Source organism: Maniola hyperantus, chromosome Z (genome assembly GCF_902806685.2).
Source record: "Maniola hyperantus chromosome Z, iAphHyp1.2, whole genome shotgun sequence".
Lineage (NCBI taxonomy): Eukaryota > Metazoa > Arthropoda > Insecta > Lepidoptera > Nymphalidae > Maniola > Maniola hyperantus.
Genome location: NC_048564.1, coordinates 15,087,658 through 15,325,688, shown reverse-complemented (window position 1 = coordinate 15,325,688; position 238,031 = coordinate 15,087,658). Strand labels below are relative to the sequence as shown.

Below are 238,031 nucleotides of genomic sequence, written 5' to 3'. Positions count from 1 at the left end.
ATTTAAAATGGTTATTACACTTAAAACCAACAAAGAACGTGGATTTTACGTATTTTGGAAGACCCTCTATTTAATAATCACTGCGAAATAATTCATTTTTGATGTAGTCAAATACCCAATGGTGCCAACATGACGGCAAGTGACAAGTTAAAGTGAACAGAAAATTGTTATGCCATTTCATATCATGATTGTGAACAACAACCGATATTTAAATATTACTACTTTAAGCAGTGGTAAGTAGGGCCTCCGTTTTTTTTAGATCATTATTTGTAACTTGATTACAATAATTGTTTATTAGATGATAAAAATATATGTAACTACGAATATGACGTGGTTTATAGGTATCATACCGAATCGGTACCACCGTTATGTACAGTCAGCAACAAAGCCAGGTATGCATCTGTCCATAGTCGCTTGTACTGGCGGGTGCATACCTAGCTTTGTTGCTGACCGTACCAAAACTTTAAATATATAACTATATTGATTAAGATATGTTACTAGAGTGACATTTTTTAATTATTCTTTTTGATTATTTTCGAATCTCAACCATCATATCTGATTTTCGTCAATTAATAGTCGTCGCTGAGCTACGACGCAACGCAAGCACGACACTTACACTGAGATGCTTTGAACGTACTTTGACTTTGCTTAGACTTAAGTTTCAGTTAAAACAAGATAGATTTATGCAAGTTATATAACGCTGTCTCATTTTAACGGTATCTTAAGTCTGAGTTAAGTCAAAAAGCGGTCTACAGATCTCACATTGTGCAAAAAAAGTTTCACTGGCGATCTATGCCCTTTGCGATACCGCGTAGGTCAGCGATGGCCTTAAGAATTTTTTGATAAATTTATATTTTTTGTTATGTATAATTATTTTTTATACATAATATTATGACTTTGTATTACTTTAATGATAACGAATCAAATAGATTCTGCTTTCGCTATGTGTATTATTAAGTATTATGCCGGAGACACACTTACGTACCACCCTATGTAACGGTAATGGAACCCCATGTAACGCGCAAGTGTATTACTTTGACCAGAATATACTATGTATTTCAACTCGGACTTAGGCTGCAATCTACAGAGGGTATTTTGACTGTGCGAGTCGCGTAGCGTTTCATTCCAATGGCCAGTCGTAAGTCTGCTTCCGGCCTTAAGTATTTGCGTCTATGTAAGAGGCTTTAATTATTTTAATTCTGTCTACTTTGATTAGTTTAGTTAAGTTCCAGCATTCCTTTGTCCAAAGAACAGGGATGGTGCCTACTACTCAAATCAGCATCTTTTCATCAAACGGCAAAACGCTTGCTTAGTAATCAAGCTTGTATGAAATGCATAGATGTGACGTCATAAACATTTGACGTAGGTACTTTTTTTGTTAAATCGAAAATTTAAAATGATTAGCAAACTTAAAACTAACAACTGGACTTAGATTTTACGAATTTTAAAATTATACCCTCGATTTAAAATTATAATTCGTACAAAATGAGAACTCACTCGCCATTTTATAACTATATTGTGTCAACTGTCATGTCAAAAAACGATTCACCTCTAAAATCGTACTTTTGACATGTCAGTTGATATATAAAGTTAAAATGTCGAGTGAGAACTTAAAATTCATGCATACCAAGAAATAATTGACTTTTGACAGAGGCATCATCCCACCAATTAGTCATATGTCATCATAGTTAGTATCAACCAAAGTTACATGGACTGTGAAGGGTCGTAGGTAAGAGATAGTATCATAGGACGGATAATACTGGTACTCGATTTTTGTATGGAAGTGTACATATCCCGGAGGTAGAACAGGCGAGGCTCAGTTTTAAGAAAATCTTCATCAGTCATATAGTCCGTACAAGATGAGTTCTCAAGAGCCATTTTATCTCTATGGGTCAACTGTCATCACCAACCTCTATGGGTCAAATGTCAACAACTTTATGTGTCAAAGTTATGTCAAAATCCTTATTTTAAAGGTGAACCGTACTTTTGACATGACTTTGACACATAAAGTTAAAATGGCGCGTGAGAACTCATTTTGTACGCATTATACATAATTTAAGAACACGCTGACTTTAACGAGATGGTCAAGCGTCTTGATGGCTGGCACGTAGTTTTGTTTTGCTCGCTCAAGCAGTTTGAAGCGCCCGTGAAGCAGCTTGGGGCGCTTTTCTTATTACGAACCTGATCGTTAAGGTGGTTTGATACATCCAAACGCCAAAATTCAAATTTTAGTTAGTTTTTCGAAAATAGTAGACTAATCATGCATCGAAAGCTTATGGTAATGAGTTTTGCGGGCATAACATTTATTGTTTTTCCATAAAAACTTGGGTCAAAAAACTAATTTTACTTCATATTTGTTCCTGAAGATATTTTTCTGAATTTTCCCAGATTTGCACAAATATGAAGTAAACTAGCTTATGCTCGCGACTTCATTCGCGTGGACTACACAAATTTCAAACCGCTATTTCACCCCCTTAGGGGTTGAATTTTCAAAAATCCTTTCTTAGCGGATGCCTACGTCATAATAGCTATCTACATGCCAAATTTTAGCCCAATCCGTCCAGTAGTTTGAGCTGTGCATTGATAGATCAGTAAGTCAGTCAGTCATCTTTTCATTTTATATATTTAGATGAGTATTTTTGACCAAAGTTTTTATGGAACAACATGTAGATGCATAAATGTTATGCCCGCAAAACTCATTACCATAAGACTTCGATGTTTGATTAGTCTACTATTTTCGAAAAACTAACTAAAATTTGAATTTTCGCGGCTGGATGTATCAAATCACCTTAAGCAAAAAATATAAAATCTCATCGATCACGGTCAAGCACGTAAACGCTTGACTCAAGCATCAAGCAAACTTTGTAAATGGTCAACATGCTCGGCTCAAGCGAAAGTTTACGTGCTTGCTTTCAAGCCGCTTGATCATCTCGCAAGTCGTCTTAAAGAAGCGATCCAGTTCATGTACCCAATGTATCATCAACCCATCGTCGGCTCACTACTAAGAACGGCGGGGTGATTACGTATCTCGCTACAGGCGTTAATCTCGCGATCTTTGCTGTCAAACGTCCGGCTAGAGAGAGAGAGAGAGACAGCAATAGCCACAAAAAAATTAAGATGAAGAGAAAGAGAGACAGCAAATGAACTGTCAGATTGCTACTGCTGTCGTTACTGCAACTTTTTAAATAATCACCCCGCGGGTGTCCTTTCAGAATGAAAAAGGGTTGGCCATTAGTCTACCACACTGTCCAAGTGCGAATTGGCAGACTTCACACCACTTGGAGAACTCTCAAGCATGCAGCTTTACTCACGGTGTTTTCCTTCATCGTTGAAGCAAGTGCAAAGTAATTAAAACGCACATAACTCCGAATAGTTAGAGGAGCATGCCCGGGATCGAACTTCTGATCCCCGAAATACGAGGCGGACGTCTTAACCACTAGGCCATCACGGTTCACTTTGAACGAAATGTAGAGAAACTCCAACCGTCTCTCTTCATCGCCCGCCAAGTAGGTAAAAAATTACTAAAATTATTATAAATAGTATTTGAATAGGTTGGGTAAGTATTTTTTTAAATTAATTAATTAATTTAAAAAAAATAAAAAATATATATATATATTTAATTAAAAGTATTTTATTCATTTTTTTATTAGTAATGGATAGAAGGCATTGGGTACATTATTAACTGGTTATCTTTTGTAAGATGACAAAAACAGCTCGTTTTTTATTTATTTAATGGCGATTTACCTATAAATAAAGTCAATATTGAGATTTTCTTACAAACACATTTTGAAGAAATTGGTTTTACGAATGTGTTCAATCAATACTTTCAAATGTTAAGTACTTGTTTATCATATCACTATGTGTCTGTGATGCAATGGTCGATGGTACGTCGCAACGCTCGAACCATAGATACCTACTATATTTTTGTGTTTAACTACATATAATAGAATGAGTACAAAATGAGACCTCACTCGCCATTTTAACTTTGTGTCAAATGTCATGTCAAAAGTACGATTTTACTCACAGATATGTCCAGATTTGCAACTAGCGTGGCCCCCTCAGTCCCTCTCGCTCAAGCAGATTTTCTTACTTGTGAAATGTCATTCCTTCTACACTTCACGTTGTTTGTCAAATACTCACGTACAAATACATTTTGGCAAAAAAAAAGTGGCCACGGTGATAAGGACAAAACATGATCATTTTGTCACGTTCTAATAAGAGCTTAAATGCATTTAGCTATCTCGCTCTAACAGTAAGTGTCACAATAGGGCTACTTCTAATAGTCCTTGTTCTGAGGATTTTGGTCCTTATGTTGAAGGTGAACCGTACTTTTGACATGACAAGTGACACAAGGAGTTAAAATGCCGAGTAAGGGCGTTTGTGCACTCATCCGTAAAATCACGGATTCCGTAAAAATACGAATCGAATTGGTATGACGGCCACTTCGAAGAATCACGGATACGAACAGAATACGGATGAGTGCACAAACGCCCTGAGTTCTTATTTTGTAAGGACTATAGCTGCGTTTGGCGTCGTAATATTTTGCATGGCGACTATTCGATTTTTATTAATTTTATTATATACGCTAAGACTCAAAATAGAAGAAAATCAAATATGTAGGTACCTATAATTAATTTATTATAAATTGTAAACTAGAACTTAAACAGAAATAAAGAGTGCAAGCATTGCGACATGCCACACGACACGATAGTAGTTGGGTGCTGTGCTAAGACCAAGATAGATTTTTGACGACGATTGTTTCTTACCGTGCATCTACACATTCGCCCTCGCGTCTAGTTCGCCACTCGCCGTGAGTCGTCGATGTCATTATACTCTATACACGTGGAGAAGTTAATATACCGCTCTCTCTGTTACGTCATCTAAATATATGTATAAAACGAAAAGGTGACTGACTGACTGATCTATCAACGCACAGCTCAAACTACTAGACGGATCGGACTGAAATTTGGCATGCAGATAGCTATTATGACGTAGGCATCCGCTAAGAAAGGATTTTTGAAAATTCAACCCCTAAGGGGGTGAAACAGGGGTTTGTAGTCCAAATCTGTGTAGTCCACGCGGACGAAGTCGCGAGTATAAGCTAGTCCCATATAAAGCACAAAGACAAAAATCTGTGGGCGTATTTTGAATCATTTGAATGACCAACTAATCACAAACGAGTCTAGTTTTTTGTTTCCGTGGATACAGTAGTATAGAAAACATAGGCTCTTTTGTGATTGGTTGGTCACTAAAAATGATTCACGCCCACTGATTTTTTGTCTGTCATTTGTATAGGATTTCGTAACAGAGAAACCCTTATATTAACGTATTTCCGATAATGCATAATCTCGCTACTTGCGAATGCGAGACGAACGGAACCTCGCCTCGTGCGAATGTGTAAATGCACCTTTAAAACGTTGTTGTATCCGCTAAGTTCTAAATGTAACTAAGGAGCCAACGCACGAAACGAGTGATATTAATGAGGGACTTTGACTTAAGACACTGTTAAAACGAGACAGCGCTATGTCGCATAAATATGTCTCGTTTTAACTGATACTTAAGTCTGAGCAAAGTTGAAGTACGCTCTATAGATCTCAGCCTTAGTGCCACTTTGAACATCTCATCGACATAGGAATTTGGAACATCTCGACAACATTGATCGATTTCGAGCATCGATTATTATTTATATCGTTGTAGTAAAATGGCCTTAAGCTTGAGCTCGTTTTATACATCTTTTAAAGGCCGGCAACGCATCGGCGGCACATGCGGTATGCTGAAATACTGTTTGCGACATCAAAACTTCAATATTGACACATTTTCAGAACTGACCACTGACATCGCAACGAACGTGTTAGTCAGTTAAGGTTCCTACATGTTCGGACAGTTTCTGTGCGTCGGCCCTAAATATATTGGTATTACTCGAAGCCTCCGTTATTTAACGAAAAAACATTGTGATCGATTTCTCAAGAGTGAGGTTTTATACGGTTTTCTTTAATCATTTACGCACTTAGCTTTTAATCAGTATTATAATTTAAGCATTAACGATAGTTTTTATTTATGAAGGAATAGATTAAAGTGCATCAAGTTAGGCAAATAAACGTAATAATTTTGTAGAATACGTGCATAAGACACAGTTTAAACTCGAATAGCCCGTCTATGAACCAATAAGTTGGTATTATTAAAAATTCGGTTTTAATAACTGATGCAGTTTGATCTACGGCTTCTAATATAATATCCCTTAGAGCGACCATATTATGGAACGCTTGAACAGTTGTTCTAATGTAACTGCTCGAACAATGTCAACTGCTCGGAACAATCACGACTGCTCGAGCGATCTTATAATTGACAATGAAAAGAAAATTGTAGTTCAATATTCAGTCGCAATTTGAAGTAGAACGTCCTCATTCTTTTTAATATATTTTATGAAATTCAAATTGTAACCACTATTTAGAGATTCATTGTGGCTAATTCCGTTGTACACAATCTCTAAACTAAACTAAAATGGCACGTCTAAATCTATTGCTATCCCTTTCATAATGTTGCTTGCGGAAAAGGATAGCACTAGATTAAGACCTGTTAATTAAGTTTAGTTTAGAGATTGTGTACAAGAGAATCGGCCCCAATAGCTCAACAGTTAAAAAGAGCTGAAATCTATGTCAGGTGGCAGATCTTTTATTTGTTATTTTTGATTAACATATCTATTAAAGTCTTCGCCCATTACACAGACTCGACACGGATTCCTCTCGAGTCGGAGTGTACATGCTTTAGCATGGACTTGTTAGCTTTACATCGTGTTCTTTACGTGGGATTTTCAAAATTGAAGTGAATCTAGTACAATTATTTCAATTAAATGTTGAAAACTTGGAAAACTTGCGTTATATATCATTTTACTTACAGTGGATTGTGGAGCCGTAAGGAACATGATGTAAAACTCACATTCCCAAGTTTTTTCAAATCAGAGAGGAATCGGCATCGAGTCTGTAGTGTGTGAAGACCTTTAATTAGTCCTGCAGCAGTACTGAGTCGCTAATCGTTTCTTAAGATTGAGTTAAAACGAGACAGATTCATGTGAGAGATATAGCTCTGTCTCGTTTTAACTAAACTTAAGTAACGATTAAGCGACTCTGAGTACGGCAGTTAGACTTAAAAATCAAATATCTTTGACACCTCTTAGAACATCGTTTGGTATTTTCGGGCAGTAGACTCGGTTACGATTTGATTTTCGAATAAGGGCGTACGTAGACGACGGATAATCCGTCGTCTGCGCAGGTCGTAAGGCAAGCACAATATGCAAAACCCGCTTCAATTAAATGTGAATTTATAATAACATTAGTGTTTCGTATTTCACCCTGGCCTTTTATCCAATAATAATAAAATTAATAGTTGATAATGTACTTAGGATCCGTTCAGGTTTTTTATTTCATTTTATTCAGACACAAGTTAGCCCTGGACTGCAATCTTACCTGGTGGTAAGTGATGATGCAGTCTAAGATGGAGCAGGCTAACCTGGAAGGGGTATGACAGCCTTTATTAAACCCATGCATGCCCCTTGAGTTTCTACACATCGTACCGGAACGCTAAATCACTTGGCGGCACGGCATTGCTGGTAGGGTGGTAACTAGCCATAGCCGAAGCTTCCCACGAGACCAAACCAGAAATTTAGAAACTATAAAATTCCAAACCTCTGCCAAGAATCTAACCTGGGACCTCCCAGACTAATACGATTTTAGGTGACTTTAGGCCTGCGCCAGTCGCGAGCCTGTTATTTGTAGAGTGCACTAAAATAATTCGAATTAAAAATTCATTTTGTGCTTTTTTAGCAATGTTAAAATAAATAATAATAATAAATAATCTTTATTTGATAAAAATTTACAAGGTATATATAAGTACATAACCCTGGTAGTAGCAATGCAAAGTTCCTGGCCCCCAAACTAGGATTCCCTGTGCTATGGGAAGCCAGTCTTTCGCCCGAATATAAATAGGTAGGTACAATTAATGTAAATAACTTACTTATAAATACATAAACAGATTACAGTTAACAACTAAACATTAAAAAGAATATAGATTTCAAAAATTGCATTCAGATGTGCAGATATCGGCTGGTAATGGGTAACATTAGAAAAGTGTCTAACTTGTGAATAAATTGTTTAAATAAAATTATAAAAATAATAATTTTAGTATAAAAACGTTCATATTTACATTTCACAAAAGAAATGACATTATAGCCCAGTCAATTTAGCTCAAAAAATCTTTTTCGAAGGCCTATTTTTATTTCGAATACTAGCCTCTGTGTAGACTACTGCCGTCTGAAAGGACACATTGTAATTCCAAGAGGCTAAAAGGGGCATCTATAACAAAGTAAGGAGTCGGTAAGTTTCCACAGGAAGGGAAGAGTGGTATGAGCTATTAGGATTGCCCTCTAAATATCAATAAAATTGATTGAGTTGGAATCCAGGTCAGAACACCGTCAGTCACTTCTTTCTCTCCACACCCTGCGGGGAGATCCAATGTCCAGATATATTTTAAGGAAGATCCATACCAGTATTATAAATGCGAAAGTTTGTCTGTCTGTCTGCTAGCTTTAACAGTTACAGCCCAACAGTTTAACAGATTTTGATGAAATGTACGTTAGCTTACATCCCGGGGACAGAAATAGGCTACTTTTTATCCCGGAAATAGGCTACTTTTTGGTCTGGTCTGGCTTCGGCCGTGGCTAGTTACCACCCTACCGGCAAAGCCGTGCCGCCAAGCGATTTAGCGTTCCGGTACGATGCCGTGTAGAAACCTGTGGTAGAAACTAAAGGGGCATGGGTTTACTAAAAACTGCCATACCCCTTCCAGGTTAGCCCGCTTCGATCTTAGACTGCATCGTCACTTACCACCAGGTGAGATTGCAGTCAAGGGTTAACTTGTATCTGAATAAATTTTAAAAAAAGGAAATCAGAGTTCCCACAGGATTTTTAAAAGCATAAATCCGGGCGGGCGAAGCCGCGGGCATCATTTAGTTATGAATAAAATATGAGGTAGTAAATAAAAATCTGATGATATGCAATAATCGACGGATATATTGTTGCGAAATCGCAATGCATGCAACCTAACACACAATATGTCATAATATATTATGTTGGGCACACTCGTTTGCTTATGACATTCAATTCTTAACTAGCTCGTGACGGTCAAGATCTATTTCACATGTCAGAGAGGGTACTTTGGCAACTCAGACTTTACTCAAGAGTAGTCTGAGGAAATTTAAAAGTACGCTCGCTCTACTAATCGCAGCCTTGGTCTGAGATCTATAGAACTTTACTCACTTAAGAGTTAAAATGAGACAGTTTTATGTGAAATACATAACTGTCTCATTTTAACTCTAAAGTCTGAGCAAAGTCAAGAGCTCTGTTAATCTTAGGCTTAGCCTGAGATCTATTAGAGCGTATTTTACCAAGGCAAGATAGATTTAAGAAGAGCCAAAAATCTGTCTCATTTGAACTCTAATTAAAGTCTGAGCAAAGTCAAAATACGCTCTATAGATATCAGTTTTAGATTTGCGACTTCTTTGACAAATCTTTAAAGGTACACTTACATGGGCAATTGAAATTCCACATGAAGCAATTAACGGCAATACTCGGCCATACTTAAAAATTTCAGCAATGTTATGCAAAATAACTGCTCCAGATTGATCCATACATGTTGCCGAGCGACAATTGCTTAAAAGTTGCTCATGTAAGTGCACCATTATGTGTCAAATTTGACCTCAACAAAATATGTTTTTGCATTACGATTTCAGTGTCACAGCAAATAAGGGCCTAGTACAATATCAATCTCAGTTCACTAATGATTACAATATTAATTACTATTTATTATTAATATACATAGATTCACTATACAAGCAAGATACTCATGAAAGTAGGTCGAAAAACGTCTGAATGATGTTGTGATAGTTGATACATATGAAAAATTCACTCAAATATAGATACTACTCAGTTATTTTTAAGTGTAAATTCAGTTGTTTCAGACAAAACTGAACAAAAACACGCAAATAGTTGCGTACGCACTTAGATTAGCTGCATATGACTAGAAATTGTCTGTCAGAAAACTTTCTGTCGCACTCACTCTGTGAACATCAGAAGAGTATGTCTGATCCGGCTGGCAGTTTGAGGCACATCGCTCGCAGTACAAAATGCATGCCTTTTGGCACGCGTCAAATTTTTTTTGTGAGACGATTTCTAAGGCCAGAATGAAATCTTTAATTAGCTTACATGATTAGCTTACAACGAATTTACTAATGTAAACACTCTTTTAAGTGTCTTTTACCTTAGTAAATTGGTTACCAATTAATTACGTAAGCTACTTACGTGAGTAAAACTTACAGGTGTAATCGCAGCCTAATAAGTAATATGCAGCTAGCTTATATTAGTCTCGTAATTTTTGAGTGTGATTGTGTATGTTGCTTGTATAGTATATCTATGTTATCAATTTATTACAATAATATCAAAACACATCTAAAGGCATGATTCCGAACCACGCTGCACGCAGCAGCGCTGGCACAGCAGTGCTGTCACCAGCTGTCACAGTCCTGTCGCGGCACTACTGGTCTACTAAGCTTATATGACATTACATTACATTCCGAGCTAGGCAGCAATGTTCCGCTACATTGCTGCCGCGACATTGCTGCCTAGCTCGGAATGTAATGTCATATAAGCTTATCGAGATTGTATGGGGACCAGTAGTGCCGTGACAGGACTGTGACAGCACTGTTGCGGCAGCGCTGCTGCGTGTAGCGTGGTTCGGAATTATACCTTAACTCACAGCAGATAAACAAAAGCTGGTCAACAAATGATATTCTTATAAAATATTTCAATGAAGACAATTTATAATAGATTCCTTCAAATTATATTGTTAAAATATTTAAATTATATCGTTAAAATGTTAAAAACAAATTATTAAAATACTCACATTAAATATATGTACACCACTAATTTTTAATTACCATAAAACATCTGCCTAGTCAGAAATTAGTTACTTAGCACGTCTATACATTTAAAAAAATTAATCGAATGTTTTGTGATGTCCATTATAAAAATAGTAATAATTGCTCAAAAAAATTAAAACTTTGTTAAAACACTTCAATCAATCAATCAGCCTATTTGCATCCACTGCTGGACATAGGCCTTCCCAAGAGCACGCCACCATACACGATCCTCCGCCTTCCTCATCCGCCCACTTCCCGCTATCTTCTTAAGGTCGTCAGTCCAGCGGGTTGGAGGTCGTCCCACACTGCGCTTGCTGATACGCGGTCTCCACTCCAGAACAAGTCTGCTCCATCGGCCATCGGTTCTGCGGCAGACGTGGCGTGACGTTAAAACACTAAACGTAATAATAATCCGATTGCACATTTAAAACAATAAACCTAACATTTTTTGCCAATTAAAAAGTAGTGGTGTATGACAAAACAATCGTGGGATACAATCTTGTACATGGGTACTGGGTAGTAATAATTGAGTATTTGACTCCAATTTTTTTATTGCTTTATTATAAACTAGAATAAAATTATGACGTAAACTGAAAAAACTAATTAAAACAATCAAATAACAAAAAAGTTATAAGCATTTAAATATTTCTGATTAGACAGCCATAGTAGCTTCGTGCGGTTTCATACAAATTTTCGTTTTTCGAGAAAGGGATAGAAGACCCTCCCACTCCAAAATTAAAATGCCTGTAACTTTGTAAATCTTTGTTGGATTTTAGTATTTATTTCGGCGTACGTCATTATTTTTATCCTAGTTTATATAATAAAGTAATAATATTTATCAAATTCAAAAGTAGGAAAATACCCAATTACAAAATCTGTATTAGTATAAATTCTTACACAATACATAATACAATCAATACATTAAAGTAATACATTTACAAAACTATTTATATACAAAAAGAATCTGGCTTCATTAAAATTATAATTCTCGGCACGAAAACAAATAATCTTTTAATTTATTAAAAGATATTTTGCTTTTGTGTATACGGCATTTAAAAAAAATATCAATTAAATTTTTTACCGTGTTTACTATAAACTCCGATTTTTTAATTGATAAAGGCCGATTTAACAATTACCAAATACACTGAAAAAAAAAACTTTTTTTTGAAAAATAAAACTTAGCGATTGAAAAATTGGCCCTCAATCATTAATTCCACAGTATTAAAATTACAAAATACATACATACATGTTAATCATATAATGTCCCTGTCCTATCCAAACGCTGGAATGCACTTTAAGTAACAGTTTGAACTTGAAAGAATTTTATCAACTCATACGTTAACAACCAAAACTAAAACAGTCCAGTGTAAAAAACACAGTAAATTAATCTTTAATGGCGAATAAGTGTCTTTTTCCATTGTAAACATAATAAAACTGTTCAAAGATTTTTGTATAATATCTCTTCGCAAATAACGGGCAAACTCGAGACGTAACCATAAAAAAATAATGTAATTATTTCAGTAACTTACAGCCGCACTCAGAGTCGCTAATCGTTACTTAAGATTGAGTTAAAAAGAGACAGATTTATGTGAGAGATATAGCTCTGTCTCGTTTTAAGCCTCAATAGCTCAACGGGTAGAGGAGTGGACTGAAAACCGAAAGGTCGACGGTTCAAACCGCGTCCGTTGCACTATTGTCGTACCTACTCCTAGCACAAGCTTGACGCTTAGTTGGAGAGGAAAGGGGAATATTAGTCATTTAACGTGGCTAATATTCTTTAAAAATAAATAGATAAATTAAGCGACTCTGAGTACGGCTGTTAGTCTGTGAATGTAATAAAAACTGCGAGATGTTTTCTCGCAATCTCGTAAAATATGAAGAGATGTACACGTATTTACATATTATTATATTTAAGACACTCGCGACAATATTGCTGGTCGAACGGGCCACGACAGCGACCGTATTGCCTTCCATTTTTAACCGACTTCAAAACCGTTTTAACCGACTTCAAAAAAGGAGGAGGTTCTCAATTCGTCGGATTCTTTTTATTTTTTATGTATGGTCCCCGATTACTCGAAGACGCCTGGACCGATTTTGAAAATTCTTTATTTGTTTGAAAGTGTATACTTCAAAGGTGGTCCCATATAAAGTCAAAGTCAAAGTCAAATGATTTATTCAAAATAGGTAATTAATAACGCTTTAAGATGGTCAGATGTTGGATTTCTAAGATATAGTGGTGATAATTACCCAAACTTAAAACTAAAGCCACGAGGGCTAAATTTGGTGAACATCTCATGAACATCTTCGAAGATAGATAATGGAACTCCTCAACGGATAAGAGTATTTACTCTGCTCGCGATCAGTGTAATAGCTAAGTAAATAGTAGTTTTTTAACAAGGCATAGCATATTTCAATAGCATGGGGCCACTAAAAATTGTTAAATAAATTTAAAAAAAATACCGACTTCAATACCTAACCACAAACACTAAAAATTAAAAATAATTTAATTTATTACAGAATATATTATGTATACAAGAGTTAATATAGTTCCATAATAATATTTTTTTGGGTCGGCCAAGTGCGAATCAGACTCGCGCACTGAGGGTTCAGTACTACAATCGGATTTTATCGACATTTTGCACGATAAATCAAAAACTACTTTCTAGATCTCATTCCAACCAATTTTCGGTAGAAGTTTGCATGGTAATGTACATCATATATTTTTTTTAGTTTTATCATTCTCTTAATTTTAGAAGTTACAGGGGGGGGGGGGGAGACACACAAATTTTACCACTTTTTTTTTTTTTTTTTTTTAAGAATAAGAATAATTTATTTTGAATTTAGAATTTAGGCACAAGAAACAAGTTTCCTACTTTGGACGTCTCTCGCGCAAACTAATCAGTTAAAAAAAAAGAGATTAGAAACCTCAATATCATTTTTGAAGACCTATCCATTGATACCCCCCCACACGTATGGGTTTGATGAAAACAAAAATTTGAGATTGAGTTCTAAGTATGGAGAACCCCAAAATTTATTGTTTTTTTTTCTATTTTTGTGTGAAAGCTTAATGCGGTTCGCACAATACATCTACTTACCAAGTTTCAACAGTATAATTATTATAGTTTCGGAAAAAAGTGGCTGTGACAGACAGACAGACATGACGAATCTATAAGGGTTTCGTTTTTTGCCATTTGGCTACGGAACCCTAAAAATATACCTAATTAGTACCCTTATTATAAATGCGAAAGTGTGTTTGTTTGTTGGTTTGTTGGTTTATTGGCTTGTTGGTTTGTCCTACAATCATGTCGCAACGGTACAACGGATTGACGTGATTTTTTGCATGGGTACAGATAAAGACCTGGAGAGTGACATAGGTTACTTTTCATCCCGGAAAATCGAAGAGTTTCCACGAGATTTTTAAAAACCTTATTCCACGCGGACGAAGTCGCGGGCATCAGCTAGTGAATTAATAAATCAATTGTTAAATGTGGCCATTTGGAATGGATCCAGAGGTAGTCGATACGGGAAGGTTTTAGAGTCACGGTTTTAGGCGGTTTTAGGGCTCGCAGGGTTCAGGGTTCAGCGCGCGAACACTATGATGAGGATGATCGCCACTATGATGATCAGGATCAGCATCATGTATATTTTGTTCTTCCTCATTTTGTTCTGAAATACAACAATAGTATTATGGATGGTATAGACTATAGAGAGTGATGGGAACTTCAGCGGGGAGGGGCAATACACGCACAACAGATGGAAACGTTTAAGTGCGGAAACCAGCCCAGAGAGAGAAGAAGAAGAAGAAGAAGAGTGATGGGAATGGGTAAAGTATTTAGGTCGGTCAACAAGAGCTGGCACGTTCACATTACTCACTCACACAAATTATTATTTTTGCTGTTAAAGCGGCTATAGAAATATACAATCTGTGAAAATTTCAACTCCCTACCTATTGGTCCCAGCAGAATACCAGCGCTCAGGTTTTATTCTTAAAACCTGCAGCATTAATGCTGAGCTGGGGCCATTTCATCTTGTGCCAAGTGGGTGCAAGAACTAATTTTAGATTAAATTAATTATTAAATACTTCTTATTATCTACTAACTACTACCTACTAACCATTAATTTTAAGTTTGTTTGTACCTTAGGCATAAGATGAATAAACTAGTTTTCTTTCTTTCTTTCTATTACAGTTCATGAGAAAAATAATTTGTAGGCAGTCAGTAGGGAAAACGCCAAGAGCAATACCGAATGGGCGCTCTCCCGCGATTCGGCCCATATAACCGAGAGGTTGGTGGGGCCATGGGAGGTGGAGAGTTGTCCCTGGTTCACGAGATATAGCCCCTGACAGATAGTGGGGCGGACGGACGATTGATGATCGCAGTAGATGGTAGTAGTAGCACGTCGGACGCTGTTGCCCGTTCTCCGTTATTTTATTTTATTTTATTTTATTTATTTTATATCTAATTAGAACGGCAGTGCCACTTACACTAACTAGATGATTAATAATAAATTTAAATACAAATAAAGGTACAAGAAAAAAGACATAAAATACAAAACGATAAAAGATCAAAGAATTTTGAATATGTACGCTGAGAACATTAAATGACATATTCATGCAATGCTCTCAGCGTACTTCAGTAACTCCCGAACCAGTATTATAGACCCATCATTAAATGGGTCCCATTGAGCATTATTGTCCAAAAGCGCGTTGAACGATGCTAATGAACGGGGTATAGGTGACATAGATCTAGCAACAGTGCGATGATGTGGGACCACGAAAAGTTTATTTTTTCGTGGACGAAGATTACTGTTGGATTCAGGGACACGTATGCGACACAGTTGGTCATGAAGTTCTGGAGCATTAACATCTCCTCGCAAAATTTGACACATAATTTTGAGTTATGTTCCCTTAGTTGCCTCGTACGACACCCGCGGGAAGAGGAGGGGTAAATGGGGCACCCCACGTCACAATGCCGACACGGCAATGTCATAATAGTAGTATAAACAAAATAAGAGTACCTTATAGCCGGCAGCGGTGCTAAGTTCCCGGGTCGCGGCCTCTACGGTATGCGAGGCGTATTCCACGCTCGATTCGATAGAGTTCACGACTGAGCCCTGCTCGTGGATCATGGTTCCCAACTCCCTGAAGATCGAGTTCACGTCCGTTATGTCGTTCTGTAAACAAATGAACTGGTAATGCCTGCTTCTAGGTTACGTACGTTTTAATAAAAAGCTTCCAGAAGACATATTGGAGATGTCTCTCAACAAATTTAAAGCTTTCATATGTAACTTTTTCAAACGTTAACTTATTAAAAATCATATTACAATTGTAAAGGATTACAGCGTGCCGACCGAAGGAGACCAGCGGGTTAGTTCGCTAAGTGTATGACACTGAATGATAGCCACTGAGCTCATTTGACATTAGTTGGTTCTACATTGCTGCTTCATTGAGTGATATATTATTATTGAAATGATTTTTCCCAGAAACTTTGTGGAACTCTGATTTTCCGGGTTCAAGTCTTTAACTATATCCATGCAAAAAATCACGTCAATCCGTTGCACCTTTGCGGCATGATTGAAGCACAAACCAATAAACCGACAAACAAACATACTTTTTTTTAAGGGTAGTGATTCATGGTTTGAACAGCCGCCCGATTTTGTAAGAAGAACGTTTTCATCGTAGTCGCAATCAGTAGCAAATTCTGCCATTTGATTGGCTGCGCAAAAGTGAACATCAAATTCAACCAATCAAGGGGCGGAATTTGCTACCGATTACGATGAACAGGTTTTTCTTACACAATCGGGGGGGGGCAGAGCTTTATGTAGTCTGCAAAGGTCTTACCTCTAGCTGGCGGATGTCTCGCTCACGCTCCTCCAACTGCTGTAGCTCTGCGTCAGACTGTGCCGCCATTTGCTGCTGCTGAGCAAGTGAGCGACCCGAATCCCCGCTCTCAGGCCGATCTGTAGAGAAATAGAAAGATTTCTTACTAAAACTAGCTGCCCTGGCGAACTTCGTTCCGCCTAACAGTCGATTAAATTTTTTTAAATTTCTCTCTCCGTAAGAACCATCCTCGTACTTCAAGGAATATTATAAAAAAGAATTAGCGAAATCGGTTCAGCGGTTCTCGATATTTGCGATCAGCAACACATTAGGTAATTCATTTTTATATTATAGATAAAGCTTCAATAGCTCAACGGTTAAAGGTCATAGCAGTTCAAACCCCATCCGTTTGCACTATTGTACTCCTAGCACAAGCTACACGCTTAGTTGGGGGGGGAACAGGGAATATTAGTTATTATTAACATGGCTAATATTTTTTCATGTTCTCCCGACGGATTTTGGGCCATGGCGGCTAATCTCCACAGATGTTAACCATCTGCGCGGTAGTCATACAGTGCACAAGTGCGCAATGATAGGTGCACTCTCTTATTCCTCAACGCGTGGTCCCGTGGGGTTGGAACCGCTCTTTAAACGTTGAGCTATTGAGACTCCAAGTATTATTATTCTGTAGTTTGTACTGACCACCCAGCGCGAAAGGATCGCCAATGTTGATCGACTGAGCTTTGGCCTTCCGGACATCTTCTTTTGTCTTCTGCGCAGCCGTCTTTTGCGCTGCCTGTTGACAAATCATTTATGATAAAAATATAAAAGGAAAAGGTGGCTGACTGACTGATCTATCAACGCACAGCTCAAACTACTGGACGGATCGGGCTGAAATTTGGCATGAAGATAGCTATTATGACGTAGGCATCTGCTAAGAAAGGATTTTTGAAAATTCAACCCCTAAGTGGGTGAAATAGGAATTTAACATTTGTGTAGTCCACGCGGACGAAGTTGCAAGCATAAGCTAGTGATATCATACAACTGATAGCCTATACTTTATTCACGGAGAGGGCTCTCTCTTTTACTTCATCCCATATAAGTGAGAAAGGCAAAAAAGTCAGTGGGCGTTAATCATTTTGAGTGACCAACCAATCACAAACGAGCCTATGTTTTCCATACTTCTTTATTAGAGAACTTATATTTTCAAAAAACTTTCGAAATTCAATTCAAAGTTATAGGTTTGTTTGTATGGTTGGTCAAATCTGGAATGAAGAGATCCGTGGAAAAACTAGAGTAACCGACATACAAATAGTTCAATGGGTTGCGAAGCTGAAGTGACAATGAGTAGGGCACATAGTTCGAAAAAATGACAGACGTTTGGGGTTTCAATATGCTGGAATGGCGACTTCGCACCGGATGGTTGCAGCGTTGAAAGATGCCTCATTAGGTGGACAAACTACATCAAAAGAATCGCAGTTAGCCGCATGAATCAGGTGGCGCAAGAAGGTGGCGTATGGAAGTCCCTACAAGAAACTTATGTCCAGCAGCGGATGTCTATAGGTTGATGATCATGATGATGAATATTCTGGTGAAAAAATCTGTTGTTTGATTTCCCAATTCTATTGGTCTATTCTAATCTCATTAGGCTCATTATAATAATTATAGTAACAAGCTGCCAAGTGTGTTAATCTTATCACTAGATTTGTGTTAATTTACCACATGCATACTAAATGTAAAACTTTACATTTTAAAACTACTTTTAATTTTAATAACGAATTTTTAGTAGGTATGTATATTGAATTTTTGGATTTTCATATGCGATTAGCCTAACAACAGTATATTATGTCATAGTACCTAACTTACATGTACAGAAGAATGATTCTGTAAAGATTAAGATTGATTGCAAAGTTTGTATCCAACAATTAATATATTAATTATATTTCTATTTAAAAAATAATAAAAACATGTTCATTATGTACCTGGAACGCGTTAAGGGTGGCCATGTACTCATCACGTAGTCTGTCGCGTGTCAGTTTGTTCGCCGGGACGTCAGTCGGAGTCTTCATGAGCTGCATGAGCATTGAAGAGGTGTCCTTCGCCAACTTCTGGGTGTAGTTCTGGATTTGACGCCTGTAATGGAAGATTAGAAGGAGATTCGTAGGAGAATCAGAGTAACCAACATATTATCTCAATAGGTTGCGAAGCTAAAGTGGCAATGGGTAGGGCGCATAGTTCGAAAAACCGATATATGTTGGCGTTCCAAGGTGCTAGAATCGCGACCTCGCACCGGAAGACTTAGCATTGGAAGACCCCCACTAGGTGAAGGTGAACAGGCTACAGCAGTGAACAGCCGCTGGATTTAGACGGCGCAAGACTGTGGCGTGTGTAAGTCCCTACAAGAGTTTCTTTATGTCAAACTAAAACCATACTGATTGCCCATATAATAGTATAAACTAACAACTTGTGTTGTCCTTGTGATGTCTAGATCTAACAAAGGATTGAAAGAAAAGTCTCTCATGAAAATTCAAGAACCAAATTACAACATTGTTGTTTTCTCCACTGAATTGACATTGGCGGAATTAATGGAGACTACAAAACTGCAGTACAAAGAGCCATAGAGAAGAAAAGATGAAGACTTACAATTGGTTCCTCAGTTCTTGCGAGTCTTGCGGTGTCTGCAACTGGTTGATCATCTTGGTCATCGATGACACTGAAAGAGTACCAAACATTTATACATCCTTTCTGTAGCACCATGTGTTGTGAAAGCTCATTTATATAAGCTACATATCATAGATTCAACATCTGGTGTGCTATACCTAATTAAGAAAGAAGAAAGAAAACTAGTTTACACATACTCTAGTAGTTTAGTTTAACTACATATTCGTATTTAGTTGTAGACATAATTTTGTAATAAGTATTGATTTTTCATTGGAGACTTTAATGTGAAGACTGTGAAGTTCTACTAACGATATTCATATTGTAATTGTAACTGTTTGTTTCCATAAAAATAAATGAATTAAAATTAAACATTCAATATTTTCGGCAATTTATAATTTAAAATTTAAAAGCACTAATGTTTACTAAACAATATTTTTTTGTTAAAACCACTTCTGACCAACATCAATAGTTAAAAACGCTTTTGACTGTTTTTTGCAGTTAAAAGTAGTTTTGACAGGATAAGAGTTCTGGTTCCTCCTTCACCTTTCTACTATCGTACTGCGAGGTATCGCCAAGGTCTGCACACGTACATAGTCAAAATTCTACGGATACGTACGAAGCGATTTCCCTCCTCATTTCTGATTCGAACCGCTAAGATTTGGAACACCCTTCCAGCATCAGTTTTCCCCTCCAATTATAATATGGGTACTTTCAAGTCAAGAGTGAATAGGCATCTTCTAGGCAAGCGCGCTCCGTCTGAGGCTGCATCTTCACTTGCCACCATGTCTGATTGCAGCCAAGCGTTAGTCTAATACATTGAAAAAAAAGAATAATTCTGACTGTAACAGATCTAAATATTTAAGTAAACTTGCCATTTTGCGATATTTTCTTGATGTTGCTCGCGATTGTTTGCGAGAGCCGTTGGAAGTTGTCATTCTGCCCATACGAGACTCCTCCTTGATATGAATCCTCCATTGTGGTATCTACAAAGTACAAAACTATTAACACTCGGTAGGAAAGGCATCCTGAACCAGTGGTAGATGCCTCTGACGATTCAAAAATACATGTAAAAGTTTTTAACGTTAATTTTAACGTTATGTCAAGTCAAAAGTACGATTTCAGTCCTTATTTTTAAGGTAAACCATACTTTTGACAGTTGACACATATAGTTATAATGGTGAGTGTGAATTTAAAAACGCCTAAAGCATTATATAAAGGATGATTTATACTAGACCATGCCGGGTCAGAGCTGTGTCACGTTCGAGGCACATCTGATGTGCAGACAATCCAGGTATTGCAAATTTATATCAAGAAACGTTACACTTGAGGCTCAGAAGACTCTGACATGGCACAGTCTGATGTGATCTTATACAAATTTCCAATTGTGTCTCGGATGTGGCATGGCTCAGGGCCAGCACAATCTATCATAAATCATCCAGGATGTACAAAGCAAGCTTTGTGGGAATATGAGAATTTGGGTCTGGATACTATATCTAATTTTTCACTTTCAGATAAGGAAATTAAATGAATGGATATCCAAAATGTGCTTCTGATAAGTTTAGTTATGTTTAACTTGTTATTAGACTTGGCCTCGTAATTGGAATCAAATCAGTTTTGCAGTTCAACCTGATAGTTTTCAGGGTTTTGGATATAAGAACGAGAAGGTTGGAACACAGACTTCACTAGTCTAGCCCTATCCAGCTTTATTTTGAGATTCAACTTTGTCATACGGTATCCCTATTGCTTACACAGACTCGGTCAATCTCATTTCTAGTGGAACCAATAGTGGTCAACCATGTCCATTCTCTGTGGCCGTCTCTTGAAGAAGGAGTTCATCATAAAGAGGCCCTCCTTCTTCATGAAATCAGCGAACATTTGGTTCTTGCGGTTTGCTACAAAATAATAAGCTGTTTTTTGCATTTGCCATAATCACTCTTAATTATAGGAACGCAAATGTACCTCTTAACATGTTTGTTCGTTTTTACTATAATAGTTTAGTTTGTTGCTTTGCGTTTATAGTTTAGTTATGTAAGTACTAATAAATATATAAGTTTATTAAGTATATAAAAACAGCCCTTCCCGGTGTCCATTTGATCAATTTCTCCCTAAACTTAATGGATTTTTCGAAAGAGCTCTTTAGCGATAAGATCGCTACATTGTACCTACTTTTATTGTTTTGTAATCTATCCTTTGTGTTCTTGTGGTGTGCAATAAAGAATACACAGTGTAAGTACATACTGAAGCTTGAAGTATTATAATGAATGATGACATTCGACTAGTTTTTTATAAATGGTAGAGTAGATTTAATGCATTTTATAGGAGCTATTAAGATTTCGAAGTCTTCGTTTCGTCCGAATTGGTCCAGTCAGCAATTCGATTCGTCATTCGATCCAATCGCATTAGCGAGTTGCGCGCCGCGCACACACAAATATACAGGAAAAATAGGTATTTCTATTTCATAATAGTGGAGATAATTAGTATTAACACGACTCACCTCTAATCAAATTAAAGCCGATATGATTTATTTGTGACGCTCGCTCGTTCACTTTGCACAGAAAATTATTCAAACCGAATTGATGTCGTAAATCAAGTTGTCTCCTTGAATACGTAAACAATACGTACTTAAATTTACCTTCACAACGAAACAGAACAAAATGATGGAAAATTATTAGAATTATTCAGAAAACCTAAACACTTTGCCAAAACACCAAAAAGCAAAACACCTCTCAACTTCACTGAACTTCACATAGGTGACACATAGAGTAAAGTAATGTGACATTGCAAATTGCAATGTTGCAGAATGCAACACAGACCAATAACATATTATGCATATTATATGGCATTAGTGTTGCCAATGCAAATTTTTAGGTGGCCGTGTTTATAGGGAAAAAGATCAACGGTCGGCTGTGTCACTGCCCAAAAAAGGAAATATTTTTTAACATCAGGCAAATGACACTGTTTTCAAGTGTTAGACCGTATTCCCGGTACAAATCCCATTAGTTTTTTTTTATAAACATTTTCAGTAAATAAATTATCATAAAAAAATGAAAAATAAAAACCTTTTTGTTCTTTCATTTTTTCATACATATTGTGCGGGACGATATAGTGCCTAGTGTGTGACAATTAATAGTTTAACAGTTATTATAGGATTTTATATAGTATAGATAAGCAATGTTTAGCATGTAACTTAATAAAGATAGTTAATAGGTATTAGGGCGTAGGTCATAGACTTATGTTTAGCAAGGTCTTATGTATAGTACATACTTGAATATAAACAGTGGGGCCGATTCTCTTGTACACAATCTCTAAACTAAACTAAATTAACAGGTCTAAATCCATTGCTATCCTTTTCCGCAAGCATCATTATGAAAGGGATAGCAATAGATTTAGACGTGCCATTTTAGTTTAGTTTAGAGATTGTGTACAACGGAATTAGCCACAGTAGCGTAGTATGTTAGGATTTGTTAAGATTTTACTATGTAAATTTAATAGCGATAAAGATTTAATAAATAGAAAGAGACATGCTTACGAATAAAAGTAGACAGAAAAAGCAATAGTTGAGAGCGAGAGAAATAGCGTAGACAGAGATAGCAACAGTGATAGAGCGAGATAGTTGAAGAAAGGGATAGGAATAATTATAGAGCGAGAGGCGCGGCTCTCACTACGGTATAGCCCGGAGTCGAAAAGACCCCTCTAAGTAAGCCACACCTCTCGAATCTGCTCTCTCCTGATTGGTCAATGTAAAGATCCTCTGATTTGCCAGCCAATCAGATGGTCTACTTTTTTCATGGGATTTTCAAATAAATACTGGCCCGGTTTTGTATGCCGGTACAGTTCTCCTCCAGACCTAGCGGTAGCAGTACCTAAGGAATAAAGAAAATAGTGCTTCAACAAGTGTTTTCCTGAAGAATTCCAACCAATCCAGCATAGTGTAATGTGCAGAAGCGCACAGATATTAATAAGTATTAAGGAGGTTCAAATTGTCTGCAGTCATTTATGCATTTATGCATAATGTTTGAGAATTAGTCAAACAGTCAGGTTTCTTTAAATAAGACTACAAGCTAGTCTTATCTAATTCCTATACAAATCACGCCGGCGGGATGGTGCCAAGAATACTGGCTGCATTTCCGGGCTGGACAGCCAGGCTGATTCTTTACGCAAAAAATGAGCCAGCCCTTTTGTCACCAGATGAGGCTTATTAATCGTGGTGAAATGACTCGTAATTTTTTTTTAACACTAAAATATTATATACTTACTAAATACTTACTTAATATATTGTAGACTCACTTACTGATTGCCCCAGCTTGCAATTAAATAAATTTCTTCTTCAAAATAATATAAAATTTAATGTTTGCCTGTTTGTTCATCAGTACCCATATTATAAATGCGAAAGTGTGTTTTTTGTAGGTTTGTTGGTTTGTTAGTTTGTCCTTCAATTACGTCGCAACAGTGCAACGGATTGACGTGATTTTTTGCATGGATATAGATACATATATACTTTTTATCCCGGAAAATAAAACAGTTCCCACAGGATTTTTGAAAACGAAATCCTCGCGGGCATCAGTTGCTAGTTATTTATAAATTCACTTGATTATACGTTTGGACATAAAAATCTCCTAGCTAAATATAGCTACCTATATATTATCAGGATATATCATGATGTTATGGATGTAATGTACAATGTACATATATGGAATGGCTCTAATATTTGACAAAAACAATGAATTTCAAATTTTGTACATAGCAACATCGCATTTAAGGAGTCTACAGGATGACAGCATTGGTTCCAATTTACACCACGCGCCAAAAGAGCCTTGTCGTATATTTCAACCCTTTCAAAGAAATTTTAGGTACTAATCCTTATTATTACCTCCTATATCGATGCACCCTTTAACCAAGCCTTTAACGAAGTCGTATATTATTTAGACATTTGGTGAACCGGTGAATAAAGATTCCAATATCAATCAAAAAATGTAAGTTGTTCCTATACAAAACACCTTAATCTTTCTACTGGATTTCCTCATTTTTCTTATGAAGATCTTAAATAGGTATAGTAAACACAAATCAAAACCCTTATTAAAAAATGTCTAATAAAGGCAATGTCCACATTTTGAAAAAAAAAACGCTGCATGACCACACAATTTACTAGTTTCATTTTAAAATTAGTTTTTGCAGGTAATTTTTTTTCATAATAATAATAATATTGATAATAATCGCGTAATCCATCGATGTACAATGTTACCCGTGATGACTGTACTGTAGTGCACTTTTTTTGGAACTAGTTGGCAACATTGAATTGACTAAAAATTAAACGTCAGTTTGACAATGTGATAAAATGGATAAAAAGTGTGATTTGTTCTGATTTGTTCTTGTTGGATTTGTGTGATTTATTCTCAAGTGCCGTACTATATAAATATTTTGTACTAAGCTACATAAACATGGGGATTTTTTATTTTTTTCAAGTGCTCGTAATCATTCTAACAAGCGGAGGTTATTTTTCCTTTAGTGTCGGAGAAAACTACGGTTTTTTGCCGCCAAAAATGCCGACTGTAGGCATAGCAGTGCTGGTTCGGAATAAAGCTCATACACTGCCGTATTTCCTGTCCTCTCTCTGGGAGCAGTCTTATCCTAAAGACCGTGTGTATCTAAGGTGAGTTCTAACTTTTTGTCAAGTCCAGGTTATATGTCTTATTCTGTCTCCATATTCAAAATGCTATGTGATCTGCTATTGACCATCTATCTGAAACACGAGTAAGTCAGTTATAGCTCAATGGTCTCAAGGAAGATATTGAACGAGCTAGGTGGATAAGTTACTGTTTATTTACTTCGTCATATTATGTAGAAATGATGAGCTGTGATAGATTAGCGGTTAAGACTTTGGCTTCCTAGCTGGGGCATCTGGAGCTCGATTGCAGACACACACCTTTGGAGTTGTGTGTATTTTAAGCAAATAAGTATCACTTGCTTTAAAGTTGAAGGGAAACATCGTGTGGAAACCTGCATGCTTTAAAGTGGCTAGTTACCACCCTACCGGCAAAGCTTTGCTACCAAGCGACTTAGCATTCCAATACAATGCTGTGTACAAACCGATCAGTCATATAGATTTTTAATGAAACTGCCATACCCCTTCTAAGTTAGCCCACTTCTATCATCACTTACCATCAGGTGAGATGCAGTTAAGGGCTAACTTGTACATCAGAACAAAAAATAAAGGGGAGATTCCCCTCTAGGGTTCTAACTACCAGCTGCTTGGGTCCTTTTGTTTTGGAGGGACTCAATTCACATCATTATTTTAACTAGTTTTTGTGAACATATCTAATGGTAATAAATAAGAGTTTTTAAATACTTAATGCTGTAAAATAGTTTTACTTAGACTGGTAAAAATGCATTAATTTGTAACTGATAACTACAGTGATAACCTATATTGCCTTGAGAAGATAATAGGTCATTGACACTGAAGTTACATAGTTAATGATGAAATTATTTTTACCATATTTATTTACAACTAACTGATGCCCCGCGACTTCGTATGTGTTGATTTAGGTTTCTAAAAATCCCATGGGAACTCTGATTTTCCGGGATAAAAAGTAGCTTATGTCACTCTCCAGGTTATAAAGTATACCCATGCTAAAAATCACGTCGATCCGTTGCGTAGTGATTGAAGGACAAACCAACAAACTAAATAACCAATAAACTAACAAAATAACACACTTTCGCATTTACAATAAGGGTAGTGATAGCTACCTCTAAAATTGTCTCTGGTCTGATCAGAATTGGCCATGATTTTTTATTCTATGATGAGGTGCAATTTCCCCTTGGAAGCTAACCTGGAAAGGGTGTGGCAGCTTAACTATAGCAATGTTCCAAGCAAGTAACAAATTCGCCCCCTTAGAGGTTGAATTTTCAAAAATCCTTTCTTAGCGGATGCCTGCGTCACAATACCTATCTGCATGCCAAATTTCAGCCCGATCCATCCAGTAGTTTGAGCTGTGTGTTGATAGATTAATCAGTCAGTCAGTCATCTTTTCTTTTTATATATATTTAGATGAATGTAAATATAAATATGATAAGATATGATAAGAGATAACGTAGAAAAATGGACCAAAAAAGTTCTAGAATGGTACCCCAGGAACAAAAAGAGAAGAAGGGGGAGACAATTTAAAAGGTGGGAAGATGACATAAGAAACTTGGTTGGTGGTATGTGGACAAGGTTAGCCAGAAATAGAACCATTTGGAAAAATTTAGAGGAGGCCTATGTCGATGGACACGCAGAACATAAATTATAAAACATAAACTTCATGTTAATGCAATAATAATAATTTTAAGTATTTAATTAACTATAGCTTTAAGAAAAACCTGTAAAAAAAAACTTCTGCAATAAAGGCTCTTGTTATTTTATTTATTTATTTAAATATAAATATGAATGCACACTATTCCAGATTTTACTGCGACCACACCTCTGACAATAGCCTTGAGATACTAGAAACCTGGTTGGAAGGATTTGGTTCTATGTATCACGCCACATACGTAGTAGCGGATGAAAGCAGTCCAGATTTGTATGAGGATGAAACTACCACGGTGCAATGGAGTGGTAAAAGATTTGAGCGTGTGATCTCACTGAGGGAGGATGCCCTTGTATTCGCGAGGAAACAGTGGGCTGATTATTTGTTTGTAAGTTTCATTCTCACTTATATTAAGTTACAGTACGCGGCCGAAAGTAATCTACATCAACAACACACATTTTTAAAACTCGAAGCACTTCTGATATAGACGCATCAGCAAAAACTAGTCTATTAAAAAAAATAATCAACCTTTCGAAGGAGATACCAGATTTGTAGAGCGTTGTCCCTGTTGTTGAGACCGACAAAACGTCATATAGGTATGAGTGACAGAGACAACGCTCTACAAAGGCTGATGTACATTACTTTCGGCCGCGTACTGTAGTTGGTTTTAAGTAGCTAAGTACAAAATTTTATGATTAACTAGCTTACCCCCGCGACTTCGTCCGCGTGGACTATACAAATTTCTAACCATTATTTTACCCCCTTAGGGGTTGCATTTTCAAAAATCCTTTCTGAGCGGACGTCTACGTCATGATAGCTATCTGAATGCCAACTTTCAGCCCGATCCGTCCAGTAGGTTGAGCTGTGCGTTGATAGATCAGTCAGTCAGTCAGTCACCTTTTCCTTGCAGATGCTGGATGCAGACGTGTTCCTGACGGAGCAGGATACATTGCGGGTTCTGGTTGAGCAGCGGCTAGCGGTAGTCGCACCAATGCTGCAGTCTGAAGGGACATACTCTAACTTCTGGTTAGAACTGCGTACTCTGCATGTATGTGCATGATTAAGCTTGCTATTACATGAGGAATTAAGGATTTTTGATTTTTCAGTGAAACAAATCCATAACCCACCCCACAGAGCTACAAAATCCTTATATATATTACTGGCTGATGGCCGCGAATTTGTCCGCGTGGAATTGGGTTTTTAAAAATCCCGTGGGAACTCTTTGATTTTCCGGGATGTAAGCTATCTTTGTACCAAATTTCGTCAAAATCGGTTGAACGGTTGAGCCGTGAAAAGCTAGCAGACAGACAGACACACTTTCGCATTTATAATATTAGTATGGATAGTTTTATAAACTACCTGATGCCCGCGAGTTATCCTCGTGGATTTGCTTGTTAAAAATCCCGTAGGAACTCTTTGATTTTTCGGAATAAAAGTAACCTGTCACTCTTCAGGTCTTTAACTATACGACGACGAGGTCGGTGGTTCGATCCCGGGCACGCACCTCTAACTTTTCGCGCGTTTTAAGTAATTAAATGTCACTTGCTTTAACGGTGAAGGAAAATATCGTGAGGAAACCTGCATGCCTGAGAGTTCTCAAAATGTTCTCAAAGGTGTGTAAAGTCTACCAATCTGCACATTCTTCTTTCTTCTTTGGGGCTATACAGGTCCTTACTATCCCTGAATCACTGCGACCGTCTCCGATCTATTGTGTTTGCCTCCACTTCACATTTCCTTGTCAAATCCAGTGGCCGCCAGATACAGCAGCACCTTCTTGACTGGAATTGAAGTAACATCCTCCGGATAAATGATGTGTCTCCCTAGGTGGACGCTACGTTTGTGCATCAGAGCAGGGCAGAAGCAGATAATGTGCATCGGAGTCTCGGGAGACTCGTGGCACAGCCTGCAGATGTCCGAGCCCTGGAGCTTAAGGTTATACATGTGCCTTTTCAGGCCACAGTGACCCGTTAAAGCTCGCACCAGGATGCACATGTTACTTCTGTTAAGCGACAGCACCTCAGATGCTACCTTCTTGCTGAAGGATTTAACCAGCGCTTTCGAGTGGTTTAACCCTGGCAAGTTTCTCCAGCGGTTGAGTGTGTCATAGTAGCAATAGGTTAGGAGGGTGAGTTGAACCAGGCTTTTAGGTATACCGCAGACAGGCTCTGGGCCTATCTGACGTGCCTTTGCGCCTGATTTCGCCAGAATGTCCGCATTTTCGTTGCCTACTATTCCGGCGTGCCCTGGCACCCATCTTAGAACCACCCTGTTGTGTTGGGCCAGGGTGTTTAAGTTTACTCTGCAGTTTTCAACCAGTCTCGAGTTAACAACCTCTGAAGACAGAGCTGAAAGAGCTGCTTGGCTATCCGAATGAATGTAAATCGTTTTATTGACGTGGTTGTGTTGCAGGATGGTTTCCACACATATTATTATGGCGTATACCTCCGCCTGGAAAATAGATGTATAGGCTAAGCGTAATCTGCACATGGCCAAACCCTTCTCACTCTGAGAAGAGACCCGTGCTCTGCAGTGAGCCAGCGATGAATTGATCATGATGATGAATAGTATCCTTTGCTCCAGGTGCGCGATCCATGAGGAATTCTACTACAGTCGATGTGAGGATTACTATTCGATACTGGACAGGGACGAAGGATTCGTGGACTGCCACGTGGTGCCCATGGTGCACACTGCGGTGCTCATATCGCTGCAGTTCGAGGCCAGTGACGGACTGACGTATGTGCCCGATAAAGCGCGGGCGTACGCCGGCCCCGAAGATGACACTGTCGTGTTCGCACACAACGCCGCTTCGATAGGTATTTAATATTTATCTAAACATATAAAAGGAAAAGGTGACTGACTGACTGATCTATCAACGTACAGCTCAAACTACTGGACGGATCGGGATGAAATTTGGCATGCAGAGTAGCTATACTATGACGTAGACATCCGCTAAGAAAGGATTTTTGAAAATTCAGCCTACAAGGGGGTCAAATAGGGATTTGAAATTTGTGTAGTCCACGTGGACGAAGTCGCGAGTATAAACTAGTCTATTGTATTTATTTAATGATATCCTCTCCTATGATGCTGAAACGTGGACACTGACAAACGGTCTTGGTCAAATTCAAAGTCGCTCAGCGAGCTATGGAGAAGGCTATGTTAGGAGTTTCCCTGAGGGATAAGATCCGAAATGAGGAGATCCGCAGGTCACTGACAACCAAGGTCACTGACATAGCCCAAACTATTAGCAAGCTGAAGTGGCAGTGGGCAGATCATGGATATCATAGAGGCGATGGCGAAGTCCTTGAATGGAAACCGCGTATAAGCAGGCGTAGTGTGTGAGGAACTCTTTGATTTACGGAATAAAAAGTAGATTATGTTACTTTCCAGCTAGATGATTCTCTAACTCAATGTCTAACACTAAATGATAGCCACCGAGGTTGGTTAGTTCTACATTGCTGCTTCACTGGGTGGTATTAAAATATTTTTTCGTAGAAAACCAACGGATTAAAAAATGAGCTCCGTGCCTGTCATTCAGGGTTAGAAACTGAGTTAGCGAATCACCCTGCAGGTCTTTAACTATACCCATGCAAAAAATCAAGTCAATGGGTTGCTCCGTTGCGACGTGATTGAAGGACAAACCAACAATCAAACACACTTTCGCATTTATGATATGATTTGTACATTTATTGCATGATTGTAAGTATAAGAGAGATGTTACATAAATTATTAAGTAGATACATGTCACAATCTGCCATGCAATGGCGTACAATATTAAAGTATAATACATTATAATTTAAGTATAATCATTGCATACAATAGAAAATTTACTGTTCAATATATAGATTTGCAAAATGACTTACAACAATGATACCCAAACACAATCAAACACTAAGTACATACCTAAACTTATCTGGATACGACTTATGGGTACTGATTGAAATATTTTTTCACAGGCGTTCCTCTACATGTATGCAATACGCACGTATTTGGTTACGTGCCAAAACCTCCACTCAGTTCCAGTAAAGTCAACAGCGATGCGCTAGAAAGAGACAGCCTTCTCAATGTGAAGCTCCAGGCCATTGGACGGGGCACGCCTCTCCCTCTAATTCCAGAGCTACAAAAATATGTGACCTACCCTCAGAAAGATACCCTGAATTGTAGTAAGATCTTCATGATTAACTTGGAGAGAAGAGTTGAGAGGAGGAAATTAATGGAGCTGAGTTTCCAGGAGTTGGGAATGCAGGTGGAAATCGTCAAAGCTGTTAATGGCAGGTTGGTTTTTCAATCACAAAAAAAACATAATGCATGTTGTTTAAAAATTAAACATATTATAAAAATAATGTTATTTAATGAATGGTCTATTCAGGGTCCAAAAACTTTCAAAAGCATGGAGCCCTCAATTAATCAGTCATAATCCATACTTCCATACTAATATTATAAATGCGAAAGTGTGTCTGTCTGTCTGTCTGTCCGTCTGTCTGTCTGTCTGTCTGTCTGCTAGCCTTTCACGGCCCATCCGTTCAACAGATTTTGACGAAATTTGGTACAGCAATAGCTTGCATCCCGGGGAAGGACATAGGCTACTTTTTATCCCGGAAAATCAAAGAGTTTCCACGAGACTTTAAAAACCTAAATCCACGCGGACGAAGTCGCGGACATCCTCTAGTATGTTATAAATCAGCAATGCAAAATGGTAGGAAACTGAATAATCTTACACTAACAGCACAAGTTGTGGCGTGATTGAAGGACAAACTAGCAAACAAACACTCATATTTATTATTTTTTTATTTTGTTATTTTTTTAAAAGAATATTAGCCATATTAAATGACTAATATTCCCCTTTCCTCTCCAACTAAGCGTCAGGCTTGTGCTAGGAGTAGGTACGACAATAGTGCAACGGGCGGGATTTGAACCGTCGACCTTTCGGTTTCGGTCCACTCCTATATCGGTTGAGCTATTGAGGCTCTAAATATGGGTAGTGATGCTCCATTAGTTTTTGACTGACAATGTGTAAGATTGTAAGAATGTGCAATGTTTTACAGAACCTTAAATACTGAGGATCTTCGTGAGCTGAACGTGAGGCTGATGCCCGAATATGAGGATCCCTATCATAAACGGTAAATACATAAATATTCTTTTTTGTTATCCACTAGCTGCCCCGGCGAACGTCGTACCGCCTAACAGTCGATTCTTTTCAGGTTTTTTTTTTTTAATTTTATCTCCGTAAGAACCATCCTAGTACTTCAAGGAATATTATTAAAAAAGAATTTGCAAAATCGGTTCAGCTGTTCTCGAGATTTTCGATCAGCAACACATTCAGCGATTCATTTTTATATATAGAGATATGTTTTCATGTATTCAACCCATTATCATTTTTTTTTTTGTTTTTCAGGCCAATAAAAGCTGGTGAAATAGGATGCTTCCTGAGTCACTATAATGTATGGAATAAGGTAAATATGTTCAGACCATAATTATATGAATATATAGTACGCGGCAGAAAGTGATGTTCATCAGCCTTTAGAATGACATTTCGGCTTTGTAGAGCGTTGTCTCAGTCAATCATACCTATATGACGTTTTGTTGATCTCAACGACAGAGACAACGCTCTACAAATCTGCTATCTCCTTCTAAAGTGTTATGTAAATAAACGTCTTTTCTTTCTTTCTTTCTTAAAGGTCGATGTACATTACTTTCTGACGCGTACTGTAATAGTTTTATATTGCAAGTGGGCAGAGTAGAAAGTATAGTTCGCGACAAGTCCAGATGGCAATCGAGGTATGTGGCGAGGGGACGCCCCGCACACCCGCACGTCACCTGCGCTCGCCCGCACATGGTTAACGCAGGGGCTGTGCGGGTGTACGGGGTGGCCCCTCGCCACATACCTTGCCATTGCGACCTGTCGCGTACTATGCAGTCAAATTGGAAACTTTATTAGGGTTCCGTGTTTCAAAAAGAAAAATATCTTGTATTAAATAAGCCTGAGCAAAGCTCTCTATAGATCTCTACCTAAGTTTATGCGTCTGTTTCCAGATAGTAGAGAACGGTTACGAGTTGTCCATGATCTTGGAAGATGATGTCCGCTTCGTGCCATACTTCAGGCTGCGCTTCAGCGGACTGCTGCGGGAGGTCAGCGGACACGACTACGATCTACTGTGAGTATCTTCATTTTTAGGGTTCCGTATTTCCCGATAAAAAGGATCGATATGACGGGTACCGTTTTCAGCAGACCAACGTTATGGACAAGATTGAGGGAATAATAATAAAAACCGGCCAAGTGCGAGTCAGGCTCGCACACTGAGGGTTCTGTACTATAGTCGTATTTTTTCGACATTTTGCACGATAATTAAAAAACTATGATGCATAAAAATAAATAAAAATCTGTTTTAGAATGCACAAGTAAAGCCCTTTCATATGATGTCTTAGTCATAGTTATCTTACTTCGAAATATGAAAATACTAATTATTAGTTCATAACCACATTTTAATTTTTTTTGTGTGTTGTTACCCTAAATTCACGGTTTTCAGATTTTTCCCCAAATGTCAGCTATAAGATCTACCTACCTGCCAAATTTCATGATTCTAGGTCAACGGGAAGTACCCTGTAGGTTTCTTGACAGACAGACAGACAACAAAGTGATTCTATAAGGGTTCCGTTTTTCCTTTTGAGGTACGGAACCCTAAAAATAGATAAAATTTTACGCTTCCTGACTGTCAAAATTTTTATTTGTAAGATGATATAGTTGTGATATTAATACATCATCATCATCATGATCAACAATTAACCGGCTCACTACAGAGCATATGGGTCTCCTCTCAGAGTGAGAAGGGTTTTGGCCATAGTCTACCACGCTGGCCATGTGCGGGATTGGTAGACTTCACACACCTTTGAGAACATTATGGAGAACTCTCAGGCATGCAGGTTTCCTCACGATGTTCTCCTTCACCGTTAAATCAAGTGATATTTAATTAAGTAATTAAAACGCATATAACTCCGAAAAATTAGAGGTGCGTGCCCGGGATCGAACCCCCGACCTCCGATTAGAAGGCGGACGTCCTAACCACTAGGCTATCACAGCTTAAATTAATACATACTTAAAACTAAAGCTACGAGGGTTCCAAACGCGCCCAGGTCTGAGAAGAGCCCACAACTAACTCGGCAATCACACATTATGCAAATAAATAATTTCTATTTCTATAACAGATATCTGGGCAGGAAGATTCTGCTAGACAGCGGCGAGCGACCAGTGACAGCGCACACGACTAAGCCGCTGTACTCGTACTGGACACTCGGCTACTTGCTGACGCTGAGGGGGGCTCGCAAGCTGCTGGAAGCAAACCCTTTGCAGAACGTGTTGCCCGTCGACGAATATCTGCCTATCATGTTTGACCAGCACCCCAAGTAAGTGACTTGTCACTGGCCACCAGTGGCGTGCAGGTCATAGAGGCATAAATGCACTGATTACCCCAGTTGTCATAGCTCTATGGTGGTGCGTGAGGTGTGGGTAAATGAAATCCCGTATTCTTCTTCTAACCACCGATCTGTATTTCTTGTGAATTTGTATATACACACAAAGATATCATACTATTTACAACGTAACTATATATACAACAAACTTGAAGAATAGCAAAAGGCCCGCGGTTCGATAAAAACAGAATTAAATTATTATAACGCGTGTCTGGCGTGCGGCCACTGAACATGCGTGGACACGGTGTCGCAGTGGCGCGTTGGAACAGACTGGCGGGTTGCAATTTATTAGGTCGGCATCGATATTCGATGCGCGGGCGCAGGCGGGTGCAGGCGGGACGTCACACGAACCGGTTTATGTAGTTAATTGCATACAGAGCGGCGGCGGCGCACATACTAGCTCTGCACGCGACCTGCGGTCTATATATGAAAGGTGTGTTTGTTTGTAGTTTGTGTATGTGAATTTTAGTATGTATGTATGATAGTATGTTTGTTTGAAAGTGTGTGAAAGATCCCCATATCACTCCCCCCCGGGAGGCCGTACTTACGGACGATAAAAGTCTGGGAAGTTAACGTGTCTACCGGACCTTGTTGTTCGAGGTAAGTCCGAGCTGTTACCCGTTGAGTTATCGGTGACTGGAGGACTACTTTCAGTGCGTGTAGTGTGAGGCGGATCGGTGTTCAGTATATAGGCCGGTTTCAGGCGGTCTATTGAAACTGTCACCTCTTTGCCTTTCACCCTTACCTTAAATACTTTATCCCTTCTTTCGATGACTTCGTGGGGGCCGGAGTATGCAGGATGGAAAGTACTTTTTACCGCGTCTTCTCTGATGAAGACGTGACTAGCAGTAGCAAGATCCTTATAAACAAATGTTTTATTTTTGTTATGGCGCGAAGCGGGGCAAGGTTGTAGTCGTTGACAAAATGAACGCATTCTGGCTGTAAAGTCAGTTATGTCTGTTGTAGTGTTTGTTTTACTGTCAAAGAATTCGCCTGGGAGTCTTAATGGCTCTCCATAGACGAGTTCTGCTGAAGAACACTGCAGATCAGCTTTAAAGGCACTTCGTATGCCTAATAGCACTAGTGGTAATGATTCTGTCCAGTTACTATCGGCATGGCATGTAATAGCGGTTTTTAGCTGGCGATGGAATCTTTCCACGAGGCCGTTGCAGGCGGGGTGATAAGCCGTGGTTTGACGGTGCTTGAATCCAGCTATCTTGGACAAGTAGCTGAATAGTTCCGAGTGGAATTGCCCCCCCCTATCTGTGACGACAAAGGTCGGACTGCCGTGTCTAGCGATCCAACCTGATAAGAATGCCTTGGCCACCGTTTCAGCCGTGATATCCACTATAGGAATTACCTCTGGCCATCTCGTAAATCGGTCCACTGCTGTTAAGCAATAACGGAAACCGTTCGAATAAGGAAGTGGACCGATAAGGTCGATATGTACGAAAGAAAACCTGGCTCGAGGTAATTCGAATGTGCCTAAAGGTGCTGACACATGACGGTGTACCTTGGAGCGCTGGCAAGACAAACACGTGCGCGACCATTCTCGGCAGTCCTTCCTGATGGCTGGCCAAACGAATCGCTGTGCAATGAGTTTAGCGGTAGCGTTTGCGCCAGGATGACTTAAGCCATGAAGGCTGTCGAAGACTTGCTTACGTAAGGATAAGGGAACGAAAGGTCTGGGTGTGCCAGTGCTTACGTCGCAGAATAATTCGACATCGCTTCCAGGTTCCTTTATTTTGTCGAAACGAAGTGAAGATTCTTCGTTAAGAAGTTGTAAAAGTTCGGAGTCTTCCGATTGAGCTTTGGCAAGTACTTCGAGGTCAACTGGACTTTGTATTCCATCTACACGGGACAAGGTGTCTGCGACAACGTTGTCCTTGCCGGATATATGACGAATGTCGCTCGTGAATTGAGATATGAAGTCCAGGTGCCTATACTGACGCGGCGAACAGTTATTCTTCCGTGTGTGGAATGCATAACATAAAGGCTTATGGTCAGTATAGACTACGAAGTGTCTAGCCTCGAGCATATGGCGGAAGTATTTTATCCCTTCATATATCGCGAGTAGCTCGCGGTCGTAGGGCGAGTACTTTTGCTGTGAAGGGCTAAGCTTCCGTGAAAAAAATGCAAGAGGTTGCCAGGCGTTATCTTTGTATTGCTGTAGCACGGCACCCAACGCTAAGTCAGATGCGTCTGTGACAAGAGCGAGCTTGGCTTCGCAGTCGGGGTGTGCTAATAAGGCGGCGTTACAAAGACTGTCCTTGGATTGCTCAAAAGCTGTTAGGGCGTCGCCTGTCAAGTCTACTGGATGTGAGGGTTTAACTGAACCAGAGAGTAGGGCGTTTAAAGGGGCTTGAATTTTTGCGGCGTTAGGTATGAATCGCCGATAAAAATTGATCATGCCTAAAAATCGCCTAAGTGATTTAATAGTCTTTGGTATAGGAAATTCCTTAATAGCTTGGACTTTGGACTCGAGTGGCTTAGTACCTGCTGCAGAAATGTGGTACCCTAGAAATTGAACCTCCGAAGCGCCAAAAACACACTTGGAAGTGTTTACTAAGACACCATATTTTTTCATTCTATCGAAAAGTATTTCTAAATGATTTTCGTGTTCTGTGGCGTCCCTAGAAAATACTAAAAAATCATCTAAATAACAATAGCAAAAATTAAGCCCTCTGGTCATTTCATCTACAAATCTTTGAAAAGTTTGACCCGCATTTCGGAGTCCAAAGGTCATAAATGGGAATTCATAAAGTCCGAATGGGGTTGTAATCGCCGTTTTAGGGATATCCTCTTCAAATACTGGGATCTGGTTATAGGCCTTGACTAAGTCGATAGTAGAAAATACTTTACATCCTGATATACTATGAGCGAAGTCGTGGATATGTTTTATTGGGTACTTATCTGGGATGGTACGTGCGTTGAGCTGCCTGTAGTCCCCGCATGGCCGCCAGCCGTTGTCTTTCTTAGCGGCTAGGTGCAGGGGAGATGACCAGGCACTCTCGGACGGTCGTGCTGTCCCGTTGCTCAGCATTTGCTCGAATTCCTGCTTCGCGATTTTTAATCTGTCCGGGGCTAACCTGCGAGGGGAACATGATATCGGGGGACCGGGTGTAGTGCGTATGTAGTGTAGTGTATTGTGTATAGTGGTGGTAGGCGCGCCGGCCGGTCTTGTTATTTCCGGATATTTAGCTAGAATGGAATGGTATCGTGTGTCGCCAGAAGGAATTTTTACAGAATTAATATTATTAACATTCTTATCTATAAAAACAATAGTCGACAATGATGTTGTGTTATCGATTAAACGCTTATTTTTAACATCTACTATAAGATTATAATAACACAAAAAGTCTACGCCAATAATGGCTCTCGTTACATCGGCTACGATAAAATTCCAAGTAAAGTTCCGGCGTAAATTGAAATTTAACTTTAAATGTACATACCCGTAGGTTTCTATTACACTACCGTTTGCCGCCGTGAGTTGAAACGTCGTCTTAGCTCGTCGGTCACGAAACGCACTACGTGGGAAAACGCACACATCACTACCGGTATCCACTAAAAAGTCTATTTTTGAGTTGCAGTCGGTGATGAACAGGCGACCCGGTGACGTAGGTGAGCGGTCGTCGGCCGCCATTACTGACCGCTCTGTTGGTTTCCCGAGGCGAAGTTGCAGGGTTTGACGCATTTCGTCGCTTTTGACCCGAACTTGGCATGGTACCAACACTCTGGGTACTTCCTGTAGCTTGACTGGGAGCGGTTGCGCCGATTACTGGTGGAACGCTCTCTCTGCCGGGACTGTCTGTTTTGTCTGTTCAGCTGCATGGTTAGGTTTTTGACTGCCTCCTTTAGTTCGGCTATCTCTAACGCCATGGACTCGACGCTATGGACTGAAGCTGCCGGAGCGGCAGTGGAGGTGGAAACCTGCGGAACTGGCGAGACAATATCACAAACGCGGTCGGCCAAGTCCGCCAAATCCTCGAGAGATCCTGCTGGTTGGGATGCTATAAGGGTCTGGATGCTGGCGGGAAGTCTGCTGCACCAGATACTCTTGATGAAATCTTCGGGCACGGAGGATCCAGCTAAGCCTAGCAAGTGGCGCAGGAACTGCGATGGCTTCCGGTTGCCCAGTTCCTCGTGTTTGAGGAGTTGTTGGATCTTCCGGTCACGCGATGCAGACAGCCGCTTTATCAGCTCCTCCTTTAATTTAGTGTACCTGTTTCTGTCGGGTGGTGAGGTAATTATGTCCTTCACTTCCTTGGAGTATTGACTGCTAAGATTGCTCGTAATATAATAAAATTTGGTGTTTTCAGACACCACTCCTGCGATCTCGAACTGGCCCTCGATTTGTGCGAACCATAGCTCCGGGTCTTCTGGCCAGAAGGGTGGTATCCGGATTTTCATATATTCCGACGGGGCACGTTTTTTTCGTGGGCGTACTGTAACGTGTTCCCCACCGTCGGATCTCACCGTCACATCGGATCCACTATCGCTATCTTCAAGGTTGGCTTCCGGCGCAGCCATTGTTCGCGGGGTCACCAGTTTATGGTGGTGCGTGAGGTGTGGGTAAATGAAATCCCGTATTCTTCTTCTAACCACCGATCTGTATTTCTTGTGAATTTGTATATACACACAAAGATATTATACTATTTACAACGTAACTATATATACAACAAACTTGAAGAATAGCAAAAGGCCCGCGGTTCGATAAAAACAGAATTAAATTATTATAACGCGTGTCTGGCGTGCGGCCACTGAACATGCGTGGACACGGTGTCGCAGTGGCGCGTTGGAACAGACTGGCGGGTTGCAATTTATTAGGTCGGCATCGATATTCGATGCGCGGGCGCAGGCGGGTGCAGGCGGGACGTCACACGAACCGGTTTATGTAGTTAATTGCATACAGAGCGGCGGCGGCGCACATACTAGCTCTGCACGCGACCTGCGGTCTATATATGAAAGGTGTGTTTGTTTGTAGTTTGTGTATGTGAATTTTAGTATGTATGTATGATAGTATGTTTGTTTGAAAGTGTGTGAAAGATCCCCATAGCTCAATGCATATTTTTCATTATAACCTGCCAGTAAATAGGTTCCTACCTAACTAATGCCTACCCTGGCTTCAAACACTGTGCACGCCACTGCTGGCCATCAATTTTTAAGGGTTCCGTACCCAAACGGTAAAACGAAGCCCTGTTAATGTCACTCTATCTGGCTCTATATGGGTCACTAGCTCGTAGACGAAAATGAGCAAACCTGAAATTTTGGTATTTGATGTTGAACGTTGACCTAAAACGCGCGCTTAGTATGCGAGATTCTATGAAATACTGTGACGTCACATCATAATGACGTACTTTTTTAGTTTAATCTATAATTTAAAATGGTTAGTCCACTTAAAACCAACAAAGGACGTGGATTTTACTTATTTTGAAAGATCCTCTATTTAAGTAATAATCATTAAAAAATATATATTTTTGATATAGTCAAATATCCAATTATTGACAGTCAAAAAGTGTAGTGACATGCCGGTGTGCGGGGCGTCGTCCCCCGTCCCCCCCCTTTTTGATATAATGGCGCCGATTCTCTTGTCTTTCTCTTTTTTTTTTTCTTTTTTTTTTATTCAGATACAAGTTAGCCCTTGACTGCAATCTCACCTGGTGGTAAGTGATGATGCAGTCTAAGATGATAGCGGGCTAACCTGGAAGGGGTATGACAGTTTTTGTTAAACCCATACCCCTTTGGTTTATACACAGCATCGTACCGGAACGCTAAATCGCTTGGCGGCACGGCTTTGCTGGTAGGGTGGTAACTAGTCACGGCCGAAGCCTCCCACCAGACCAGACCAGAAATTTAGAAATTATAAAATTCCAAACCTCTGCCAGGAATCGAACCCGGGACCTCCCACTATTAAGACCACAGCGCTCACCACTGCGCCAGGGAGGTCGTCAAAACAATATTCTACTCACTCTCTCAACTCTAAACAAAATTTAAAGTATCTGCTTCTTTTTCTTTTTAATATTGCTAAAAAAGGACGGAACATGAATTTTACATTTAAAGACTAAATTTTAGCGCACGCTACAAATTTAAACAATAGGCTCGCAACTGGCAGCTAAACTCACGAGGTATGGCAGCTCTAAATTGAATTTAACTGTCAAACTGTGCCGGCCTTTTCATAATCATTAGTAAGAGGATGCGAACACTCATAATTTTAGGTGTGCTCAGAATCAGTACCATTGAGACTATAACATTTGTTTTATTTGAATTCCAGTGAAACATGGAAGTCACATTTTCCTCGTCGCAACTTGCGAGCATTATCCGCTTCGCCGCTGCTGGTGCACCCTACGCACTACACGGGCATGCCGGGCTACCTCTCCGACACGGAGGACTCGCCCGTAGTGCGCACCGACCTCGACCCGACGCGCAGTGACCTGTGACCTGACCTGACCTGCCCTGCGGGTCTATTGCGAAACTCAGTGGCCATGCAGTTTAGGCTGAGATGTATTATTGACCATATTCGGACCTTTTACTTTACTTACATAAGATTTGATAATTTATGACGCAATCAGTTAATTTTAACTGTAAGGTCCAGTTTCATGACATGTGGTAAAAGTTACGTCACGGTTACGGTTAAACTTTGATCGCTATCATAATCATCATCGATCGATAGATGTCCACTGCTGGACATAATTTGTAGGGAACGCCACGGCGTTCCACACGCCATGTGGAACGCCGTGAATCCAGCGGTTCTTTGCGACGGTCGACATTAGTCGACCGTCCACCTAGTGGGGGGTCTTCCGGTGCGAGGTCGCCATTCCAGCACCTTGGGACCCAACCTCTATCGGTTTTCTGTACTATGTGCCCTGTCCATTGTCACTTCAGCTTCGCAACCCGTTGAGCTATGTCGGTTACTCTAGTTCTCCTAGGAACTCCGGATCTCCTCATTTCTGATTTGATCATGTAAAGAAACTCCAAGCATAACTCTCTCCATCGCCCGCTGAGTGACTCTGAGCTTTCTTATGAGGCCCATAGTTAGCGGCCATGTCTCGGATCCATATGTCATCACTGGCAACACGCACTGTTCGAAGACTTTGGTCTTCAAACACTGAGGAATTTTGGACAAGAAGACATCTCGAAGCTTCCTAAACGCTGCCCAACCAAGTTGGATTCGGCGGCTGACCTCTTTCTCGAAATTGGACCTACCCAACTGGATTATGTGTCCACTCGTCTACAATTTCGAGTGCAGAGCTCGCTCGCTCGCTGAGTGACTCTGAGCTTTCTTATGAGGCCTATAGTTAGCGACCATGTCTCGGATCCATATTGTATAGAAGCAGGCGTTACTTTGTGGAAGTCTATGATATACAAAGAACCAAAGGCTTAATTTGCTATTGTCTGCTGAAGCCAGGCAAAGTATGGTACATCATGCAGCATGCATAACAGGTCAACTGACATACCCAATAGATCTGTTAATCCTCCATTATAATTTTGATACGCGCTTTTTTACTTAGTAACTAATTAATCTTTTAGTGGAAATTGGGTATTTGACTCCAATTTTTTTATTACTTTATTATAAACTAGAATAAAAATAATGACGTAAACTGAAAAAACTAATTAAATCGATGAAATAACAAAAAAGTTACAAGCATTTAAATGTTTCTGATTAGACAGAGATTGCGAGATAGCAGTTTGACGTCACAGCTACTAATGCCATAATAGCTTCGTGCGGTTTCATACAAATTTTCGTTTTGCGGGAAAGGGATAGAAGACCCTCCCACTCCAAAATTAAAATGCCTGTAACTTTGTAAATCTTTGTTGGATTTTAATATTTTTTTCAGCGTACGTCATTATTTTTATCCTAGTTTATAATAATTTTTATCGAATTCGAAAGTAGGCAAATACCTAATTGTGGCTGATTCCATTGTACACAATCTCTAAACTAAACTAAAATGTCACATCTAAATCTATTGCTATCCCTTTCATAATGTTGCTTGCAGAAAAGGATAGCAGTAGATTTAGACCTGTTAATTTAGTTTAGAGATTGTGTACAAGAGAATCGGCCCCAATTATAATTTTAAAAAGGGTCTAGTTTGACTAATATAATATATTGTTACATATATAAGTTACCTAGGTTTAAGTGTGCCATAATATTTAATATTCTAATCGACTGATCAAATATTTTATATTTTTATATGAAAATAAAATAAAAATGTTATACATATTTACATTTGCATTTATATAAATTAATATGTGGCTTTTAAAAGTTTACTGTTATAGTTTATGTAATATTAATTAATGATTAAGTTTATAAAACTTGGAATAGTTTTTAATATGTATATTATCATTCCAATTTATTATCGCCTTAAAAAAATATTGAGATTCGGTGTATCCAATAATTATTATGAAAAATAATAATTTATGTAATTCTACCAAAAATTTGTAACATTCTCTTTGCCATATTTTATTTTGTGTGTGCCATATTATTATGATATTGAAATTCGGTATATCTAATAATTATAATTATGAAAAAAAAAAATTTATGTAAATCTACTTAATAAATTAATTTATTGTAACTTTACCAAAAATTTGAAACTTTCTCTTTGCCATATTTTATTTTGTGCGCGCCATGAAAAAATTTAGTCTATGTTCTTATATTGGTTAAATAAATGTTAGAAAAGCATCAATTGTTTGTGTTTTTATTTGAGTGGCTCAAACAAAAACTATAAATTGTTCAAATTAAAATACAACTTAAGTTCGTTGGGGTGCTGATAAACTGAAAAAAAATCACATATAACAAAACATTGAATATTTGCTGTTTTTAATATTTTGACGGAATAGGGCACTTTTTTAGGGTTTCGTACCTCAAAAGGAAAAACGGAACCTTTATTGGATCACTTTGTTGTCTGTCAAGAAACCTACTAGGTCTTATAGCAGATATTAGGGGAAAAATCTGAAAACCGTGAATTTGTGATTACATAACACAAAAAAAATTTAATTGTGGTCATGAACTAATAATTAGTATTTTAAATTTTCGAAGTAAGACAACTGCATATGAAAGGGCTGCGCTTGTACATTCTAAAACAGATTTTTATTTCGCCTCGCCATCCTCACATAAACTTTAACAGTTTCTAGAGGATGGCGAACTGTCTATTTTAAAATGTATTATTGAAATTAACGTGATCAATAAAAATAAAAAATAAAATTATTTTTCATCTTAGTTTTTGAATTACCTATCGTGCAAAATGTCAAAAAATAAATAAATAAAACAAATAAAACTGCAGTACGGAACCCTCGGTGCGCGAGCCTGACTCGCACTTGGCCGATTCATTTTTATAAGTGAATGCTCAGGTTTATCAGCACCTTTAGAAGAACGCATAGGTATATTTCGCAACAGGTCGACATGGCAATCGGGGTGTCACACCCGCACAGCCCCCGCTCTAACCCGGTGTGGGATAGCGCGGGTGACGTGTGGGTGTGCGAGGCGGCCCTCCGCCTCGTACTCCGATTGCCATCTCGACCAGTCGCGTACTATAAGTATAAATGAAAGCAATTATATATTATTATATTTTCTTTATTATTAGGGTTCCGTACCTCAAAAGGTAAAACGGAACCCTTATAGGATCACTTTGTTGTCTGTCTGACTGTCTGTCAAGAAACCTACAGGGTACTTCCCGTTGACCTAGAATCATGAAATTTGGCAGGTAGGTAGGTCTTATAGCTGGCATTACGGGAAAAATCTGAAAACCGTGAATTTGTGGCTAGATCACTAGAAAAAAATTAAAATGTGTTCATGAACAAAATTAGCTTTTTTCAACTTTCAAAGTAAGATTACTATACCAAGTGGGGTATCATATGAAAGGGCTTTACTTGTAGGGACATTCTAAAACAGATATTTAATTTATTTTTAGGCATAAGTCTTTGATTTATCGTGCAAAATGTAGATAAAATACGATTGTAGTACGGAACCCTCAGTGCGCGAGTCTGACTCGCACTTGGCCGTTTTTTATAAGTATAAGTACGACAAATTATCTTAGGTTTCCTAATGGTGATCCACACAGCAGTTATGAATTGTTATGTAACATTTTATATAAATTGTTGTGTAACATTTTGTATAAATTTTTGTGTAACATTTTATATAAATTGTGGTGTAACATTATAAAACGAATAATGTGTAACATATTATAATAAAATACATATTGAAAAAAAAAACATTGTTTGACAAGAAATTATAACTTTTGTATAACAAGGAACATAAAGGTCGTAATATTCTCTACTAAGGTAAAGAAAGGAGAAGCAAACTTTATCGATGGGAGCGTATATAACATACAACAATTTATAGCAAAATATAACATGTGTTAAAAAATGTTATCATGTTAAAATAACGTTATATAACTGCTGTATGGGAGCACCACTTCGAAAAGTTACATACAATAAACCAACCAAACACAATCACTCACAATTTATACATAAGGCCTCGGTTACACTTGCAAGTTTTATCACGTGAGTAGCTCACGTGATTTATTGACAACTTTACTAATGTAAATGTACTTAGGTACAAGAGTGTTTACATTAGTGTCGTAAGTTAATCATTTAAGCTACTTACGTAAAACTTACAGGTGTATCCGCGGCCTAACATAAGACAAGGATTTATTCATCACAATTTAGAATCTACCAATAACTGGTAAATAAGTTCTATAACCGTCCGTGTGGGTCTTCCCGTCATTCCTCGGCGGAGGTAAGAAAAGTCCAGCCCTTTAGTGTAAGCCACGTTATACGTGTCGAAGTGAATCCACTTGCTGTCGCAGACGAACTGCTTGAGGAACGCGGCGCAGTTCGGCGAGTCTCCGAACTGATCGTGCCCCGTGTTCGCCACGTCTGCGGTCTCGCAGTCCTTTATGCGCTGCTCGTAGAACTGCCACAGAGGCATCCGCCATATCCTGTCGCCCGTGTGGCCGCCGGCTGCCGCCGCGTAGCAGAAGAGCTCCTCGCAGTTGGTATAACAACCGCACGCCGCGCCTCCCAGCGTGTCGATCAGCTCCTTTGACATCGTGCCTATGTCGAGGATGAACTTAGGCCAGTAGTTCCTCGCGTGCACCAAACTATCTGCAATCAAAAGGCGCCCTTCCCGGGACGGTAATCTTATGTGAATGGACTTTCCGAACGCGCTGGAAATGACGTCTCCGAACTTGGGACTCTTTCCGCTCGGCATCAGCTCGCACAGAGGCAGAATGCCCCGAATGTTGACGGGCAGCTTGAGGATCGCAGCGGCGCGCACTATAGCAAGCACGCACGCGGCACCCGCCATGTCGCCTTTCATGTACTGCAATTCTTTCAGCGGTTTCAAGTCCAAGCTCCCGCTGTCGAAAGTGACACCCTTGCCGATCAACACCAGCGGCCTGGTGCACTCGTCAGCGCCGAAGTAACTTATCTCCACGTACAGAGGCGGCTGCACCGACGACTTCCCTATAGCCACGAAACCTTTCATCTCGTGGCTCGCCGCCCAGCCCTGCGTTTTGACCTCGACGTTGATGTCCAGCTCGCAGAGCAGCTCGACCGCTATTTTAGCGAACGATGTCGGGTTCAGCAGGTTTGCGGGCATCTCTTGAAGATAACGAGCTAGATTTTGAGATTCGGCTTTTAACGCCCCGATCTTCCAGCCGTCGAAGTCACAATCGTCGTACAGTTCTAACTTAGGTTTAAATACCAGCTGGTCGATCTTAGGGCTTTTGTATTCTTGAAACTTCCAAGTGGAGAGTGTCGCTCCCTCCGCGGCGGCCTCGGCGTCTCCGAAAGATTCCACGTGGATCAAGGCCGGTTTGAACTTCTGCAGCGCTTCCGTGCCCAGCCCCGCCGCTATCCGGATCGCTTCTTTGCTCTCGTCCAGCTGCTCCACAGTGTTGTATCTCAGGCACTCGGAGCCCAGCCCGGCGACGGCCACGTAACCGTAGTAGCTGTCCAGGTCGTAGAACACTCGGTACTCCCCGAGCCGCGGGATGGGTGTCAACTTCAATTGATTCCAGAGTTTCCCGCCACACTTCTGGTCGTACTTCTGCGCGCTCGCCGTGAGTATGGCGCCTTCGCCCTTGACGTGCTCGTTATAGTAGACGCCGAGAACGAGCCCCTTGTCCCGTATCACACACCGCTTGGGATCGTTGACGCGCCGCAGGGGGCCGCGCGTGACGCAGTCCGCTCTCGGAATTTTAAACTGCGATATGAATCTCACACACCGAGTTCCGTGTCGGTAGTCAAACATGGTGTGATTTGAAAATACTCTGTTAATTTTGTAAAAAACAAATTTTCGAGCAGGTCTGTTGATATCCCGGTATTGCGTCGCCTACTAGATGCGGAAAAAATTCATACATACGTTCTTAAAACAAACATATAAAAACTTTATATTATATAGCAACATAAATCGCAATTTCGCACAACACACAAAGTTCACATTACAATTGAATAATCGCACAATCTATCGGGAATAATCAAGAAGTCTTCTTTTTCAGCCACTGAGGCGTGTGGCGGCCGATCCATTCGGGTATATTTCGAAAAATAGTCTCTTGCAGCTGACGGTAAATGATGAGTATTAGGAAAGGTATCGCTAATCTCTCATCCTTGAAGAAGTACACCCAGAAAGCGAGCAGCAACAGGCAAACGTCGACTGCATAATCGATAGCAGAGCGGACGTTTACTTTTGCTCTTTCTTCTAATTCTTTGTAATCTATAGGTATGACAACTGTCGCTCTTTCCGTTGTTTTTAGAAGAACACGCGTATCTTCAGTCCTGGTAACTGGAGGTTTCTGACTCTTCTTTACAGTAGAGTTATACAACTGTTGGTTTGGTTTGTCCGATTGTTCCTCTCTTTGTTTTTCTTTCTGAAGCTTATGTTTTTCCTTTCGTACTATTCTTTTCTTTTTAACTGAATTAACTTTGTTTTCTGATACTTTATTTACTTGTTTTTTCTTTGGCTGTTCTGTTTCTGACGGTTTATCTGCTACGTTACTATTATCTTTTTTAGCTTCTTTCTTGGACTGTTGTTCTGCAACTTGTTTTAGATCTGCCGTATTTAGATAAAGAGGTGTGGTCGGCCTTTTCGGAGTACCGTATTCTTTCACGATGTTGCCGTAGTAATCGATAACAGTTCTTCCTTCGTCGTCATATTTGTCTTCTATCTTTTCTACTTTCTTTGTCGATTTGTCTTCTTTCGCTTCTGTTGGTGCCTTCGTGGATTTATCTATGTCTTTTTTAGTGCCCATTTTTGGAAAACTGAAAGGTTTCTGTTTGATTTTCTTAAATAAAGTCATTTTCTCTTCTTTTTTCTGATTATCTTCAATTTCTTTTTCTTGTTTCTTGTTTGACTCGACCTTTTTGTTGGCATTTATTGTACGCGCAGGTGACGTAGGGACGGGAATTGGTGGCACTCTTTTCTTTAAAATAGGTTTGGGTACAAAATTTGGGTCTAGTAAAGGCAAAGGTTTTACGGGTTCTCTTTCTTCCTCCTCCTCTTCTTCGTCGATAGTTTCGTCGACGGGTTGCGGGAGGGTAGTTTTGTTTCGCGGATGGTAAACTTCTTCCTCTGCCAACTGGCCTTCCCTTCCGATTTCCTCAGTGAGACTGTCTACTTCGTCCTCGTCCGTGTAGTCGCCGTCGGTGGACACAGTGCTGGCAGTGTAGTCCTCTTCGAATGACATGTGCTGCCATTTATCTGAATTGTCGGAATTTTGTCGCGGCGTGGGTGGTTTTAATTTATTTTCTTCGAAAGAATCCTGTTTGATGACAATTTCTGGCATCTGTACCTTACAGGTTTCTTCTGTGATTTGTGGTTTTTGGTCGGAAGTATGGTTTCGATCGACGTTGTTGTACGGAATGTGGTTGGGTTCGCTTTGGGGAGGTTTCTCGTTTTGTTTTTGTTCTTTCTGTCTCTCTTTCAAGGCGACGGCTTTGTAGAATCTCGCCATTGCTCGTTCGTGGAGTAGCTCCGTGGAGGAGACGGCGTTGCGCAGGGCTTTGAAGGGGAGCACACACCTGGATCGGAGTTCTGGTGCTGACAGCGATATTGGCGGTGGTGATAGCGCGTCCTCCAAATCCAATTGAAAAGACTTTCTCTTCTCTGGAATATAAAATGGAAATTACATTGACACTTGGATATGATAGCTTAAATATAACATCGTCAACATAGTCATTATTTCTTATTAAAGTCATAGTAACTCGTTTAAATAGCTCATCGTCTTACAACTAAGTAGGTACAATTCGTTTGCGCATAGTCGCGGGCATACACCAATTTTATGAATAAATTCGCGATTGAGCATAAAAAACTAAAAATCAATACAAATGAACTTGATGCACGTTAACAGCGTTGCAAACTGCATTGCCAACAAATGATGAACAGCGAGAAACCGTGAGCATTGACCTTATGTGGTCGACATCCAATCTACTCGCATGAAACGTTTTTACTCCACGTTTCTGATAAGAACCGCTAGGATTTGGAAAGTCCCTTTTAGCGTCTGTGGTTCCGGTTACGTTTAACTCAGGACCTTCAAGGCAAGAGTGAATATTCTTCTAGACAACTTCTAAACAAACGGCTTCCAATCTAGATCTAACTTAATGCTTTCCATAAGGTATGATTTTCGTCAAGCGCAAGCCTATACTGTAATAAATAAAAGAATGCAAAGTTAAACAGACGGCCTAAATCACGCTAGCGTTGTGTTTTTGACACGTGCATCAACTGCACGTGAAAATTTCGCCATATGCAAACACTAACATAACATAATATTATTATCTAAGTATTACTTTATAGAATAGGAATAACCCTCCCGTGCGAAGCCGGATGACTCAGCTAGCAGATAGTGCATATTATATTCGTAGCCTAGAGTCTGGGACACGTTTAAATATAGATTTTCTATCATCCACGTACTGCGATTGTGGTATGACTGAAATCTCAGCGACATCATAGGGCAGAAGCCTTTGTTGTCAATTGAGTGAAGAGGAATTCGATTAACTTGCCAATAACCAATTACCAACTGATAATAATGAATTAAATATAACACTAAAGTTTTTATACTAGGTAGGTACACATGTCACAACAAACAAAACAGAAAGCATAACAATCCAAACAATTAGATTTTCTTTCAAATATTCAAACAAACAAAGTAACAGCAGATGTCACATGCTTACCGGTTCTGTCCTCCGCCTTGGCGCTGTCCGGGTACAGCACCAGCATGAACTCGTTGCTGGCGGCGTCGCCTGGCAGCGACGCGCGCTTCTGCTTGCGCGGCGGCGGCGGCGAGCGCGGCGCGGCGGCGGGCAGCGGCGACGGCGGCGCCGAGGTGCGCTTGCGGCGCGGCGCCGGCGACACGGGCGGCGCCTCACCCTCGCGCCGCGTCAGCGCCTCGTTGATGATGCGCGACTCCACCGCCAGGAAGTCCATGTCGGCCGCCTCGCCCGGGATGCGCACGGACGCCGACTCCGCGCTCGGCGCGCTCATGCCGTACGGGCTCTCTGCCTTCACACGGAAGCGGTACTCGCTGCCCTCGATCAGGTCAAACAGCGTGACGCTCGTCTGGCGGCTCGCGGTCGCCTTGAGCCAAACGTCCCAGCCGCTGCGGTAGTACTCCACCACGTAGTTGCCGACGCGGCAGCCGCCGTCATCCTCAGGCGCGCGCCACGCGAGCGTAACCGACTTGTCCACCTGGCGCGCCACGGTCACGCCGCGCGGTGGCTGTGGCGGCGCCGTCACCGTCACCAGGAAGGCGGCCGCGTCCTCGCCGATGGCGTTGCGCGCGCTCACCTGGTACTCGCCGCGGTCACTGCGCCGCGCCGCTGCGATCTTTAGCGTGGACAGCCTGGGCGTGGTCGTGATCTGCACGCGCTCGTCGGCGGCAAGCGGGCGGCCGTCGTGGCGCCACTCGACTGCGGGCGGCGGCTTGCCGACCACGGTCGTCTTGAGAACGATGGTCTCGTTGACCTCGTACAGCAGGCCATCCTCGTACTGGCGCGGGTAGCGTAGTTTAGGCGCCGCCTCGAGCAGCAGGCGCGCGCGCGTCACGGCGTGGCCGGCGCGGTTTGTGGCCGTGCACTTGACCTCGCCCTCGTCGCTCGGCAGCGTCTGGTGGAACACGAGCACGCTGGCCGCGTCTGTCGTGGCGATGGCGGTGCGGCGGCTGCTGAAGATCTCGTAGTCGTCCTTGAACCACGCGACGACCGGCGGCGGCGCGCCGTCGAACTCGACGCGGAACTCGGTCTTGTCGTTCTCGAGCGCGGTGACGTCCTCGAGGCGGCGCGTGAAGGCGGGCGGGCGCAGCGGCGTGTGCTCGCCCACGACCAGCACGTCGGACAGCTCGCTGTAGTCGGAGCGGCCCACGGCGTTAAGCGCGGCCACGCGGAACTGGTAGCGGTGCGGCAGCTGCAGGCCCGACAGCAGCAACTCGGGCCGCTGTACGACGGGCGGCGCCGTTCGCACCCACTCGGCCGCGCCCAGCCGGTTGCACTCCACCTGGTAGCCGCGCAGCGCCGCGCCGCCGTCGTGCGGCGGCACCGCCCAGCGCAGCGTGATTGCGTTGGGCTCCTCCTCCGACTGCAGCGGCACGATGTCCGGCTTGCCCGGCGCCGCCGGCCGACCTGCAACCGGGAACGCGCACCGATCAGTACATGAAGAACAAGTATTTACATGGTATCGGTACAGAAGTAGATGCTCGTTATAGCATTGTACTACATGATCATGATGATTGGCATTAGATGATAACGAAATCGAGCGTGCGATGTTCGCAGCGAGAGGCCCGGTCGCGTCCGATTTGTTGTGGTGCGTCACGCAGGCCGCCTGTATAAATAGCCTGCGCTGGGCGGGCGCCTCGCTGCGGCTCCGGATAGTCACCTGCAGTCTTCCAGTGCACATTCTTCCTGGCGCGGTGCGCGGAGGCGGCGGAGTGCTGGTTGCCCATGGCGGCGGCGGCGCGCGCGCCACGACACTGAGCGGACCGGCCGCCCGCCCTAGCGCCGCGCCGCTAGTATATATCGATTGGAAACATTCCCAATCTTTTGATCGGTCAAATTTAAATATATTCAAACACCAATCTATCGGCTGGTATGTTTACACGACTGCTCAAAAAATCAAGGTGCGAGTCGGACTCGCAAATGAAGTATATCGTACCATCGTACAAGAAACGACTATTAATTTTTTTGTGATGTAACCACAAATTCAATTCAGGTTTTCGGAATTTCCTCTTTAGGTACTTATGATATATAAGAAATTCCTACTTGTCAAATTGTATGATTCTAGGTCAACGGGAAGTACCTACTCTAAATGTTTTGATTCCCTTGACCGGTCTTGGCAGACACGGCAGATGGACAGACAAACAAGTGATCCTATAAGGGTTGTTTTTTTCTGTGGAGGTACGGAACCAAGAAAAGAGTCCAACCTGGAAGCAGCTGTACCATACACCTATCGATAAAATTGGTTGAAACATCGATGTTTGAGAGTTGCCCATCTCTACCCACTCCGCCCCGCCCGCCGCCCCGCCCGCCGCCCCGCCCTGCGCTATGAATAGCTCTCCATCACGTCGTGTGGACCAGCCAGCACTCGGTGCTATACAGTGGGCTTAGTATGAGATTTCAAGTCCCACCAACATTGTTAGAATACGAGAGTCGAACCATTATAAGCAATAACATCAAATTATGGTCTTAAAGATCCTTAATTTAAGGTGGCCCTTCTTACTCGCTTCTCCATACAAACGTATATAATAATATTACGCCTGCTACTTATTTTATTCTTTGTTGTTCTAAAAATTTACGACCTCCCTGGCGCAGTGGTGAGCGCTGCGGTCTTAATAGTGGGAGGTCCCGGGTTCGATTCCTGGCAGGGGTTTGGAATTTTATAATTTCTGGTCTGGTCTGGTGGGAGGCTTTGGCTTTGGCCGTGGCTAGTTACCATCCTACCGGCAAAGCCGTGCCGCCAAGCGAGTTATCGTTCCGGTACGATGCCGTGTAGAAACCAAAGGGGTTTAATAAAAACTGCCATACCCCTTCCAGGTTAGCCCGCTATCATCTTAGACTGACAAAAAAAATTCAGTACCACCAATAGGTATTATTAATTTCGCAGCGCAGCGTTTCCGCTTGGAGCGCCGGCTGTAGCTAAGCGAACGTATGGACAAAATTGAGCTTTAAAACTAGTGCAGTTAAGGTCCATTTTTCTTCAGCGCTACAGTATTCCAACGCTCGAACACTATCAACGTTAGTGAGATGTAAAATCTTGTACTAAGCCTACAGTTCGACGATCTGTGATATTGGGAGACTAGCATTCAACCTTGTTATTAATTACTAGATGATGCCCGGAACTTCTTCCGCGGTGATTTTGATTTTTTCAAATCCCGTAGGGTCTCTTTGATTTTCCGGGACCAATCAAACTTATCACCGGGAGTTATCAAAAGCATCATAAGTTAGGTAACTCATTGTATCTATAGTACGCGACAGGTCGAGATGGCAATCGGGGAGGGAAGGCCCCGCGCTAACTCGGTGCGGGCGAGCGCGGGTGACGTGCGGGTGTGTAGGGCGTCTCCTCGCCTCATATCCCGATTGCCATCTCAACCTGTCGCGGACTATAGATAGTCTAGTAGCTGTTAAGACATCCACCTCCTATTTGGGAGGTCCGGAGTTCGATCCCGGGCACGCACCTATCTAACATTTCGGAGTTATGTTATGTGCGTTTTAAGCAATGAAATGTTTTTTTTTAAAGAATATTAGCCACGTTAAATGACTAATATTCCCCTTTCCTCTTCAACTAAGCGTCAAGCTTGTGCTAGGAGTAGGTACGACAATAGTGCAACGGGCGGGGTTTGAACCGTCGACCTTTCGGTTTTCAGTCCACTCCTCTACCCGTTGAGCTATTGAGGCTTTCAAGTTAAGTTATCACTAAACTTGCTGCAATGGTAAAGGTGAACATCTTGAAGAAATCTGTATGCCTCAGAACTCTCCATAATGTTCTCAAAGGTAAGTATATAAAGTCTGCCAATCCGCATTTGACCAGCGTGGCGGACTGTGACCTAAAGTTTGAGCTATAATCTCTTCTCAAAATGAGAAGGGTTTAGGTTCTTAATATCTAAAGGTGATGGGTTGATTTCGATGATGTTGTTATTTTTTATCTAAAAAATATATATAAAAGGAAAAGCTGACTGACTGACTGACTGATCTATCAACGCACAGCTCAAACCACTGTACGGATCGGGCATGCTGATAGCTATTAAGTATTATGACGTAGGCATCCGCTAAGAAAGGATTTTGGAAAATTCAACCCCTAAGGGGGTGAAATAGGGGTTTGAAGTGTGTGTAGTCCACGCGGACGAAGTCGCGGGCATAAGCTAGAAACTTATAGATATCTGGCTTTGTTATTATTATCTCACCAACGCGACGATACGTTTATTATTCGAGTGCGAAAAAAAATATGTTAGGTACTTCAAAACTATAAATACCAACGCCATCTAGTAGGTGCGTGGTCTAGTAATGGTTTGTTTCTGAACAAGTTTTCTGTATAGCTTTCTAATAGACTATCTTGCGAATTAGTCCGTACAATAATATGAAGATGGCATTAGTAGACATTTGTAGTAAAAAGCTGTGATAGCCTAGTGGTTAGGACGTCCGCCTCCTAATCGGAGGTCGGAGGTTCGATCCGGGGCACGCATCTCTAACTTTTCATATCACTTGCTTTAACGGTGAAGGAAAACGCGAGGAAACCTGCATGCCTGAGAATTCTCCATGATGTTCTCGAAGGTGTGTGAAGTCTGCCAATCCGCACTTGGCCAGCGTGATAGACTATGGCCAAAACCCTTCTCACTCTGAGAAAAGACCCGTGCTCTATAGTCTGCGATGGGTCGTTCGTGATGATGATGATGACGATTTAAGAAATGCTGGGTGGTCACTTAGCCCTTTTGCAATACAATGATGTAATGGTGATAATTTGATTACATAAACATAAATCTACGCGGGTCCCAACGCGCCCATATCTGTGAAGAGCCACACACTTAGCTGGGTATTTTTTTTTAATTAAAGTTATCACCACTTTACAAAATCACTTATAGGTACTTATTAGAACCATCAAAGCTGTTTCGCAACTCATTCCCAAGCTTTCTTATCATTCAAAATAATCCTTTACAAATGTAACCCGATGCGGGTGTGTGGAACGTTCCCTCCCCAATTGCCATTTCCACCTGTTGAGTACTATAATTTACATTCCCTCTCTATATTATTACTATAAAATCATTTACTTCACTCCCTACGAGAGATATTTAAGGAAATAGGTATTCTTACAGTAGCTTCCCAATATATTTACAATAATATAATTTTTGTACGACAAAACATTCACAGTTACAAAAAAATCAGTGATTTCCATGATAGGCAAACTAGAAACAAAAATAAGCTAGCTACTCCTGCGCTCCGCCTCTGGAAGGTGGGAAAGTCATTTGTGGGAATGAGTGTAATATTTTATAATAAAATTCCACAAGCAATTTTAGACTTGCCTTTACACAAGTTTAAAAAATGTGTTAAAAGTATGCTCCTAAAAAAAGCATATTATACAGTCGCAGACTATGTAAACGATAAAAAAGCTTGGATTTGACTCACTCCAGCAATGCACGGGGCTGCAATGGCTTGTATAGTACGGTATAATAACATTGTAAATTGAAAAATTAAAAAGAGCAACCGCCGAGTTTCTTGCTGGTTCTTCTCGGTAGGAACGGCATTCCAAACCAGTGGTAAATTAAAACTACCTGACTATTCATAAGCACTTGTAAAAAGTTTACATGAATAAAAAACATTCTATTCTATTCTATTCACTCTGAATTCAAATAACGCCCTCGAGGAATAAAAGATCACTTTGGTCCCTTGTAATGTAACACAACTTTCTTTCTTTCTATATTATGCCACTTGCCGCCAGTCCTTGGCACGCTCCAGCGCGCCGAGTCGCAGCTAATAATAGTCGCCGAGTAATGTTTTGTTTATTGGTTATTATTCGCATGTTTAATTCAAAATAACGCCCTCGAGGAATAAGAGATCACTTTGGCCCCTTGTAGTGTAACACAACTATTACCTTCTTTCTTTCTATATTATGCCACTTGCCGCCAGTAACATGAACTAACTCCACCCTTGGCACGTTCCAGCGCGCCGAGTCGCAGCTAATAATAGTCACCGAGTAATATTTTGTTTATTGGTTAATATTCGCATGTTTAATTTAAAATAACGCCCTCGAGGAATAAGAGATCACTTTGGCCCCTTGTAGTGTAACACAACTATTACCTTCTTTCTTTCTATATTATGCCACTTGCCGCCAGTAACATGACCTAACTCCACCCTTGGCACGTTCCAGCGCGCCGAGTCGCAGCTAATAATAGTCACCGAGTAATATTTTGTTTATTGGTTAATATTCGCATGTTTAATTCAAAATAACGCCCTCGAGGAATAAGAGATCACTTTGGCCCCTTGTAGTGTAACACAACTATTACCTTCTTTCTTTCTATATTATGCCACTTGCCGCCAGTAACATGACCTAACTCCACCCTTGGCACGTTCCAGCGCGCCGAGTCGCAGCTAATAATAGTCACCGAGTAATATTTTGTTTATTGGTTAATATTCGCATGTTTAATTCAAAATAACGCCCTCGAGGAATAAGAGATCACTTTGGCCCCTTGTAGTGTAACACAACTATTACCTTCTTTCTTTCTATATTATGCCACTTGCCGCCAGTAACATGACCTAACTCCACCCTTGGCACGTTCCAGCGCGCCGAGTCGCAGCTAATAATAGTCACCGAGTAATATTTTGTTTATTGGTTAATATTCGCATGTTTAATTCAAAATAACGCCCTCGAGGAATAAGAGATCACTTTGGCCCCTTGTAGTGTAACACAACTATTACCTTCTTTCTTTCTATATTATGCCACTTGCCGCCAGTAACATGACCTAACTCCACCCTTGGCACGTTCCAGCGCGCCGAGTCGCAGCTAATAATAGTCACCGAGTAATATTTTGTTTATTGGTTAATATTCGCATGTTTAATTCAAAATAACGCCCTCGAGGAATAAGAGATCACTTTGGCCCCTTGTAGTGTAACACAACTATTACCTTCTTTCTTTCTATATTATGCCACTTGCCGCCAGTAACATGACCTAACTCCACCCTTGGCACGTTCCAGCGCGCCGAGTCGCAGCTAATAATAGTCACCGAGTAATATTTTGTTTATTGGTTAATATTCGCATGTTTAATTTAAAATAACGCCCTCGAGGAATAAGAGATCACTTTGGCCCCTTGTAGTGTAACACAACTATTACCTTCTTTCTTTCTATATTATGCCACTTGCCGCCAGTAACATGACCTAACTCCACCCTTGGCACGTTCCAGCGCGCCGAGTCGCAGCTAATAATAGTCACCGAGTAATATTTTGTTTATTGGTTAATATTCGCATGTTTAATTCAAAATAACGCCCTCGAGGAATAAGAGATCACTTTGGCCCCTTGTAGTGTAACACAACTATTACCTTCTTTCTTTCTATATTATGCCACTTGCCGCCAGTAACATGACCTAACTCCACCCTTGGCACGTTCCAGCGCGCCGAGTCGCAGCTAATAATAGTCACCGAGTAATATTTTGTTTATTGGTTAATATTCGCATGTTTAATGCCGTGCCATAAATTATAGCACTAATGGCATGTTTATGCAGATAATTATTAGAGAAACTGCAACTGGCTGTCACGTCGATCATGCGGCTAACTCCAAATATGATACAATACAAAATAGCACACTCTAGCTTCGTACATACGTAAACGTATCATTTTAGATACTTATTTCAGTAATATCTCAGAAATGACATGACAACACTCTTCACAATCATTAATTACTATGAATTTTCACCCAGCAACTGAACCAAAGACATCTTCCTATATTAAGTACTAGATGATGTACTTCGTCCGCGTGGATTTAGTTTTATGAAAATCCCATGGGATCTCTTTAATTTTCCGGGATAAAAAGTAGCCTATGTCCTTTCCCGGGATATAAGCTAACTCTGTACCAAATTTCATCAAAATCGGTTGAACGGTTGGGCCGTGAAAAGCTAGCAGACAGACAGACAGACACACTTTCGCATTTATAGTATTAGTATGGATATGGATACGTACTAGCTTATTCCCGCGACATCGTCCCCGTGGACTGCACAAATTTTAAACCCCTATTTTACCCTCTTAGGGGCTGAATTTACAAAAATGCTTTCTTTGCGGATACGTCACAGCTCTCTGCATGCCTTTCAGCCCGATCCGTCATAAATATCTGAGTAGATAAATACAGTCAGTCAGCTTTTCCTTTTATATATTTAACCGACTATAGCTAAAAAGATGCGAAGCGGAAGTAGCAATGGGCAGGACACATTTCGACGAAGTTGCGAGCATAATCTAATTAAATGAAATAAATACCTGAATAAAATAAAATAAACATTTTGCAACGTGGCGCAATCTTCCCTACGCAAGCCAATAATTTATAACATTCAAAGTTTTGTGAAAAACATGTTATTCTTATTCTCAATAGATTTAGTTTTGGAGCACCGCGCCGCAGCAAACAACGCAAATTGTCTTGAACACGTGCCAAGTGAGCGCGGCACTAGTCCAATTGTGAAGATGTGGAGATTCTGATCCGCGAGAAGATACGCTCCAGCAGCTGTTCCCAAATCATGATCAACCCATCACCAGCTCACTACAGAGCACGGGTCTCCTCTCAGAGTGAGAAGAGTTTTGGCAGACAACATTATGGAGAACTCTCAGGCATGCAGGTTTCATCACGATGTTTTCCTTCACCGTTAAATAAAAAAAAAAAAAAAAAAAAAAAAAAAAAAAAAGATTCCGACGAATTGAGAACCTCCTCCTTTTTTGAAGTCGGTTAAAAAGATTTTTATATAAGCCTGTGAAGATGATACTGCTAGGGGCGAAATTTGAATGCCATAAGTCTACTATTTGTCGTATTAGTTTACAAATTGCGAAAAACCAAATAACATTTGAATTTCGCGGGCATACCTTGTCTTTTACCTTAACACATATTGGATACGTGCGCCGGCGATGGGTTGAGCTGATGGTAATGATAACCCTGGACAACTCGGAGAAGCCCTGTATCAGCGTCCACCCATCAGTACCCTCAGTACCCTTATAATAAATGTGAAAGTGTGTTTGTTTGGTTTCTCCTTTAATCACGTCGCAACGGTGCAACGGATTGACGTGATTTTTTGCATGGGTATAGATAAAGACCTGGAGAGTGACATAGGCTTTTTATCCCGAAAAATCAGAGTTCCTACGGGATTTCTCAAAAACCTAATTCCACGCGGACGAAGTCGCAGGCATCAGCTCTTCCTCTTCCTGCGTCGCTCCCTAAATTTTAAGGATCGTGGCTCCCCTTAGATCCAATCTTTGCTACGATGTTTTTCCATTTCCATCTGTTTCTTGCCGCGTGGATTGCATCGCAGATAGGTGTGTCGATCGCTTCTTTTATTTGGTCTAACCAACGTCTTGGGCTACGTCCACGGGGACTCTTTCCTTCGGTCTGCAGTGACCATGAGTTTTTCAATATTGCTGGCGTCCTTTCTTCCTATGTGACCGAAGTACTCGAGGGTCCACCGCAGACATATGTTAGATAGCCTCATTTTTAGTAAGGCATCAGCTAGTAATGCAATAAAAGCGCGTGGTATGTAACATAATCCATGCTCACAGAGGACCACACTTATTATTAGCTATTTTCGTTCCTCGAGCGCATCGCGAGGAATTTTTCATTGCCTCCGAAAATAAGGTCATTCGGACGCATTATATTATTTTTGTAGAGACCGTTGATATACATAACTAGCAAAGATTCTCTCTATATCACTAGTGATAAGGTCGCCCTTTGTTTTTTAAGTGTATCCTGTATTCTTACTATCTGTAATTCTAGTAACAATAAAGTTGTTTTAAATTAAAGATTTGTCTGTTGAAAGAATAAGTCTTCTGGATGTCTTGTCATCCCTTCTCAATAATCATCATCATCATCATTATCAAGCGATAGACGTGCACTGCTGGACAAAGGTAGGGACTTGCAGTCGCCACGGTCTTGCGCCGTCTGAGTCCAGCGGCTCCCTGCGACTCGTCTGATGTCCACTTCATTCCATTGAAATTCCAGCACCTTGAGCGAGCGAGAAGTAGTAATATTGCTTTCGTATAGTGTTGACCTTGTCCCGCTCGGATGACTTCTCTCAGACCGCAGACCTACCGCCACACACAAATCGTGTGCGGACAGACCGGTGTTTCGGTAGTAGAAGGTAATTAAATCAGTTCGCTTGTATGGAGATGGTATGGAGTGTCGAGGGTGTGCTAGGAGTGTCTTGGACTTTGAAATCAATGGTGGAGATGTAAAATGAACGAGCTGACGTCACTACCCCAGTTTAGTGTTATTTTTACATAACCAATTACACTACAGTCATGTTTGTGTGCGGTTTTCTCGGGATTTCATGAAAAACATACCAAATCGTTTTATTACCGACTTTTCACTTTACTTTACTTTTCTTATGACGTAAGTTGGCAAGTGCTTTTATTGTATTGTATCAGCCACGGAAGTGGGAATCAGCTTAGCGATGTCAGTATTTAAATCGTCTAAAATACATAAAACTAGCTTGCTGAATGCTGACATCAAGATATCAGCAAGACGAAAAGACACCTAGAAACTTCCTAAAAAGACCATTAAATCAAAGTCAAATCATTCATTCAAAGTATAGTACGCGATAGGATGAGATGCATCGATCATGAGATGGAAGATTGGGTCAGAGGCGGGGGGACGCCAAGCACACCCGCACGTAACCCGCTCTATCCCGCACCGGGTGTCCCTATTTCAACCTGTCGCGTATTATAGGTACGCTACGCGGCCGAAAGTAAATACATCGACCTTTAGAAGGAGATAGCAGATTTGTAGAGCGTCGTCCCTGTCGTTGAGACCGACAAAACGTCATATAGGTATGAGTGACAACGCGCTACAAAACACGCACAACAGCCGGAAACGTTTAAGTGCGGAAACCAGCCCAGAGAGAGAAGAACGCTCTGCAAAGCCGAAATGTCATTCTAAAGGCCGATGAACATTACTTTCGGCCGCGTCCTGTACTTGACTTGCACACTTTTTGATTGTCAGTTGTTGAATTTGTAAGATGATAATATAGTGGCGATAATTTTATTAATCATGTAAACTTAAACCTAAAGCTACGAGGGTTTCAATACGCGCCGGTCTGAGAAGAGTCCACAACAAACTCAGTCGGGTGTAATATGACATTCTTACTGATAATCGAAACTATTTAATATTAACACACTTGTACCTACCTAATATTACTAAATTATTAACAAAGAAGAAACTAATTGACATTATAACAATTAATTAGTGCTTTCAATAAATACAAATAATTTCTATTATTATATATTACTATATAATTACCTGATAAAATCTATTATAAAATAATGTAACACGTAGTTTGCATGTAATAAGTAATTGTATAATAATTATATATTATTTAGCATGTATGTATTGTTAGTGTACCTAACTTTGCAATGCCCTAACGGGGCTTCATGTAACCATGAAAGCAAATGAATAAATAAATCATAAATCATAAATCATTTTAAATTCCTAAATCATCCCTCAGCTCCGAAAGCTCAGAGTCTCTCAGCGGGCGATGGAGAGAGCTATACTTGGAGTTTCTCTACGTGATCAAATAAGAAATGAGGAGATTCGTAGGAGAACTATAGTAACCGACATACTTAGCTCAACGGGTTGCGAAGCTGAAGTGGCACTGGGCGGGGCACATAGTTCGTAAAACCGATAGACGTTGGGGTTCCAAGGTGTTGGAATGGCAACCTCGCACCGGAAGACGCAATGTCAGAAGACCTAGGTGGACGGACGACATCAGACGAGTCGCAGGGAGCCAATGGATTCAGGCGGCGCAACAGCGTGGCGTGTGGAAGTGCCTACAAGAGATCTAGGTATGTCCAGCAGTGGATGTCTATCGGTTGATGATGATGATGATGATGCAATCATCCCTGCCGATCGAACCTGGGGTCTTCAATTTACAAGAATACAATGCTCACCACTATGCTAGTGAGGTCATCAATAAATATACAGAAAATAAACTGAGCGGAATAATTAAAATAAATTATAACTAACGACTACTAAAGTCGACTAATGAAAGATCCATTGTTATCGCAATGGGAATAATGGCGTCAACGGCGAGCCATACAATGTTGTCCTTCAATTATATTTCACCAACTTCTTTCTAAGTAATTACTTCCTACCGTATTATTATTACCGTTCGTATTATTAATTACTACTAACTGTAAGAGTTCCTTGTTTACTACGGAACCCTACACTGCGCGTGGCCCGCCACGCACTTGGTCGGTTTTTATATATGGAGATTATTTAATTAGAATGGACATTGACTGACTGACTGTATGACTGATCTGTCAACGCACAGCTTAAACTACTAGACAAATCGGGCTGAAATTTGGCATGTAGATTGTAGACAGCTATTATGACGTAGGCATCCGCTAAGAAAGGATTTTTGAAAATTCAACCAGAAGGTGAAATAGGGGTTTGAAATTCGTGTAGTCCACGCGGACAAAGTCGCGAGCGTAAGCTAGTAATATTTAAATTACTTCGAAAGAACATTTTTCATGACCTCCCTGGCGCAGTGATAAGCACTGCGGTGTTATTAGTGGGAGGTCCCGGGTTCGATTCCTAGCAAGGGTTTGGAATTTTATAATTTCTTTTTGGTCTGGTCTGGTGGGAGGCTTCGGCCGTGGCTAATAAACACCCTACCAGCAAAGCCGTGCCGCGGCTTAGCGTTTCAGTACGATGCCGTGCCGTGTAGAAACCAAAGGGGCATGGGCTTAATAAAACTGCCATACCCATAAATTCACGGTTTTCAGATTTTTCCCTTAATGTCTGTTATAAGACCTACCTACTTGCCAAATTTCATGATTCTAGGTCAACTTGAAGTACCCTGTATAAGTTTCTTGACAGACCGACAGACAGACAGACAACAAAGTGATCCTATAAAGGTTCCGATTTTCCTTTTGAGGTACGGAACCCTAAAAATTACCTACAACCCTTTGTGTGACATATTTTTGCTTTCGCTATGCGAATAGCTTGTATGTAGGTGAGTAATCTTCTTTATTGGCTCGCGTACCTGTGAAGATTAATTATTTGATTGGGCTGCGTGCCGCGCGCGCTATGGCGTGCGTTTATTAGGCGTCGAAAAGTTACCGCTCATTAACTCAAGTGTTAAGTACTTTTTTATTCCATCACAAGTTAGCCCTTGACTGTGATCTCACCGTGGTAAGTGATGATGTGTTCTAAGGTGGAAGCCTTGGACGATCTAACCTAATATGGCAGTTTTAGACGTGACAATTGACAAATAGATTAAATGTGCATAAATTTTGAGAACGCGCGTTCTCAATGTTTATGTATTATATCATCATCATCATCATCAACCGATAGACGTCCACTGCTGGACATTGGTCTCTTGTAGGGAATTCCACACACCACGGTCTTGCGCCGCCTGAATCCAGCGGCTCCCTGCGACTCATCTGATGTCGTCCGTCCACGTAGTGTAGTGTCTTCCAACGCTGCGTCTTCCGGTGCGAGGTCGCCATTCCAGCACCTTGAGACCCCAACGTCTATCGGTTGTACGAACTATGTGCCCTGCCCATTGCCACTTCAGCTTCGCAATCCGTTGAGCTATGTCGGTTACTCTAGTTCTTCTACGGTTCTAGTTCTCATTTTTGATTTGTTCACGTAGAGAAACTCCAAGAATACTCTCTCCATCGTCCGCTGAGTGACTCTGAACTTTCTTATGAGGCCCATAGTTAGCGACCATGTCTCGGATCCATATGTCATCACTGGCAACACGTACCTACTGTTCGAAGACTTTGGTCTTCAAGCACTGAAAATTTTTGAATTTATCGCAGTAATAATATGTACCTATAAATTGCATGAAACCAAAACAAATAGGTACAAGTAAGTATATCGCATGCAACGCTAAAGTTAACGGATGTAGAGCACGACTGCCAGCGCTCGGCTGTAGGTGGACGATATTTTGGGCGAAAAACAGAAAAACAGGCATCGCCCACGGCCTCTGAAGCTAGGGTTACCAGACGAGAGGCATTTCCCGGCCATGTCCGGATTTATGATATAAAGTAATCAGAACGCTAGCAAAAACTTAGCGTTATTATTATACTACCTAAACACAATCCAATACTAATAATCATTTGCCTCATTAATAGAAAATAAAATAAATATTCTTTTATTTGGGACCCGCAAACACACTAGGTTTAAAGACTTTATTTTCTCAAAAAAGAACAAAAGTTCACTTACATGAGAACAATATTGAATATAAGTATAAAAGAGAACCTTTACCCGTTGAGCTATTGAGGCTCAACGGGTAAAGGTTCTTAAAGGAGTGGACTGTAAACCGAAAGGTCGACGGTTCAAACCCCGCCCGTTGCACTATTGTCGTAACTACTCCTAGCACAAGCTTGACGCTTAGTTGGAGAGGAAAGGGGAATATTAGTCACTTAACATGGCTAATATTCTTTAAAAATAAAGATACCTAGCTTTAACATCATCTAAGGTACGGCGTCTTTATACAATAATAAATAATAATTGATTAAAAGCATATTATATTCTAAGTTCTAAGACTAAAGTGTTTGACAATTTTTTTTTAATTTTTCTTTAATTTTTAGAAAAGATATTTTCTGAAATATGTCTTTCGGCAAGTTTCACACTCCCTCAAACTGTATACTTTCACTACACAGGGACCATTACAGATCACCACTACTAATTAGTTTTTTAAATTGATTTTGTCCGGGAATCTCAAACCATTCGTATGGTGAGCACATCTGAAGCCGCTGCGATGCGTCGGGCTGACTACACAGGTCGGTATTCGTGAGTAACAGACATTCGGCAACTCTTGCGCAATACCTACAGGTGATTTATTTTGGGCAATTCGGGCGATTGTAGTCGCTACACCTGTCGTATCTAGGGCGGTTTTTCTGGCGCTAATTCCTTTTCAAAAAGTGGATAAATGGGACTCGAATTATTATTTGACATCGACTCACGTATGACGATATTATTTTTGGCCGCGATCTCGAATATCGCGTTGGGCGGTACAGTACACACTCATAATTACATGCCCACTCCCACATGCAATAGGGTGGTTTGTTCTTAAGGAAAACAATACCCAAATTAATAACTCAACGGGATTCCACTGAGCTGTTAAATCCTCAAATAACTGTACAGGTATTGCCGCCATTGCCTTAAAAACTCATACTCATGTAGCTCGCCCCTGTTTTCCCTCGAGTGAAATTATTGAAAATCAGTGAGGGGTATAGAATTTCCAAAAATTCTGAAACACATCTTTCTTTACCCAATCAAAAACCCAAATACCCATTTTCATCGATATACTTGTAACGTAAAAGAAGTCGCCTCCAATCTACTCCGCAGGTCATTGAAATTTGATGCGCGGTTGGTAACTCGGCGTGGTTAGAATTGGTTTGAATGTTTCGTATCATATCGTATGTATACATGGAGTTTTATAAATAAGTCGTACCTAACGAGCTGTTGCACCTGGGCTCGCCCACTCCGCTGGAGCAAAAATACCCTCCACAGCTCCAGTTTCATTCCGATCCAATCGGCAAAATCCATACACATTCCTGGGGCTAGCGCCGAATTTATTTATCAACTAGCTGACCCGGCGAACTTCGTACCGCCTAACAGTCGATTCTTTAATTTTTTTTTAATTTCTCTCTCCGTAAGAACCATCCTCGTACTTCAAGGAATATTATAAAAAAAGAATTAGCGAAATCGGTTTAGCTGTCCTCGAGATTTGCGATCAGCAACACATTCAACGATTCATTTTTATATATAGAGACTAACTGCTGATCCGCCCCGGCTTCGCTCGGGGGGAGTTTAGAAAATTAAGGGGGAGGTTGAATTAAATTTATCTCTCCGTAAGAACCATCCTCATACTTCAAGGAATATTATAAAAAAAGAATTAGCGAAATCGGTTCAGCTGTTCTCGAGATTTGCGATCAGCAACACATTTAGTGATTTCATTTTTATATTATAGAATAAAGATAAAGTAGTTCCAACTATCTCTGAACTTTCTTATGAGGCATATAGAGTGATCCATATGGCACTACCTGATTCAAAATTTTCTTATGAGGCCTATTGGCAATACGCACTGTTCGAAGACTTTGGTTTTTAAGTAGTTACTGAGGAGTTTTAGAACAAGATATTTTGAAGCTTCCCAATCCACCTAGTGGGGGGTCTTCCATCGCTGCGCATTCCGGTACGAGGCTGCATTCTAGAATCTTGGGACCCAAACCAACATCGAACATTTTTGTTCCAACCAACCAATTTTTTTTTCTCATCCGGATCTCCTCATTTCTGATTTGATCACGTAGAGAAACTCCAAACATAGCTTTCTTCATTATCCAAGGATATCGTCACCAAGCTTCAATAATAGCCTACGAGGGCGGATTATAAGTATGTAAGATCATTCCTTAACATTGAAATGTGTCATGAATCCCCTTGATTCATCGCAATCCCTGATGTTATTCACCCACGACTACAAGAGATCGATGCAGTCACCCTGTGACGCATTTTGCGAGCTATTTTGGGGACCGCGAAGAAATCAACAATATTTACAAAGACAGTTCTTAGTACTTACTTTCTATTCGATTACGGCAAAGCCAAATGAGGATTGCAATTTTTTTGCAATATTATCCAGATTGATAATACTTACCTATCAACAAAAAATTCAATATGGCGGCTGCATGGTGCCATTTTTGAAAGGAATAAATAAAAAAAAGATAGAAAACAATATTTTGCTACGAAAAAGACGCTCAAGTTCGGAGATTCCGCGTCAGTTTTTCTAAGAGTTTCATATTATTAGATATATAGTATATAGTAGCACGTTTGAATAATAAGTTTAGATTTGAAATTAATGATTTTTGGATTTAAGTAACTTAATGGACTTAAGGACACAAGACTTCGTGATGAACTAGATTGCCTATTGAAGGCCCTAATACCATAGATACGTTTGATATAAACATCATTCTGAGACGAGACCCACACTCAGTAGTGGGCCAGCGATGAGTTGATCATGATGATGATGATTGTTTTGCCGCGACTTGCCCCGAGAGTCCAGACTCGAGACTTGGCTGGCACCCAGCTTCGAGCGCGATATTGCGCCTGGCATGAGGGAGGTATTCTATGTATAGTTTAATAATTGTCGTAAAAATGTCAACATTCATGACTGAGGTTGAGCCAACGTGAAAAGTGGAGTGGAGTATTTAGCTCAAATATTTTGTATCTAACCATTCTCTAGCTATGCGCTATGGAGAGGGCTATGTTGGGAGTTTTCCTGAGGGATAAAGTGAGGAGGTCCGCAGGAGAACCGAGGTCACTGACATAGTCCAAACTATTAACAAGCTGAAGTGGCAGTGGGCAAGACATGCCTGTCGTAGGCGATGGCCGTTGGAGCCGAAAAGTCCTTGAGTGGAGATCGCGTTTAAGCAAGCGTAGTGTGGGACGCCCTCCCGGCATGATGGACCGACGATATAAAGAGGCCGGGTGTGGTGGCGCTCTTTAGGGAAGGCCTATGTCCAACAGTGGACATCCAAAGGCTGATGATGATGATGAACCATTTTCAGTGAATAAATTTTTATTTTAGAATTTTTTTCATATTTTGACTGAAATCCTTGACCACCTTTGATGTAGTTGGCTCCATTGGCGAATATTCGACGAACATTCGTTTGCCGAATATTTTATGCCGAACAACCGTTTATAATAAAATCTCGCAAACTATTTTGGACTTACCTTTGCACAAGTTTAAAAAATCTATTAAAAATATGCTCCTGAAAAAAGCATATTACACAATTGAAGATTATCTAAATTATAATAGAGCGTGGATTTGACCTGCAGCTCGTTCCAGCAACGCACAAGACTGCAAATACTGTTTTATACATGGCATAATCTTGTACCTATGTCAAATATTTGAAAAGAGCAACCACCGAGTATCTTGCTGGTTCTTCTCGGTAGGAATGGCACTCCGAACCAGTGGTAGATGCATCCGACTATTCGAAAGTACTTGTAAAGGTTTATTTGAATAAAAAAGATTTTTTTTTATTTTTTATTTGCGAGCTTTCACCAAACTCGTACAAACTCGAAACATTCGAGCAGCGGAGCCATTCCGTAAGGATCATCATGATCCATCGCCGGCTCACTACTGAGCACGGCTTTCCTCTCAGAGTGAGAAGGGTTTTGGCCATAGTCTACCACGCTGGCCATGTGCGGATTTGTAGACTTCATTCACCTTTGAGAACATTATGGAAAACTCTTAGGCATGCTGTAGGGCGATTGTCTAAAACCTGCATCAATCATTATTACAATCTCAATTGTTCTGATTGGCTGAATTTGTGCAATTCTTGTTGCAACAGTGCATTGTGGCCAATAGTGAGCGAGCATTAACCAATCAGAGATAATTGCGATCGTGACATTGTAGCTGTCAAACAACCGTGGTAGGGCCACTGGTTTCCTTATGTTTTCCTTCACCGTTAAAGCAAGTGATAGTTAATTACTAGTGATATGATACCCATCATCCAACTCCATCATCCCTCGATTATGTAATATATGTTAAAAAAAAATCAGTCAGTCACTCGATATCAACATATAAATCCACCTAGCACGTTTCGAACTAGTTATTAGTAACTTAATTAGACAATCAAACTAGAAACGTTGTCTGTTTACCTACTAATTAATCGCAGAAATATCTATCACTTTATTAAACATTTTTTTAAAAACTATCCTTACTCCTAGGTTAACTTTACTATAGTTTGAGATTTATTCAATTACCGTTGCACCTTGAAAAATTTTTTTTTTGTGTTTTCACTATTTCGGAAAGTTTTAGCTACTTTTTGTATCATTTTACTTATATGATTAATAACTATTGTTCCATGTCAATTGTGTGAATGTGCATATAGTGGTTGCTTTCAAATGATTTTACATAGAACGTCATGTAATTTAACCTTATGTAATTTAAGATCATTTTTGTAAAAATCGCCAGCGAACCATGTTAATAAAAATAAAAATAAATACCCCACTTGATATAGTTATCTTAGAAAAATGAAAATACTAATTATTAACAATTTAATTTTTGTGTGTGATCTAACCCTAAATTCACGGTTTTCAGATTTTTCCCCAAATGTCAGCTATAAGATCTACCTACCCATTGATTTATTAGTTAATAAATCAATGTACCTACCTGCCAAATTTCATGATCAACGGGAACTACCCTGTAGGTTTCTTGACAGACAGACGGACAGACAGACAGACAGACTACAAAGTGATCCTATAAGGGTTCCGTTTTTCCTTTTGAGGTACGGAACCCTAAAAATCAACAAGTTCCCGTGGGATTTATGAAAAACATATATCCATGCGGACGGAATTGCGGGCATCATCATGCATATGCATCATCAGTACCCTTATTATAAATGCAAAAGTGTGTTCGTTTATTTGTTTGTTGGTTTGTCCTTCAATCACGTCGCAACAGTGCAACGGATTGCCGTGATTTTTTGCATGGGTATAGTATAGATAAAGCCCGGAGAGTGACATAGGCTACTTTTTATCCTGTAAAATCAAAAAGTTCCCACGTGATTTCAAACCTAATTTCACGTATCCGCTAGTAATATTATAAATTTGAAAGTGTTTCTGTACATGCCCCGACCTACTTAAAATTACTATATTTTGAATTGAACTAAATGTTTCGCTCCGTGATACCTACTATATATATATATTTTTTTTTATTTTTTTTCGTTTATTAGACAATTTATTTAATAGGAAGATACAAAAAACAAAAATACCAAACTTATTCTAGAACATAAAAATTTTGAATTAAATTGTCTGTGACTACATCCAAAGCCGTGGGTTCGTTGTTCCAGCAGGGTTTCCAAGGATGCAGGGTGCAGCGGTGGGTGCGGGTGCGCGGGAGTCGGCCGCTCGGCGGAGGGCGCAGGAGGCTCGTGGGAGCGCGCTCTCAAAATAGCCGCCGTATTTCGAGAGCGGCGCGCCCCGCCCCGCAGCCCCTCTCGCCGCACGCCGAGCTGCGCGCGCGCGCTCCGCACTATCCGCTAACTATTCGCAATCGACCGACGTCTTGGTTGTCGGAGCTGGTAATGATTGACTTCTGCTAAATGAACCCGTGGACTAGTACCGTACTAAGTTTATCGCAGTGGCGTGTGATCGCGGTCCGGACTGAGAGCGGGCAGTGAGTTCGGTGGCAGTGTGTGAGGCATGGAGCGGCAGTCGCGCTGGGCGGAGCAGCGCTCGGAGCGGCGCGAGCAGGTGGTGCAGCAGCGCAGCGAGCAGCACTTCACGCAGACGCTCACGCAGCAAGGTCAGCTCCTGTTCCTTTGCCCGGCGACTTGCGCGTGTAGAGTTTCACGCGCGCGGGCGCGAGGCAGTGCGGCTATTCTGGGGCACGTGGGCGGCGCCGCCCGGCTCGGGAATGCGCGCAAGCTCTTCTATTTTTCACACTATTTTTATTACATTTCGAGGAATGATCTCACTGTCTCCGCTCTATTTCTGTACCTGCCCTGAGAGCGAATTGCATCACCGATGGAGGTCGAGGGTTCGCGCGCAGGGCTCACTCGGACCCCGATGTGAGCTTTAAGCGACATGTAAATGTCGAGGGGTCCGGCGCGCGAGCCCTAGTCTCTCGTTAAGGTTGCAGCGGCGAGCGAATTCATGCATTCAAACTTGTTTACTTTTAAGGCACAAACTCTGCCCTTATATGGGCTACGACAAATGCGCATGTTCCCATTCGAGGGTTAATTTTTCTTAATATGAAACATTGACGAGCGAAACGAGGTCGAAGGCCGATCGACCTCTCTTACTGCCGTACTCAGAGTCGCTTAATCGTTACTTAAGTTTAGTTAAAACGAGACAGAGCTATATCTCTCACATAAATCAGCTGTCTTGTTTTAACTCAATCTTAAGTAACGATTAGCGACTCTGAGTACGGCAGTCAGTCACTTATGCTTACCACTTACCTCATGTTCATATTCGGTAGACGATGAAGTAACACAATAACATGTACTACCTATGTAGGTATATAGTACGCGACAGGTCCAGATGAAATTTGATTGGGATACCCCGCACACCCGTACAGCCCCCGCGCTTACCTGGTGCGGGATAGCGCAGGTGCAGTGCGGGGCGATTGCCATCTTGACCTGTGGCGGACTACTACTTTCGAATCTTTTAATCCATACTTCCCATATTTCCATCCATACTTCCATACTAATATTAAAAATGCGAAAGTGGGTCTGTTCGCCTGTCTACTCGTATCTGTCTGTCTACTAGCTTTTCACAGCCCAACAGTTCAACCGATTTTAATGTTCACAGTACAGAGGTAGCTTGCGTCCCGGAAAAGTTGAAATAAAGAAATTAACAAAAAAAACTTAAATTACATCTTTGATTTGAGCCTCGATAGCTCAACGGTTAAAGGAGCGGACTGAAAACCGAAAGGTCGCCGGTTCAAATCCCACCCGTTGCACTATTTTCGTACCTACTCATAGCAAAAGCTTTACGCTTAATTGGAGGGGAAAGGGGAATATTAGTCAGCAATTAACTTGGCTAATATTCTTGAAAAAAAAATCTTACTAACACATCTGCGTATTGCAGATTACCTACCTACTTTGCAAACACTTTGCTCTTCAATATGATTTATAGCGTAATAACTTCAGTAACTAATAATATTATGGAACTTTCATTTACTGTTTTCAAGTTTCAACTGTAATAAGTGCACGTACCTACTTTCTCTCCCCTACATTCGTTAATTTCTACTGATGCAGGTTTCTTATTTTTTTAAAGACCTCGAGAAATCCTTCAAACTTCAAAAAATATTGTTATATCTACCTACTATGTAGATGATCGCGACTTCGTCCGCGTGGATTTAGGATTTCAAAAATAGCCTATGTCCTTCCCCGGGATGCAAGCTATCGCTGTACCAAATTTCGTCAAAATCGGTTGAACGCATGGACCGCGAAAGGCTAGCAGACAGACACACTTTCGCATTTATAATAATATTAGTATGGATTAGGAACCTACTTATCTTGATTTTGATTTTCTTGCTTAACTATATACGTACTATTTACTATACTATTTACCTATATATTACTAAATTATGTTTAATATAGATAAGACAGATAAGAAATTATCTTAATTTAGTTAACTAATTAAGTATATTTTACCAAAAATGCGAGTAGGTATGCAATAATATAATGGCACTTCTGCCAATTCGGATATCTACAAATCAGTAAACATCATTAGACATGCTGTACAATGTACAGTACGCAGCCAAAAGTGATGAACATCGATCTTTAGAAAGAGATAGCAGATTTGTAGAGCACTGTCCCGGTTGTTGAGTCCGACAAAACGTCATATGGGTATGAGTGACAGAGACAACGCTCTACAAACCTGAAATGTCATTCTAAAGGCCGATGTTCATCACTTTCGGCCGCGTTCTGTACTATTACCTAGTAGGTACAAATGAATAGCTTGTAGCACCAAACGGTAAGCCACAGATAATCACAGGTATTAGCAACGTATAGCCAACAGTAAAGGTATATAATTAATAAATAATCGATTTGAAAGGTAGAACAAAAACAAAAGGAAACTTCAAAGCAAAATTAAGTTAATCGTCATGTAGGTAGGCGACAAAAAATTAATCAATGCGTACATTGGAAAGTGTTTCACGTTCGTTTATAGTGTGCAGCTTAAAATATGCGTCGTTTTTTAGGGTTCCGTAGTAAACAAGGAACCCTTATAGTTTCGCCATGTCCGTCCGTCTGTCCGTCCGTCCGTCCTCGGTTAATCTCAGAGACTATTACTGCTAGAAATCTGTAATTTGGCATGGGTATAAAATTTTGTTTTTTTTTAGGGTAGTTCCCCTACATATAAAGTGGGGATGAATTTTTTTTCTTGTCTAACCCAGTGTGGGGTATCGTTGAATAGGTCTTTTAAAAATACTGTGGGTACATCATTTTTAGATTTCTAGATCCGTTTGTAAAATACGATGTTTTGAAGTACTATTTTTTATTAGAGTTAAGTGTCCCCCCTCCTCTATCAGCCAAACGGTAGTATATAGGAACGTGAAAAAATTCACAGCAGTCGTATATATTATCAATTTTAAAGGAAAACTATCATGGCTAAGTAGTTTTCACAGGTTAAGGAGTTATATATCTGTTTTTCGAGGTTAATTGTGACTACGGAACCCCACACTGCGCGTGGCCCGCCACGCACTTGGCTGGTTTTTTAAAGTATTGTCGGAATCTATTGCGCACAATTACAGTACGTTGCGTGTTTGCTTTTGTGGTTGTGTGCAAGTCCGTGTTTCAAAATTATTCATTAAAGAGAAGAAACCTCAGGGAGGTAGACCGTGAGTAATCAGAGTTTTCAAGAGCACAAAAACGCCCATGGTTTTTTGACGTTACTACAAAACAATAAACCAAAAGCTTTAATTTGCTATAATCCTGCAACCCCCTGCCCGACGCCCTTAAATTAAACGTTTAAAATTAACGAAGGTCTGGCACGCGCTGGCTCTTAGTCCATTAAGATATTAGATGGAATTGTGATTTGGAAATGAAATAGTTCTCAAAGACCAGCCTCCAGCTACGTGCCAGTTGTTCAAACTTCAAGTTAGCATTCGTATGCAATGGAATCAGTAAACAGTCGCGCGTGACTCAGCGCGGCTTAGGGTTGTCACTCAGAAAGAAAGGAAAGAAAGAAGAAAAAGAAGAAAGAGAAATGTTTATTTCTTAAATTGTGCCACACTTATCTTATCACTAAGACTAGCTTACGCTCGCGATTTCGTCCGCGTGAACTACACAAATTTCAAACCCTTATTTCACCCCCTTAGGGGTTGGATTTTCAAAAATCCTTTCTAAACGGATGCCTACGTCATAATAGCATCTAATAGTCTATCTGCATGCCATCATAATAGTCTATTTACATGCCAAGTTTCAGCCTGATCCGTCCTGCAGTTTGAGCTGTGCAATGATAGATAAGTCAGTCAGTCAACTTTTCCTTTTATAATATATTTAGATTTTCTGAGGTGACAACCCTAGCTCTCAGCCATGGTATACTATACTGGTTACAATCGTTTACAGATATTGTATAACGTCTGAACAGTCGTTCAATAATTATTGCTCGAGCATCGTATAACCACTCATGTGGTACAAACAAACGGCGCGGAAAATGATTTTCTCATTTCACTTATATACTACATAAAAATAGCCGTTTCTAGTCTCTGGTAATCCGTGTTTGGCCTGTACCGCGCACTCGACCGTCTCGCTTACTTTGCGACAATTTTATTTCTACCCACTTTGTTTTGTAAAAAGTCGCAGTTGATGTGTGCATAAGATACCTACTGTTTAATTGTTAAATTTCTCATGTAAGTGAATTTAATTCTTAGTGAGAATAAAGTTCTTAAAGTAAAAATACCAACAACAACGAACGTTTCACCTTTAGATAATAATATAAAGTATAATATATTCTCTTCCCTTCTCATTCTGAGAGGAAACCTGTGTTCAGTACTAAAACCTGAGCGATGATGGATTGATCGTGATGATGATGATTAAGTATATAATTTTATATATTTTCGGAATCTGCGCAACGAGACCTTTCATTTGATATGATAGATCTTTGATAGATGAGACTAAGGGTTCCGCACCTCAAAAGACAAAAAGGAACCCGGTTCCGCACTGCATACGATCCGAGTCCGTGGAAATACGTTACTTTTTGTTTTGTATGTTGGCTTATAGACATAGTATGTCGTAGATAATCGCTGGTATTCTCACGGATGACGGATACAACTCGGATGATGTCCGGTAACTAACCAATCCGAACCGAACTCGGCAATAGAAATACACTCCGTGAAAATTTCAACTCTCTACCTATTATGGTTCATAAGCTCCAGGATGGACGGCGGAGGCTTAGGCCTGGTCTCCACCTAAGTGCGCTCCACTTAGGTGGAGACCAGGCCAAGCCAAAGTAAGTCAGGAGATGTGTCCAGTCGACCAACCAAATTCTTAATATAATTATGACGTGAAAAATTGTCACGTCATCTTTTAAAAATCTGCTTGGTCGATCAGATCTTCTCTTCGCTCCACTTAGGTGGAGACCGGCGGGGTGATTACGTATCTCGTGACAGGCTTGCGACAGGCGTAAAGCTCGCGATCATTGCTGTCAAACGTCCGGCTAGAGAGAGACAGCAAAGCAAAATAAGAAGAAGAAGAAGAGAGATAGCAAATGAACTATCGTATTGCTACTGCTGTAGCGTTGCTGTCGCTTGATGCGAAGACGGCGGAGGTTTTACTCTCGATGGATAATTGCCGGTTTTCTATTTCTTACGGGTGGGAATCGCAGAATAATGGCGAAGTGGCGCGGGAAAAATGTGAAAAACGCGGCTAAATACGCTTTTCACTGTCACTTCCAATAACCTTTCACTTGTTACATTATGCATGTGCCTATGATAGCTGACTTGTTGTGTCCGAAGCCAACCAAAATAGGGTTTTTAGAAAACTGCTAATGACAGTCTCAAGTGGAAACACGCCAGTTAATATTGAATGCACTATACGAAATCCTGAAAAAATTAGTCCACTCGTACGAAGTCTTTCTTGTTATTAAGTTAGCCCAGGCTGCAATTTCACCTGGTGAGTTATGATGCAATCTAAGATGAAAGCGGGCTAACATGTAAGGGGTGTGGCAGTTTTCATTAAACCCATACCCCTTTGATTTCTACACGGCATCGTACCGGAACGCTAAATCGCTTGACCCGCACAGCTGACTAGTCTCTATGGAGATTGGCCGCCATGGCCGAAATTCGGTTGGGAGAGTATTAAATTGTTTTGTTTTATAGTATACAAAGAAGGTAGATTGTTGTTTTGACTGATGGGCTATAAAAATAATTGTTCTGGTAAGTAGGTATTAAATGCACTTACCGTTCGTCTGGTGAAAAAATGAAAGTAATTTAAGTATGTCATTTTGTTCATCAAGTGACGTAATTTCAATAGTATTAAGTTTTTGATATCTTATACAGTACATTCGTTTCCAGACGGACAGTCGTTTCCGTCTGTTATGTCATACAATATAATATACAAAGCTAGCAGCTGCCCCGCGACTTTGTCTGACTGATGTTAAAAAAAAGATTCTGACGAATTGAAGGACCTCCTCCCTTTTTTGAAGTCGGTTAAAAAGAGTAAAAACATGGGTCTACGGTTTATGGGTATATGGTTTAAAAATCCCTTGGGAGCTCTTTGATTTTCCGAGATCCTTTCTACGGGATGTAAGCTAACTCTGTGCCAAATTTCATCAAAATCAGTTAAACTGTTGGGCCGTGGAAAGCTAGCAGACAGACATGCTTTCGCATTTATAATATTAACTAGCTTATTCCCGCGACTTCTTCCGCATGGACTACACAAGTTTCAAACCCCCATTTAAGCCCTTGAATTTTCAAAATTCCTTTCTTAGCGGATGTCTAAGTCATAATAGCTATCTGCATTCCAAATTTCAACTCGATCCGTCCATAGTTTGAGCTGTGCGTTGATAGATCAGTCAGACAGTCAGTCAGTCAGTCAGCTTTTTCTTTTATGTATATAGATCATTATGGATTAATATATTATGGATCTCTGTGGTAAAACTGGTCGACACGCTACGGTTAATGCGAAAGTTTAGCTTTAATGGAAATTTTTAACATTACACATACATTGTAGGTATGCACAAGTACATCTTAACTACGGAATCAGACTAAATCCACAAGATATTACCTACTTCATTTCTTTTTAGGGTTCCGTACCTCAAAAGGAAAAACGGAACCCTTATAGGATCACGTTGTTGTCTGTCTGTCGGTCTGTCAAAACACCTACAGGGTACTTCAATCATGAAATTTGGCAGGTAGGTAGGTCTTATAGCTGACATTCGGGGAAAAATCTGAAAACCGTGAATTTGTGGTTACATCACACAAAAAAATTAAATTGTGGTCATGAACTAATAATTAGTTGAATTTTCGAAGTAAGATATCTAACTGTATGAAATGGGGTAAATTATTAAGTCGATCGTAATCGGGTTTTCGTTTTCAACTTTATTTAACACCAGCTTATGCCAGCGACTTCGTCCGCGTGGTCTCACAACCCTCTGATTTATCCCTTTTGGGATTGAATTTTCAAAAATACTTTCTTAGTGGATGTCTACGTCATAATAGCTATGTGCATGTCTTTCAGCCCGATCCGTCCCATAGTTTGAGCAATGCTTTGATAGATCAGTCAGTCAGCTTTTCAATATACCTACAGTGAAAACTCGATTAACCGGACTAATTGTTGTCGTTAGGGATTCGGATCATCGAAAATATATGAAGAAAAGCGGGTTTTGTGCATATTATGTAGTTCACTATAATAGTATTTTCAATTTTCAAAGTAAGATAACTATACCAATTGGGGTATCATATGAAAGGGCTTTGCCTGTACATTCTAAAACAGATTTTTATGGATAATAGTTTTTGATTTTTAGTACAAAATGGCGGAATAAATACCCGAGTATGGAACCCTCTATTCGCGAGTCTGACTCGCACTTGGCCGGTTTTTTTCAGTTTAAGTGTCTGTCGAAGTGTGTGTCGTAACGGGTGTCCGGATAATCGCGAATCCGTATAACCGAGGGCCGGATAATCGAGTTTCTACTGTATATATATTTAGCTTTATAAAAAGCGCAACCTAAAGAAGAACCTACTTGCCGAATCGGAATCGTCATTTTATACTTAAGTAGCACACACTCGCCATTTTAGCTTTATGTGTTGACTCTCACGTCAAAAGTACGGTTTTAGGCCTTATTTTGTGAACCGTACTTTTGACACGACAGTTGACACATATAGACTTAAAATGGCGAATGAGTTCTCAATTTGTACGGATTATATAGGTAGGTAGGTACATGAAATAAATATTTATTTTTTACTTTCTTTTTTATAAACTAGGATGATGCCCACGACTTCGATGTCCGTGTGGATTTAGGTTTTTGAAAATCCCGTGGGGTTTCTTTGATTTTCCTCATCCCCATCCTGGGGATGCAAGCTATATAAAGTACCTGAAAATCCGCACAGATTTGAGTGAATCATTCCAGTTTGTCGGTCTACCTATTTTTATAAACACTATAGGTAGGTACATATAGTATTGTGCGTATCTGTAACATGTGTTTTCTTGGGCCAGCGCAGACGCTAGACCCGACTCCATTACATTTGAATCAAATCAAATCAAATCAAATCAAATAATTTATTCAAAACTACCTGATGCCCGCGACTTCGTTCGCGTGGAATTAGGTTTTTAAAAATCCCGTGGGAACTCTTTAATTTTCCGGGATAAAAAGTAGCCTATGTCACTCTCCAGGTCTTTATCTATACCCATGCAAAAAATCACGTCAATCCGTTGCACCGTTGCGACGTGATTGAAGGACAAACTAACAAACAAACACACTTTCGCATTTATAATAAGGGTACTAATAGGTAATAAATTAGAAAGAAGAAAAGAAAGAAAAGACGTTTATTTATACAAATTGTGCCTAATTACACTTATTGATTGTCGGTTGTTAGATTTGTAAGATATAGTGGTGATAATTTTTACGCGAACTTAAAACTAAAGCTATGAGGGTTCCAAACGCGCCCAGGTCTTAGAAATCTCTTGATGTTATGAAATATCGATATAAAACTATCAAAGGGTATGATATTAAACTATTTGCACATTCCATAATAGATGCCTCTTAGTTTTTGACTAATGATGAAAAAATCAATTATTTGTTATCTACCAATCTAATAATGAAGAAATCATTTATTTGCTGATTGCAGGTAGGTACATTAGTTGTTACAATAATTGTTTTTGTTTCAAGCCACAATCTGCCTAACCATGGCGTGCAAATTAGATGTGCAAGATGGCGCTGTCCGTTATTAACTTGCATATTGGAGCGATAAATTTTTATTATACTAGTTTGAGATTTCTTGTACGAAACCCTTCATTGCGAGTCTGACTCGCACTTGACAGGTTTTTAGGGTCCCGTACCTCAAAAGGAAAAACGGAACCCTTATAAGTCTGTCAAGAAACCTATAGGGTACTTCCCGTTGACCTAGAATCATGAAACTTGGCAGGAAGGTAGGTCTTATTAAGATTACTATACCTACCTACCAAATGGGGTATCATATGAAAGGGTTTTACTTGTACAATCTAAAACAGATTTTTATTTCTTTTTAGGCATTTGCGGTTTTTGAATTATCGTGTAAATTGTTCATAAAATACAACTGTAGCACGGAATCTTCGTTGCGCGAGCCTGACTCGCACTTGGCCGGTTTTTTGTCAGTTTAAGTGTCTGTCGAAGCGTTTGTCGTGACGGGTGTCTGCGCAGGCTGGCACTCATTATAGCGTACAGCTTACAGTAACCGACAACCGTTTCGGTACTTGCTCTCGTGTATCAAGTCGTATTCCCCCCCCCCCCCCCCCCCACCCCCACCCCCTCACCACGCGTCTGCAGCCTCGACACCCCCTCGCCGTATGTCTTGGATTAACCGCTTATACTTATGATACTAATCTTAATCCATGCTAATATTAAAAATGCGAAAGTGTGCCTGTCTGTCTGCTAGCTTTTCACGGCCCAACAATTTAACCGATTTTTATGAAATTTGGTACAGAGGTAACTTGCGTCACGAAAATGAACATAGGCAACTTTTTATCTTGGAAAAGCAAAAAGTTGCTGGATTAAAAAAACCCAAATCCTCGCGGACGAAGTCACGGGTATCTAGTTCCAGCTCCAGTGTACTTGTATTAGTAGAGATCAGTGGCTCCACTGTTATCTAGAACTCTTTTCTCATGACGGCATGTATATGCGTTGTGTAGCGCGATCTTTATAAAAGTAGGTTTAGGTGGACCAGGATCTCATGAAAAATATTGAAGTGGGATTCCGGAGTTCCGGCGCTGTATTCTGTGAGTATCCTGTGTAAATAGTGCACTGTGATGAATATTGTGGTGAATTATTAATATTCACCACAGAGAACTCACATGGAGTACTGCTCCCACCTTTGGGCTGGAGCACCCCAGTACCAACTCCTTCCATTTGATCGGATCCAAAGGCGGGCTGTTCGACTTGTGGACGATCCCAAACTAACCGGCTCGTTGGAAAGCCTGGAGCACCGCAGAGACGTTAGCTCTCTATGCGTGTTCTATCGCCTGTATAATGGGGAGTGCTCTGAAGAGCTTTTTGACCTCATTCCACCCTCTTTTTTCTACAACCGCACCGCGCGCCACCGTCAATTTCACCCTCACCATCTGGGTGTCTGGTGCACTTCGACCGTCCGCTGCGCCAGATCCTTCTTTCCACGCACGTGCAAACTGTGGAACCAACTCCCATCGGCGGTGTTCCCACTAGATTATAACATGGGGTTATTCAAGGGGCGGACCAACAAATTCCTAAATCACTTAACATCAGGTGACCCGCCTGCTCGCTTGCTCGCTATATCTATTAAAAAAAAAAAAAAAAAAAAAGAACTATGTACATGGGGTGTTCGCGGAGTACAGTGTTTCTAAACTTGGAATTTCATTTCGTGAGATTCTGGTCTACCTATAGTAAACAAGAACTTCAGATGCGTTCAGAGTTTAGAAAACAGGTCGGCGGTTGCAGGTTCATCATCATCATCATGATCAACCCATCGCTGGCTCACTACAGAGCACGTGTCTTCTCATAGTGAGAAGGTTGTGCGAATTGGTAGACTTCACACACCTTTGAGAATATTATGGAGAACTCTCAGGCATGCAGGTTTCCTCACGATGATTTCCTTTACCGTTAAAGCAAATGATATTTAATTACTTAAAAAGCACATAACTCCGAAAAGGTGCGCGTGGGATTGAACCCCCGACCTCCAATTAGAAGGCGGATGTCCTAACCACTAGGCTATCACAGCTTTTTTTACCTACCTACCTAGGTCTACCTATAGTAAACAAGAACTTCAGAGGCGTCCGTTGCGTTGCTTCAAAACAAGGTGGGCAATCGCAGGTCCAGCGTGTATTAAATTAATAGAGGTCAGTGTTGCATGTCGATAAACGAGTACAGCTCACGTAATATCGCATGTCGCGTGCGTATCTCACATAACAGGTTCCGAGAGCCATAATATCACAATAATCGCAGTACCGATCTAGATCGCGGGGACTGGCGGAAATACTTTTTATTTATTTATTTGATATATTTTATTTATTTTATTTATTTTATTTATTTTATTTATTTTATTTATTTTATTTATTTTATTTATTTTATTTATTTTATTTATTTTATTTATTTTATTTATTTTATTTATTTTATTTATTTTATTTATTTGTACCAAAAAACATTAACAACTAATTAGTATTTTCAAAATCCTGTGGGAACTCGTTGATTTTTCGGGATTAAAAGTAGCCTATGTGCCCTAAGCAGGGATGTGAGCTATCTCTGTACCAAATTTCATCGAAGTCGGTTAAATGGATGGACCGTGAAAAGCTAGCAGACAGATAGATAGACAGTCAGACAAACTTTCGCATTTATAATTTTAGTATGGATAAAGAGAAAAAGACAGTAAAAGTGGACAGGAAGCTCTTATCTCTATGAGAAATCTCTACCAGTGATAGCAATGAAAATTTTATTGTTGTTAAAAAATAGTATCTTTAGTTTCACAATAACTATTGTATCGGGAATAGGGTTAAAACACTAGTTTAAACCATGATTTTTATTAAAAAAAAACAATTTTAAACATGTGGCAACCCTAACTGTTTGAGTGCTGTTGAAACTGATTTACCAGAGTGAACTAGAAGTGATGAAACCCCCGGTTTTGATCCTGAATCGACATCAGTTATGTCAAATATTAGGATAAGGGTGACGTGAAATCCAAGATACGTATACTCTATTCGTGGAAAGAAGTTAGTATAGTCTGTTCTGTAGTTATATATTCTGCTCTATGATACAAATGATAGAGGCAAAAATCTGAACCATTTTGATGCACCAACCAATAACAAAAGATTTCTAATTGAATTTCGAATGTTTTTGAATACATTTTTGGTGTATGAAAATGGTTAACTTCCACTGAGATTTTTGTCACTATCATTTGTATGGGATTGCGTAACAGAGAGAGCGCTGTACTAACTTTTTTCCGCGGATAGAATAAAGTCGTTTTATAACCTATCTATTACCTAAACGGGGGTGGGCCGACTTTTATGCTAAGCAACTGCCTAAGCTTGGCGATCGCGAGTGTCCGGCTATTATGAGTCTCTAGGTGGTGGCCTGTGGTTACAAGTTTCCTAACTGTCCCGAACTGTGGTTTTACAGTACAGCAGATTGGTTGGAAGCGATCACTTTGCCGTCACATGATTTTACCGCTTCACACTACGGTATGACCGATTTGAGTCGCCGCCACGCACCTCGCTAGCTCAACGGTATTAATACTGCAATCCGAATGGTTGTAGATTCGATTCTAACTTTGTTTACCACTAGCGACCGCACGCGGCGTCGCTCTAAGTATTAAGAAATCCGGTTTTTCCTTGTCCACATTATAAATGACTAGCTTATGCTCGCGACTTCGACTGCGTGGACTTCACAAATTTCAAAGCCCTATATTACCCCCTCGGGGTTGAATTTTTGAAAATTCTTTCTTTGCTGATGTGCACGTCTTAATAGCTATCTGCATGCCAAATTTCAGCCCGATTCGTCTAGTAGTTTGAGCTGTGCGTTGATAGATCAGTCAGTCAGTCAATCCTTTTATATATTTAGATAGATACCTGTGGAAAAGCTGTGATAGATAGTTCAGGACATCCGCCTTCTGATTGGAGGTCGGGGGTTCGATCCCGGGCACGCACCTCTAACTTTTCGGAGTTATGTTATTAAATATCACTTGATTTAATGGTGAAGGAAAACATCGTGAGGAAAAATACATGCCTGAGAGTTCTTCATAATGTTCTCAAAGGTGTGTGAAGTCTACCAATCCGCGCATGGCCAGCGTGGTAGACTTTGGTCAAAATCCTTCTCACTGGGAGGAGACCCGTGCTCTGTAGTGAGCCGGCGATGGATTGACCATGATGATGATGATAGATACCTCTGCGTAAAATTTCAGCTTTCTATGTTCATCAAGGAGTTATGGCGTATGAGTAAACGACTGTTTAGAGTCCGTCAGTGAGTCTGTAAGGACTTTTCTTTTTATACTTGGTAAGATATCTTTAAAACGAATAACGTAAGTGAGAATGTACGAGCGTAAGTTTATATCGTAAAATGAACTTAATAATGAAGTGGTAGCGTTCAAAGTCGTTTGTTCGAACCATGACCTAGTGTAACCACTGGCCTGTGCCATATGGCCACTGGCCCTCTAAGAGTCTACGAGCCTCCGTGAATCATAGCGGTTATTTATACATATAAAAAGACTTGTGTTCTATACATATAAAAAACTAGCCAAGTTCGAGTCAGGCTTGTGCCCGAGGGTTCCATACTGCAGTCGTATTTTTTCAACATTTTGCAGGATAAATCAAAAACTATTATGCATAATAAAAATAAATAAAAATCTGTTTTTGAATGTATAAGGTAAAGCGTTTTCACATGATACCCCACTACTTGGTAGGTATACGCGTTTCTAGTTATCTTACTATGAAAGGTATTTGTTCATGAATACATTTTAATTTTTTTTTGTGATGTAACCACAAATTCACGGTTTTCGGATTTATTCCTTTTCTTGTGCTATAAAACCTACCTACGAGGTACAGCGGTAGAGTGTTGTCCTTGTCGAGATGACAATGGGAGAGGGAACGCCCCGTATACCCGCACAGCCCCCGCGCTAACCCAGTGCGGAAGAGCGCGGGTGACGTACTGGTGTGCGTTGCCTCATACCCCAATTGCCATATAGACCTGTCGCGTACTGTCCCTACCTACGTCTCTTAGAGAGTGTATGCGGAAGGATGTGGGTACCCACTGCATTAATATTATTTATTGCCCATTCTTGTATTCTCTGTCTTGTGTGAAAGTCTTTTTAGTTTTCTATTTCCCAAGAAAACCCTATTATGCTTTTATGATGTTCCTGTAGATGTATTTTTCCTGTACGCGAAAGAAACTAATGTACATCGGTCTTTAGAATGACGTTTATGCTTTGTAGAGCGTTGTCTCTGTCACTCTTACCTATATGACATTTTGTCGGTCTCAACGACAGAGAAAATGTTCTACAAAACCGCTACCTCGTCACTGTTCACGTGTTATTGGCGAAATAAATTGTACCTACCTAGTTTTGATAAATACATATATAATTTTAATTTAATTTAATTTATTTATTTTATAGAGACAAACAGTTACAATTAAGCAGTCTCCAATGAGAAATGAATACCTAAGTACCTACTTATAATAAAAATTATGTCCACAACCAAACAATTGGGCATAGCACGCGTAGGTGACAACTTATGGAAAACGGAACAAACTAAAATCGACTAAAGTATAAACTATAACTAGGCAGTTTTTGATATTACATCCTATCCTTAATAATAGCAATATTTACATAGAACGCTTATCTAGCGTATCATTATATCTTTTATTAGGTACATAGTAATATTTACATATTATATTATATTGTCACATTTACATAGAACGCCAGATAAGCGCGATTGATGTCGTTCGCGACAGGTCGAGATGGTAATCAGGGAAGTGTCGGGGGGACGCTCCACTCCCCCCCGGCGTTCCCTCCCCGATAGCCATCTTAACCTGTCATGTACTATAGGTATATAAGCGTACTCTGAAGTAAAGGAACCCTACCGGCAAAGCCGTGCCCCGCCAAGCGATTTAGCGTTCCGGTACGATGCCGTGTAGAAACCAAAGGGGTATGGGTTTAATAAAAACTGCCAGACCCCTTCCAGGTTAGCCCGCTATCATCTTAGACTGCATCATCACTTACCACCAGGTGAGATTGCAGTGAAGGGCTAACTTGTATCTGAATAAAAAAAAAAAAAGGAAAGTGTCAATTTTGATTCCCGGTACTCTCAGTGGGGCGCTTGGAATCGGTACAGAAAATAAATGTCCTTTTGTATCATCATCATGATCATGATCAACCCATCGCTGGCTCACTACAGAGGACGGGTTTCCACTCAGAGTGAGAAGGGTTTTGGCCATAGTCCAAACGCTGGCCATGTGCGGATTGGTAGACTTCACACACCTTTGAGAAAATTATGGAGAACTCTCAGGCATGCAGGTTTCCACGCGTTGTTCTCCTTCATCGTTAAAGGAAGTGATATTTAATTACTAAAAACGCACATAACTCCGAAAAGTTAGAGGCCCGTGATCGAACCCCCGACCTCCGATTAGAAGGCGGACGTCCTAACCACTAGGCTATCACAGCTTAGCTAGCTTAGCCAGTCCTTTTGTACGGCCCGCTATAGCGAACTATGTAAATTATATTATTTTATTTCTATGCCAGCACTTGCAGAAGTATTGAATTGAGATCTATTTTTAAGTTCTTCAAAAACGTTAATAAAAACATTAAAATATAGTTAAAAGTTTGATAAGGTATGTATAATGCGTACAAAATGAGTTCTCATGCGCCATTTTTTACATTAACTGTGTCAACTGGCATGTCAAAAGTACGATTTTAGTTCTTATTTTAAAGGTGAACCGTACTTTTAACATGACAGGAATCTAAAGATATAAAGGAAAAGCTAACTGACTGACTGACTGGCTGACTGTCAACGCACAGCCCAAACTCCTGGTGGGATCGGGCTGAAATTTGGCATGCAGATAGCTATTATAACGTACACATCCGCCAAGAAAAGATTTTAGAAAATTCAACCTCTAAGGAGGTAAAACGGGTTTGAAATGTATGTAGTCCACACGAACGAAGTCGCGAGCACAGGCTAGTTGACATAATATAAAGGGTCGCGTGACACAAAAAATAGCGCGTGAGAACTAATTTAGACAGACTATACAAGAGTTACCTACGCATTACCTTGGGGATGACCTTTATAATCGAAACGTAAACGTGTCTGTCTGTCTGCTAGCCTTTCACGGCCCATCCGTTCAACCGATTTTGAGGAAGGTACAAAGATAGCTTGCATCCCGGGGAAGGACATAGGCTACTTATTATCCTGATCAAAGAGTTCCCACGGGACTTTAAAAACCTAAATACACGTGGACGAAGTATCTTAAGTGTTTAATGGAAGGAGTTATAAACCCCAGCAATGAGAAAACGACGTCGAGAGCGGCTATATTTGTGGCCGACACGAGCCACGACGCGTGAGACAATAATAATATGATGAGAACTGAGTCAAGGTTGTCAACATTTTTTAAAGTATTATAGTATAGGTACCTATATCTACTTTCAGAGGAGATAAATAGGAAGTAAAGATTTTGACGACCTTCCTGGCGCACTGGTGAGCGCTGTGATCTTATAAGCGGGAGGACCCCGGTTCTACGGGGACTACGGGGTTTAAGCGTGCCCGCCAAACGATTTAGCGTTCCAGTACGATACTGTGCAGAAAGTTAGTCCGCTTCTATCTTAGATTCATCATCATCATAATCATCATCAAACGTCCACTGCTGGACATAGGTCTCTTGTAGGGACTTCCACACGCCACGGTCTTGCGCCGCCTGAATCTAGCGACACCCTGCGACTCGTCTGCTATCGTCCGTCCACCTAGTGGGGGTCTTCCAACGCTGCGTCTTCCGGTCCGAGGTCGCCATTCCAGCACCTTTGGACCCTTAACGTCTATCGGTTGTACGGACTATGTGCCCTGCCCTTTGCCACTTCAGCTTCGCAACACGTTGAGCTATGTCGGTTACTCTAGTTCTCCTACGGATAGATTGCATCATCACTTACCATCAGGTGAAAGCGCAGTTAAGGGCTTGTAATGGAATAAAATAATAGAGTACGGTTGCCAGCCCTATACTTAGCATGTGCAATTCTCTAACGGAGATGGTAATCTGGCGATTTATCTAAACAGAAACAAAGAATAATATCACCCTAGTTGGCATTTGCCTACTTTTTGTTCGTTAATTACAATTTTGCTTAAAAATTTCATGGACACTGATTCGAAAAGTACCGTTCGCAGACACATTCTGTGTTTATGTTAATCAGTACCCATATTATAAATGCGAAAGTGTGTTTGCTTGTTTGTTTGTTGGTTTGTCCTTTAATCTCGTCGTAACGTTGCAACGGATTGACGTGACTTTTTGCATGGGTAGGTATAGATAAAAACCTGGAGAGTGACATAGGCAACTTTTTATCCCGGAAAACCAAAGAATTCCCCAGGGCATTTTAAAAAACCTATTTCCACGCGGGCGAAGTCGCGGGCATCAGCTAGTTAAAAATAAAAAAACAAATAGTCGACAAGCTTTTAATGCAGCCGTGTCTTTTCAGCTCTGGGTTCTAAGATATTTGGATAAAATATGCTTCTAAAATAATCGCAATCTTTGGTGCGTTCTTTCCGTTTTTATGGCTTTATGTAGTTGATTGTAGATATCAGCTTCTTTATATTCCCTTTCATTAGGAATTATTTAGAAAGCGCATGCCGTTTACAGAACCATGATTGGTTGTCTAGATATTTTTTATACTCAGGCATTTCTCTGAAAAGTGACGCAAATCTATAGGCGCGAAGTGCGCTGGTTGCGAAATACTAAGGGTGAGATCTATAGAGCGCACTCTGACTTAGCTTAGACTTAAGACAGAGTTAAAACGAGACAGAGCTATATCTCTCACATACATCTGTCTCGTTTTAACTCAATCTTAAGTCTGAGCAAAGTCAAAGTGCGCTCTATAGATCTCAGCCTTAGAGCGATCACGCACTTATCCGATCCGAATCCATCAAAAGACTCATATAAAAAACCGGCCAAGTGTGAATCAGACTCGCGCACTGAGGGTTCCGTACTACAATCGTATTTTATCGACATTTTGCACGATAAATCAAAAACTACTTACTAGATCTCGTTCAAATCAATTTTATAATATTTTTTTTAGTTTTATCATTCTCTTATTTTATTGTGGCTAATTCCTTTGTACACAATTTCTAAACTAAACTAAAATATCACGTCTAAATCTATTGTTATCCCTTTCATAATGTTGCTTGTGGAAAAGGAAAGCACTAGATTTAGACCTGTTAATTTAGTTTAGTTTAGAGATTGTGTACTAGAGAATCGGCCCCAATATCTACACACACATTTTACCACTTTGGAAGTGTGCCTCGCGCAAACTATTCAGTTTAGAAAAAAATGATATTAGAAACCGCAATCTCATTTTTGAAGACCTATCCATAGATAGTCCTATCCATAGATAGTACCTACCCCACACGTATGGGTTTGATGAAAACAAAAATTTTGAGTTTCAGTTCTAAGTATGGGGAACCTCCAAAATTTATTGTTTTTTTTTTCTATTTTTGTGTGAAAATCTTAATGCGGTTCACAGAATACATCTACTTACCAAGTTTCAACAATATTTTTGGAAAAAAGTGGCTTTGACATACGAACGGACAGACAGACATGACGAATCTATAAGGGTTCCGTTTTTTGCCATTTGGCTACGGAACTCGGACAGATATTGCTTACGCATTAATCCGCTTTTTGATCCAAATCCAAGCTAGCTATTCAGTGTACATTTTTGACATAACTACGTCATATTATGTCCAATTTGAATCTGAGGCACATCTGAGATATGCTCACGCATGACGGAAGTGCGTAAACTACCATAAAACAGTTCTATGACAACTTCGGAACGTATTTTCACGGATTCGGATCGGATGAGTGCGTAACCGCCCTGAAGTTCAGTTGTTTGAAGGGGTAAAGGTATCTGGAAAAAATCGTTTTTTAACAGTAAACATGAAGGCGTATTTGTATACAGTGGAAAATCGATTAACCGGACTAAATTGTTGTCGTTAGGGATTCAGATAATCGAAAATCCGGATAATCGAATGTATGAAGAAAAGCGGGTTTTGTGCATATTATATTATGTAGTTCGCTATAATAGTATTTTCAATTTTCAAAGTAAGATAACTGTACCAAGTGGGATATCATATGAAAGGGCTTTGCCTGTACAGTCTATAACAGATTTTATTTATTTTTATGCATAATAGTTTTTGATTTATCGTACAAAATGGCGCAAAAAATACCCAATTATGGAACCCTCGGTGCGCGAGTGTGACTCGCACTTGGCCGAAATATTTTCGGTTGGTAGTCCGGATAATCGCGAATCCATATAACCGAGGGCCGGATAATCGAGTTTCTACTGTACTTATGTATGTGTTGGGCCAGCAGGTCAGATCTAGGCGGCTAGTCGGTCTTCAGCATAGAGTAAAGTAATATACTGGAAAGTCTTCAGTTGGGCGCGTGCCAAGCAACGCCCACGAGGCGGCGTTCAAATAGCACCGTTCGCAGATCATCGAGAAATATTTCTCCTAGTTGGCCGAGTACCAACAAGCAGCTGTTTCATCCATCCTCATTTCATCCATGCGAAAACACTGAAATTCCATGACTCTGTGAATACATTGTTTTTAGGGTTCCGTACCTCAAAAGGAAAAACGGAACCCTTATAGGATCACTTTGTTGTCTGTCTGTCTGTCAAGAAACCTACAGGGTACTTCCCGTTGACCTAGAATCATGAAATTTGGCAGGTAGTAGTTGGCAGGCATTGTAATTTGGGATGATGTAAGGATTCTAACCGATAGACGTTGGGGTCCCAAGGTGTTGGACCAAGCATCGGAAGACGCAGCGTTGGCAGACCCCCCACTAGGTGAACGGACGACATCAGACGAGTCGCAGGGAACCGCTGAATTCAGGCGGCGCAAGACCGTGGCGTGTGGAAGTCCCTACAAAAGACCTACGTCCAGCAGTGGTTGGCGATGGCGTCTATTGGTTGACGATGATGATGATGATGATGATGAAGGATTCTAACGATACCCCACACATCCAAATCTGTTCAGGCATTGAGAGGTTATAGTGGAACAAAGAAATTAACTCCAAGAAACTGTGATAGTGGTTAGAACGTTCGGCTTCTAATCGGAAATCGGAGGTTCGATCCCGGGCTTGCACCTCTAACTTTAAAATAAAGGACTAAATCGTACTTTTGCCATAAGATTTTACCCATAACTTTAAAATAGCGCATGAGAAGTCATTTTTTACACATTATAAATAACTACACGATCTATGAAGTTGGTTAAAAATGAGCATTTTCTCTTGTGCTGTAACTTACTTATGATAATGTGTTTTTATTTTATTTTATTTATGTGCCAGCGATTTGTATGTACATTTTAAATTATATATTATGCATCTCTCTGTTTAAAATTCTACGGCTATGCATTAAATTTTTGTACTTACTTACTAAGCATTTTTAAGAAATTTTCACCTATTAACTCTCTAAGTGAATTTGACTATTGAATAATGAATAATATTCACCTTTAAACGGGTAAGATGAACCTGGCTGAGATATATAGACACTTTGACTTTGCTCAGACTTAAGATTGAGTTAAAACGAGACAGATTTACGTGAGCGATATAGCTCTGTCTCGTTTTAACTCTGTCTTAAGTCTAAGCAAACTCAGAGTGCGGTCTATAGATCTCACCCTTAGACTTAAGACACTAAAAACGAGACAGCGTTATATCACTAGCATAAAACTGTCTCGTTTTAACCGTATCTTACGTCTGAGCAAAGTCATACATTTTGAGAAAAGACTTGCCATGTTATTGCTCTATGTGTCTAATATCAAAAGTACGGCTAGTCCTTAATACTCAGAACATGGACTGTTAGAAGTAGCCCTATTGTGACACTTACTGTTAGAGCGAGATAGCTAAATGCATTTAAGCTCTTGTTAGAACGTGACAAAATGATTATGTTTTGTCCTTATCACCGTGGCCACTTTTTTTTGTTTGCCAAAATGTATTTGTTTTTGTACGTGAGTATTTGGCAAACAACGTGAAGTGTAGAAGGAATGACATTTCACAAGTAAGGAAATCTGCTTGAGCGAGAGGGACTGAGGGGACCACGCTAGTTGCAAATCTGGACATATCTGTGCCTTAATATTACTTTTGACATGACAGTTGACACATAGAGCAATTAATATGGAAAGTCCATTCTCAAAATGTATGCATTATACGCTTGACATTTTATTCATTACCATTATTTTATGTTTTGCTTGTGTGAAGTCTGTGTAGAACTTATATTTTAATCCTTGCTCAATTTTATGGTAATATTCTAACACCAGTTACAATGGTAAAATGTATAAGGCTCATCAGACATTGTTTCAACCTATTGTACCTACCTGCATTTCTTGAATAAAACATTCATTCATTCATTCATATAGATCTCAGCCTTGTCTATGGTAAAATTACTAAAAAAGTATCTAAGTTTTTGTATCCTATTCACGTGAAAAAAGATGGCTGCCGTGACCTTGACCTAAATACGATAAATCATAATGACCTATTGATCGGTTACCTAACTATAGGAATCGAACCTTTATCTGATCGTGACCGGCCTACCTGATGGCTTATTGCCATAGAATTAAGACTAGCTTTGCTCGCGACTTCGTCCGCGTGGACTACACAAATTTCGAACCCCTATTTCACCCTTTCAGGGGTTGAATTTTCAAAAATCCTTTCTTAGCGGATGCCTACGTCATAATAGCAATCTGCCAAATTTCAGAACGACCCGTCCAGTAGTTTTAGCTGTGCGTTGAAAGATCAGTCAGTCAGTCACCTTTCCTTTTATATATTTAGATTAGGTAAGTATAGAACAAAGATGTCTAAGCGAATTTCTTGAAATCGACGTCTGAGCATATACTTAGCCTTACAGTGCCATAAACTTATAAGTTCAGGCGTGAAAAATTGGAACTAGAGCCGCACCAGCCGCCATTTCGAAATTCACGCGAAGTCGCGGGCATCAGTTAGTATTGCAATATAAGTTAGTATTGCAATATAATTACAGTACACGGCCGAAAGAAATGTACATCGACTTTTAGATGGAGATAGCAGATTTGTAGAGCGTTGTCCCTGTCGTTGAGACCGACAAAACGTCATATAGGTATGAACGACAGAGACAACGCTTTACAAACTAGAAATGTCATTCTATAGGCCGATGTAGGTACATTACTTTCGGCCGCTTACTGTAAGCTATATTGAACCTTTGTTATGCTGAAAGAATTTTAATTTCATTTTTTTCTTGGCGAATTTCTTGAATAGCAATACCAAATTCTCCAATAGCGATTCCTGAACAGATAAGTTGGTGACCAAATAATGTAGCTAGGTACTTGCACGTCGGTGGCCCGACTACATTGGGAGACCTTTCCGATCTACGAAAACGATGTTATACACTTCGAAATTAGGCAATAACAGTATAATGCACGTACGTACCTTGAACTGCTGATTGCACTCGTTGGTATTCCACCTGGATCCAGGGATTTTTAGATGTGATGACGTTGATCTTCGATAGAAAAGATGCGCGCGCGATGGTTTTCGCACCAGCGTTCTTTTTCGAATCTTTCTTTACCTAAGGTCATTTTATATTTATTATTTTATTATTAGCACTGTACACTGTACGCTCCTTTTGACACCTACGTGCTTGTTTAAATAAAATGACAGCCTGTATAGAAAAGTTTGTAAAGAAAAATGGTAAACTGCGATAGCCTAGTGGTTAAGACTTCAGATTCGGGAGTTCGGTGTTTGATCCGGGCAAGCACTTCTCTAACTCTTAAGAGTTATTAAATTTCACGCTTATCTGTGAAGGAAGACATCGTGAGAGAGCCTGTACCTAATCCTTGTGATGTTTTACCAATCCTCACTTGTCCATCATGGTGGACTATGGCCTAATCTTTTCGTTCTGAAAGGAGACCCGTGCTCAGTCACTGCTGAGCACAGGTCTCCTTTCACAGGGTTTCTATCATCTCAACCTCGGCTCACTAGCTGGCGATAGGTTGAGATGATAGAAATTGTAAAGGAGTGTCAATTTGTTATTGTACTAAAATAGCGTTATAGTTTTAAGATATCTTTTTATTTATACTTAATAATAATTTAACAGTTGCCAATAATATAATTATGATTGACAATATGCAAAGCGAATAAGTAAGCTTATCTAATGTTATTAGGATGTTATATGTTATATATTAATCTCAATCAAAACGATTACAAAACGAGCTTTTTATATTTTGCACTCGCCATCATTATTTCTTGGTTTAAGTAATCGTAAAAATTATGTTCGCGTCTTGTGTACGTCTACCAAAATGGCTCTCGTAATAAGATCTGAGTTGGGTGCACGAAAATAGACGCGCGAAAACATCTCGTTTGCCTCGCCGCGTCGCGCTGATTCACCGACACCGACCCGGCCTGCCCCCCCCCCCCCCCCCCCCGGCCCCATTCTCCACCGGCCCCTTTCTCCCAGCGAGTCATCTTCCACTCCGCTCCTGCAACCCCAATCGCTGCATCCCTATAGTAAAACTATACAATCATTAATGATATAATAACATAGCACTTAGCGAAGTCATGTTAATGTGGTTTTTGTATTGTTACAGTGGAGAGCTCAGTTGGCGCCCTGCCGATCGCTTCCGGCAGACCCGGAGATCCTTCTCCACCGATATTCGAACAGATCTTCAAGAATGCGAGGTTCGCGCAGGGCGGGAACGCTAAGTTCGAAGGGAAGCTGAGGGGCAACCCCACGCCGACGGTGTCATGGACGCGCAAGAAGGCGCCGCTCGTGGAGTGCAACAAGTACAGCATGAGCTACGACGAGCGCACGGGTGACGTGTCGCTGCTCATCAAGCAGATTGGACCGGGCGATGAGGGCGAGTACACGTGCACGGCGCGCAACCAGTACGGCGAGGCCATCTGCTCCGTGTACATCCAGCCCGAGGGCGCGGCGCAGCAGCAGCAGAGCTACCGCCACGTCAGCGAGAGCGTGCAGCACAAGTCCTACGGCACGCAGGGCTTCAGCTCGGAGCAGTCGAGCCAGTCGCAGAAGTATGCCTACACGAACGGCACCTCTGACTACTCTTCCACCGAAGACTTCAAGGTGGACACTTTCGAATATAGACTGCTGAGAGAAGTATCCTTCAGAGAAACTATCACAAAAAGGTACATGGGCGAAACCGACATTCAAATCAACACAGAAATCGATACGACGTTAGGACCAGTGTCTCCCCCGAAAATATCACAGAAACCCAGAAACTCCAAACTACAGGAAGGTGCCGATGCTCAATTCCAAGTCCAACTTTCAGGAAACCCAAGGCCGCGCGTGTCGTGGTTCAAAAACGGCCAAAGGTTGGTCAACTCGAACAAACACAACATAATCACTTCGAATAATCAAACTATCCTAAGAATAAAAAGCACACAAAAATCTGACAGCGGTCACTACACACTCCTAGCCGAAAATCCCAACGGATGCATCGTCACATCGGCTTGCCTGGCCGTCGAATCCCCTCAGGAGACGTACGTGCAAGACCAAAGGTCCCAGCTCATAATCGACACGCAACAAGTACAGACTGAAAAAGTAGCAATAGAAGAAAAAGCTCTCGCTCCGCAGTTCGTTAAGGCCTGCCACGATCGAGATGTCACGGAAGGCAAGATGACGCGATTCGATTGCCGCGTCACGGGCAGGCCTTACCCAGAAGTCACGTGGTTCATTAACGATAGACAAATTCGAGACGATTATAATCATAAGATATTAGTAAACGAATCCGGTAATCATGCACTTATGATTACAAACGTCGATCTCAGTGATAGTGGTGTAGTAACTTGTGTGGCGCGAAACAAAAGTGGTGAAGCGTCTTTCCAGTGTAGACTGAATGTTATAGAGAAGGAGCAAGTTGTAGCTCCGAAGTTCGTGGAGAGATTTAGTACGTTGAATGTGCGAGAGGGTGAGCCGGTGCAGTTGAACGCGCGCGCCGTCGGCACTCCTACACCACGCATCACATGGCAGAAGGACGGAGTTCCGGTCGTGCCACATGCGGAACTCCGGATCAATACCGAAGGTGGGGCCTCGACATTAGATATTCCCAGAGCCAAGGCGTCGGATGCGGCATGGTATCAGTGCACCGCACAGAATGTCGCGGGCTCCACGGCCACTCGGGCGAGGCTCTACGTGGAGGTGCCCAAAGAGCCCCCGCCCGAGCAGAAGCGGCTGCACCTACCGCGGCCTACGAAAATAATTGAACCAGAGTGAGTATCACCTTTTTTCATTTGTATAAAATCAATTTTAGCTCGTAAATCACATTACTTAATGAGGGTTTTTTGTCGTAGGCCTGCTCCTGGTCCAGAAATTATTTATTTAAGACACGTGGAAAGGGCAAGACCGTTCGTTCCTCCAGGAGAGGAAGATCGAGTATATCCACCTCCTCAATTCATCGTTCCACTCAAGAGTTTGACGCAGATGGAAGGTGGAAAAATTCATTTTGAAACTAGAATAGAGCCAGTCGGCGATCCATCTATGAGGATCGAATGGTTGAAAAATGGGCAAAGTATAGAAGCCAGTAAGTATTTGTATTTAATTGAATCATACCGTTCATTTTGCCTTTGAGTATGTTTCAATTTGTCTTCATTACAGGTTCTAGATTTACTTCTGTGTTCCGGTTCGGATACCTCTCTCTCGACATGATGAGTCTGAATTTCGAAGACAGTGGAGAGTACACATGCCGAGCGGTAAGCGCTACAGGCATGGCCGAGACCAAGGCGGTGTTACAAGTGACGCCGAGAGCGACGATTGAGAGGAGCAGTCAGCATCCGCAGAGCTTGCAGTACATCCAGCAGCTGGAGGATTACTCCAAATACCAACACCAAGAGTCGGTCGACGAACAGACGTCACAGAAACCACAGTTCATAAGACCACTGCAAGATCTAGGCGAACTGCAGGAGGGGCGAAATGCGCACTTCGAAGCGCAACTCACCCCCGTCAGCGATCCTACCATGAGAGTAGAATGGTACAAAGATGGCAAGCCGATCACGGCCAGCTCGCGAATCACGGCACTCTTCAACTTCGGCTACGTCTCCCTTAACATCATGCACCTACGGGCTGAAGATGCGGGTTCGTATACAGTGAGGGCCGTGAACAGACTCGGCGAAGCCATCAGTACCGCTACTATTCGAGTAGCCCTCAGAAGCACCGTCACCTCAGATCTCGGAATACCGGAACAACGAAGGTACATCGAAAAAACTGAGCAGCTAGAAGCTTACCAGCAGCAACAACACCAGAAATACTATCAGGAAGCACCCGAAAGCACACAGAGACCTGAATTTAAAACACCTATTAAGGATCAAAGTAACGTTAAAGAAGGTGGATTTGCTCACTTCGAAGCACGCCTCGAACCCATCGGCGACTCGACTCTGAGAGTCGAGTGGTTGAAAGACGGGCGTCCAGTCGAGGCGAGTTCGAGAATCACTACATTCTTCAACTTTGGATATGTAGCATTAACTATTAAATCGGTGACAATCCACGACGCCGGCCATTACACGTGCCGCGCTTACAACGCCCTCGGACAGGCGACTACGAGCGCCAATCTTTCGATCATAACGAAGAAAGACATCATAGCAGAATCTCAACATCCCGGTGGACTAGAAAGAATACAATACTTAGAAGATTCCAGTAAATATTCCAAACGAGCGGACGAAGAGGTTCGGATCACACAAAAACCGAGATTCCTCGGTCCACTGAAAGGGACGAATAAAATAGTTGAAGGACAAAGTGCTCACTTTGAAGCTAGAGTAGAACCTCAAAGTGACCTAACTCTGACTACCGAATGGTACTTTAACGGGAAACAAATAAAGTCAGCCAATAGAATACAAACTTACCACGACTTCGGCTATGTAGCTCTGGACATCGCCAACGTCCGAGCGGACGACTCCGGAACGTACACCATCGTGGTACGCAACGCCGCCGGGGAGGCGCAGCAGAGCGCCTCGATGCTGGTCGAGAGTAAGGATCTTTTACTATATTTTTATTAAGTAAAAAAAATTATCCCTTTTATTATTTTACATAAAAACTAAGTAATGTATTTTTATCTTGCAGCACGATCGGGCATCGATACTTCGAGCATACATCATGGCTTATACGAGAAGACTCGACAAATGGAGGAATCGAAGTTTGTCGAACCTGTGTATCACATCGAAGAGATTTCAAAGTCAAAACCCGTATTCGTACAGCCCCTTTCTGATCCCCCGTCAGTATCTGAAGGCAAAAACATTCATCTCGAATGTAGACTAGAACCCATGGGCGACCCGACTATGCGAGTGGAATGGTTCCACAACGGCAGAGCGGTCACAGTCGGATCTCGATTCAGGACTTACTACGACTTCGGGTTCGTAGCGCTCGACATCATCCACGCGACATCAGTGGACTCAGGGGAATACACCGCGAGGGCAGTTAACCACTTAGGTTCAGCACATACATCTGCCATGGTCCGCGTGATCGAACGTTCCGATATAGTGACAGACACCCAAAACGAACAAGCGGTAGAACAAATTCAGATGCTAGAAGATGCGGCGCGACGAGGCAGGCAAGTACAGGAAGACATAACGGTCATGCAAGCCCCTCACTTCTCACGGGCACTACACAATATTGAAACTGTGGAAGGTACAAACGTTCATTTAGAATGCCGGCTGCAACCAGTCGGCGATCCAACAATGAAAGTCGAATGGTTTTGCAACGGTAGACCCATCAAGACCGGACACAGATTTAGACCAGCGTACGAATTCGATTATGTCGCCTTGGACCTTTTGAGCGTGTACCCTGAGGATTCTGGAGTATACACTTGCCAAGCGACTAACCAGCTAGGAGAGGCAGTAACATCGTGTGCGTTGCGAGTGGTGGCTAAGAAAGATTTAATCTTTGATACGCAGCATCCTTCGGGATTAGAGAAAATACAATATTTGGAAGATGCATCTCGTTACAAGAAGTCGGATGTGATCGACGAATCGATTCACATCAAACCGAAATTTATCACAAAACCCAAGTCTATTGACAACGTTAAAGAAGGACAACACGTTCACTTCGAATGCAAACTTGAGCCAGTCACTGACTCAAATCTTAAAGTGGAATGGTTTAAGAACGGTCAACCGGTTACTATTGGTCACAGATTCAGACCGATTCACGATTTCGGCTATGTAGCCCTCGATATCATCGACCTCATCGCTGAGGACTCAGGTGTGTACACGTGCAAAGCCGTCAACCAGCTCGGCACCGACGAAGTCAGCTGCCGACTCGCGTGTCGCGAGACGGCGGACATCGTTCGTGGTACTCAGAACGAAGCTGGATTAGAACAAATCCAAGTGTTGGAGGACAGGTCCAAATATTCAAGATCTGATTACCTCGAAGAAGTGACGACGCAAGCTCCTATATTCACAACTTCACTGAAGAATGTGGAGATCAAAGAGGGTCAGCGTGCTCACTTCGAGTGTAGGCTTATTCCCGTTTCTGACGTGACGATGAAAGTCGAATGGTACCACAACAATAAACCTCTAAAGAGTGGATCTAGATTTACGGAAACGAACAACTTCGGCTTCGTCGCGCTCGACATTATGTCGTGTTTGCCGGAAGACTCCGGAACTTACACCTGCAGGGCCATTAATGCGCTCGGAGAAGCCGTGACTTCCGGAACTGCAGTCGTGCACTCTAAGAAGTCCATTTACCTAGAAACACAGCACGAGGGAGCTTTGTCGAGGCTGACTCAGTTGGAGGACTCGTCGAGATATCAGAGGCACTCGGCCCAAGACGAAATAGTCACCCAAGCTCCCGTGTTCACTAACCCCATGAAAGATTTGCGAGTGGCCGAAAATCAAGCCGCTCATTTCGAGACGAGACTCATTCCTGTCGGCGATCCCAAGCTGAAAGTGGAATGGCTGCGGAATGGAGTTCCGATTGAAGCATGTAAGTATTTCAACTAATCGTTATAAAGGGCTTCCGAGACGCTCAAGCGGCTTGACGTCCGCTCGTTGTTTTGTTTTGATAGGCTGCTTGACGGTTGCATCAAACAGCTTGATGCGCCCGTCAAGCAGCTGGAGCCAGCAAACGGCACTTTTCCTATCCGAACGTGGCAAGCAAAAATATTAAATCGCATTACCACTGTACTTAAATGCTTGACTCAAGAATCAAGTAAACATTGTGAACGGTCAAAATGCATGGCTCAAGCAAAAACCCACGTGATTGAAGTCCAGCTGCTTGACCGTCTCGGAAGCCCATAAAAACGTCGAAAAAATTTGTTTTGCAAAAATAAACTTTGTGATTTGTTTCCAGCGAACCGCATCACCACCATGCACGACTTCGGGTACGTGGCCCTTAACATGAAGTACGTGAACCCCGCGGACTCGGGAACTTACACATGCCGCGCTACCAATGAACTCGGAGAAGCTGTTACCTCCTCCACTCTCTTCGTACAATGTGAGTGGTTAATATTTACTATGTAATACTGGTGTTTGATAAAACAATACATGCCGTTTGGCCAGTGATAGGACTCGGTGAAAGCAGATTATGCATCATCAGCCACAGTTCACGGCAGTTAGGAAACTTGTAATACGTCAAATGTTACCTACATTTGACGCTAGGTAGGCTATGAAACGACTAGGTATCTTTGATTTCACATCACCCCTAGCCTATTCGACAGATATCTATTCAGGACCAAATCCGAAAATTTCCTTTTCCTCACTCTAGTTCACTCTGCCATCAGCTGACTCTCCATAGTGGTGAAAGATGACTAGATGATCTTCAGTCATGAGGGACCGAATGGAGAGAGAGGCTGTTTAGTATTTCCAATGTCTTTACTATACTGACGTTGTTATTTTGTTCCACAGCTAAATCTTCCCTGGAGTTGCAATCGCAACACGAGACGGCCTTACAAAAAATTCAGCAACTAGAGGACACTTCACGCTACCAGAGGAAGGAAGACGTGGAAATCGCTGTGACTCAAGCCCCTCGCTTTGTCACTCAGCTGAACGGCCCTTCGAGGCTGGTGGAGGGGCAGAGTGCTCACTACGAGTGCCGCATCGAGCCCTACCCAGATCCCAACATGCGTGTCGAGTGGTACTTTAACGGCAAAGTGCTGCAAAGCGGACACCGCTATCGCACGGCGTTCGACTTTGGGTTCGCGGCTCTGGACATTCTTACCGTGTACGGGGAAGACTCCGGCGAATACACCTGCAAAGTAATCAACAACTTGGGACAAGCGATTTCGTCTATTAAATTACACGTCCAATGTAGGTTATACTTAATTAAAACCTATGCTTAGTACAGTGCCCAGCAAACAACTTGAGCACTACCGCGATTGGCTGGTGGATGGCGGGTGCACGCGATTGGTTGATCAGTCGGCGCCACTGCACGCGATTGGTTAATATGTCGACTTTTGCTTCGCAGATTCGTCAATTTTTCCCACTATGCTACTTCAGGTCCAACTTGTTTGTCGGACACTATATGAGATTGTACAACTACCCAACGTTAATAGAATTCAAGCGTCGAAAAATTTACGCGGGATAGTAAACTGGATGTTAACTGCCTTGTTTTAAAGCTCAAGTTTGTCTATACATCGACAGCCAGCGCTCCAAATGGAAACGTTGCGAAATTAAAATCGGTGGTACTTTAAATTTACGAACTTTAGAATCTATTTTTCATTGCGTTATTTTGTTTCGACCCTCGAATTTCATTAATGTTGGTGAGATGTGAAGCCCATACTAAGCACACTGTGTTTTAAATCGAAAAGTGAAGTGTGGATGTTTACCATTTTTTGCTTTTCAGCTAAGGAATCAATCATCAGGGATACGCAGCATGAAAGCGCACTAGAGAAGATTCAGTATCTCGAGGATGATAGCAGATACAAACGAGTCGCTCGGGATGAAGGGTTCGTCGCCGAGAAGCCCCAGTTCGGGAAGCCCCTCAAGAACGTCCACGTGGCGGAGGGCCTACCCGTGCACTTGGAAGCCACGCTCACTCCCGTCAACGATCCCACGATGCGAGTGGAGTGGTACTGCAACGGAAGACCTATTCAACAGGGGCATAGGTTCAAGACCACTTACGACTTTGGATATGTAGCCTTAGACGTCCTGTATGCGTATAGCGAAGATTCTGGCACCTACATGTGTAAGGCTACGAATGCGGTCGGCGAAGCTGTCACCACTAGCTCCGTTAACGTAGATGGTGGGTGATTTCTCATATTATATAACTAGCTGATAACTGTAACTTCATTCACGTGCAACGTATGCCACTCTCCAGGCAAAAAATCATGCCAATCTGTTGCTCCGTTGATTTAAAGGCAAACCAAAAACCAATAAACCAACAAACAAACACACTTTTGCATTTATAATTTGTGTAATGAGTTTTCACTCAGTATTCACAATCGTTATCTTTGTGACAAACTGAAGTTGAGAGATGTGTATTATGTATGCAAACCTGACCACTGGAGCCAATTCTATATCAATGGTTTTATTACTATTCTAGCTAAAGCTTCGCTGTATCTCGACACGCTGGACGAGCAGCGCCTGAGGAAGATCAAGGAGCTGGAACAATACGAAAGGCCCAAGGCCATTGAACAGGAAGCACCGGGTCAAAGACCAGTGTTTTTGACCGCATTGACCAGTTTAGAGAACTTAAAAGAAGGTGACCGTGCTCATTTCGAATGCCGAGTTGAACCTATAAACGACCCCGATCTCAAGATCGAGTGGTTCCTCAACGGCCAGAAGATTAAAACAGGGCACAGGTTTAGAACAACGCACGATTTCGGTTACGTAGCGTTGGATATACTGTACAGTTACGCAGAAGACTCCGGCACTTATATGTGCAAAGCTACGAACAAACTCGGAGAAGCAGTTAATACATGCACATTGAAGGTTGCAAGTAAGTTTCACTCTCATACTTAAGTAATAGTTTAGCTTTACTTTCGTTACTTGATTTGTCTTTACAACTCTTTTTTTATAAAGCGTTCATATAAAACAATTGGGGCTAATATGATTTTTTATGTTGTAGGCCACCGAAGTATAATATTGGACTCGCAACATCCTATCGGACTCGAAAAAATTAGACAGCTAGAAGCGCAAGGACATCCATCGAAAATGGAGGTCGAAGAACCTAAGATTTCGCCGCCAAAGTTCGTCGTAGAATTGAGAGGAACGACCCATGTATACGAGGGACAAACGGCGCACTTCGAATGTCAAGTCGAACCCGTCCACGACCCCAACTTGCGCATCGAGTTCTATCACAACGGCAAAGCCTTGCAATCTGCGTCGCGGTTCCATATCACTTTTGATTTTGGTTACGTGTCTTTGGATATCCAGCACTGCGTCCCGGAGGACGCCGGCGAGTACTCCGTCAAGGCCATCAACGCCCTCGGCCAGTGTACTTCCGCCATATCCATGACGGTAACCGCAAAAGGCAGTATCATATCGGAATCTCAGCGCCCCCAGGGACTCGAGAAGATCCGAGAGCTAGAGTCCGCGGAACCGTTCAAACGGCCGGAGATACCGGAGCCGGTCACCAGGCAGCGTCCCGTCTTCACGCAGCCGCTGCAAAACATCGACAACATACAAGAGGGGCAGACGGCCCACTTCGACTGCAGGCTCATTCCCGTCGGCGATCCGACTCTCAAAGTGGAATGGTTCAGAAACGAAAAGCTCATCGAAGACAGTTCCCGCATCACCAAAACGCACGACTTCGGGTACGTGTCGATGACCATCGCTCACGTCCGCGACGAGGACGAGGGCGTCTACATGTGCCGCGCGTCCAACATGCTCGGCGAAGCGGTCACGACTGCTGCGATGAGGATAAAAAGTAAGCTATCTAGGATTTCAATGACTTAATGCCTAACTAGCGGACGGATTTAGATTTTAAAAATCCTGCGGGAACTCCTCGATTTTTCGGAATAATATTATAGTTGATCATATCCGGGGTGAAAGCTATCTCTGTACCTTTCAAAATTAAACACATGAACAGTTAACAGGCAATTGTCACACTTGCATTTATAATATTAGTATGGATTACAGCGACTTTTTTTATCGACAGCTAAAGCAGCAATACAGTTGGATACGCAGCATCCGGAGGGTATGAAGAAGATTCAACAGTTAGAACAACCGCAGCAAAGAAAGCCTGACCAACCTGAACGTGAATTTGAGAAACCTATTTTCACTCAAGTTCTTACCGGACCCTCGGAGTTGTGGGAGGGGCAGCACGCGCACTACGAGGCGCGAGTAGTACCCGTGGGCGATCCCAGTCTTCGGTTCGAATGGTACATCAATGGGGTTGAACTCAAGATGGGTAAGTTTCACCTTTTGTACTTAAAAAACCAGTCAAGTGCGAGTTAGCCTCACACACGACGGGTTCCGCACCATCGTACAAAAAATCCCAAATCATTATAGTAAAAATTCGCAAGTTAATACCGGACGGCGCCATCTTGATGTGATTTAGTAAACTAATTATAATATCGGAAATACAAATCTTGTTTTTGTGATGTAACCAAAAATTCACGGTTTTCAGATATTCGTTTACTTGTGCTATAAGACATTGCTACCTGCCAAATTTCATGATTCTGGTCAATGGTTAAACCCTATAGGTTTCTTGACAGACGTGACAGACAGGCTGACCGACAGACAACGAAGTGATTCTGAACCCTAAAAATATTATTAAGTTTAGCCAATGCTAATTAGTAATCTTCCCGTCGCAGGTTCACGTTTCCGCACCACGCATGACTTCGGTTTTGTCACGTTAGACATAAACTCGGTGGTACAGGGTGATGCGGGTCTGTACATGTGCAAAGCTATCAACAATGCAGGCAGTACAGTCTCATCTACTTCCCTCAAAGTGAAGACCAAATCGACTATCATCGACGAGGCGATGAGACCCGAGGCTTGGGAACAAATTCAGCTGAAGGAAGCCGCAATGAACAAAGTTCCAGAACAGTTCGTCGAGCCGGGCGTGCAACAAGCCCCTATATTCACCACCCATCTTCAGAGCTATGACAAGCTTGTTGAAGGGCAGCACGTCCACTTGGAAGCCCAAGTAGAGCCTCGAACTGATCCACATCTGCGCGTTGAGTGGTTCAAGAACGGTATGTCTTTAACTACCGGAGCGAGGCTGAAGAGCACTTTTGATTTTGGTTTAGTTACTCTTTCAATAAATTCGGTGAGATTCGATGATTCGGGTATATACACGTGCAAGGCGATTAATCTCATTGGAGAAGCTGTTTCCACTGCATCGATAAAGATAGAGGATCGACACTGGTTACTTGGAGACTCTCTTCATCCTGAATCTTTGGACCGAATTGGAGCCTTGGAACAACCTAAACCGGGTAAACCAGAAGCAGCAGAGCCAGTATACGAAACACCCGTATTTATATCTCATCTAAATAACATAATATGCAAGGAAGGTGATAATATTCACTTCGAGTGTAACGTCGAACCGTCCAGAGATCCTACGTTAACCATCGAGTGGTTCTTCAACAACAAGCCTCTACCATCAGGTACGCGGTACAAGAGCATACACGACTTTAGTTACGTGTCTTTAGACATGACTCATACGTACGAAGAAGATTCCGGCATATACACTTGTAAAGCTACTAATAGCAAAGGCTCAGCGACGACGTCTGGCACACTGAGATGTACTGGAGACAAGCACATCTATCTAGATACCCAACACCCTCAAGGTAAAGCTGGTTTGGACGCTGTAGAACAAGCGGAAGAAGCTAGGCTCGCCAAGGGACGAAGGCCTTCCGTTCCAGATGCGGAATATCCCAAACCGGAATGGATAGTTCAAGTTGCTCCTGAACATCAATTAGTCGAAGGACAAGCGCTTCATCTCGAGGGTCAAGTGGAGCCTAAGAACGATCCCAATCTTCAAATTGAATGGTATTTCAATGGAAAAGTTTTAGAACAAGGATCACGTTTTAAGGTCAGGAGTGATTTTGGATTTGTAACGTTAGACCTGACAGATGCATATGAAAGAGACAGCGGTATCTATACGTGTAAAGCTTTTAATAAACGAGGTGAAGCGTTCACTTCGTCGACTATTTACTGTACGAGCAAGGAAAATCTAATTGAGAGGACCCAACATCCCAAAGGCAAGGAAGGATTGGAGAAAATCCAAAATCTGGAGGAATCCCTTCGTAGGGAGCCTGGACAGATGCCTGACGACGACTTGGGACGAGCGCCCGAGTTTGTAACGGTGTTCGAAGACATCACCGATATATGTGAAGGACAAATCGCTCATTACGAAGCCACTTTAATACCCACCGGTGACCAATCTATGGTTATCGAATGGTTCTACAATGGCAAATCTATTGAGGCGAGTCATCGCATCCGTACTGTGTATGCCTTCGGCATGGTAGTGCTCGAGATACTCGGAACCAAGACTACAGATTCTGGAATTTATTCATGTAGGGCTACCAACAGGTGGGGACAGGCCGAAATAAGCGTGAAGCTTGAATGTGTCGATAAGAGCAAGGGTCAAAAGCCTAGATTCACGACCCACTTACAAAACATTGAAGGCCTCAAAGACGGACAAGCAGCACACTTCGAATGCACCGTAGTCCCCGTTGATGATCCCGATATGAAAATAGAATGGTATCATAACGGTCAGCCGATGCGTCATTCTACAAGGATTAAAACGATTTCTGACTTCGGATTCGTGGTGCTCGATATAGCTTACACGCAGAATCATGATGCCGGAGAGTACGTTTGTCGAGCCTACAACAAATACGGAGAAGATTTTACTAAAGCCACCATATCCTGCTACGGCAGAAGCGGCGTTTATTACGACAGCTTGCAACCGGAATCGTTAGCTAAAATTCGTGAGCTGGAGAGTCTGCAAGGGCTGCAGCAACAGGCCCCTGCACCTGCTTCGGCAGAGCCACCAAGGTTCATCACTCAAATCCAAGATGTTACCAAGTTGGTCGAAGGACAGAGTGCTCACTTCGAAGCTAGATTGGTTCCGGTGGATGACCCCGACCTTAAAGTTGAATGGCTATGCAACGGCAAAAAGTTACCGCATGGACATAGATACAGAACTTTCCATGACTTCGGAATTGTGATTTTAGATATTTTGTATTGTTATGAAGAAAATTCAGGAGAATATGAATGTGTGGCTACAAACAAATTAGGACGCGATTCCACAAAAGCCACGCTGAAGTGTACATCGAAGGAAAACTTGATCTTGGACTCGCAACTCCCGCGGGTAAGTACTCTAGCCGTGAGGCAACATTTTGCAACCTTTGGAAACTTTATAAAAATTATTACATTATACTTTAAAAAATATATTTAACAGGGCATGGAAGGTGGGTTAGAAAAGCTACAGACGTTGGAAGATTCCATGGTTCGCAGAAAGGACACAGAAGTAGAGGAAAAACGTGGAAAGGCTCCAGTGTTTACTGTTCCATTGTCAAATATTGAAAATCTGAGAGAGGGCGAAAACGCACACTTCGAAGCGCGATTATTGCCTACTGATGATCCCAAGCTAAAGGTAAGGGCTTAGTTATAAATTCTATTATATGTTATGGTATTCGGTAATAACTAAAAATATCTATGTATCCTTAAAATTTTATTTTTCTATTTCTACTAGGTGGAGTGGTATTGGAATGGAAAATCATTGAAGACCGGATCAAGGTTCAGAACTTTCTGCGACTTCGGGTTTGTTATTCTGGAAATTTCACCTACTTATCCAGAAGACTCCGGTGAATACTTGTGTAAGGCGTACAATGACTACGGCGAAGCAGTCACGACTGCTGCGATGAAAGTACAAGGAAAGAGAAATATCATTTTGGAATCTCAGCTGCCCAAAGGTATGGAAGGTACCATCGACAAGATCGCAGCCTTGGAGGGCTATTCCGGAACTGCGGATAATCTGACGCCCGAAGCTGAAAGCGGCAACCCGCCGGAGTTCATCACTACGCCATCTGATCTCGTTTTGCAAGAAAATTCATCGGCACACTTTGAGTGTCGCCTCGTGCCGGTCAACGACTCTAGCATGACGGTAGAATGGTATCACAACGGAAAGCCACTGCTTACTGGCTCGAGAGTGAAGACGATCAACGACTTCGGATTCGTCATCTTAGAGGTTGGCGGCGTGTACCAGCGTGACGCCGGCCTCTATACCTGCAAGGCGACGAACAAGCACGGCGAGGCCACCGTGTCCTGTAAGCTTCAAGTCAAAGGCAGACAGGGCATCATTCTCGAACCCCAGTTGCCATCGCAGTTCAAATCGGGAACCGAGAGCATCCAGAAGCTAGAGGAGACTCTACACAAACGCGAGGAAATCACGATCGAAGATGAAAAACCGAATCCTCCCAGATTCACCGTCGAAATCAAGGACAATCTGGACGTGGCAGAAGGCGGACCCGTCCACTTCGACTGCCGCGTCGAACCCGTCGGTGACCCAACGATGAGGATCGATTGGTTCTGCAACGGCAGACCCTTCGCCACGGGCTCGCGCGTGCACATGCTGAACGACTTCGGCTTCATCGCGCTGGATATCGACTACGTATACACGCGTGACGCGGGCGAGTACACGTGCCGCGCCACCAACCGCTGGGGCTCGGCCACCACCACAGCCAAGGTCACGTGCAGTACCAAGCGCGACGTCGTGCTCGAGTCGCAACTGCCGCATGGCATGAGCGGCGAGAAGATCAAGGAGCTCGAACGCGGCCACATGCGGGATGCACCCAAAGAGGAGCCAGTCATCAGCTCGCCGCCCAAGTTTATTACCCAGATCCAGTCGCACACGGTCGAGGAGTCTGAATCTATTCGCTTCGAGTGCCGCGTCGAGCCGAAAGAAGATCCCAAGCTACGCGTCGAATGGTACAGGAACGGCAAGCTACTGCCGTCCGGTCACAGATTCCGAACCGTGTACGATATGGGATTCGTTTCTCTCGATATCCTGTACGTCTACGCCGAAGACTCCGGTGAATACATCTGCCGAGCGGTCAACGACTTCGGAGAAGATTTCACAAAGGCAACCGTGTCCTGTAAAAGTAAGTTTCGATCATCTCTTTGTTTCTGCTTACCTACTTTTGATCGACCTGACTGATTTATTATTTTTCGATGCAGAACTACCAGACATCATCCTTCAGAATCAAGTGCCTAGGGGAATGAAAAAGTCAGAAGCTTTGACTCAAATGGAGGCGACGATCAAAAAGTACACCTCTGAGGTGTTCCTGACGGAGGATGACCTGTACGACGTCGACAAGAAGCAACCACCACGGTTCGTGACGCAGATCCAGAGCCAGACCACTTTGGTTGAAATGGAGTCTACCAAGTTCGAGTGCCAGCTGGCACCCGTGGGAGACCCGAACATGAAAGTGGAGTGGTTTTTCAACGGCAAGCCCCTGTTACACAGTGAGTACTCTTCTAAACGATATCGTTACTTTAAGAAGTCGGTTAAAAAAACCGGCCGTGTGCGAGTCCAACTCGCACCATCTCAAACTCCACCAAATCTTAACACCACTCAAAGTTAATGGCGGACAGCGCCATCTTGATGGTATTTAGTAAACTATTTATTTCGGGAACATAAAACTTTAATTTTTTTGTGATGGAACCACAAATTCAGAATTTACAGATTTTTCTCTATACTTGTGCTATAAAACCAGCCAAGTTTCATGATTCTAGGTCAACGGGAAGTACCCTATAAATTTTTTGACAGATACGAGAGACAGGCAGATAGACAGACAACGAAGTGATCCTATAGTGGTTCCTTTTTTCTTTTTGACGTACAGAACCTTAAAAATGAAAGAATCAGTGGTTATGAATAAAACACGTTAGAAAGGTTCATCATCATCATCAACCAATAGACGTCAACTGCTGGACATAGGTCTCTTGTAGGGACTTCACACACACGCCACGGTCTTGCGCCGCCTGAATCCAGCAGCTCCCTGCGACTCGTCTGATGTCGTCCGTCCACCTATTGGAAGGGTTTTCCAACGCTGCGTCTTCCGGTGCGAGGTCGCCATTTCAGCACCTTGGGACCCCAACGTCTGTCGGTTGTACGAACTATGTGCCCTGCCCATTGCTACTTCAGCTTTGCAACCCGTTGAGCTATGTCGGTTACTCTAGTTCTCCTACGGATCTCCTCATTACTGATTTGATCACATCAGAAAGTTTATCATGACGTAATATTATACATCTGAATGTATCGTTCCAGAGAACAGATTCACGCCGATCTACGACTTCGGCTACGTGGCGATGAACTTCGGCTGGGTGTACCCGGAGGACAGCGGCGAGTACCTGTGCCGCGCCACCAACCTGTACGGGCAGGACGAGACCCGCGCCGTCATTCAGACCGCGGGCAAACCGGGCATAGTCTACGAGTCGCAGCTGCCCAAGCACATGAAGAGCATCGAGCGCATCCGCGAGATGGAGGCATCCTGGCAAGTGTGAGTATCCCATCCCTCTCTCGTTAGAAAAAGAACCGGCCAAGTGCGAGTCAGGCTCGCACAACGAGGGTTCCGTACTACAGTCGTATTTTTTCGACATTTTACACGATAATTCAAAAACTTTGATGCATAAAAATCTGTTTTAAAACGCACAGGTGAAGACCTTTCATATGCTACCCTACTTGATATAGGTATGTTACTTCGAAAATTGAAAATACTAATAATTAGTTCATGTGGTCATGGGACGTGCGGTGGTCGGGGAACAACTGACTGAACGCTGTAGGTTCTACAAACAAGCCCATGTGGCAAACGTGACGTCAGCAGACCCTACAACTTAGTTTTACTGACGTGATGTTCGTTTTCCGTTCCAGTGCGCCCGAGCAGGCGGTGGAGGAGAGCAAGCCGCGGTCCGCGCCCGTGTTCGTGAGCAAGCCGGAGCCCTGCAGCGTGCAGGAGGGCGAGTGGGCGCGCTTCTGCTGCCGCGTCACCGGACACCCCAAGCCGCGCGTCATGTGGCTCATCAACGGCAACACCATAGTCAACGTAAGCATCGCATCACACTCGACTATGTCCGAGTCTATTTATTCCATCCATATCGTCTCATGCTGGGCACATTTTCATACCATATCGTACCTTGCTGGGGACATTTTTATTCTATATATCGTACCTTGCTGGGGACATTTTATTCTATCATATCGTACCTTGCTGGGGACTTTTTTATTCTATCATATCGTACCTTGCTGGGGACATTTTTATTCTATCATATCGTTCCTTGCTGGGGACATTTTTATTCTATCATATCGTACCTTGCTGGGGACATTTTTATTCTATCATATCGTACCTTGCTGGGGACATTTTTATTCCACATCGTATCTTGCTGGGGACATTTTTATTCCATCTCGTATCTTGCTGTGGATATTCTTGTTCCATATCGTAGGGGACATTTTTATTCCATATCGTATCATGCTGGGGACATTTTTATTCCACATCGTATCTTGCTGGGGACATTTTTATTCCATCTCGTATCTTGCTGTGGACATTTTTATTCCATATCGTATCTTGTTGGGGACACATAGAGCCTCAATAGCTCAACAGTTAAAGGAGCGGACTGAAATACGAAAGGTCGGCGGTTCAAATCCCACCCGTTCCGCTATTGTCGTACCTACTCCTGACACAAGCATTACGCTTATTTGGAGGGGATATTCCCCATATTGCTCATAATGGATGGCTAATATTATCCATACTAATATTATAAATGCGAAAGTGTGTCTGGCTGTCTGTCTGTTTGTCTGTCTGCTAGCTTTTCACGGCTCAACCGTTCAACCGATTTTGACGAAATTGTATACAGGGATAGCTTGCATCCCGGGGAAGGACATAGGCGGAAATTTGAAGAGTTCCCACAGGATTTTTAAAAACCTAAATCCAAGCGGACGAAATCGCGGGCATAATCTAGTTATTTATAAAATAATATCCGACTGCGGCGAAGCTCTAAGTGAGTGTTATGTGTTTGGCCTGTATGTATGGCAGTTCCTATGTCTGCTCGTAACTACTCAACGACTCAACCAATTTTGGTGAATAATACTCTCACTCCAGACAGTTTGACAGAGTGTGTCTTAAAAATACCAATGGCGGATTTTATGCACTTTAATAAGTCAGTCTTCAGACTGGAAAAATGCAGTCCAAAACTGCAGATGAGATTAAAACTTATTAAATTAGGTATTTGATAATAATTTTGTTACTTAGTTAATTTTAAATTCTGGTAAATAATAATTAGAGCCATGTATAATTTTCCAGGGATCCAGATACAGGCTGACTTACGACGGAATGTACCACCTCGACATCCCCAAGACGCGGCAGTACGACACCGGCAAGATAGAGGTGATCGCGCGCAGCTCGGCTGGCGAGGCGCTCGCCGTCACCGAGCTGCGCGTCGTCCCGAGGCACGACGATTACAGAGGAGTACTCAAAAATGCGCCCCGGCGTAAGTTCCGAACACCTTTACATACGACACGTTTGAGTTATTCGACGCTTATCGAACTCCGAGTCGGTCGGTCGCGAGCCGATTCCTCGCTCGCGAACGACCGATTCGAGGGTACGACTAGGGCTCGTTCCGCTGCACTAACACACGCCCACGAGTCACACACACTCGACACGCTTTAGCACACGCTCCCGAACACTTCCCGCAGCCTTCCCCGCTTTCCCCGCTCCACCCGCCTCTGCGACTTCCCCGCGCGAGGAAGCGCCGCTAGTTTGCCGCTAATCTCCCGCTTCTGCAGGCTTAGCTTCGGATTCTAGCAGAGGTATGTTTTGAAGTTTGAGTTGAAATAAACGAGTCGAATCGAGCGATCCGCTAACTTCTTTCGATGGTCCCGCAGCATGGTACGACGAAACGACGCCATATCAGCGCGGCGAGACTGAACTGGAGAAGACCTTCGAGGAGAGACAGGCCATGCAACGGCAGGGCGTCATCGACCACAGACCCGAGCTGAAGACGAAAATCGTGAAGGACGCGGAGACGGAATGGCAGCAGACAGTGAAGAAGAAGAAGAGCGAGGAGTACTACAACAAGCTGCAGGAGCTTGAGAACGAGCAACTCGTCAAAGAGACCCGCCACCGCGAGGGCGCGCACCACTTCGCGCCCGGTGCGCCTAGCGCGCCCACCGTAGCACGCGCCATGGCGCAGCGCTACCTAGACCACCTGTGAGTATTCTGCTTCCAGTGAGGTGCTTCGCTGCCAGCCAGTGATACTGATTTGTGATCGACTTAAACGATTCTGTCATTTCAGGGAAACCGAGGAAGTCGTCGAAAACCAGACGCAAAAAAGAATCATTCAGAAGCCTAAGATTCCCGATCCGTCCGAGTCGACCGTTCATGGCAAGGAGATTCACGTCGCCAAGCAAAAACAAATTCAGAAGGAGGTCGTCGGTGACACGGAGATCACGCGCAAGATAACTTCCACGGAGACGACAGAGATGGAGCACAAGGCGCAGACGCAAGAGCGCGTGGTCGAGGGCGTCGTGAAGCCCAGCAACCCACCCGTCTTCACCAAGAAGATGCAGCCGTGCCGCGTCTTTGAGCACGAGCAGGCGAGGTTCGAGGTGGAGTTCGACGGCGACCCGTTGCCGACCATCAAATGGTACCGCGAGAACTTCCCCATCAAGAACTCGCCGGACTTCCAGATTCACACATTCAGTACCAAGTCAATACTCATAATCAGGCGAGTGTTCGTCGAGGACTCGGCCGTCTTTGCCGCCGTGGCCGAAAACCGTGGGGGTACCGCCAAGTGCAGCGCCAACCTCGTCGTGGAGGAGCGTCGGCGACAGGGCCGCGGGGGTCTCGTGCCACCCAGCTTCACGCTCACGGCGCAGAACGTCAACGTCGCCGCGGGACAGCTGGTGCGCTTCGACACCAAGGTGACGGGAACCAAACCGATCGACGTCTACTGGCTGAAGAACGGCAAGAAGGTTCAACCCGACATCAAGAACAAGATCCTCGAGGAGGACGAAGTGCACACCCTGCTTATTCTAGAGGCGTACCCACAGGACTCTGGCAAATATGAGTGCGTGGCGATCAACGGTGCGGGCGAGGCGCGCTGTGACGCCGAATGCGTGGTGAGCGCGCCCGCAACACGCGCGCGCTCCAAGCCCAAGAGCGAGGCCACCTCCGCGCCGCCCGAGGTGCTCGAGCCGCTGCAGGACCGGACGGTAGCTGAGGGCCAGGCGATCGAGTTCGAGTGCAAGATCTCGGGCCGGCCCGTGCCCACTGTGCAGTGGTACAAGGGTGACCGGCTCATCAAGCCCTCCAAGTACTTCCAGATGTCACGCACGGCGGACGACTGCGTGCTGCATATCTCGGAGGCGTTCCCGGAGGACGAGGGCGAGTACCGGTGCGTGGCCTCCAACCCCGCGGGGCGCGTCGCCAGCAGCGCGCGCCTTCGCGTGGCGGCCGAGGCGCCCACCGGCGCACCCGCGCTCACGCCGCTGCGTGACCTCGTCGTGTTCGAGGGCCAGCCAGCCCAGTTCAAGACCAAAGTGACCAGCAAAGTCAAGCCGACGATCCAGTGGCTCCGAGAAGGCGCGCTCATACCGGAGACCCCCGATTTCCAGGTGAATATCACGTACTAATTTCCCTTCAAACGTTAACTTTCTCTCGGTCGAGGTGCCGTCAGGTCATCTAAGACGGAACGCCAAGTCTCGAAGAGGGCGCTTCGGAGAATAAAACAGATCATATTATATTTTTTTATTCCAATACACTTTTACGAGTACTTTACGAATACGCCAATTGATTGCTCCGTTGCTGCGTAATTGAAGGACAAACCTACAAACCTACAAACCAATAAACCAAGAAACAAACACACTTTTGCATTTATAATGTGAGTAGTGAAGTAGTGACCTTATAGGTAAAACGAGTGACAGACAGACAGAGTAAGAAACAGAATGTAAGATGGCGAGTTTGTTCGATGGTCTCATCGTTGACGGCATTAGTGAAGAGTTTTCGTCTTGTTCGCAGATGATCCACGAGGGGGACAACGCCGTGCTGCTGATCGGCAACACGTACGAGGAGGACTCGGGCACGTTCACCTGCCGCGCCACCACCGCCGCCGGCCAGGTCGAGACCTCGGCCAAGCTAGTCGTCAAAAGTAAGACATAGACACAGGCAGCGAGCTCGCGTCGTGCACTCTTAATCCATTAACGTAGCGTCTCTGTTCATCTCTGTACCTCAGTGAGATCGGGTGAAAACTACTTACCACTGTACTCGGCCGACAGGCGACAACACGCGACACGCGACACGCGACACCATTATATCGTAGCGGTTCCGAAGTGACGACCCCGCCCACACGCACGACCTCCCGCCGACCGCGATCACGTCACCGTACGACACGTGACGTCATCGCGGTCTGTACTCGAGATCTTAAGCATCCCGCAAGCGATACGATGCGATATATGCTTCATCTTTAATACTCTCTCATAGTCCGCAACTAATCTTTCCTGTTATTATATTTCAATATCTCGACTTCAGTAGAATCATTCTTTCTTCACTCTAGTGTCTTATTGATTGATTTCGTGTATCGATATCGTGGTTCGGGTTGAACGCGATCACCCATTCGAGTAATATCCGACTGCAGCTTTTGTAACATATCTGCCCCGCGATCTTTGCTGTAACAAGGCCATCTTTTATCGTCTGAAATAAAATGACTCCACTGTATATACTTTTACCCGCACTTTAACAAAAATTGGACGACTTCGTCTGCCATCCTGAATAACTGAATGGAAGCCTTCTACGAGTCGCAAAGCTCGGATCGTTTCATCTCTTGTACCTACTAACAGAAGAACAACGCGACAAACGCGACGCATCGCCAGGAGCCGCGCGAGGTCGGGCGGACGAGCACCGACCGGCGCGCGAGTCGATAGTTTAACTTGTGCGACTGCATCTAACCTTGCTGTACATTTGAGCTTTTTGTGTACATAGTCCTAGCTCGCGGCGGCGCGGGGCGGCGGAACTGCGGCAGCTGCGGCGGCTCCGGCACACGGAACATGTGATTAACACGAGACACGAATATTCTACGATGTTTTGTTTCGCTTTACCGCTACGATGTTCACTAAAAGTACCGGTCACCGAGTATCTCTATCGAGTAGAACATATTGCGTGATACACGAGACGCGTCCTCTGGCGAGTCGTCACATGTATTTTTCACCCAATACTCTCTCGTGATGTGAGCCTGCGCTGAGACATTACGATTCACTTCGCCTTATTAACCCTGAAAATTAAAAATTGACTGCGTGCTTTTTGTGTTCTCTTGAGCTCCGTGCTGTAGTCGGTGGGTCGCTCGGCGCGGCCCGCCCCGCTTTGTCCTTGAGCATGCCCCGTGAGGCGCGCGGCCCTGCGCGCTGGCGCGCCGAGTCGCGCGCCCTGTTTGCCTCCATGTCACCTAACCGCTGAGACTAACCGTCGGTGCGACGTCCGCGCGCAGACGCGCCGGGCGGGTCGTTGTCGCGTCGCGTCGCAGTACGCAGCTCGAGTATGTCGCTGTCGCCCGCGATCTCCCCGAAGTACGCACGCACTACTTGCCTTGCCAGTTTCTATGTTTTCGACACTGCCGACGTTGATTAATGATTACCTTGTTTATAATAATTTTCTGCAAGTACAAATCCTTGAATGAAATTTTGTTTTATAAGTTTCACCATATTGTATCTTTTAGTCTTGACAGTATTTTATCGATTAATATTTTAGTGCTGACCTATCCATATTTAATATTTAATAATAATATAATATTTACGACATATTATTTTGTATGTGGACTTAATGTGAAATAAAAATAAATAAATGCTATAAATGAATAATTTCGCATTATTCCTCACAAAAGAACACCGTGGGAGTGGTACGGTCCCCGCCCGCGCGCGCTCCAACCCGTGCCGCGCCGTTCCGCGCCGCCGCGCACGCGCGTGCGACGCGCGGCGGCGCAGCGCGGAGTCGCGGCCGCTTGTTTCACCGACTGGCACACCTCTATCTAAACCTCTTTCTATTCATGCCGTTGAGAATTTAGTTTTTAATAAACCATACTTTTTTTCTTTGCTACTGTTGTAACTAAACAGTCAATTAACTTTATTCTAATACAGAGTTTGTTAGCGACCTACTATAGACTAGTTTTGACTAATAGTTGAAATGGACCCGTCTGCGGGGAATCTTACCAGTGGCAGACTAACCCCGTAGGAGGCCTGGGGTGGCATTGCTAGGTGAGGCCCCCGTTCTCCGTTACATTTTTATTTAGTGGATTGGCTCGAAGAGGACTGTAAAGAAAAAACAATTTATTTTTTAGTTTAATCGCAAGTGAACCTTTTTCTTTAATTTTATAGAAATAAGTATCTAATTACTGAATAATATCGCGAGAGAAGAACACAATGTCTTCTGACCATGTAGTAAATTTTGATGTAACGAACCAGTCACGGGATTTACGTATAAAATGTAAAAAAATACTTTTCAAATCTACAGTAATAATACTATGGGAGGCTCTAAAAATTGGAATGAAAAAATTATGAATAACTCATAACTATTTAGATTTATAGCCTTCAACTGCGGGCTGGTTCTCGTGCCCTAATTTATTTGGAATTTAATTAAACGACTTCTAAGATTGAGAAGGCCCTAGATCCGCTCGAGCAGACCACCCCTTCCGCCCCGCCCTTAGTCCGCCACTGGATTTGATTCGCTTAGTTCCTAGAAAAGAAATGATGTAGCCATAGCACCAACGGACGGTTAAAGCACGTCGTTATGAAGTAGAAGATCTAGATTAACAGTTAAAATTGAAAATTAAAACACTTAGTACATGACAAGGCAAAGTGAAAATGAACGACTCAAATTATGGTGCATACACTTTGAGAACTCACGCGCCATTTTTGCTCTATGTGTGAACTGTTATGTACAATACAAAGTACGATTTGGGCCTTAAACCCATGTATGGATGTAAGAAGTAATAATTTTATTCTTATTATGTAAACCGTACTTTTGACATGACATATGACACGTACAGCAAAAGTGGCGAGTGATTTCTCAAAATTTATGCATTCTAAGTATTATTGGCACCTCTGAGTACGCAATATTTACCACAAGAAGACACGTGTCCTGTACCCCCTGACGTATACCCCCCACAGACGACCGGAACCAGAAGTAAGTATGATATTAAGGTATGTGCTAATCAAAACCGTAGGCATGCGTAAATAAAAAACAGCCAAGTGCGAGTCAGACACGCGAACTGAGGGTATTTTTTCGACATTTCGCACGCTAAATCAATAACTACGATGCATAAAAATAAATAAAAAACTGTTTTAGAATGTATAAGTAAAACCTTTTCATATATTATAATACCCCACTTGGTATAGTTATCTTACAGTGAAAATTGAAATTACTAATTATTCGTGAACACATTTTAATTTTTTTTGTGATGTAACCACAAATTCACGGTTTTCGGATTTATTCCTTTACTTGTGCTATAAGACCTACCTACCAACTAAATTTCATGATTCTAGGTCAACGGGATCCTATAGGTTTTCTTGACAAACACGGCGGACAGACGGTCGGACAGACAGAAAGACAGACAGACAACAAAGTGATCCTATAAGGGATCTCTTTCGTTTTGTGGTATGAAATCCTAAAAATGATTCCTCACGCGCCACTGTAACTTTTATGTCAAAAGTACGATTTTAGTCCTTATTTTAAAGGTGAACCTTACTTTTGGGATGACAGCTGTTGACCAACAGAGTTAAAATGGCGCAAGAGGAGTCATTTTAAGGGTTCCGTACCTCAAAAGTAAAATCGGAACCCTTATAAGATCACTTTGTTGTCTGTCGGTCTATCTCTCTGTCTATCAAGAAATCTACAGGGTAGGTACTTCCCGTTGACCTAGAATCATGAAATTTGGCACATAGGTAGGTCTCACACCAGACATTCGGGGAAAAATCTGAAAACCGTTAATTTGTGGTTTCATCACACAAAAAAAAAACTAAATTGTTGTCATGAACAAATATTGCTTTTTTCAACTTTCAAAGTAAGATTGGGATACGAAGTGGGGTATCATATGAAAGGGCTTCACTTGTGCATTCTAAAACAGATTTTTATTTATTTTTATGCATACCTAATTGTTTTTGATTTATCGTGCAAAAAGTCGAAAAAATATGACTGCAATACGGAACCCTCAGTGCGCAAGTCTGACTCGCACTTGGCCGGTTTTTATGGACTATATTTATGACCTATGATTTAGAAATCTTATGTCCCGTCCCACCCAGTAATCGTCGGGTGCTCTGCACTTGAAATTGTAGACGTGTATATATAGGCTAGGACACACAATCCAGTTGGATAGGTCCAATTTCGAGAAAGAGGTCAGCCGCCGAATCCAACTGAGTTGGGCAGCATTCAGGAAGTTTCGAGATGTCTTCTTATCCAAAACTCCTAACTGCTTGAAGATCAAAGTCTTCGAACAGTGCGTGTTGCCAGTGATGACATTTGGATCCGAAACATGGTCGCTATGGGCCTCATAAGAAAGCTCAGAGTCACTCAGCGGGCGATGGAGAGAGCTATGCTTGGAGTTTCTCTACGTGATCAAATCAGAAATGAGGAGATCCGTACGAGAACTAGAATAACTGACATAGCTCAACGGGTTACGAAGCTGAAGTGGCAATGGGCAGGGCACATAGTTCGTAAAAGCAATAGACGTTGAGGTCTCAAGGTGCTGGACTGGCGACCTCGCACCGGAAGACGCAGCGTTGGAAGATCCCCCCACTAGGTGGACGGACGACATCAGACGAGTCGCAGGGAGCCGCTGGATTCAGGCGGCGCAAGACCATGGCGCGTGGAAGTCCCTACAAGAGACCTATGTCCAGCAGTGGACGTCTATCGGTTGATGATGATTTAGAAATAAAAAGAAAGATAAAACCTGTAGCTGGATTCAAAGAATTATTATTTACCTTCAAAACACCCACCACCCAAAAACCAATTACATCACTCAAAAAAAATTGTGGTCATGAACTAATATAAAATAAGTATTTTAAATTTCCAAAATAAGATAACTATAATATATCAAGTGAGGCATCATATGAAAAGGATTTAGCTGTGCAATCTAAAACAGATTTTTTATTTTATGCATCACTAGCTGATGCGCGCGACTTCGTCTGCGTGGAGTTACGTTTTTCAAAATCCCGCGGGAACTCTTTGATTTTCGGGGATAAAAAGTAGCCTATGTGTTAATCCAGGGTATAATCTATCTTCATTTCAAATTTCAGCCAAATCCGTCTAGTAGTTTTTGCGTGACGGAGTAACAAACACACACATACAAACTTTCGCCTTTATAATATTAGTTGGGATAGTATTTGAAATTATCGTGCAGAATGTCGAAAAATTACGACTGCCCACGAGATACTCACTGAAAGACAGACGGTCGGACAGAATAGGGTCCCGTTGGCATCCTTCGGGTACAGAACCATAATAAATTATTTGACTTTATTTTGACTAGCTGTACTGTCTATGCTTTTTGCGCAAAATGATTCCACGGGCCCATGTATGTCTGTATATTATGTAGGTGGAGCAAAGCTTATTTCACACTACGGGATATAATATACATCATTATAGTCTGGTTACAATTATTTCGCATAGAGGTAAAAATTGATTGGTACGAATGTCGGGAACACTAATATAAATGAATTGCGATAATTAGATTCGAAATAAAACGCTATCGATCGATCGATTAGTACCCAAAATTCGTACCAATTTTTGACTCTATGTGGTTGGGATCCCTTTATGAGCTGAGAAAAGGATTGATAAACTAGAAACATCTGAACAGATTTTCATTAAACATAGCCCTAGTACACGACATTTAAGGTATGATTCCGAACCACGCTGCACGCAGCAGCGCTGCCGCAACAGTGCTGTCACCAGCTGTCACAGCCCTGTCGCGGCACTACCGGTCCCCATTCAATCTCTATAAGCTTATATGACATTACATTCCGAGCTAGGCAGCAATGTCGCGGCCGCAATGTAGCGGAACATTGCTGCCTAGCTCGGAATGTAACGTTTATAAGCTTATATAGAGGTTGTATGGGGACCAGTAGTGCCGCGACAGGACTGTGACAGCTGGTGACAGCACTGTTGCGGCAGCGCTGCTGCGTGCAGCGTGGTTCGGATTTCGGAATCATGCCTTTAGGGAACTTGTAACAAAACGTCGACGCTTCGTCGTCACTGGTAGGCGTCAAATGTTACAGTTCGTGGCCTAAAGTAATGTAGGTACTATTAGGTACTAAGTCTCCTCTGTCCATCCGTCCGTCCGTCTATCGGTCAGCGGGCTATACCGTGAACCATAATAGGTAGAGAGTAGGTAGTTCAGCGAATGTGTATTTCCATTGCCGCTATAACAAAACATAATAGGAATTTTCGAAAAAAAAATCGTCCCGTCGCGCAGTGCGCCACAAATGAGCCTGGACCTTTAAGGTGTCAACGCACTTGAGCTGCGCTGCGCAACGCGGCGCCGCACAAAGCAGCGCGGTAAATAAAGTTTATATGGGTTGGTATCAAACAAAGCGCACTTGAGCGACGCGGCATAGCAAATGCAGTTTTTATCAGTTTGTATGGACCAAGGCGCTGGCGCGTCGCGTCTCGCAGCGCAGCGCAAATGCGTTTGCACCTTTAAAGGGTGTGTGATTAAAACATATTATTTACAAAAATGGAGTAAAATACTTAAGTGTATGTTATTTTCAACCTTGATGATGGTGCAGCAAATGACGATGCTTGTTCCTTGTTTTAACTACGTAAATACTTAGATACACCTATAACTACTTCGTTCAATTGTAAAGAATTATTGAATAAATGGTTTCATTATTTTCACTTTGCCTATAATTTGCATTAAGTATTTCAATTTGCCTATGGAATTTGCCTAACATTGTGTCAACTATAGAGGCAACTTTGCTCTAGAAATAACTTGGGTGATATCCGCAAGTCCGTCTGCTTGGATTTAGGTATAAAAATCCTATTGGAACCTCCAGGATGAAAAGTAAGCTATATCTATCTCATGGGATATTATAAGCTTTCTCGGTACCAAATTTTGTCAAAATCGCTTAAATGGATGGGCCGTGAAAAGATAGCAGACAGGTAGACATTTTTGAATTTTAATATTAACTAGCTTATGCCCGCGACTTTGTCCGCGTGGACTACACAAATTTCAAACCCCTATTTTACCACCTTAGGGGTTGAATTTTCAAAAATCCTTTCTTAGCGGATGCCTACGTCATAATAGCTATCTGCATGCCAAATTTCAGCCCGATCAGTCCAGTAGTTTGAGCTGTGCGTTGATAGATCAGTCAGTCAGTCAGTCAGTCACCTTTTCCTTTTATATATTTAGATATGGATAACAGTCTAAGTTGGAATGGATGGAATATTAGTCTTTGTAGACATTCCAGTGTCACGTGTGTTTTTGGACAATTCTTGTCTGATGGAAAGCTTCGGCCATGGCTACTTATCACATTACTGGCCAACCGTGTACAAGATTTAGCGTGCCGGTACGATGCCGCGTAGAAACCGATTTAAAGATGTGGGTTAAATAAAATGCCCTTCCAAGTTAGCCCACTACCATTTTAGATTAACTGACTAGACGTCATCACTTATCACCAGGTGAAATCCACGCCAAGGTCTAACTTGTTAACGAATAGAAAAAAACCCATATTGTTCTTGACAGACGTCCACAGTAATTTTTCGTATCTAATTAACTCTATATTCCTCTTTCTTTCAGAATCTCGAAAACAAATAGCTCAAAAGGGTCTTAAACAAAAAACTACTGTATCAAGTCTTGAAACAGAAGGTTCTGATATATCAACAAGTAGGCTTACTCATCAAACAACGGAGGAGACTAATATCTTAAAATTACAAAACATAGAGAATGTGCAAACTCGGCAGGTACCCTGGAGGAAAGTTCGAGGCACTTCGTTGACAAAAACAGATGAACATACCTTAGAAACAAAACATTGGCGAAAACCTCGTAGTGAATTAGACAGCACTTTGACCACGGACAAAACTGAAGACATAAGTGTGGAAACAGTACAAGATGAACGTCAAATTAGACATTGGAGTAAACCTCGATCAGATAAAACTCAACAATTTTTAGATAAAAAATCTATGGTTGAAGATACTTCGGTTCTCGAGGTTTCTAAAGAGGAAGACAGAAAAGTGGAAAAATCTATAAAAAAAGAAATAGAAGTTGATGAATACCCAGACACGAAACTAAAAGAGCAAGTGCCATGGACTCAAGAAGCGATAAAATTACGTCCGACAAAAGTAGAAAAAACACCGATAGCAAAAGAAAAGTTTGAAGACGTATCCTTAAAGCCAGTGCGAAAAAGTTCATTGCAAAAAACAGAAACAGTACTTAATGAAGATTCCCTTTCTGCTATAGAAGACACAGTAATTTTAAAACTTACAGATCAAGAAATTAGTGAGGAACGAAAAATTAGCAAAAAGGATGAAACTAAACAGAAAGAAGATTTCGACACTTCAACAAGAAAACTTTTACACCAAACAACAGAAGAAAGTAATATTTTGAATTTAAACCAAACTCAGGAAGTGACAGATAAACAGACAGTTAGAGTTAAACAAGAAGCAGAATCGTCAGATAAAAGTACAAAAGAACAAGTTCCATGGACTCAAGAAGCAATAAAATTGCGTCCCACGAAAGTGGATAAAATACCGATAACAAAAGAAAAGTTTGAAGATGTGTCATTGAAACCAGTCAGAAAAAGTTCGTTACAAAAGACTGAAACAGTATTAATTGAAGATACAATTACATCAATAGAAGACACAGTTATTTTGAAGGTGGCCGATGACGAAACTACTTCACAACTTAAGCTCTTAAAAAAGGAAAAACCAATCGAAGAGCCGCAGCCAGAAGAAGTTTCATGGCGCGTTGGCAAGGGGCGACTAAAAGAAGAACCATCAGTCGAAAAAGTAGATCTAAAGCCGGTGCCAAAATCAAGAGCACCAGAAGAAGAAAAACTTGAAGATGTCAAACTTAAGCCAGTTAAAAAAGAAAAGCCAACTGAAGAACAGCTGCCGGAAGAGGTAACGTGGCGTGTTGGGAAGAGACGACCAAAAGAAGAACCATCAGTTGAAGAAGTAGATCTAAAATGTCTACCAAAAACGAAAGCACCAGAAGAAGAAAAACCCGATGAAGTCAAGCTTAAGCCAGTCAAAAAGGTGAAACCTGAACAACCAACAGCGGAAGACGAAAAACCAGAAGATATCAAGCTTAAGCCAGTTAAAAAGGAAAAACCAACCGATGAACAGCAACCAGAAGAGGTTTCATGGCGTGTTGGCAAGAGGCAACCAAAAGAAAAAACACCAGTCGAAGAGATGGATCTCAAGCCAGTGCCAAAACTAAAAGCGCCAGAAGAAGAAAAACCTGAAGATGTCAAGCTTAAGCCAGTTAAAAAGGAAAAGCCAACCGAGGAACAGCAGCCAGAGGAGGTTTCATGGCGTTTCGGCAAGAGACGACCAAAAGAAGAACCATCAGTTGAAGAAGTAAGTCTAAAACCCGTGCCAAAATCAAAAGCGCCGGAAGAAGAAAAACCTGAAGATGTCAAGCTTAAGCCAGTTAAAAAGGAAAAGCCAACCGAGGAACAGCAGCCAGAAGAGGTTTCATGGCGTGTTGGCAAGAGGCAACCAAAAGAAAAAACACCAGTCGAAGAAGTAAGTCTGAAACCCGTGCCAAAATCAAAAGCGCCAGAAGAAGAAAAACCTGAAGAGGTCAAGCTTAAGCCAGTTAAAAAAGAAAAGCCAACGGAGGAACAGCAGCCAGAAGAGGTTTCATGGCGTGTTGGCAAGATGCAACCAAAAGAAAAAACACCAGTCGAAGAGGTGGATTTCAAGCCTGTGCCAAAACTAAAAGCGCCAGAAGAAGAAAAACCTGAAGATGTCAAGCTTAAGCCAGTTAAAAAGGAAAAGCCAACCGAGGAACAGCAGCCAGAAGAGGTTTCATGGCGTTTCGGCAAGAGACGACCAAAAGAAGAACCATCAGTTGAAGAAGTAAGTCTAAAACCCGTGCCAAAATCAAAAGCGCCGGAAGAAAAAAAACCTGAAGATGTCAAGCTTAAGCCAGTTAAAAAAGAAAAGCCAACCGAGGAACAGCAGCCAGAAGAGGTTTCATGGCGTGTTGGCAAGAGGCAACCAAAAGAAAAAACACCAGTCGAAGAGGTGGATCTCAAGCCTGTGCCAAAACTAAAAGCGCCAGAAGAAGAAAAACCTGAAGATGTCAAGCTTAAGCCAGTTAAAAAGGAAAAGCCAACCGAGGAACAGCAGCCAGAAGAGGTTTCATGGCGTTTCGGCAAGAGACGACCAAAAGAAGAACCATCAGTTGAAGAAGTAAGTCTAAAACCCGTGCCAAAATCAAAAGCGCCGGAAGAAGAAAAACCTGAAGATGTCAAGCTTAAGCCAGTTAAAAAAGAAAAGCCAACCGAGGAACAGCAGCCAGAAGAGGTTTCATGGCGTGTTGGCAAGAGGCAACCAAAAGAAAAAACACCAGTCGAAGAGGTGGATCTCAAGCCTGTGCCAAAACCAAAAGCGCCAGAAGAAGAAAAATCTGAAGATGTCAAGCTTAAGCCAGTTAAAAAGGAAAAACCAACCGAGGAACAGCAGCCAGAAGAGGTTTCGTGGCGTTTCGGCAAGAGACGACCAAAAGAAGAACCATCAGTTGAAGAAGTAAGTCTAAAACCCGTGCCAAAATCAAAAGCGCCGGAAGAAGAAAAACCTGAAGATGTCAAGCTTAAGCCAGTTAAAAAGGAAAAGCCAACCGAGGAACAGCAGCCAGAAGAGGTTTCATGGCGTGTTGGCAAGAGGCAATCAAAAGAAAAACCACCAGTCGAAGAGGTGGATCTCAAGCCTGTGCCAAAACCAAAAGTGCCAGAAGAAGATAAACCTGAAGATGTCAAGCTTAAGCCAGTTAAAAAGGAAAAGCCAACCGAGGAACAGCAGCCAGAAGAGGTTTCGTGGCGTTTCGGCAAGAGACGACCAAAAGAAGAACCATCAGTTGAAGAAGTAAGTCTAAAACCCGTGCCAAAATCAAAAGCGCCGGAAGAAGAGAAACCTGAAGACATCAAGCTTAAGCCAGTTAAAAAGGAAAAGCCAACCGAGGAACAGCAGCCAAAAGAGGTTTCATGGCGTGTTGGCAAGAGGCAACCAAAAGAAGAACCATCAGTCGAAGATGTAGATCTAAAGCCTGTGCCAAAACCAGAACTACCGGAAGAGGAAAAGTCTCTAGAAGACAAGCTTAAGCCAGTCAAAAAAGTAAAACCAGAAGAGCCAACAATCGAAGAAGTAGTTCTCAAGCCAGTGCCAAAACAAAAAGCACCGGAGGAAGAAAAACGCGATGAAATAAAGCTTAAGCCGGTCAAAAAGGTGAAACCAGAAGAGCCAACAGTTGAAGAAGTAGTTCTTAAACCTGTGCTAAAACAAAAAGCACCGGAAGAAGAAAAACCTGATGAAGTCAAGCTTAAGCCGGTCGAAAAGATGAGACCAGAAAAACCAACAGTTGAAGAAGAAAAACCAGAAGAAGTTCAGCTTAAACCAATTAAGAAGGAAAAACTAAGTGAGGAACAGCCAACAGAAGAGGTTTCGTGGCGTGTTGGCAAGAGGCGACCAAAAGAAGAAACACCAGTCGAAGAAGTGGATCTCAAGTCTGTGCCAAAACCAAAAGCGCCAGAAGAAGAAAAACCAGAAGAAGTCAAGCTTAAGCCAGTAAAAATAGCGAAGCCAACCGAGGAACAAAAACCAGAAGAAGTTTCTTGGCGTGTTGGAAAGAGACGACCAGAAAAAGAACCGTCAGTCGAAATAGAAGATCTGAAGCCTATTCCGAAACCAGAAGTGCCAGAAGAAGAAAAGTCTCCAGAAGACAAGCTTAAGCCAGTCAAAAAAGTAAAACCAGAAGAGCCAACAATTGAAGAAGTAGTTCTCAAGTCAGTGCCAAAACAAAAAGCGCCGGAGGAAGAAAAAACGGATGAAATAAAGCTTAAGCTAGTCAAAAAAGTTAAACCAGAAGAGCCAACAGTCGAAGAAGTAGTTCTTAAGCCAGTGCCAAAACAAAAAGTGTCGGAGGAAGAAAAACCCGATGAAATTAAGCTTAAGCCGGTCAAAAAGGCGAAACCAGAAGAGCCAACAGTTGAAGAAGTGGTTCTCAAACCTGTGCCAAAACAAAAAGTGCCAAAAGATGAAAAACCTGACGAAATCAAACTTAAGCCGGTCGAAAAGATTAAACCAGAAAAACCAACAGTTGAAGAAACAAAGCCAGAAGAAGTTCAGCTTAAACCAATTAAAAAGGAAAAAATTACCGAGGACCAGCAGCCAGAAGAGGTTTCATGGCGTGTTGGTAAAAGGCGACCAAAAGAAGAAACACCAGTTGAAGAAGTGGATCTCAAATCTGTTCCAAAACCAAAAGCACCAGAAGAAGAAAAACCAGAAGAAGTCAAGCTTAAGCCAGTAAAAATTGAGAAGCTCACTGAGGAACAGAAACCAGAAGAAGTTTCTTGGCGTGTTGGAAAGAGACGACCAAAAGAAGAACCACCAGTCGAAAAAGTAGATCTGAAGCCTGTTCCGAAACCAGAAGTGCCAGAAGAAGAAAAGTCTCTAGAAGGCAAGCTTAAGCTAGTCAAAAAAGTTAAACCAGAAGAGCCAACAGTCGAAGAAGTAGTTCTTAAGCCAGTGCCAAAACAAAAAGTGTCGGAGGAAGAAAAACCCGATGAAATTAAGCTTAAGCCGGTCAAAAAGGCGAAACCAGAAGAGCCAACAGTCGAAGAAGTAGTTCTCAAACCTGTGCCTAAACAAAAAGCGCCAGAAGAAGAAAAACCTGATGAAGTCAAGCTTAAGCCGGTTAAAAAGTTGAAACCAGAAGAGCCAACAGGCGAAGAAGTAGTTCTCAAACCTGTGCCAAAACAAAAAGCACCGGAAGAAGAAAAACCTGATGAAGTCAAGCTTAAGCCGGTTAAAAAGATGAAACCAGAAGAGCCAACAGTCGAAGAAGTAGTCCTTGAACCTGTGGTAAAACAAAAAGCACCGGAAGAAGAAAAACCTGATGAAGTCAAGCTTAAGCCGGTTAAAAAGGTGAAACCAGAAGAGCCAATAGTCGAAGAAGTAGTTCTCAAGCCAGTGCCAAAACAAAAAGCGCCAGAAGAAGAAAAACCTGATGAATTCAAGCTTAAGCCGGTTAAAAAGGTGAAACCCGAAGAGCCAACAGTCGAAGAAGTAGTCCTTAAACCTGTGGTAAAACAAAAAGCACCGGAAGAAGAAAAACCTGATGAAGTCAAGCTTAAGCCGGTTAAAAAGGTGAAACCAGAAAAGCCCACAGTCGAAGAAGTAGTTCTCAAGCCAGTGCCAAAACAAAAAGCGCCAGAGGAAGAAAACCCCGAAGAAGTCAGGCTTAAGCCGATAAAAAGGGAAAAAGTTGAAGAACAAATTGAACTTGTGGAAGAAGAAGTTTATAAACCTGATATAAAAGAAGAGACCATTGATGTAGTATCTAAAATAATAGAGAAGCAAAAGAAGAAAATCAAGAAAATAAATGAAAAGGAAGAAAAGAAAGGTACGTTTTTATTATTTCATAGATTTTGTAAAATAATTTAATATGTACTTTATCTACTCCTCAAACAGATGCATGGCGTATTAAAATCTTAGATATATCGGCTGTTATTTTTCATAAAATTGTTAATAGACTTGCTTTTTCCTTTTCCAATAAATAATAAATAATTCACTCCAAATATTTCTTGTAACTAATTATTATAATTAAGTACTTAAATTAAACTAAATACAATTCTACCGTCACTGAGTATAATAATAATATAATATAAAATATAACAAGCGGTATTATTATTAACAAAGAAATATTTTACAGAAGTTGGACCGTTAATAATAATTCAGCCATTAAAGGCCATGACTGTATGCGATAGCAATGATTTTGAACTAGAAGTTACTTTTACGCCCTCACTTGTCGACAAGATTACTTGGTTCCGTAATAATCAAGTGATTGAAAACTGCAACGATTATTATATAACAAATGAAAATGGAAAATCAACATTGAGAATACTTAAAGCTGACAAAAATAAAGTAGGCAAATATGAAGTACTCATAGAAAAGGATAATGTGGTTATGAAATCTGCCAGCACTATAAAATTAGTCAAGTCAAGTGAGAAAGAAAGCGTAGAACCACCCAGTTTTATTAAACCCTTATTGCCAAAGTACGTTCGCTTGGGCGAAATTGTTCTGCTGGAGACAGAAGTGAAATCGACTCCATGTGCATCTTTTCAATGGTTCATTGGTAATAGAGATGTTTTGAGTTACGTCAAAGAGAATAAGATACATAATATCTATATAACCACGAAGCAAAACGTGTCTTGCCTTTGCATCGAAAACATGGCGAAGGAGCTATTTGGGATAATTACATGTAGAGCTGAAAATTTCGGAGGATCCGTCTCATCGTCCGCGTCTTTGTTAGAAAAGACTGTCATAGAGAAGCCCGGAAGAGCACCTGAATTCATTTCACCTTTAAATTGTGCGACTGTTATGGACGGCGACCAGATAATACTAAAATGCACTATAGACGCTGAACCATGGCCTAAAATTGATTGGTATCATAACGGAAACGTCATCGAATGGGCTAGAGATATATCAGTCGGCCGCCAGGAATCCGGATTGTGTGAACTGTGCATAAAAGAAGCTTTTCCTGAAATGTCAGGCACTTACAGCTGTGTGGCCATCAACGAATTTGGGCGTAACAGCTGCGAATGTGTAGTGACGGTGGAAGGTAGCAAAACAATTGTACTGGTCTGAATGCATGCACATCTAATAATAATTAAACTGCACGGAATGTTTGCACTATCACTAGTTTACCTTCAACACCAATTGGATAAGTTGCCATGCATCTGTAGTCATCTGAAAAAAAAGAAAAAGTATTATTATTAGACTAAAATTAGAACTAAGATTTGTTATTGTAAGTCGATTTCAGTAAAACAAAGTTTCTATGAGTATGATCGCCAAGCTTTTAGTTTTAATATGAGTAGATCGAGTTATTTTAGTGTTAGGAGTATAATTTTAGCTTTTAATTGCACCTGTGCACCCACGCAACTTTAATTTGCAATTGTTTTATTAAGGCTGCACATTGCCAAGCAAGTATTAATATTACACTTATACCTAGTTTTTATATTTCCAGCGTACGAATACGTGCCAAGCGCATCGGAGGAAGATGTATTGAGTGATGAAGTGAGTTAAATACATATTTGTACTTAATTTATTTTAAGCTGCTTGAGAGTAGGTACGCAGAAAGTGGGACTTATTTCACTATATTAGTCATTATGATACATCCGTCAACCCATCGCCGGCTCACTACTAAACACGGGCCTCCTCTCAGAATGAGAAGGTTTTGACCATAGTCCACCACGCTGGCCAAATGCAGATTGGCAGACTACACACAACTTTGAGAACATTATGAAGAACTCCCAGGAACAAACATGTAGGTTTCTTCACGATGTTTTCCTTCACTGTTAAAGCAAGTGATATTGAATTGCTTAAACGCATGTTAAGTTGGAGGTGTGTACCCGGGATCGCAGTCTGGACCCCCAAATAGGAGGCCAACGTCTTAACATCACAGCTTTTTGGTTATCACAGCTTTTTACTTTAATACACAACTTGACTAATTACATTAGTCAAGCTGTATATGAAAAAAAAAGCTGTGGTAGATGCAGCTGACGATTCAAAAATATTTGTAAAAGTTTAATTGAATGAAAAATATTTTTAGTTTATTTTATTTTTATTTATTACAGAAAACGAGTGATATTGAAGAATTCGCTCCCAAAATCGTGAAAGCATTGCCGACAGTGGTGTCTGCTAATGAAGGGGAGTTGACAAGGTATGTCCCTACACCCAAGGCCCTGAGACTACAACGTAGAATTCATATACATAGTAGACTATGACGATGCTAGTGGTACTCCCCTCCCACAGAGCAGTTATAAATAACTGTTCTATAACATTACTTGTTAGATAACATTTTATAACCAAACTAGCTTATGCCCGCGATTTCGTCCACGTGGAATACACAGGTTTCGAACTCCTATTTTACCCCCTGAGGCGTTGAATTTTCAAAAATCCTTTCTCAGCAGATGTCTACATTGTAACAGCTATCTACTAGGTTATTAAGCGTAGTGAAATGTCTCGTAATTTTTTTAGCACTAAGACTCCGTGGCCCCAGGGTCTCCACTACGCAACAAAACTAAAACAAAAATAATATAACTCTCGATAAGAGAGGCATACTTGCGCCGCTTGCCGTTTTCAGCTGTTTCTGCTGCGGCTCCCGGTCTTGATGCTGTCTCCCTGATATGATACGGGGCTAATGTGTCAACGCAAGTTGTACCCCACATAAGCGCCCGTCCCCTTTCCCAGGGATCCAGCGTCTATCCATCAGGTTGTTGTTATATTTGGCACTCGGAGCAATATTAACGTTAGCATGTCGGTGACGCGTGGTTAGTTTTTACCCATCCCAAAGTCGCCCAACGCGCCGAAAGAAGTTTTCACTTCAAAATCCTTGATAACAGGTTAGAAGCAAGAGCCACCGGCGTTCCCACACCAGAGATAAGATGGTTGAAGCAAGGAGTGGAAATCAAACGATCTCAAGAGTATCAAATCGAGGAACTGGAGGACGGAACTTCGATACTGATCATACCTGAGGTGTACCAAGACGATACGGGAGAGATCTCATTCGAAGCGACCAACGCGCTGGGATCTGCTTCTACCGTGGCAGCCTTGTCTGTCGACAGTAAGCATTTGCACGCTATCAACGACCTTTGTGTAGAACGAGTAACTAGTCCTAGACGAGTCATTCGGAACATTAAATTTTTTAGGGTTCCGTACATCAAAAGGAAAATAGGGTAGGATAGGATCTCTTCGTTATCTGTCGGTCTGTCAAGAAAGACCTATAATCATGAAATTTGGCAGTTAGTTTGGTAGGTATTTAAAACAAATAAAGGAAAAAATCCGAAAACCGTGAATTTGTGGTTATTTCATTAAAAAACAAAGTGTTCATGAACAAATAATTAGTATTTTCAATTTTCACAGTAAGATTACTATGCCAAGTGGGGTATCGAAAAAAAAGCGAAAAAAACTATACCAAGTGGGGTACCAAAGGAATTACTAGTACTTACATTCTAAAAGGGATTTACCTGTATCTACATTCTAAAACAGACTTTTATTTATTTTTATGCATCATATTTTTGATTTATTGTCCAAAATGTAGGGTAAAATACCCGACTACGGAACCCTCGGTGCGCGAGTCTGACACTTGACCGGTTTTTTTGCTTACTACTTGTCTAGGATGCTTGTTACATAATGCACCGAGATATTGTGCGAAAACGAGATGCAGCTGTTAAATATTTTTGACAGCTTCTTAGAACACGATTTTTGTTTGCTCTAAAGCTTTGTTGTTGACACATATTTGTAGAGTGTAAAGCTCATTTCATACTACGGAATATAAATTACATTATAGTCCGGTCAAAATAGATATTCAAGGTTACAATAATTCGCATAAAGCCAAAAATTGGTAGGAATGTTGGGAACACCAATCGATCGATCGATAGGGACTTACCACAACTCATTTATATTGGTGTTTCCAACATTCGTACCAATTTTTAGCTCTATGCGAATTTTTGTAACCTTGACTGTCGTTTCTGACCGGACTATAATAAAATTTATATCCCGTAGTATGAAATGAGCTTATTAGTTAAATTAAATATAGTTACAAGCTTATACCATATCTATACTCAATATTAATGTGTTTTATGAGATTTAAGATAAAGTTGTTATAATAATGTAATTTATTAGAATTTTAATTTATTTAATTATATTTCAGTTTTCAGAAGATTTCGCGACGTCAAATGAAACAACGGGTTAAATTTCTACATTTTTATCCCTAGACCGACTTACCGACTCCTGATAAAATCTGTCCCTATCCCACAGTTACAGAATATCACTATTTCATATGTTATTTCAGCTCACACAATTTCAGACCACACTATAATTGCAAGATCTAAGTAGTTGATGATCCAGGAGATCTTCTTATAACTTATTTTCAATTATATCTATAATATAAAAATGAATCACCAAATGAGCAAATCTCGAGAACAGCTGAACCGATTTCGCGAATTCTTTTTTTATAATATTCCGTGACGTACCTACGAGGATGGTTCTTACGGAAAGAATAAAATAATTCAAACTCCCCCTCAATTTTCTAAGCTCCACCCGAGCGAAGCCGCGGTAGGTCAGCTAGTTCTGTAATAAATATTGCGGGATATTTGACAACAAACTTTAACATAGTTATTTATATTAACTAATCATTTCCTTTTTCGTGTACAGGTCTCATGGGAACAAAAGAATATAGAAAACCGGAATGGGTTACGCACATGGAAAAGTTACAGGAAGTTTTAAAAGGTAAATACCTCATTAGTATAAAAAATGCCGTGTCGTGGGACAACCGACAGACGGGAAGCTTCTTAAGTCTTGATATAATAAATATAATAATCTTGTACACTGTCTCGCTCGACAACAAAATGCGATGCCCAGCCAGTGATATGTGTTACACTTCATTTCACTTTTTGCGAGTCAAAAGTCTGAGCCTCAATAGCTCAACGGTTGAGGAGCGGACTGAATTCCGAAAGGTCGGCGGTTAAAACTCTAACCGTTGCACTCTTGTCGTACCTACTCCTAGCACAAGCTTTACGCTTAGTTGGAGGGGAAAGGGTAATATTAGTCATGATTAGCATTACTAATATTCTTAAAAAAAAAATCATCCCAAATTTTTGTTAAGGAGGTTCGCTTGGTAAAGTAGCCCGCTTAGATATGGAAACAATCACAGATTGATATATATATATTATATTGTTGTGTAAATATTGTAATTGCTGCTGATAACATCTGAGTCGTCTGGTGATGTCTTTTTTCCGTGCTATAGTAATTTGATGTGAAAATGTAACGTTTCAGTGAGTCACTTTGTACCGACGTTTGTGAGGCCGCTGGTGAGCCAACGCGCGCGTGTCGAACAAACCGTCATTTTCACCGCGCGCTATACCGGCGTGCCCAAACCAGGTATGCTCATTACTGTGACTTTATTTTGCCTTACTATTGTATATGGATTTCTTTCAAATTAGTATATTATTTTACATGTGTGTCGGTGTATAATCTTGCATTTAATTAATGTTTCTAGAAATTATTTGGTACAAAGACGACAAAATTATTCGGACCGACGAAACGTATATTATAGAAGATGACGGCGAGACAACGGTATGCAAAATAATCAAAGTCACTGACAAGTCTGGAGGTACTTACCGTTGTGAAGCCGTAAGCGATGTAGGCAAAGCCTCCACTACGGCAACGTTGCGAGTGCTCGAGACGAAAGAAACAGTAGAAAAAGTCACGACAAAGAGAACAAAGATTGTAAAGAGGGATCAGAGGAAAAAGGAGGAAGAGGTAGTAGAAGAAGTTCCGGTTGGCCCGGCGGAGGAAGTTACAGAATTAGAGGAAGTCACAGAAGGGAAAATGCCGATTGAAGAAAAAGAAGTAACTGAAGAGAAGGCACCTGTCAAAGATAGTGAAGTAGATATAATTGAAGATGAAACGGTTGAAAAAGTTACGAAAAAGAAAACGAAGATTGTTAAAAAGGATCAGAAGAAAAAAGTGGAAGAGGTTGTTGAAGAAGTTTCAACCGTCCCGACAGAGGAAGTTACAGTTTTAGAAGAAGTCACAGAAGAGAAGAAACCAACCGAAGAAAAGGAAGAAATTATCAAAGAGATGGTGCCTATCGATGAAAGTAAATTCAATATTGAAGATGAAAGGGTTGAAAAAGTTACAACGAAGAAAACAAAAATTATTAAGAGGGATCAGAAGAAAAAGGTAGAAGAGGTTGCAGAAGAAGTTTCGATTGTCCCGACGGAGGAAGTTACAGTTTTAGAGGAAGTCATAGAAGAGAAGATGCCAATCGTAGAAAAAGAAGAAATCACTGAGGAGAAAGGGCCCATCGAAGAAAGTAGGATCGATGTTATTCAAGATGAAACAGTTGAAAAAGTCACGAAGAAAACAAAGATTGTAAAGAAAGAACATCGAAAAGGAAAGGCTGATGTTGTTGAGGAAGTTTTTATTTCCACGACTGATGAAATTGTAGTGCCCGAAAAAGAAACTGAAGAAAAACCAGTTGAAGAAAGTGAACTGGAAGCCGTGCCCGTTATCAAAGAAACTGTAGAGAAAGTGACAAAAAAAACAAAAATCAAGAAAGACCATAGAAAAGAAAAGGTTAAAGAAATAGTAGAGGATGTTTTGATTTCCGCCACTGAAGAAGTTCCGGAAGAGGTCACCCAGGAGAAGGTGGAGATTGAAGAAATTGAAGAAGCCATCGAAGAGAAAGCGCCAGTTGATCTCGTGGAAACTGCCACCGTTGAAGAAGCAGTTGTCAAAGTCACTAAAAAAACAAAAGTAAAGAAAGATAAAAGAAAAGAAAAGGTAGAAGATGTCGTGGAAGATGTATTGGTTTCTGAAACCAAAGAAATTACAGAGAAAATTCCTATTGAAGAAAAGGAAGCCGATCACGTCAAATCGGCACCCGTCGATGAAACGACGGAACCGATCGAAAAGCTCCCGTATGAAACACGAAAAGCTATAAAAACAGTCGAAGAAGATTCGCGAATGGTAGCTGAAGTTAATGAACTGCTCGAAACCATCCATGTCAAAGAATTCGGACCTGGGGAATCACCTTTACGAGAATTGGCGAAGATTGGTTACATGCTTAGAAGTGGCGTGACAACACAAGAAATCGAGAGCTTGTATGATGCACAGTGCTTCCCGGCGCTGCGAGCCCCCCAGGTAAGTGCAACACAACCTGAGGTACCCCAACACTAGGAAGAACGTTTGTTTGTATCATGGTGGCTTTGGGAGATAACAGGTTATAAAGGTGTAGAAAAATCTTACGTCAAAGCCTCAATAGCTCAACCGGTAAAGGAGTGGACTGAAAACCGAAAGGTCGACGGTTCACACCCCGCCCGTTGCACTATTGTCGTACCTACTCCTAGCACAAGCTTAACGCTTAGTTGGAGAGGAAAGGGGAATATTAGTCTAATAACATGGCTAATATACTTTAAAGAAAAAATTATGAACTCAGTAGGTACTTTAATTTGACATCCCACTCAATACAATAGCAAAAAAAATTTTTTAAGACCCCCACTTTTTTGGTGGACCTAATTATCCATCAGATTGATTTTGTTTGTATTTTCTTCGTAATAGTATTAGAAATCACGTCATGCATTGTCAGATACCATGATACAAACAAACGTCCAAACAAACATTCCTCCTAGTGCTGGGGACAATACGCAGAGAAACTTTCAGCTTTTATAAAATAACGAAGTTCTGGCACGCACTGGCTCTTAGTCCATAATGTGGTTTTCTGCATTAAGTTCGTATTATTTCTGGGCCGGTTCTTGGATATTTTTTAGGCTTCAAGGGGACATTGCAATAATTTTTTAATTTTTACCATATAGGTACCTAAAAATTGCTGAGCCGATCACGATGCGATTTTTAGTATTACACAGTCACCTCAGAGCAGGTTCTTAGTTATCTAGTACGTTCCAAGTTTATATTATATAGACCACAGGGATTCGCTGCAGTTCGTTGAGTCTGCTGTTCTTGCGTCAAGTCAAAGTCAAATGATTTATTCAAAATGGGTAATAAATTACTCTCGATTGTCAGTTGTTGGATTTGTAAGATATAGTGGTGATAATTATTTCGCAAACTTTAAACTAAAGCTACGAGGGTTCCAAACGCGCCCAGGTCTGAGAAGCAATAAGTATTTCATTGGTGTACATTCGACGTCAGGATGCGCATTTCTGCGCAAACGAATTTTGGCGATGTGACTTATAAAATTTGAGCCTCAATAGCTAAACGGGTAAAGGAGTGGACTGAAAACCGAAAGTTCGACGGTTCAAACCCCGCCCGTTGCACTATTGTCGTACCTACTCCAAGCACAAGCTTGACGCTTAGTTGGAGAGGAAAGGGGGATATTAGTCATTTAACATGGCTAATATTCTTTAAAAAAAAATGGGCCGAATCGAGGACCACCTCCTTTTTGGAAGTCGGTTAATTTTTTTTTTCTTTTGGTGGTAGTACTGTACATTACTGTTCGCTACCCCGCAGGCACAATCTGCATTAGTGCGGCTTGTGGAGCGAAGCGGTCACAGTGCGCTCATCACTCAAGCCATGACGGAAGAGACCACGCAGTCGGAGGATGTCATCGCAGCTAAGGTCGGTTCAATTAAATAGAAATAGAAGAAACGGGTTCGAATATATTAATAGTATGGAGTCTGGCCTGCCTAAACTCCTATATACCTAGTAAAATTGGGTTTCTATCGCTTGGTATATTTTAAAAGTATACTATATTTGTATTAATGATTTTAAGCTTATTTCGTGGTTTAACGACATATTTTAATGTATAAAACGGGTACATACCATGATTAATTTTTGTTTTTATTTGTCGATATTTCAACCCAATTGCACGGGTCGTGGTCACGGCGGGACTGCGGTGCTGCGAGGGATGAAGTTCGAGCTGTCAAGGGCATTAGCGAACTACCCTCTTTCTTGTTCTTCTCGCTGCAACTTCACGATCTGTCCGGTGTCTCTCGCAGTACCGCAGTCCCGTCGTGACCACAACCCGTGCAATTGGGTTGAAATATCGACAAATAAAAACAAGAAATAATCGTGGTATGTACCCGTTTTATACATTAAAATATATTTGTATTTATGCATGACCGAAAGGTCGACGGTTCAAACCCCGCCCGTTGCACTATTGTCGTACCTACTCCTAGCACAAGCTTAACGCTTAGTTGGAGAGGAAAGGGGAATATTAGTCATTTAACATGGCTAATATACTTTAAAGAAAAAATTATGAACTCAGTAGGTACTTTAATTTGACATCCCACTCAATACAATAGCAAAAAAAAATTTTTAAGACCCCCACTTTTTTGGATGTAATTATTCATCAGATTGATTTTGTTTGTATAAAATGTAGCCTATGTCACCCGGACCATAACGACAAATCAATTGACACCTCATTCATCAAAATCGGCCCAGTAGTTTAGCTACTACAGTGGAACATGCATAGATACAAACGTACATACATACATAGACTGCTGTGGTAATGGAGGCCCAAATAATAAAAGATGTTGATGCTGTGCGTTCTTTAATGAGACTGCCCTTATTCTATCGTGCGTAACCATAGACTTATATATTACTTCATAAGGACAGGGCCATTGAACAAGCAAAATGGCACCGACTCATTGGTCCTAAAATGTTTATGTAACACTAATGCAACCTCAGTGACGTCTGGGTTTCAAACGGGTCGTTCATTAGTATCTAAGAGGTGGCGCTGATTTATTTGGTTCCAAAACCGTGAAAATTTTTGTTCGCTTGGGCATATCGATGTGCGTAACATTATATTTTATGTGCTTGTAATTATGCAAGTGCCTTGGGTCACATATTAAACTGCCAAAATCATAACCCTTCGTTTTGGCTTTGCCGTAGTCGGGTAAAAATAAATATTAATCTGTCGAATTTGTCTATAAAGGTTGGTTTCCGCGCTTTCATGAGAATGATCGACTCCCAACACGTCACCGTCGAAGAAGTCATCACTCATTTCAGTCCGGAAGACTTCAAGCCGAGATCTTGGGAACACAAGGAAGCGAGCGAGGTAAGTCACTCTTATTCGTAAGTCTGGTGTTCCGTCACTGATTTGCCGCGGCGGAATGGTGCTATGTTTTATAACATATACATTGATTTTCCTTAGAGTTGACTTAGGCTAGCACTACATCATTATCAAACGATAGACGTCCACTGCTGGACATAGGTCTTGTATAGGGACTTCCACACGCCACGGTCTTGCGCCGCCTGAATCCAGCGGCTCTCTGCGACTCGTCTGATGTCGTCCGTCCACCTAGGGGGGGGGGGGGGGGCTTCCAACGCTGCGTCTTCCGGTGCGAGGTCGCCATTCCAGCACCTTGAGAGGCCAACGTCTATCGGTTTTACGAACTATGTGCCCTGCCCATTGCCACTTCAGCTTCGCAACCCGTTGAGCTATGTCGGTTATTCTAGTTCTCCTACGGATCTACTCGTTTCTGATTTGATCACGTAGAGAAACTCCAAGCATAGCTCTCTCTATCGCCCGCTGAGTGACTCTGAGCTTTCTTATGAGGCCCATTGTTAGCGGCCATGTCTCGGATCCATATGTCATCACTGGCAACACGCACTGTTCAAAGACTTTGGTCTTCAAGCACTGTTGGACAAAAAGATATCTCGAAGCTGAACGCTGCGGAAACGCCGCCGCTGGATTCGGCGGCTGACCTCTTTCTCGAAATTGTAGACGAGTATATACCTAGGACACAATCCAGTTGGGTAGGTCCAATTTCGAGAAAGAGGCTAGCACTACATTGCGGGGAAATTCTGTCATCGATCTTCCGCAACGGAACGTCACTACATTTTATTTTATCAAGATAGTTTCTTTGTTTGCAGACGATCGTTCAATCGAGAGTGGACCAGGTCGTGAAAACGTCAGCGATCGAAGTTCTGAAAGGTACGTAGAGTACAATAAGGAATAAGTATGCGTGTGGTTTAAATTTACTTGATTTTTTTCTCCCCGAATTCAAACCGTATCATCATCATCATGATCAACCCATCACCAGCTCACTATAACAGAGCATGAGTCTCCTCTCATACTGAGAAGGGTTTTGGCCATAGTCTACCACGCTGGCCATGTGCGGATTGGTAGACTTCACACACCTCTGAGAACATTATGGAGAACTCTCAATCATGCAGGTTTCCTCACGATGTTTTCCTTCACCGTTAAAGCAAGTGATATTTAATTATTTAAAACGCACATAACTCCGAAAAGTTAGAGGTGCGTGCCCGGGATAGAACCCCCGACCTCCGATCAGAAGGCGGACGTCCTACCGACTAGGCTATCACAGCTTTATCAAATAAATAAATAAAAATCTTTTTTATTCGAATATACTTTTACAAGTACTTACGAATAGTCGGATGCATCTGGATGCAAACCGTATGGAACCCAGAAAACGAGGCTAATACGTGCCAAGAAAACGCTAATCTGTAAACGCCGCACGAATTTTAGTCCTAGACAGAGCGGTCAGTCTGATGCTTATTTTTGTTTGTTTTATTTTCCAGACACAACTGTCGCACCCGCGGAGATGCCTGTTGAAGGTGAGTTATACTATGATGCTTATATAAACAAGTTAACGCTTCAAACGCTTCAAAGTATTGTCGGAGCTCGTACTTGGCTGGTGAATTACGCTTCAGTTTGTACTCTGTAACCTTTAAACTGTACGCTTTAAAAAATAATAAACATAGTAATTATGATGGCACAGACTTGTATGAAAAAGGTAGATAAAGCCCTCTCCCCTCCACTTTTTATTTAGGTACCTTCAAGTCAAGAGTGAATAGGCTTTTTATACTCAAACGCGCTCCATCTTAGGCTGCATGATCACTTGCCAGCAGCTCTGGTTACAAGCCAAGCACTAGTCTATAAATTTAAAAATACGGAAGTTTTTCCGTTCTTTAGAATACGATTCTTGTCTATCTTTTTCCTATTGTCTGTGTATAATGCATAAATAAAAAAATCACAACTCGACTACGGAGAAAAAATATAACAAATTACTTTTTACATTATTACAAATTACTTTGCACAATAATTCAAGAAACATTCCCATACCAACGCAATATTACAATGAATTACCCATTACTACAAATCAATTTCACAATATTACAAAAGATACACACCACATTTTGACAATGCACGTGTATTCATTACATAAACACGATCATTTTTTGTATTTACCGAAAAATCTATCTACACATGCATATTCTATCTATTCTTCTACTCAGTTATTACCTATATAAAGCTGTTTTTGAAACAGTTCCTTATATAAAGAAAATATTTTGTAATTTGCGGATAATATGTTCTTTTTAATGTGCTATTTTTTGAGTGAAGTCTGCCCGCGATGATATAAATGTAAGTATTTTATTTTTATTTTTGTGAACTCACTTGCAAAGTCTTTTCCAATTTTTTTTTTTTTTTAAGCATATTAGTCATGTTAAATCATCTAAATGGGAATTCCAATTAAGTCCATTGGTCCCCTTTTCACGTTATATATAGACTATGTCCAACATTGGTAACCATATTAGCAAATCAGTAGTGTCGTCACTAGGTTGATATCTATAGAGCGATACCTACTTTGACTTTGCTCGGACTTAAGTTGAAAACGAGACAGAGTTATGTTTCTGACATAAGTCTGTCTCGTTTTAACTCTAAGATCTCAGCCTAAGCGCGGAGGCCTGGCTTTGCTTTCATGCAGTGTGGTTGGTGGACATGTACAGCCACCCCCTTGCCTCATTCGAGGCGAAATTTGATTGCGGCCGCGCAAAGGCGAACACTACACGCTCAATATTTATCGTGATATTTGTTGAGCATGTAGCTTACGTAGCGATGGGCGATTCATTCGAATAACAATCAAACTATTCGATTGTTGTTATTATCCGATAACAATCAAACAATCGAGGGCAATCGATTATTTTCAAAGTGTTGCATAGCGCGCGGGCCTGGGACGAATAGATTGCGCAATTCATTTAGATTTAGATTTGTGCGCTGTCGATTTTTATTGTAGGTATTGTTCAATTATTGTTCGTTTTTTTTTTGAGCAATCACCCATCGCTAGTTAACAGTATTGAAGGATCGCGATACGAAACGTCTAGAACCCTTGAGTCATCAATATGGATCGTTATACGGATCGCGATAATCATTGAGCGTGTACTTAGTGTTTGTCAAAGCGAGCCTCCGCGATTGATGGCGCCCAGCTAGTGGCGATCAGTTTTTTACTCCAACATCTATTTATCTGTTAATAACTACTACTCATTTCCATGTAAAAAATCTATTGTTTTTGATTCTTACCGATACCGATACGGAATATGGGTTTAATAAAACTGCCATACCCCTTCCGAGACAGCCCGCTTTCATCTTAGACTGCATCATCACTTGCCACCAGGTGAGATCTAATCTTGGCATAAAAAAACCTTCAACGAATCTAATATTTGATAATGTCACCTTTATAGTATAGGGATATGAAAGAAATGTAACATTAATGGTTAGTAAACCATCCATTGTCACTTGTTTTTTTAGCCCATATAATAATAATAATATTACTCGTATATAGTTTAATAGTAATTTTTATTTTTATTTTTTCTTATTTCTTATTCTCACGGCATAGCCGTCTAGTCAGTCTCTCGTCCGGCAATGTTCTTACGTGTGTCTTCGTATCGGCCATGGTCCCTTACAACTTTTTTATTTTTCAACATTATTAGGTATACTATATATGCAAATGTTTTTACAATATTCTGCTGGCTATTGACAGTGCCGTCATGTCCCGTCGTGTGCTGACTAAGCTCAGCGCAGCCGCATGACGCGACGGGATTGTATATTATGTATTATGTACCTATCTACACATATTACGATTCAAGTTTATATCCGTACGACAGTATGTTTAGTTGAAGTACGTAGGCCTTTAAACACGCCCGTAGTCGGGTTAATTTATTTCAACACCGTATTTGTAGTTTTACTAAAAATTCTAATGACTATATTTTATTCGATGCTTATAAAACTTAAAAATAAAAATTAAGTGAAATTGACGTCACTACAAATGTCTGGTAAATTTAATGCTTCATTTTATTGTTCTTAAACTTTAACATGGCGTAGACGGTTACTTTGATATTAGCTTAACGAGTATAGTACGCTTATATCAACAAATTAACACAAAATAGAACGCATAATATATACAGATGTGTAAGTATATATTTATTTATTAATTATTTAAGTATTCTTGTAGTGTAGAACAAATGCTAAGCTTACAAAACTTACAGTAAATGGTATTAACATGAAGCATATACGTCATCAATACGTAATAACGCCTAATGCTATTGTAAATATATATGTTTTATTCAATTGTTAAATACTTTCAAATATTGTATTTATGGTACTATGATTCCACAGATATGAAAGAAAAAACCAAAAGCAAAAAATCCAAAAAACAACAAATACGTTCAAAGGATGTAATTGAACTAGAAGAAGATATTTCAATCAAAAAGAAGCAAGAAGTTTATCCAAAACAGACTGCAGAATATGTCGAAGATGAAGAAACTAAAACTTTAGACGATGAACATTTTCCATCTATTACCACATTGCTCACAGATATTCATGACAGTAAAATCGAAGTCATACCTGCCAGTGAAGTTGCTCACATTGTGCCTGAACAGCAAAAGTGGAATGACAAGGCTAGTGTGAAATTTGACACCAACTATCCACTTACAAGTGACCTTCAGGAAGTTCATGATAAAGAAGAACCACTAAAAGCTAAAGAAAGAACAACTCCTAAAAATGTTCAAGAGATATTTAATGAAATGGATTCACTACAGGTTACTGAAGTAGGTGTGGAACATTCTGTTGGAGAGTACCAGGTGTCTATAAAAAGTGATAGTATAGCTCGTGAAAGTATGGTGCCTGCTGAAAATATTGTCACTGCAGAAACTGTTGTAAATATGTCTGTTACCGACATCAACGAAGAAGAACAAAAACACTTAGAGAAAGCAAAGTCAACAATTATTTTACAGGATGCTCTAAATGTCTCACAAGATGTAACATCCCTCGACGAAGTACCTTTGGAGGAATCTATGGTAACTAAGTCTTTTGCAGAAGTATCTGTTACACCGTTAACAGGAATAAAGGTAACCCAAATTGAAGGAGAATCCAGAGAACAAGAATTGCTAAGTCAAAATCTTGATAAATCGGTAACTTCAAATATTAATTTTAATTTACTGGAATCAGTAGAAGTGAGGGAAGTATTTGTTGACGATAAATCGGGAAAATACTATCCTGAGTTAATTGTGCCAACGGAAATGGCTAAGAAAAATGTGTTGGTATCTAATCAAATCGTCACTGAAATTCATGATGTGCAAGAGAAAGAAGGATCTCTAGGTCTACATAAAGTACCACATTCACAAGAAGCAAACATAAATATAGTATCAAAAGAAAGCATTCTTGTGTCAACAAATGAAATTCATGAAAAGGAAGGCTCTCTGACAGTATCTAACCTTCCTGCTGAAGCTAACGTCGAAAAAGATATAATATTACATTCAAGTTTATGTAATTATATGACTACATCTCACATTAAGGAGTCAGAATTCAGCCCTGATACTCCCTTAAAGAAAAAAGCCGATATAAGTTTTAGCGAACATCAGCATAAGTGTAATCTTGAAACTAGCATTAATGAATCTGAAACTTCTTTAATGGAAAGTGAAAGTGTAATAGGTAGTCATGCGCATGTTACTTTATCGACATTAGATAAAAATGTGATTGAAGAAGTTCAAGTACATGAAAGTACAAAAGAATTAGTCTGCTTGGAAGAAAAACCCAGTGTGCAAGCACATATTGATATAAAACCTAGTGAATCAATAATAACTTCAGAAACACAAGAATTAAGAGCTCCAGGTAAATTACAACCATCCGATAAAGTAGATAGTCAAACAGCTAAAGAAGCTGTCATTACTGAAAACGCTAAAATTGTCACTACACCTTTTATACATGACCAAGAGACTTCGCAGTCATACTCAACTAAGACTCCAGAAAGTGCATCTGTCTCTTTAATACCTAATATTTCTGTTTCGGTTTTGGAAATGAATACACCAGATGTGGAAAACAAACTTGAAATAGACCGATTGCCAGAAGTTTCGAGTACTCAACCAACACTTACTCATCATTTTAGGAGTCCTGTTTCTCATGAGGTTACTACTGCCAATCAAGTTGATGCTTTAAAACCATTTGACATAAAATCAGACACTGCTACTGAACAAAGAGATTTACAAAAAGAAGTAACAATTCTTCAAACGACAGTACAAGAACAACTACAAAAATTGGATGAACATCCTGCTAATCAATTAAAAGCATTCACATCTTTTACAGAAAATGAAAGTTTAAATATTATCGAAACAGTTCCTAGCTGTACAGAGAAAGACTTAATTACTGACACAACGATGTTAAATAAATATGCTAAAGTTGAAATTGACATAGACCAAAAAGCTCCGGTTGTAACTGAAATAAATTTACGTGACTCTACAATGCAACTAGAAACTCTACAAACGCAAAGTCATGAGGCAAATATCACTTCCCAGCCTATTTTTCCAATCGAAATAGCTGAGAACGAAGTCTTAGATAGCCAAGATATTTTAGAAAATACGCTCGAACCAACCTTAAAATCAGTAAGTTCTGAAATAATTCCAGTACACAGCTCTCTTAAAATATCTGAAATTCAGACACATGAAAAAGAAGAGCTTTATAAAAGTGTCACACCGTCGGAAAAAGTTTGTGAACCTATAACTGACTTAATTGGCAGACCTGTAGCAACATCTTTAGAAACAGTTGCTGACTCTAGCGTGGCTTTTACTGAAGAATTTGACATGTCTAGAACAATCTCAAAAGCAAACGTAGAAAATATGACTCACAAAGAAATTGTTATATCCACTGCTGAATGTAATGAAAAGGAGAGCTCATTAACTTTAATTAAACCTCAGCCTGCTGCAGCGAAATTTAATATTGATTTCATTCAGGCTATTCAAATAAATGAAACTACATCGGAAACGTTGCCATCGTTGCTTAAAGCTCAAGAAAATATACATCAAGTCGCATTAACAACAGCGCCAGTCATATCTGAGGCTATTGTACAACAAGAAACTATTGCCAATTCTTCAGAAGTAACGTTTGACGCACCAGAAGAAGTTCAACATTCAAAAGCTTTAGTTACTGTTTCTGCTCATTCTGCGCCAAAAAAAATGGTTGAAATAACGGCCGAAAAAGAAAACGAATTAGTTTCATCAAAAACTCCAGAACAGCAAACAGTCAATATCAAAATATGCAAGCATAGTGGCGTAGAGGTCACCGAGACCTTATCTCAATCCGATAATTTGAATGAAACTGATTATTTTGAATTGCCAACTAAAACAGCTCAATTAAAAATCGATGAAATGTATGGTAAGGCAGCTAACATAGAAGAGATAACTGTCATTCAGTCTGCAGAAGAGTTCATAGAAGATGTTTCTGAACAAAAACCTGCAGTAAAATCTTGCGACTTTTTCAATTTAGAGCAAACAGAAACGGTAGTTGCAGACAGTGAAGGTGTATTGTTACACGAGAAACCATTAACATATAATGTTAAGTCAAATTTCGTTGAATCTCAATCTATAATAGGAAGTTCCGTCAACACAACCGAAAAAGAAAGAGAATTTGTGGACCAGTTCGTTATGTTTAGTCATGATGCTTCACTTAAGTTTTTGCCGCATAGTGGAATCATTAGTACCGAAGTAAATGTGTCTAACAAAGCTGAAAATATTGATCAACTTGAGGAAGTACCTGCAGAACGAGTTACAAAACCAAATTTTGAATCGCAAACAGCAGTTGGTGTTACAGAAATTTTACTTGGAGAGTCGGAGACTTCATTTAAGGAATTACCTGTAGCAAAATCACATACACTTCAACTTGGACAAGATATCCCTCTTCAGACTTCTCTAGGAACTACTGAAACTTTTGTTAGCGAACAAGAAGGTCAGCTAGTATCATTAAATAATGCGAAACCACAAAAGGCAGCTATTAGTGTAAAACCATCACAACACATTGACATGTCAGAAGAAGTAGTAGCTGAAAAAGAATCTAAATTAAATGTGGATAAAATGCCAACAACGTCTATTAATATAGATATCCCTTTACATACCTCTCTAGGAACCACTGAAACTTTTGTTAGTGAACAAGAAGGTCAGCTGGTATCGTTAAATATTGCAAAGCCGCAAAAGGCAGATATTAGTGTAAAACCATCACAATACATTGACATGTCAGAAGAGGTAGTGGCTGAAAGGGAATCTAAATTTAACGTCGATGAAATGTCTACAACGTCAATTGATGTAGACATTCCTCTACAGACCTCTCTAGGAACCACTGAAACTTTTGTAAACGAACAAGAAGGTCAGCTGGTATCGTCAAAGAATGCAAAACCGCAAAAAGCAGATATTAGTATAAAACCATCACAATACATTGACATGTCAGAAGAGGTAGTGGCTGAAAAGGAATCTAAATTAAACGTGGAAGAAATGTCTACAACGTCTATTAATATAGATATCCCTCTACAGACCTCTTTAGGAACCACTGAAACTTTTGTTAACGAACAAGAAGATCAACTGGCATCATTAAAGAATGCAAAACCGCAAAAAGCAGATATTAGTATAAAACCATCACAATACATTGACATGTCAGAAGAGGTAGTGGCTGAAAAGGAATCTAAATTAAACGTGGAAGAAATGTCTACAACGTCTATTAATATAGATATCCCTCTACAGACCTCTTTAGGAACCACTGAAACTTTTGTTAACGAACAAGAAGATCAACTGGCATCATTAAAGAATGCAAAACTGCAAAAAGCAGATATTAGTGTAAAACCGTCAGAACACATTGACATCTCAGAAGAGGTAGTAGCTGAAAAGGAATCTAAATTAAATGTGGAAAAAATACCAACAACGTCTATTAATATAGATATCCCTCTACAAACCTCTCTAGGAACCACTGAAACTTTTGTTAGCGAACAAGAAGGTCAGCTGGTACCATTAACTGATGCGAAACCGCAAAAGGCGGATATTAGTGTAAAACCATCACAATACATTGGTATGTCAGAAGAGGTAATGGCTGAAAAGGAATCTAAATTAAACGTGGAAGAAATGTGTACAACATCTATTAATATAGATATCCCTCTACAGACCTCTCTAGGAACCACTGAAACTTTTGTAAACGAACAAGAAGGTCAACTGATATCGTTAAAGAATGAAAAGCCGCAAAAGGCCGACATTAGCGTAAAACCATCAGAATACATTGACATGTCAGAAGAGGTAGTGGCTGAAAAGGAATCTAAATTTAACGTCGATGAAATGTCTACAACGTCAATTAATGTAGATATCCCTCTACAGAACTCTCTAGGAACCACTGAAACTTTTATAAACGAACAAGAAAGTCAGCTGGTATCGTTAAAGAATGCAAAACCGCAAAAAGCAGATATTAGTGTAAAACCATCACAATACATTGACATGTCAGAAGAGGTACTGGCTGAAAAGGAATCTAAATTAAACGTGGCAGAAATGTCAACAACGTCTATTAATATAGATATCCCTCTACAAACCTCTCTAGGAACCACTGAAACTTTTGTTAACGAACAAGAAGGTCAGCTGGTATCGTTAAATAATGCAAAACCGCAAAAGGCGGATGTTAGTGTAAAACCATCACATTACATTAATATGTCAGAAGAGGTAGTGGCTGAACAGGAATCTAAATTAAATGTGGAAGAAATGTCAACAACGTCTATAAATGTAGATATCCCTCTACAGAGTTCTCTAGGAACCACTGAAACTTTTGTTAGTGAACAAGAAGGTCAGCTGGTACCCTTAAATGATGCAAAACTGCAAAAGGCAGATATAAGTGTAAAACCATCACAACACATTGACATGTCAGAAGAGGTAGTGGCTGAAAAGGAATCTAAATTGAATGTGGACCAAATATCTTCAACATCTATTAATAACGTGACTTTTGACACTCTCCAACATATAAATATTGACATTTGTCACGTGTCTGAAGTAGAAGACGTGATTGACAAGCTAGACTATGCAACAAAACAAATTAAAGATTTTAGTTTAGATTCTCTGACACCTCTTTATACTAGTGAAGTAAAACCTGAAGAACAAACAGAAATTTTATTGGGGCCTAGCACATTAAGAAAGGAAAAGCCATTTTTGAGTCTAGAAGTGGGTGACCATATAAATACTGTAGAAATAATTCCTTTAGAAAAAGGAGAATTTACAAACAAAATTTCATTTGATAAGCCAGAATATGTATCTGAAAACATAGAACCAGCAAAACATATAACAGTTCTTCAAATAGAATCCATAGAACAAGAACAGTCCTTAGAAAACGAGATAGAACAAAAACCTAAACATGTTAATATTTCGATTGAAAGTAAGTCATCTATTGTTGTTCAAGAAATAATACCAAAAGAGTCAGAATTACTAATTCCACAAGAGAATTTACCAAAAGAAGAAAAAACATCTGCACAGTTTGACTCGCAACAACACGTAGTAGTTACGGACATCTGTCCTGAAGAAAGAGAAGAACTCTTTAAATCTATTACTTATCCTCTTATTAAAGAACAAAAACTAGGGGTCAAAACAACTAGTCATATTTTGACAAGTGAGAACATAGCTATTCAAGACACTTTAAAACTAGTTGAAGACAAAGAGGTAAAAAGTGAAAAAGCATCAGAAACACAAGTGCTCGTAGAGAGCTTGAATAAGCAAGAACAACAAATAATTGAAACTATTGGAATGCTTGATACATCCAAAGAGCTACCAAAGTCTGTTGCAATGGAAGAAATTTCTGGTTATAAAGCTGCAGAATATACCGAAGTATTTGTTCATGAAAAGCCAGACACCTTTTATGAACGCCCAAATAAGGCAGAGAATGTGGCACCAATGCAAATTACCGAAAAAGAGGTTATAACCTCGTTACCTCATGTAATTGAAAGTGTTTTACAATTACCTGACAGTCACCTTGCACCGAATTCTGTAAAGTATGAATTTGAAGTTAATAAAAACTATATTACAGAGGAAAACATTGTTCAAGAATTTCCAGAAACTTTAGATACTCTAACAAACACTCCAAAGAAAGCTGATGAACAAATAATTGAACTAAGAAGCATTGAACTAACAGAAATCGTGGTAGATGAGAAACCGCAAACTTTTGATAAAGCTAAAAAGTTTGCAACTCAACAAGCCGAAGAAAAATCGGTAACCTTAGAAGGGTTGAGTGCTACGAAACAGCAAACAGTTGAAACTACGCATGATATTTTTACATTATTGCCATCGGAACCTATCAAAGCTAGTCTCAATGTAGACCATCTTTCAAGTTATGTAGTTACCGAAAATATTTGCGAAGAGTCAATCACTGATGTTCTAAAAGAACAAACCAAGAAAACTAACGTTAAAGAAGAAGTTCTTCTGTTACAACCAATAGAACAAACAGAGGTTATTCTTGGTGAAAATACCGAAACTCTGGCGAAACAAACTGTTGAATTAAAAACAACAAAACTTAAACCATTCCAACGTGAAATGATTGAAGACGAAGAAAGTGTTATGATATCGCGGGAAAAAACTCATATTATAGGTAAGTACGCAAGCATAGATATAAGTGAAAGTTGGTGTTGAATAGATGTTTTCAAAAGTAATTGGAATGTAAATGGAATAGTAAGTATACGTGTACTTACATTCTGTATGTACAAGATCATGTTTTAAATGTGTACTATTGTAGATTATGTTGACTTATACTTTTTATAATAGTAAACAAAATGGAGCTGTTGAAACATTTACACTATTATTTCTGTGAATAATATGAATATATTCACCTTAGAAATTAGGTCTTACCATAATTTAGAGCAGTTTTGGCACTTCATGACTTGAACCAAGCCGTTCTTCCCAAAAGTCAGTGCTGTGTTGGCCTCCATCGAAACGTTTCGCGGAATCTAGTAACAAAACAAAGAAAAAATATTATTTTTACAGTTATTAATCCTTTTTATGGTTCCGTACCTCAAAAGGAAAAACGTTCCATTTTTCGGATCACTAATTTGTTGTCTGTCTGACTGTCAAGAAACCTAGAGGGTACTTTCCCGTTGATCTAGAATCATGTAATTCATCAAGAAGGTAGGTCTTATAGCAGACATGCGGGGAAAATTCTAAAAACTGAATTTGTGGTTACATCACAAGAAAAAAATAAAATGTGTTCATTAACAAATATTGCTATTTTCAACTTTCAAAGTAAGATTACTATATTAAATGGGGTATCATATGAAAGGGCTTTAATTGTTCATTCTAAAACAGATTTTTAATTATTTTTAGGCATAATAGTTTTTGATTTATCATGCAAAATGTCGTTAAAATACAATTGTAGTACGGAACCCTCAGTGCGCGAGTCTAACTCGCACTTGGCCGTTTTTTTCTTTTAACTTAAACCGAGGTTTCGCTATAATATAATAAAAGCATTTATTTAATAATTGTATCCAATGCAATGCAATAATGTGGCTGTATAAGTGTGACGTTACATATTGTTAAGCTATGTCTACGTGTCACAACAACAGTTAGTGAAACTTTCGCGTAGTAAGTGATATTAAAACAGGGGAAAAGTTTGTACCTCACTTGTAGGATTTTTACTAGACTTATCATTTTAGCTGTAATAGAATAATGAAAAACAACAAATAATTAACGACAAAAATTCAAAATGGCCACCATGTAAATTAAAAACATGAAAGTGTGTTATTTCTTCTACGACGGTACGGAACCCTTCGTGTGCGAGTCTGACTCGCACTTGGCCGATTTTTAGCCTGCCAATTTGGAATTTGTGTACAACCGTATATTTAGGTCCACTATAGTGATTGTAGAAACTACGAGTACTTCCACTTGGCCCAGCCTGTATCGTAATCAATCAAATAAAATCGATTCACTGTCCCCAATTTGAATGTAAATCCGTTTCATTCCATTTATTTGATTAATTTCTAAATAGTCTTATTTTGGTGTATAAGTCCCGCAAATTGATAATGCGTGTGGCTGCAATTAGTGACGTCAGCACTAGACTGAAGTTTCGAGCTGATGGTATATTTTTATTTCGGTTGACGGCAAAATGACGTCATTTCGATGTTAATGAGACATGGTTCCAGCGCAATAGCAATTTGCGGAACTTATACCTAATATAATAAAATAATTAACTATTGACCTAGATGCTGTCCGCGACTTCGTCAGCGTAGATTTAGATTTTGAAAACCTCGTGAGGATTCTTTGATTCCCTGAGATCAAAAGTAGCCTATTTCATGTTTTAAAAGTTTAATAAATGGGGAAAAAATTATTTACTGTCATTATTAGCTTGCAATTTGGAAGGTAGGTTTCTCTTCATGGGCTGATGCATCACCTAAGAAAAGATTTTACCGAACTCTGTCTCTAAAAGAAACTCTTATGCTGAGACTAAAATATGAGTGAGTAAGTGAGTATGAGTGAGTGAGTACATTTACAGCGGAAACATTTCTGAATCTCATGCGAAATTAGAAATTGTACTCGGACGAAGTCGTAGGTAACTGCTTGTGTAATATAATAATGTACCTACTCAGAATAAAATGAAAAATATCTTTTAACTTGGTACCAATATAACATTAAATAAATCCTACATTTAACCTATTCCTAATACTCTGCATTCGTCTCACTCTCCCGAAGTTTAGTTTTCTGAGAGTTTATTTCTACGGTTTACTGCGTGTGAATTGCACACGTCATGTATTTTGTCATATATCTGTTTGCCTGTTGTCATCCGATTTAAAGTAATTATTGCTACCCATAAACATTTGTAGCAACAGAGGATTTACATTTTGTGGATTCGCCACTTAAATAACCCGAACCTCGGTTCTCGTGCTCATCTTATTATCTCGCGACCAATACTTGATTGTGTAAAAAATCTCCCTGTTCACCTATCACGTTGAAATTACTGGATGGATTCAATGAATCTTTTCATACTTATAGCAATTATTTACTTTTTTATCCCGAAAAGCTTCTAACTTGATAACCATGATAATATAGAACTTATATTATTATATAGAACCACATAACCAATAACATAATTACTTATAATATAATTATAATATACATCTTCATAAATCAGTAACAGGTTCGATTTCGGCAAAAAAATTGGTTTATAAACTTGATAATGCAATTCTATATTCATTTCGCGAATAATGTTTATAATATTGTACCTACCTATTGTTAGCAATTCGCTGAAGGTATGGACTAAATAGTCATAAATTAATATATCTCTTAACAAAAGATTTGAGGTCTGCTTCACAACCGCCAAAAACTAAATCTAATAAACAAATTTGACGTTTTGGTAAGTTTTTAATGAGAATCTGTCAAGATATCTCATTTATTCGTCAGATGAAGTTTATTTGGCGTTTGTAAAACAGGCCCTTAGTAAATACAGCTTTTCATTGGAACCACCCATTGCATTGCTCAGGACTAAATACACTTGATGACGCTACTTACTTGAATATTGCATTGCGGTGCGTCTCCTAATAATAATATGCTTTGGCGCAAATTTCTAATGTGCTGCGCTTCAAACCACAGTCGCTGTAAAGTTCCCGAGCCAAGACAGAGATTATTTAAATTGTTATTTTTGACTTGTAAACTTTTCTATTTACATGGATGGAATGAAAATAAAATTAACTAACTTAACATTATTACGCACATATTTTTGAAACATAAAATATAAAATATAGACCAAATCGAAACTGTAAAGATCTAAAAAGATAAAACAACAATGAATTTACTTTCAGAAGAAGAACGTCTTCATTCCATTTCACCTAAATCATCAGATATAGAGGAATCTGAAGAGATAGTAACCAAGTTTATGCAAGCTCCTGGACAAAGTGAACCTGTGCAAATTAAAACTAAAAGAACCATATTAAGGAAAAAGAAAAGAACGACAGGTCATGACGGTGACATTGTAATAGAGGAAACCATTGACGATGAAGTCGATATCAAACCTAAAATTGATTTGAGCCATGAAGTCCAAATAGAAGAATACGAAGGGGACGACATGTCAAACAATGAAATTTCAGATAGAAGCATGGTTGAACTACCAGATGAACATCTGCATATACCTAAGATGCTAACTGGAGTATGCATTGAAGAAATGTTGGAGGATGAAATAAAACCTGATGAAGTGAGAGCAACTGAAAGAAAAACTAAAACTGGCGAAACAAGGAAAGTGAAAACCACCAAAAGAGAAATAAAGAAAGGTAAAGGTAAAATGGAAGAAGTTACTGAAAAAATAACTGTTGAGAGGGACGGCGAAGAACCAATCACAACTGTTACGGTCACAGAGGATACGGTACCTGACGAAGATGAAGATAAACCAATCGAGATCGTTGAGCTTCCAGAGGAAACTACCGTCGAAGAATCTGTGACACCCGAAGGTAAGCAAAGAATCAAAAAGATCACTAAACGTGCTATAACAGAAGTGACACAAATAATAACAGAACAAGAAGACGACAAGACACCTGTCGTCACAGTACACACCACACAAGAATCCACTGACGAGACACTCACACCTTTCGAAGACACAGTTATACCTGAGAACGCAAAGGTGATTGCAGAACTACCTGAGGAAGTCAAAGTTACTGTTGTTAAAACTAAAACTGGAGATACAAAGAAGGTGAAAACAACAAAACGAGTAATCAAGAAAGACAAGGGTGAAAAGAAGGAAGTTACTGAGATAGTAACTGTTGAAAAGGACGGCGAAGAACCAATCACCACTGTTACGGTCAGAGAGGATACGGTACCAGACGAAGATGAAGACAAACCAGTTGAAATCGTTGAGCTTCCGGAGGAAACTACTTTCGAAGAAACTGAGACTCCCGAAGGTAAGACAAAAGTTAAGAAAATTACTAGGCGTACAATTAAGAAATTAGGTCCTAAAAAGGAAACTACACAAATTATTACTGAACAAGAAGACGACAAGACACCTGTCGTCACAGTACACACCACACAAGAATCCACTGACGAGACACTCACACCTTTCGAAGACACAGTTATACCTGAGAACGCAAAGGTGATTGCAGAACTACCTGAGGAAGTTAAAGTTACTGTTGTTAAAACTAAAACTGGAGAAACAAAGAAGGTGAAAACCACTAAACGAGTAATTAAGAAAGATAAAGGTAAAAAGAAGGAAGTTACTGAGATAGTAACTGTTGAAAAGGACGGCGAAGAACCAATCACAACTGTTACGGTCACAGAGGATACGGTACCTGACGAAGAAGAAGAAGATAAACCAGTTGAAATCGTTGAGCTTCCGGAGGAAACTACTTTTGAAGAAACTGAGACTCCCGAAGGTAAGACAAAAGTTAAGAAAATTACTAGGCGTACAATTAAGAAATTAGGTCCTAAAAAGGAAACAACAGAAATAATAACTGAACAAGAAGACGACAAGACACCTGTCGTCACAGTACACACCACACAAGAATCCACTGACGAGACACTCACACCTTTCGAAGACACAGTTATACCTGAGAACGCAAAGGTGATTGCAGAACTACCTGAGGAAGTCAAAGTTACTGTTGTTAAAACTAAAACTGGAGAAACAAAGAAGGTGAAAACAACAAAACGAGTAATCAAGAAAGACAAGGGTGAAAAGAAGGAAGTTACTGAGATAGTAACTGTTGAAAAGGAAGGTGAAGAACCAATCACCACTGTTACAGTCAGAGAGGATACGGTACCAGACGAAGCTGAAGACAAACCGGTTGAGATCGTTGAGCTTCCAGAGGAAACTACTTTCGAAGAAACTGAGACTCCCGAAGGTAAGACAAAAGTTAAGAAAATTACTAGGCGTACAATTAAGAAATTAGGTCCTAAAAAGGAAACTACAGAAATAATAACTGAACAAGAAGACGACAAGACACCTGTCGTCACAGTACACACCACACAAGAATCCACTGACGAGACACTCACACCTTTCGAAGACACAGTTATACCTGAGAACGCAAAGGTGATTGCAGAACTACCTGAGGAAGTCAAAGTTACTGTTGTTAAAACTAAAACTGGAGATACAAAGAAGGTGAAAACAACAAAACGAGTAATCAAGAAAGACAAGGGTGAAAAGAAGGAAGTTACTGAGATAGTAACTGTTGAAAAGGACGGCGAAGAACCAATCACAACTGTTACGGTCACAGAGGATACGGTACCTGACGAAGAAGAAGAAGATAAACCAGTTGAAATCGTTGAGCTTCCGGAGGAAACTACTTTTGAAGAAACTGAGACTCCCGAAGGTAAGACAAAAGTAAGAAGAATTACTAGGCGTACAATTAAGAAATTAGTCCTAAAAAGGAAAACAACACAAATTATTACTGAACAAGAAGTCGACAAGGACCCTTTCGTCACAGTACACACCACACAAGAATCCACTGACGGAACCTTCACACCTTCGAAGACACAGTATACCTGAGAACGCACAGGTGATTGCAGAACTACCTGAGGAAGTTAAAGTTACTGTTGTTGAAACTAAAACTGGAGAAACAAAGAAGGTGAAAACCACTAAACGAGTCATTAAGAAAGACAAGGGTAAAAAGAAGGAAGTTACTGAGATAGTTACTGTTGAAAAGGACGGCGAAGAACCAATCACCACTGTCACTGTCAGAGAGGATACGGTAACAGATGAAGTCGAAGAGGTACCAGTTGAAATCGTCGAATTCCCGGAGGAAACTACTTTTGAAGAAACTGAGACTCCCGAAGGTAAGCCAAAAGTTAAGAAAATTACTAGGCGTACAATTAAGAAATTAGGTCCTAAAAAGGAAACTACACAAATTATTACTGAACAAGAAGACGACAAGACACCTGTCGTCACAGTACACACCACACAAGAATCCACTGACGAGACACTCACACCTTTCGAAGACACAGTTATACCTGAGAACGCACAGGTGATTGCAGAACTACCTGAGGAAGTTAAAGTGACTGTTGTTAAAACTAAAACTGGAGAAACAAAGAAGGTGAAAACCACTAAACGAGTAATTAAGAAAGACAAGGGTAAAAAGAAGGAAGTTACTGAGATAGTAACTGTTGAAAAGGACGGCGAAGAACCAATCACCACTGTTACGGTCAGAGAGGATACGGTACCTGACGAAGAAGAAGAAGACAAACCAGTTGAAATCGTTGAGCTTCCGGAGGAAACTACTTTTGAAGAAACTGAGACTCCCGAAGGTAAGCCAAAAGTTAAGAAAATTACTAGGCGTACAATTAAGAAATTAGGTCCTAAAAAGGAAACTACACAAATAATTACTGAACAAGAAGACGACAAGACACCTGTCGTCACAGTACACACCACACAAGAATCCACTGACGAGACACTCACACCTTTCGAAGACACAGTTATACCTGAGAACGCACAGGTGATTGCAGAACTACCTGAGGAAGTCAAAGTTACTGTTGTTAAAACTAAAACTGGAGAAACAAAGAAGGTGAAAACCACTAAACGAGTAATTAAAAAAAGACAAGGGTAAAAAGAAGGAAGTTACTGAGATAGTAACTGTTGAAAAGGACGGCGAAGAACCAATCACAACTGTTACGGTCAGAGAGGATACGGTACCTGACGAAGTCGAAGAAGATAAACCAGTTGAAATCGTTGAGCTTCCGGAGGAAACTACTTTTGAAGAAACTGAGACTCCCGAAGGTAAGACAAAAGTTAAGAAAATTACTAGGCGTACAATTAAGAAATTAGGTCCTAAAAAGGAAACTACACAAATTATTACTGAACAAGAAGACGACAAGACACCTGTCGTCACAGTACACACCACACAAGAATCCACTGACGAGACACTCACACCTTTCGAAGACACAGTTATACCTGAGAACGCACAGGTGATTGCAGAACTACCTGAGGAAGTCAAAGTTACTGTTGTTAAAACTAAAACTGGAGAAACAAAGAAGGTGAAAACCACTAAACGAGTAATTAAAAAAGACAAGGGTAAAAAGAAGGAAGTTACTGAGATAGTAACTGTTGAAAAGGACGGCGAAGAACCAATCACCACTGTCACGGTCAGAGAGGATACGGTAACAGACGAAGCTGAAGACAAACCGGTTGAGATCGTTGAGCTTCCAGAGGAAACTACTTTTCGAAGAAACTGAGACTCCCGAAGGTAAGCCAAAAGTTAAGAAAATTACTAGGCGTACAATTAAGAAATTAGGTCCTAAAAAGGAAACAACAGAAATAATAACTGAACAAGAAGACGACAAGACACCTGTCGTCACAGTACACACCACACAAGAATCCACTGACGAGACACTCACACCTTTCGAAGACACAGTTATACCTGAGAACGCAAAGGTGATTGCAGAACTACCTGAGGAAGTCAAAGTTACTGTTGTTAAAACTAAAACTGGAGAAACAAAGAAGGTGAAAACAACAAAACGAGTAATCAAGAAAGACAAGGGTAAAAAGAAGGAAGTTACTGAGATAGTAACTGTTGAAAAGGACGGCGAAGAACCAATCACCACTGTTACAGTCAGAGAGGATACGATACCAGACGAAGCTGAAGACAAACCGGTTGAGATCGTTGAGCTTCCAGAGGAAACTACTTTCGAAGAAACTGAGACTCCCGAAGGTAAGACAAAAGTTAAGAAAATTACTAGGCGTACAATTAAGAAATTAGGTCCTAAAAAGGAAACTACACAAATTATTACTGAACAAGAAGACGACAAGACACCTGTCGTCACAGTACACACCACACAAGAATCCACTGACGAGACACTCACACCTTTCGAAGACACAGTTATACCTGAGAACGCAAAGGTGATTGCAGAACTACCTGAGGAAGTTAAAGTTACTGTTGTTAAAACTAAAACTGGAGAAACAAAGAAGGTGAAAACCACTAAACGAGTAATTAAGAAAGACAAGGGTAAAAAGAAGGAAGTTACTGAGATAGTAACTGTTGAAAAGGACGGCGAAGAACCAATCACAACTGTTACGGTCACAGAGGATACGGTACCTGACGAACAAGAAGAAGATAAACCAGTTGAAATCGTTGAGCTTCCGGAGGAAACTACTTTTGAAGAAACTGAGACTCCCGAAGGTAAGCCAAAAGTTAAGAAAATTACTAGGCGTACAATTAAGAAATTAGGTCCTAACAAGGAAACTACACAAATTATTACTGAACAAGAAGACGACAAGACACTGTCGTCACAGTACACACCACACAAGAATCACTGACGAGACACTCACACCTTCGAAGACTACAGTGCTACCTGAGAACGCACAGGTGATGCAGAACTACCTGAGGAAGTTAAAGTGACTGTTGTTAAAACTAAAACTGGAGAAACAAAGAAGGTGAAAACGACTAAACGAGTAATTAAAAAAGACAAGGGTAAAAAGAAGGAAGTCACCGAGATAGTTACTGTTCAAAAGGACGGCGAAGAACCAATCAACACTGTCACGGTCAGAGAGGATACGGTAACAGGCGAAGTCGAAGAGGTACCAGTTGAAATCGTCGAGCTTCCGGAGGAAATTACTTTTGAAGAAACTCAGACTCCCGAAGGTAAGCCAAAAGTTAAGAAAATTACTAGGCGTACAATTAAGAAATAGGTCAAAAAGGAAACATACACAATTATTACTGAACAAGAAGACGACAAGCACCCGTCGTCACAGTACACACCACACAAGAACCCACTGACGAAACACTCACACCTTTCGAAGACACAGTTATACCTGAGAACGCACAGGTGATTGCAGAACTACCTGAGGAAGTTAAAGTGACTGTTGTTAAAACTAAAACTGGAGAAACAAAGAAGGTGAAAACCACTAAACGAGTAATTAAGAAAGACAAGGGTAAAAAGAAGGAAGTTACTGAGATAGTAACTGTTGAAAAGGACGGCGAAGAACCAATCACAACAGTTACGGTCACAGAGGATACGGTACCTGACGAAGAAGAAGAAGACAAACCAGTTGAAATCGTTGAGCTTCCGGAGGAAACTACTTTTGAAGAAACTGAGACTCCCGAAGGTAAGCCAAAAGTTAAGAAAATTACTAGGCGTACAATTAAGAAATTAGGTCCTAAAAAGGAAACTACACAAATTATTACTGAACAAGAAGACGACAAGACACCTGTCGTCACAGTACACACCACACAAGAATCCACTGACGAGACACTCACACCTTTCGAAGACACAGTTATACCTGAGAACGCAAAGGTGATTGCAGAACTACCTGAGGAAGTCAAAGTTACTGTTGTTAAAACTAAAACTGGAGAAACAAAGAAGGTGAAAACAACAAAACGAGTAATCAAGAAAGACAAAGGTAAAAAGAAGGAAGTTACTGAGATAGTTACTGTTGAAAAGGACGGCGAAGAACCAATCACCACTGTCACGGTCAGAGAGGATACGGTACCAGATGAAGTCGAAGACAAACCGGTTGAAATCATCGAGCTTCCAGAGGAAACTACTTTTGAAGAAACTGAGACTCCCGAAGGTAAGACAAAAGTTAAGAAAATTACTAGGCGTACAATTAAGAAATTAGGTCCTAAAAAGGAAACTACACAAATTATTACTGAACAAGAAGACGACAAGACACCTGTCGTCACAGTACACACCACACAAGAATCCACTGACGAAACACTCACACCTTTCGAAGACACAGTTATACCTGAGAACGCACAGGTGATTGCAGAACCCTGAGGAAGTCAAAGTTACTGAAGTCAAAAGCGAAACTGGTGAAATAAAAAAGGTTAAAACTACCAAACGAGTAATTAAGAAAGATAAAGGTAAAAAGAAGGAAGTTACTGAGATAGTAACTGTTGAAAAGGAAGGTGAAGAACCAATCACCACTGTTACAGTCAGAGAGGATACGGTACCAGACGAAGCTGAAGACAAACCGGTTGAGATCGTTGAGCTTCCAGAGGAGACTACTTTTGAAGAAATCGTGACTCCCGAAGGTAAGCCAAAAGTTAAGAAAATTACTAAGCGTACCATCAAAAAGTTAGGTCCGCAAAAAGAAACAACACACATTATCACTGAACGAGAAGACGACAAGACACCTGTCGTCACAGTACACACCACACAAGAACTCATTGACGAAACACTTACACCTTACGAGGACACAACTTTACCTGAAAACGCCACGGTTATTGAAGAGAACCCTGAGGAAGTCAAAGTTACTGAAGTCAAAAGCGAAACTGGTGAAATAAAAAAGGTTAAAACTACCAAACGAGTAATTAAGAAAGATAAAGGTAAAAAGAAGGAAGTTACTGTAATAGTAACTGTTGAAAAGGAAGGTGAAGAACCAATCACCACTGTTACAGTCAGAGAGGATACGGTACCAGACGAAGCTGAAGACAGACCGGTTGAGATCGTTGAGCTTCCAGAGGAGACTACTTTTGAAGAAATCGTGACTTGCGAAGGTAAGCCAAAAGTTAAGAAAATTACTAAGCGTACCATCAAAAAGTTAGGTCCTCAAAAGGAAACAACACACATAATCACTGAACAAGAAGACGACAAGACACCTGTCGTCACAGTACACACCACACAAGAACTCATGGACGAAACACTTACACTTTACGAGGATATAACTTTACCTGAAAACGCCAAGGTTATTAAAGAAAAACCTGAGGAAGTCAAAGTAACTGAAGTCAAAAGCAAAACCGGTGAAATAAAAAAGGTTAAAACAACCAAACGAGTCATTAAGAAAGACAAGGGTAAAAAGAAAGAAGTTACTGAGATAGTTACTGTTGAAAAGGACGGCGAAGAACCAATCACCACTGTCACGGTCAGAGAGGATACGGTAACAGATGAAGTCGAAGAGGTACCAGTTGAAATCGTCGAGCTTCCGGAGGAAATTACTTTTGAAGAAACTCAGACTCCCGAAGGTAAGCCAAAAGTTAAGAAAATTACTAGGCGTACAATTAAGAAATTAGGTCCTAAAAAGGAAACTACACAAATTATTACTGAACAAGAAGACGACAAGGCACCCGTCGTCACAGTACACACCACACAAGAATTCACTGACGAAACACTTACACCTTTCGAAAACACAGTCATACCTGAGAACGCACAGGTGATTGCAGAACTACCTGAGGAAGTTAAAGTTACTGTTGTTGAAACTGAAACTGGAGAAACAAAGAAGGTGAAAACCACTAAACGAGTAATTAAAAAAGACAAGGGTAAAAAGAAGGAAGTTACTGAGATAGTAACTGTTGAAAAGGACGGTGAAGAACCAATCACAACTGTTACGGTCACAGAGGATACGGTACCTGACGAAGAAGAAGAACAAAACCAGTTGAAATCGTCGAGCTTCCGGAGGAAACTACTTTTGAAGAAACTGAGACTCCCGAAGGTAAGCCAAAAGTTAAGAAAATTACTAGCGTACATTAAGAAATTAGGTCCTAAAAAGGAAACACACAAATTATTACTGAACAAGAAGACGACATGACACCTGTCGTCACAGTACACACCACACAAGAATTCACTGACGAAACACTTACACCTTCGAGACACAGTATACCTGAGAACGCACAGGTGATTGCAGAACTACCTGAGGAAGTTAAAGTTACTGTTTTTGAAACTGAAACTGGAGAAACAAAGAAGGTGAAAACCACTAAACGAGTAATTAAGAAAGACAAGGGTAAAAAGAAGGAAGTTACTGAGATAGTTACTGTTGAAAAGGACGGCGAAGAACCAATAACCACTGTTACAGTCAGAGAGGATACGGTACCAGACGAAGCTGAAGACAAACCGGTTGAGATTGTTGAGCTTCCAGAGGAAACTACTTTTGAAGAAACTGAGACTCCCGAAGGTAAGACAAAAGTTAAGAAAATTACTAGGCGTACAATTAAGAAATTAGGTCCTAAAAAGGAAACAACAGAAATTATTACCGAACAAGAAGACGACAAGACACCTGTCGTCACAGTACACACCTCACAAGAATCCAACCACGAAACACCTTCACCTTTCGAAGACACAGTTATACCTGAGAACGCACAGGTGATTACAGAACTACCTGAGGAAGTTAAAGTGACTGTTGTTAAGACTAAAACTGGAGAAACAAAGAAGGTGAAAACAACTAAACGAGTAATCAAGAAAGACAAAGGTAAAAAGAAGGAAGTTACTGAGATAGTTACTGTTGAAAAGGAAGGTGAAGAACCAACAACCACTGTTACAGTCAGAGAGGATACGGTACCAGACGAAGCTGAAGACAGACCGGTTGAGATCGTTGAGCTTCCAGAGGAGACTACTTTTGAAGAAATCGAGACTCCTGAAGGTAAGCCAAAAGTTAAGAAAATTACTAAGCGTACCATCAAAAAGTTAGGTCCTCAAAAGGAAACAACACACATTATCACTGAACAAGAAGACGACAAGACACCTGTCGTCACAGTACACACCACACAAGAACTCATGGACGAAACACTTACACCTTACGAGGACATAACTTTACCTGAAAACGCCACGGTTATTGAAGAAAACCCTGAGGAAGTCAAAGTTACTGAAGTGAAAAGCGAAACTGGTGAGATAATCACTAAACGATTATTCAAGATAGTTAAAGTTAACAAGAAAGAAGATGCTAAAATAATGACTACTGCAAAGGACGATGAAGAACCAATTAGCACTGTAACGGTTAGAGAGGAGACGATATCAGACAAAGCCAGGGATAAACCGTTTGAAATGGTCGAGCATCCGGAGGAGACTACCATTGAAGAAATCGCGACTTCTGAAGGTAAGCCAAAAGTCAAGAAAACTACTATACGTTTTATCAAAAAGGTAGGTCCTAAAAAAGAAACTACACAAATTACCACTGAAGAAAGAGACTACAAGACGCCTGTCATCACAGTAGACACAAGACAAGAAGTCACTGATGGAAACGGACCTAAGAACGAATTTACTAAGATCATTGCTGCAGAAAATGTCGGTATAAACCCAGATACAGCTATTATGGTCAAAGAAGATGTGGTGCTACACGTAGACACCGTTACGTTTCGCCGTAGTAATAAACCGTTTGAGGTTGTAGAGGTTCCGAAGAAAACTAGAAAAATGGAGACTGGTAATGGTAAGTCAAAAACAAAAACTACTAAGGTCACAGTAATTAAAATTGGTCCTGAAAAGGAAAGCACACAAACTTTCACTGAACACTATAAAACACCCAACGTCAAATTACACACTACATATACAACACACAGGTACAATTCTCACATCCCATAGACAAGATGATACACTAATAGTTTTAATGCAACCAAAGGAAGACAAACTAGTTAAGACTCTCGTTTTTCCGGACGAGGCTACTGTCGAAGAAATAGAGGCTCAAGAAGGTAAGTCAATAGAAAAAATTACTAAGGTCACCATTAACAAATTAGGTTTTAAAATGGAAGGTACTTAATTTCGTACCCAACAAGATGACATCAAAACACCTTTTATCATAGTGCACACTACGCAAAAACATACACACCCTTGTATACTTACACCTCTAAAGAAGTTATATTATATGTACACACTATTAAAAAAAAACCAGTACTTAGCAACCATAATATTGCCATATTATCAATGGCAAAGTTGCGAGTCTGCCATTTAAATATAAACGGCAGATTCGCAACTATACCGTGGATGTGGCAATATTATGTTTGTTAAAAGTGTTTAAGTGCGGAAACCAGCCCAGAGTGAAAAAGAAGAAGATTATGTTTGTTACCCTGTAGACATACTTGTACCGTAGATTCATGTATTTTGAAAGGAATAATTTTTGAGCTAACCAAAAATTAGTATGATTGACTTTTCGGACAAAATTGCTGCCAATTTCCTATCTTTAAGGAAAGTAATATAGTCAATACAGGTACTTAACTGAAATAATATTCAAAAAGAGCTAAACCAAAACATTACAATAACCTTAATCAAACTGATTGCTCGTATCAGTATTCCTTTTTTGCATAATGTAAATTTTTCTACATGTCTCTTTAATAATACAGAATATTTGCTAGTTGTGTATGTTACATAGCTAAAAAGTATCTCTAACTTTAAATGAGTGCGCAGTAAATGTCTGGAATTAATAATATTCTTTAGTCAATGATTAAAAACGTCGGTCTTTGGCTAGTTATACCTATTCTCCGATCAGAAATATAAACACTACACAGCCAATTATTATAATTTGGTGCTAAGAAGAAAAAAGTGTTTTAATTGCATTATTTTCTGAAATGGGATAAATTATTTGTTTATATCATTTGAAATAAAACTATTGTACTCTTAGGAGTTGAATAAATACAAATTTAAGTACGCAAAAACTGTTTAGACATTATAGTTTACACATAGAGACACAGTTTACAGAACAATAATAAGTTTGTTTTTTCCTTATTATTCAGTTTTATTTTGTGCCAATTGTCGAAAAGATGTTTTATCCTGGCTGTTAAAGGCTGTTTACTAAGGCTGTTCCAGCCTTAAATTATTGTAAATCTTTTTTTTGTTCACAGGAAGACGTTAATTACCAAGTTTTTTTTCCTTTTTTAGTATTTTCACTATTAAATCCTTAAATTAACATGATCGTTTTTCACGAGCTTATTAATTTCATCAATATTTATTTATAATTTTTGCAGGTCTATATGGTGGGTTTCTATCAATATTGATTAGTGTATCCGGTAAGTGAGAATCTTACAGTCCATAGAATTTATTTTTAGTTTTTCTTTTCTTTTTACAGGTCCAGCTGCTGAAGAAGAAGTTATAGCACCAGAACAAAAGAAATATGAAGTCAAAGAAAAAGTTCCAGAAGAAATTCAACAAAATCAAAAAATTGGCAAACCAAAAAAACCTTTAAAACTTCAAAAGATGGAGCATGTTTCACTTGAACCAAGTGAGGCTCAGTTTCCGAAAGAAACAGAGCAGCCACAGTTTGCTAAAATGAAACTGAAAAAACCTGATATAAAGCCGAAGAAGGAGCTAACTTCAACTGTTTTGCCTAAGTTTCAATTGAAAAGTAGAATTAAGTTTATTACTGATTGGCCACCGAAAGATTTAAAACCTATTATTACGTTCCTTAAAAGTGTGAGACAAAACGGGGAGTTATCTAGAAATATCAAGGAAGCTGCAAAACTGAAAAAGAAGAAGGTGATTGTCCCTGAAATTCCTGACTTGCCGAGTGTAGAGTTAGAAAAGCCAGATTTAGTAGATTATACTAAAGAAGACGCCAAATTGTACTCCAAAGAACATCCTACAGACACTCTTCCTTTAGAGGAATTTGTTGATGAAAAAGAAGTAAAATCTAAAGTAAATGATAAGGAAAGACAATCTTCTGAAATATCTTCAGCTGAACCTGTTATTAAGAAAAAGCCTAAACTTAAACCGATGACCATCGAAGAAAAAGTTATACAACCAAACATACCTCAATTCGCTGAGCCACAATTTAAAAAAATACAACTGAAGAAGGCGGTTGTAAAGTCAAAACCAGAAAGTTCAATTGTGAAAATACCCAAAATTCAACTCAAAAGCCGGATAAAATATATACGTGATTGGCCTCCAGAAATCATCAAACCTAACATATCATTTTTAGGAGGTGTTCGACAAAATGGAATTCTTTCAAGAAACATTAAGGAAGCTGCTAAAATAAAGAAAACGGTTTTTAAACAACCTATCCTTCCAGAAGTAGAAAAAACAGAATTGGAAAAACCCATGTTTACTCAAGATGATATTATAGGAACAAAGAATAAAATACCGGAAAAGAATGTAGAAGAGTTACTTAAAGTTAATGATGTTAAAGAAGATGAACCTGAACAGTTTACTATAACACATCGACGTCCAAGTGTAAAGAAGATTGAAGAAATTGTTGACGAAGTTACTATCAAAAAGAAACTGAAACCTGTTCGCAAATCTTCAGTTACACTTCCAGAGATTACGGAGCCTGAAGAAGTCACTTTTAGACCTAAAATTACAAAAACAAAAGAAGAAGTTGAACAAGAGTTTAATATTCATTTAGATTCGTATGAAGAAGAGGAAATATCAATGTCAAGCAAAGTTAAATTAAAACCACAAAGACAACCAACATTTAATGAAGAAGGAAATGAAGTATCTATCAAAGTATATGAAGAAACAGAAAGTGAAGACAATGTTGTAGAAATAATAGACAGTGATGGTGAAAAAGAAGAGAGTACCAATATTATCATGCCATTGAAAAAGTCTGTTAAGCCCGTGGTGGATGTTGGTGAAGAAATCACTTCCAGTGTAATGATGTCCAAGCCAAAATCTACTCGTATCGAACACGAATTTACTGAAGATGTTACTTTTGAATTGGGAAGTAAAGACAAATACGTCACAGATGATCAAGATATAACGTTTGAAGTTAAAAAACAGAAGGATGAATTTAGGTCTGAAGAATTATCATTATCTAGTAAAATTAAATTAGCTTCCAAAAAGAAAATGACCATGGACGAGGCTGGGGACGAAACATCAATACGATTAGAACAAGAAGTTGAGGAAGATGGACAAGTAGAAGAAGTCATTTTCAGTGATGGTGAATCTGAAGAAAGGGTGGAGATGGTTATTAAGAGAAAACCTAAAAAAGCCCCTTACGAGGTTAGCGAAGTTGAAGAACTTAGTGTCGAGTTTAAACCGAAAAAGATTGGTATAGATTCTTTCGAAGAGGAGCAACTGACTATCTCAACGAAGCGCGTGCCCAAGAAGCCCTCGCGAATTCAAGGTTAAAGTTGTTATTATTATGACGTTACATTTGGAACTAAATTTCATTAAAAATATTTAAATAAAAAACATAGTTCCGCATGGAACGCGTTTCCGCATTTGAACTCGCACGCATTATCTACGAATATACGGTAGTAGTAGTAAGGTAGTATATAGGTACGGTAATTGCTAGAAATGAATAGAAATAAAATATGCTTTATGGCACCATCATAAAAAAGGAATAAAAGTAAAACAAGCTTGCATCGCTTACTTTGATACAGGCTACTTTTAATTCCGAAACATCGATTAGTTCCCTTGGGATTAAAAACTAAACTAGTTTCACACGGACGAAGGCGCAGGCAATGCAGGCATCATCTAATATGGTCATAATTCTGACAAACTAGATGATACCCGCGACCTCGTCCGCGTGGATATAAAAGTAGCCTATGTGTTAAATAAGGGTATAAACTATCTCCATTCCAACATTAGCCCTATCCGTCACACACACACGTACAAACTTTCTCCTTTATAATATTAGTGTGATTCAACTCGTATCTTCTGTTTGCAGAAGCCGAAGCGTCTATGAACTTATCTAAAGAACAAGAATTCCCAGGTACGTTCAGGAATATTTAAAAGTTGTTCTATAGTAGGGCCATCACGAACGTGCGAACTGGGTCATAAATCATTTTTATCAGACCTGTTGCTCGCACTTACAGGCCTTATGGAAATGGAAACTGTAGCTCTGGTGTTGTGTGTAACTGTAAAAAATGATTTATCCATAGTCGATAATAGGTTATAAAGAGTGAGGGAAAACAATGCAAAATTAAGTACCAGCTACCTGCGTCCGGGCGGCATCTCTTTATCGATAACGACTTCTGCGGATTTATGATCCGTTCGCACGTTCCTAATAGCCTAAGTAGTATAGAGTAAGGTGGGTCTACCGAATAATATATGATAGTTCAAAATGCATTATATAATAATGTGTATATAATAATATATCATTATACATAGTTCTAACGAGTGATCAGTGGATTGATTCGCTAATTCAGTGATCATCACTGAATGAAAGCCATCAAGCTCATTAAACACATTTATTTTTAACTAGATGATGCCCGCGACTTCGTCCGCGTAGATTTAGGTTTTTAAAAGTCCTGTGGGAACTCTTCAATTTTCCGGGATAAAATAGCCTATGTCCTTCCCCGGGATGCAAGCTATCTCTGTACCAAATTTCGTCAAAATCGGTTGATCGGTTGAGCCGTAAAAACCTAGCAGACAGACAGACAGACACACTTTCGCATTTATAATATTAGTATGGAAGTATGGATCTATTGACGGTTCGATCCGTAATATTATTTAAAATCTACCGGTATAAATGCGCCTTACTAAAGGCTACTTTAGGCTCTACGTTAGACTAAGACGTAGCGCACATCGGAGTAGAGCCGTGAACGCAACGTGTTTTTGATGATAATTCGCACTTGCTTTGAGTTAAAGGCAAATATTTTTTAAATCCAAGTGATATGCGTTCGCACTAATACATGAGTATATTATCTAGTGTATGCGAGGGTGAGGGCTGGTTGTGCTTAACACAGATCGTTAAATCTAGTAATCACAACCACTTTTGAGATCAAATATTACTAAATGCCATTTTATAGTTAAGAAAATTGTTAGATATAACCAATAACAATAACAGAGCAATGTTTTTGGAAATAAATATATTTTTTTATTTAAATTTATCAAGAGTTATGCTTATCGCTTAATTGCGAAAGAACCAAATCCGCTGGATGTATCCGCTCGTCTATTAAGGCAATGAATTCTCAGGATGTTTGTTGTATTGTGTTGCAGTGAGCCCTGCGGACGTGCGTTGCGGTGACACCGTATTCGCCGTGTACAGCTACGTCGCCGAAAGCGACGAAGCTATCAGCCTCGTGGAGGGCGAACGCCTTTACATACTAGGTGGGTAATCAATTGTTTTTAGGTCAAGTACGCTTACATACGGTAAGCTAGCTTAAGTAGTATCTTGTAGAAAATATTGCATGTTTAGAGTAAGTTAAAATTAATTATTACTAAGGAGCACCAGCACGCTAACAAACTGCTCTTTTTAAAGAATTCCTAAATTTGTATGAATTCCTTTAACTTTAAGTTATGTCCAAGAAAATTTGTATTTGTGCATTCGGTCTATTATAAAGAAGTAGTGCTGAAATTTTACACAAAGGTTGCATTTGTAGTGTTTAGTTTATATCGAAATTCCCACGGGATAAGGAATAAAGAGGATAGGATTCTTATTTTCACCGACTGGGCGGTCGCTAGTAGATCGATAAATTACACACTGTACAGGTTTAAGGTTAGAGTATGAGGATGCCGTTGGAAAATAAAACTACTTAAGTAGGTACATAAAGTTTTTATATTTTATTTACGAATATTTTTGTTGGAACAGACACGACGAATCAAGACTGGTGGTTCGTCCGCAAGCATTTGACGGAGGAGAAGGGCTGGGTCCCTGCTCAGTACCTGATGGACGAAGCCAACTACACCCTGTACCTACAGAAGAAACTCAATGAGAAAATTGATAAACTTCCTGTGTTTGAAAGTAAGCTTCTACCACTTTAAGTTATTCATTCACGAATAAAACTATAAGTCCTAAAGTAAAATAATTTGTTCAAGTTTTATAAAGCTCATGGATTCAAACAGACTTATGGCATCCTAGATGCAGGATAGGCGAGGATAAAACCTAATAAATATTCATGTTTGCTTTCCAGAACCAACTTCAGAAGAGAGGGCAATCGCTCCAATATTTGTGGAGAAATTACGACCAAAACACACCCCAGACGGTTCCACAGTACAGTTCGAATGCCAAGTGGAAGGATATCCTCGACCGCAAATAACTTGGTTCCGGCAAACGGCAATCATAAAACCGTCGCAAGACTTTCAGATGTACTACGACGATGATAACGTGGCGACACTCGTGATTAGGGAAGTGTTCCCTGAAGACGCGGGCACGTTTACTTGCGTGGCTAAAAACGCGGCTGGCTTCGCATCCAGTACCGCTGAATTGACTGTGGATGCTCCGCTTTCTGACCACGGGTCTGAACTCGCTCCATTATCGCGTAAGAGCCTTTCACGTGAATCTTCCCTCGCAGACATCCTCGAAGGAATCCCTCCAACTTTCTCCAAGCGCCCGAAAGCGCAATACGTTGACGAAGGCTCCCAAATCTTCCTAGAATGTCGCCTTGTAGCCATCCCCGAACCCGACATAGCCTGGTTCTTCAAAGGCGAGGAAGTCATTCCTGATGACAACGTTTCTGTAGCCATCGAATCCGACATGCACATGTACTGCAGTGTCTTAAAAATATCCAACGTGAAAAAGTTCCAAGAGGGAACGTACACCGTACTAGCAGTGAACAGGGAAGGGGAGGCTAGTTTGCCCATCGTACTCAAAATTAAGACGGGTGAAAAAGAAAAACCTCAGGTTATCGAGCCCTTGAAGAGTATGACTATAAGAGAAGGTGAAAGCGTCGTGCTTACCACCCAAGTAGTTGGAACACCTGAACCGAAAGTCGTGTGGTATAAGAACAATAAGCCCATTAAAGAGCCGATTAAGAAAACCGATGGCAACGTACATTCCATAACGATACTTAAACCGAAGAAAGGCAAAGATGACGGCGTGTATTCTCTTAAAGCTACTAATAGCGAAGGGAGCGCCGAGACCAGTGCAGTGATAACTATAGATGGTGGGTATTCGTTGTTGTTCTCATCCCTGTCTTGCAAGCTATTCTGTTTATTTTCTAAATTGAAATTTATTGTAGAATCAGAAAATTTGTTATCAGGTATTTAGAAGATAAAATTGATTTTGATTGAGTTTTTAAACGATTAGATTACTCGCAAAGTATTTAAAAAAGTTTTGACATTTAATAAAATAGCCTTTTTTTTCAGAACCGACTGAAGAAGATGCTGAGCCACCACTATTTATTAACCGATTCCAAGAATTGACAGTGAAAGAAAATGGTGTAATACGATTGAGTGCTAAAGTTACCGGAAATCCCGTACCATCGATAACCTGGTACAGAAATAATCAAATAATCACACCTAGCGAGACCGTCACTCAAAAGTTCGATGGCGAAAACATCGAATTGGTTATTACCAATGTAGATTCCGAGATCGATTCCGGTGATTATAAATGTGTGGCCTCCAACTCTGCCGGGAAGGCGTCCCACGGAGCGAGAGTCACCATCGATGTCGACAGAGTAACATTCGTGCGGTACTTGAACAAACGATATGAGACAGAAGAAGGAAAGACAGTTGTCCTAGAATGCGAGACATCTCACACAGTCTCCACTAAATGGTTCCACGACGGCAAAGAACTTAGCGGCATGGATCATAGAGAAATCATACAGGAGAGCCGAATACACAAATTAAGAATCAAAAAATGTAAATTGACCGACAAAGGAACCATAAAATGTATAGTAAAAGACCAAGAAACTGCCACCACTTTGATAGTTAATGAAACTATCCCTGAATTCGTTCGTAAACTGCAAGACTTCGAAGTCAAAGAACGAGATATTGCTATACTAGAAGTCGAGGTGAATTCCGAAACTGCGGACGTAACGTGGGAGAAGGACGGCAGAATTATTAAACCTAAAAAGAATAAGTACGAGATAGAGAAGCGTGGAAACGTTCGCAAGCTTTTCATAAGGAATACTTCGGTTCACGATGAAGGTGAATATGCTTGTAAATTGCGCGATGATGCTTGTACGGCTGAGGTTACCGTAGTGGAACTACCTCCAGAGATCATAACGCGACTCCGTGATACGAGAGTGAGCAGGGGCAACCGAGCGACCTTCGAGATCGAGCTAACAAAGGGTGATGCCTTAGTCCGATGGTTCAAGGATGGCTCCGAAATTCAATTCTCCAACCGCATTCAACTCACGATAGATGGCAAGAAGCAAAAATTGAAGATATATGATTGTGAAGAGAGTGACGAAGGGGTCTACGCCTGTGAAGTTGGCAACGACAGATGTACCGCTCGGTTGACCGTCGAGGAACCCTCGATAGACTTCACGCTCAGGCTTCCAGAGGTCATCATCGTTCCGGTCAACACAGACGCTTACTTGACCGTTGAAGTACCTGACGAAAGCAATGAGGTCACTTGGTTCCGAAGAAAGACCGTAATCATCGAAGACGCGGAAAAGTTCAACTTTATATCGGATGGAAGGAAGCGTGTTTTCGTAATACGCAAGTGTACTGAGGATGACCAGTGTGAATATTCCTGTCAATTGGAAGAAACGAGGTGCACTACTAGGCTCAAAGTGGAAGGTACGTACTCATGACCCATATGTGTCAATTTTCTTCTCGAAAACGTCAGGGATTCAAATTTTGAAAATTCAACTTTTGGAAGCTATATATTTATATATGAAAGTTACTTATATATTTTACTATACATTGACTTTGATTATTGAATATGATTTTTGGATCTTGAATTAATTCGTCATAAAAACGAAACACAATAATTAAAATAGAAGCACGACAGTAAAAAATATTAAAATCTGATACAAATATTTAGATTTTTTTAGTTTTACTCGTAAGCAGTAATACGCTTTCCTGTTATATATTTTTATTTAAATCTATCGTGACACACTTTTGCTGAAAATCAGTTTCGTTATACAATTACTAGCTCGCGACTTCGTCTGCGTGGGCTACACACATTTCAAACCCTCATTTAACCCACTGAGGGGTGGATTTTAGAAAAATCCTTTTTTACTGGGTACCTACTCTTTACAAAGAACACACCCTCCAAATTTCAGGTCTCTTAGCCCAGCGGTTTAGGCTGTGCGTTGATATAATATAATGTCAGTCAGTCAGTCAGGACTTTAAATTTTATATATATATAGATTACTAGCTCATGTTCGCGACTTCGTCCGCGTGGACTACACAAATTTTAAACCTCTATTTTAGCCCTTAAGGGGTTGCATTTTGAAAAATCCTTTCTTAGCGGATGCCTACGTCATAATAGCTATCTGCATGCCAAATTTCAACGCGAACCGTCCAGTAGTTTGAGCTGTGCGTTGATAGATCAGTCAATCAGTCAGTCACCTTTTCCTTTTATATATATAGATTTGTATAAGTAATGTAATCTTATTGGTTGGTTAACTTTCAGTTGCAGGCACCGCACCCATAATCACGGATTGTGAAAAAGTATATCGCGTACGTAGAGGCGCAGATGTCACTATAACCGTACGCTACACGGGCCGTACCGCCCGCGAGCAATGGCGGCGGGAAGGCGAGCCGTTAACGCGCTCTAAGCGACGGAAGTTAACTTCTGAAACTGGTTCCGCCTCGCTCACTTTGAGAAAGACCGAACTAGCTGATGCCGGAGTTTACACCGTTGGGCTTGAAAATGAGTTTGGTGAAGCCCAAGTCGATATGGAGGTCGTTGTTATGGGTACGTAATCTATCATCAACCCATCGCCGGTTACTGAGCATGGGTCTCCTCTCATATTAATAAAAACCGGCCAAGTGCGAGTCAGGCTCGCACACTGAGGGTTCCGTACTACAGTCGTATTTTTTCAACATTTTGCACGATAATTCAAAAACTATGATGCATAAAAATAAATATAAATCTGTTTTAGAATGCACATGTAAAGCCCTTTCATATTATACCCCACTTGATATAGTTATCTTACTTCGAATATTGAAAATACTAATTATTAAATCATGACCACAATTTAATTTTTTTTGTGTGATCTAATCCTAAATTCATGGTTCATCTCCCCAAATGTCAGCTATAAGATCTACCTACCTGCCAAATTTCATGATTCTAGGTCCACGGGAAGTACCCTGTAGGTTTCTTGACAGACAGACAGACAGACAGACAGATAGACGGACAGACAGACAGACAGACAGACAGACAGACAGCCAGACAGACAGACAGACAGACAGCCAGACAGACAGACAGACAAAAAAGTGATCCTATAAGGGTTCCGTTTTTCTTTTGAGGTACGGAACCCTAAAAAGGGTTCGGCCATAGTCTACCATGCTGGCCAAGTGCGTATTAGCACACATAGTTGAGAAGCGGTGATAGTTAAGACGTCAGCCTCCGAGACGAGGGGTCGGACATCCTTAATCTATATTTTATTTTAATTAGATTTTTTAATAGATAATAAGAACTATCAAAGTCAAATAAGTTCGTCAAAGGTTGCCTGGAAGAGATCGCTTTAGCGATAAGGCCGCCTTTGCATGCTACAGCTATTAGATTAAGATCCTGTATTGTGTTTTTTCAATGTTTACTTTGTGTTGTGTGCAATAAAGTGTAAAATAAAATAAATAAATAACTATTGTTTTATCGTGAGGCATACAATGAGTACCTATAAGAGCAAGAATGACGACGCCACTGGTTTGTGTGACGTCACTTTCCTATTTGCAATACTGACCTTTGATCTTCATTATTTTGCTCCATTTTAAAAGATATTAAAAAATGAAATCACAGTTTTTCTTGGAGTTTGTTCTAGATTTTTCTAGGTTAGGACGTCCGCCTTCTAATCGGAGGTCGGGGGTTCGATCCCGGGCACGCATCTCTAACTTTTCGGAATTATGTGCGTTTTAAGTACCTAATTAAATATCACTGTTTTAACGGTGAGGGAAAACATCGTGAGGAAACCTGCATATACGAGAGTTCTTCATAATGTTCTCAAAGGTGTGTGGAGTCTACCAATCCACACATGGCCAGCGTAGACCCAAACTCTTCTCACTCTGAGAGGAGACCCGTGCTCTGCAGTGGGCCGGCGATGGGTTGTTCATAACGATGATCTTAAATTCATTTTGATATTTTTTAGCTTAAAATTGATGGATACTCAGAGTCTGTTGTGCTATATTTTTCCCAGACGTGCCGTCTCGGCCCGGCAAGCCAAGCATCCTCGAGGTAGTCGACTCAGCAGTTCACGTGTGCTGGTCGGAACCTGAGGACGAAGGGCACTCGCCTGTGCAGTGCTACATCCTCGAGTATCAAGAGATAGATACCGCAGAGTGAGTTGTATAAACACGGAACTTCTTTACGGGGTGCTCCTTCTGTACCTAGAAGGACCACCCCGTAAAGAAATAGAAATAGAAATAAAAAATATTTTCGAGGCATTATAATATTATAGGAACATGGTGTCGGCCATATTGTCTTGTACAGCAGTGCAAACCTCTATATGGCAAACATCTGAGGTACCAGATACCCCAACACCGATTTTCAGTAGCCGCCTTTTACTTACCCCCAAACGTAACTGGTTTAGAATGTACCTACTATTACAATTGGCAAATTAAATATTTGAAATAGCGGCTTTTATTACGACACCATAACGTGCAATTCAGCTCACACAGTGAGTATCTGGTCAGTACCCGTAGTACAAGGTTTTACGTCTCACCAAACCAAACCAAATTCGAGAGTCGAAATACTTCCGCGTTACAGTAAACTGGATCTTAAATGCCTTGTTTTAAAGCTCAAGTTTGTCTACACTTCTACAGCCAGCGCTCCAAGCGGAAACATTGTGAAATTAAAATCAGTGGCATTGAATATTTGACTTCAATTCAAGGCTGTGTAGGTCCATTTTACTGTAACGCGGAAGTATTTCTCTCGAATTTGGTTTCGTTTGGTGAGACGTAAAATCTTGTACTACGGGTACTGGTGTGGAATACTTAGATATTGAGACCAAATAATAAGCCACAATGTCGTTTACGTGTGTAAATATAACGTGTTCTAAATTTTAATTCTTTTGTTTACATACTTAAAAGTTTTATTTATCCTAATAGGTGGACTTCAATCGAAAACATCAAATCGACGCAGCATCGCGTCACAAACCTCCATACGAAATCATCGTATCGATTTAGAGTCTTCGCTGTGAACGAAGTTGGTGTCGGGGAATCGTCCGAGATCACTGAATTCGTTCGCATCGAGACAACTATAAAGGAAGGCCCTCCGACGGTTGAAAAGCCATTGAGGAACACAGTAGCGTCACCCGGTGATAGCATTGAACTCACATGCATATTTGGAGGAGTTCCTGTGCCTACAGTGACGTGGACAATAAACGGCTCACCATTACCGCGTTCTAAAGGCACTTATCGCGATCGCGTCGCTTCTTTACCCCTTACCGTCGATACGACAGTCGAAGGCGAATACCGTTGCGTTGCGACTAACAAGTACGGCCGTATCGAAACGTCTTGTACGGTCAGAATACAACAGAAACCTACAGTGACAATCATCGATGAGGAGGTGGTGAAGCGCGTATATAGAGTTGACGAGCTTTGGTCGATGAGGGCGCGCATCACGGGCGTGCCACGGCCTGAAGTTAGATGGCGGAAGGACGGCGCAGACGTGGATGTTCAGCGCGTGGAAGTATCGGAGGAGGAAGATACGACGATTGTAATAATCAGACGTCTGCAGAGGTCCGATGGAGGGAAGTACTCAGTTGAAGCAGTCAACGAGGCTGGAACTGCGTTCGTGGAAGTCCCTCTGGCAGTCTACGGTAAGTCAAAATTCTAAATTACATTCATACGTTCTAGGCTACTAGGTAGTCTTGGGTTCGTGTCCGAAAAAGTTATTGGGTTTTCCTGTAAAATTTTTAGTTATGTCCAATGAAGTACCTAATATTTAAAAATAACTAGCTGAAACGCCTCGGCTTCGTTCGGGTGGAGTTTAGAAAATTGAGGGGGCGGTTGAATTATTAGGGTTCCGTACCTCAAAAGGAAAAACGGAACCCTTATAGGATCACTTTGTTGTCTGTCTGTCTGTCTGTCAAGAAACCTACAGGGTACTTCCCGTTGACCTAGAATCATGATATTTGGCAGGTAGGTAGATCTTATAGCTGACATTTGGGGAAAAATCTGAAAACCGTGAATTTAGGGTTAGATCACACAAAAAAAAATTAAATTGTGGTCATGAACTAATAATTAGTATTTTCAACTTTCGAAGTTATAGTGACTATATCAAGTGGGGTATCATATGAAAGGTCTTTACCTGTACGTTCTAAAACAGATTTTTAAATTAAATTAAATTAAAATTAAATTAAAAACAACTTTATTGTTACTAAAATTACAGAGAGTAAGTTTATTTATTTTTATGCATCATAGTTATTGAATTATTGTGCAAAATGGCGAAAAAATACGACTGTAGCACGGAACCCTCATTGCGCGAGCCTGACTCACACTTGGGCGGTTTTTTCTCTCAGAAAGAACCATTCTCGTACTTCAAGGAATACTATAAAAAAAGAATTAGCGAAATCGGTTCAGCGGTTCTCGATATTTGCGATGAGCAACACATTTAGTGATTCATTTTTATATTATAGAAGAAGACTAGCTGCCCTGGCGAACTTCGTTCCGCCTAACAGTCGAATCAAATTTTTAAAAAATTTCTCCATAAGAACCATCCTCGTACTTCAAGGAATATTATAAAAAAGAATTAGCGAAATCGGTTCAGCTGTTCTCGAGATTTGCAATGAGCAACTCATTTAGTGATTCATTTTTATATTATATAGAAATATCACTCACACAAGCGATATTTATTTTTAAAACAATCAATTGCCTTTTAAAGTCATAACATCATTGTACCTAAATCTTTTGTACTAGCTAGTTGTTAACGTTTATGCTATGTGTCCTTTAGTTATAAATCCTTTTGTATGTAAACACTTGTGTATGTGTAAATGTTGTTGGTTAGTCAAATAAAAAAAAAAAAAAAAAAACCCAATTCAAAGTACGACCTGACGATATTGAAGTGTTCGAATTTTTTGATTTTGACTAAATAAACGGTTTGTTTCACAGACGTGCCATCAGCGCCCCAGGGTCCATTAGGTTACTTCGGCGGAACACTAACCGCAGTTACACTGGCATGGCGGGCGCCCGCCTCAGATGGAGGCTGCCCAGTACTGGACTACAACGTGGAGGCGAACGTGGCCGGTGGCTGGCGCCTTATGGCCACATCACAGACGACCGAGGTTCGCTTGGACAAGTTGGACTCACGCGTCAAGTACCGCTTCAGGATCTGTGCTAGGAATGAAATTGGCGTCAGTGTGCCATACCTTTCTGAACAGGACTTCACTCTTGGAGACGGACCAAGTAAGTATTTTATGTCATCAATAAATAAATAAAAATAAAAATCTTTTTTATTCAAATAAACTTTTACAAGTACTTTCGAATAGTCGGATGCATCTACCACTGGTTCGGAATGCCTTTCCTAAAAAAATTAAATAAAGTTTAAAAAAAGTTTATTTTAGGTATTTGATTGTAAAATAAGATAGGCTAAAATTTTCAAGCAACGTTGGACTGCAGGCAGCCATCTGTGTTATTTTGAATTCAACGATTCCGCGTATTTTAATACATACTAATATTATAAATGCGAAAATCTGTCTGTCTGTATATCGGCTAGCTTTTCACGGCCCCAACAGTTTAACCGATTTTGATGATATTTATTAGGTACACAGTTAGCTTACTTTCCGGGTAAGAGCATAGAACACAATTTTGGAACTATGCATATTTATTAGAAACAACACTGAGTATTTTGTGGGAAATAACACAAAAAGAGACAACTTGCGTACAAAATATAAATACAACATAATTATACCCCAAAATAACTGCTACACTTTCTCAAAAAGCGCATTTGCATTTGGTGTTAAAAATTTTAATCATTTACCACTCAATATTAAAAAAACAGAAGGCAATATGTTTAAAAATAAATTAAGAAATTGGTTAATTAGTAAGGCCTTTTATAATATTAATGAGTATTTTTATGAAAATTATTGATTCAAGTGTAGTATGTAAGTACCTAGGATGTGTTTTTTAGTTTAGTAAACAAAATAGTTAAAAATTGTAATATTTAAAAATATTGTATGTAACCAGTATTGCACGCCACAAAGTGGCAAACTGTTAGAACTTTATAACAAGTATAACACCTAATGTAGGTACCTACACAGTTAATGCAATAAAATTTATTCTATTCTATTCTATTCTAACACGTTTTATCCCGGAAAATCAAAGAGTTCCCACGTCCTTCCCCGGGATGCAAACTATCGCTTTACCAAATTTCGTCAAAAACGGTTGAACGGATGGGCTGTGAAAGGCTAGCAGACAGACAGACAGACGGACAGACAGACAGACAGACACATTTTCGCATTTATAATATTAAGTGTGAAGTATGGATAATCAGGCCAGCCGAGTGATTCGCTAACCCAGTGTTCAACACTAAATGGTAGCCATAGAGCTCAGACATATTTTATTTCAATCCATTGTAGGTTTTCTATGAAAAATTATTTTAATGTCACATAGTGAAGCAGTAATGTAGAATCACAGGTCATTGTATCTGCTGTAACGTGCCGTGTTCCGTTGCAGCACGACCGACGGCACCGAGAGGACTGCACACCCGCGGCGTCACGTCGCGATCAGTCACGCTGCAATGGGAGTCTCCTGAATATGACGGTGGCAGCCCTCTTACCAGTAAGTATCTATCTTTTCACATGTGTATATGGATGTTCAGGATAGCCGCGATTATACGGCCGGGTTGAGAAGGTCGCGCGTCACCAACGGCTCGCGTATTACGCGACCGCGGAAATGAAATAAAATGAAATTATTTTATTTGCTAAATATGGGTAGTTTACAAAGGTCTTAATACTTATAATCTAAATAGTCCCCGCATATGTACTGATACTTCAGCATGCAAATATTAATTATAATATATCTACACCTAAAGGTAATTTGTACAATGACAAACGATGTAGGGTATATTATTCAAACTTATTTTATAAAATTACAACTAATTAATTACATATCTTAAATTAGCACTATGATTTCCATGGTATATAATTGAGGTAATCTGAGACAGAGTAGAACGATTCATCGCACAACCATTGAAAGAGCTTCCTTTTAAAATGTGTCGTCGGTAGCTTTTTTAAGTTTGTATCTAATTTATTATAAATTTTAATGCTCATTGCGTAAGGCGATTTTTGAGTTTGTCTAAGATTATATTGTGGCATTATAAGCCTATCTTGTTATACTATTTTGGTTTACATCGGATTTTTTGACAAAATACTCCAAATTCCTATGTACGAACACAGACGTCTCATATATGTATAGAGATGGTAATGTGAGGAGTTTATATTTTTTAAATATTAATCTGCATGAGTCAGTTGGTTTCATAAGAAGAATACTTCTTACGAAACCAACTGACCAGCGGACCGGGCATTCGTATACACGACTACAAGTGATTTCGTCAGACGAGTCTGTGTTCTAATTAATTATTGTTCTCTTAACTAATGAAATATAATGTGTAATACAGTGCACTATTTTATTGGACGCCCAGAAATCCTTAAACAATAAGTGCAGGGCACTTGACTCCACCAGGAGGAAACTAAGAGATCTGTAAGAGAACCAGAGTAACCGACATAGTTCAGCGGGTTGCGAAGCTGAAGTGGCAATGGACAGAGCACATAGTTCGTACAACCGATCAACGTTGGGGTCCAAGGTGCTGGAATGGCGACCTCGCACCGGAAGACGCAGCGTTGGAAGACCCCCCCCACTAGGTGGACGGACGAGTCGCAGGGAGCCGCTGGATTCAGGCGGCGCAAGGCCGTGGCGTGTGGAAGTCCCTACAAGAGACCTATGTCCAGCAGTGGACGTCTATTGGTTGTTGATGATGATGATGATGATGAGTGTAGGTGACGTTTTGTTACAAGTTTCCTAACTGTCGTGAACGTGGTTTAACTTTAACGTGTTCCGCAGACTACATAGTGGAATGCCGCGAGGTGGATACGAGCCAGGCTGAGTCGGTGGAAGCGTGGCGCAAAGTGGTCACAGTACAAGCGAGCACGCTGCAGCACCGTGTGGAGAACATCCGCGCGCGTCGCCTGCTGGAGTTCCGCGTGTCGGCCGAGAACGCCGTGGGCGTGGGCCTGCCCGCAGTCTGCGAGCCCGTGCGCCTCGCCACACATGCCAGTGAGTGTGCTCCTACTGTTTAGGCAGATGATGACTTAGTAGCTTATTTAGGTGAAAAGCCAAGTTAAATAAATTTTTAATAGCATCCGTGAGTTGAAGTTGAGAATTGGGGATGATACACCCCATACCAGTGAGAGTATATTAATTCTTTTTAGGGTTCCGTACCCAAAGGGTAAAAATGGAACCCTATTAATGTCACTCTGCTGTCTGTCAGTCTGTCTGTCCGGGTGTCACAGGCCTCTAGCTCGTAGACGAAAAGTGTTACAAACCTAAAGGTATTAGATGTAGAACGTTGACTCAAAACCAAATATTAAATAAAAAATTTAATTAAATTATTTTTCAGGGGGGCTTCCATAGTCCATACATGAAAAAGGAAACGATAAAAAAATATTTTTTTTACCTTAGCATGTGACTATTATTGACCATAGATCGTCAGGGAGGTTTTTAGTTTTGTTTATGCAATAATTTGTTCATGTTCGTGTGGCAGCGGTTCCCTCGCCGCCGACGGGTCCGCTGGAGCTGCGCGCGCTGGGCGGGGCGGTGGCGGCGGCAGCGTGGGGCGCGCCCGAGTGGGACGGGGGCTCGCCGCTGCTGCGCTACACTGTGGCGGTGCGCGACGTGCGCAAGACCATGTGGATGCAGGTCAGTTGCTATAGGTACCAGCGGTCTCCAAACTACTGCTCCGAAGTGCGGCAGCGACGACGGAGAAGGGGACGCGGCGAGGAGGAAGACTAGGAGTGACGCGCGTAAGCAGCGCGGCTGCAGCGTTGCTTCTTAAATCCATATAAATAAAAACGTGCGACGGCAGCGCTACACCCGCGCTGCAGCCGCGCCTGAGTTCATCAATCAAAATTATATGGATTTAAAAAGCAGCGCGGCCGCAGCGCTGCAGCCGCGCTGCCTCCGCGCAGCACTTTGTGGCTAATTTTAATACGCCCTAACTGTCATGAACTAAAGACTAGTCTAGACTGATGTATAGGTATATATTACTCTATAGAAATTTTCACTTAAAAAAAATTGATTGTGCGTTTTGTAGGTGGGCGAGGTGGACGCGGCCACGCTGCGGTTCCACATCCGCGACCTGACGGAGGACCGTGCGTACGCGATCCGCATCTACGCCGTCAACGAAGTGGGCGCCAGCGAGCCGCTCGAGTCGCAAGAGCCCTTCGAGGTCGTGCCCGGCGAGGGTGAGTGTCAATACTCATTTCATTTTTAGAGCATAACTAGCTGACCCGCCCCGGCTTCGCTCGGGTGGAATTTAGAAAATCGAGGTGGGGGTTGAATTTCCAAAAATCCTGAAATACCTAAATATTTCTTCATTTGTTGCCGAAAACCCAAATACCAATTTTCATGCAAATAACTTGAAAAATGACGGACTCTCATACAAACTTTCATCCCCTATTTAACCCCCTTGGTAGTAGAATTTCCAAAAATCGTGAAACACGTATTTTTTATTTTTTAACCGAAAGCTTAAATACCAATTTTCATCGATGTAACTTCAAAAATGACGGACTTTCATACAAACTTCCATCCCCCATTTAACCCACTTAGGGGTGGAATTTCAAAAAATCCTTTCTTAGTGGATACCTGTTCTTTACAAAGAACACACCATCCAAATTTCATGTCTCTAGGACCAGCGGTTTAGGCTGTGCGTTGATATATATGTCAGTCAGTCAGTCAGGACTTTGAATTTTATATATACAGATTATTTTAGACGCACAAGTCACAACACAACCAAATCGTCGCAACCACGTACCTACAATTGGGTATTTTCCTACTTTTGATAAATATTATTACTTTATTATAAACTAGGATAAAAATAATGACGTACGCTGAAAAGAATACTAAAATCCAACAAAGATTTAAAAAGTTACAGGCATTTTAATTTTGGAGTGGGAGGGTCTTCTATCTCTTTCGCGAAAAACGAAAATTTGTATAAAGCCGCACGAAGCTACTATGGCATTAGTAAGGTGTGACGTCAAAATGCTATATCGTTATCTCTGTCTAGTCAGAAATATTTAAATGCTTATAACTTTTTTGTTATTTGATCGATTTAATTAGTTTTTTCAGTTTACGTCATTATTTTTATCCTAATTCAAATAAATAAAGTAATTAAAAAATTGGATTCAAATAACCAATTGTGCTATTTCACGAATACGATATGCACACGAAAACATTGCTATAGTGTGCGTGGTGCTCAGTCTCGACCGTGACGCGGTTTACGTTACGCACACATGCGTTAACTCTTATCGGTACACTCACTACTACAACCAAGGCTGAGCGGTCATCGTAAAATAGAACAGTAAAGTAAAGTTTTATGGCAGTTTTAACATTTTGACGCCATTAGCTAGAGAATCCGGGTCAGATAGGGTCAGTTTTCATCAGGTGTGACTGTAATATTGTTGCGGGTTTTTTTTCATGTATTCACATAGTTTTAATACGTCTTTTTTGTAGTTTCTGTTTCTTTTTTTAAACATGCTGTGGTCGCTTCGAGTAGGCTCAATTTACATAATAATATATAATATATTAGTCAGTTGCGTATTTAAGTTTACGAATTGTAGCCAGTTTAGCGACGCAAATAATAATAAAAAAACATGGTTTGTCTTTCAATTAATGTGTACCTCTTGTATGTGCAGACTCAGTGCGGTCCGAGGGGCCGGGTGAGGCGACCGAAGCGACCGAACCGACGTCCTTTAGCACGCAGACCAGCACGTCTTGGCTGCGCGACCACAACATGGACGCTGACATCCGCTCGTACGCGCGCGGTTCTTTACTCCGACGCGACGAATACTTCTTCCGCATCTGGCACTACGCCCGCCGGCTCTTCGAGTAGCCGCCACTATTGAAACTGACCACGCTCGCAGGCTAGCATCGAGACAATGACTGATATACTCTACACTCATATAAATCACTGTCGTGGATTCCCTCTGCGTGACAATATGACCATCCACACTTGGGATTTTTCACAAACCATTCGGTCAGTTGCTTTATAGCGAACACTAACAGTCAGTCCATATTTGACTGATTTGAGTTTTGATCTTTTTTTAAATTTTGACATAATTACGACGTATGCGCCGCGAATCTAAGGTATAATTTTAAATGCCATTCGCAGTTTGTAGTGCTGTTATATTAATAATGTAACATCAATGTTCTTCCTTATACGAATGAAGATGATTCGCGGCGCGAGTGTAGCACAGCACACGCGATGTCAGGTACAAATTTATTAGGGGCATGTGTAAACTGCCATGCCCCTACAAAGTTACCAGCAGTAAAGGTTAACTTGTTATGAAAAAAAAGTGTTTTGTAGTCATGCTAGGCCTGCTGCACCCCCTCTGTGATAGAGCGCGGCATCCGCCCGCACCCCCTAGCTATTTATGCGTATACTAGTAATTTATTATTTATTTATTGTTATTTAATATAATCGCGTAAGGAAACCCCACCGCCGGTGACGCGGCCCGTCTGACGTGGTTTGGGAGACGTTTCGAATATAGGTGCACACGGTTCGACGAAACGGACGCGCCGCGCCACGGCTGTCGGGTTTCCTACTTACGAATTTTTGTACAATATAATGGCGAATTTCAAGAACATGCGTTTTAATCAAACCTTCCACACGCCTACCTTCTTTTTCAGGTTCCGTACCTCAAAAGGAAAAACGGAACCCTTAATGATAAGGGTTCCGTTTTTCCTGAGATCAACCCATCGCCGGCTCACTACAGAGCACGGGTCTCCTCTCAGAATGAGAAGGGTTTTGGCCATAGTCAACCACGCTGGCCAAGTGCAGATTGGCAGACTTCACACACCTTTGAGAACACTATGGAGAAATCTCAGGCATGCAGGTTTCCTCACGATGTTTTCCTTCACTCCTGCCGGAAATCGAACCCGGCAAATCGGGACCTCCAACAACAAGACCGTGCAGCGTTTACCAATGCGCCAGGGAGGTCGTCAAAAGCCGATGATAATTTGCAAGTCGTAACAACGCAGTACCTATTCATTACTTGAGTGCAATCAATACTCATCCGCCTCCCAGGGCTAGCTAGGATGTAAATATAAACATCTAGACCTAAGTACACTATGTAGGACGTAGGTCGTAGGTGTTCCGGGTGCAGCGATCGATTCAGCCATCCTGGCGGCCCTAGATTTCCGGCAGGACTCTGCGCATTGCATCCCTTGCAACCGTTTGTGACAGACGCTGTACATTATCTCATATTTTATTCCCATAATTAATTTTTTATTAAGTATTCAGTAATAACAATAAGGTGTGTGATGTGCTAATCAATTAGATTTCTGAGTGTAGAATCAGTGGATATTTATTTACGTATTCTTTGTGCCAAATATTTTTTCTTTGTTTGCATGACTGATAATATTTTTAAGTGTGTAGATTTATAAATTGGAAGAGTCTAATAATTTGTGTTCAGTGTGAATTATTTCATTTCATTATTAAGTGTGTAAGAGGGTAAGTACCATACTAGGTGGGTACCTGTTCGGCGCAACGCACATCTTCAGAGTGTGGTGGAGCTGAGTTACATACAGCGTCTTTGGTAACAATTCAAACTAAACCTTTTTTACTTAAGCATAGAGTCACTCAGCGGGCGATGGAGAGAGCTATGCTTGGAGTTTCTCTACGTGATCAAATCAGAAATGAGGAGATCCGTAGGAGAACTAGAGTAACCGACATAGCTCAACGGGTTGTGAAGCTGAAGAGACAATGGGCAGGGCACTTAGTTTGTAAAACCGATAGACGTTGGGGTCCTAAGGTGCTGGAATGGCAACCTCGCACCGGAAGACACAGCGTTAGAAGACCCCCCACTAGGAGGACGAACGACATCAGACGAGTTGCAGGGAGCCGCTAGATTCAGGCGGCACAAGACCGTGGCGTATGGAAGTCCCTACAAGAAACCTATGTCCAGCAGTTGACGTCTATCGGTTGATGATGATGATGATGATGATGATGATGATGATGATAAGCATAGTGGTACCGGTGCAGTCTCTTCCGTGCTTTGTTGACGGCCACACCCGCGGCCCCAGACCGCTGTGGATTTCAGTATTGGATGCCACACGGGCACTGCTGCCGCTGCGGCAACGGCAAATGTCGTTGCAACGTAGCACCCCTCCCCGTCTGGTCCCAAGTACAGTGCGACAAGGCTCTTTTGGCACTTGAATGACATTGACAGGGGGGCGCTATTGGAGAACAAAGGCTTATACTATTCATACAAGAACAAAGGGGACACCTGACGGCAACGTTAGTTCTGATTATCACCACGCGACAAAAGAGCTTTGTCGCACTGTACCACACTGTACGTTGCATTTAGCACAAAAAGTGAGTGTCTATTGTTTATTGTAGTGTTTATTGACTGCGCATGTGCAAATCGTGTAGGTACATGCGCACAATAAAAAAAAATTACAAAAAAAATAAAAACCGACTTCGATACACAAACACTAAAAATTGAAAAATAATTTAATTTATTACCGAATATATTATGTATACAAGAGTTAATATAGTTCCATAATATTATTTTTTGGTGCCGGTGCCAATTAGCTTTAGCTGCGCGAATAGTCTAAACTTCATATTTTTATGAGACTCCACAATGGACTCCACCTCATTGGCACCGACCCCAAAAAATATTATTATGGAACTATATTAACTCTTGTATACATAATATTATATTATATTCGGTAATAAATTAAATTATTTTTAAATTTTTAGTGTTTGTGTATCGAAGTCGGTTTTTTTTTTTTGTAAAAAAAATTTATTTCATAATTTTTAGTGGCCCCATGGTATTAAAATATGCTATGCCTGGTTAAAAATCTACTGTTTACTAAGCTTTAACACTGATCGCGAGCAATTTACTCTTCTCCGTTGAGGAGTTCCATTATCTATCTTCGAAGATGTTCATCAGATCTTCACCAAATTTAAATGGGACCAACTTTGAAGTATACCCTTTCAAACAAAAAAAATAATTTCAAAATCGGTCCAGGCGTCTTCGAGTATTCCAGGAACATACATTAAAAAAAAAAAAAAAAAAAAGATTCCGACGAATTGAGAACCTCCTCCTTTTTTTTGAAGCCGGTTAAAAACAAACGAACACGACTATAATACCTACCTATAGGTACATAGACTTGATATAGACCTATACATTGTTGGATGCATACATTTTGAGATCTCACTCATCATTTTAATGATGTATGTGTCAACTGTCATGTCAAAAACACGATTTTAGTACTTATTTTAAGAGCTAGCGCGCACCACGGTACATTTTGTAGAATCTAATAAATAATTTGAATTTCTTTTTCCTCGTTTAGATACTTACCAATTTCCATTACGTGATAGGATTACATTATTTTTTCCCTCATTTATTTACAGATCTCATCTTTTCTATTATATAAAAATGTGTGTTGCTGATCGCAAATCTCGAGAACAGCTAAACCGATTTCGCTAATTCTTTTTCATAATATTCCTTGAAGTATGAGGATAGTTCTTACGGATAGAAAAAATTAAAAAATTTGAATCGACTGTTTCCACTCTTCAATTAAATGGCGTAACTGAAAAATATAACAGAACAGTACTGGATCGAACAAAAAATAAATGAATAGGTAGAAATAGAAATGAATTAATTATCTTATTATGGTTAACAAATAAACTATTAATAAACTTAAATCTAAAAAAAAAACAAAATAAAATTAAAACTAAAATAAATTAAATTAAATCTAAAACCTCATCGAGACCACCGCAGCGAGGCATTGTACCCAAGATGCTGGCAGCATTACCCCTTTGGATGGCCAAACTAATTCTTTGACCAAGGTAGCTGCCAGCTCTCGGGTCCCCGGTTGACTCGATAACTCTTTTCGCAATTTCCTCAAAAAGAGCTCGAGCCCCCGGGCCCACGGCCCCAAGGTCTCCACACCAAAAGGCACGAATACGAAGCTCCCATCGAGGTTTTCATATTTGCGCCTCTTGGCCTGTTCGGCGCTGATGGCCGCTGCACCCGCCATAGAGGAGGTCGCCTGAATGTGGAATGTATATAGGTAGAAACAACATAAAAGTAAAATAACAGAAACAACAGAAAAATAAAGTGACAGAAATAACAGAAAAATAAAGTGACAGAAACTATTATTGTATAAACAATAATTCTATTATTACTTAATGTATTGCTTTTTTTTAAATTATATCAGTTAATCAGTAATTTTATTTCAGATTATTACTGATTTTTCAATACAAAATGGCTGAAGCCGGCACTTCTGGAACTGCAACCGCTTCCCGAAGGGGTCGAGGTAAGATAAAAAGTAAAGAGGTATGTCAGTGATATGAGGCGGATATGAGCATTGGTACTTACTGTGCTTTGCTATAGTACCTATAGCGTGAGAAGCTTAAGTTTGACTGACGTACTGGTAGCGCTGTGGAAGCGTCACCATCGCAGTCGCAGCTTCACGCCTCAGTTCGTGGCACCATCCCATAAATTACGTGAGGTGTTTTTTTGAATTTTCTGTCCCTCCCTCCCCCGCTGGTGAGATGTGAGGTATCATATGAAAGGTCTTCCTGTGCATTCTAAAACAGATTTTTATTATAAATACTATCTGTCCCGGCTTACTCACGTGTGTAGTCGACGTTAGTCCGACTAGTTTCGAACCCATCCGGGGTCCTTTTTCAAGGGAGTCCGTCTCAAAACCGCGGCGCGTGCGCGGACGGACTCCCTTGAAAAAGGACCCCGGATGGGTTCGAAACTAGTCGGACTAACGTCGACTACACACGTGAGTAAGCCGGGACAGATAGTATTTATAATGGAAATCACTTACGGTAGTTTAAACGCTAAAACAGATTTTTATTTATTTTTATGTATCATAGTTTTTGAATTATCCTGAAAAATGTCGAAAAAATACGACTGTAGTACGGAACCCTCATTGCACGAGCCTGACTCGCACTTGGCCGGTTTTTTTTTTAAATAATGCATAAGATTAGGTCGAACGTGGCCGAGAATGAAATCTGAGGACCCCGACTCTACGCTGTCTTCTCCTCCTCCCTATCCTACCCCTGGAGTGTTTTGTAAAGCTAAGCCAGAAGCTCTCGCTTGTCCTAAAAGAAGCGAGCCTACAAGGCTAAAGGAAGCGATGGGGGAGGTGGCGAGTGAAGCGACCTCCGTAGCGTAAGGCAGTGGTCCAACCGCCCGCGCCGCGGTGAGACAACGACTAACTATCCGCGATTTACTCTCTCAAGAAACGCACAATAAATGTACATTCCGTGTAAACGAAAGACATGCATATATCAAAAGTTGCTCACTGACTGTTCACACTGCCGGCGACGGTTACTAGTTTTGTCGCTGAGCGACGAGCTTTCAATAATAAACTCACTCAGCGATATTTGTTCAGCGATGCTCGCACGCTTAGAACACGTGTAAAGCGCGCGCATGTTTGCACAGGACTGAGCGACCGCGGGCGAATGGCGCGAGTAATCGCTCGTCGCACTTGCACACTCGCTTATAGCCCGGCGACAAAACTATCGGAACTACACACTCGCTTCCCGCTGATTGCCAGCTTGTTTACAGTTTCTAGTTCTACTCGTTTCTCGTGCATCGTCGGCGGTCGGACCACTGCCTTATAATAGTTTAACTTTTTTTTTTAAAGAATATTACCCCTGTAAAAATTACTAATATTCCCCTTTCCTCTCCAACTAAGCGTAAAGCTTGTGCTAGGAGTAGGTACGACAATAGTGCAACGGGCGGGGTTTGAACCGTCGACCTTTCGGTTTTCAGTCCACTCCTGTACCCGTTGAGCTATTGAGGCTTGTTTTTGTATAAATAACAATATCTTGCAGAGCCTACTTCTTACAACGGGTATGCGAGATCTATGATTAGGACTCTGCGGCACTTGGTACACAGGTTTGAAGGACCTAACCGTGTTGATCCGTTTGCAAGGACATGTAAGTACTAATTATGTGTGTTTCTCTTGTGTATTAGGGTTTCGTACCCAAAGTTTCTTGGTGGTTCTTCTCGGTAGGAATGTCATTCCGAACCAGTGGTAAGTTAAACTGGTTGACGATTCAAAAGCACTTGTAAAAGTTTACTTGAATAAAAATTTATTCTATTCTATTCTATTCAAAGGGTAAAATGGGAACGTATTACTAAGACTCCGCTGTCTGTCCGTCTGTCACCAGGCTGTATCTCATGCATGAACCGTGATAGATAGTTGAAATTTCCACAGATGATGTATTTCTGTTGCCACTATAACAAGAAATACTAAAAAAAATAGATTAAAACAAATATTAAAGGGGGCTCTCACACAACTAACGGGATTTTTTTGTTGCTCGATTTTATAGATAACGGTACGGAACCTTTCGTGCGCGACTCCGACTCGCACTTGGCCGGTATTTTAATTTAGAGAATAGATTAGAATATATTTTTATTCAAGTAAACTTTTACTAGTGATTTTGAATCGTCACCAAACTAGGTGACGATTCAAAAGCACTAGTAAAAGTTTACCACTGGTTCGGCATGCCGTTCCTACCGAGAAGAACCAGCAAGAAACTCGGCGGTTGCTCTTTTCAAGAGATCAATTTACAATATCATTATATTATTATAATACCATAATGTACAAGCAATTGCAGCCCCGTGCATTGCTGGAGCGAGTCAAATCCAAGCCTTCTTATCATTTACATAGTCTTCCAATGTCTAATATTATGCTTTTTTAAGAGCACACTTTTAAAAGAATTTTTAAACTTGTGTAAAGGCAAGTCTAAATTGTTTGTGGAATTTTATTATAAAATATTACACTCATTCCCACAAATGACTTTCACAGACAGCTTTTTAGTTTAATAAGCTTGCAACTCCTACGCCCCGCCTCCGATAATGATATTCACTATCATGATCCCCCGTCGCCAGCCAATCAATTGGGTATTTGACTCCAATTTTTTTTTAAATTTATTATAAACTAGCTTATGCTCGCGACTTCGTCCGCGTGGACTACACAAATTTCAAACCCCACCTTTTAAATCGTCTCCCCCTTCTTCTCTTTTTTTTTTTTAGTGTTACTTTAACCGTGCGTTAGCATAATAAAGCATAGTTTTTTGCTTTCAGTCTCCAACAGGATGGTTTCAGAAAAGAACAGAGACAAGGCACTTACTGTCCTAAGATTGCAGTATTTGCACATATTTATTATGTGCTACCCACGTGACCGCCACCACGAGTCAGCTGAAGCAGTCGCATTATTCAAAGAATATTTTATTACGACTTGCACCCTTAGAAGCCAAGTCAAAAGAAACGTTGCTACTCGATTAATCAACCAAACAATGAAACACATGATATCGCTCTCGGAGCAGATGACAATCGAGGCAACGAAGGCCCAGACCGTAAGTAGTAATTTATGTACACAAGAGTGAAAGTAAAATCAAATTATTTATAGATTCCAAAAATACTGAATATGAATTACTTATACTGAAACACTGACAGCCGCACTCAGAGTCGCTTAATCGTTACTTAGGGCTTCCTTATTCATACTCATTCATGCCTTAAGCAACGATTAAGCGACTCTGAGTGCGGCAATAAGTGTGAGAACACTTGAAGGCGAACAATTTTAGTGACACAGTTTTACAGCACACTTTGTACCTATTCAGAATTTTGCATACTTAAGTATATTTTATTTTAAGAGTAGGAACTAAACTTCACCAATGTAGGTAATGACAATAAGTATTTGAAACTTATCAACAACTGAAACAAGGTTATAAAATTACTAACTAGTTTACAGTCCACGTCACGTAAAAGCTGTGATAGCCTAGTGGTTAGGACGTCCGCCTTCTAATCGGAGGTCGGGAGTTCGATTCCGGGCACGCACCTTTTTGGAGTTATGTGCGTTTTAAGTAATTAAATATCACTTGCTTCAACGGTGAAGGACAACATCGTGAGGAAACCTGCATGCCTGAGAGTTCTCCATAATGTTCTCAAAGGTGTGTGAAGTCTACCAATCCGTACATGGCCAGCGTGGTAGACTATGGCCAAAACCCTGCTCACTCTGAGAGGAGACCCTTGCTCTGTAGTGAGCCGGCAATGGGTTGATTATGATGATAATGATGTACAGTCAACAGCACATCAAGCTTCACATTTGCAATGCAAAAACTGTCCCTAATGTAACCTAACGCAGGCGATTTTTGGTGAGCAAATGAACAGGTGGGTCACCTGATGTTAAGTAATTATAAATATGAAAGTGCGGATGTTTGGATGTTTGTTACACAATCACGCAAAAACGGCTGAACTGATTTGGAAGAAATTTGGAATGGAGATAGATTAAGGTACAATCGCCAAATATCGTCCCCTTTTTGTAAAAAAAGAATTTAAAAAAATGTATGTATGTGTAGATGTTGTACGTATGTTTGCTCGCTATCTCTATATAAAAAAACTAATAGATAGTTGTTTTCCATTCCGCAGAACGATTGGCAGTCGTTCAACAGGTGTACCCAGTGCCGCCGGCTGCCCCGCAACTACCCCGAGATCCAGAGCCCCGTGCTGATCAGTCTTGCCTGGTGCTACAAGCTCACCCCGCAGGAGATAGCTTTGTATGTGGGCTTCAGCACTGTGTGCCAGTGCCAGCCTGACTATCTCTACTAAATTGATGTACCTCGTAGTGCGCCAATCAAATAGTCGCATCTGAATGTAACCGCGAGACGCGTTGCAATAGGGTCTTGGACTGTAGTAATAAAATGATGTGATTTTTTGTATGGCGGTAGTTTCATCATCATCATCATTAGCCTGTGGACGTCCACTGTTGGACATAGGCCTTCCCTAAAGAGCGCCACCACACCCGGTACTCAGCCTTCCTCATCCAGCCCCTTCCCGCCAGCCTCTTTATATCGTCGGTCCATCGTGCTGGAGGGCGTCTCACACTACGCTTGCCTCAAAGACTTTCCGGCTCCAACGGTCATCGCCTCTACGACAGGCATGACCTGCCCACTGCCACTTTAGCTTGCTAATGGTTTGGGCTATGTCAGTGACCTAGGTTCTCCTGCGGATCTCCTCATTTCAGATCTTATCCCTCAGAGAAACTCCTAACATAGCCAATAGCCTCTCCATAGCTCGCTGAGCGACTTTGAATTTGTGAACAAGGTCGTTTGTCAGTGTCCACGTTTCAGCACCATAGGTGAGGGCGGGAAGAACACACTGGTTAAAGACATTCGTCTTCAGGCACCGAGGAATTGAGCGGTAGTTTATGGGGCTAGAATTCATTTTTTTTACAATACAATACAATACAAATTTCTTTATTGCAAATCTCAGTTGAGATGTTACAAAAACAAAAAGGTACAGCGAAATTCTGCCTATTAGCATGCAATATAATTATTATTCAAGAGAATAATTTAAAAAATATATAATTTTTGTTCATTTTAAAAATATTTTTTTATTAACGTCACGCTGCACTGTACAGAAAGCGATTAATGACGTCACATGGCATAAACGACAAATATTTAACATAACATAAAAAATATTTTCCTGTAGAATTTACTCTATCTTTAGGTAAAAAAATTGTCGTTTACAGATTGTGATGTCATTATTCACCTTCCGTACAGCGTGACGTTCATGATAAAAATAAATGAAATGAAATGATTTATTTGTTTTAAAAGGTATTTTTAAAATTGTGCCAGGGACCCTGAAGTAAGTTTGCAAAACCTGTATCTCAGGGTCCCAAAAAATAAATAAAATTAATGATTTCTTAAAATTATTCTCTTTAATAATGAATTCTAGCCACATTAACATCTCATCATCATTTTATTACTACAGTCCAAGACCCTATTGCAGCTTACAAACACAATATGAGAAATGGCTAATAGTTATATTGGGTACAATCTTAAAGATTTTATTTTGTCGGTGGTAGGTACATAGGTATGCGCATGAAGTTGTATAACTACTTAAATTTACATTTTGCTAACATACTTGATGTTTTTAAATACATGTTTAACATTATTATTATTACATGTTAGTATGAAAGAAATCATCAAGAAAATGATTCAAGTATTCTATATAATATGTATAAGTAAGCCATAATCATGACACTTTTTAAACCTTCGTGGTTTTTTGCTGTGTCTAAATTGGATTTGTTAAACATTCTTTGTTGGTAATAAAAAAAAAAAATCATATGTAAGGTAAATGGCCATGCCCAATTTTAGAACAAAATGTTCGTATATTGGCAAAACTAATTTGCCCTAAAAATGATCACAAGAAAGATATCAATTGTATTATATACCTATAATATCTCTCACCCGGCTATACTCATCGGTGTTTAGTTGACGCCCGACTACTCTTTTATACTTCCCCCGAATTTTATACTTAATTTTACTCAAATTATGGTCCGCCTACGAAATTTCACTTTTGATACTCTCTTGAGCTTTATAACTACATACATAAATTAATAATAGGCATCTATATTATTAAAAATATTTGTATTTATACCTACTTATTTTTAATTAAGGTTCTAACAGCTATGTTTGAAATTGTTTTGTAAGAAACGAATTTATTTACATAATCCTTCTAGATTTACAATTATATTTATTACATTAATACATATTACAATATAACATATTAAATAAACAGAAAACTTATATAGATCCTTATAACACAAAAAATTAACACAAAGAAGAATGTATTCGTTGTTGTTTTGTACCTAGGTTTAACGTAGCTACTTATGCCATACAATACACATAGGGATGCAGTCGTAGCTTTAAGTTACGACTTGTTAGTTAGTTAGTTAGTTTGTAAGTTTTTATTACTACCAAATGTGCAATATTTACAGGGTTGCGGAATGTCCTTTATGTCAATTAGTTATAATTATTATGTATTTACAGCAAAAAAATTGAAACAAAAAAATTATTAAAATGTATCCTATGTGCAACTTTGTGAACTTATATATTTATTTATTTTATTTATTTTATATCTAATTAGAACGGCAGTGCCACTTACACTAACTAGAATATATGTTATTTATGTTTCTACAGTGCACTAAAGTAATCGATAGGATATGTATAGATATGGCTGTTATGGCTGTTTTACGCCAGAGCAACATCATGCTATATATTTAGAATATAAGGTTAACCACACTTTGGATTCGAATTTGTATCGTGCGTAAACGTATGAATTCTGGTCGTACGAATTGAGTGCACACACTAAGTACGTTTTCCCCCGCCAGATAGGCAGTTTCCTTATGTTATTGCTTTTGCGTAGTTATCTTTGACGTGTGACTAACAATCTATATCTTCAAGATAATTAATTTTTTTGGACCAACAATCTATATCTTCAAGATAATTCACTTTTTTGGACCAACTATCTATATCTTCAAGACAATTCATTTTTTGGACCAACAATCTAATATATCTTCAGGATAATTCACTTTTTTGAACTAACAATCTATAACTTAAAGATAATTCACTTTTTTGTGGACCAACAATCTATATCTTCGAGATAATTCACTTTTTTGATCCCAACTTGATCTCACAAATATTTGTATAAGTAATATTTTTTTCTATATCTTACGAAAAAAAGGAACCCTTGTAGGATCACTTTCTGTCTATCTGTCTGTCTATCTGCCTATCTATCGTGTCTGCCAAGACAAGGGGAATCGAACCCTACAGGGTATTTCCCGTTGATCTAGAAGGCAGGTTACAACATCACATAGTACAAGTAAAAGAAAACATCCGACAACCGCGAATGTGTGGTTAAAAAAATTAAAAACTAGAAATAAGTTTTTCTATAATTTAGTAATTAATTAAGAAACTAAAGTTTGGTACTACGTATGCAGGGTGTAAAGGATACGCTTACAAAAACTTCGTACAGTACGCGGCAGAAATAAGATTTCGGCTTTGTAGAACGTTGTCTCTGTCACTCATACGTAATGTACGTATAAGTAATTGTTATTTAGCTTTTAATTAGATAAATGTGTTACGTGTAGATACCTAATGTTAACGGCTTCGGTATACGGAAAAACTCAAGCTTCGAGTTTATGATTATACCTACCTGAATTTGTTGTAACCTGTAAATATTTTTTTATTAAATTTTTTTTTTATTTTATTATTATTATATTATACAGTCATATGTGACGTTTTGTCGGTCTCAATGACAGAGACAATGCTCTACGAAATCGCTATCTCTTTCCAAAGGTCGATGTAAATTATTTTCTGCTGCGTACTGTAAATATGCCGATTGGTTGCGCCAACTTATTTTATGTAATTATTTTAAAATATTTTTGTTATATGGTTTGTCCCTTTTCACTTTCCCGAAAACAGCATTAAAACTTCGCTAAGACACTCGAAGACAAAACGGCTAGAACGCAGTGCTGCCATGGATTGACCATGACGTATAACATAAAAAGTAGAAAACAACGGCCAAGTGCGAGTCGACACGCGCACGAGGGATTCCGTACCATTATGTATAAAAACGCCAAAAATCATGTTTATTAATTTTATGTGCGAAAACCATTTTAAATTATCGATGAAATTAAAAAAAGGACGTCTAATGATTGTGACGTCACATACCGGTATTTCATACAATCTCGCATACTAATCGCGCATTTTGAGATTTGATGAAAAGTTATTGATATGGCTAGTTGTCAAATACCGGATTCTAATACAGTGTGTACATAATATTTTAAAAACAGAAATTAGCGTAACATAACTTGGCGCAAGCACCTATAAAGGTGCGCTTACATAGGCATTTTTTGAGCAATCGGTGCTCGGCAACACGTATGGATCAATCTGGAGCAATCTTGAGCAATTATATTGCATTACATTGCTGAAATTTTCAGGTAGGGTATGCTGGGTATTGCAGTAAATTGGTCATGACGTCATAATTGCCTGGAATTGGGGAATTTAAATTGCCTTTATGTATATACTGGTTGAAAATTAAACGTAACAATAAAAATGAATGTCAAAATGTATACCGTATACAATAATACAAGCCTCAATAGCTCAACCGGTATAGGAGTGGACTGAAAACCAAAAGGTCGACGGTTCAAATCCCGCCCGTTGCACTATTGTCGTACCTACTCCTAGCACAAGCCTGACGCTTAATTGGAGAGGAAAGGGGAATATTAGTCATTTAATATGGCTAGTATCCTTTAAAAAAAATTATATAGGACATTAGAAAATGTAATCGTATTTCATCTGTTGTGATCTATGTCTACTATCTACTTGTTGTATTAAATAATGTTCAGTTTCCATATTGATGGAGTGATTGGTGTTTTATTTTCCATTCTTTCCTTCTTTCTAAACAAAAGTAAGTTATTTTCAATTGGTATTTAATTTAAGTGTAAATCAAGCTTAAGCGAACTAGGCGAATTTATAATTATAACAATAATAATAATTTTATTTCAGGCAATGAAATTACAACCCATAACAATAAACACACAATATGAAGCAGATTCAATTAATATTAAAAATGAATTGAATAAGAGTATAAATGTAAAAAATGGAGCTAACAATTTAAAAAACTAACCAAGTAAAGGTGTTGTTGTCGCACCGATGCAGGCTGGACCAATGTTTTGTTAAAGGATTACTAAGATCCTCTACAACAGCACACAAGATAGCGTTAGTACTGTGTGCCAGTCTTTCCCAGAAGGAAAAAATTCTCACTCTGAATTTTATTCTTCATTACAGCGAGGATGTTATGCCAATGGTAGTAGTTACCTAGTTTTTATTGAGTTAGCACCACAGACTACCACCTAATACCCGGACACCCCTGATCGCCAAGCTTAGGCAGTTGCTTAGCATAAAAGTCAGCCCACGCTCGTTTGGTACCCTCATTCCGCACATTGTCTTGATTGCGTGACTTTTGAGTCCACTAATCAAAACATAGCATTCTCCCCTGTACCCCACCAACATTTAACAATTTTTTCATGGAAAACCTTGTATATGAAGAAGAAAGAAGAAGAAAGAAAATGCATTTATTTGTTGTTTGCGTCACAGATAAAAACAAAGTACAAATGTAACATTTTTTAGCATAATGTCTTGCATCATATGCGTTAACACACATAAGATGCAGGACGCTGATTTTCAGCTGTGACCCGGGTGACGCCACAGTTACAACCGTAAATTATAAATATAACACAGAACACAACAAAACACAAATACAAACACAAACACAATAAAACTATTAATAAAATCTCAAAATAGATAAGTGCACTTAGCACTAGGTTAGCACTTATCTATTTTGTTGCAGAATAAAAATCTGATCTATGCGAATTTATATTAAATTGCTAAGCCTGATTTATTTATATTGTGTTAAGTAATTTTTTCGCATTGCAAATTAAGATTATTGGAACGAGCGAGTTTAAAATAAAATTTAACAAGAGAGCCAAGTAAAATGCGTTGCGAAACTTGTCTCAATAAAATATTTTAAAGAAAATAAAACCACAGCTTTTATTTTTATTCTTTATTTTAATGTTGGACTCCAAAAATTCTTAATTTTTCTACATTGACTTGAGTTTAATGATAATCATAATTATTTAAATAGTGTTAAGTAATTTTTTCGCATTGCAAATTAGGTACATTGGAACGAGCGAGTTTAAAATAAAATTTAACAAGAGAGCCAAGTAAAATGCGTTGCGAAACTTGTCTCAATAAAATATTTTAAAGAAAATAAAACCACAACTTTTATTTTTATTCTTTACTTTAATGTTGGACTCCAAAAATTCTTAATTTTTCTACATTGACTTGAGTTTAATGATAATCATAATTATTTAAATAGTGTTAAGTAATTTTTTCGCATTGCAAATTAGGTACATTGGAACGAGCGAGTTTAAAATAAAATTTAACAAGCGAGCAAAGCAAAATGCGTTGCGAAACTGGTCTCAATAAAATATTTTAAAGTAAATAAAACCACAGCTTTAATTTTATTCTTTATTTTAATGTTGGACACCAAAAATTCTTAATATCATAATTTTTCTACATTGATTTGTGTTTAATGATATACAATCAGAATATTGAATAATCGTTGTACTACAGATACTTCAGAAACAGATACACATAAAATAATTTATTGACAGTTACAGCCGAAATTAATAAAATCAATATATCTGTAATTAATAATAATGATTATTAATTTTGGCCGTAAGAACTAACTGACGAATTAATCAATCCTACTTGTAATCTATCTATCTTTTCCTTTTGAGGTACGGAACCCTAAAAAGACCATAAAATTTTATCCCAACAACAACGTTGTTTCGTGACTTATCGACATTGATTATATTATAAAACGTTAGTTTTAGTTAACGCAAAAACCAAAACACATGTCGAGCATATACATAGTAGAATATAATATTATATATACCTACTTACAAAATTTCAAAAATATTTATTGAAAATTTAGAAGTCATGAGCCTCTTGTTTCGAACCGTTGTCGTCGCAAAAACATGGTCACCCCAAGTGAGCGGCTGTAAACGAACGTGACGGCCAGCGTCGATCGTGCGCACTCCCGCTTGTGCGGCTCGAGCACTCGAGTCAGCTTTTGCACGCGCTTTTCAACTAGGTGACCAAACTTGTAGGATTTTAAAGTATTTTTTGACCAAAATATAACACATAAAAAAATGATTGCAATCGATTCTGTTACTGATTCTGAACAAACTAATTTCAGGTTTTGCGTATATTAAAACTAACGTTGTATATACTACTATTAATTTCACACGTAATTTATGCTGGTAGCTACTGGATAGATCATTACCAGCAGGGAGTATGGCTATTCTGTCTTTTCGTAATTACTTAGTTGTACAGTAACATCAACAAATATGTTTAAACTCTCACAGGCATAGCGCATAACTGAGTAGGTTCCTGCGGTAGTAGAGCGGTGCGGGAGGGGTGTGATGATGTGACGCAAGAGCTCAGTGATTCGTCAGCTTGTTAATTTATTAATCGGCCCCAATATAAGTATATAATATTTACAATCATTTTTTAAATCCTGTTATTCTGATTCCTCTAAGGTGTTCCTTCGATATTTTCTCTAAGTCTAAAAAACAATGGCAGCGATTCCGTTGTCTTTCTCTGAACTAAATTTAGAATATCTGCATCCTTTTCTTTTTAACAATGCTAAAAAGGAACAGAACATGAACTTCACATTTAAAGACTGTAAATTTTAGTGCAAAAAAACAGTAGGCTCGCGACTGTGCGCTAAAATAACGGGTTTTACCATCTAAAAATTAAATTTAAAACTGTTAAACTGCGTCTATCCTTTTCATATTATATTAGTAAGAAGAGTATGCGAATACTCTAAAATTAGGTTGTGCTCAGAATCAGTACCAATATCTGATTTTTCACTATTAGGTTAATGTCGTAGGCAATTATATAGAGAGGATATAAGTTGGTTGCTTCACAGTAAATATGTTAGATTTCTATCTATGTTATTAGGGTTCCGTACCTCAAAAGGAAAAACGGAACCCTTATAGGATCACTTTGTTGTCTGTCTGTCTGTCCGTCTGTCCGTCTGTCTCTCAAGAAACCTAGAGGGTACTTCCCGTTGACCTCGAATCATGAAATTTGGCAGGTAGGTGCTTCTTATAGCTGGTATTAGGGGAAAAATCTGAAAACCGTGAATTTAGGGATAGATCACACAAAAAAATTAAATTGTGGTCACGAACTAATAATTAATATTTTCGAAGTAAGATAACTATATCAAGTGGGGTATCATATTATGAAAGGTCTTCACCTGTACATTCTAAAATAGATTTTTATTTATTTTTATGCATCATAGTTTTATAATTATCGTGCAAATAATGTCGAAAAAATACGACTGTAGTACGGAACCCTTATTGCGCGAGCCTGACTTGCACTTGTTTTGTATAATTTTCCGAAGAAATACCCATATACGGGACGAGACGTCCCGTCCCATCCGTGAATAAACTTTTTTTACATCCCAATTTTTGGAACATCCCACGTGTAGTTGGAATGAAGTATAAGAATATGAAGTTAACTATACACCTGTTTGTATAAAGTAGTTTGGAAGATTGGGCGTTACTTTTATTATACAATAAAAATAAGTAGTTATTATAATAAAAAAGATAATTAGGTTTGGTAATAATTGACTTATGACATAAAACATTAAAAAGTAGGTATATTTTTTATATTCGATGGAAAATAAAAAATGTGTTAGCTAATCTTCTTATGGTTAAGCCCGCATTTTGCACCGTGAGATTTTTCCGCAGAATTCTATGACATAATATGGAAAATGAAAGAAATACGGATGAACCATGTCACAGATTTCTGAGGGAAAAATCGCGTGGGGAAATTTTGCAGTGCGGGCCACAGTTCTGACTTTATTATTAAGTTTTCTGTATACCTTGTACCTCAGTTTCGTTTTGCTCTAACAAAAAATAAGTATAGAAAATATTATATTAGTTTTTGTAAAACTTTGGTAATATTTTTGGCAATAGAGACTTAATAGGTAGGTAAAATAGTTACGGAAAATAGTTTTTCTAAAACTAAATATTTAAAATTTAATTATTCCATTTATTCCATGAATACTTAATATTATTATGTATACACAATATCAAATAACTATAGGCGTAAAACTAGACAGTAAATATATTTTTCTAAACGTTTTCGGTTTTAGGTAGGTATAAATACTAATACTGGCTTCCCACGGAGAGTGATTTTAGCTGTAGAGAGAGAGCTACGCACCGCGCACAAGGCTCGGATGATGACGACGACGTGTCTGCGCTACCACGGACGATACTCTTCCCGGTGCGTCAGTGCGGGCTAGTCTACATCCGTCCCAATATCACGCACTGTGGGAAGCTGATGTACACAGCGTGTTCGGGACGTTATAACGTATATCAAAACCAGGGATTCAGTACATGATTCTGAGTTCCTCGGCGTTGGAATTACTCATCGGTTTTGACATGATTTTGACGATATTTTTTTTGCATGTTTTAAACTATGTATTCATACCACAATATCACCTATGTACTCTATCTCAATAATTTGTTTTTTTTCCTCTTTATATTTTCTTTAATTTTAATTTATATTGTATTTATTTTTAAATAAAAAACAACAAAACGACAATATTCAACTCACAACAGCAATTTAAATCTAAACTTCTATACGCTGGCGATCAGCTGTTTATTAAAAGGTCATGACTCGGTATATTCTCTGTAACTAAAATAACGCATGAGTGGCGGCATTAAATTGATTCCGGGGTGTTGTCATCGCATTGTTCGCGATACGTGGCGTGCTCAAAACTTACAACAATTACATCGACTTAAGTGATATTTGTAATTTATGGATTGACATTAAGTATAATCTAGTAACAAAATTTTCGTTAACACTCCCTTACACGCTGTATTTAAAAAGATACGATCGGCCTCAGAATTCAAGTAGCGATTCCGCAATACTATTGCATGAAAAAGCAGTCGCACTTCTGACCTTTTTCTATAAACACGCCACACAGATGTGCGCACAACCATGCCGTGCAGTACAAGTGAATTTGATCATTAAGATGCTAAGCGAGTTTTGGCCTTTGACTGTACTTATATAGTAAGTAGAAAAAATTGTGTTTGCGGACACAACGATTCTGAATCGCGAAATTTTATAATAAGTAATACCCTTTTTTCAATGACATCATACTATACAATACAGATATGTTACGTACATATTATAATAACATCCATACTCGCTGATATGAATAAGACAGAAGGTAAAAAATGCACAAGAGTAAAAGAGAGCTACGAATACGACCCAAATGCGGTAGTCTTCATTATCTGCGTTTTGGTTGCCCCCGACAAAACTTTTCAAGTTAACGTACGCTGTGCGTAAATCTGTCATTTAGTATGTATGAAACAGAGTGTCCCGTCCAAACCAAACGTTAGCGATAAATGAAAAGTTGCGATTGTAAACGGGCATGTTTGTCATGAAGAGTTTATGAGCTACCATTAGAAACACATATTATTTGAATACCTTTTTTAAAAAGTTTATAATGGACTAAGAGCCAGCGCATGCCAGACCTTCGTTTTTTATAGAAGCTGAATTTTTTTCTGAGTACTGTCCCCAACACAAGGAGGAAAGATTGTTTGGATCATGGTGGCTTTGGGAGAAACGTGTAAAAATCTTACGTCAAAATGTAAAGTCTTATTTTTCTATATTTTCTTTGAAATAGTATTAGAAATTACGTCCTGTATTGCCAGACACTTAGTGTCGTGGAAATCCCCTTCCAGATACTCTTAAACTTTAACAATTTATTAAACTTTATGGGCGTATGGCAGTGGGTTGCCAGGACACGCACTGTCTGGTAATGCCTGACGTGATTCCTATTACTATTTTGAAGAAAATATAAATAATGAGACTTCATACTTTGACGTACAGCTTTTTTACACTTGTATGACTTGTTATCTCCCAGAGCCACCATGATCCAAACTTTATAGTCACTGATCGTTCCTCCCTGTATTTGGGAAAATACGCAGAGAAACTTTCAGCTTTTATGAATAATGAAGATCTGACACGTGCTGGCTCTCTCTCTCTCTCTATAACTTAACATCAAATAGATACAGTTATATTATGAAGGTAAGCCCCGAGTGAAACAACTCGCTCACCTTAGTTTGCGTTTACTTTCAAGATAATTTGAAATGCCATTTTTTCAAAATCAGCTAAAAATAAACGCTAACTGTGCGAAATTAGTTGCTTTTCTACAAATACACTCGAAGCAAAAATCCATACTTACTAAAATTATAAATGCGAAAATGCATCAGTCTGTCTGTAAGTTTTTCACGGCCCATCTATTTAAACAATTTGAATGAAAAATATAGAAATAGCTTGCATCCCACAGACGGTATAAAAGTAGCTTATTTCTACATTTATCCCGGGAAATCACATAGTTTCCACGGAATTTTTAAAAACGTTAACCCACGCAGATGAATTCACGGGTATCATCTATTAAATAATAACTAATAATAATATCTTAATACTATGCTAAAGTTACACATTAGTACATTTACCAAACCTATTTAGAAAGTGGATTTTCTCCACGAAACTTGTCCTTGCATACATCATCATCAACTGTGAAATTATCTGATACGAAATTCAATACAATTGGTACGACAACACGATTTTTATAATAAGCTTACTTACCATAAGAACATTATCACACAAACCAACACTGATATCGATATCAGACATCGTTCCGAAATCCGTATGTTAAATAGGAAATAAACAAGTTTGCTTTTTCCATCGTCCTCAAAAATATCGGATATATTTTGCTCAGAACTAAATTACGTTATTTCGATAACCGATACCGATATGATACCAAAATATGTGGTAATGGTCTAATCGGCTTATTCCGTGTTCCGCCCTAAAACAGTCACCCTCTAGAGTGTATATGTACTCGGAAACGTGTGTCTGTCTATCCAACCGGCCTGGGAATATACGTAAGTAAAATAGTCACGAAAAATATTTTATCTATAACTTAAATTCTTAAAATTCATAATTCTTTGAATATGTAGATACATGTATAAAAATACAATATGTATACAAAATATCAAATAACTATAGCTTAAAACTAGTAAACATATTTTTCTAAACGTTTTCGGTTTTATGTAGTTATAAATACTAATGGCGACGATGATGTGTCTGCGCTACCCCAGACGATACTGTTTCCATGGAGCTTCGGTGCGGGCTGCTCTATGTACGTCCGCAATATCACGCACCGTGGGAAGCCGGTGTTATAATTTACACAATTGTTGTAAGGGACATTATAACGTGTATTGAAACCAGGGATTCAGTACATAATTCTGAGTCCCTTGGTCTAGGAATTTACGTATACATATTATTTTTAGGTCAGGATGGATAGACGACACTTTTACGAGTGCTAGTGTAGCTGTTTTAGGGTTGATACAGGGAATAAGCCGTCTAATCTTCCTACTTACTTTAGATATCACTTAGAAATAAAAAGTATAATACAATCCAAAAATTCCTTACAACGTTAATCCGAATACCATGTAAAGACCTCTCGCGATATCAAAAATAATTTACAAGAGATGAATCGAATTTTGAAAATCCTCCTATACGCCTTTAGCCTTTCGTTGAAACAAATATAACCGGCTATAGTAAGAAAAAATTACATAAATTACTTACTTTTTTATTGCACAATTTACTAATTTGTAGTGCATTTTTTTAGCGCATATGAATTTTGACTAGCGATTAATTGCATTGAGTATACAGGGTGTAAGAGACGTACGAACGAAAACTGAAACCAGGGTTTCAGTGCATGATTCCGAGTCCACTCAGCGTTGAAATTTTGCATCCGTCTCTTTTTGCAATGTAAATTTAAACTTCCATATTATGCGTGCGTTCAGCTGTTTATTCAAAGTTCAGAAAGAGTCATGAGTAATGACGCTCAGGCAGGTGTTGATGGTCGTTGATTACGAGGCGTTGTGATCGTGTTGTTCGCGATACATTGCGTGCTTAAAAATTACAACGTTAAAATTAAGTACATCGATAGCCCATCACTTTCTAGACAAGTGGTATTCCGTATTTGTGATTTCGTTATAGGCATTGCACGTGCAACCTATGCAAAAAGATTTCGTTTACATGTCCCTTACACCCTGTTTATTACGGAGAGATAAAGTTCAGTTTACTTTGAAACATTTTAAAAAACGCTCGCGTTTGCTGACTCTTCATCGTCATCTCAACTCATCGCCGGTCCACTACTGAGCATTCTCTCAGAATGAGAAGCTTTAGGCCACAGTTGACCAAGTGGGGTTTGACAGACTTTACACTCTTTTGAGAAGATTATGGAAAACTCTCAGGTTTCATAACGATGTTTTCCTTCACCGTTACAGCAAGTGATAAATTTAATTTATTAAAACGCACAAAATTGCATTTATTTTATTTAAATTTAAATTTAAGTTATTAATCTAAACGTTAGAGATGTGTGTCTGGAATGGAGCCCTGGACTGCCTGACATCTCAACTAACACCGCTTTTGTTTTAAGTCAATTGAGTATTTGACTCCAATTTTTTATTACTTTATTATAAACTAGGATAAAAATAATAACGAAAACTGAAAAAACTAATTAAATCGATCAAATAACAAAAAAGTGATAAGCATTTAAATATATTTTCTTATTAGACAGAGATAGCGATATAGAATTATGACGTCATTGTGACTAATGCCATAGTAGCTTCGTGCGGTTTCATACAAATTTTCGTTTTGCGAGAAAGGGATGGAAGACCCTCCCACATCAAAATTAAAATGCCTGTAACTTTGTAAATCTTTGTTGGATTTTAATATTTTTTTCAGCGTACGTCATTATTTTTAACTTAGTCTAAATATATAAAAGGAAAAGGTGACTGACTGACTGATTGACTGATTGACTGATCTATCAAAGCACAGCCCAAACTACTGGACGGATCGGGCTGAAATTCGGCATGCAGATAGCTATAATGACATAGGCAACCGCTAAGAAAGGATTTTTAAATTCAACCCCTAAGTGGGTGAAATAGGGGTTTGAAATTCGTGTGGTCCACGCGGACGAAGTCGCGAGCATAAGCTAGTTTATAATAAAGTAATAATATTAATCAAATTCAAAAGTAGTAAAATACCCAATTCTAGATGGAGATCATAATGAGTAAGTAAAGCTGGATACGTTTGTTTTACAAAATTACATCCACGTCTCTTACATCACTTAGTAGGCTCTTTATGAAACCTCTTGACTCGCAGCGACTTGCTTCTCGGCTCAGGATTAGCGCGCAAGAGGCCCGGAGTCCTCTCGACGCTCAAGGAGTGGCCTCGCTCCCGATGGCGTATGTACGACATCCTCGAGGAACACTGCACGGGGCTCAGGGGGATCCGGTAGCTGTCGTAGGAACGGGCGATCTCACTCTGCAGATCGGGCTCGTCGTCACTTGTAGCGTACTCTTGGTCCGTCTCTTCTTCGTCGGACTCGATCACCCTGAAAATACAAATATTGCTCAGTATGTAACGTTGCTGTGATAGCCTAGTGATTAGGACGTCCGCCTTCTAATCGGAGGTACGATCCCGGGCACGCACTTCTAACTTTTCAAAATATCACTTGCTTTAACGGTGAAGGAAAACATCGTGATGAAACCTGCATACCTGAGATTTCCTCATGTTCATAAAGGTGTGTGAAGTCTACCAATCCGCACAATGGCCAGCATGGTAGACTATGGCCAAAACCCTTTGCACTCTGAGAGGAGACCCGTGTTCTGTAGTGAGCCGGTGATGGGTTGATCATGATGATAGCCATATATCATCATCGCCAACCGATAGATGTCCACTGCTGGATATTGCGCCTTCTAAATGTTCCCAAATCTAACTCAAATTATGCGCGAAATTCTATAATTCCACGCTTGGTACGTACTTATAACAATCAGTTCGCTGAGTTTGACTTATTTTACCTATCAAACAATAAATTTAAAAAGGAATTAAGAAACTGTCATCGTAAAAAAAAAGTAACTAACATCTAAATATGCATGCAATCACACACTCCCACTTACACACACACACACATAAGCACACACTCACACACGCATACACACACACACAATCATACACACACTGTTGTAATTTTATTTTATTATTGTATATACCTACATTTATTCTAACTCTATTCTGTTAAAATAGTTTAATTATAATTTTAAGTAATCTCTTTTGGCCTTCTGTTATACCAAAATTTAAATTTAAATTATAATTATGTATTTACGCTGTTGATTACTTTCAAATAAACAAAATAAACAAAATAAAAAAAATAAAGGTCACATGTAGGGACTTCCACACGCCATAGTAGACTTCACACACCTTTGAGAACATTGTGGAGAACTCTCAGACATGCAGGTTTCCTCGCGATTATTCCTTTACCATTAATAAAACGAGTGATATTTAATTTTTTTAAACGCTCATATTTCCGATAAGTTAGAGATTCGTGCACAGGATCGAACCCCCGACCTCCGACTAGTAGGCGGACGTCCTAACCACTAGCTATGGCTATGGTATACACACACGCATATGATATGGAAAGAGCATAAAATCGTTATTTAGAACAAAGGTCTCAAAAGTTGAATTGCACACCTTCGCAATGGGAAGTAGCTAAATCGCTTGGCAGCACGGCTTTGCCGGTAGGGTGGTAACTAGCCACGGCCGAAGCTTCCCATCAGACTAGATCAGAGACAATTTAGAAGTTATAATTTCTTAAGCTGCCCCTGCCGGAAATCGAACCTAGAACCTCTCACTCATAAGACCACAGCGATCACTACTCACTACTGAGCCAGGGAGGTCGTGGTTTGGTAAAAAACCGGCCAAGTGCGAGTCAGGCTCGCTCAACAAGGGTAATTCCGTACTACAGTCGTATTTTTTGACATTTTGCACGATAATTCAAAAACTATGATGCATAAAAATAAATAAAAATCTGTTTTAGAATGCACATGTAAAGCCCTTTCATATGATACCCCACTTGATATAGTTATCTTACTTTGAATATTGAAAATACTAATTATTAAATCATGACCACAATTTAATTTTTTTTGTGTGATCTAATCCTAAATTCATGGTTTACAGATTTTTCCCCAAATGTCAGCTATAAGATCTACCTGCCAAAATTCATTATTCTAGGTCAACGGGAAGTACCCTGTAGGTTTCTTGACAGACAGACGGACAGACAGACAGACAGACAGACAGACAGACAGACAGACAGACAACAAAGTGATCCTATAAGGGTTCCGTTTTTCCTTTTAAGGTACGGAACCCTAATAAAATGATAAAAATGTTCTCAGTACATTCGCTATGCATCACATAAGTATTTATTAATTTTGTTATTCGCAATATTAATCGCATTAGGAGTAATTAAAAAAAATGTAGCACAATTTATGAAATTAATGTTTACTAAAATGAAGAAAAATAAAACATCATCATCATCATCATGATCAACCCATCGCCGGCTCACTACAGAGCACGGGTCTCCTCTCAGAGTGAGAAGGATTTTGGCCATAATCTATCACGCTGGCCAAGTACGGATTGGCAGATTCCACACACCTTTGAGAACATTAAACAGAAAAATAAAACAGAAATAAAACAGATTAGTAAAAATAAAAAGTCGCATTGCGGTTTTCATGTTCAAAAATATAAAGTACTTAATTAAAAGATGCGAACAGACGAGGAAGCTGATAAACGGGCTAGTTACTTGGCAATTTTTACATGGAATAATCAAGTCGCTAAGTCATCGTGAATAACTTGTGTATAGCAAATCTTAAAATTCACACTTATCTAATATATAAAAAGGTTCTTAAACGTTTAAAGACATTAATTATCGATCAGCCACCCCATGAAAATCTAAATATATAAAAGGAAAAAGTGACTGACTGACTGACTGACTATCAACGCACAGCTTAAACAAATGGACGGATCGGGCTAAAATTTGGCATGCAGATAGCTATTATGACATAGGCAACCGCTAAGAAAAGATTTTTGTAAATTGGACCCCTAAGGGCGTGAAATAGGGGTTTGAAATTTGTGTAGTCCACGCGGACAAAGTCGCGGGAATAAGCAAGTATTAAAATAAATAAAATTGCAATAAGGAACATACATTTCACTAGGTATTGTTTTACGACAATATAGAAAGAAAGAAGAAAGAAAGAAAGAAAGAAAACTTTTACTTTTCTTTCTTCTTTCAATATGCTTACCAAGACTCTACCACTGTAAATAATATTTGTCCCGGCTTTACTCACGTGTTTAGTCGACGTTAGCCTGACGTTAGTTAGTCAAAACCGCGGCACGTGCGCGAACGGACTCCCTTGAAAAAGGACCCCGTATGGGTTCGAAACTAGTCAGGCTAACGTCGACTAAACACGTGAGTAAAGCCGGGACAGATATTATTTAGAATGGAAATCACGGTACGGTAGTTTAAACTCTACCACTGCCTGGTTTGGAAAGAAGATTTTAAATAACAATGTAAGTATGTAACACTTTCACAGGCTGTGTTACCCTTACCTAGTGGCAATCTTGTTGATCCTCTGCTTCATTTTAGCCTGTTCCTCGCCCACGTCTGTCAGTAACCCTTGTAAACGTTTCTCCAGAGTTTCCACAGTTGATTCAAGTTTTCGCACAGTGTCCTCCATACTTTGCTGAGTCGTTTGCGCGTTTTCAAATACATTTTCATCCAGCAACCCATCCTGTAAGGTTAATTCTAAACTTTATTTTAACAGTATCGCTTATATACACCCAGCAAAGATCTCATACTAATGATTTCTAGGGTTCCGTACCTGAAAAGGAAAAAAGAACCCTTATTGGATTATTTCGTTTTCTGTTTGTCTATCAAGAAACCTTGTTTTATAAGTAGCACAAGTAAAGGGAAAAATCCGGAAACCTCGAATCTTAAAAAAATTTAAACATTTGTATTTCCGAAATAATTCGTTTACTAAATCACATCAAGATAACACTGTACGCCATTAACATGCAAATTTTTATCATACTGGTTTGAGATTTCTTCTACAATAGTGCGGAACCCTTTGTGTGCGAATCCGACTCGCAGTTGACTGGTATGTGGGTTTTGCATTCAGCAGCCCACGAAGCAGTTACATTGCTTATCTATAGCATATTTACATGATATTGTAACATTTTGTTTGTTTTAAAAAGAAAAGGAGCAACCACTAAGTTCCATGCCGGCTTGTCTCAGTAGAATCTATTTTCCGAAACGGTGGAGTCTTGAGTTATCATAAGTGGCATATGCTGTCCTACATTAAATTCAGTACCCTTATTATAAATGCGAAAGTGTGTTTATTTGTTGGTTTATTGGTTTGTTGGTTTGTCCTTCAATCACGTCACAACGGTGCAACGGATTGACGTGATTTTTTGCATGGGTACCTATAGGTGAAGACCTGGAGAGCATTAGCTACTTTTTATCCCGGAAAATCAAGAGTTGCCACGGGATTTTGAAAAACCTACTTCCACGCGTACGAAGTCGCGGGCATCAGCTATAAGTATTTTAATATTTAAAATATTATGAGAATTTAAAAAACACATAGTTACCTTACGAAGCAATTGGCAACCACGTTCAGTCAAAGTGGCCATAGCGTCTGGATAGTCACCAAGCGCCTCCCACAGGTCCCTTTTCGCCAAGCAGAATAGATCAGAGTAGCCCAAAGCGCGGACATTGGCTGTTCGTCTATTCCCGGTCCGATTCCCAGCTATCTCCAAAACGCTTACTTCACCGAAGACAGACCCAGCGCTCAAAGTAGCAAGAATCGTTTTCCCATCATCGGCAACCACCTGGAGCCTTCCGCGTTTGACAATGTACATCTCCTTCCCGACGTCCCCTTTACGACAGATGTAATCTCCAGGGCTGAATACTTGAAGGCGCAACTTCAACACCAAAGCTTCGAGCAAACCAGGTTCGCAATCCTTAAAAATCTCCACTTTACGCAAAGTATCGAGGTGAACTCGGATAGCGATCTCGGCTTTTAATTTATCCGGTAAAGAGGAAAGTACAGTTTCTTCATCCAAAGCACCAGATTCTGCCCAGGTGTACGCAAACCATCTTATAACTCGAGCCTCTAACTCCCCGCTGACTTTGCGGAAAGCCATGTACTGTTTGACTCCGTCCATTTTGTTCTGGAATTCGACTCTTGCGACGTTCATGTTAGAGATCATTGATCCGATGTTACCCACGATGGTTGCGAAGATCAGCACACCGGCTAGGAAGTCAGCGACCACGAATACGTACTCAGCATCGTTCTCAGGTTGGGGAGTTTCCCCGATGGTTGTGAGGGTGAGCGTGGACCAGTAGAAGCTGTAGATGTACTGATGGGCCAAGGTCTCGTTACGGACTCCGGTTATGTTGTAGACCCAGTTGTCGACACCGAATCCAATCGCGTAGCTGATAACGAAGTAGAGGCAGGCGTTCCAGTGGATCAGGACCAAAATTGCCATGACGACCTGGAATATAATCAGAATTGTTTGTCGACTAACAGCTGTACTCAGAGTCGCTAATCGTTACTTAAGATTGAGTTAAAACGAGACAGATTTATGTGAGGGATATTAGCTCTGTCTCATAACTAAACTTAAGTAACGATTATGCAACTCTGAGTACGGCTGTAAGAAATTGAAGATATTTTATCACATTAATTTACAATAGTTAGTAAAGTCTGTTCGTGTGGAATGGGGTGGAACGGAACTAGGCATATTTTTTGATAAACAGGCCAGAGCACGGTGGGTACTTAATGATGTTGGTTCCATGAGAGTGATATGTTTAGAGTCTGTGGTTATTAAAATCACTAGGTACCCATATCATAAATGCGAAAGTGTGTGTGTTTGTTGGTTTGCTGGTTTGTCCTTCAATCACGTCTTAACGGAGCAACGGACCGACGTGATTTTTTGCATGGGTATAGTTAAAGACCTGGAGAGTGACATAGGCTATTTTTTATCCCGAAAAATCCAAGAGTTCCCACGGGATTTTTAAAAACCTACATCTACGGGTATGAAGTCGTGGGCATAGATGGACTTCTTTCAATTAAATTTTGATTAATTCTACCGTAAATAATGCAATAAAAGTACAAAATTTCATGCTTAACTGTGAATCGAGTCGGCGTGAAGTCGGTGTAATGTGAAAAAAAGAAGAAAGAAACGTTTATTTTTGAAAGTTGTGCCACACAGCATCAGTTATACCTACCTAAGGGTTTGGTTATCCCGGCGCCTCTAATACGCGAGCATTAAAACTCCAAGCAAGAGAAGCGCCGGAATAAACTGTCATGTGTGGCATAACCCGAAAAAGAAGTTCCAACTCAGCATAATGCTGTGTGCCTTGAAGTCGGTGTAATGTGAAAAAAAAAAAAAAACGTTTATTTTTGAAAGTTGTGCCACACATCATGAGTTATACCTACCTAAGGGTTTGGTTATCCCGGCGCCTCAAATACGTGAGCATTAAAACCCCAAGCAAGAGAAGCGCCGGAATAAACTGTGATGTGTGGCACAACCCGAAAAAGAGGTTCGCAACTCAGTATAATGCCGTGTGCCTTAAAGTGCAAGTGTGCGAAAACCTTTATCGGGCTGAATCGAGCGTAGTATTCAATTATAGCTGACCTTGCAAATTCGGAACGCATTCGGGAAACTGGTGGCGGTCTCGGTGCGGTCAAACCACTCCCACATGCGAGGCAGGCGCACCAGGCGATTGAGGCGGACGATAACGGGGCAAGGCAAACGTTTCTGGAACAACCAATATTGACCCGTGCGCTCATAACGAACCTAAAGAATGTGTTTGGTTGGAATGTTTATCGTTGATCAATCCATCTATTGTGGGCTATTTGTGTCTATCTATAGCTGATATTATACTGTTGTACATTTTTTTAGCTTAGCGTTCCGCCTAACAGTCGATTCAAATTTTAACTTTTTTTATCTCTGTAAGAACCATCCTTGTACTTCAAGAAATATTATAAAAAAGAATTAGCGAAATCGGTTCAGCTGTTCTCGAGATTTGCGATGAGCAACACATTTAGTGATTCATTTTTATATTATAGAGATTGTGGCTAATTCCGTTGTACACAATCTCTAAACTAAACTAAAATGGCACGTCTAAATCTATTGCTATCCCTTTCATAATGTTGCTTGCGGAAAAGGAGAGCACTAGATTTAGACCTATTAATTTAGTTTAGTTTAGAGATTGTGTACTAGAGAATCGGCCCCATTATCCAAGTAATAATCCTAATATAATATTATAAATGTGAGAGTGTGGATGTGGAGGAAAAAATAATAATTTGGATGTTTGTTACTCAATCACGCAAAAACGGCTGAACGGATTTGGATGAAATTTGGAATGGAGATAGATTATACCCTGGATCAACACATAGGTTACTTTTTATCCCGGGAAATCAAAGAGTTCACGCGGGATTTTGAAAAATGTAAATCCACGAGTACGAAGTAGCGGGCATCAGCTAGTAATAACAATAAAGAGTATACATACGTCACTGCATGAACCCGGGGTCCACCAATAGTAAGCGATGTCGGTTGGCAGCAGCGATATGACGTCATACCGCCATGAGTCAGTACTGAGGTAGTGCTCCCTTAGCATCTCAGAGTCCCTCACCATCAGTCCCTGCTCCAAATAGCCTGAAAAAGACAACTTGGCTTCATCATCTCAACCCACCGCCAAGCCACTACTGAGAACAGGTCTTCTGTAATAATGAGAAGAGTTTAGGGCATAATCCACCACGCTTGCCAAGTCATCATCATCATCATGATCAACCCATCGCCGGCTCACTACAGAAAACGGGTCTTCTCTCAGATTGAAAAGGGTTTTGGCCATAGTTTACCACGCTGGCCATGTGCGGATTGGTAGACTTCACACACTTTAAACTATAACTATTTAATTACTTAAAACGCACATAACTCCGAAAAGTTAGAGGTGCTTGCGCGGGATCGAACCCCCGACCTCCGCTTGCCAAATGCGTATACACAAATAGTAGAGCCAACAATTTTTTGTACATTTTACATTACTTTAGCTGCATCCGACATTCTGGTGACCTTCTCTATGGCGGGTGCAGCGGCGATCAGCGCCGAATCTGCCAAGAGGCGCAAATATGAAAACCTGGATGGGAGCTTCATATTCGTGCCTTTTGGTGTGGAGACCTTGGGGCCGTGGGGCCCGGGGCTCGAGCTCTTTTTGGGAAAATTTCGAAAAGGGTTATCGAGTCAACCAGGAACCCGAGAGCTGGCAGCTACCTTGAACAAAGAATTAGTTTGGCCATCCAAAGGGGTAATGCTACCAGCATCTTGGGTACAATGCTTCGCTGCTGTCTAAATGAGATTTTAGATTTAATTTAATTTTAATTTTAATTTGATGTTTTTTTTTTACTTTTACAAATTATGAACAAAACTCGACTGTCACAATTAATTTGTTTTTGGTTTGTGAACAAAAACGGCAACAATGCATGTACTTAGTGCGAAATTAAGTGCTAAGTTGAGCGGCTGGTCTTATAGCTGCCACGATTAAATTTCTGGTCTGGTCTAGTGGGAGGTTTCGGCCGTGGCTAGTTACCACCATACTGGCAAAGCCGTGCCTCCAAGCGATCCGGTACGATGCCGCGTAGAAACCTAAAGGCGGGTTTATTAAAAACTGCCATAACTCTTCCACGTTAGTCCACTTCCATCTTAAACTGCATCGTCACTTACCACCAGGTGAGATTGCAGTCAAGGGCTAACTTGTATCTGAATAAAAAGTGGCCAAGCCGGCCAAGTGCGAGTCAGGCTTGCGCAACAAGGGTTCCGTGCTACAGTCGACATTTTGCATAATAATTCAAAAACTATGATGCATAAAAATAAATAGATATCATTTTTAGAAAGTACAGTTGAAGTTCTTTTATACGATACCCCACTTGATATGGTTATCTTACTTCGAAAATTGAAAATACTAATTTTTAGTTCATGTCCACAATTTAATTTTTTTTGTGTGATTTAACCACAAATTCGCGGTTTTCAGATTTTTCCCATGTCTGCTGTAAGATCTACCTACATATCCATGATTCTAGATAAACGGGAGGTACCCTGTAGGTTTCTGGACAGACCGACAGACAGACAACAAAGTGATCCTATAAAGGTTCCGTTTTTCCTTTTGAGGTGCGGAACCCTAAAAATTAAAAACAATATTCGACAGATCGTCGATTCAGGATCAAACTGAGAGTTCCCTCACTCTAGTTCACTCTGGCACAGTTGTGGCCGTAGCTTTAGCGATGCCACAGATCAAATTGACACCCACACGCGGCGCGCCCTGCCATCAAATTTAGCTAACGCGTGGACAAACAACGGCCGAGCCTAATATTGCACCGCTCGATTGCCGCGATCCGAATAATCCGATTACGTCCTTGTCTTTCACATAAGTTGCAATGCTATCCACTGAAAATAGCAAGTACGACCTCCTTTAACTGATAATTCTCTACGTGATCAAATCAGAAATGAGGAGATCCGTAGGAGAACTAGAGTAACCGACATAGCTCAACGGGTTGCGCAGCTGAAGTGGAAATGGGCAGGGCACATAATTTATAAAACCAATAGACGTTGGGGTCCCAAGGTGCTGGAATGGCGACCTCGAACTGGAAGACGCAGCGTTGGAAGACCCCCACTAGGTGGATAGACGACATCAGACGAGTCGCAAGACCGTGGCATGTGGAAGTCCCTACAAGAGACCTATGTCCAGCAGTCTATCGGTCTCTATCGGTTGATGATGATAATATTGTTTTCGCAATGCATCGTGTAGCTTAACTCTAGTACCTTCATGCATATGAACGACGGTGTCCATTAGGTAGATGGTGTCGCAGAGGTAGTCCAGCACGTACCACAGCAGCGACAGGTCGTCCAGCTCCCAGAACACCGCGCGACCGATCACGAACACCATGTTGTACAGGATGGCCAGCGAGACCACAGCCAGCCACTTTGAAACCATCAAACATTTCTTGACTTTTTTTAATGAATATGTTACAGTAAAACTTAAAACTAGCCTTTGCACAAATCATACCCACGTAGAATGGTGCCAAGAATATTGGCTACGTTTCAGCACTGGACTGCCAGGCTGATTCATTGCGCAAACAATGAGCTAGCCATTCTGTCACCAGTTGAAGCTTTTAACTTTGGTGAAATGTGCAAAGGTTTTCATTTTATTCGATAACAAGTTAGTCCTTCGAGCTAGAACTAATGGTTCAGATTCAGGTTTGTTGAAGGTCTCAGCAGCGAACTTGTCCACAGCAGGGATCAATCCGGGGGTATCACTGAACCATTGACAATGGGGAAATTAAAGAAGAAGTATACTTATATCTTACGTGGTAATGCGCTGGCAGCGTAGGATCAAACGCGAGTCTTAGTCCACAGAAGAACTTGGACCTCTTCGCTTGGTACAGCGGTTCCTCAGGATCGTTGAAGGTCTCAGCAGCGAACTTGTCCAGGAACCAATCTGGGGGTATCGTCCGACCCTCACCGCTGATGCGGTAGCGAAGGCTGCGCATCAGCCTCGAAAACTGGCGACCAATCCAACTCCTACCTGGTTCCGCATCGCTCACGACCTGCTGACATTTTTTTTTCTAATTTATGATTCTGAGAATTTAATGCTTATTAGAGTAAAAGTGTTTTTTTAAATTTAGATACAAGTTAGCCCTCGACTGAAATCTCACCTGGTGGTAAGTGATGATGTAGTCTACGATGGAAGTGGGCTAACCTGGAAGAGGTATGGCAGTATTTATTAAACCCATACCCCTCTGGTTTCTACACAGCATCATATACCCTAAATCGCTTGACGGCACGGCTTTGGCCAGTAGTGTGGTAACAAACCACGGCCGACGCCTCCCACCAGACAAGACCAGAAGAAAATCTCTACATAGTATGAATTAAAGTCGCTTCCCGCTGTCTGTATGTATGTATGTATGTATGAACACGTAGATCTTTGAAACTACGCAAGGGATTTAAATGCGGTTTTGACCAATAGATAGAATGATTCAAGAGGAAGGTTTATAGGCATAGTTTAATTCTCAAAAAATTAGAGATGCCTAGGGAAATTGAAATAATATGAATTAGGTCAGAAAAATCCTCTCATTTGAGAGTTTCCGAGGCTTGTGCTGCATAAATTGTCAAAGTTACACGAAAACAATGTATGGTGAATAAGTACAGGGTTACAGGTTTACTGGAGATTTTTTCATTTTACAATTTTTGTCTTCTGGTAACATGCTCATACCCCAACAACGCAATAGAAATAACAAACACCGTAAAACGGGCAGAATACTTAAACGGCAGCTTTTAAACATAACCTTATTGTGTTGTGCAAAGGTTCCACGCGGGGTTTACGACCCCCCATAAAAGTATAAGCTATTTAATCCCCCATCGGACAATCGTGAAATAACACAGCCTTATAAAACTGCATGTCATCTTTTTATGAGTGTTCACTATACGTGGTTTGTGTGACATCATCATGATCAACCCATCACCGGCTCACTACAGAGCACGGGTCTCCTCTCAGAGTGAGAAGGGTTTTGGTCATAGTCTACCACGCTGGCCATGTGCGGATTGGTAGACTTTAGGGCATAATCCACCACGCTTGCCAAGTCATCATCATCATCATGATCAACCCATCGCCGGCTCACTACAGAAAACGGGTCTTCTCTCAGAGTGAAAAGGGTTTTGGCCATAGTCTACCACGCTGGCCATGTGCGGATTGGTAGACTTCACACACCTTTGAGGACATTATGGAGAACTCTCAGTCATGCAGGTCTCCTCGCGATATTTTCCTTCACCGTTAAAGCGAGTGATATTTAATTAATTAAAACGCACATAACTCCGAAAAGTTAGAGGTGCGTGCCCGGGATCAAACCCCCGACCTCCGATTGGAAGGCAGACGTCCTATTCACTAGGCTGCCACAGCTGTGTGACATACATGATTGTATACAAAGTACCTAGCCATAGCCTAGTGGGGAGTGGGGACGTCCATGACGTCACATAGGGCACATAGTTCGGAAAACCGATAGACTTTGGGATCTCAAGGTGCTGGAATGGTGACCTCGTACCGGAAGGCGCAGGTTTGGAAGACCCCTCTCCCCTTATGACCTTTAAGAGTTGAAGAAAAACACGCGTGAGAAAGCCAGTGCCCCTACAAAAATCATAGATAGGTACATCAATACGTTTCTTGAGTGTGAAAAATAGTCGATAGCTAGTCGCTTCCTCATTGGCAGTGGGACAAGTGCCTAAGTAGGTAGGTATAGTACGCGACAGGTCGAGATGACAATCGGAGTATGAGGCGAGGGGACGCCCCGTACACCCGCACATCATCCGCGCTATCCCGCACCGAGGGTCTATGCGGGTGTCCCCATCCCGATTGCCATCTCGACCTGTAGCGTACCTGCTTGAGTAAGAGTGAAGGACTTTTTTTCTATAACAATAACTTATTTCCAATTCCTCGAACGCCGCCACCCAATAGATTCGTATCACCAAGGTGCCTCGTAATGAGACCAATAAAAATTCGACCCACGACACTATTTAAAAATAGCTTCCTGCGACGCCGCTGCGGGATTCGTTTTTCCTTGTGTATCAACCGTTGAGCTTATAGACCATAGAGACGAATTAGTACCCTTATTATAAATGCAAAAGTGTGTTTTACGGTGTTTATTTCGATTGCATTGTTGGGGCATGAGCACGTTACCAGAAGAGAAAAATTATAAAATAAAAAAATCTCCAGTAAAACTGAAATTATTATACCTACAATTATTATCATGTTAATCTTTACCTATCACTACCGCTATTATAAATGCGAAAGTGTGTTTGTTTGTTGGTTTATTGGTCTGTTGGTTTGTTGGTTTGTCCTTCAATCACGTCGCAACGGTGCAACGGATTGACGTGATTTTGCATGGGTATAGATAAAGACCTAGAAAGTAACATAGGCTACTTTTTGTCCGGAATATCAAAGAGTTCTCATGGGATTTTTAAAAACCTAACTCCACGCGGAAGAAGTCGCAGGCTTTAGCTAGTAATTTAATAATATCTTCTTGTACCTATTCTACTCCCTTTACAACCTCTCGCACTGCCACGGGTCACTGGTGGAGATCTCTTATGGGGATAAGTGCTTCCCTGCCCACGTCTGCTCTCTTTTTCTCTTTACTTGGTAGAAAAAAATTATCATCCTCGATAACTCAACGGTTAAAGTAGCGGACTGAAATCTGAAAGGTCACCGATTCAAACCCCACCCGTTTCATCATAGTACGTTTTGAGGCCGGTTTGCGGAGATTATCGCCTCTAGTAAATGCCACCTCTGTGGTGTCAACTCTTTCACAATGTTATTGAGCCCCTAACATTGAATCTGTTTGCTAATACAATGCTTGAATTTCAATCAATCATAATATACACAAAGGCTTTTTGAAGACAGACAGTCAGACAGGCAGACTACGAAGTGGTCTTATAAGGCTTACTTTTTCCTTTTCAGGTAGGTACCTACGGAACACTAAAAAACAGACATTTATCTATTAAACGAGGTAAGATCACCGCACTTCTTACAGGGTTCGCCGCTAAGATCAAAGGTGTTTGACCTTTGAATTTTCCATCGTCTATCCTTAATTGGTGTTTATAGGTAAGCTATCAAATAGGTCTCAGACACTGACCTCTACAAATACAAGTACGCTGGATCTACAATTGCCAACATGTTTTTGAAGCAACTTGATTTTCGCATGGCGTAGCCGCAATGAGCGTCATGTGAGCATCCTCGGAATAAAATTTTAGTGATGAAAGAAAGAAAAGAAAAAAAAGATAGAAAATGCATTCATTCGTTGCTGGTGTCACAGATAAAAACAAAGTACAAATGTAACATTTTCATCTGTGACACCACCCCAAATGAGTGTACAGCTCAGCATAATGTCTTGCATCATATGCGTTATAAGTAAGTGCCGCAAATTGCTAATGTGCGTGGCTGCAATTTTAATGACGTCAGCACTAGACTGAAGTTTCGAGCTGATGGTATATTTTATTTCAGCTCACGTCAAAATGACGTCATTTAGATGTTAATGAGACATGGTTCCAGCGCAATAGCAATTTGTATGTATGACTTATGTACATAAGATGTAGGTAGGACGCTGATTTTCAGCTGTGACCCGGGTGAGACATCTGTTAACACGAGGAGTACCTATATGGCACAAAGTTTCAATTTTAATTACCGGTACGCTCGGTGTGGCACTTCGATTCGGCACAAAAAAACCGCTCATTTTGTATGGCACACCTCTTCCAGCGTATATGTCGATTTTAATGATCTTAGCTAAGCAATAATGTAGCTAAAAGTAAATTATTTATTTACTAAATTGTAGGCAACTTTGTACATAATTATGAGAGAGTGGGTAAAGTGGGCTTTGAGTTTTTGTATCGTTTGTTTTCCCGAAATAAATAGTAGCGTAGACCATTCCTTATAAGTCCCGCAAATTGTGTCCCCCAAAAATCAACTGGAGTGTTCACTCGTTATATACCTACATACACTATAAGTACCGCAAATTGCTAATGCGCGTGGCCGCCATTTTAGCGACGTCAACACTATTTTAGCGTTTAAACTACCGTGAGTGATTTCCATTATAAATACTATCTGTCCCGGCTTACTCACGTGTGTAGTCGACGTAGGAAAAGGACCCCGTATGGGTTCGAAACTAGTCGGGCTAACGTCGTCTACACACGTGAGTAAGCCGGGACAGATAGTATTTATAACGTCAACACTAGACTGAAGTTTCGAGCGGATGGTGTATTTTTACTTAAATATACGTCAAATGACGACAAAATGACGTCATTTCGATCTTAATGAGACATGGTTCCAGCGCAATAGCAATTTGCGCAACTTATACATACAAAGCCGGACTATAAGCCGTATAGGTACAGGCCCCTAGGCTGTGCAAACCTTGGGCCTCCGTCTCCCTTTTCAATTTACTATGTTCAATTAATGCTAAAAAAAATCTGGTGGGAGGCTTCGGCCGTGGTTAGTTACCACCCTACCGGCAAAGGCGTGCCGCCAAACGATTTAGCGTTCCGGTACGATGCCGTGTAGAAACCTGCCCCCAATTGTGTAAGAATAACCATTTCATGGCTATCGCAATCATCAAGAAATTCTGCCATTTGATTGGTTGATTCGCTGTTTACATTTTTTCACAGCCAATCAAAGGGCAGAATTATTGACGATTGCGATAGCCATGAAATGGTTATTCTTACACAATTGGGGGGGCAGGTTTAATAAAAACTGCCATACCCCTTCCAGATTAGCCCCCTCCCATCTTAGACTACATCATCACTTAACACCAGGTGAGATTGCAATCAAGGGCTAACTTGTGTCTGAATAAAGTAAAATAAAAATAAAAAATATTTCTTCGTAAAAAGCTATTCCAATTAGTGCTAAAAAGTGCATAAGTGCAGCGTTCCTATATTATAGTGCTTGTGCCACTTTATTCTTAACTAGGTCATAAAAATAGTGAATAAACTTAGGGCAGTGCTATTGGACTGTAAATTAGATTTATAAATTAATCATAAGTAGAAGTTTAAGCTAGAATAATATAGCTTACTAGCTTTTGCTCGCGACTTCGTCCGCGTGGACTACACAAACCTCAAACTCCTACTTTACCCCCTTAGGGGTGAATTTTCAAAAATTCTGCATGCCAAATTTCGGCAAATTTCGGCCCCATCCCAGTCCAGTAGTTTGAAGTATGACTTGATAGATCAGTTAGCCAGTCCGTCAGTCACCTTTTCCTTTTATATATTTAGATAAATAAACTTGGCATGCAGATAGCTATTATGGCTTAAGCATCCGCTAAGAAAGGATTTTTGAAAATTCAACCCCGGGTGAAATAGGGTTTTGAAATTTGTGAAGTCCACGCGAACGAAGTCGCGAGCATAAGCTAGTTTTAAATAAAATTGAAATTCGCAAAGACTATAATTTTAAACGTGAGGATGGCTTTAAGCTAGCAAGTAGGTACGTGAAATCCAGTGCTAGAATTTTGCAAACCAGGACAACATTGTACAACATCCAAAGTTGATAGTGAAATTGTGAGTGTATTTAGCCGGACAGCTCGTGACGTTCCAGGGAAATGAACAGTAAATAGCTAGTTGATTTCTGCCCATGACAGCTCGAACTTCATCTCTCGCAGTACTGCAATCCCGTCGTGAACACGACCCGTGCAATATTGGATTGAAATATCGACAAATAAAATCTTCAAATCAATATTTATGAATATAAAAGGAAAACCTGACTAACCGACTGACTGACGACTGCTGATCTATCAACGAACAACTCAAACTACTAGATAGATCAGGCTGGAATTTGGCAGATTTTTACAGATAGGTAGCTATTATGACGTGGACATCCGCTAAGAAAAGATTTTTGAAAAAACAACCCTTAACGGCGATTACGCACCTCACTTCCGTCATCCGAGTTATCCGTCATCCGTGAGAATACCAGCGATTATCTACGACATATCATAAGCTCGCATACAAAACAAAAAGGAACGTACTTTCACGGACTTATTGGGATAAAAAATTGAAACCGAAGTCGCGAGAATAAGCTAGTCGTGGTATGTACCAGTTATCTGTATATATAAAATTCAAAGTCCTGACTGACTGACTTATATATCAACGCACAGCCTAAACCGCTTGTCCTAGAGACATGAAATTTGGAGGGTGTGTTCTTTGTAAAGAGTAGGTATCCACTAAGGAAGGATTTTTCGAAATTCCATCCCCTAGTGGGTTAAATGAGGGTTTGAAATTCGTCATTCGTCGTGAAATTGAATGTAGTCCGCGCGGACGAAGTCGCGAGCATAAGCTAGTCTACGTTATAAAATGGAATAAGCTTAAAATCATTAGTATGAGAACTTGTTTGTCACATAACATTAACATTTTTAACCGACTTCAAAAAAAGGAGGAGGTTCTCAATTCATCGGAATCTTTTTTTTTTTTTTATGTATGTTCCCCGATTACTCGAAGACGCCTCGACCGATTTTGAAAATTCTTTTTTTGTTTGAAAGGGTATACTTCAAAGTTGGTACCATTTAAATTTGGTTAAGATTTGATGAACATCTTCGAAGATAGATACTGGAACTCCTCAACGGATAAGAGTAAATTGCTCGCGATCAGTGTATTAATAGCTTAGTAAACAGTAGATTTTTAACCAGTCATAGCATGCCATGGGGCCACTAAAAATTGCGAAATAAATTTTTTTTTTGTAAAAATTTTTTTTGATAAGAACAATTGTAAATGTCAAAACCAAGCGAATATAGGCACCGTATTAAGATTTTTTTTTAAATAATGTCCAACAATAGAATGTCAAAAACGCTTTTTACCATGTTGGAAAAATTCTTCTAAGGAGTAAAAACTAGTTAGTTAGTGTTAGTGTAAACTAGGTGGTACAAGTATGTTTCACAGACCAAAATATGAAAGACAGACATTTAAGAGGCAATAAAAATGCAAATAAATGATTATGACATCAGTCGCATTGAAAAGGATTATTTATTGTATACGCGTATGACAATAGTAATAACGCGATATGCTTGAGAATCGGTTCATTAAAACGCGGTTAGGACGCGATCGTAGAGTTGTGTCAGAGTGTTCAATCACTTTTGAAAAGCCATACTAACCTGTACTAATGCCATACTAATCTTTTTTTTTTTTAATAGATATAGCGAGCAAACGAGCAGGCGGGTCACCTGATGTTAAGTGATTACCGCCGCCCATGAACATTTGCAGCACCAGAGGAGCCGCCGATGCCGGCCTTTTAGGAATTTGTTGGTCGGCCCGTTGAATAACCCCATGTTATAATCTAGTGGGAACACCGCCGATGGGAGTTGGTTCCACAGTTTGCACGTGCGTGGAAAGAAGGATCTGGCGCAGCGGATGGTCGAAGTGCACCAGACACCCAGATGGTGAGGAGAAATTCCTTACGGTGGCGCGCGGTGCGGTTGCGGTGCGGTAATCTATAAGCGGTGAAAGCCTAGTACCTAGTTAGAACGTCGGCCTTTTTTTGCGGGAGGTCGGGTATTCGATCCCGGGCACGCACCTCTAAAACTAAATCTTGCTTGTAGTTTCTCTCTATAACGTTAATATTATCCATCCTAACATTATAAATGCGAAAGTGTGTCTGTCTGTCTGCTAGCTTTTCATGGCTCAACAGTTTAATCGATTTTGATGAAATTTGGTACAAAGTAAGCTTGTGTCCCGGGAAAGAGCATAGGCTTCTATTAATCCTGGAAAATCGAAGAGTTCAAACGGGATTCTTAAAGGTCCATCTGTTTATATGAAATTTGGTACAGAGCTAGCTTGCATCTCGAAAATTGACTTTTTATTCAGGAAAATCAAAGAGTTTCCACGGGCTTTTTTAAAAACCTAAATCCACGAAGATGAAGTCGCGGACATCTTCTAGTTATAAATATACCGCTCCTCCCCGGGGCACACCCGGGGTAAAGTGTAAGGATCAGGTCAAGGGTACATCGGGTGCACGTGTTTCCTATTTGCAGTAGCGTGCAGTTTAGAGCCCAGCTCCTAGCGTTCATTTGTTGAGCTATTAAACCCGCATTCATTATGTACTAAAACATTATTCTCCTTTAGCGAGTCATCCAATTGTCCTTAGTAAGTAAATCGATTTGTTTCATTTAAAATACAAAATTCAAAACTAACTTCGACTTGTGAACGATCCCAAACTAACCGGCTCGTTGGCAAGTCTGGAGCACCGCAGAGACGTTAGCTCTCTATGCGTGTTCTATCGCCTTTATAATGGGGAGTGCTCTGAAGAGCTTTTTGACCTCATTCCACCCTCCTTTTTCTACAACCGCACCGCGCGCCACCGTAAGGATTTCGACCCTCACCACCTGGTGTCTGGTGCACTTCGACCGACCGCTGTGCCAGATCCTTCTTTCCACGCACATGCAAACTGTGGAAGCAACTCTCATCGGCGGTGTTCCCACTAGATTACAACATGGGGTTATTCAAGGGGCGGACCAACAAACTCCTAAAAGTTTGTTGGTCTTTTAAAAACCTAAATCCACGCGTACGAAGTCGCGGACATCAGCTAGTTTTTTTTATAATATTCCTTGAAGTACGAAGATGGTTTTTACGGAGAGAAAAGTTTAATTCAACCTCCCCCTCAATTTTCTAAACTCCACGCGAGCGAAGCCGGGGCGTGTCAGCTAGTTTCTAATAATAATACGTACTTACTTTTAATGATTTTGTGACGCAGTAAACTAGGTAAAGAGACTAGGTGCAACACTGCAAACTTTCTTACTCCCTGCTTGTAGGTATTGAGAATTTCTTAGAATACCTAACAAATTTTTGGTGCCACCCGGGAATCGAACCCAACCTTATCATCTGCTGTTGACCATGCTAACCAACGAGGTAGATAAGCTAATAATATTGAATGTGTAAACCATTGATATAAATGACAAGATGTGGTCAAGCGAACAAAATTTTTCACGGTTTTGGAACCAAATAAATCAGCGCCACGGCACCTGATCTTAGATACTAATGAACGACCCGTTTGCAATCCAGACGACACAGATGTTGCATTGGTGCTAAATAAACATTTTTGGACCAATGAGTCGGTGCCATTTTGCTTGTTCAATGGCCCTGTCCTTACGAAGTAATATACATAAGTCAATGGTGTAAACTGTTACATAATAGATATACATCGAACAAAAACAAATTAATGAAATGCTCTTCCCGTTTACGACGCAACGAATCGATAGCGTCTACTTGTGGTTGACGAAACAACCTCCATGGAAGGAGGAAATTATGGTAACAGAGACTGTAGTAATACAATGATGTGATGTTTTGTATAGCGGTAGTCTGTGGGGTTAGAACTCATTATTAAAGAGAATAATTATTTAAAAAATCATGATTTTTATTTATTTTTGACATCATCATCATGATCAAGCACGAGTGTCCTCTTAGTATGAGAAGGCTTACCAAAGTCCACCACACTGGCCACGTGCAGATTGGTAGACTTCACGCACCATTGAGAACATTATAGAGAACTCTCAGGCGTGCAGGTTTCCTCACCGTGTTTTCCTTTACCGCCAAATATTTTGACATAATTATTATTATTAATTATTAACGCCCCGCTGTACGTAAGGCGATTAATGACGTCACAAGGCATAAAAGACAAATATTTTTAAATTTTTATGGTTCGTACATAAAAATTTCGTTCGTTTTGTGTTTGGTACAAAAGTAAAACTCTCTACTTATTACGGTTCATGAGCTACAGCCTATTGAAAGACAGACGGACGGACAGATGGCCTGACAGTGGAATCTTAGTTAATAGGGTCTTCGAGAACGGCACCCTATAAAGATTCCGTCCACGTTGGTATAACTATATTTTTTCGTAACCGGAACAATTTATATTGCCTGCCGGCAGTCGAAACCAGGACGTCCCAGGCTCTTGCCGTTAATTACACAACAGATCGATAGCGCCTACTTGACGAAATAACCGTAACGGAAGGAGGAAAGCGGGCATTAGGCCATCCACATATTATCAGAAATTCTCGTCAGAAAAAATTCGGACGCGACAGAGATCTTGCAGACCGTTACAATTTTGTCGAATTGGATGTACTTACGCTTCTAATGTTTGTAGAATGAGTATCCAAGTTGTCTGACAGACAATTAATACTTTTAATACTTATAATAATTAAAGCGAAAATGTGTCTTTGTCTGTCTATCTGCCTGCTAGCTTTTCACGGCCTATCGTTTTAACAGATTTAGACAAAATTAGGAAATTGCTATTGCACTGTAACCATGTCTCATTTATTTTAAAAAGAATATTAGCCATGTTTAATGACTAATATTCCCCTTTCCTCTTTAACTAAGCATCAAGATTGTGCTAGGAGTAGGTACGATAATAGTGCAACGGGCGGGGTTTGAACCGTCGACTTTTCGGTTTTCAGTCCACTCCTTTACCTGTTGAGCTATTGAGGCTAAAACATTAACATTGACGTATATTTAAGTAAAAATATACCATCAGCTCGAAACTTCAGTCTAGTGCTGACGTCACTAAAATGGCGGCCACACGCATTAGCAATTTGCGCAATTTGCGGGACTTATAAGTAGAAATAGTTTGCAAGACGGAGTAGGCTACCTTTTGGCCCGGAAAATCAAAGAGTTCCGCGGGATTTTATAGACCCATCTGTTAGGTCGATTTTAATGAAATTTGGTACAAAAATACCTTGCATCCTGGGATAGGACATAGGCTACTTTTATCCCAGAAAATCAAAGAATTCTACCAGGATTTTTGAATACAATTCGTGGGCGTCATCTATTTGGTACAGATATAGTTTGCATCCTGGAGATGAATAGGCTACTTTTATCCCGGAAACCAAATAGTTTACACTAGTTTTCTTAGTGCTATATATTATTATACCGCTTCATCTGGTGACAGAAGGGCTGGCTGCGCAACGGATCAGCCTGGCTGTCCAGCGCGGAAATGCAGCCAGTATTCTTGGCACCATTCCACGCGGACATGATTTGTATAGGAAATTAGATAAGGCTAGCTTTAAGTTTTATTGTAATATTTTCGTTTACACGGGATTTTTAAAACACCGAAATGAGAAAACGCGTGCATCGTCTAGTTTCTGATAATATGCGCCTCGTCTTATACTCACAGCTTAATAGCTCAGCAAACAGACCTTTCGTGCAAACCTTAGAGTAAATATAAGCTAAAGCTACTAGCTACAGAACGAGCCTTGAGAGTATGAATCATGTGCAAAGGAATAATCATCATGATCAACCCATCGCAGGCTCACTACTGAGTACGGGATAAAAAGTAGCCTATGTTCTTCCCCGGAATAGAAGCTATCTCTGTACCAAATTTCGTTAAAATTGGTTGAACGGATGGGCCGTGAAAAGCTAGCAGAAAAGCAGACACACTTTCGCATTTACAATATTAACTAGATGATGCCCGTGACTTCGTCCCCGTGGATTTAGGTTTTTAAAAATCCTATGGGAACTCTTTAATTTTCCGGGATAAAAAGTAGTAGTAGTAAGCCTATGTCCTTCCCCGGGATGTAAGCCATCTCTGTACCAAATTTCATCAAAATCGGTTGAACTGTTGGACCGTGAAAAGCTAGCAGACAGACAGACAGACACTTTCGTATTTATAATATTAAGTATGGATAGTATGGATGTATTATAGAATAGAAAGATTTTTATTCAAACGAACTTTTACAAGTGAGTAGTTTTAAATCATCAAATTGTATCTAAATTGGTTCGGAATGCCTTTACGACCGAGAAAGTTGCAATTTTCAGAGAATCTATTTACAGTAATATAATATAAAATAGTGCATTTCTGTCTAGGCCGGAAATAAATCAATCATCTACCGGCAGAGTAATATTGGAAGGGCGCAGCAAAAGCGAGGACTTCCGAAGTGAATTTAAAATAAAATCTCGTTGCGCCAGCCGTGTCTTGCAAGCAGTCTCGTTCTTTTTTAAACTTTAAAAAAAAAATCCCGTTGCTTTATAGTAAAATATGCCTTCAGTGTTTATTTCTTATACCTTCTTTTAGTCCTAGACCTTCGTTATTTCATAAAAACTGAAAGTTTCTCTGCGTATTGTCCCCCACACAGAGATCAGCGACTATGTATGGTGGCTTTGGGAGATAACAGGTAATAAATGTGTAAAAAAATCTTACGTCGTCTTACGTCAGGGACGGAAACGTTCAAGTGCAGAAACTAGCAAAGAGTGAAGAAAGAAAGAAAGAAGAAGTCTAATTTTTAGGGTTCCGTGCCTCAAAAGGAAAAACGGAACCCTAATAGGATCACTTTGTTGTCTGGCTGTCGTTTCTATCAAGAAACCTACAGGGTACTTCCCATTGACCTAGAATCATGAAATTTGGCAGATAGGTAGGTTTTATAGCATAAGTAAGGGGAAAAATCCGAAAACCGTGAATTTGTGGTTACATGACGAAAAAAAATGTGTTCATGAACTTTAGATTTTTCAACTTTCAAAGTAAGATTAATTTACCAAGTGGGATATCTTATAAAAGGGCTTTTCTTGTACATTGTAAGATAGATTTTTATTTATTTTTATGCATATAGTTTTTGATTAATCGTACACAATGTTGAAAAATCGACTGTAGTACGGAATTCTCAAGACCATTTCTAATATCCACATCATGGCAAGAGTTTTCTGGGATTAACATAAAGGTTCCTTCATTCCTTTGAGGTAAAGAACCCTAAAAATAGTTCTTCGAGTGGGCCTCATGCAAATGGGGCCCGTTCGAAGGACACTAGCAGTATGTATCTCTGGAGCTACGGGCTACGAGCTACGAGCTAGCTACGAATTTCTAGAGAAACGACGCGCATGGAGGTTTTGCTTTGAAAATCGTAGCCGAGCGGAATTCGCGGGTAAATCACTGTATTTATAATTGCCTTTTTATATACGAAAACTATAGTGTCTTTTATGCTACGTCTGAGACTCAACGACTGGTTCACAAAGCAGGTTCTACTGAAAAGATCTCGCAAGCAATTCAGTGGCTCTTGTTGAATTATAAAAGTTATATCTAGTACACGGCAGGAAATAATATACATCGAACTTTAGAAGGAGATAGCGGATTTGTTGAGCATTGTCTCTGTCGTTGAGACCGACAAAAGATAATAGGTATGAGTGACAGAGACAACGCTCTACAAAGCCGAAATGTCATTCTAAATGGCGATGTACATTACTTTCTGCCACGTACTGTAATATTATTAACTAGCTGATGGCCGCGGCTTCATCCGCGTGGAATTAGGTTTTTTAAAAATCCCATGGGAACTCTTTGATTTTCCGGGATACAAAGCCTATCTAACTCTCCAGGTCTTTATCTATACCCATGCAAAAAATCAAGTCAATCTGTTGCATCGTTGCGACGTGATTGAAGGACAAACCAACAAACCAACAGACAAACATACTTTCGCATTTATAGTAAGGGTACTGATGTAACGATACGCTACACTGGCTTATGGGTAACCTCAGCCTGTTGCTTCCACGCAACTAAACATAAATATTTACTTTACATTAATAATAAGTATAAGTGTCGTGCAAGTGTAAGTAGTTGATGATGATGATGATGAAAGCTTACTAGTTTAGACGCAGGCCTTCTATTCGGGAGGTTGTGAGACCTCTAACTTTTAGGTATTACGTATAATTCAAGCAATTAAATATCACTTGCTTTAACGGTGAAGGAAAATATCGTGAGGAAACCTGCATGCCTGAGAGTTCTCCATAATAATGTTCTCAAAGGTGTGTAAAGTCTGCCAGACCACACTAAGTCAGCGTGGCAGGCTATGGCCTAAATCCTTCTTACTCTGAAAAGAGACCCGCAGTGTGCCGGTGATAACTTGATGATAATGATGATAGTGGTGATTAGTAGGAGTAGGTGATTCACCAAAGGTTGCCTGGAAGACATTGCTGTGAGCAATAAGGCCGCCTTTGCATACAATAATTTTTTTAGTTTAAGTTACTGTAATAGTTATGTAATATTTTTTGTGTGCAATAAAGTATTTCTATCTATCTATCTATCTATGATAATGAATATAGAGCCTCGATAGCTCAACGGTTAAAGAAACGGACTGAAATTGGAAAAGTCACCGGTTCAAACTCCACCCGTTGTACTAGGGTCGTACCTACTCCTAGCACAAGCTTTTTGATTAGTTGGAAGGGAAAGGGGAATATAAACTTGGCTAATATTCTTTAAAAAAATAAATTTTTGCAAATCGGTCCAGAAACCTTGAAAAAATCGGTGTAGGTACATTCATAAAAAAACCGACCAAGTTCCGTACTACAGTCGTATTTTTTAGACATTTTGCAAGATAATTCAAAAACTATGATGCATGAAAATAAATAAAAATCTGTTTTAGAATGTACAGGTGAAGACCTTTCATATGATACCCCACTTGATATAGTCACTCACTTCGAAAGTTGAAAATACTAATTATTAGTTCATGACCACAATTAATTTTTTTTGTGTGATCTAACCCCAAATTCGCGGTTTTCAGATTTTTCCCCAAATGTCAGCTATAAGATCTACCTACCTGCCAAATTTCATAATTCTAGGTCAACGGGAAGTACCCTGTAGGTTTCTTGACTGACGGGCAGACAGACAACAAAGTGATCCTATAAGGGTTCCGTTTTTTCTTTTGAGGTACGGAACCCTAAAAACGGGGCGCATTGAGAACCACCTACTTTTTGGAAGTCGGTTAAAAAGACTTTGACTCACCTGTCCCACAGCGTTCCTCAGCTGGTAATTGTTATGAATCGCAAACACGGGACTCATTTTAGCGACCGCAAAAGTTCACATTGCAATTCAAAAAAAAGCAATCAAGCTGCGATTAATTAGAGATCTGTATCAGTAATTGTAAGGAGTTCGAGTCACGACACCGCTTCGCCACTTCAATTAAGACACCCACTAGATAAACTGATAGGGGATACGTCTGTACGAGTAGTGAAGTCACTAGCCGACTATCTCTTACGGAGTCTAAAGTTAAAATGAGTCGAGATGAGGAAGCTAGTGATGCGACTGCCTATGACGCAGTCTAAAACATAAATGATCTGCAGACTGAACTTAAACTTGTGTACTAACTTTGTACCTTAACCTTGTTAACCCAATAGCGGGGCACGTATCGTATGCGACCTGTTACGGATAGTCGAGCGGTTAGGTAGATTCCTCCGACTAAAGCGAGGCACGCACTGCGGTGCGGCGAGTTGCGGTGCGTTTTAAATCCGTTTAAATTAAGTAAAATCTGATGCAGAACTAATGCAGTGCGCGCGCTTCTATGTAGTGCTATATTTCACAGATATTGCGGGGAAAAAATACGTTCTTTCCGTACGTTTTTTCCCGCAAAATCTGTGAACTATATAACTACATAGAAACACGCGCATTGCGGAATTAATTTCGCACCGGATTTAACTTGACTTACATTCAAATTAACGGCTTTTAAAACGTACCGCAACTCGCCGCACCGCATAGCGCGCTCTCTCTAATGGTCACGCGCGTTTTTACGGTTCCGTACATGAAGGTTGCCAACGGGACCCTAAAAGATAGCGCGCACCACGATGCGGTGAGTTGCGGTGCGTTTTAAAATACGTAAATTTGAATTTAAATGTATCAAAATCCGGTGCGGAATTCATTCCATAATGTTCGCAAAGATGTGTGAGGTCTGCCAATCCGCACTTGGCCAGCGTGGTAAGTCTACCAATGGCCAAACCCCTTCTCATTCTGAGAGGAGACCCGTGCTCTGTAGTGAGCCGCCGATGGGTTGATCATGATGATAACGATGAGTGACGCTGAAGCCTCGACGTTTTATTGCAAGTTCCCTGTGTCTGTTCTGACTTACTGACACGAATACGATCACTACCCCTATTATAATTAATGTGAAAGTGTGTTTGTTTGTTGGTTTATTGATTTGTTGGTATGTTGGTATGTTGGTTTGTCCTTCAATCACGTCGCAACGGTGCAACAGATTGACATGGTTTTTTGCATGGGTAGGTATAGATAAAGACCTGGAGTGACATAGGCTACTTTTTATCCCGGAAAATCCAAGAGTTCCCACGGGATGTTTAAAAACCTAATTCCACGCGGACAAAGTCGCGGGCATCAGCTAGTTAGCTATAAAAGCTGATACAACGACGCGTGCCTGTGCGTCTAATGGACGTGTATGGAGCCTCTAAAAGCATTAGGTTGATCAACTTTTATGATTAAGGGATTGTTGTTTTTGTGTTTTTCCTCACCTTCGTTAATTTTTTTGCGCTCTCTAGTATCGATAACTACTCGTAGCTGATGTCCGCGACTTCCTATGCGTGGATTTAGGTTTCCAAAAATCCCGGAGTAAGAATGGACTTAAGTTACAAATAAGACGTGTTTGACGGTTTTTTTAAAAAAATATTATTTAGGAACACAAACAGCTTTTACATTTTTACTTAGCTACTTATTTCTAGTTTGTAAATATGCCTATTAAGTGTTCACTTATTTACATTATATCTATTGAGTTTTGTGCGGGAGTTAGTTAGGTTAGTAAACTACATTAAATTAAATTACAATGAGTTAGTTCTTTAAAGTGGTTACAAATCACACTATTAATATTATAAAGGCGAAAGTTTGTATGTGTGTGTGTATGTTTGTTACTCCTTCACGCAAAAACTACTGGACGGATTTGGCTGAATTTTGGAATGGGGATAGATTATACCCTGGATTAAAACATAGGCTACTTTTTATCCCGGAAAATCAAAGAGTTCCCGCGGGATTTTGAAAAACGTAAATCCACGCGGACGAAGTCGTGGGCATCAGCTAGTAAAATATATAATTCTAATCATACTATACCTACATATAATTATTTTAACTTTTTTATTTTAGCTACAAATTTAGCAAATCTGTGATGAAAATGATCTACTTGTATATACCTACTTCTTTTTAGGCCACACAATAATAATATACGATACTACAAAAAGCCACCAAACAAGAAAAGAAGAAGAAAAATATACGATACTAGTGACTTGGGCAATTCCAAGTTTATTATTGCACGGCTGATTGCAGTAGTGGACTAAATTTAAGTCGCACGTATCGTAATTTCGTTAAAGACATTAACTCTAACGAAAAAATAATATTTAATCTGCAGCAACTATCTTACCTACCCAAATAATAATACCGTCGCTCGTTCCCGTTATGACCAATATTTGTTACGTAGGCTAAGATCTTAGAAAAATATTATAGACAGAATCCATCTGTAAAACTTATTAAGTACCTAATGATAAAAATGAGGGAACCCCCGGTAAGACACCCTTAAGGTGGTTTCATACACCCGGCCGCGAAAATTCAAATTTTAGTTAGTTTTTCGAAAATAGTAGACTAATCATAATATTATATCGGAAGGCTTATGATAATGAGTTTCGCGGGCATAACATTTATGCATCTACATGTTTTTCCATAAAAACTTCAAAAATACTCATTCACTTCATATTCTTGCAAATCTCGGAAAATTCAGAAATCTTTCAGGAACAAAATATACATTTATTAGTCATTATACGTGGCTAATATTTAAAAAAAAACTTCCAATATCCAGGTAACTGTCTATTATTTTCCTTGAGTTTACGACCGAAAGTAGCCGTTTTATGCGAATTCATCAAACAACAATTTGTCATTGCTTCCACTGGTGACCGCTCACCCCGGCTCGGCGTAGGGTGGGGGAGGGGGGTGACAACTTGCCGAAGAGGGGAGGTAACAGACATCTGGTTCACAGACAGTGGTTATTGTGGAAAACTGTACGAGCAACCCGAGACTTCAGTGTACGTTTTCAACTTAACAAACGTGACGCAGGAGTCGTGTTTGTGCACTTAATATGAGATTTAAGATCTCACCAAAACGTTGATATATTATGTAATTCGAGAATAGAAACATAAAAGTCGAAAATTCAATGTCACCTATATATTAAGTCTTTATTTTTCTTTATTGGAACACATACAGCATTTACATTATTAAATAATTTACATTATTAAATAGTAAGCGGGCTGTAGCTTAGTGGTCAGAGCGTCAGGCGCGATCCCAGGAGACGCGGGTTCGATTCCTGCCGGTTCGCAATTTTTGATGTAAATACACATTACTTATTTAGAAATTTCCTTCAAGTGTAGGTAAAACACAATAAAAATTATAAAATATTTACATTATTACTAAGCTACTTATTCGTAGTTAGTACATAGACTAGAATAGAATAGAATAAAATAGAATATATTATTTTTATTCAATAAACTTTTACAAGTGCTTTTGAATCGTCAACTATGTAGTTTAATTTACCACTGGTTCGGAACGCTGTTCCTACCACATGAGTAGATGTTTATATCTACTCGTGTGGTTCCTACTTCCTACCGAGAAAAACCAGCAAGAAACTCGGCGGTTACTCTTTTCAAGTGATCAGTTTACAATATTATCATGAGTACATCTCCTGTTTTTATTTTTGCTACACCCTGTATAATATATTATAGCGCAACACCTACGTTAATCTTCTACTTCATTACGTACAAAACAAACTTGGCTATGTGAAAAATATTATCGTCGTCAAGACACGTCACACGACCACGAGGTATCTCAGGTACAATATCATATCACAGTTGGCGATGGGTTGATCATGATGATGATGATGATGATGATGACCCGAAGGGTGCCAATTGGACCCTATTACCAAGATTCCGCTGTCCATCCGTCCATCTGTAAGCGGGTTGTATCCCGTGAAACGTAATAGGTACCTAGGTACAGTTGAAATTTTCACAGAATGTGTATTTCTATTTCCGCTATAACAACAAATATATATATAATAAAGATTTCAAAATAGTCGCTACAAAAATTAATAGAAATTAAAACGTGTTATTTCTTATACGATGGTACGGAATCCTTCTTGTGCGGGTCCGACTCGTAATTGAAATCGAAATTACGAGTCGAAATTTTTTCTTTTTCGTATGAATAGTATATACTTAGTCTTCATTGAACGACAAAACATTTCACACGGTCAATGAGCTGGAAACAAGCAATTACGAGAGTCAAAATATTTAAAAGTAAATATTGTAGTCCAACTAGTATGGATCCGAGATATGGTCGCTAACTATAGGCCTCATAAGAAAGCTCAAAGTCACTCAGCGGGCGATGGAGAGAGCTATGTGCGGAGTTTTTCTGCGTGATCAAATGATGAGATCCCTAGGAGAACTAGAATGACCGACATAGCTCAACGGGTTGCGAAGCTGAAGTGGCAGTGAGCAGGGCACATAGTTCGTAAAACCGATAGACATTGGGGTCCCAAGGTGCTGGAATGGCGACTTCGCACCGGAAGACGCAGCGTTGGAAGACCCCCACTAGGTGGACGGACGACATCAGACGAGTCGCGAGGAGCCGCTGGATTTAGGCGGCGCAAGACCGTGGCGTGTGGTGGTCCATACAAGAGACCTATGTCCAGCAGTGTACGTCTATCGTTTGATGATGATAATGATAGCAGTCTAAGGGTAACGTATATTTTTTTTAATTGTGTGTATTCGTTCGTAAAATACCAAAAAACTTACCTCCTCAAAGGATTCGATCCCTTCTTCAATCTTGTCTATGTTGGGGTGCATATGTAAAGGGCTCAGGATTTTTGGGGAGAGAATCTTCTTAGGATACGCCTTCCTGGGGTAGGTCTTGAAGTCCCGGGAGTTCATCCCTGAAGTTCCAGGCCTGGGGCCAGATGGACTGGGTATAGTGAAGACTTTTCCATCTCGATACCTGGAAAAGACAGGAATTTGAACGTCTCTCAACAAGTTCAAAGTATTCATAAAACGTAAACTTATTGAAAAATCATATTACAATGCGAAGGATTATTTAAATGAGAAGAAAGCTTGGAAATGATAGTTCTAATAAGTATAAATAACTAGCTGACCCAGCGAGTTTCGTACCGCCTAACAGTCGATTCTTTTTCAGGCAATTTTTAAAAATTTTCCCTCCGTAAGAACCATCCTCGTACCTACTTCAAGGAATATTATAAAAAAGAATTAGCGAAATCGGTTCAGCAGTTCTCGAGATTTGCGATCAGCAACACATTTTGCGAATCATTTTTATATATTATAGAGATAGAGATAGAGATTATTATGTAGAGTGGTGATACTAAAAAGAATACCCGGCTGAGTTTGTTGTGGGCTCTTCTCAGACCTGGGCGCATTTGGGACCCATGTAGCTTTAGTATTAAGTTCACGTAAATATTATCACCACTACATCATTGTATTGCGAATTCAGCAATTGACAATCAGAATAATACCCATACCCAATCTAAATATATAAAGGGAAAGGTGACTGACTGACTGACTGATCTATCAACGCACAGCTTAAACTACTGGACGGATCGGGCTGAAATTTGGCATGCAGATAGCTACTATGACGTAGGCATCCGCTAAGGGAGGATTTTTGAAAATTCAACCTTTATGGGGGTGAAATAGGGGTTTGAAGTTTTTGTGGTCTACGCGAACGAAGTCGCGAGCATAAGCTAGTCTGAATAAAGAGTTTGCATAGACTGTACTTGAGACATGATCGTCTCAATCGCACTTACATGTAAAGATTGTCATCAGAGTCGGAGGAGACTGCGGGCTTATGGACTGCACGGCGGGAGTCGCCGCGCGCTGCGGCTATAATGTAGGCCCACATCCTGCCACGATTGCAGGGGCATCAGTGTTGCCAACTGTAAACAAAGAAAAGTTCATCATCATCATCATCATTAACCGATAGACGTCCACTGCTGGACATAGGTCTCTTGTAGGGACTTCCACGCGCTACGTTCGCGATGCCATCCAGCGACTCCCTGCGACTCGTCTGATGTCGTCCGTCCATCTAGTGGGGGGACTTCCAACACTGCGTCTTCCGGTGCGAGGTCGCCATTCCAGCACCTTGGGACCCCAACATCAACGTCAACGTCAAGATAAGCTGTTAATACATAACTAAAGCTAAATACTCAACGCTAGATGGGGAGAGCCGTGCTAGAAGTTTCTCTACGTGACCAAATCAGAAAGGAGGAGATCCCTAGTCTTAACAACCTAAGTAACCGACATAGGTATAGATGGGGTATGGATCCAGTTTTAAGAAAAAGGCCTTGTTTTGTCATACTTTTGTCGTAAGCTGGTCGTATTTTAACGTAGTCTCGTCGTACTCTTGTCGTATTCTTGTCGGTGTCTTGTCGTAGTCTTGTCAAACTTTTGTCGTATTCCATATCCTTAACTGTTTTTCATACCTTTTAAGACTTAGCCGCTAAACCAATATTGACGGCTATATAGAATAGAGATCACTATCTTGCATTCTGGAGACGATAGATATGATATTTTTTCCGAGGTCCCATGTAACTTTTTAAAACCCATATTTATGCTACGAATATCTACGTACTACAGCACAAAATAAGAAGGGATTCAGGCATCAGCTAGTGAATACGTAAACGTGTCAAAAATCACGTCAACAGTACGGTTTTAGTCATTATTTTAAAGATGAACCGTACTTTTGTCATGACAGCTGTTGACCCATAGAGTTAAAATGGCGCGCGAGAAGTCATTTTGTATGGACTACATTATATTACATTTAACTCTTTAATAATAATATACTTTCAGCGTTCCGGACATGGAACATTGTTCAAAGTAAATTTTAATTGGGCGGTTAATTTAATTATTTCAGTTTACCTATAATGCAAGGCTGCTTTGCTCTGAGGACGGTCCTTTTGAAGCGTTAATTGCAACCCACAAAAGCTTCAATAATAATGATAATAATTTGAATATTTACAGTCATTGAGTTTTGATGTGACCAACTTTTAAAATCAATAATTACATTACTCCACATCACTATTAAAGACCCATAAATACCCGTAAAAAGCAGACAACACACGTAACGTCATTTTGATCTCCGGGATAAAAAATTGACTAGGTATAGTTATATTTCATTTTATATTCTCTACCTTGTCTATCCATCCATACTTATAATATTATAAATGCGACAGTGTGTCTGTCTGCTACCTTTTCGCGCCTAAACAGATTAATCGATTTTGATGAAATTTGGTACATGATTTGTTTACATCCCAGGAAGGACATAGGCAGTCCTGTGTCCTTCCATAGGATTTTCTGGGCTAAAAGTATTTTATCCCGGAAAATCAAGGAGTTCCCACAAGATTTTAAAATCTAAATCCACGCGGACGAAGTCGCGGGCATCATATAGTGTGCAATAAAGTATTTATCTATTTATTGAGATATTTATTTCAAAGCTTATTCTTCAGAAAAACTCCATAGCTCGCTGAGCGACTTAAATAACATTGGTGCATCAAAATCTTTGTCAGTGTCCACGTTTCAACACGATAATGGGCTTATTCCACCTTCCTAAATCCTCCATCCTAAATGGTATTGCTACCGTCAAACTATAGCCAACTTTGCCGTTCAATGGTACTTTGCCCAAAAAGCAATTTATAAGTAAATTCGCTTTGTATATTTTTTAGAATCATTGAATGGCAAAGTTGGCAAGTTCGAAGGTAACTATACCATTTAGGACGTAGGATTTAGGAAAGTGGAATAACATAAGCAAGGAATATACTTCCTACTCTCTTACGAGAGACAATAAGTGAGGATAGG

General features: G+C 40.3%; 5 protein-coding genes and 2 pseudogenes across 5 annotated transcripts; 4 read left to right on the top strand and 3 right to left on the bottom strand.

The window, feature by feature from the left end:
* Positions 1–3,611: 3,611 nt before the first annotated feature.
* Positions 3,612–22,189, bottom strand: Syx7 (syntaxin 7). Its single transcript, XM_034983372.2, has 8 exons — positions 21,943–22,189; positions 20,321–20,431; positions 19,431–19,500; positions 18,770–18,920; positions 17,490–17,583; positions 16,809–16,927; positions 15,986–16,141; positions 3,612–14,635 (listed from the first exon to the last, which is right to left on the bottom strand). Exons 2-8 carry the CDS (start codon positions 20,421–20,423, stop codon positions 14,549–14,551), a joined length of 780 nt encoding a protein of 259 aa, XP_034839263.1. The 5' UTR covers positions 20,424–20,431; positions 21,943–22,189; the 3' UTR covers positions 3,612–14,548.
* A 2,622-nt stretch (positions 22,190–24,811) lies between these two features.
* Positions 24,812–42,833, top strand: LOC117995349 (glycosyltransferase 25 family member). Its single transcript, XM_034983359.2, has 10 exons — positions 24,812–25,098; positions 26,888–27,119; positions 27,642–27,757; positions 29,312–29,544; positions 30,685–31,003; positions 31,774–31,848; positions 32,124–32,181; positions 32,762–32,883; positions 33,932–34,129; positions 40,467–42,833. Exons 1-10 carry the CDS (start codon positions 24,887–24,889, stop codon positions 40,630–40,632), a joined length of 1,731 nt encoding a protein of 576 aa, XP_034839250.1. The 5' UTR covers positions 24,812–24,886; the 3' UTR covers positions 40,633–42,833.
* Positions 42,834–44,824: 1,991 nt separating this feature from the next.
* LOC117995345 (uncharacterized) lies at positions 44,825–51,175 on the bottom strand. Its single transcript, XM_034983351.2, has 4 exons — positions 51,057–51,175; positions 49,361–50,803; positions 46,835–48,296; positions 44,825–46,464 (listed from the first exon to the last, which is right to left on the bottom strand). Exons 1-4 carry the CDS (start codon positions 51,121–51,123, stop codon positions 44,847–44,849), a joined length of 4,590 nt encoding a protein of 1,529 aa, XP_034839242.2. The 5' UTR covers positions 51,124–51,175; the 3' UTR covers positions 44,825–44,846.
* An 18,195-nt stretch (positions 51,176–69,370) lies between these two features.
* On the top strand, positions 69,371–183,079 carry LOC117995271 (titin-like; annotated as a pseudogene).
* LOC138404536 (titin-like) lies at positions 157,532–163,361 on the top strand (annotated as a pseudogene).
* Positions 183,080–183,592: 513 nt separating the features above from the next.
* Positions 183,593–195,663, top strand: LOC138404512 (uncharacterized). Its single transcript, XM_069508731.1, has 5 exons — positions 183,593–183,947; positions 186,687–186,763; positions 188,301–188,405; positions 189,559–189,830; positions 190,903–195,663. The coding sequence occupies exons 2-5, from the start codon at positions 186,712–186,714 to the stop codon at positions 191,080–191,082; spliced, it is 609 nt and encodes a 202-aa protein (XP_069364832.1). The 5' UTR covers positions 183,593–183,947; positions 186,687–186,711; the 3' UTR covers positions 191,083–195,663.
* Positions 195,664–197,363: 1,700 nt separating this feature from the next.
* Positions 197,364–230,442, bottom strand: LOC117995270 (cyclic nucleotide-gated cation channel subunit A-like). The gene is made up of 8 exons (XM_069508666.1): positions 230,149–230,442; positions 215,246–215,488; positions 214,701–214,860; positions 212,398–212,543; positions 211,521–211,643; positions 209,472–210,377; positions 208,434–208,615; positions 197,364–205,383 (listed from the first exon to the last, which is right to left on the bottom strand). The coding sequence occupies exons 1-8, from the start codon at positions 230,203–230,205 to the stop codon at positions 205,113–205,115; spliced, it is 2,088 nt and encodes a 695-aa protein (XP_069364767.1). The 5' UTR covers positions 230,206–230,442; the 3' UTR covers positions 197,364–205,112.
* Positions 230,443–238,031: the final 7,589 nt, after the last annotated feature.

Coding starts and splice junctions, on each gene's coding strand:
- Syx7 (XM_034983372.2), bottom strand. CDS start 20,423: ATGGAGGATTCATATCAAGGAGGAGTCTCGTATGGGCAGAATGACAAC. Junction 19,501..20,320: donor CAAGAAAATATCGCAAAATG/GCAAGTTTACTT, acceptor GTACTCTTTCAG/TGTCATCGATGACCAAGATG. Junction 17,584..18,769: donor CCACCCTTAACGCGTTCCAG/GTACATAATGAA, acceptor ATTTGTCAACAG/GCAGCGCAAAAGACGGCTGC.
- LOC117995349 (XM_034983359.2), top strand. CDS start 24,887: ATGGGGATTTTTTATTTTTTTCAAGTGCTCGTAATCATTCTAACAAGC. Junction 31,849..32,123: donor GAGGATCCCTATCATAAACG/GTAAATACATAA, acceptor TTTGTTTTTCAG/GCCAATAAAAGCTGGTGAAA. Junction 34,130..40,466: donor ATGTTTGACCAGCACCCCAA/GTAAGTGACTTG, acceptor TTTGAATTCCAG/TGAAACATGGAAGTCACATT.
- LOC117995345 (XM_034983351.2), bottom strand. CDS start 51,123: ATGGGCAACCAGCACTCCGCCGCCTCCGCGCACCGCGCCAGGAAGAAT. Junction 48,297..49,360: donor CAAGGCGGAGGACAGAACCG/GTAAGCATGTGA, acceptor TTTATATTCCAG/AGAAGAGAAAGTCTTTTCAA. Junction 46,465..46,834: donor TATGCAGTCGACGTTTGCCT/GTTGCTGCTCGC, acceptor CAAAATTAACAG/AGTATTTTCAAATCACACCA.
- LOC138404512 (XM_069508731.1), top strand. CDS start 186,712: ATGGCTGAAGCCGGCACTTCTGGAACTGCAACCGCTTCCCGAAGGGGT. Junction 188,406..189,558: donor TGATCCGTTTGCAAGGACAT/GTAAGTACTAAT, acceptor TTTTGCTTTCAG/TCTCCAACAGGATGGTTTCA. Junction 189,831..190,902: donor AGGCAACGAAGGCCCAGACC/GTAAGTAGTAAT, acceptor TCCATTCCGCAG/AACGATTGGCAGTCGTTCAA.
- LOC117995270 (XM_069508666.1), bottom strand. CDS start 230,205: ATGAGTCCCGTGTTTGCGATTCATAACAATTACCAGCTGAGGAACGCT. Junction 212,544..214,700: donor CGTCGTTCATATGCATGAAG/GTACTAGAGTTA, acceptor TGTCTTTTTCAG/GCTATTTGGAGCAGGGACTG. Junction 210,378..211,520: donor ATGCGTTCCGAATTTGCAAG/GTCAGCTATAAT, acceptor ATTATATTCCAG/GTCGTCATGGCAATTTTGGT.